The sequence below is a fragment of the Aphidius gifuensis genome, linkage group LG6 (assembly GCF_014905175.1).
Source record: "Aphidius gifuensis isolate YNYX2018 linkage group LG6, ASM1490517v1, whole genome shotgun sequence".
NCBI classification, from domain to species: Eukaryota; Metazoa; Arthropoda; class Insecta; order Hymenoptera; family Braconidae; genus Aphidius; species Aphidius gifuensis.
Genome location: NC_057793.1, coordinates 3,414,738 through 3,672,644, shown reverse-complemented (window position 1 = coordinate 3,672,644; position 257,907 = coordinate 3,414,738). Strand labels below are relative to the sequence as shown.

At 24.8% G+C, this 257,907-nt stretch overlaps 32 protein-coding genes and 1 non-coding gene across 47 annotated transcripts; 18 read left to right on the top strand and 15 right to left on the bottom strand.

Moving 5' to 3' along the window:
- Positions 1 to 62,527: 62,527 nt before the first annotated feature.
- Positions 62,528 to 87,184, top strand: LOC122858928 (protein artichoke-like). Its single transcript, XM_044162167.1, has 5 exons — positions 62,528 to 63,407; positions 81,584 to 81,899; positions 82,013 to 85,153; positions 85,344 to 85,693; positions 85,920 to 87,184. Exons 2-5 carry the CDS (start codon positions 81,638 to 81,640, stop codon positions 86,463 to 86,465), a joined length of 4,299 nt encoding a protein of 1,432 aa, XP_044018102.1. The 5' UTR covers positions 62,528 to 63,407; positions 81,584 to 81,637; the 3' UTR covers positions 86,466 to 87,184.
- Positions 87,185 to 99,114: 11,930 nt separating this feature from the next.
- On the top strand, positions 99,115 to 106,997 carry LOC122858926 (neurexin-4). Of its 3 annotated transcripts, XM_044162165.1 has the most exons (6): positions 99,274 to 99,291; positions 99,322 to 99,456; positions 99,996 to 100,091; positions 101,675 to 101,871; positions 102,716 to 102,857; positions 102,940 to 106,997. In XM_044162165.1, exons 2-6 carry the CDS (start codon positions 99,393 to 99,395, stop codon positions 106,254 to 106,256), a joined length of 3,816 nt encoding a protein of 1,271 aa, XP_044018100.1. In that variant the 5' UTR covers positions 99,274 to 99,291; positions 99,322 to 99,392; the 3' UTR covers positions 106,257 to 106,997. The 3 variants fall into 3 exon arrangements, with proteins under 3 accessions (XP_044018099.1, XP_044018098.1, XP_044018100.1); XM_044162164.1 differs by having other exon boundaries at positions 99,115 to 99,456; XM_044162163.1 differs by lacking the exon at positions 101,675 to 101,871 and adding an exon at positions 102,203 to 102,399 and having other exon boundaries at positions 99,195 to 99,456.
- Positions 106,989 to 109,859, bottom strand: LOC122858927 (CTP synthase-like). The gene is made up of 4 exons (XM_044162166.1): positions 109,542 to 109,859; positions 109,169 to 109,339; positions 108,998 to 109,080; positions 106,989 to 108,916 (listed from the first exon to the last, which is right to left on the bottom strand). Exons 1-4 carry the CDS (start codon positions 109,705 to 109,707, stop codon positions 107,540 to 107,542), a joined length of 1,797 nt encoding a protein of 598 aa, XP_044018101.1. The 5' UTR covers positions 109,708 to 109,859; the 3' UTR covers positions 106,989 to 107,539.
- A 31-nt stretch (positions 109,860 to 109,890) lies between these two features.
- On the top strand, positions 109,891 to 111,360 carry LOC122858925 (ribulose-phosphate 3-epimerase). Its single transcript, XM_044162161.1, has 5 exons — positions 109,891 to 110,034; positions 110,336 to 110,603; positions 110,688 to 110,795; positions 110,862 to 111,083; positions 111,148 to 111,360. The coding sequence occupies exons 2-5, from the start codon at positions 110,367 to 110,369 to the stop codon at positions 111,256 to 111,258; spliced, it is 678 nt and encodes a 225-aa protein (XP_044018096.1). The 5' UTR covers positions 109,891 to 110,034; positions 110,336 to 110,366; the 3' UTR covers positions 111,259 to 111,360.
- Positions 111,361 to 111,377: 17 nt separating this feature from the next.
- LOC122858921 (putative methyltransferase C9orf114 homolog) lies at positions 111,378 to 112,822 on the bottom strand (the record flags this gene model as incomplete). The annotated part of the gene is made up of 1 exon (XM_044162158.1): positions 111,378 to 112,822. A coding segment is annotated over exon 1 (1,290 nt), but the record flags the coding sequence as incomplete, so codon positions are not given.
- Positions 112,823 to 112,971: 149 nt separating this feature from the next.
- LOC122858920 (suppressor of fused homolog) lies at positions 112,972 to 115,819 on the top strand. The gene is made up of 5 exons (XM_044162157.1): positions 112,972 to 113,360; positions 113,512 to 113,604; positions 114,171 to 114,716; positions 114,783 to 115,293; positions 115,360 to 115,819. Exons 1-5 carry the CDS (start codon positions 113,188 to 113,190, stop codon positions 115,423 to 115,425), a joined length of 1,389 nt encoding a protein of 462 aa, XP_044018092.1. The 5' UTR covers positions 112,972 to 113,187; the 3' UTR covers positions 115,426 to 115,819.
- On the bottom strand, positions 115,812 to 116,505 carry LOC122858923. Its single transcript, XM_044162159.1, has 2 exons — positions 116,074 to 116,505; positions 115,812 to 115,997 (listed from the first exon to the last, which is right to left on the bottom strand). Exons 1-2 carry the CDS (start codon positions 116,413 to 116,415, stop codon positions 115,812 to 115,814), a joined length of 528 nt encoding a protein of 175 aa, XP_044018094.1. The 5' UTR covers positions 116,416 to 116,505.
- Positions 116,465 to 118,312, bottom strand: LOC122858924. The gene is made up of 4 exons (XM_044162160.1): positions 117,573 to 118,312; positions 117,143 to 117,319; positions 116,956 to 117,070; positions 116,465 to 116,866 (listed from the first exon to the last, which is right to left on the bottom strand). Exons 1-4 carry the CDS (start codon positions 117,640 to 117,642, stop codon positions 116,737 to 116,739), a joined length of 492 nt encoding a protein of 163 aa, XP_044018095.1. The 5' UTR covers positions 117,643 to 118,312; the 3' UTR covers positions 116,465 to 116,736.
- Positions 118,313 to 118,542: 230 nt separating this feature from the next.
- LOC122858919 (protein neuralized) lies at positions 118,543 to 143,674 on the top strand. 3 transcript variants are annotated; one of them, XM_044162156.1, is made up of 4 exons: positions 118,543 to 119,003; positions 139,476 to 139,642; positions 140,233 to 140,804; positions 140,892 to 143,674. In XM_044162156.1, the coding sequence occupies exons 1-4, from the start codon at positions 118,970 to 118,972 to the stop codon at positions 142,180 to 142,182; spliced, it is 2,064 nt and encodes a 687-aa protein (XP_044018091.1). In that variant the 5' UTR covers positions 118,543 to 118,969; the 3' UTR covers positions 142,183 to 143,674. The 3 variants fall into 3 exon arrangements, with proteins under 3 accessions (XP_044018091.1, XP_044018089.1, XP_044018090.1); XM_044162154.1 differs by lacking the exon at positions 118,543 to 119,003 and adding an exon at positions 128,458 to 129,249; XM_044162155.1 differs by lacking the exon at positions 118,543 to 119,003 and adding an exon at positions 135,208 to 135,344.
- A 1,410-nt stretch (positions 143,675 to 145,084) lies between these two features.
- Positions 145,085 to 147,192, bottom strand: LOC122858918 (tubulin alpha-8 chain-like). 2 transcript variants are annotated; one of them, XM_044162152.1, is made up of 5 exons: positions 147,013 to 147,192; positions 146,714 to 146,936; positions 145,681 to 146,510; positions 145,412 to 145,575; positions 145,085 to 145,341 (listed from the first exon to the last, which is right to left on the bottom strand). In XM_044162152.1, exons 1-5 carry the CDS (start codon positions 147,013 to 147,015, stop codon positions 145,215 to 145,217), a joined length of 1,347 nt encoding a protein of 448 aa, XP_044018087.1. In that variant the 5' UTR covers positions 147,016 to 147,192; the 3' UTR covers positions 145,085 to 145,214. The 2 variants fall into 2 exon arrangements, with proteins under 2 accessions (XP_044018087.1, XP_044018088.1); XM_044162153.1 differs by having other exon boundaries at positions 145,201 to 145,341; positions 146,714 to 146,911; positions 146,986 to 147,082.
- Positions 147,193 to 149,107: 1,915 nt separating this feature from the next.
- Positions 149,108 to 163,897, top strand: LOC122858917 (protein tincar). 4 transcript variants are annotated; one of them, XM_044162147.1, is made up of 12 exons: positions 149,108 to 150,612; positions 156,990 to 157,729; positions 157,821 to 158,048; positions 158,131 to 158,262; positions 158,396 to 159,010; positions 159,080 to 159,506; positions 159,591 to 160,234; positions 160,317 to 160,518; positions 160,713 to 160,845; positions 160,932 to 160,982; positions 161,181 to 161,528; positions 161,628 to 163,897. In XM_044162147.1, the coding sequence occupies exons 2-12, from the start codon at positions 157,378 to 157,380 to the stop codon at positions 162,900 to 162,902; spliced, it is 4,407 nt and encodes a 1,468-aa protein (XP_044018082.1). In that variant the 5' UTR covers positions 149,108 to 150,612; positions 156,990 to 157,377; the 3' UTR covers positions 162,903 to 163,897. The 4 variants fall into 4 exon arrangements, with proteins under 4 accessions (XP_044018082.1, XP_044018083.1, XP_044018085.1 ...); XM_044162148.1 differs by lacking the exon at positions 160,932 to 160,982 and having other exon boundaries at positions 161,628 to 163,263; XM_044162150.1 differs by lacking the exon at positions 161,181 to 161,528 and having other exon boundaries at positions 161,628 to 163,263.
- An 829-nt stretch (positions 163,898 to 164,726) lies between these two features.
- On the bottom strand, positions 164,727 to 171,963 carry LOC122858916 (COMM domain-containing protein 4). Its single transcript, XM_044162146.1, has 8 exons — positions 171,854 to 171,963; positions 167,245 to 167,274; positions 167,096 to 167,167; positions 166,968 to 167,036; positions 166,572 to 166,611; positions 166,293 to 166,493; positions 165,969 to 166,109; positions 164,727 to 165,883 (listed from the first exon to the last, which is right to left on the bottom strand). Exons 2-8 carry the CDS (start codon positions 167,245 to 167,247, stop codon positions 165,846 to 165,848), a joined length of 564 nt encoding a protein of 187 aa, XP_044018081.1. The 5' UTR covers positions 167,248 to 167,274; positions 171,854 to 171,963; the 3' UTR covers positions 164,727 to 165,845.
- LOC122858914 lies at positions 167,463 to 170,234 on the top strand. Its single transcript, XM_044162144.1, has 3 exons — positions 167,463 to 167,796; positions 167,933 to 168,126; positions 168,256 to 170,234. The coding sequence occupies exons 1-3, from the start codon at positions 167,758 to 167,760 to the stop codon at positions 168,911 to 168,913; spliced, it is 891 nt and encodes a 296-aa protein (XP_044018079.1). The 5' UTR covers positions 167,463 to 167,757; the 3' UTR covers positions 168,914 to 170,234.
- Positions 170,238 to 171,913, top strand: LOC122858915. Its single transcript, XM_044162145.1, has 4 exons — positions 170,238 to 170,273; positions 170,696 to 170,990; positions 171,176 to 171,404; positions 171,475 to 171,913. The coding sequence occupies exons 2-4, from the start codon at positions 170,712 to 170,714 to the stop codon at positions 171,621 to 171,623; spliced, it is 657 nt and encodes a 218-aa protein (XP_044018080.1). The 5' UTR covers positions 170,238 to 170,273; positions 170,696 to 170,711; the 3' UTR covers positions 171,624 to 171,913.
- A 295-nt stretch (positions 171,964 to 172,258) lies between the features above and the next one.
- LOC122858912 (TELO2-interacting protein 2-like) lies at positions 172,259 to 174,786 on the top strand. 2 transcript variants are annotated; one of them, XM_044162142.1, is made up of 6 exons: positions 172,259 to 172,520; positions 172,599 to 173,424; positions 173,490 to 173,618; positions 173,688 to 173,849; positions 173,915 to 174,121; positions 174,200 to 174,786. In XM_044162142.1, exons 2-6 carry the CDS (start codon positions 172,918 to 172,920, stop codon positions 174,467 to 174,469), a joined length of 1,275 nt encoding a protein of 424 aa, XP_044018077.1. In that variant the 5' UTR covers positions 172,259 to 172,520; positions 172,599 to 172,917; the 3' UTR covers positions 174,470 to 174,786. The 2 variants fall into 2 exon arrangements, with proteins under 2 accessions (XP_044018077.1, XP_044018075.1); XM_044162140.1 differs by having other exon boundaries at positions 172,473 to 172,520; positions 172,904 to 173,424; positions 174,200 to 174,609.
- On the top strand, positions 174,776 to 177,268 carry LOC122858910 (probable cytochrome P450 304a1). Its single transcript, XM_044162138.1, has 7 exons — positions 174,776 to 174,965; positions 175,034 to 175,282; positions 175,604 to 175,776; positions 175,862 to 176,131; positions 176,212 to 176,510; positions 176,587 to 176,843; positions 176,910 to 177,268. Exons 1-7 carry the CDS (start codon positions 174,875 to 174,877, stop codon positions 177,089 to 177,091), a joined length of 1,521 nt encoding a protein of 506 aa, XP_044018073.1. The 5' UTR covers positions 174,776 to 174,874; the 3' UTR covers positions 177,092 to 177,268.
- Positions 177,269 to 177,667: 399 nt separating this feature from the next.
- On the top strand, positions 177,668 to 180,209 carry LOC122858911 (probable cytochrome P450 304a1). The gene is made up of 7 exons (XM_044162139.1): positions 177,668 to 177,778; positions 177,851 to 178,099; positions 178,581 to 178,753; positions 178,839 to 179,108; positions 179,191 to 179,492; positions 179,569 to 179,825; positions 179,892 to 180,209. The coding sequence occupies exons 1-7, from the start codon at positions 177,688 to 177,690 to the stop codon at positions 180,071 to 180,073; spliced, it is 1,524 nt and encodes a 507-aa protein (XP_044018074.1). The 5' UTR covers positions 177,668 to 177,687; the 3' UTR covers positions 180,074 to 180,209.
- A 294-nt stretch (positions 180,210 to 180,503) lies between these two features.
- On the bottom strand, positions 180,504 to 181,765 carry LOC122858913 (signal peptidase complex catalytic subunit SEC11A). Its single transcript, XM_044162143.1, has 4 exons — positions 181,546 to 181,765; positions 181,319 to 181,428; positions 181,036 to 181,185; positions 180,504 to 180,955 (listed from the first exon to the last, which is right to left on the bottom strand). Exons 1-4 carry the CDS (start codon positions 181,591 to 181,593, stop codon positions 180,718 to 180,720), a joined length of 546 nt encoding a protein of 181 aa, XP_044018078.1. The 5' UTR covers positions 181,594 to 181,765; the 3' UTR covers positions 180,504 to 180,717.
- Positions 181,766 to 182,036: 271 nt separating this feature from the next.
- Positions 182,037 to 183,840, top strand: LOC122858908. Its single transcript, XM_044162137.1, has 4 exons — positions 182,037 to 182,201; positions 182,387 to 182,579; positions 182,643 to 183,115; positions 183,206 to 183,840. Exons 1-4 carry the CDS (start codon positions 182,139 to 182,141, stop codon positions 183,599 to 183,601), a joined length of 1,125 nt encoding a protein of 374 aa, XP_044018072.1. The 5' UTR covers positions 182,037 to 182,138; the 3' UTR covers positions 183,602 to 183,840.
- A 1,223-nt stretch (positions 183,841 to 185,063) lies between these two features.
- LOC122858906 (cytoplasmic dynein 2 intermediate chain 2-like) lies at positions 185,064 to 188,281 on the top strand. Its single transcript, XM_044162135.1, has 9 exons — positions 185,064 to 185,233; positions 185,295 to 185,379; positions 185,466 to 185,684; positions 185,746 to 185,980; positions 186,052 to 186,253; positions 186,314 to 186,513; positions 186,586 to 186,728; positions 186,788 to 186,987; positions 187,068 to 188,281. The coding sequence occupies exons 1-9, from the start codon at positions 185,175 to 185,177 to the stop codon at positions 187,141 to 187,143; spliced, it is 1,419 nt and encodes a 472-aa protein (XP_044018070.1). The 5' UTR covers positions 185,064 to 185,174; the 3' UTR covers positions 187,144 to 188,281.
- Positions 188,282 to 188,530: 249 nt separating this feature from the next.
- Positions 188,531 to 195,551, bottom strand: LOC122858907 (proline-rich nuclear receptor coactivator 2-like). The gene is made up of 2 exons (XM_044162136.1): positions 194,384 to 195,551; positions 188,531 to 194,250 (listed from the first exon to the last, which is right to left on the bottom strand). The coding sequence occupies exon 2, from the start codon at positions 194,171 to 194,173 to the stop codon at positions 193,730 to 193,732; it is 444 nt and encodes a 147-aa protein (XP_044018071.1). The 5' UTR covers positions 194,174 to 194,250; positions 194,384 to 195,551; the 3' UTR covers positions 188,531 to 193,729.
- A 4,484-nt stretch (positions 195,552 to 200,035) lies between these two features.
- LOC122858905 (E3 ubiquitin-protein ligase RNF38-like) lies at positions 200,036 to 212,100 on the top strand. Of its 2 annotated transcripts, XM_044162133.1 has the most exons (7): positions 200,036 to 201,983; positions 205,919 to 206,736; positions 207,760 to 208,073; positions 208,167 to 208,252; positions 208,319 to 209,218; positions 209,306 to 209,893; positions 209,987 to 212,100. In XM_044162133.1, exons 2-7 carry the CDS (start codon positions 206,462 to 206,464, stop codon positions 210,059 to 210,061), a joined length of 2,238 nt encoding a protein of 745 aa, XP_044018068.1. In that variant the 5' UTR covers positions 200,036 to 201,983; positions 205,919 to 206,461; the 3' UTR covers positions 210,062 to 212,100. The 2 variants fall into 2 exon arrangements, with proteins under 2 accessions (XP_044018068.1, XP_044018069.1); XM_044162134.1 differs by lacking the exon at positions 205,919 to 206,736 and having other exon boundaries at positions 200,039 to 201,983.
- Positions 212,101 to 215,937: 3,837 nt separating this feature from the next.
- Positions 215,938 to 219,808, bottom strand: LOC122858900 (coiled-coil domain-containing protein 186). Of its 2 annotated transcripts, XM_044162125.1 has the most exons (6): positions 219,414 to 219,599; positions 218,400 to 219,345; positions 216,873 to 218,322; positions 216,762 to 216,785; positions 216,498 to 216,647; positions 215,938 to 216,420 (listed from the first exon to the last, which is right to left on the bottom strand). In XM_044162125.1, the coding sequence occupies exons 1-6, from the start codon at positions 219,520 to 219,522 to the stop codon at positions 216,340 to 216,342; spliced, it is 2,760 nt and encodes a 919-aa protein (XP_044018060.1). In that variant the 5' UTR covers positions 219,523 to 219,599; the 3' UTR covers positions 215,938 to 216,339. The 2 variants fall into 2 exon arrangements, with proteins under 2 accessions (XP_044018060.1, XP_044018061.1); XM_044162126.1 differs by lacking the exon at positions 216,762 to 216,785 and having other exon boundaries at positions 215,940 to 216,420; positions 219,414 to 219,808.
- A 33-nt stretch (positions 219,809 to 219,841) lies between these two features.
- LOC122858899 (insulin-degrading enzyme) lies at positions 219,842 to 224,144 on the bottom strand. Of its 2 annotated transcripts, none has more exons than XM_044162123.1 (3): positions 224,026 to 224,144; positions 220,589 to 223,355; positions 219,842 to 220,502 (listed from the first exon to the last, which is right to left on the bottom strand). In XM_044162123.1, exons 1-3 carry the CDS (start codon positions 224,094 to 224,096, stop codon positions 220,278 to 220,280), a joined length of 3,063 nt encoding a protein of 1,020 aa, XP_044018058.1. In that variant the 5' UTR covers positions 224,097 to 224,144; the 3' UTR covers positions 219,842 to 220,277. The 2 variants fall into 2 exon arrangements, with proteins under 2 accessions (XP_044018058.1, XP_044018059.1); XM_044162124.1 differs by lacking the exon at positions 224,026 to 224,144 and adding an exon at positions 223,452 to 223,879.
- A 353-nt stretch (positions 224,145 to 224,497) lies between these two features.
- LOC122858902 (T-complex protein 1 subunit eta) lies at positions 224,498 to 227,252 on the bottom strand. The gene is made up of 4 exons (XM_044162128.1): positions 227,010 to 227,252; positions 226,219 to 226,479; positions 224,924 to 225,996; positions 224,498 to 224,839 (listed from the first exon to the last, which is right to left on the bottom strand). The coding sequence occupies exons 1-4, from the start codon at positions 227,010 to 227,012 to the stop codon at positions 224,548 to 224,550; spliced, it is 1,629 nt and encodes a 542-aa protein (XP_044018063.1). The 5' UTR covers positions 227,013 to 227,252; the 3' UTR covers positions 224,498 to 224,547.
- Positions 227,253 to 227,305: 53 nt separating this feature from the next.
- LOC122858903 (adenylate kinase isoenzyme 1) lies at positions 227,306 to 229,683 on the top strand. 2 transcript variants are annotated; one of them, XM_044162131.1, is made up of 5 exons: positions 227,306 to 227,396; positions 228,625 to 228,821; positions 228,901 to 229,023; positions 229,089 to 229,274; positions 229,338 to 229,683. In XM_044162131.1, exons 2-5 carry the CDS (start codon positions 228,636 to 228,638, stop codon positions 229,407 to 229,409), a joined length of 567 nt encoding a protein of 188 aa, XP_044018066.1. In that variant the 5' UTR covers positions 227,306 to 227,396; positions 228,625 to 228,635; the 3' UTR covers positions 229,410 to 229,683. The 2 variants fall into 2 exon arrangements, with proteins under 2 accessions (XP_044018066.1, XP_044018065.1); XM_044162130.1 differs by lacking the exon at positions 227,306 to 227,396 and adding an exon at positions 228,204 to 228,484 and having other exon boundaries at positions 229,338 to 229,682.
- Positions 229,646 to 230,555, top strand: LOC122858904 (the record flags this gene model as incomplete). The annotated part of the gene is made up of 2 exons (XM_044162132.1): positions 229,646 to 230,273; positions 230,351 to 230,555. Coding segments are annotated over 2 exons (831 nt in total), but the record flags the coding sequence as incomplete, so codon positions are not given.
- Positions 230,556 to 230,558: 3 nt separating this feature from the next.
- Positions 230,559 to 234,898, bottom strand: LOC122858901 (SH3 domain-containing kinase-binding protein 1-like). The gene is made up of 5 exons (XM_044162127.1): positions 234,693 to 234,898; positions 233,985 to 234,212; positions 233,489 to 233,920; positions 232,351 to 233,421; positions 230,559 to 232,279 (listed from the first exon to the last, which is right to left on the bottom strand). The coding sequence occupies exons 2-5, from the start codon at positions 234,141 to 234,143 to the stop codon at positions 232,184 to 232,186; spliced, it is 1,758 nt and encodes a 585-aa protein (XP_044018062.1). The 5' UTR covers positions 234,144 to 234,212; positions 234,693 to 234,898; the 3' UTR covers positions 230,559 to 232,183.
- A 767-nt stretch (positions 234,899 to 235,665) lies between these two features.
- On the bottom strand, positions 235,666 to 235,737 carry Trnap-agg. The gene has a single exon. It is a non-coding gene; the product is annotated as a tRNA-Pro (tRNA).
- Positions 235,738 to 235,751: 14 nt separating this feature from the next.
- Positions 235,752 to 236,864, top strand: LOC122858898 (leucine-rich melanocyte differentiation-associated protein-like). Its single transcript, XM_044162122.1, has 3 exons — positions 235,752 to 235,935; positions 236,034 to 236,261; positions 236,352 to 236,864. The coding sequence occupies exons 1-3, from the start codon at positions 235,876 to 235,878 to the stop codon at positions 236,811 to 236,813; spliced, it is 750 nt and encodes a 249-aa protein (XP_044018057.1). The 5' UTR covers positions 235,752 to 235,875; the 3' UTR covers positions 236,814 to 236,864.
- Positions 236,865 to 237,248: 384 nt separating this feature from the next.
- LOC122858897 (probable rRNA-processing protein EBP2 homolog) lies at positions 237,249 to 238,610 on the top strand. The gene is made up of 3 exons (XM_044162120.1): positions 237,249 to 237,427; positions 237,532 to 237,618; positions 237,708 to 238,610. The coding sequence occupies exons 1-3, from the start codon at positions 237,353 to 237,355 to the stop codon at positions 238,539 to 238,541; spliced, it is 996 nt and encodes a 331-aa protein (XP_044018055.1). The 5' UTR covers positions 237,249 to 237,352; the 3' UTR covers positions 238,542 to 238,610.
- A 939-nt stretch (positions 238,611 to 239,549) lies between these two features.
- Positions 239,550 to 254,523, bottom strand: LOC122858896 (probable serine/threonine-protein kinase DDB_G0282963). Of its 2 annotated transcripts, none has more exons than XM_044162118.1 (11): positions 253,529 to 254,523; positions 251,074 to 251,204; positions 250,058 to 251,004; positions 249,904 to 249,984; positions 249,590 to 249,801; positions 249,270 to 249,508; positions 247,787 to 248,184; positions 242,011 to 247,714; positions 241,163 to 241,344; positions 240,196 to 241,078; positions 239,550 to 240,097 (listed from the first exon to the last, which is right to left on the bottom strand). In XM_044162118.1, the coding sequence occupies exons 1-11, from the start codon at positions 253,579 to 253,581 to the stop codon at positions 239,943 to 239,945; spliced, it is 8,985 nt and encodes a 2,994-aa protein (XP_044018053.1). In that variant the 5' UTR covers positions 253,582 to 254,523; the 3' UTR covers positions 239,550 to 239,942. The 2 variants fall into 2 exon arrangements, with proteins under 2 accessions (XP_044018053.1, XP_044018054.1); XM_044162119.1 differs by lacking the exon at positions 253,529 to 254,523 and adding an exon at positions 251,647 to 252,081.
- Positions 254,524 to 255,040: 517 nt separating this feature from the next.
- Positions 255,041 to 257,150, bottom strand: LOC122858895 (dnaJ homolog subfamily C member 8). Its single transcript, XM_044162117.1, has 6 exons — positions 257,035 to 257,150; positions 256,509 to 256,667; positions 256,357 to 256,423; positions 256,177 to 256,271; positions 255,942 to 256,084; positions 255,041 to 255,880 (listed from the first exon to the last, which is right to left on the bottom strand). The coding sequence occupies exons 1-6, from the start codon at positions 257,110 to 257,112 to the stop codon at positions 255,643 to 255,645; spliced, it is 780 nt and encodes a 259-aa protein (XP_044018052.1). The 5' UTR covers positions 257,113 to 257,150; the 3' UTR covers positions 255,041 to 255,642.
- Between the last annotated feature and the right edge of the window lie 757 nt (positions 257,151 to 257,907).

Below are 257,907 nucleotides of genomic sequence, written 5' to 3'. Positions count from 1 at the left end.
ATAATAAAAATATAATGCAAAAACTAGATATTTGTAAATTTTCAGTGTCAAAATATTCAAAGATATTTTTATGGTTATATTTTTTTATTTTTTTATTTATTTTTTAATAATAATCGAAGATTTTTTACGTTAGCAATTTGTTTTTTTTTATTCCTATTTTTTTATTTTGTCTTGAAATAAAATTTAACAGTACTTTAATGCTAAACATATACATATTGCATGAACCGAAACATGATCTTGAATATGCATGTGAAAATTTAAAATTTAATTTTTAGGAGAATGACAAAAGTCACTTTGGTAAGCACAAAATCATTTTTATGTATTAATAAATGCAAATTTTTTGGTGGTTCAATCGACCTATATGGATATTTAATACTATTTCAGTATATAACTCATTAAAATTATAATTATTCTAATTAAATGTAAAATTTTTAAGAACCACGAAAATGTATTTTTGAATTTATATAATTGATAAAAAAATGTCGACATTTATATGACATTTAAATGTATATTTACGAGCTGTGATTAAACTTGAGAAAACATCACTTGATATAAATATTTTCACTATAAAATATGCAGTTTAATTTTGGACACATATCGTTTGGAACTACCTGAATTATATTTGCATCAGCAACTTTGACATTTTCGTATACTTATTATAAATTTTAATTTTTTACTTATATATATTTTTAATTTACATGAAAATGTGAGATGTAAAAAAGATGAAAAAAAAAAAAAAAAATACTCTTACATGAATTTTCAATGACTCACATGATATTTTTTTATAATTTTTTTTTTCTTTGATTTGTTTAGTTCGTCAAATATGTGGCTTATGTTTTTTTTTTTCTTTTAATTTGGATTTTTCTTCAACCAAGTATTTTCCATTTTTTTTTTTTTCAGTGTTTTATACAATTTTAAAAACTTTAAGTTTGAATGTACATTTACATTTTATTATATACTTTTAAATAAAAAAAATATTACAGCATATTATTGTATATTGTTAGAGAAAAAGAGAGAAAAAAACGATCAATGTTCTTTAGTTGGATGTAAGTAATGATAATAATAATAAAAACGTAAAATCGTTGTACCAAAGTCTGAAGCAAGGGCAGAGGGTTTATACTTTGAAAATAGAATTTGAGCTCAAGTAGAAACGCTTTGACTTCATTATAGTTATATTATATGCATATTTTTTTTTTACATGTTTGCGTACGAAAGCATCAAAGACATGTAATTCAAAAAAGAAGAATTTTATCTTTGGCTTCTTTTTTCTTATTTTAAATCACATTTCCAATCAATATTATATATTCTAATTTAACAATTATAGTAAATAAATAAAATAATAAAAATTACTAATTATTATTTTCTTTGAAAGCTGTAGAAATTTTAAAATTTAAAAAGAAATTCATAAATATTTGGTAAATTTAAAAATTTTCAAAGACAATAAATCCCATTGTAATCCGTTTATTACTTTTCAAAATACGATTTTTTATTTGTTTTATTTTTTACCAAGTAAACAAAAAAAAATAAAATAAAGAAAAAAAAAACACCTCCAGGGATTTTCAATCCAACTTCAAACATCTGTATCTCGTAAACCAGTTAACGTATTTTCAATCTGCTTGGGGCGCAAATAAAATTTATAAAAAAATATTTTGAAATGTAGCTTGATTTTAAATAAAAAAAATGAAAAAAATCAAAGAATTTAAAAGAGTATTTTATCACGAATAAAGCAGCTATGTTTATCTGAAGAAAAACTTTATGAAAATAAATTTTTATTTATTTTTTATTGGCAATAACTAACGTGTAAATAAGCAAGTTTATGAAGAGATGACTGGTCACAGAAAGCTGTCGTACTGAGATATGAAATTTAACACTGAATATGTATATGTATATGTGGAGGCAGTGAGCAGGAGAATATAGAGAGGTACAGGTACAACTTGCAAGTTACTCGTTGGTTTGTCATGGAATTCACATTACAGAATGTCAGGTCACACTCCAACGATAAAGACGGTCTCGACGTACGTGTTTGCACACTCGAACGTGCTTCAATACCTTTGCACGTACTCTATGCTAGGACAGTGGATAAATGTATACACAAATGTGACAAAAATATATCGTGAAAGGGACAAAAAAAAAAAAAACTAAATAAATAAAAAAATCACAAAAAAACATATGTAAAAACAACAACAAATACAATTTTTATTTATTTTTTTTTTTTTCAAATATTATAAATATATATTTCTAATGTTGTATAAATTTTTGAAATAAATTTTCTTTTTCTATATGAAATTATTCAACTACTGTGTGTTTTTTGTTTTTAAATTTTTTTTCATCAAAGTGAGTTAGAATGTGATTTATTAACAGTTGGATGAGCTGATAAACGGTGTGAATAAAAAATATAATCCAACCACGTGAAAACTCATTTAAATATGCTTTACATTGAATAAAAACAAAAAAATATTTACATGCTGATAATAGAGGGAGAGAGAGAGAAATGAGCGAGAACAATCAAGTTTTGAAATGAGCCAGAATTAGTTGCCGCGCAATCTCGGCTATAACAGGCGAATGAATTTGGGGGATATATGTCAGTCAGGACAATCAAGTTTTTGCAAGAGATCGTAAAAAATGACAAAAAAAAATTATAATTATAATTTTAAAAAATATAAAATAAATTATCATTGCAAAATCTATTTATGTATGGAAAATTTTTTTTTTCTTTTTATAACCGTGCATAAATGTTGATTGAGATCAAAGCACAAGTATCAATTTATTTTTTGTTTTACGAAATCATCATTCTATTTATACGTTTTATATAATATTGTGCTTTTAAAATTTATATATATAATTTTATTCTATTCTTACCTTTTTTTTTTTTTGATGTGAAGAATAAATTGACTTGTCTGTCGGGACATTAAAGCTGGGCGTCGATTTCCATTTGTGCTATATCTCGTTGGCGTTCTTTGAATGTCATCAAGCACCAAAGAGGTCACGAGAAAACAAGCATAAGTATAAAGAGATGATGATAATGATGGTGCTGTTGGTGGTGGTAGTGGTGGTTGTGATGTAGTAGTGGTAAAAAGAGTTGAAAGGAGGTTGGTTATAGTTGGTGAGATGGTCGTAAGCTCAACCATGTACCGAAGGTAGTTTCACGATCTGACTTTTAGATCTTCAGCAAGCCGAGAGTAAACGCATATATAGGGTTAACCACCCTTCCATAAATTACACAGGTCTTGATGCATCACCGCGTGGCTGCATCGCCAAGTTCTCCCACCATTTATTCTAGCATCCCCACATTCCAATTCGTCTCAGTCCTTGGCCAGATATATATGTGCCAATGATTCGTATATGTATCACGCTAGAAACACCTCTGCTCTCCATGACTCTCCTTTTCTCTCTCTGTCTTCGTCTTTGTCTATCTTAACCGACCAACCAACCAACTTGAATTGTTGTCACGTATTTATCCATTTGTAATCTCTTGAATAATTGCAGCTAAAACATAAAAAAATTTATCGATAATGTAAAGCCATTATAATTAACAAATTAAAATTTAATTTATTTCTATTTATTATTATAATTCTTATGGTAATTAATATTTTCCTTCCATTTTCATAAAAAAGAAAAAGGTAGTTTTGTGATATATATATTTTCTTTTAGTTTATTTTATTTTGTTTTTCACTTTTCGACAACGCTTTTACCTTACTAAAAATATACCTGAAAAATTCTAATATTTAAAGTTAGGTAGGTAAATATATATATATGTTTGCATGAACGAAAAGAAAATACAATAAAACAAAAGGAAAAAAACCCGGCTATCCAATTTCTCGGATGTAGAATGCACTATGTGATTTTCTTTTTTTTTTTTTTTTTTTTTTTTCAACTGCTTTTCTTCTATTATATCGCAATGAAACCACCACCCCTACCTTTCCACTAGCGTAAATAAAAAACATTTGAAAAAGAAAAGAAGAAAAAAAAAAAATGAACATTTTTTTTAAATTAAACTACAGCCAATTCCAATTTGATTCTAGTGAATTGGTATATCAAGGTTGTCACGTGCAGCTTAAGCAAGTTTTTCTATAGTTTTATTTTTTTATTATAAAAAATAAAATTGAACAACTATATATATTCTATTCAATAATACATAAATATTTGAAGTATAATTGTTTTTTTTTTTCATAATGCAAATAAAATATTTGTCAAAATAATTTAAATTTTCATTCATGTCAGTAAATTTTCAACAATGAAAGAGCAAGAAATTTCAAGAGTGACTGAGTGAGTTGTATTTGCTGTATTTGCTGTGGCTAGCATAACGCCAAATCTCTGCTGTAATTCGCTTGAGAGAAGACGTACGAGAGCTCTCAACTCAGAGAACCGCATGACGGCTTGCGCGAGTGTTAATGACGAATGTGGTACACCAAAAACGCCTTATGTTACCTCTTTATATATTTATTTGCGTATATAGTACTTAGTTTTTATTTTATTTGCTCAAATAAATATCAGTGTAAATTAAAATTACAATAATTATTATTATTCAATTATGCAATGTATATATAACTAAATTAAATGTAAAATAAAAGAGGTCAATTGTGGATAAATAATGTAATTATTCTTTAAAAATATATTACCAAATTTTCAAGTTGCGATGAAATAAGAATATTCATGATGATTATATTATCATAAATGAGAAAGACAGGGATAATTTTATCAAAGGTCAAACGGTCAGGTCACATGTCACAATGCGTATTTCAAGGGTGATCTATGGTTCTAATTAATGGCAATCTCTTGGGTGCCGCAGCTTTCCGCGTGGATTTCAATTATCTCAAACGACATTGCCCCTCGTTGCTTCAGTAAACCGATTAGTATTTTTTTTTCCTTTTTTTCTTCTTAAACTCATTTGTCATTTGCATATTTAATATTTTATAAAATTTTTTTTTAATGAATTACAATTAAATTATTTTATTGAATATAATTAAAAAGAAAAATTTTAAAAATGAATAATTGATACATATATTGAATATTTTAAAATATGTACATGTATTTTTTTTTTTTTTTTAATTAATGTGTCGAACATAATTTGGACAATTTACAATGTCTATTGAATTTATTTATTTGATAGTCAAAATAGGTAGTTTGATAATGAAATAACTTGTGCAGTTGAAATGCAATCATGATTTTACCCCACATCGATAGGTGATAGACAAATGTGTCCATCCCATTGATGAAATGGTCATGCTGAAGCATCGAAGAGCATGAAAAGGGAGAAATCAAAGAGATACAATAGACATATTTACTGTGTTGTTAATCATTGTCATCAGTATTTTTAATACTAACCACAATTTATATCGTGTCATTTTTTATTTATGTATTATTGTTAATAATTGTGACATGTTCAGTACAATTAATAACAAATAACAATTTAAAAAAATTGTCATAATAAATTTTTTTTTGTTAATAATTTTTACTGTTATTTTTTTTATTAGAAAATTGCTTTTGACTATATATATATCTGCAGTGAAAAATAAAAAAATTTCATTAAAAATACATTTTTCAATTACGGATTGCAATATTTAAATTCCTAGGAAACTTGATTAATTTTTATTTTTTATTATTCATCATCAAACGAACGAAATCTAGTCGAAATAAAAACTAACTTCAAACCAATAAACTTCTAGATACCAACAATTTTTTTTTTTTTTTCTCCACAAACAGATTTTAAAAAAAATAAAAATTTTAACAAAATTAATTATGTACTATTTTCGTACTGTAAAATGACTGGTATATTTTTAATTCATGTTTCATTCAAGTTTGAACAAAGTTACATCATTGACCAAGTATAATCAATAAACTATTAAAAAATTAACATAAAAATTTATAAAGTTAAATTACAAGTTTATTTATTTATTTCAATTTGTTGTTTTTTTATTCATCAAAAATTCAATGATCAGATATTTTTTTTTTTGTGCAAAAAGTTTAAATTCAATAGATTTTGTAGTTGGTGCATACAATAGTATATATTCATGAAAAAAAAAAAAACTGATTTTTTCAATATGACAACACATCCAAGTGATGATTGAAAAATTCACTTTATACGAATTTAAGTGTCGATTGACAGGATCAATTTCTTTCTTTTTTTTTTCAATGTCATTTTGACGATTCAATTTTTTTATATTGTCCATGTATACGTGTATGAATGCAATCGTTGTTTTTTTGTTTTTTTTTCTCTACAACAAACCAATGGGTATGAGATAGAAAAAAAAAAAAAAAAAAATACGTAAAAAGCAGTATCAGCGAATTACAGAATTTTTATTGCACTGCTATTGCTATAGTCATATACAAAAAATGGAAAGTAATTATAAAAATAATAAAATAGTAAATGCCAGTAGATTGTTGAGTGGCACTGCATCAGTTTGAAAATCGAAAAGCCCTCTTAACCCTTTACCACTATTATAAATGTATACAATTTACAAGCGGAATGCGTGTGATAGTTTTGATCGTGCCAATTGTCTAAATCCCTCGCATTGTTTTGCGAGGTATTGTAGAGTTGTACTGAACCAGCTGTGGCTTGCCTTTGATCCACTAAAATGCTTTTACAATTTCATGAAAATACACATCGGACATCAATGTATATTATACATGAATATAGCAACTAAATAATTTAGTTTATAAAAAATTTATATAAATATAAAAATGAACATATAATAAATAAAAATAAAAATGTAAAATTATTGTGGTACTTGAGGTTTTATTTGATATATATTGTAACAATTAAAAATTGTAAATGCAATGTCCAATGTTTCAAGTACATACACCAAGTCAACAAAACAACAGAGGAAAGTCAGTTCAAAATATAGTGATAGAACAATATGCGCGTTCGGGACAATTTCGCGGTTGGATAATCGCGAATTGACTATCACCCAACACCGTACTTTTGCATCAAGATATTTCGATATACATATAGATATCCAACATGATATAGTTTTGGTACTTGTATAACCATTAAAAGACAAATTACCGATGGGCTTACGGTCACTTTGGTATTACGCCTACTCATGTATACTCTTGTATACCATAGGGACACAGGTTATAACAAGCTTCGATCATCTATAAATTATAAATAATAATAATAATATACATTTACAACATGTCAAGCCAACCGGAATGATCGATTGTTCCCTATTGTCCAAGTTAGTCCTTTCAAACTTTCATTTTACTCATCCTCTTCAAACTCTCATTTTTCAAACTTTTATTTTTTTTTTTTTCCATGTTGAATCTTTGCAGACAACATCATCAACATGACGTATATATATTTATTTATTGTTGAAAGATATAACTACTTCCGAGAAATTCCCATTGTCACTATTCTTGGACTTTTGAATTTGAACAAGTTGTTGAGCAAAATCTCAGACAATTCTGATCATGTTTCTAAATTTATTTATACATTGTTGTCTTTGTTAAATTCATTGTCATTTATACATGTTTTTCTCTCTCACTTTATTTACTACTACAACTAAAATTTCTACTTTAATCTTGTTTATATATATATAAACATCCTAGACCTTATTCATGACATGAAGATAACGAGTCACGTTCACAGTTTCAAATGGTGTATATGAGATTTTCCAATGTTGCCGAGATTTCTACGGGCGATCGAATTCACATTGGCTTACCTTGCACAAATTTGTGAGACAGTTTTGACCACAGATATAAACTATAAAACAAAGTACTTGTCTCTTTTATATAATTTTTTTTGTACAACACTGACATCACAATAATTAACTTGAAAATTTATTATTTTTTTTTTTTTAATTTTAAATATTTCATTATTTAGTATTATTGTGTTTTTTATATTTTTAATAATTATATATACATAATAAAAATAGCTAGTACATTTTTTAGATTAATAAAAAAAAGGATTTTATATAGGTATATACAAATATAGTCAATGAAAAAACTTTTTAAACAACTTCAAGTCATATATAAGTACTTTAGTTTTTCAATTTTCTCATCATCATACTACTATCAAATAGCAAGTGATGAAAACTTTTTCTATATGAACCAAATTTTTTTTTCTTTTATTTTTGTAATGTGTTTCAACTGTATGTGAATACAACAGAAAAAAAAAAAAATAAAAATAGATGTGCCGTTAGAAACGATGGATTAAACTTGGAAAAATAAAAGCCATTGTAGTGGTAGAACAATTTAGAAAATACGTTGTAATGTAATGGACTTGCACTTGGAAAAATTATGCTAAAATATATGTATATGATATTCTCAAGTTTTATTCATTGATAAGATGACATTATTCATCACTTCATATACTCTCTGAAAATACAAAACACTTGGGAAATGTATGCGTGATGAAAAATTGAAGAAAAAAAAAAAAAAAAAATATCTAAATTCTCTAGAGATTTTCACGTCATATTTACTTTTTGTAAATTTATCAAGAAATCTAGAACATTATCAGCTTTATTACAACGTAAATTATTATTATTATTATTTTAAATAAATAATATGAAAGAAAAAAATAATTAATAATGAAAGAAAAAAAGATTTTTTAAAAAAACCTTTTGTTTTATACAATATTATCATGTTTTTTTCATTTTTAGTCAAGCCGTGGGAATGGTAAGCAGGATCTACAGTAGACATAAAAGTTGAACAAGCCACTTGAACCAGTGAATAAGACTCAATGTTTAAGCAGTAACAGTAGCAAAGTATATATATATAGATATGTACTACCGGTCTAGCAACAACAGCAATAATTGTCGTTGTAGAAATAGCTAGCTAGAGTAGTATAGAGAGAGTGATGAAGGTGTTCAGTGTTATCTCAATGTGTTGGTGTACTGATGCTTGGACTATGGACGACAAGGTTGGGATGTACATATACATATATAATAATGAGAATGTTGCCGTTAGCGTTTGTGTACACAATATGAAGCTTGAAACTGTTGGATGTATGTATATACAAACACTAAATGTATATATATGTAGAGAGATGTAGATAGAGATGAGGATAGTTAGGAAGATTTAGGTAGGAAGTAACGCGACACAAGAGGGACACATCGTAATGAGCGAGTACCAACCTCAACATGTGGGTCAAGCAGTGACGCATACGTACATCATCCATATTGCTTGGACTTTGTCCACTCTATATAGTGAGGTTCACTTGTCAATTCAAAGTGTGAGCTTTCAAATTTTAGGATTATGTTAGAATATGCATACATCCGTTTAGACAACATTCAGTTTATGATCCACTTCAAATCGTTCATCTATTCCACCGAGAGAGAGCTTTGTATATATTCAAAAGTTTAGATAACCATTTGTACATATATATATAATAATAATAAATATTGTTATATATAGTTGTATATCACCAACCATGCATATACATGCATACATATACAAATGTGACAAGAGGCAATGAAACTTTTCCCCAATGGAGTTATATGTTGTTATATTCCCAGGTCAACACTAATATACCAAGCCAATTTGTATACTAGTACACTTCAAGTCTTGTGTGTTGATAGGCAAATGTATATTGAAATTTGTAAAACAAAATTTAACATCTACAAATTCATATACGACCACTACAACCACGCAAATTTGGAATATATACATTTTGTTGTTTCAAGTATATATACTTTTATTTATCAACAACTTTTTTATTGGCTATTATTATTGAATTATTGGAGAAATTATATTTGATTGATAATTATTAGGCTAGAAATTTAGGGGAGAAAAATTATTTATAAAGATGTAATGTGAGAAAAGAGAAAAACGAAAAAACCAAGAAGAAAATTATAGGGATGAATAGAATGTTTGAGAAGAAAAATATTTAAAAAAATAAAGATGGATTTCTTGGAATTTGATATTTCAAAAACCATTTGTATTGGCATGCATTCGTCGTATACTGATACCTGACAATGTTTTAGATTTATCTTTTTTATTTTATCATCTTGTCATAAGTACTCATGACACGTTTCTTCATCTAACTTTATTTATCTTTTTTTTTATTTTATTTGCTTTTGTATTACGTGTCATCGGATTTTTTTAGGTCAGTCATTTTTATAAATTTATTGTTTTTATATTTAAATAATTAATTATATAACCATAAAATTTAAAAATGAATTTAATTTATTTTTAATATTAAAAGTAATATGCTAAATTATTTTTAAAATCTTGGATAATCCTTGAAAAAAAAAGTTGAAAAGCTTTTTTTATGAAAAAAAATTTATTACATTTAATAAGTATACATCAAAGCATTTATTTATTTATTTTTTTGTAAAAGATTTTTGTCAAATTTAATTATTATTTATTAATTTACTTTATTTATTATTTTTTATATCAACTACAAATATATATATGAATAAAAAAGAAAATTTATTGTTATAAAAATGTTTTTATTTTTTAATAAAAATTTTATCTTCAAGCTAGTTGACTTACATTATTTTTTTAATAGTTAACACGATGGCAATTCGTAAAAATTCACCGCACAACAACTGTAAAATATTTCTTTTAAACATTTACTCCTCATGAAATTCAAGTAAATCAGAATTTTACAACACGCCCAAGAAGTACTTTATACATTTATATATATATATTGTCTTCTTCTATTATTTTATTCTTGTGTTTAATGCTTTTTCAAGTACCAGCTATAAGACTCACATTTTATCGACAACGATCCAATCCTTACTCATTGCTTTGTTACAAAATTAAGATCTCATTTTTTCTTTGTTAAAACAAATAAAAAAGTAAAAATAAAAAAAAATCTAAATTAAACAAAAGAAAAGAAAAAAAAGTTTCAATAAAATTCATTATTTTTATTGAATTTTTTATTCTTCTAATGATATTCAATTTTTATTCAATTTATTATCTTTGAAAAACAAAAACTTATTTACAGAATTATTTTTTTTTCTTTATTTAAATTTATCGAATTTTTAAAATAATTTAATTTGAATATAAATATATGTATTGGTGATTCAGTTGTGATCGATAAAGAACTGGTACAATGGTACAATCGAAGATTTGAAAAAAGAAAAAAAAAAAAAAAAAAATTACGTATGCCTTGTGCATGAGCGAATCACATGACAATATCTGTCGCACATTGTGAACTACTACGAAATGATTGGATCAGCGACAGTGTCTTTTTTTTTTTTTTTTTATATCGTTTTACTTTGCTGCATTTCATAGTCTATTTTCTCGATAGCATACAAAAACGTATACATAGCAAAATAGATGGTAAAAAGAAAAATAAATTTTACTGTAGTATCACACGGAGTAGATAATACCCAGTGGTACAGTATATTCGATATACACCCGACAGTGGTCTAGACGAATATATGTATAAAATAGATTTAAACAAAAAAAAAAAGACAAAAAGTAAAATCAAATATGTTGAAGAAAGAAAAATAGGTATATTGAGGTAATCGTTACCTGTAAATCATCAAGGCACGAAAATTGTCCGATGTTATAAGTCACGGGATGAGCAAAAATAAAAATCACGAAGGTGCCTTTAGTTTTTTTTTTTCATTTTTTTATTAACTTGAATAATAATTTATCCTTTCACTGTAAAAACACCTTCATATCTACAAATCTATGCTTTGTTTTCTCATTTTATATTATTTGTTTTTTAAATTTTTTTTCTTTTATTGTTGTAATATTTTTAACAACACACCCAGAGTCAGGTATCGGCTGACCACACATTGATGCACACTACTCGGTCAAACCATAAAATTAATATTATCATTTCCATTATTACTGCAAGTATTATTTTTATCATAATTATTATTATTATTATTATGAGTTTTGAATGAAAAAAAAAAATATATATTTTTATCACACAATCATGAACCGTGTATACGCGATTGGTTTTTCTTGTCACGCCTTAACGATAAATTTGAACGTATCAGGGGTACTCTTTAAACTCACCTCCAATTTCCGGTTGGAAAGTTTACGAAGGCAATTTTTGTTTATTTATTTATTTATTTTTCTTTTTATTCTATCGTTGCGTATTTCTTTCTTATTGTTTTTTTTTTTTTTTTTTGTACGGATGTTTACTTTATGCAATAAAAAGTAAAAAAAAAAAATTACACAGTCTGATAGACATAAAAGTACAAAGACGTATTTAACAATAAACTAAAAAAAAAAAAAGCCGGATAATAAAATGTGTAATTTACGAAAAAATATAAAAAAATAAAAGAGAATATTTCATTGAGAAATGATGGTTAAGTATATATAAATGTAAAAATATAGTTAAAGTGGATTTTAAATCGATGAAGGTAAACTTGAATTCTATACAAGTCTGTATAGTATTTAAGTGAACAAATGGCTGGCCTACGTAAGTGAAGGCTGGTTAAACTGCATTTCCGTGATTGATTGATTACCCGTTTGAAAATCTCTACTTCAAATGGACTAATCACCTTATCATTAATCTATATTTACGTGTACATATATACGAATATGAGCTGTACAGTTGAGCTCATAAAGATTTATTTTTTAATGATAAATAATCAATTTGTTTTTAACAACAATAAATCATTTAATTTTATATATATTTATTATAATTAATTTATCAAGTATAAGCTAATAATTATAACAGGAAAATTCAAAAATTCAATTTATTCAAAATAAAATATAATTTTAATTTGAAATTAAATTTTAATCAGTCAATATTATATATTTTTTTTACACAAAGCTAATAATGTCTGCCTATAGAATTTTTTAAATTAAATAAAAAAAAAAAAAGTAGAAAAATTAGATTATTAAAAAAAAAATTTGAATAATGCTGACAAGCTGATCTTAAAAATTAATCTTAACAAAAAAAATCATTGTAATTGCTTTCGTTGTGAAGAAAAAAAAAAAAAAATGTAAAATAATAAAATTACCAATGTGTACTTTGGAAATATTTTTTATATATTAAATTTATATCAAAGTCCAAGTGTGTAGCGTGTCCTGTAAAGTAGAGCCAACACCTGTCCCCTTGCCCTTTTCCATCGTCACTTGTTTCGTATCAAGCTAATAATATGCACAAGCAGGAACATGATAATAATAGTGGCATAGCTCACCTAGCTTTTGCTATCGGACTCTAATGTCACCATTTTTATTTTTTTTATTTTTTTTTTACAATATCGTTACGTTGGCAATTCTGATAGCACATTTTGCCACGCGCGCAAAATCCACCATCAGCAACAGTAACCTGCCCTTTTACAGTTTGTTCTCTCCCTCACATGTAAAAGCTGAAACAGCGATCAATGGCCTGGATAAGGACTACCACAATATACAACAACAACGACGACGATCCCAAGGCCTTTTTACTCATCGTATGTTCAACATAATGTTACACACGCTACCACTTGTGACACTTTACTCGAAACTTTATCAACAAACTCTATAAAATTTATTTCATCAGCAAAAAAAAAAAAAACAAAATCACAAAAAACTTTTACTTATTTTATAGTTCCCTTTTTTAAAATACTTTTATGCCGCATCGTTGATCTAATAAAATTCAATGTCTAAAATATCTGCATGAAGAATTTTTTTTTTTTAAAACCAATATTAACTTGGAATTCGGTCAAATTGATTTGACTTCAGGATGGTATACTTAAAATTCCTAATTTGACTTAAACACGAATATTTAAAATATTCAATGGGACTAAATGAAGTTGATTTTATTTTAATTTTATTATTTTGTTTTTTTTTTTTTTTTTCATGTATATAATTACTGCAGTTGTTTAATATATTATTATTATTTTTTTTTATTCCTTCCCTTGATGCTCATAAAAAAAAAATGAAAAATATTTTTTCTTTCTCTTTAATTTTACAAGAATTCTTTAATTTAAAAAATATACGGTAGTTAGAAATTATTTATGAGTATAATTTTTAAGATTTAAATTATTTTATATAATAAATAAATTAAAACAAGTAGCTTAAGAAAGAAAAAAAAATTTAAAAAACAATTTTATGTACTTTGAGATTTTTAACTAAACATGATGAGTCTGTGAGTGGTAGACAAAATGTTCTTATCATCTGACACACACGTTATCTGATGCATAAAATTTCAGAGTTGTAAAGTCTAGATAAAATTATGCAGCTCAACTAGAAGCTACTCAACATAGATATACACTTGTTCACATAAAAGTTTTATATAATGTTAAACAAAATATCTCATAACTATAATTGACAACAACTAAGCAAACAAACAATCTATGATTTATTAAAAAATAAAATAAATACAAAAGATATTTTGTTAAATGAAAAATAAAAACTTTTTAAATTAAAATAAAATGAAAAATACTGTGGAGTTTTATTTTGAAAATATTTCAAGGTTTGCTTATTGTGTAGACAAAGCTTAAGGAGATGTTAATATTTAAAATACCCAAGTGATATGCATATATGCACTCGTTAATAAAAGCACAAGATGAATATTGGACTTGTGGCAAAAGTTGCCGCCCATTGGAGACAATAGCCAAACCTAAAGGGATAAAAAATATAAATAAAATTTAAACCTTCCACCTTCAAATGAATTTTTAATCAAGTAGGTGTGTATACTAATAAATTTTTCAATAATTACTGTCTGTCTACTTGAATATTTATCATTTATATATATAATTTTATTTAATTTTTTTTTTCTTTTAAAATTATCCAATAAAATTTACAGAAAAAAAATCAAAACAAGTAGAATATTATATGTAACATAATATTAACACTGTTATATTAATAAATAAATATAATAATTTTAATTTTAATTTATTTTTATTAATATATGCATGATGAATAAGCTTGAATTAAATTGAAAATTGGACTTAAAATTAAATTGAGTATTCAATTGAAAATGATGGATTTTATTAAAAGTATGATATTGTATATATTCACAATGTAGCTCAATGTATATAACCGTTTCTGATTGTGAATTTGCAACAAGAGAAATCTCGGTATTTTAGTGGTTGATAAAATTTATGTCAAAATTGTATATCGTTTTACCCACATGCTCAAAATATACATGTAAAATATTGTATAAATTTCCTGTGTATATTATTATATTAATTTATCACAAATTCAATGAATTTCATTTTCAAATAATTTCAATTATCTTTTCTGTAACGAGGACAATATCACTATCAGATAAATACTAGTATGAATTTTTATTAACTTTGCACTGATAGGAATAAATTTGTAACAACATAAAATTACATTTTAATAATTGTAATTTGTTTGTTAAAATATATTTCACTGTCACTGTTTCAATTCACAATGAATTTTAATATTTTTTTCATATTCATATGATTATGAGATTAACAAATAAACATTAATTTAATTAATTCAATTCAACAAAATTTATAATAATGAAAATTTAATTTTTTTTTTTGCTTTTTTCAATTCGATTCCAGTAATTTTATATATGACTGATTATTTAATAATTTAATTATCGAATAAATTATGATTTATTTCAATTAAAAGTATATATTATTTTATAATATTGATTAAAAATTATTTTTTATTTTTTTAATTTAATAAAATAATGAAAATTTAGTTTATAAATAAATTGAATAATTCAATTAATTATTTTATGTTTGTTCATTTACTTTTATTTTTGTTAATTTTGTAAAATTGTTCTTGACACACATTTGTTGTTGGCCTTGTATTAAGGGTTGGTAAAACAAAAAAAAAAAATCGATTCGTCAAGCCAACTTCATAGGCACTGCGCCAGGTTTAACAAAATGTGTATTACCACAAGAGTATTACCAAGTTTTATATGCGGGTTTCAACTAGATATTGTGTATCGTAAAACTGAACTTTGTCTGGTGGTATACCAACATCTATTACATCTTTTTTTATTTATTTATTTATTTTCTTTATATTTTTTAATAAAAAAAAAAAGCCCAATTTCAAAATGTTATTTGTACAGTCATGTATTTTACCACATGTGTGGGTTTTTCAATTTAAATTTTCATTTAATTATTATGATATTTTTTTTATTTGTTTTTTAAAATATTATTTCATAGGATTATCTGAAATTCATTTTCACAAATCTCTTTTTCCTAATGTTTATATATTAATGACTTTGGGATTAAATTGATGTAGCACTTAAAAATTTATGTATGATTCACTAAATAATTAATGAAAAAATAAAAAAAATAAAAAACACATTAATGACATTGAAAAATGAATATTTAAAAAAAAAATATTTCATTTGTAATAAAGTTTAATCATATTTTCTATTTTTTTTTTTTCAATCGAATATTGTGAGAAATAAATTATTTTTATAAAATAAAAGTACATGGGATATTATTAAAAATTCATTGATCTGTATGACTATTAAATGATATCTATATTTTACTGAAGCTATTAATAATAATAAGTTATTCATCTGAAAAAAATAAATAAATAGTTTTTTTTTTTTTTTTTTTATAAATAGTACTCGTATTTTCTGACTCATTTATATTGGATTCTGAATATTTTTTTCATAATAATTCTATAGAATTATTGAAGGAAGCAATGAACGAGTTAAAAAATTGAATAAAAAATATCGATGAGCAATCGTCAGATTCATATTAAATAATACTAATGAAAGTCTCAGCTATTTAGATGAGAAAAAATGATTGCAAAATATTTTATTGAAAAAATACGAGTACCGTAATTGTCTAGATAATTTTTATTTTCTCATTATATTTATTTATATTCACTAATCAACGAAGATGTTTTAAAATAAAAATATCAACTGACCTACACAATCAGTTTAATTGATCAACTCAATAATATTAATTAATTATTTCATTTTCATTATTTCTACGATCAATTTCGTCTACATCTTTATTCCATATATTATATAAATTATATATTTACCAAGTAAAAAATTAAAGCAAATTTGCAAAATTCACCATCGCAGTATTCCAAGAAATTAATTTATTGATTTATTAATAAACAAGCTAAAATTAAAATGCAATTAAAACAATGTCATTTGTGAATGGAGAAAGAAAATTTAAAAAAGAAAAAGAACATTAACTGTTAAAATATAAAAAACAAAATTGATTTAATGGGTTTAGTATTTAAACACCACCAAAATATAATAATTGTCTTGAAAGTTTAAAAAATTTAATTTCAATTATTTTTATTTTTGTTTAAAAATATATTTCTAAGTAAAATTTTCACAAAATTATACTTCTAGTATTTAAACAACACAAAAATATAATAACCCTAAAAGTTTTAGAAAATAAATTAAAATTATTTTAATTTTTTTGTCAATTAAAATAAAAGCATAATAAAAATAAATAATAATTGAGAATGAAAAATTATTATTATTGGTTGAAGAAATTGTGTATAGACTATTGAATGTATAATTTTATATGAAAACACAACGACACGTAATGGTGCATGATAATCGTTTTGAAATAATTTAAGTTGCTTATATTAGGTTGCATGAGAAGAAACAATAAAAGCCTATATATGAATTTAAGTCATAACAATTGTCTGAAAGTCTTCGAACGAGAAAATATCAAAGTTCATAAATATATTTAATTGTATTTTATATATTATACACTAAATGCAGTTGAATATTTTGCATACAAATATACGTTATTATATTTATATACATATATATAATAGTAATGAAGCGACAGCCCTTCGGCTTATAACACTAAACTTTTCGTTTATATGTGTATCAAAGTTTAAATATAAATACAGTTTATATACATGTATATACACACAATATCCACCTTCAAGCAAATTTCCCATAATCGTTAGGATTCGCTTGAGAATGTGGTTAAAGCTTATAGAAATCCTTTGAAAGCTCTACTTGGCCAATAAAATTTAACTTTTCAACTGTTGTTGAGAAAAAAAAATATTCATATTTTCTTTTCCTTTTTTTATATATTTTTTTAGACAAACAGATTGTACGGAAAAATTTTCACAAAATATAATACACCTTAGAGATAGAGATATTAAAAAAAAATATAAATATCAATTTTTTTTTTCAATAAATATAATTTCTAAATTTGAATGATGAAATTTTTTAAAGAAATGGAATTAGTAAAATGAAAAATAAAAAAAATGAAATATAAAAAGTTTAAGAGTCAATTTTTGAAGTTCTTATCAAGTTTTGCCAAAAAATATTATATGTATACGTGCGTGTTTTTCTTATGTCTATAGATATACATGTATAAATGTATTTTTTTTATTTTTTTTTTTTATGAAAAAAATCTTACGCTGTATACACGCGAGTACTTTGGGTTTTACGTATATCACGTAGAGTCGTTTTAAAAGTTTTCCCATTTTCGTCCAGATATACAAAAATTTAGTTTGCAATTTTGTATATATTTATACATTTTTTTGTTTTTTTTTTACAATTTTATTTCTATTTATTTATTTTTTCACTTTTATATGTTTATATATTTTTTTTTTTCGTTTTATTTATGGATTCAATCATCAGTACCACTCTAAAAAATTATCAACAATAATATATATGTGTATGTATCTCAATAAGAATTATTTTAAAAATAAAATGTTACATGAAATTTATATAATGAATATTTTTAATTATTAAATAAATATGTATTTTTAAAATCCACCAATTCAAGTAGTAATTTTTTTAATAAAAATTTACAAGAGCTCGTTAATATTTATTTATTTTTTTATATTTATGCAACGTTAAAATAAAAATAATGATTAAATTGCAAGTACCTACGTGTTAAATATAAAATTAATGGAATTTTACTGCGTTGACATAATGTTTTATTATTTTTATATTTTATTTATACCCATTTTTATATTATCATTATAAAAGCTTTTTTTTTTTTTTTTTGTTGTATATGGATTGAAAGTCCAGAGAGCGTATAGGTCGTTACGACTAATTGGTGAGTCTGAAGTATAATTATTCAACGAATAAAAAATATGATAAAAGAGGTGAACAATCATGCACAAGGTAGTGCAATATAAAATACAATAAACGAGACTTTAAAATCGGAACCAATTAAGTCTCAGCTCAAACAATGAAAATACGTGAATAATAACTAATATTAGGTTAGTGTTAAAAAAATAAAATAAATAACGTGGTGAGTGCACATTTAAATATACAAGTTAAATGTGAAAACCATTCAAGCAATGCAATAAAAACTATATATACTTTGAATGATATTATTAATTTATTTAAATTTAAGCAAAACTGTTGATAAAATTTTATTCGCTATATATATTTTTTCTTTTTTTGTTTATGTTTTTATAAATGTTTGTTTATTTATTTATTTTTATCTTTTAATAATTAAAACAAATATATGAAAATCTTCCAAAACGGCTGATAATTTTCAATTTAAATTTAATTTCATTTGCGTATTTAGCGGCACCATTAGTACGAGAAATTAATTTCACCGAGTCGTGTATCAACCGCATGCGGCCTGAAGAAAATGCTTTTGACTTTCAACGTCAAAGCAAAATGAGTATTTTCTTAATTGCAATATAATTAATATTATAAATAATATATTTTTATTTATCGAATTTTAATCATTAATATATTTTTAATGACTATCTAAATTACAACATTTTTTTTCTTTTTAATAAAAAGACCGCAGTTTATTTATTTTTCTACAGCAGCTTGAAGATTTTTATTTTTTTTTCTTTTAATTTCAATTAAAAAATTTTATTCATGCTAAAATTATTTTTTTTTTTTTAAGGTCATAAGTTTTCAAGAACGACGAGTCATTTTTAAATTTTTTTTAGTTATTTTTTTTTTAAAAGTATGTATTATTATTATTACTTTTAAATTAGCCTACTTTTTTTTCTGGAATATTTATAATAACGAAAAAATTCAAAATTTCAAGTCACGTTGTTTTTAAATGACCGATTATTCATTTATTTAATTTTTATTTTTACTTTTATTTTATTATACAATTTGTATTTTCCAAGTATAAAAAATCAGATTAAAAATTATTATTATTGTTAATGATATTATTTCACATACTCAGTGATAAACTCATTTTTCAACAGAGAAGCCTAAAACTGAGATACATTCAATAACTACTCTCGGTACATATAGTGTAGGCTTATAAAAGTTTCATTTTTCATTGTAACTCGGAGGATTTTACGATGGGAAGCCACTCTCTCACATTTTATTATTATTTTTCTTTTAGTTTTTTTTATTTTTTTTTTAATTCATATTTATTTTATACAGTATGAGATAAAATATACCTCAAGTACACCAACTGTATTATATATTTATATTTTTTTATCTCTGGTATTTTTTACCAAGATATTTATCTTAAATGAAAATAAAAGAAAAATTATTTCTGCAATTCTACATGTAGATAAAAATTATTACATTTTAAAAGTGTTTTAGCAGATATCAAAAAATTTATATTGTTTATTTTCATTGAAAAATATTTATGATAAAATCGGTGTTTTGTCTACGATCAGCATTTTCTATATTAATTTATTTTTACAAAATATTTAAAATGAAAAGAAAAAAAAAATTGTACATCGATTTAAAATAAATATTATTTATTTACTTTTTTTTTTAATAAAATTAATAGATAAATTTTTAAAAGCATGTTTTTAAAATCATGAAATCTCTGGATAATTTAAATAGAAATAAATTTTTTTTTGCAAAATTAATTTACCAAAAAGAAAACCCTGAATATTTCAAAACTAATTGAAGTACCTTTTCTCTTTTTTTTATCTTATAAATCAATTCGCTTCTATTTATTTGCCTTTTTTTCTTTTCATCAAATAATACATACAAATCAGAAAATAAATTTGTAAATTTATAGTTGTAATTCGATGATATTGAACCAAGAAAAGCTTGAATATCTCAAGACTATTTGTAGTACCTTTTTTTTTATTACAAATCTATTTGCATAAATTTATTTCCTTTTTATTTTTTAATTAAATAATACATATAAATGAAAAAATAAATTTATAATTTTAACTGTTGCAAAATTGATGATACATTTGCATAATCAAACGATCAAGAAAAATACAAAAAAATAAAAAAATGTTCATTGTAACATTGTAAATGGATTCAAAACAGCATGTAAAACTATTTTACTATTCAATTCACATTCACGATTTTTCGTAACGACTATACTTGGAGTGTCGTGTCGTCACTGCACGAGATTTCTCTCACCATTTCGATTACAATTTGATACTTTCTTATGTTATTTTTTATATCACTTGTTTTTTTTTTTTTTTTTCTTTTTATTCAAAGATCCCTTGTAACACAAAACTCACTTGTGGATGTTTTATGTTTTATCAGCACTTTGACAGACAGATAAAACGAATGGGACATTCACTTAATGTATTCTATCACTTTTTCTTATTCTTTCCATATATATATTCTCTAAATAAATAAATTCAATATAAATAAATAAATAAATAAATCTAGAAATACATTAAAAATGTTTTTTTCATTTAATCGCCTAGAGTATGTATAACAAGTAGTCCAGCTCAACAATAAGTCAGACAGGAAAAAATAAACTTTACTGTGTGCACCGACAGATAATGAAAAATCTCCTGTAAAGCTTTAAATATGATTTTCTCATTTTGAAATTACTTTTTTCTTCTCTTTATGTATTTTTTTTTTTTTTTTTTTGCGACATGTAGCTTGCGGCTCTTTTGAAAAACTTTCCTAGCATTTTTTTTTGACATTATTTTTGCATGAAACGTACCACCTCACTTTGAAAAATACCAAACAATGATTCTGACAAGTTACAAACGTTCTAATCATCAACAAACACACAGCATATACATATATTCAACCTACTTGTCAACACACAATAGAATACTAAGTAAATGTATTTACAGAAATTACAAATGAGTGAAACTTCAAGATGTAAATTTAATATGTGCAAAAAAAAAACAATTGTATATAATTATTTGATATTGTTTGTGACTTTGTGTATTTAATTTATTAATTTATGAACTTGTTAATGAAGGTTTCTACATCAATTATTGATGCATAAGTAATTCACGTGATAAGTCTATGTTTCTCATTAACACTGTGAAAGAGAGTGAGTATTTTGTATAATTCATACAACGTGTATATATTCAAGTTAATATTGATGATAATATTTACAATACAATTGTAAATGTACTGCGAGATGTTATTATCATACATCAAGTGAAAATTGTATATACAGTTGATGAATTAATATTGTTAATATATCAGTAACTATTCATTCATAATTACTTGATGAAAATTATATGAGAAAATTTAAAAAATTAAATTGAATGATAGAAAAATAAAAAATTATAAAACAGTACCATATATTTATATTTTTTATTAATTTTACTTTTTGTCAATGAAAAAAAAATTATGAAAATTTTATAAAATTATAAAAATAGAAAATTTTTGTTTGATAAAAATAAATTTGTTAAAAAAAAAAAATATCACCCGTTTATTTTTAGTTGAATTTTGGATTCATTTATCAAAGTTTTATAACCGATGAATTTTCAATATGTAAAAATAAAAAATAATAATAATAATATTGTAAAGTAAATAAAAAAATTTATTAATTGAAAATAAATTTCATTTTTATTTTAAAATAAATATATTGTAGATAAATTTTCAATGGTATAAAATTAAAAATAAAAAAAAATGGCATAACATAAAGATTGAAGATTATTTGTACAGCGGAATTGTCAAAATAAATTATTTATAAACTTGACGTCAAAGGCCTAGAGACTATGGCAAAGTTAACAGTTGTTAACTGCTTTATAACACGAGAAAACCCTTCACGGAAACTTGGCTACATTAAAAGTAGCAGGAAAAATACCCTCAGTAGTCGATACCTAATTATTCAGTCGTGTAATATTAAACACACTAGTATAGCCATAGGCAAAGCCATTTTATTTATGCCTACAAAATATTATATACTACAAGAGAAATCGATATGTGCTGATGCTCTTATATATGCCCAATACCGAGTGTAATGCTCAAACTAAAAGCTTCCCAAAAAATACAAAAAAAAAAAACCAGAAATGACAGTAAAACAAAATAACAATAAAAAATAAGTATTATAAAAAAAATATATTCAAAAAAAAAAAAGTACAAGTACCATAGAGAAAGAAAGAAAGAAAACCAAAAAAAAAAATAAAAATAAAAACATTGAAAGTATAGTAGTGTATTGTGGGTGTCATAAGATGGAAAATAAATTTTTGTTTTTTAAATGTAATAAAAAAAAGGAAAAACAAATAAAAAAAAAAAATCTTGATAAAATTGAAAAATATATAAAATTTTGGCAGTATGTACAACACACGAATTTAAGAGTAGGGTTGAGTCAACTCTGTTGCGTTATTTCCACACGTCAACGCATACATGTATGTGACGATATATTACAGGTTTAGACAATGAGAAAGTTGATTTTCCCCTGTGATGAAAGTTTGTACCAAGTGAATGATTTGACGTATGTTCATAAAGTCTACAATACTATTTACACGTGGCACACATGTATATATTTTTCAAAAATATTATACATATTTATACACATATTGAAAGAGCAAGTATATTAAACCATCAAAGCCAGTCAGTTACAAGACCACATGTATATATAAATTTTCCAACATATCGTATCTCAATTCTGGACATTTTCCAACTAGAACAAACCTTAAAATTCAACACAGAATTTTAAACTAAAAAATATGGTATATTCATCTTCTGGATATAATATATCAAATATTAACCAACTGAATTTTTATTATCTTACTTTTCTTTTTTTTTTGTTACTTTTTCAAGCAATATATAAAACTAAATAATTTCAATGAAAAAAAAATTTAAAAAAGTATTATTGTTATTTTTATTTGCCTTTTTTTATCTAACGACACTTAATTAGACTCAGCTGGATATGACTAAATGAAACGGCAATATTGCATGATCAATTTATACACGTGAGCTTGGTTAGTAAATTTGACCATATACCAAGCATCAAATCCATCATCAACTGATTCAATGTCTGCTTTGACATTTCCATTAATCTCAATGTTTAATTAATATCACTATACATGCCTGTAATCAGCTTTAATAGTTTACTTGTATATTTATATTTGAATGATAAGATTTTTTTTATCGAATTGTATATCACAAGATGCATTTTGATAAAACATTATAGCGTAATTATTTTAATGAGATAGCTATAAGAATATTTGTGCTCAATGAAATGTTTTTGTTTTTTTTTTTAAATTTAAAAATACAAAAATTATTTACAGTAAAGTCCAATGTGATACATTAAAATGAATTACTTTCAAACTCAAATTGACAAAACAAAGTTTAACTAATATTTAAATGAGTAAAATCTAGGTTATTTCAATAAAGAGAAATTTATTTATTGATGCATGCTGTAATTTTATGTGAATAATCATTATTGATATATTTTTTTAAATTTATAAATACAGTTAATAATATTATAAATAAATAAATATCATATATCAATTTTAATCAACTCATTTGAAATATAATAATTAATTAAATTAATCAATAATTAATTTAAAAAGATTTTTGTTTTTTTCTATTAATAGATTAAAAAGGATAAATGATTAATTAAATTAAATTACCTAAATGATCGATAAATTAATGATGATATATGTTTTTTAATTTTACAAAATTTAATTATTATTCAATTGTAAAATACCTTATCATTTCTGTGAATTCATTTGTTCCAATTATTGATTAATATGAGTAAATTAAATTATCAGTAAAATTTATATATATAACTAATTTTTACAAATTGATAAATAATTTACTAATGAATTTAACGATTCCCCAGCAACAGCAGTAGCCATTCTTGATTTTAAATTGTTTCTTTTTTTATTTTATTTATTTTAAATGGATTGGAATGAAAAAAAAAAAAAAATTTAATGACAATTGTAAAATATAGCACATGACAATTGACTCATTAATGTTTGAGTATAACGATTGAAAAGCTGATAATGACAATTAGCTTACAAATAGCATCAGAGCATCAGTATTTGCATTGAATTGTTTATATATGAAATTGCTTACGATAGTTTTATTTTTACTGGTGAATTATAATCGAATATGTCTACATTTTCGATACAATGTTTTATTCAACATTGGCGTGTGCCCTTGGAAAATAATCAATTGAATATTTTAACATTGTTTTAACAAAATAAACACGCAATTTTATATTTATTTATTTATTTAAATGGAAAATTTATGCAGATCGTTTTTATTTATTTTTTTTTCAATTTTAAAAATATTAGCTAGACAGTTTCATTTTTTATTAAATTTTTTTAGTTGTAATTTTGTGCTTTTCAGACTTGGACTTTATTAATTTCATGCAGACATAATTTGACACGAATAGAATGAAGAAAAATAAAAAAAAAACAGGATTATTTTTCATTGTGGAAATGAAAAAATGTGGCCACAAAAATTATTTGTATTTCGATTTAATCAATTGAAAAAAATGCAACACACAAAATGATAATAGAGAGTCGGAATTTATATGTTTCAATATATCAACCTGGAAATTATTCAGTGTAAATACTAAATTATATGAAAATATTTCATAAATAATTTCAATTTTAATGATACAGTAAAAATATTTAAACGTGGTTTGAAAATAATTTTAATATGATCAACGAATCTATTTAATTAAAATAAATATGACGAATATTCTCATGGGTTGAAAAATGAAATACGAGCAGTTTTTTTTTATTATTATTTCGTTGGTTTTTTCCTTTTTTCGACATCAATATTATAAATCTCACTGGTTCATGCTATTGTTATGCAAAAAAATATTTTTTTTTTTACGATAGATAAGATAATTCCACATCTGGCAGTCATATTCTCGTTGAAGAAACATCAACGTGAATATACCCAGATATACAAAAATTTTTTATCAGATATAATTCTCAAGTATGTACTCTGAGATGAAAAATAAAGGAAATGAAGAAATAATAAAAAAATGCATGAGTAAAAAAAAAAATATTACAAGACAAAAAAATATATCTAGAAGAAAAATAAAAAAAAAAACGAAATTCTCATTGGCATAACACAACGAGTGACATATATTTCGTTTGTATAAAAAAAAAAAAAACAAAACCAAATAGAAAAAATAAAAATTTACTACTAAATTTACCCCTTTTTTTTCATATATTATTTTTTAAAAAGCACGCAAACGGGGAACGTCAAATCATTGTGTGATGCCAAGTGAGTTTACTCAGAGGGAAAAAAGAAAGAAAAAAAAAAAGAAAAAAACACTCGGTACACCAATGTGAACACGAAGAATAATACCTGAAGACAATTCTTATTCTTCTCTTGAATTAAAAAAATATATATAACAAAAAGAAACAAAGTAATAAAAAAATAAAAAAAAAAGTTAAAACAAATACAAGTATTCTGGTGTGTGATCTACCTAGAAAAAAAAAAATCTCAGACTTGATTTTTCTTTTGTTTTTATTTTCTTTCTTTCCAAAGAAAAAAACTCCCTCTCTAATTATTCGATTAAAATTAATTGCTCATAATTATTAATAAACATTAAATTATTCATTGTAAAAAAAACCGAAGAATTAAAATGTCATCAGAGATATTTATAAGATCAATGTCAAACAGTTTATATCATTTAATTTTAATGGAGAAATGTGTAACCTAGCTAACACATTATTAACTTCACAATCAACTGGCTCAAATAACTAACTTGTTTCACCGTTTGCACTATGACCAAGTTATGCCAATTACACTCGATTGGCTTACACATCTATTCCCCTCATCCAAGACCCAAGTAGATTAGTTCAATACATATATGTATTGGGTTAATGTAGAAAATACACCCTTAGTCATAAACAACATAGTCACATTTTACGAAATTGTTGTTAGTATTGTGGGACGAAAATTACTTTGTGGCAATTTTGTAATACAAGTTTCATTATGAGACGATCAGACGAATGTTGTGAGAAGAAAGAAAAAAAATAAAATAAAAAATACTTGATGATGATGATGATGATGATGGTAAAGGTTCATGTAGTTTTTGTTGTTGTTGTTGTTGTTTTTGTTGGCAGTGTTGAGAGTTAAAATAAATAACATACATGTATATGTATTTATATAAAGAGTGAAAATAGAGCTTTGAGAAATATCATGTGTACCAGTTGCTACAGACGCTTTTAGTTGTTTATTATTAAATGTATACGACAAAATTAAATGAAAATTTTAACTTCTCATTTCCTTTACTATATAACTATACTACATATTCAGTGTCAAACACCGACTGTCAACTATTAAAACCGCAATAATTACCTCTCAATAATTTTACTAAAAACATGAATTTAATATTGTAAAACAAAAGTTCAATTTTAATGTGGCTATTTGAATTTTCAACACAATGCATTTCATATTTCATTTATAAATATATTGATGATATTATCAAATATATTTATATCGAAACTATATATTATATAAATCATGAAAATAAATTATGTATATTAAAATAACATAAATCCTAATATAAAAAGGACAAACATTTTTTTTTTATTTTTTACATATTTTCTATATTTTTTTAAAAAATTGACATATTAAGCTAGCACAACTTTTTTATTAATTATTAGATCTTGATGCAATTGGGCTTGAAATTTTGTGCGAATTATGTGTTTTTTATGTGTGAAGAAATAAATTTGAAAGAAAATTTTTTTAAATATTTTTTACATTTTTTTAAAAAATTCAAATATTAAGCTAGCACAACATTTTCAATAATCATCGGATCTCGATGCAATTGGGCTTAAAATTTTGTGCGAATTATGTGTTTTTTATGTGTGAAGAAATAAATTTAAAAAAAAATTTTTTTTATTTTTTACATTTTTATATTTTTAAAAAATTGACATAAGCTAGCACAACTTTTTAATAATTATTATTAGATCTTGATGCAATTGGGCTTAATTTGTGCAATTATGTGTTTTATTTTAAAAGATAAATTTTAAAATAAAATTTTTTAATATTTTTTATATTTTTTAAAAATTTAAATATTAAGCTAGCACAACTTTTCAATAATCATCGGGATCTCGATGCAATTGGGCTTAAAATTTTTGTACAAATATGTGTTTTTATGTGTGGAAATAAATTAGAAAAAAATTTTTTTATTTTCACATATTTTCTATATTTTTAAAAATTGACATATTAAGCCTAGCACAACTTTTTTAATAATTATTAGATCTCTCGATGCAATTGGGCTTAAAATTTTTGCAATTATGTGTTTTTATGTGTGAAGAAATAAATTTGAAGAAAATTTATTTAAATAATACATATTTTCTATATTTTTAAAAATTGATTATAAGCTAGCACAACTTTTTTTATTTTTAATATATTTTTATCTTTATGCAATTCATTTCAAATTTTGTGCGAATTATGTGTTTTTTATGTGTGAAGAAATAAATTTGAAAGAAAATTTTTTTAAATATTTTCTATATTTTTTTTTAAAATTGACATATTAAGCTAGCACAACTTTCTCAATAATCATCGGATCTCGATGCAATTGGGCTTAAAATTTTGTGCGAATTATGTGTTTTTTATGTGTGAAGAAATAAATTTGAAAAAATTTTTTAATACATATTTTAAAATTCAAATATTAAGCTAGCACAACTTTTTTAATAATCATCGGATCTCGATGCAATTGGGCTTAAAATTTTGTGCGAATTATGTGTTTTTTATGTGTGAAGAAATAAATTTAAAAGAAAATTTTTTTTTATTTTTTACATTTTTTTAAAAAATTCAAATATTAAGCTAGCACAACTTTTTCAATAATCATCGGATCTCGATGCAATTGGGCTTAAAATTTTGTGCGAATTATGTGTTTTTTATGTGTGAAGAAATAAATTTGAAAGAAAATTTTTTTTTTATTTTTTACATATTTTCTATATTTTTTTTAAAAATTGACATATTAAGCTAGCACAACTTTTTTAATAATTATCGGATCTCGATGCAATTGGGCTTAAAATTTTGTGCGAATTATGTGTTTTTTATGTGTGAAGAAATAAATTTGAAAGAAAATTTTTTTAAATATTTTTTATATTTTTTTTAAAAATTGACATATAATATTAGCTAGCAACTTTTCAATAATCATCAGATCTCGATGCAGGGCTAAAATTTTGTGCGAATTATGTGTTTTTATGTGTGAAGAAATAAATTTGAAAGAAAATTTGTTTAAATATTTTATTTTTAAAAAATTGACATATTAAGCTAGCTAACTTTCTCAATAATCATCGGATCTCGATGCAATTGGGCTTAAAATTGTGCGAATTATGTGTTTTTTAAGTGTGAAGAAATAAATTTAAACGAAAATTTTTTTAAATATTTTTTTATTTTTTTAAAAAATTCAAATATTAAGCTAGCACAACTTTTTCAATAATCATCGGATCTCAATGCAATTGGGCTTAAAATTTTGTGCGAATTATGTGTTTTTTATGTGTGAAGAAATAAATTTGAAAGAAAATTTTTTTAAATATTTTTTATATTTTTTTAAAAATTGACATATTAAGGTAGCACAACTTTTTCAGTAAACATTCAATCTTGATGTTATTAGACTAAAAATTACGTGTGAACTATGTGTGAGTTATGTGTAAATAAATAAATTAAAAAAATTTTTCGTCAATTTATTCATTCTTTTTTTTTTCTATAATAATACTTGTGTTTATAAAATCAATGAACAATGAACCTTTTAGAAGGTATAGATACAGTCCTCGTAAATATAAATAAATGGATTTGGAAAAAAAATTTAATTTAAAAAGAAAATAAAAATTTTATCTTTTTTATACTATAATATTTATGATTTTTATAATTAATGTACTTTGTGGTAAAATATAAAATATGTACAGTCATGTCAGCTTAAATGTTTACACAATCTTTTTCCTCTCTCTCTTTCTCTCTCTCTCAGGAGAGAAAGAGAGAGAAAGAGAGAGAGAGGGTATACACAGTAAATATAAATGTCGTGCAAGTATTTTTGAAATATTTATTTTGTAATTTTGATCTAAGCACTTGATTTTTATTTTTCTTCAATTTATATTTCATTTTAAAAATTAATTTTTGTCACCTTTTACACTGTCTATACACATGTGTAACTTTACAATCAATCGATTTATCGATTTTAAGTTATACATTTTGTTTTGACATTGCCAGAACTTTTTTCTAAGCAATGTGAAATAGTTCTTTCTGAAACTTTTCTAGCGTTGAACCGTGTGTGCGGTTGAACCATGGTTCAGCTAATTTTTTTTTTATTTATTTGAACTCATCCTTTTTATTTTATATATTTTATTTTTTTTTTTCATTTTCTCTTTCTACCTGTTTCTCATGGGACCACAAGAAAGAGATAAATCTCTTTGAAACCTTTGCTTTAAAAATACCAATAGTGGTTTGTTCAACGTCAACGAGTTTTCAAATAAAAGTTTATTTTTTTTAATAGACAATACTATTATTATTATTATGAATTTAATTTTATAATATAATATACATATAATTTAAAATTAATTTGAGGATAATGAATGACGTTAAAACTAATTTATTGGATAAATTATATATAGCTAATTTTAAAACTGATAAATTTAAAATTCATGTCATTAATTTGTCAAAAGTGTCAGTTTTAAATTGGGCAAAAAATAAAAAATTTAATAATTCCTATCTCTTTTCTATATTAGGAAAAGATGTTGTTATTTATTTTTTTTCCTTTCTCGTGAGTTGTCGAGCTTAACAATTATTTATAGTCAAATAAATATGAACAAGATGTTTTCTTATGCCAATTAAAATTATATGTTACTGTAAATTTAATATATTTCTTGATGAATAAAATATTAGTGAATTTTAAAAATGATATTTTTCTTTGTTACAACTGAACGGAAATAGTAGAAAAAAATTCAAGGCATATGCACTTGTAAATAAATAAAAAGATCTAAAAAAAAAAAGAAGAAAAAAAAATTTTAAAGTAGCAATTGTTTAGAATAAAATAAACAAAAATCGACACGCCATTATTCTCGTATTATAAAAATTAAATCGTACTATTAATTATTTTATTAAATTGGTTTTGAAAATATAAATGATTTATTAAACTTTCATGACTGTATAAAAATAAAAAACACTTAAATTTAATTTATTTATTCATAGAGTATATTAGACTAAGATGACTCAAGTATTTATTAAGTAGATTTTCATATGTCTAATGGAACTTTAAAAAATAACTTTAATATACTTTGATATATAAACTTAGATAATATTATTTTTATACTATTATTTGTTGAAAATTTTAATACGAAATAATATATTTAAATAAAAAAAAAACTTGTGCTTATTCTAGCTTCATTATTGTCATAACAATTATAAGAGTATATCTTTGAATAAACTTTACAACAAAAATAATTAATTTATACGTATTATATTGAATAAACAATTTTGAATAGACAATGTGTTAATTTTATTATTATAAAGTTTTAATTATTCAAATAAAATTATGTGCAAAAATGATGTAACTTGCGTTAAACAAATGAAAAATGTAATATTCAATTGGACACATAGATAGCTTTCAAAAAAGGAATTGTGTATAAATCCATTGTTGAAAATCTGATTCAAGTGAATTTTAAACTTTTCTTCAGACTACAGTTAATTACAAGAAATGTCTCTGTCTAGGGTATCACCTCAAAAACTTTAAACCCAATAAAAAGTTGAAAAATAAAAAATATAAAAAAAGTCAGTGAAAAACCATTCTTCTCAGGAAAAGTGATTTTCTCCCGTTTTTCTTTCAGGCTATTCTAGTCTTTTTTTTTTCTTCTTCTTCTTTTTTCATCGTCACGTCACTCCTATGATTTTTTTTTTATTTTTTGCATTTTTTTTCTCTTTTTTTTTTAACTTTAAATTTTTTTTATTACATTTTTTCTTTTCGTATTTTCACGATTACAGTAGTACCCAGAGCTTTTTTTAAAATTCTCAAAAACCATTGAGATTTTTAGAAACAACAAAGTCACATTGCCTCAGTACCAGACTTGTTATTTCATATATTTTGTTATTTTTTATTCTTGACTTTTGTGTCTTAGAGAAAATAAAAAAAAATATAAAAAACCGATTGTGTTGAGAAAAATAAAAATGTTATTTTGGATGTGAATGCAAGTCACATCTTAGGAAAATAAAATAAATAAAATACTAGAAAATGCGTGTCGATGTATACATCCAACTAGACAAAAATAAAAAATTGTCCAACAAGAAGAAGACATATGAGAGTTTCAACAACAATACTATTTTCACAGTACATTTTTAACATATATTCAACAATTTTGTTTGACAAAACTTTTATCAACAATGTGATGTGAAAAAGAAAAAAAAAAAGAAAACTAAACCCTGTTGTTATGATGTAAGCTTATCGGTGTATAAACCAGGAAAATCACCCAAGACTTGCAGCTGAACTCTTCAAATAAATCGTATAACATGCCATCATATATTCTTTCTTTTTTTTCTTCCATAAAATATGGATAAGAGTTTGCCACTATAGTGATCGATATATATGTACATCATTGTCATGAATAAAAATACTATTGCTGTTAAAAAAAAAAATAAAAATAAAAGTGTTGGAATATCGCAAAGCGATACAAGATCAAGACGACAAATGTTATAGATACTGAAAATAGCAAACGATTACGAGTGCCTGTCACGTACAAACTGATATTTGACTTTTGATATTTTTTTCATTTTGTGACAGAAAAATAAAATAAATCATAAAAAAAATATATATTTTTTTATTTATTCATATATAATGATTTTGAAAATTGAAAAATTAAAATTTATTTCGCAAATTTCAAATTGATAAATTGATAAAATTTAATTGTCGAAAAAATAAATTTTCCATCAAGTGTTTTAATTTAAAAAAAAAAAAATTAATTTGTAAATTAAAAATTATTTTAAATTTTTTATCAATGTATGCAAATTTAATTAATTCTAATGTGTATCATGGTATGTAATTGAAAAAAAAAAAAATCACAAATTAACAATGACTGAATTGACGTATTGTAAAATTTATTTTGTTAAATATTTCAACAAATTTGGAATGATAGTCAGGAAGGCATTAGCGTCTTTGGTAAAATAGTATTAAACGATTCATTATAAATGTCTTTGACATTTGACATTACATTGTTGGTAAATCCACTTGTGTCTGGATTCGTAAACTATACTGGTTAACCAGTAAATGAATAGAGGTATAGATAACCGCGAGTTTCCGACTGGGTAGAGGGCACTTCCGAATGGGTGGTCAGGCTCTTTCCTGACTCAAAGTTGAAACGACCCTGTCGACCCCAAAACTCGTTCAACTTTATTTATTGCTTTGAAATTATTTCTTGATCAACTATTTACACACAATCATTTAATTTTTTTATACTTAATCATTTTTTTTCTTCTTTTTTTTTTTTTTTCGATAAAAAACAAATTAATCTCAATCACAAAAGCTCAAATTTCATAAAATAAATAAATATATAAATTGATTGATCATCAAACTGTTAATATATAAAATAAACTCAATTATTAAAAATAAAAAAAAAGATTTAGTCAACTTGATATAGAATCGATTGTTGACACAAAACTAAAAAAGCTTCTTACTATATAAAATTGTCAAGTAGATAAATTTTGTTTCAATAAACTTCTTAAATAACAATATATATAAAAAAAAAAAAAAAAAAAGTAAATAAAAAAACCACTCAATTAGCTGTGACGTCATGAGAAATGCTACCAGGAGCTTGTAAATAATGAAAATGGTGATTGTGAGAATGTCAGGAGGGTAAGATAAAAAAAAAAAAAAAAAAATTTATGAAGGTTGTGGTTGATAATAAATATATATAAAAAAAAAAAAACTACACGTAAAATTGTCTCCTCCTTATTTTATTATTATTTTTTTCCTTTTTTTCCGAGTCTAGACTACTCAAGATGGAAATGAGGCTGGCTTCTGGCGGCATGAAAAATTAAGTACACAGCTAAGGGGAGGTACGCGTTAGAGTATTTGATATACATAACATTCTCAATTCTAGTGAAATGTCTTAACCAGCTACTTGATTTATTTTATTTTTCCACAATTTTTAAATATATTTTTTTTATTTATTTATTTGCTAGTTTTTTATCCTGGGAACTGTATGCGGTTCAGTCAGTTGATAAAATAAAAAAAAGAAAATGAAAAAAAAGTATTCGGTAACTTTTGCCAAGATCATCGTTTAATCTTATCGAATTGGATGGCGACATAGTTTCGATTCGTTTCCTTAACGAACGCCATGTCGAATAGAAATTTCATATACCCCTCGGAAAAACCGCCTAGCCGATTGACCCGGCAGTGTATGTTTCTTGGAATCAAGCCAACTATCCACTAATACTAACCGTTTTTTATTTTTACTTTTGATTTTCTTCATTTTACTTTTTCTTTTACTCATTTATTTTTTTTTTTCTTTTTTTTATACCAATGAGCTTCAAGTTTTGGGAAACATACCGTTGGAGAATTTATATATATTTTTTCTTTTTTTTTCGTTTGCCGATGAATTGTTAAATAAATTATACTTGTACAAAGTCTTCACGGTGAATCTTGTTATTAGGTTATTTTGTAAGATTTATAGGCCACCGGCTGTGTGAATGCCGCGAGCAGCCACACAATTTTGGCACAGAGAATACTACCTTCCATTCTCTCAAAGTCATCTCGTTGCTACAAAATCTTTTCCTCGAGTTTTCTTTTTCTTTTTCACCGTATAACAGTTATTACACTCACGTGACTTGAATTAACAATATATTTTTCTTTCATGGCTCAACTCGAATGTTAATTTATATTTCAAAATAAGTATATAGAAATTGGGTAAAAGTATATACATATATATTGTACATGCTAAGAATTTTGTAACTAAAATATATTTAATAAATTTTATGATATGTCAGAAATATGATTCTTTATGTATTGGATATTTTTATTTTAATTTTTTTACTTTTTTTTTTCATTCATTTTATTACCCCACACACTGAGAGATATGCATTTTCCATTAAATATATACGTAGAAAAAGTATATATATCTAAGGGTAAAGCCGATATTTCTGTAACCATTCTGTTGGCATGAACAATTCAGACAATACATATATATCATTGACAGTAAAATATTGCTTTGTATTCATCTGTAATTGCTATTCTAACTTATGGTTATATATATTTATGGAATTTTCATTTGTCAATTTTTGTCTCTCTCATTTTAGTGCACATGCACCTTTTTTTTATTTATTTTATTTATTTTATTTCAAATAAAAATTACTTGAATTTTGCTTTTCATATATCGTTCTTTCAATATCTCAGTATATATCTATATATAAATGCAAGCATACATCCGATTTTCCTATCAAACTTTTTTGGCATTTTCCATATCCGTCGTTGAAAGTTTTCATTTCAAAAGGGGTTTTGGTAATAGTTATTTTATTTTATTATTATTTTTTTTTTGCTATTATTATTAATAAATTTTTTATTTATTTTATTTTTTTTCTTTTGATCAAAAGGAAAGCAAGGTATCGTCGCTACTTTATTCAACATCTCCAATCAAAGTATATATGTATAATGTATATACAAAAAAATATCTCTCTATATAAAAAGTATTTGGAAAAAAAAATTGGCAAATTAAAGATTTTGCCAACGTTTACTTTTCCACCCATCAGATTGACGAACGCAACTGACAAATGGACAGGTTTTACTTATCACCAGGGCCAAAGAGTTCAGTCAATTTTGGATGCCGTATCAATTCGCTGATTAAAGGCAATTAAAAATCGAAAAAAAATGTATCGTTATATCAAAGTTGCTATAAGTTAGAGTCTACAACAGGGATACTCGATATATTGATTTCGTGTCGACTTTGTTTTTTGTTTCAACAGAGCCTTACTGAAATAAATTATTTATTTATTTTAAACTTTTATTTTATTTTTTACAATAAAATTATGCATTAATTTAATTTAAAGTACTGAATAAAGTTTTGAAATATAACACTCTTTGAACACTCAAGTGTTAATTTTATATTTTTGATATCTTTAATTCTAAAAAAAGTTCTTCTTAGAAATATATTTAGAACTTTATTTTTATTTTTTTCAGAACATTTTTTGATATTTTTTTTTGAGAACTTTTTTGAGAACTTTTTTGAGAATTTATTTTAGAACTTTTTTTGAGAACTTTTTTGAGAACTTTTGTTAGAACTTTTTAAAAAGTTCTAGAAAAAGTTCTAAGAAAAGTTCTCAAAAAAATTCTTAAAAAAGTTCTCAAAAAAAAGTTCTAATAAAAGTTCTCAAAAAAATTCTCAAAAAAGTTCTCAAAAAAAAGTTCTAAAATAAATTCTCAAAAAAGTTCTCAGAAAAGTTCTAAAAAAAGTTCTCAAAAAAAAATATCAAAAAATGTTCTGAAAAAAATAAAAATAAAGTTCTAAATATATTTCTAAGAAGAACTTTTTTTAGAATTAAAAATATCAAAAATATAAAATTAACACTTGAGTGTTAAAAGAGTGTTATATTTCAAAACTTTATTCAGTGCTTTAAATTAAATTAAATGCATAATTTTATTGTAAAAAATAAAATAAAAGTTTAAAATAAATAAATAATTTATTTCAGTAAGGCTCTGTTGAAACAAAAAACAAAGTCGACACGAAATCAATATATCGAGTATCCCTGTTGTAGACTCTAACTTAATAACCTCGATATAACGATACATTTTTTCGATTTTTTTAATTAAAATTCTAACCGCGAATTGATACGGCATCCAAAATTGACTGAACTCTTTGGCCCTGCTTATCACTAAATTTGAGTGCTGACATCGAAAAGTTTTTTGACAAAATGTTGAAAACTTTTTTGTTTTTTTACTTTGAAAATTGTTTTTAAAAAAGGTTTTTTTTCTTTTTTTTCATCTATCTATTGCATTTTTGATTTTTTCTTTTATCTATAAATACAAAAAAAATGATGTTCAAAATAATTTATATAAAAAAAAAAATCCTCTCTTAGATAAATAGTAGATAAAAATAATGATCATTATTTTATGTAGTAAATAGATATGAATTTCCATAACTCATAATTGGATTTTATTTTTTCATTATACCCAATTATTATCACTAATAAGTATTAGAAATAAAATATATATTTTTATATTTATTATTTTTTATTTCTTATCGATTTCGATGTAATTGTATAATTTATATTTCAATAAATTATTCGAATTATAGATATATATTTATTGATATAATTTATATATAAAAATTTTTATATGAATAATTTTTTATGGCTTTATAAATTTATTCATTTATTATTATGATATTTTATCACTTCTGTTTTTCGTTGTTAAAGCCGCGAAAAAGTTGAACAATCAATTAATAATTGAATTTGTACTTGCACCAAGGCAAGACCAGCCGTTCGAGTTTGCCTCGTAATGCAATTATCGAAGGCAGGCTACCTTGTGAGAGTAATTTTAATGTCTCACAGAGCGTGCATTGAGAGGGTGTATGAGATGGGAGGCAAATTAATATATCTATATATTAGAAATTACAGAGAGAAAGCACAAGCAGTCAAGTGGTACGACAGTTCACAGCATGATGGTGTGCTGCGTACATATATATTAGTAAAAAATATAAACGAGATAGCTAAAACGAAAATGTAATTAGGGAGTTGCATGGTACTACTATACGACATTTATCGTAATTTTGTCGTTACTACCTCGTAAAATTTATTTTGTTTTACGAACCATTTTTTAGCTTTTTTTTTTCAAGTCGTAAATTTTTTATTTTTCAATAGAAATATAGAGCTACTTTCTTTTCTTTTCTTATGATTATTATGATTATTATTTCTTTGATAAAAAATTATAGTGGTTAAAATTCATTTTAGTTTGAATATATTGAGAAAATTTTTTACATTACTTAAATTTACATTAGGAAATCGTAAAAAAAATATATGTTCTATTGGTTTTTTTTTTTTTTTTTGACAACTGTAAAAAAATTTTATATTGTTCAAGTTTGAATATTATATCGATTTATTTTAGATGGTAAAAGAAGCAATGAAGCGCATATTCTTCTTGATCTACCTATGGTAAATGACAATGAGTGTCTTTAATAATAGTAACTGTAAAGTGAGCTTACCACTTTTACAAACCAACGTAATTCTACAATGCTGTTTATTTATCATGTGAAGATTATTTATCTAAAGTTGATAAAATGATCAAAAAATAAAAAGCACACTACCTTGTCCTTATACAATTAGTCACTTTGATTAATATACTATTGTTAATTAATAAATTAACTTATTAATAAAATTTAAAAAAAAAAAAACCCAATTTAAAAACTAAAGTAATTTTATACTTTTTTTTTCTTTTAATTTTGATGAATAGATTAGCTCTTTTAATCCATCAACTTGAACAAGTTTAATTTAAATAAAACATCCAAAGTTTTATAAGCAAACAAGATTAAATAAATAAAAATTTTTCTATATTTTTTTTTTATGTATAGCATGAAAACAAATCCTAATATTTTGAATAGTTAATAGTTCCTGGCAAATGCTATTTACCAAGTCATATCCCCAGGAGAGAAACAAAACCCTACTACATCCAATATATCCACTATATTTATGTCCATATTCCATGTTGGTCACATAACATTTCTAACCACCAAGTCAACAAACGATATCTCTCGCGAATAATAATATTTTAAATTTATAAAAATTATTTCAAATATGAAACTTATATATAACTTATATCAAAATGAATTTAATTTATTTATTGATAAGAAAATAATTTAAATAATATTATTACAAATTTAGAAATAAGTATATATATTTTTTGAATAAAAGTTTGTCAAGTTGAGGTCATAATTCAAAACTCATATAATAATAATAATAACAATAATTAGATATATATATAGGAAATATTAAGAGTTATGAAGTTTTGAATGTAGATAAAATAATAGCTAAAAAGGTCTTGGATGACTCTAGAAAAGATGTATGATACCATTTTAAGTTTATCTTGTATAAGGTTATAAGTTATACTTGTGTGTAGACTAATTTACATTACATCTGTATTCAGCATCGCACACGTTATCCCAAAACTCATGTCGAGAGAGTGCTTTACTTTAAACACTTGTACAAAACCATGTCACTAACCAACTGTATGAACACAAGGTTAATGGCTTTTAATTTTCATAGATAATTAAGATGTCTAAACCGATTAAATATTATTCAATTTTTTTTTTATTTTAATAAATAAAATAAAGTTTTTATCGACTCGATTATTATATATTTGTATTGTTGTTAATTTTATTAAAATATTATTAAAACTTGTATAATAAAAGGTTAGCTTTTTTATTATTTATTTATTTATTTATTTATCATGAATTTTAAAATTATTTTCTATATTCGTTCATTGACAAATATGAACGTATTGCAAAGCTAAGCTAGCCATTCTGTAATATGATCACGTAGAGGAAGACCATACTAGAAATTCAGATAAAGTAGATTCTACATTATACATATATATCTCAACTTTCTTTTGTCAAATTCTCAACATTCGAATTTATATTTTTAGCTAAAAAAGTTGATTCAACAATTCAACAATTTTTGACGTCAATCAAATGTGAATTGAAAGATTCCATATACAGCTACTTGAAACTACTTGATCAAAATTTAAAGAGTTATATCGTGAGAGAATTGGTCATGCGTGTATAGAGACTAACGAAAAAAATAAATAATAAAACGTAAATAAAAAGAAAAAAATTACGTAAATTAGTTAACTCATTTAGTATACACTAGAGTGAATAAAAGTACTGCAACTTTTTGTTTTTTATTTTTATTTTATCCACGTTGAAAAGGTGCTGAAGTTAAACAAGTTATAGATGTTTTCGCACTTTTATTTTTTTTAACAACACCTTTTTGATGTTTTTAATCAAACTCTATATGTCATTTAATATTTTTTTTTAATTTTTCATTTATAAATATATTTAATAATTTAAAAAAATTATTTGAAAAATTACTTACCGATGCTGTAATCAGTTTTCTAAATTGAGTGGCATGTGTGTTGACTGTTGACGGGGATGAACGAAGACCAAATCTAAAACAAAAAATTTTTTTACTCATTTATTCATTTTTCTTAGGAATAATAACTAAAGTAAAATTAATTTTAAAACATTTTTTTCATATGTAATATTTAATATTTTAATCAAAATCCCTTGGAAATATTTTTGTGGTAAAATATCTTGTAATTGTAACGTTAATTGTGGCAATCTCTTTTTAGAATATACATAAAGTGTATCAGTGTTAGAGTTGCAAGTTTATTTAAGTGTCAGTGAATTACTATATGTACTTTTTGCTGCAATTCAACGACCAATGTAATCCAGTATTAATTAATTTAAGTTAAACTCTTGTAACTTTACTATTAGTCCACAAAAATAATTCATACACTTTTACTATGTATATAATTAAAATAAAATGTACTTTTAAAAATATTAATTTTACTCATTTTTGTTTTTTTTTTTTTAATAAAATTTAATAATAAAAGAAAATATTTCCGACAAATTGATATTAACTTTGTAAATTTCTGCGGGTTTTGAAGGGTTTTTTAATATTAAAAAATTGATATATAAATATGAAGATGAATTATGGGATAAAACACTGAAATAAAATTTATTTCTTTGATGTACTTTAATCTGGATTAAACGTCGCCTTGTCTTTTTTAGTTTTTAACGATACAGACACTCTGAGCATCAACGTCTTTTATTTTTATTTTTTTATCTTAACGTTTTCTCATTGTTGTTGTTCTTGTTGTTGTTTTTTTTTTATATTTTTTTTCTCGTACTTTGATACATCCAATTTTACGTTTTTTTTTTTTTATCTCAACGTCTACAACAAAATGCTGAGAGTTCAATTATCCTTGCATTTTATATTTCGTTGGATTTCAGAGGGAAAAATTTAGTCTGTATGAAAAACGAGTGCGAGAAGACATCAAGTTTCCAAAAAGTCAAGAAAAATAAAAACCCAGATTTTATATTATTACCAAAAAGCTTATTAAAAATCTGAAACTTGTCGCAAATATTATCATTTTTTTTTTTTATTCTTCTCGTAATTTAAAGTTATTTAAAAGAAAAAAAAAAAGAAAATATGTATGAATATAAGCAAAAGGAAAAATGAATTAAGACAAGAAAAAAAAAAAAAAAGTGGACAAGTCAGAATGAAGAATGTTCAGTGGCATGATCTAAAAAACTACTGTCCTTTAGTTTAACAGAGCAAGAACAGGCTTTGAAAATCTTTCCAACAAATTTTCTTGTACAAAACTTTAATTACTTCCTTGGGATTCATTACTCGATGCTAATAGACACGTGTACTATTCAACAAATCCATTAATCTTTATTTTATATTATTTTGTGTTTTTATTTGTAACTAATTTTCTTACTTTCCATTTCGTTAATGGTTTTACCTTGACATTATTTTCCTCTGTACTTATGAATATTGAATGTCGCATAATTTTTGTCATTTTTTTTTTTTTTTTTGTCTTTTATAACATTAAATGTAATTGATGGTCGTGGTCATACACCGCATACCCTGGAGGGTTAGACTGTGTCTTGAATTTCTCGTTCATTTGTATTATTTTTTTATTATTTTTTTTTTTATTTCTTTTCAAGTAGTGCACTGGCATACAAAGCATATAAAAATAAAAAATTCAAGTATATAAAATTTTTAACTTGACTAATTTTGTATCTTCAATTTAAAAAGAACGTAATTAAAACTTAAGGTGAAGTTTTCAATTAAAATTGTTTATTGGACTGTAAAGTCATAATTCCTTTTTCTTTTTTTTTTTATCTCTTTTGATTTTTTTCTAAGAAAATAAATAATCATATTTTCTATTGTTTGCTCGTCTAAATATATAATGTTTATATTTTTTAAATAAAAAAATTTTTAAAAATTTTATTTATTTTATTTTATTCTATTTCCGAGTATAACAAGAAGATTATTATTTGTTACTTGGAAAATCTTCATCTTTTCTTTAGAAAAGTTTATTTTACTCTTCAATGTAAAGTTAATTTTTTATTTCTAATTTTTACTGAAAAGTAATTATTTCAGTATTAAAAAGCCCTGAAGGTTTTAATTGAAACATCGATGGAAATGTGAAAATTTTCTGTCAAAGAGATATTCAATAACAAAAAATTTTCATCTGAATTTATTGAATCAAAAAGCTCAAAAACGAATTGACATAGAAATTGTATTATTTGTAGCTTTTTTTTTTGCTTGAAAAAAAATCTAAAAATGTTGAATGTTTGTGTACTCAAGTAAGTACAAGAGTTTGTCCACTGAGGCATGAAGTAAATGTGTGACAGTATAAAATCTGAGTGGGTGAAGTTGTGCTTCTCGTTGAAAAGTTTCAAGATACTTGTAATTGGTTTTACAAACTACAGTTAAGATATACATATATATAGTCACAATACTTGGGCATTTTACAAGTATAAAATAAAAATTTCTATACATATACATTAAACGAAAGCTTGTTAATTAGCTAAGAGTTATTTTATTTAAAGTTTCAACTTAAATTGTTGTGTCACTTAATTTTTTTACCATATTTTATTTCATTAAAAAAAAAATATAAATATCATTTTTTTTTTTTTACGCAATTATTTAATAATTAATAAACCAAAAAATTTATTAATCATTTTCAATGAATGATAAAAAATATTTTTATTCTTAATTACAAATAAAAAAAATTATTTTAAAATGATAAAATCAATCTCAAAGTTTTGAGAGTAAAGTCAAAACTTGTAATTGAATTTACATATTCAATGAATATTAATTGAAAATAAAATTTATTAGTTTACTGAGATAAGAAATAAAAAATAAAAAAAAAACATTATAAATATAAGAAAATTAAAAAAAAAGCCTAATATAAACATACAACAATTATTCAAGTTTTCCTCAATTTATTTAAAACAAGTTAAAGATATGAGAAAGAGATATAATATCAGGTCTCAACTGTATAACAACTGGCACTTTGTTACATAACTTTGTGGCTATCAGGTATCCTTGGGTGTACCCCTTGGTCTTTTGATACCGAGTCTCTTATCTCATTGAATGATTCAGCAGGAAATTAATTACGTTGTTACCAAAATATATATATATATTATTAGACTCATATAACTGAGTGCAGAGTTGCAATTTTGAATGGAATTCAACCAAATGTGACAACCAAATTATTGATATTACTTTGTTCCTATGTATAAAAGTATATATGTATACTTAACAACCAAAATTCATAATGATTTTGTCGTATGGAATAGAGAATTTGGTAATGGGATTTTGAAACTTGTCAGAACCAATCGTACTTGACATGATTTTACTCTGTAATCATCAACTTTACCAACTGAACCATATGTAGACAATGTATATAGATATGTATACATTGCTTACATATATCTGTGCTAGTTAATGCTTCCTTGTTACTGCTATATCCATGTACTGTCATCATTGATTATTACCAAAATTGTAATAATCGAAATTGTAAATTTATTACGCTGATTTATCATATTATTATTAGCAGTATTAGTAATTGATACATTACAATATTTAAAAATACATATTGATAAATATATTTGCATTTATTTAAATTTTAATAGGTTCATTAATTCATTGTTTATCATAACATTGTTTATTCATTTATAATTTTTAATATTTAATAACTGTTTATATGTATAATTTAAAAATATTATTTAATGAAATTTAATTATTTAAAATTGCTATATATAATTATGTATTTTTTATTTTTTTAAAATCATTTTAACTCATGATGTAACAATAAAAATATAACGTCAAAAAATATACAATGTTCAATTTGAAATAAAATGAAAAAAAAGAAAAAAAGAGTGCATGAAAACTAAATTTTAGCATATCACTAACATATTCTTTAAATATATACTCAAAGTCGAATCTTGAATTCGTGAAAGCATGCTCAAGAGATATGCTATATTCCCTTGAAACATTGCTCTTGCAGATTCGAATGACAGTGAATGCCACATAAAGATAAAAAAATAAAAAGTCATATATTCCAATGATGATAGGATATCTAAAAAATTCAACTGTTAGATGAAATATCCATATTTTTGCTCCAATTCCTATTTTTTTTTTTTTTTTTTCTCATCAACATATGTAAAGTTTTTTTTTTTCAGCAATATATATTTTGTATACATGAAAAAGCTTAATATTTTTGGATTAGTATATATTTTCTTTCAAAAAAAAAAAATAAATATACCTTTAAGTACATCATTCTTGCGATATTAATAATAATAATAATAACGAAAAAAAAAAAACGTTATAATAAAATAAAAATGGAAAAATAAATTGGGTGGTGAAGGCTTTCAGGAGCTCATTATTCGCGCAATGTATATATTTATTTTTTTTTGCTGTTATTAAAGTCTTAAGAGCTTATGTTGTAAAAGCAAATAAAAAAAAAAAAAATAGAAATATTATTGCATGCATCCTATAAAAATGACCAAGTGATTGAAGATGAAAAGCTATTTATTTAATGCTACAATCTTCTCGATAATTTACGAGCACAAAAAAACATAAATTTATAATAATATCCAAGAATTACTTGAACCTTTGTGTAACATAAATATTCTATAAATAATTTAAATTATTATGATAATCTATTTATTATTATTAATTTACATAAAATATGCATTCTCACAAAAAAATAGAAAATAGCCTTTACAATTATTAATATTTATACTTTGTTACTCGAGGGTTGTGTCAACAAAAAATCAAGCTTTTATCAGATGAAAAAAAAAATTGATAAATATAATATTGATATATTTTTCACAAAAAAATTAAATATTCAGGAGTGTTTTTCACTTGAATAATTCATAGAGCATGTAATGAACCAAGAAACTACTATGAAAATAATAATAATAATAATAATAATGTTTAATATTTTAAAAGTTGTATTGGAATAACTGAATATCGATTAGCCCCATTGCACTAATTTAAAAAAAATATATATATTTTAGTTTCATTTATTTGAATAATATATTTCATCTTCAATTTATGTTATATAATATTTTTTCACTTCAGGTTATATATAGATGATATTTTCTTTTATTGAAAAAAAATGGACATTTATTTCCAGCTGATCGACAAGAAAAAGTGCATCATAAATGAACTATCAGTATTGAAAGGGTATATACAAGCTAAAAATAAAATTCAACTATTTTACGGATACAATAAAATATATATATGTATCCATAGACATGAAAAAAATAAATAAAATTGTAGTGAATGAAGAACCGATCGAGATTTTCAATCACAATAGTCTTTCAACATAATGACATCTGTATTTTTCTTAAGAGCACTATTGTACAGTATATCGGATTTTTGTACGGATTTTTAACTTTATTTTGAATTTTTATTATATACAATAGAATATTTTTTAAATATTTATATATGAAAAAAAAAAGAAAATTTCTTTATCCAATAATAAATAAAAACTTGGAGATGTTATTTTTGAAAATTATTTATAATTTTTGAATTAAAATATATGTAAATAATAATAATAATAATAGTAACATAAAATCTAAACAAGAAAAAACTTTTTTATTTTTGGTTGTTATTATTATAGACAATTTTAATATTGATATAAAAAATCATCGTATCTTTGCGATACAAAAGAAGCTCCCTTGAGGCATTTACTGTTAAATATTACTGCCACTTCATTTCACCAAGAATATCGAAATATTATGATGGTATAGGTATTTTGTTGCTGAAATAAGATGATAAAATATGGTGAAAGAAGTAAAAATAGCTATGATATTTGTTTTATCTTACAACGTATTTTTAAAGCTCTGACTTTTCTCATTTTTTTTTTTTTTGTATTTTTTCTTCTTAAATATATATGTACTATACATTTGTGTAGTCTTTTTTTCATTGCAGATGATAGGATCATGGTGTTCTGGGCTTTCGGCTTTGAGAAAAAGTAAGGTAAATTGACGATCTAAAGTTACCACCTAAAAGAAAGCTTAGTGCCACTCGAAATAGAGAAGCCAGGCCCATACCTGGATTGCTTACAAAAAAAAAAAAAAAAAAAAAAACTATAGAAAAACTCTACTTTAAGAAGAGATCAAGAAATCTAACCAAAATGCTATATACCAACCATTTTTAAATAAAAAAAAAAAATACTTTTATTGGTTCAAATGAATATTCAACGAGATTGAAGAAATTTAAAATTCCGTAATCTCAGAAGTGTCGATTAAACTTTTGGACAAAGAAAAAAAAAAATAAAAATTTGTAATTTAAATATTTTCAATATTTTAGATGAATAGAGTGAATCAATCTTATCAAGTTATCAGTTTATTTACACTTGAGACGAATAAAAAAATTAGCTAAATTCGTGACTTAAAATTTATTTGAGTTAAAGTAATTTTAAAATTAACCTGATATTTTAATCGATCTGCAATTTTTTATTAATAGGAATAAAAAGTTCAAGGATGCAACAAAAATATTTCCATGAACTTTTTTGGTTTTTTTTTCTTTCAATAAATGACATAATTTAGTCAAAACAATACAAAACTAGCGATAATGAATTATGAGATAATTTTTTTTTTTCTTTTTTTTTTTTTTTCTACATTATGTTAAAAGATTTTTTTTAAAAATGCAAAACCACGAATAGACCATAGTGAAAGGAAGGTAGCACCATGGTTACAGTGCATGATTTAATGCAAGTGGTCAAGGTAGTCAAAACCAGCCACATAAAAGGAGCCAAAAATGGAAGAAAAAAAAAAAAACAGATTTCATGGCATTGTACTTTTTTTTAAGAATTATCATCTGTGGAAATATGAGACAATGGTAACCAACATAAATATATTAATCAAAATTTACATAAAATTGTTTGTAAATTTATGGATAAAAATTGTTTTTTTATTTTATTTATTTTACTTTAACAATTGTCTGATAATATGTGACAGGTAGGGAATATAGCAAAAAAAAAAAAATATATATGAGATGAAAAAAAAAGGTAAAGGTTGATTGATGTAAGCACGTGAGTAGTAAGCAAAAAAACCAAGTTTAAAATAACTAGAACATGGGGTATATAAAATCGGAGAATACATCATAAACAAAGATGTAGTTACTCAAGGATAAAATAAAATAGACAAGTGCACCAGGTGATGGAAATGCAACTTTACATCAATTTATTTTACCCTATCTGATAAATCTTATCCAAGATTAAATAAAGTACTTAAACTTAATTTAATTATTTTATTTAAAATAGAAAAAAAAAAAAAAGGAACAATTTAAATAAATTACTTGACGATGAAGAGTTACCCTTATTAAAAGTGAGAATATTTTGACAAATAAATCAAGTGTAAACATAAAAAAGAAAGCTTAATTTTTTTATATACTTTGTGAAGATTTTTTTTCATTAAATATTACCATTATTTAAAAGTGTTATTAAAATAAAACACGTAATTTTATTTTTAAATTACATTCAAAACACCGGAAGATAAAAAAAAAAAAAAAATATATATTTATATATATAACAAATCTCGAGTGTGCGTATTCAAAGAAATTTATTCTATTTTACATTTTTTTTTTTTTTTTTTTTTTTGTTATCAGTTTTTCCATACGAAAGATCGTGAAGTTCTTTCTTGTGTAAGCCATAAATACTAAAGCTAGCATGAATAAATGTATCAAACCCACCCCAATCATTTCACAAAATATATATATACACTTTCTCTTTGACCATTCATGCATCTTTCCTCAGAGACCTATCCACTTTTTTGTCTTACAGCCCTTTACACAATTTTTTTTTTTCTTTCTTTTTTGAACTATATTTTTTTTGTTTTCATTCTGTCGACATCCATATATGACCCCGACAGCAATAAACTGGCTTTTGGGTGGCGCTTCACCGGGCAAACATTAAAATTCAAATATAATCTTGCTTAAAACCAGCATACATATGTTAATATTAAGAAATTCAAGGGTCACTGAAATAAATAAAAAAAAATAAAAATATATCTATATATATATCGGCTTGCAACACGAATAATCAGCTTATGAAAATTCTTCATGATTCATGTGCATCTGAAATTGTCTTTACTGAATAAATTAATGTTTGTTGAAAATATTATTTAAATTAATTTTTGCATATTATATCAAAAATATTATTAAAAATTCAACATGTATAATTTTATTTTTTCAGAATTTTTTAAAATTGTTTTTTCTAAAAATATATAACGAAATAAAAATACATCAATTACTTTTTTTTTTTTTTTTTTTTTTTTTTCATTAGAAAATAGCACTGTAATGTTGGTTTTTTTAAATTTTTTTTTATCACTGGAATGTTGAATGAAAATTATTATCACAAATTATTTGGTAGAAATTATTTTGTATTTTTAGGAATTTTAAAAGAACGTTAATTAATTTCTACGTTTTTTTTTTTCATCATTTAATTATTGAATATATATTTTTAAAAAGATTTATTTTTATTGGATACGAAAAATCAATTGAATGACGTAAAACGACAATGTAAATGTCAAGAATCAAAATTTCATGACGATAAAAATATGCAATTTTTAAAAATACATAGACTAAATTTTCTGGTCAAAATAATGTCATAGTTTATTTTTTTTTATTTCTATTTACTCAATCTATATATAAAAAAAAAAAATGAATATATTTAAATTGAAAAAAACCTATCAGTACTGCAACTCACATGTGTATTTCAGTCGAACAATTTGTTTAAAAGAATAATGGAATACGAAAATAAAAAAAATAATAAATATAAAAGATAAAATAAAAAAGTGCCAAGAGCACTATACCTATGGGCGACAAGAAGAAAATATTGAAACTCAGTTTACAGAAATAAAAATAAAATATATATACAAAATGTAAAATTAGTGATGTTGTATTATAAAATATATATATATGAATTACAATTACCATTTTATTACAAGCATCGTGTATCTCTTGTAAAATAAACAATGAAAATAAGATGAATAAAAAAATATTTATACGACTTATACATTTCTCTCTACATAAATATTACCTAGAATTTTTTGGCAATAGCTATTACTAGTTGTGCAGTTAAATTCCATGTGGTATTTTTTGTTATAATAAATTATAAATTTTTTTCTTTTATTTTATCTTATTTCTCTTTCTATTTTTGGTATTTTTAATGTTGATTACAGCTAACTTTACAATATATTTCAATTACAATATATCAACTGTATATTATTGAGTTATTGTTTAAATAAAACTTTTTTAAATGTAAATGCTTAATAATATTTAATTTAAATATTTTCACAGTATTCTCATGTTTCTTAATATATAATTTTAATCGAATTTTGAAGGCCATATTTATACAAGCATCAATTTCATTTATAAATATCAATATAGGTTTTTTTTTTTTTTCTTCGATAATTAATTAATCTCATTAACTCAATTGAGTTAAACAATTAATTATGTATAGATATATATAACTGAAATGTATATATTTGCAGTGTACTTATTTTCATAACCCTGCTATTTTAAAAAAATTATAATATTCAAATTTGCATACTTATATATACACTTGAATATACAATTAAAAATTATATATATATTACTTTCTCGTTTTAAATTACAAAAAAAAATTAAATTTTTTAGACATTTTAGCAACGAAATATCATCAATGTTGAGACGTGGAATTTTATATTGATAAATCCAAAAAATAAAATATCATTTCGACAAGCATACATGGTCTTTGAATATTTATAAACAATTTCAAATACTCAATTAGATAATCAGTTGGAGAATATTTTTTAACGAGAATGATGAAGATTATCTCTTTGATTTGGGTTTTAATTTTAATTGTATCTAATGAGAGAGGTGATGCTTGTTCTCAGTCAAACGAAATGGTAATTATAAAATTATTTTTTAATATATATTTATACATTGATTAAATATCAATTTTTATTTTATTTAATTTAAAAAATATGCTTTTTTACAGTGTCAATTCAATGCTTTTACCGGAACTAGTGAGATCAGTTGTTGTGGCAACTTAAAATGCCATCAGAAAGTAGGACAAAGGACAGGAATTTGTGCTCAATCAGACAATTCAGGAGTATTTGGTAGTTTTAGAGAAAATAATTGACTTTTATGTTAAAAAATTATAATTATCCTCTATATTATTATATAATTATTTAAAAAATTTAAAAAAAAAAGATATATGCCCGTATTCACGTGCCTGTGTTTTTAAATAATAAAATATTTACCTCAAATTACAATATAAAAAATAACCATCTTTCTAAAATTATGAAAAATATTTAATCAATTTAAATTTTTGATAAAAATTATTTGTTTTAAAAAAAAATGTAAATAATAATTTCATTTATATATGCGGTGCTTCAATTATGATGAAATATCTCTTAAAATTTTTTATCTTGAGTTTTATCAGTTTATGAGGTATTCTCAATCCTCATGATTTAAAAAGTGACAAATATTTATACTTATTTTATAATATAATATAAATACTATTGAAAAATAGTTCCCTCAACTTTTTTTTTCCATGTGTTTTATTTTTAAAGGATTAGTTCGATTCAATTTATTTTTATTAGTAATCTTGGATAAAAATCGGTCAACTTAAACTAATCATAAATATTTTATTTCAATAAATTCTAGAAATAAAATTATTATCTTTTTTTTTTGGGTTGATAAAGAGATTTGTATCTCACTCGTCAGGTATATAAGCAGTGAAATTTGTGACTTGCAAGCATATAGTTTTTGACTTTGAATATCAAAACATTCATCAACGAGACAATCATGGCTAAGATTATCTTTGTGGCTTGTACTTTTATTCTAATTGTGATCAGTGTGTTTATAATGAGAGCATCAGCTTGTGTCGGAAAAAATAAAGTGGTAATTATAATAGATTTTTAATAATTAATAATTTAAAAAAATAATACGATTCAAATTGAGCTTTTTACTATTCATTATTATTATTATATTTCACAAAGACAGAAAACACAAAATGTCATATATTAAACACAAAAACATGAAGAGAAAAAAGCCCTTCATCTTTGTAATATAATATTTTTTTTACGCATGAAAATATTTTATATTAAAAATGTAAAAATTGTAATTGAAATGAAGAAAAAAATCAAATATAACATTTTCAATATAAAATAATATGTAAGTAAATATAATTTAAAATGTTTAATTTTTGATATTTTGTTTCAAAAAAATTTTAAATTTTATTTATGACCAACGACTTGAGTACTTAATTAATTATCAAATCTAATGTAATTTGAAAATGACACCCTTGTGTTTTTTTCAATTTTATCTTGTTCATTATGACCTAAACAACTCATATCAATCACTGTTTTTAATTTTTTCAGTCAGATTTTTTCCTTAGATGGGTCAACTACCCCTACCGTTACCTTCCATATACTACATATTCAGTGTCAAACACCAATTGTCAACTATTAAAACCACAATAATTTTAAGTATATATTCATTACATTTGTGGCTATTTGAATTACATAAAATTATACACCCACTACAAATTCCCCCATTTCCAAAACATCGAAAAAAATACTAAAGGCTTCACAAGATGTGCACATAATGAAATAAGAAAAAAAAAATTATTTTCAACTTGGACACGTTTTTCACATCTTTCACAATATACTCAAACACAGTTCGATGCAATATTTTTTTTTTTATACACACCCAAGAGTCATCAATAAAAGCACAGTTTTTCAATTTTTATTTTATTTGCAATTCAGCTGTATACCAAGAGATTCACTTGGCTGAATTTTTCAAAGTGAGGCGTTGATCCGATAACTCGTAGAAAAAAAAAAAATAATAAAAAATTTAAAGAATTTTTATATTGACGAATCAGACACGTTTAAATCAAGCAATATAAAATTTTTCAATAAATTGAATAAAAGATTGAATAAAAAAATGAATTATTATTTCAATTTACTGTTAATAAAAAAAAAAAAAAAAAAATACTTTCAATCATACAAAGTACAAAAAGAAGAAAAAAAAATAAAATAAAAAGTAACTGACGAAATGGCAAAGAAATAATCTTTTATCAGTGAAACTTTTTAAATGCAAGAAAAAATAAAATTCGCCTGTGTAGAAAAAAAAAAAAAAAAGAGATAATCTTTGTGTGCATTTGCCTCAAGAATAAAACAGCGAAGGTATTTTTACTAAGATAAAAAAAAAAATATTATTAATGAAAAGCTAAAAATAACGACCCACCACAAACTCTCTCATTTCCAAAACAACGAATAAAGTACTAAAAGTTGTATTTTTTTGTTTATTTTTGATCAATTTTTTTCTGCATTTATATATGTACTTGAAAATTTACATTTACTTTTTAATATATCCACATTGCTTATAGAAAATTTTAACCTTCAGAAAACACAAAATGTTATATATTAAACACAAAAACATGAGGAAAAAAAAACATCCATCTTTGTAATGTAATGTAGCTATTTCTTTTATGCATGAAAATATTTTATATTGAAAATGTAAAACTATCATGGGGGCTGAAATGCAAAAATTGTAAATGAAGAAAAAAATCGAATATAACATATTCAATATAAAATAATATGTTGGAAAAATAAAATACTATTTACATATTTAAAATAAAAAATTATATAATAATCATAATTATGATAAAACGAAAAAATAAGCTAAATCAACATTTATTTTAGTTTTTTTTTTTTGTTTTTACATAAAAGTAATATAAGAAGTTATTTGTAAAAATGCAAAAATAAAAATAATTTCAAGGATTTTTTTTAACAAAGATAAGTGCAACTAAAATGTATATTAAATATTACACGTGTATATTATTTATTTATTTTCTAAACTAAATAAATAATTTTAACGAGTTAAATATTCTAGAAAAAAAAATATGAGTTATGTTATCAAGACAATTAAATGTATTTTTTTTTTTCAAGGATATATGTTCAACCATATTGTATACATTCTGAAGAATAATAAGTAATTTTTTATTTTAAATTATAAAAAAGTTTGATTTCTTTTCTTAAAAAAAATCGAATTGTTCGACATTTAAAAATTCATATTGTTATATATAGCAACGATATAAGTTTTTACTCATTACAAGGACATAATTTAATTAGTAGGTACTATAGTCTAATATATATAAAAATCCGTCAACTCAAAAAAAGATAAGATAAGACAAAATAGTCGTAAAACTTTTATTTATTTTTCGACAGGTATATAAGTGGTGATATTTGTGACTAGCAAGCATATAGTTCTTGACTTTGAATATTAAAACATTCATCAGCGGTACAATCATGGCAAAGAATATCTTCAAGGCTTGTACTTTTATTCTGATCGTATTCAGTTTGTTTATAATGAGAGCTGATTCTTGCGCCGGTAAAAATGATCAAGTAATTATAATAGATTTTAATTAATTAGTAATTTTAAATAATCATACAATTTAATATGAGCTTTTTTTTTTTTTTGGTTTTTTTACAGTGTAACATAGCCACCGGAAATAGTAATGATCTGTGCTGCAATCAGTATCGATGCCATATAAAAGCACCTTCCAACACAAAAGGATTTTGTGTTGATGAATCAAAAAGTATATCATATTAATTTTTTTAATTAAAAGTTTTATCTTTGAAAAAATAAAATAAATAAATAATTATCTATTTTATGTAATTCAATGTAATGATATAAATTTTTAATAAATTAAAATTACAAAATTATTCATTCATGTATTTTTATTTACTTATATTTAAAATTTTTTTTTTTTTTACCCTTCAATTTATTTCAAGTTAAAAATATATTTTTTTGAAATTTTATGTATTATTTAGTTTACGTTGATTATAAATAATTTTTATTTAAAAAAAAAAAATGTAAACAACAACTTTATTTATTTTATGTTTTGTTGCTTTAAAAAAAAAAAACAAAATATTTAATCAATTTAAGTGCAATAATTTTTATTTTTTATATGAGACTACTGATAAATCGTCCTGTCCTTGTGAAATATAATGAGTAAAAAAATGTTGCTGAAAATTTTAAATGTCAAAAAATTCAATTTTTTTTTTTTTAAATCAGAAAATCGAACTTCCTTATATAATTTTTTGCATAATATACATAGTAAAATTTTAAATTATTATTATTATTATTATTTAAAATTGAATTTTTTGACATTTAAAATTTTCAGCAACATTTTTTTACTTATTATATTTCACAAGGACAGGACGATTTATCAGTAGTCTCATATGAAAAATAAAAATTATTGCACTTAAATTGCGGAAAAATAAAATACATTTTTTGAAACAAATAAATAATTTTAACGACTGACATATTCTAGAAAAGAATTTGACATATTTTTTAAATAAATTTTAAATCGTATCGAGACAATTAAATATTGTTTTTTTTTTTTCAAAAATATTGCATAAAATTTGAAGAATAATAATCAAATGTTTAGACATTTAAAAATACGACAATATACTTTTTTACTTATTATACAAGGACAAAAATTTATGAGTATAGTCTAATGTAAAAATCTGTCAACTTGAAATAATCGTAAAACTTTTATTCGATTTGATAAGATTTAAAAATAAAATTGTTGACTTGTTGTCTTTTCCTGATTGGATTAATGTGACTCACTCGTCAGGTATATAAGCAGTGACATTTGTGACTTGCAAACATATAGTTTTTGATTTGTAATACTAAAACATTCATCAACGAGACAATTATCATGGCGAAGTTTATCTTTGTGGCTTGGACTTTTTTTCTGATCGTATTCAGTCTGTTTGTAATGAGAGCTGATTCTTGCTCCAAGAAAAATCGTGAGGTAATTATAATAGATTTAGATATCTAGCCGGAGTATTAAAAATTTTTCATTTTTTGTTTTTTTACAGTGTAAATTCAATGCTTATACTGGAATCAGTGAGATCAGTTGTTGTGACATGTATAAATGTCATCAGAACGTAGGTGAACCAACAGGAGTTTGTGTTGAATCTGGCTATCCAGGATAATGCATAATCATGGTGAAAATAAGTAATTTTCACATATTTATATTTGAAATTATAATTATCCTCTATAATTATAAAATAAAATTATTGTATTAAAAATTAAAATAAAAATTGTTTTTGTCAATTCTAAATATGAAAAATTTTAAAAAATATTATTGTACTTGTTTCGTTCTTTAAAATAATAAAAAAATTGTAAAAAAAATATAAACAACAACTATTAATTTTATGTATTTGTTGTAAAAAAAAAAAAAAAAAATTTATTCAATTGTTTAAAAATTATACTATGAATGCAAAAATAATAAAAAATTATTGGAAATAAATAAATAAATGTCTTTGAGTTAAATTAATTTGCCAATATAAATTAAGTAATTAATTATATCATAATTATCATCAAAATTAATACGATGTACACAATGTATAAATTACCAAATCAATAAATTTTAATAGTTCAACTAAACAGATTTACTTATTTCCTGTATTATTCGACATGTTGTTAACTAAATGCAATAGCTATACTCAATTTCCATGCTAATATCCGATTGGCATTTGGACATTCAAATACACCTTAATTTCAACATGCGTATTGAGCATTCAGGATCAGTGAACAATAGCATGCTTCATGATAAATTTTGGCACCTCTAAAGATTTTCACTTGCCTAATTTTGCTAATTATACTGCATGTATATTAACAAGTGCATTAATGTTTCATGTGGTTTTAATAACACTATAATATTCTGTTGATATTATGTGCTGACCATTTTAACAATGACATGAAAAAATAAAAAAATAAAAATTTAATAACGAATCAAAATAAATTGATTTAAATATGAAAATTGTTCTCGTTAGAAATAAATGAAGCATGAATTTACCTCGGGCTAAAAATTTCATTCATCGGTATGAAACATAATACCTTTCAAAGTATAATAATCATTTTCTTTTTCACATTTTTTTTTTTTTTGTATTTAATGAACAGTTTTTATTGAAAAAAAAAACACAGAATTTGGAAATTAAAAAAAAATATAAAATCGATGCATTGGATTTATTGAACAACAGACAAGACTGTTATTATATATACGGTGTATAAAACACAATATGATATGGTGGCTGTGACCGCCGTATATGACTCATACTTTTCAAACAGCTGTCTGGATAAAATGAGGGAGATATACTGTGTTTTTGTATGTTTATAGAAAATAAATAGAGCATATAATAACAATAACTATTGTATGTAAAAAAATATTTTAGTTGAATGAATTTGAATGATGAAAAATTAAAATGTAGAAAAAAAAAAAAAAATTAAGGTTAAAAGCGTGAGTTAAAAATAGTTAATATATTTAAAAGTATTTACACTGTAATTGAAAACTTGTTCTTTTTTTTTTTCATCTCTGGGTAATAATATACATATGCATAGAATAAATTTTTCATGAATAGAAAATTAAACTAACTTGTCGAACGTATATATATTTTTTTTAATTTAGCAGATGTTCTTTATCATTATTAAATTAAGCTATATAACATGGTAAATATTTTTTTTTTTTACACTAATAAAGTCATGAAGAAATAAAAAGAAAAATAATAATAATAATAGAGAAAGAAAAAATGAAATAAAGTTAAAGAACACGTCGTTTATTAGAGTTGCGGCCGAAAGTATAACGTCGCAAAATATATACGAGTTTGTGCAGAATAAATTTTGCCCTTTGGCGAAGAGTTCTTAAAAATATATACGTGAAAATTCACTACATAAAGCTTTCGAAGTTGTTTTTTTATTTTATTTTTATTTTTAACAATTTTTTTTTTTATAAAAATTTGGCTTCTTACCCAAAAAACTTTTTATAAACGAGACAAAAAAAAAAAAGTAATAACTAAAATTTGAATCATAGCTTTTTTTTCAATTTGGTGTTAATAAAGAATTGAGATAATAATGGATTTCAAAAAGAAGGATGAATCACTAACACTGGTAAAAATTGAGTGCCTGATGTTTTAAAAAAAAAAAATTATACAATGTGTGTTTTAACCCTGAATGAATATGTAACATCCCTTTTATGTCCATACAAACTGTTTGCTCATTAGGTTATATTTTAACTGGTAGACCAACTACATATTATCAAACAGATGGTAACTTTATTATATTATTTATTAAATTAATTAATTAAAATATAACAATTTACATAAATAAATAGTGATAAGTTTTTTTTTTTTTTTATTATTTAGAAATCTTTGCAAAGTGATTTATTAAAATGAAGAGAAAATAATATTTTATTATTTTTTATTTAATGTCACAGATGAATATAAATGATTAAATGTTGAATAAAAGAGTGGAAAGAAAAATAACTAAAAAATTGTTCAAAAATTTTTCAGGATTAAGGGAGAATGAATTTATCCAGATGGTGGTGTGTCACTTCAAGACATGGACAAATGAAAAGCATTGAGTTTATTCTTCTAGGTTTTTTTTTATATTCTATTTTCCAAATAATAAAAATAATAATATATAAATTTAAAAAATAAACACAATGATATTTTTTTACATTGTTAACTGGACTATGATTTAACTTGAAGAAATAAAAATAATTATGCCAATTATATAACTATAATGATAATAAAAATTTTAAATAATAAAAGCCAAGATATTGAAAAAATATAAAATAAAATTAATAGTTAAATTTTACAGCTCGTTTTTTTAGAAAAAAACTGAGAGAAAAAAGGTTTAATATTAACTAAAAACTGAATCCAATTGTTATTATTAAAAATTGTATAATATTAGAATTTTATTTCTTTTATTTTGATTCACAGCTTAAATCGATTGAGTAAAAATAATAAAATATTCATTATTGAAAACAGTGAATTAAACAACAATTGTTAATTATGTGAGTATAAAATAAGCTGTTTTCAAATAATAATTGATTATATTTGACAATAGTATAGAATTAAATGGTCATGAAATTTCGATTAGAATATTTGATTATTCAGTTGGTAAATATACAATAGACACGAAAAACTTTATGTGTTTGTTTTTTGCTTCAATTTACAACAGTCACATTGTCCTCGTCAATTCCGGATTTAAAATACTCAACAAAGTTTTAACACAAAAAAACAAATAAATTTAAAATAAAAAATAACATGTTGAATGAGGATTAGAAAGGATTCGAAGAATCTATTTGAGGTTAACCAGAGGTAGTGATAAAGCTAAACCAAAACCCAATTGAATAGTAAAAAGGGTGGCACTCTTAGAAATTTGCGGTTGAGAATGACAATTCGTAACGAAAACTAAAAAAGTCTAAATAAAAAAACATTCTCTTATACGATTCAATATTCAATTTTTATTTTTTTATTTTTTTTATCCCTGATTAATGTGTTTTCTTTTACAATTTTATTCATTTATTTATTTATTTATTTATTTATTTATTTATTTATTTATTTTCTATCAACTTGCATATTTTTAAAAATTTTCCATGTTCACATAAGAGCAAACACACGATGGATCGATTTTATACTGTTAACCTAAGAACTTGATAATATAAAAGAAAAAAATATTGCAGTCATTTTTCGACAAACGAAAAAGTGTGCAATTTTTCATATAGGCAACTTGTCGTAAGGTTCTTAGTAAAAAAAAATATTTTTTTTTTTTTATATATATTATTTTTATTGTATTTTTCTTGTGTTTCTTTGTTGTAGAGAAATATTTTCAAACTACATCACAAAAGATGAAAACTAACACCCTCAAGTTTTCAACTATTGTTGTTGGTGATTTGAGTGAAAGAAGGGAGAGCTAAAGGGAGTTGCCAGTTGTAATATTATAGTTTAGACCACAAATGTAGGTTACAGAAAATCTAAAAAATAAAAAAACATTTTTATTCACATATATTTATGGCTCATAAACAAAACTTGAATAGATTAATATAGTCATAAACATAAAATAATATAAAAAAAAATTAAGACAAAATTTAAATGACGTAAAATGATGATGGAATATTAAATAAAAATAATATTTCATTTATTTACGTATAAAATAGCTTGTTAAGCTGTGAATATAAATCTTTATTAAAGCACTGTAATAAAGCGTTAAAATTTTATGAATTATGAAAATAGAATTTGTCGAATAATTATGTATTCTAATAAATTAAGGAAAAAAAAAAAAAAATATTCATTAACTTAAACTTTGTTAAGTTTAATAAAAAAAAAAATGAATAAAATTCATTGTTAAGAAAATAAATACTCAACTAAGATTTCATTAGTACAACGTTTTTACCTCTTTTCTCATTATTCTATAGTTAAAAATATAAGTGAAATTTTATTTCATTCTTTTTCCTATGAAAAATAATCTTTTTGGATATAAAATGAATAAAAAACTCTTGTATATATATATGAAAAAATAAAAATTTTAAAAACATGAAATAAAATGCTTGGTTGGTTTTCAATTAGAACCTACAATGTAAAAATGTTTAAGTATTTTTTTGTTTTTATATTACTTGTGGTGAAAACAAAGCTTCAATTTGATGATATTTAAAAATAAGACCCTGCCAAGATTTTTTATTTTAATAATGTTTCATGCATTGTAATATTCATGTTAAATTTAATGGACTCACGGCTTAATGATGTAGAACATAAATTTAAGAGAGAATTGACCTTCTTTGCTATACATGTATATAAAATTTTTGGTGTATGAAACACCTTTTGTATGAATATAAAGACCATGATTATTGTGGTTAGCCACTAATCGCAACGGATGAGTTATTATGAACTTTTGTTGAGTGTTACTAGGTGTTCATCTACTAAAATAATATCATATATAAATTTATGCATATTTTGAACAAGCGAACATACACATATTCCCAGTTGAATACAATTTTAAGATTGATTCTTCAACATGTGTATATAGTAAAACAAAACTTTTTCAGAATTTACATCCTCATTTTATTTTCTTTCTTTCTTTTTTCTTTTCACTCTCGTTTTATTATTTATATGTACATGTTTTATTTTACTTTTTTTATAAAAAATAACGATGCGTAAATCCTGACTATTGATTTAAACAGAATAAATGACAACTTTTATTGTTAAAACTTTACAAACACATTTGTGTACTGAGATCAATGTGTTCAGATACACACAAATGTTACAGTTTGCATTGTACAAAGTAAACCCTTGACTGGTTAAATAAATAACTAAAGTATTTTGTAAATTGATGATTTTAAAATACTTTGTTTATATTGACAAAAGTTACAAGTTAATATTCAATTTAATTTATATTTTCATTATGTATTATTAATAAATTATTTATAGTTTTTTTTTTTTAAATAATATATTTAAATATATGCAAATATATTTTGTAAACAAATATTAATAATTTTACTCGGACTGAATGATCAAAGTGTATGTATAAATACATAGAGAACTATCTATCTTGTTTGGAAATTGCCAAAGAGACCATTTTCATTGCAGCTAATTCTATATTTACAAAGCGTACGTTTGTCCAGACTGTCCAATAAATCCAACTTATTGATCTTGTTCATTTTAAAATCTCTAAATATTTTCTATTTATCAATAAAATTTCAATTATATTTTCATAATCCAAAATAAATAATAAAACATCATTTGATGTTAATGAAACTCAATACATATAGTTATAATAATAAATAGTCAATAAAAATATAATAATAATATATTCATTCAATTGTGGTTCTGATAAAATATCAAAACAAAAGTAAATAAAATGAAAAAAAAATAAATAAAGAATAATTGCATATAAAGGATCATTTATCATGGTCACAATGGCCATTATCATGGCAGTACTATTTAAACACTAAAATATCGGCTAGTGACCATGACAATTTAACCAGAAATATACAACAATGAGTTTATCCAAAAAAAATAGAAGAAAAAAAAAGGTGGTCTATATCAAAATTATATATCTATATACGCATGGACATCGTTAATGCAATAAAATTATTTATTTTAATTAATTTTATTTATGCCATATGTTTGTGTCACATGTACACAAATTATAATATCATAAAATGTCAAATAAAATATAAAAAATTAATTTTAAAATTTATCTGATATAACGAAAAAAAAAAAAAATGTAATTTTCACCGTGTTAAGATATATAAAAAATAAATAATAAAAATAGTATTTTGAGTCAAAAAAAACACACTTGAATGAAATGATAAAAAAAAATTTGGCATATAGAAGGATTCAAATATTTCAAAAGGAACACATGCAAATAGCTTTCAAATTTCCCAGAAAGAAAAAAATATACAAATTCTACATAAGTGCTGAAGAAAATATTAGGTTCAAAAATAGAAAATAAAAAGTTGTTGAGTGTTTGGCAAAAGAATGTTTTTTCCTTTAAGCGTGATATTACCAAAGCGATCACATTTGAAGCACATAGACATATTCACACACTTCACTATGTACCTCGATAGTATTTCATTTGCACACCTCTCAAGCCAGTGCAGGTTTTCGATCTCTAAAAACCTGAATGTCAAATACAATATCACACATACCCACACATCCACACGATTTACGTATGTGAAAAAAAAATTCAACGATATATAAAACAAAGTCTCTATTATATGAAACATATATGTATATGGTTTTTTTTTTTATATATTCATTATTATTCATATTTCATGCAAACAAAGTCACAACAGAATGCAATCTCCATATGTACTGGACATATTGTATATTCTATTCTATTTTTGTCAGATATATATTTTTGTATTAAAATAAAAAAAATATATTTTTTATATAGTTGAGATTTCCTATATAAATTTAGTAAAGCTTCTTGAAAATTAGAAAATGAGAACAAGATAAAACAAACAAACCGATTCAATTAAATGCTTCTCTTAAGTTTGGAAAATCGATTAAACTTACAAGTATACTTTAAAACAGATGATGAAATTGAAAGAAATAAAAAAGTAAACAAATATATTTAAGTGAATAGGTAATAAAAAAAAAAAAAGTGTTTAAATATTTAAAAAAAAACAAATAAATAAATTATTTTTCTTATTATAAATAATTTACGAAAATTAAAAAAAAATATATTTATATATAAACACATGTATCTTGAATGTATGAAGGGTTACAGGGTTCAAATTTACGCGACAATCTGGCACATATAGAATTTGACTTGAAATTGGAAGTGTCAGTGGTGAAAAGAATAAAAGAAAAAAGTAGGTAAGATGTTGTGAATAATCAGTGAAACAAAGAGAGCAATTCTAGTGGGAGTTTTGAAGGATCTAGGAGAGTTTTAAAAGTTGTCGAGATCCAGAAAAAGCATAAGATGTTGAGAAAAATAAAAATAAAAAAAACTGTATACATATATATATTAAAATGATGATGCGCATGAGACAGAAAGATAATGCAATGTATAAAAAGAAAGGAGGAGAAATATTCTAGTGTCCCAAAAAATAAAAAAATAAAATGAAAAGCAAGGGCAATGGGTGCGCTTTTGCTCACCACCCTCGCTGTTTTATATGTGCTCCCCCTTTCTCATAATCCAAACTATCATCTTTCTCTTTTTACATCATGATATTCTAGGCGCTGGCACATCTCTCCCATCTCTCCCATCTCTCCAATGGCAAGAGCGCGCAGTTTACCGGTGACTCTCGAATAGACACGACGTACTACTGTGCTACTGTATATAAATATTAGTCGTTCTCTCGTACTTAACATTAAATGTCACTCTATATCATCATTTTGACAAATACGACTTGTACGTGCTTTATATATACCCACATCAATTGAATTCAACTGTTTGTCACTTACATATGTTGATATTATTGATCAAAAAAAAAATAATAATAACAATAATAACAAATAAATATAAACATATTACATTGTTGTGTTTGCTCTAATCGTGATAGTTTAAAATATTTATTATACACTGATGAGGGTGGATGACAAAGTAGGATAAACATCCTTTTAAATTTATCCCAAACAAGGGCTGTAGTTTGTTTATTTTTTAATTTTAATTTTGTAATGTTATTATAAAAAGAAAAAAAAAAAGAAAAAGAATATATACACAATTTGAATATTTAATTTAAGAAAGAAAAAGAGAAAAAAAGCTCATCTTTTTATTTAAAAACTTTAATTATTTATAAATATTTTTAGTTTGTTTTTTATTTTTTTATATCTACTTTACATAAAATAATTGGCGGTAGTAAAGTGATATTATTCATTTGTTGAATATCAAACAACAAACTGAGATAATAAAAGATTTGTTTATAATTATGAATTTTAAATGTGAATAATAAATAATAATAATATCAGTTGATGACAATGAATTGCAGTTTAAATTTACTTATACATTTATGGTGTTTTTATGTATTGATAATGTTTATGTGATTTTTCATATGTTTGTTAAATTGTGTATCAATGTTGCTGCATAAAAAGTGAGCAAGGGATTAGAATCGAGATAAGTGAAACCTAAAAAAATATCATCGAAAAAAAAATTAAAAAAATTTCAACAGGTGAGCATTTATTTATAAAATTTTAATTAAAAAAAATTATATTATTAAGGTTTTTGTATTAATTACATTAATTAAGAAAAAAATTGTATTATTATTTTAATTATAAAATATAGATAAATATAATAATTTGTAAATCGGATTAAATAATTTGAGGGGAGTGGCAATAATAATCTAATAGTAATTAATATCAGTATCTAATTTGTTTGAAATTTCTATACGTTAGTTCAAAGTTAATGTGTTTGTGTTAACATGGATAGCATGTTATTTTGTAATTATTGAATAGACCGGATAAGACAAAAACTAGCTCGTGTTAAAGATACAATCGGGTTTTCGCACCCGTTACAAAATACAAACCAACATAATTTCAAAAGGTCAAAGTGTATAGATACATGCACAACCAAACTGAAAATTCGTTGTTACAGTAATCTACTGTCTATATTCTCTCATCTTTATCATATACATAACATCAAGAATTTCATAACTCTCATCCTAATCAAGCAATACTATGTTCAGAATGTATCTATTCTATACTAGAGTATAGACTAGAGTATAACAACGCCAACTATCAACCCATAGATCATTCAAATTTATCCAATATTCCCACGAGTAGAATGAACCAATCGAAATTAATCATTAATCATCTAATTTATTAACGAAAGCAATGTTCTATATATCGTCTAATCAAAATTTCAATAAACTATAGCTCAACTAATACTTTTCATTATTTCAAATTATTATTATTATTATTATTATTATTATTATATTGTACAAAGTCTTTGAATATAACACACACACACGATAAAATTTGTAAATTTTTAAATTTGTACATGACATGTAGAATAGATCAAAGGAAAAAGTTTTGATTTCAACTTACCAATTTTGAATGTAACATGTGTGTGAATATGTAAATATATTATCAGTATAGAACATTTGTAATCTGAATGTCCTGATGTCATCTTCATCCAATATGTATACACTTGGAAATGTAATATGTATACATACAACGATAACATGAGACTGAGATTGTGAATTGATTAGCGTTGCACAATCAGGTAGTCTGCAGGCAATGTGGTTTTGACATGTTAACAATTGGTTCTATACTTGATTTTAGCTAAAAGCTCTGACATTCATTAACATCACGTATGTATGGTGAGACATTTGTTGGTGGGTCAGTGCAATGAGCCATAACTATCATCTTATTGGTTTCATAACAAATAATGTTATAAATATTATTATTTTTTTGGTATTGTTTATATCAGGATTATTCTGCTTGGATTATCACAATTGGAAAAGTAAAAAGAAATTCGTATCAGCAGAAACTTGATATATCCAAACATCATAAAATTCAGTAGACCATCAGATAATCTTTTTCAAGAATTCTAGTAGTATAGGTTGCTTAAGCCCCTATGCTACTTTCTTGTGCACTATCGTGAAACTCGATTGCCCAAGAGTAGCGTTGGACTATTGCCAAAAGAGCTTCCAGAATCCCTGAACTTTGCACTGACCTCTCTGTCTCGATACATCTCTTGGTAAAAGTGGACTTTTCTTCTTGTTCTTTATTTATTTTTTACTTTTTTCTCCATCTTCTTCTTCTTCTTCTTTAACCGTTCAAGCAGCATTTTACTTTGTTTTTTTTTTTTTTTATTATTACTCTCCAACCAATTCTCTGGAAAAATAAGATGTTAAAAATTATGTACTTACATTAAAGCTGATAATTATTATAGCATCTAAATTAATTGTAGAATATAGTAAAAAGAAAATCGAAAAAAAAAAGAATAATGCCAAGATAAATATAATACTTTGTTCATTTAACTTTGAAAAAATTAATCAAGTATAAATAATATATTTTTCAAATAAATTTACACATCGATAAATTTTATTGCAATTTTTTTTTTCATATATATCGAATGACAGTAATAAAAATTGAATATTATTTTGCCTAGATTTTACTGAGATAGAATGCAGCGAAAAAAAAAAGAGAGAAAGATGACGCACTTGACAAAATATCGATTTAACTTGAGATTTGTGAATGACGTCAGGGGGTGTAGTAAATTACCACAGTTTCATATACAAAGTTTGAAACGGGTCATAAAGGCATTTTAGTTTCCGTGACTCAATCGTTGCTTTTGTATATCGGTATATAACACAACAATTGCATTCCGGTATGCGCTGGGGACTCCACCCTGCTGCTGCTGCTTTTGCTGCGTTAACGCACATTGTGACATGCAATTGCCTTGATTATTTAGCATTATGATTATTGTCACGCGATGATCACTGTAATTGTAGCAATTTGTTTGTTATTTGAATGTATTTTCTGCTTCAATAATTTTTATCTTCAACTGATTTTTTGCTTTTATCGCAAATTAACTTTATAATAAATTTTCTCATATTTATATACTTTGTTTTTTATTATTATTTATATTCTTCAGAAAATATATAGATGTATTTTTATTGTTTTGAAGGATAGACTTTCCCTGGAAAATTTAATACTCTTAGTCGAATTTGAGGATCAAATTTATCATGCGAGTAATGAGATTCAATAAAGTTTTCGTAATACAGTATGGATTTTGGATTTATATATAATGTACATATGTTGACAGGTATTGGAGAAAGAAAAAATATTTTTATCGGAAAAGTCGATGATGGCTTACAAATATATATACGAAAATTTTCAATCCTGATTGACAAAATTTTGACGTTTCAGAAAGTCAATATTTGGCGATCACACTAGTAAGAGCTATCCAATAAAAAAAAAAAAGGAAAAATTTTATTTTTTATTTTTTTATTTTTTTTGTAATCAAAGCAATCAGTGTATACAATTTCAAAGTAAATTAAAAACTCAAATGAAAATATATTACACGTGTTGCGAAGTATAAATTTTAATAATTGGATTTAGATGAACTTTGTGTTTAATTTTCGATTGAATATCAAGATAATTGATGAATAATTTTGTTCCAAGTATAATTTATTTGAAAATAATATTTTTTTAAAATAAAACTGACACAAATGAAAAACTAATATTTCCTTTCGATTCACCAATTACGAGGACTACCTATAATCAGAGTATTTCAAAATCTACACAGTGGGGAAAATTATCGACATAAACTACATACGAAAGCTGATGAAACTTTCAACACCTGCAATGATCGAACAGCAAATAAACACACAGTGTATCAATGAAATTTAATTAATTCATGTGCAATGTACACATCCGCATTGCTTTTGTTAATATTACAGAAACAAATCATTTCTATTCAATAAATACAATTATGAGTCTGGCTTTGCAACAAGTTTTATCAACTTTTATCTCTCAAAATATATTGTTTTTCAGTGAATAATAAATACACTGACCAGATATATATATTACACTAAACTTTGTGCATTAAATGATTAAATTAAAATACAAAAACGAAAATGAAACTCATGTCATAATAATTATTTGAAAAAAGAAATAGTATTAAAGTTGAATTGGCGACAAGCTGAATTGTCGAAAGAAAAAAGAGCCAAAGTTTGTACAAAATTCATATTGTACACTTGTATAAATATATAGATCAAATTGTTAATGGAGTTATACCGGAAATTGGTTTGAAAATTTACTCTCTTTTTTAAGCTTTCTAATTTTTTTAATTTATATTTTATTTGCCGGGTGATAAATTCTCAAAGATGATACTGTACTTACATACACGTCTCATCAATTATACCTTTGTAATATTTTTTATTTTTCTATTAACCCATGAACTCGGGTGTGGCGTAAAAAAAATAATAAAAAAACAAACGAAACAACCTTGTGAATGCACCAAGCAACATAAAAACAATAATAATAAAAAAAAAAATATATAACTAGAAAAATTCTTTGACAATTGGGCAACGCCTACTACTGCTGCACCCAATATAACTTAAACAATAATAGTTGTAATTTTATATTTTCATTAATTAATTATATTTTCAAAAATTACAAGAAAATTATTTAATTTTCTTTTGTTAATTATAACAATGTAACATTAAAAGTTTTGTGAGTTTTTGTCTGAATTTTCTACCTAACTAAAGCTTGTATTGACAAGTTTTATATTTAGTTTCATATCAGTTTGTTTCGTTGACAGCACTACTACAAAACAAAATAGGTCACATAGAACAAGAGATTAAATAAAAAAAAAAGTATAATATGAAATATAAGTTGGTGTAAAAACCTGTCAAGATAAGAAATACAAAAGATATGTACTTTATCAAATTATTATATTACATAAAAGTAAAATTGAAATTTTATTTAATAAAAAACTATATACAACTTTAAAAGCAATATTGAATAAATAAAATTGTATAAATCTTAAGGATTTAGAAAATTTTCTCTTTAAATAGATATAATATTTTTTTCTTATATTTATTTTATTTATAAAAAAATTAAGCCGACAAAGTTAAAAATAAAATGATGCTTCCTCTGCATATGTACATACACACACACAAGTATACTTGTCATCAGTATATACTCATATATAAAATATCCACTCAGTTGTACAACTGTCGCAGTGTATTTTGCAACGGTACAGTATATTTTCATCTTGGCCACATTTATGGTGAAACCACGAATAGCCAGTGACTTCTGTGAAACAAACTCTTCTATGAATATCTCTCTGGAGTTTGCCGCGAACGATATATATACAAACCAAGATGAGACTCAACTGACAAGGACAAAAACCTTTGTGTATATTGAGTTTCACAGAGGCCAGTTTATATGCCATTGTATCAAACTGCAAAACAGACAACCATTTTCAAGCAAATGAAATAATAATAATAATAATAATAAAAAGAAAATTGAATAGATAAGAAAAAAAAAAAGAAAAAGTATCATTGAAATTTGTCAGACAACATGGACAAAATTGAAATTAACTCTTTTTCCTCAAATAGTCCATTGACAAATTGAATGTAATTGATTCTACTCACGTCAACTACAATTCCCATCACCAAACCAACCAAGCCAACCGACCAACCAACCAATACACACGTTCATTTTGATATGTATCAATGTATATATACGTATAATTCGATTCATTCTTGTTGGTCACTCGACAACCGATAAATACGATCAAACATGTACATATAAATGTAATGCCCTTCTCGTATTAAATCCATCTGTCCATCATGCTCAATCAAAAAATTATAATTGTAATTGAAACAAAGAGGAAGCAAAAAAGAAATTTTAAATGGAAAAAATAAATCTTAATTTTAACAATATTTTTAATATCACTATATACTTTTTGAATATAATTGGATACCGGAAATTGACATGTTGCACACCCTCTTCTTGACTTTAAATATAATATATAAATATAGATTATTTTTTTTGGAGACTCTTTGCTTGTATATATATATATGCTAATTGGGACGATAACGAAAAGACCACGAATTAAAAAAAATTAAAATAATAATAATAAAATAAAAAGAATAAAGAAAATTAGATGGTAGTGACATAAAATTGGAATCAAGTTTGAAAAGACTCGAGTAACCAAGTCGTGTTAAAAGTTAATACATATATACATGAGTATTCCCATATAAATTGAGCTCGTTAACGAATTTACATTTTCCTAGTTTTTTTTTTTATTGTTTTTATTCTTTTAGGTTTTGTTAATTCAAGATGTAGATGTGTGTATGTGTATGTGTGTGTGAATAGTGTTAAAATTACAGCAACACAAACAGCTATAATTTACTTGAAAGTTTTCACTGAATTTTTCAATAAAATTCAATTCAAACGAATTTTGTAATACAGAAATTTTCTTTGTACTTTTTTTTTTTTTTTTCAGTCAACAAGCTTTAGCTTTTGCGTATTTTATTAATAAAAAAAATATTTATTGCACTTTTTGATAATAAAAATTTATAAAATATACTTGTTATATTTTATTGTAAAATTACTGAATAATAAAAATTATTAAAGGTCAATTTTTAATTAGAAATAAAAAAATTTCAATTTAAAATATATTATAATGAGCTTAGCTTTTTTTAAAAAAATTAGTTGCTATTAAAAAAGAAATAGATAATAATTTTTTTTTCTTCATAAAAATATACTTGGTTTTTCAATGAAAACTTCCAATTAGTATAATTCGTAGTATAAAATGAATTATACGTCTTAATTAACTAAAATAACGAAGTAAAGTTGAATATAATTTTTCTTGCGATGACAGATATATTATTCTTTCTTTCTTTCAAAAATACTTTCATTAATTTTAAATATCACTCAATTGTCAGTTGGATATATTTCATTTTCAAAATTAAACATATTATTAATAATTAAAAATAGATAATTAAACTAAAAAGTTTCAAGTCTATTAAGTTAGCAGAACCCGCATAGCACAATCAATCGGGCAAGAATTTGGCGCAAAAAAAAAAAAAATTCTTTCACAAAAAACGCATCAGTAGATATTATTAAAAATAATCAAGCAAAAACTTATAATACACCTCAAACGACATCCTAATATAAAAAGGACAAACATCATCGGTCTTCCGGACATTTGATTGGTCATTGTTTTTTTCTCACTTACTCTCATACAAATTTCTTTCTGTTTGCCTTTTTCTATTATTTTTTTATTTATTTCGTTAGCAACGAAAAAACAACAAAAAAAAGCGAGTAAACAAAATTTTTTTTGATATTTTTTATAATTTTTTTTTTTAAATTGACATATTAAGCTAGCACAACTTTTTTATTAATTATTAGATCTTGATGCAATTGGGCTTGAAATTTTGTGCAAATTATGTGTTTTTTATGTGTGAAGAAATAAATTTGAAAGAAAATTTTTTTAAATATTTTCTATATTTTTTTAAAAAATTGACATATTAAGCTAGCACAACTTTTTTAATAATCATCGGATCTCGATGCAATTGGGCTTGAAATTTTGTGCGAATTATGTGTTTTTTATGTGTGAAGAAATAAATTCGAAAGAAAATTTTTTTAAATATTTTTTACATTTTTTTAAAAAATTCAAATATTAAGCTAGCACAACTTTTTCAATAATCATCGGATCTCGATGCAATTGGGCTTAAAATTTTGTGCGAATTATGTGTTTTTTATGTGTGAAGAAATAAATTTGAAAGAAAATTTTTTTAAATATTTTTTATATTTTTTTTTTAAATTTACATATTAAGCTAGCACAACTTTTTTATTAATTATTAGATCTTGATGCAATTGGGCTTGAAATTTTGTCCGAATTATGTGTTTTTTATGTGTGAAGAAATAAATTTGAAAGAAAATATTTTTAATATTTTTTATATTTTTTTAAAAATTGGCATATTAAGCTAGCACAACTTTTTTAATAATCATCGGATCTCGATGCAATTGGGCTTGAAATTTTGTGCGAATTATGTGTTTTTTATGTGTGAAGAAATAATTAAAAAACAAAATTTTTTCAAATATTTTTTATATTTTTTTTCAAAATTGACATATTAAGGTAGCACAACTTTTTCAGTAAACATTCAATCTTGATGTTATTAGACTAAAAATTACGTGTGAATTATGTGTGATTTATGTGTAAATAAATAAATTAAAAAAATTTTTCGTCAATTTATTAATCCTTTTTTTTTTTTATGATAATACTTGTGTAATTTATACGTTGAGAAAACTATATGGTAAATTCATTTTATAATTAATTTGTCTTTGTCACAGACGAATTAAACTTTGACAAACATTTACGGAGCAATCGAAACTACATGCATGCACGGAATTGTATACCTTACAATAAAATTAATCAACAACAAATTTAATTTATCAAAAGAATTACAAACTTGAACGTAAAAAAAAATTAAAAAAAAAGATAAAAGATATTTAAAAAATATTTCTAAATAAAACAATAAAAAATTTGTTTTAAAAAATGATAATTTATATCGACAATTTATATTTTTTAGTAAAATAATTTCTTGGTAATGAGACCACTTGTGCGTTACGAGTTGTTTGACGGGTATCAGATATCTCTCAGTGTATGTGTTCATGTTGGTGGATAAGCAAGTCGAGACAAGCACTCATTGATGAGAAAATTTTTTCGCTCATGGTAGACGATTGCAAATGGCATTTCTTTTAAAAAAAAAAAAAAGTCTAGAAATAAAAATAAAAAAGCGTCGGGTATGAACACCCAGTAATGTAACATATGGGTCGTCTGATTCATCGGTTCTTTGTGTTTCTTTGGCACGAGGCCGAAAGATAGACTTACATTTACGAGTTACATTTATTCAACTGGCATTATATCAATAATAATAATAAATTATTTTTTCATTGACATTGTGCATTATCACTATCAACACGTGACCCTCAATATCAATATCCAATTCAACAAACAAAAACAATTAATTGTTTCATTCATATAACAAGCAAACTTTAACTGCAATACACTTTCAACTTTTATTAACCAAAGTATTTTGATATACCTGCAACTGGCACTCTTGGGAATTTAATTATTTCAATTTTATTATTATTTTAATATACAGTAATACCGCAGAGAATACTTTAATTCATTGTCACATTTTTTTTATACTTTAAGCTTTCTTATTTTCAATTTTTATAACTCTGTGGATTAAAAAACTTTTGTAAAATAACTTTATACTATATAGAATTTTTTTCAACATAAATTTTATTCATTTAAAAATATCATTGAAAAATTCTTGGGATATTATATTGATGGAATTAATTGAATTTCATATAAAGCAGGATGTTGAGAAATTTACAGATGAATTGAGTCTAATTAGAAACTACATCATCGTTTTCTTATATCAAGTATTTAATGGTAAAGTTCAAAGGACTCAAATAAAACAACAAAAACTATTGTGAAACGGTAACAAATGAAAAATAATAAAAAAAAAAACATCACATTCTTCAAAAGTCGTAAACTGTCCGAGACTTGAATTCTAAAGGTATACTACCTAACACATGGTGACACCTGGTACATTTTCTTTTTCAACTAGCAAGATATTCTTCAAAAGTTCAATTGGACTAGTTTAGACAAAACTTTACCAAAGTACTGCATTCATGTGCCAGAATATTGATGAAAAATCACAAATCAAAGTTTAAAAATAAATAAAAAAAAAAACACAAGTTTGATCCAAGTTAAGTCATCAATTTATCAACAAAGCTTTACTGATATAAAATATATTGAATAAATAGTTTAGAAAAAAAAAATAGAAATTTTACAAAGTAAACATATTACACGAGAAATTAAATTAATAAAAGTTGATAAAGTTGAGAGCTTAATTATTAAAACCAACTGGGATATAATAACTAAATCATATGCTCCATGAAATTGAGAAGGAAAAACCAGTAAATCAATAAACAACAATAGAAAAAAAATATATATATTTAAATTTTGAATAATAAAATAAATCACATGTAATAAATTACGTGACAAAAAAGTGATTTTGGCAATTTCATTATGTTATACAAAATCACCATGAACACGAACTGCAAAATGCACATTTGTGTTCATCAAATCGTCACTGAGAATAAAAATAAAAAAAAATAAAAGATGGGTGACAAAAGCAACATCAACAGTTCTTGTCAATGCCTCGGGGCATCGTTATCTAACTTAAAAAAAAAATCCTCACCACTGTGTATTACTACAAAACAATGAAAATACAAAGAATTTTTTTCAGTAAATTTTCCATCTCAATTTTGTTGCTCATACGTCATTTGTGCATTCACAAGAAATACGTATGTGTTTATCGAAAAATATTCTACAAGATATACATTGTCGAAATTGTATGGCTTCTAATAATGATCGCAAAAGACAAATGAATAAGTCTGAATTAAATATTATCATCATGAGTATCGTATTATAAAAAAGACAAATGTTTGACATTCGATTTTCAATTTTTTGAATTTCTCCAAAAAGAGAACGGACTAGTAAATATCTTTAGAATTTTTTAGGCAACTAGAGACAGGTTCCAGTTGATCTCAAAAAAATTCTCGTCGTCGGTCAAGCATAATTTTTTGATTTACAATATAAATCCCATTTTCAAGATTTTATTTTTAAAATTTTCAAGATTTTGATTTTTCCGAAAATTCTCGTAAGAAAACGCGCCAATAGATATTTCTAAAATTTCTCAGGCAATTAAAGTCAGACCTAGACTACTCTCAAAAAAATTTCCATCGTGGTCAAAGCATTATTTATTGCAAAAAAAAAATATAAATCGTATTTTCCAGGTTTTTTTTTTTTCTCTAAAATTAATACATTTCGTTTGCTCAATAAAATTCATAGAAAAAATAGTCAAAATAATAATAATTATTAAATTGTAGTACAACAAAGAACCGAGCCATCGGTCTCGTTTATGATATAAATTTAATAAATGAATTTTAAAGATCATGAATTATACATTATATTAATACTTTGACGTGTGGCTTAATAAGGTATATATAATATTATGGATATATAGAAGAAAATTTTAAGTGACGAATGACACATGCTATAATATCTCTCTATATGTGTATAATCTTAAAGCTTTTATTATACATTGAAACCTACAAGAGCATTTGAGTTCTCTTTTAGCCCAGGGGTGTCATTATTATCACTGGAGCTAGCAACGGTGCTGTGCACAATTTCATTAGTACTTGGCCAGCATGTGTGCTACAGGCTGTACACAAAATTTACCCTGTTTTTCTCTTCCTGTTTCTAACCGTTGATCTTGCTTGTCTTCTCTCTCTTTCATTTTATGCATTATGCAGATATATACAACCCACCGAGGATACCACCACCATCACTACCACCGATAGTTATGAGCCTCTGTAAAGTGTACTCTCTATATTTGAAATACCCCAAATTAAATGTCATTAAATATGTCTGTGAAATGTTGAAAACGAAATACTGGTTTGCTTAATTTTGTAAAGAGAGACTGCATCCCAGTGTATATTAGGAATATATTTATATTCATATTGTATATATATTGAATATAATAATTTTATATACATATACTGATTTATAATGACTGATAAATAGAAATACTGTGAGAGGGTTAAATGATTATTTAGATGGCTTCCTTATACCCCAAAATAATGCAATATTCAAAATGCATTTTGGTCATTCTATTCAATAAAAGTGTGAGACAGCATTCAAGAGAAAAAAAGAGAGAAAATTTCTGTCTGTGGCAGCAAGTAAATTGGTTAGACCCCACTTCAATGGAAACGAAGATGTTGCCTCTAGCTTTTTTGTATATTCTCTTTTTTTTTTTTCCTCTTTTTTTCAACCCACTCTTGATTACCATCCTATTAAATTTGAGATTAGAATTTTCTTTTTTTTATTGCATATATCACGTTCTTTTTGTGTTTATCTTGAACATTCAATCTTCTCTGGAATCCTCAGCAATTTATTTATTTATTTCTGTTTTTTTTTTTTCTTTAATTTTTTTTCTGTTTTTATTATTACTCTCTCTGTGAGGTTGAGGGAAAGAAGAAAAAAAATGCAATCACTGTTCTGATGGCGTCCGAGAAAATCCTTACCTAGATGATGTATTTTGTGAGAAAGGATTATAGAGGTTGTATTATTTTTAAAAAAAATAATCGAATGAATATGTTTTTTTTTTTTTTTTTTGATTTTGCACAAAAAAAATATAGTCAAGTTTGAACTTGGGTATAGAAAAAAGTTGGTATATAAATATATTTATAAAGTTTTGCGAAAAGACATGTGATTTACACACTTGGTCGTTTATAGAACGCCAATTGAACATTGACCGTATTCAATTGCTATAACATTTAAATGGCTTCCTCTGAAGTTTAATACGATTTTCAGAAAAAATAAAAAAAATAAGTTAGTTAGTTCAGTGAAAGCTATGATATATAATTTTTTTTTTTTCAACTTTTTCAATTATTTGACATTCAGTTAGATTCGTATTATACTTTTAGCAATACGTTATATGTATAAAAAGAAAAAAAGATTTATAAATAGAAATTTTAAAATATTCAAGACCCATGTATGCAGTATATTTTTCTCTAAGACTTACCAAAAATTTAATAGCATTTATGGGAAATTTGAAATTCACAAAACGGCTGTTTGATGCTACCATGCGAAACTTGTACTTTGGAGATCAGTAGACATAAATCCTGTAAAAAAAAAATAGTATTTTAATTTATATAATATAAAACATAAAAAAAAAAAAAAAAGTAAATTAAATCATGAAAATCGGATCAATTCACTGAGGGGAAAAATAATTCAACAGAATGAAATCATATAATAAGTCAAGCACACTCAAATTCCATTTCCGTTTTGTGTGACTCATCGATTATTTTACGCCCACAGATTATTACACTCTCAAAAATCACAAATAGTTATCACAAATTGAATTTATAAAAAAAAATATATAATAATAATCATGAAATTTCAATTGAAATTTTATTTTTCAATTGTAAATGAAAAATAAAAAATTTTTTTAAAAATTCTATAGAATTTTATTTTTTCTTTTTACTGGTTTATTATTTTATTTTTTTTCAAACACATTGTCTGGTTTTTATTTTTTTTTTTTTTTTGATTTATATAGACAGAAAATATTCAACAACAAAAAAACAATAAAAAAAATACTTTTATATTAATTTTGAAATATTTCAATGACTGTATATACCTGACGAGAATTTATTCCAATAATACAAAAATATATATCGTTAAGGACAGCAATAGAGCAAATTTTTAAAAAATTTTTAAATTTAATTTTAAATAAATATTATTGATAAATAAAAAAATATTGATTTAGTATAAAAATTTATTTTATTTATGATGATAAAATTTAATCAGGCTTAAATTCTATCATGAGAATTTTTTTTTTTCTTTCTATACCTTCAAAAGATGTCAAGATAAATAAAAAATAAAAAAAATAAAATAGCCAAACTATCAAACAAGACAACAATAAATATTGTGTCATCGTTTATGCTCATTGTGCCTGCACATGAGTCATAAATTGAATTGCCAATAAAATAAAATAAATGTATATATTTAAAAAGCAATATATATACATCTGAAATAAAATATTTATCTATAAAATAAAGATCAAGATATCAAAATAAAATATTATAATCTAGAATATAATAAAAAAAGAAATTTAAAAGAAAAAAAAAAGAAAAATGAATAATGAAATTGACGTAGAAACTGTGCGGGTCATTACTTTATAAAGCCGAGACCTTCATGTAGGATGCTTGTCGATTGAATGTGGGTGGTTGGGTGGTGAATATGGGTAAGGGGTTAAAATTGTAAAATAGCAACATACTGCAATCGATAGCTAGCCATGAAGCACCCCATTCAATATAGTGTTGAGCGCCTCTTCTATATTACGTGCGAGAATCGGATTCTCGGTTATATCAACCTATCTACAAAGTGCTACTACACCTCTCTTTTTCTCTTTCTCTCTCTTTTTATCATACCTTTACTTGTACTCAATTCAACACTCTATACATTTATTCTTTTAAAAAAAAAATAGAAAAAAAAAATTAAAAAATCTACTTAGCAATATTCAGCATTTCTTTGTTCATTACCGTACAGTCAAAACCACCTATTTTTTTTAATTTTATTTTTTTACATTTTAATACTCTATACTTCCTCTTTTATCCATTACAAACTTTTTTTTTTTTAATTCAAAAAAAAATATATTTATTCAACAAATAAAGAATGTAAAGAATAAATAAAATCCTTTTTTAAAAAAAATATTTAAAATTATATTATTTAACTGCGAATTATATTGTGGATATTTTTTCTTTTTTTTGTTGAATTTAAAAATAGGTGATTCAAGTATTTTAAATATAATCTTGTATTTTAAAGTGTAATAAAAAAAAATTGAAATGATTATATTACAAATTTTTGATATTTTTATATCATCATGGGATATATCTGCAAGGTAGCAAGTATTAGCTATTGGACATGAAGTTTAGCTTAGCATAAAATCCATGTGAATTGGATTTTCATGTGCAATAAATTTTCATTCATGTCAGGTGTAAGATACGTATATATATTGTCATTAAATAAGGTCACACAAAAGAGAGGGTAGTGGTTGAATGAGTAAAGAAAAAAAATAAAAAATATATTAAATAAAAAATAAAAATTACCGGAAGCATGAGGAAACAGTTAGATATGTGCCAACTGCTTAGGGATCACTAAAGCTTAATATACATATATATTTTGTATTTTAGAAAGAGCCAAACCACTTCCGGTGATAAACCGCCTACGTTGCTTATAGCGATGCGCTACATTTATTTGAAACGTCGAGCCGATTGGCCTTCCGCCACTCCATAAACATGTACCCTAATCCAAAACTGACATATTCCAATTCTCTTTGAGACAACAATTAAACCGTTACAGACTACGAATAATGTCTTGAAATACTAATTACAAATTGTAACTGTATACATTCAAAATAGCCAATAAATTATTTAAAAAATAAATAAATAAATAAATAAAATCTGTATCAACATGTCAATTTAAATAAATCTTTTCATGTCAATATTATCAAAAATAATTTATCAATATTTTTTTTTTTTTATTTAATATAAATTGACAGGTGTCTGTCAATTTTTTCATTTTGATATTTCTTTATTAGACATATTGAAGGATTATATTACATATGTTTTTTCAATGTTGAAATATTTTTTTTTTTCAAAATTTTAAAAATAGAATTTTGCATAAATTTTATACTTATTTATTTATGTTAATGTATATTTGTCAATAAAATATAATTTAACAAGATCAAGTGTATTATAATAATATTTGTTTTTGAATTTAATTTAAATTAGTTTATTTTTTTTTTGTTTTCTTTATTATTTTAAATAAAACAATAGAGTTGTATGAGTGGTTGAAATAATATCTACATGTTCTTATCAAAATATAATAATGTTTTTAAATGCAAGTATGGATAATGGAATGAGAAAAGCATATTTTGTATTTTGTGTACTGTGTAGTATGAGCTTGTGGCAATAGACATAAAGGATTGTGTGGAATGGTGGTGGGCAATGCACAAGAAACAAGGGGTGGATGGGTGGGTCGTTATTGCCAGGCCATTATCATGGCTAACGTGGCCACGATGAGAACTGAAAATTGCTGTGAAAGGTTTAGATATGAAAACAATGCATAAGTACTTAACGTACTGAAAATACCAGCATATACAAGTTTAAATTTTTATTTTTTTTTATTTTTATAAACTAATAATGAATAAAAAAAATATAATTTCTTTTGAATTTCATTTATTAAAAATATCAAAAAAGCAATTTATTTGAAACTCTGTTTATATTAAAAATAATAATAATAATATTTTAAATTTCATTTATTATTAAAAAAATATAATTAAATTGAAATAAAAAGTGTATAAAAGTTAAGTCTTCAGCTCGTTTTTCATCAACTTTTTTTATATTTACAAAAAAAAAAAAAAGGAAATATTTAAAAAATTCATAAAATTATAATAAAAAATTTGTATTTATCGAATTGGAAAAACTGCAAAACATTGATTGAGTAAAAAAATAAAAGTGACAAATGAAAAGAGAAAATGATAAAAAGTAAAAAATAATATTCAACTCTAGAAAGGTGACTTGAAATTTGCCAATTGAATATTTCAAAGCATAAGAATTATTGATGCAAAAGTAACATGACATGTTTGAATTCCACTTGGATCATGCCATGTATATATATATTGTATCAGTGATTTGTTTCTGTTGGTGATGTGAAACGTAACAAATACGTTCAATAATCACAGATGACTTGATGCTGTTTGTAATTCTAACGATGTAAAATTAGGTCACTATGGTCCTTTGGTTGAAGTCACTAATTACTCGTGTAACAATAAGACTATTCAATCATCATCAACATCATCATAATAAGTTTATTTAATTTTTTATATTTACATAGACAAATTAAGACTATTGTCAATAAAAACTTTGCAGTTTTATTTTATCAAAATTTTAATTTACTCATTGTATAAAAAATAACAATATATATATATTTGTGTTGATTTTACAAAACTTTGACTATCAACAAAACATTATATAAATAACAATAAGATAAAGTTTTATTTATATTTTTATATAAAATTTTATACTTTGTCATTGTGTTTATGTATAAAATTTTGATGAATGTACTGTTGGAAACAGTGTGTCTATTTTCTGGTAGACATTCTTGACTAGATATGTGTATAAATTTTCACGTTAAGATTCACAACACCGCTATCATCATCACCACCACCACCACCACCATGTTTTAAAAGTAGAGTTTTGAACTTTACAATCACTATCACACAAACTGTATGCACATTATATTCTTGCATGACTGATTCACCACGCCTTCATATATTTATTATTTAAACAATAGATCTACCTTCAAAACCGAAACACATATATGATAAACCACAAAACAGATTGAATCTTAAATTAGTCATACATGTACATACATGTCTCAATAAATAAAAATATTAATTTTATCACGTCAAAATTTTAACAATAGCAATAAATATAATAAATTTTTCTTTTTAAAAAATATATATTCAACTTGATACGTATATTATTTATTTTTTTAGCATCATCCTCATTTGACCTACATGTTTAATGTAGCATAAATTCGATCTTGTATATGGTTATATTTTTAACACGAAATTGCGAATAACAGGATAAAACTACTTGTTCCATCATGACAATAAAAAATATATACGTTTGTTTTTTTTTTTGAATAATTTATATTGCACTGAATTTTTATATTTGTCAAGTTATAAATTTTTAATTTTACTTATGATTAAAGTATTAAAACAGATGTTGATAATCAGTGTTAAATTATGTGAGAGTAATAAAAAAAAAAGCGGAAAAAATTCTCAGAAATAAATTATTAAAAAAAAGAAATCAAGATTGAGATATATAAAAATTACATTTGGCTCAATTGAATTACCAGATGAATATCATGAGTAATAAATACAAGTTGCCACTTTGATTTTTTGGCGCCATAATGTACATCATCGTCTCGTTTCAATGACATCTTATCTCAAAATACTTATCACCCTCTTTTGCCATCAACATAAACTTTATCACCACTTTCAAAACTCACCCCTGCTTTTTCCATACAAGTATATATATATATTTTTTTTTTCACCATTTTTATTTTTAACATAACATTTTCCTTTTCTTTATTTTCATCGAGTGTTTTTTATTTTTTATTTTTTTTTTGCTTTCACTATACTTGACATTTTGACACGTAACAAAATGTCAGAGAGTATGTGCAAACGGATTGCTGCACATATATATATGAGGGATAATCGATTAACTATTTTTCTCTAGCGATTCGGTTTCTCTGACACATCATTACAGTATCAACTTGATGGAATTCACAAAAAAATTTTTTTACCATTCATCAATGTGACTGAAAAATATATATGCGTAAATTAAACTGCAAACTATTTTCAAACGAATAAATAATAAAAAATAAATATTCAAAATTCTCATTGACTTTGATCAGTCAGTCATATTTAACAACAAAAAAAAAATGTAAATATATATATAGGAAATTGCCTTTAGAAATGAAAAGAGAAAAAAAAAACTGATAAAAAAAGTTTTAAAAGTATTCCATATACATACAACTAAAATTCTCTTTGACTCAATTGAAGATTTTTTTTTTTTTTATTTAAAGTAACTCGTTACTTTCTCATCGATAGCTTGTTTTTTTTTAATTAAATCATTAAAAAATTTACACACAAAGTATACGTATATATTGCTTAACTAATTGTAATTTAAAAGAAAAAAAAAATTTAATTATTCATTACAAATTAAGTATGCAAAAATATATTCAAGAGAAAAAAAATAAATAAAAGCTGTTGAAAATTTTATTTTTTCTTGTATTCTAATGTTGTTAAAAAAGAAAAAAAAAAAATTTGATAAAAGTAAAGTTAGAGATATGTTGTTGATAAAAATAGTAAAAAGAAAAATATTATTTCATTTTATGAATAACAAAAGGCAACAGGAAGAATAAACTGAAAACATTGTTCATAAATATATAATACGAATTTTTCAGTGAACTAGTGACTTTCACAATTCTACTCGTTTCCTCTTCATCTAGAACGGATGTCACCTTCAACGTGAACTCATTAAAACACTGATATATATCCCACACAAATTTTTTCTTAAAAAAAAAAAAAAATTATTTTATAATGTTCTATTTAATTTTCTATAAATTTAGTTAATAATTTTTTCGTTTGTTTGTTTGTTTCAGACAAAGCTTTATGCTTGAAATTAATAAAAAAAATATAATCACGAATGTGAGGTGATGATGACGTTGAATTTATTAAAACGAAATAAAAGAAATAAAAAATATGATAGCCAAAAAAGGCTAAATATAATATTAATAATATTTATAACAACAATGGAAATTGATTTTATTTGGGGACAACAAATACCAGAATGTCCACCAAGTGAAGTTATGCCAAATTGTCCATGTTATAGTTTTGAAGATGCATTGTTTCTTGAATGCGCTGGCGCAAATGGAGACACACTTAAAAAAGCAATGCAAGCTGTTTTAAATGAAGCAGGTAAAGTAACAAGACCAATCAAACAAAAAAATAATTTTTTAAAATTAAAAAAAGAAAAACTATTTTTATTTGTTATTTTGTTAATATTTTTTTTTGTTTAAATATATTTCTAGGTCCTTCAACAATTGTTCAATCATTGAGTGTCTATGAATTGGATAAAAATATTGTTGAATTTAAAGAAGGATCATTTCCTCATGGTTCAAATATACGTAATTTACAAATATCACATTCAAATTTAAAAGACATAAATGAAAATGCATTTTTAAATTTACGTCAAAGTATTGAATCACTTGGTATTATTGAAAGTCGTTTGACCCAAGTACCACAAAAAGCATTAGCTGGATTACATAATCTTATTGGTCTTGATCTTGAATCAAATTTAATTCAAGATTTACCATCATATTGCTTTTGGGGATTAAATTTAATAAAATTAAGTCTTAAAAGTAATCAAATAAATACAATATCAGAGCATACATTTGCTGGTCTTGAAAAAAATCTTGCTGAGCTTGATATTGCTGAAAATAAAATAAAATTATTTCCAATGACAGCATTAAGAAGACTTGATAATTTAATAACACTTAAATTAGCATGGAATGAAATAAGCAATTTACCAAATGATGGCTATTCAATAATCAATGGTTTATTAACACTTGATTTAAGTAGTAATAATTTTAATGAATTACAAAATGATTGTTTTAAATCATGTCCAACACTTAAAACATTATCATTATATTATAATTCAATTGACAGTGTTAATAAATATGCATTTTTATCATTAAATAAACTTGAATCAATTGATCTTAGTCATAATAAAATTGTATTTCTAGATATTGAAACATTTAAAAATAATATTAATTTACGTACAATTGAATTGAGTCATAATAATATACATTATATTGGTGGTGTATTTACCAAGTTATCTAATTTACGTGAACTTTATCTTGCTGAAAATAATATACTTGAAATACCAAGTGATGCATTTTTAGGTAGTATTAATATTGAAGTTATTTATTTACAACAAAATTCAATAAGAAGAATTGATAATCGTGGTCTTGCTAGTCTTGATAAGCTAACACAATTACATTTGAGTAATAATTTTATTGATAATATACCAATTGATTTCTTTGGCTATTCACCAAACTTGACATCAGTATCACTTGATACAAATAATATTAAACAAATTGAAAAAGGAACATTTAAAAGTTTGAAGCAACTACATGAGCTACGTTTAAATGATAATAAATTAACAATTATTAAAAATGGTATATTTTATGAATTACCAGAACTTGTTGAATTGTTATTACATAATAATTTCATTGAAAATATTGAAGTTGGTTCATTGGCTACATTGTCAGGATTACAGCATGTTAATTTACAAGGTAATCAAATTAAATATTTTAATGATGTATTTAAATTAACACCACCAACAACAACAACAGCAACAGGAACATTATCATCATCATCATCATCAACAAATTCAAGTATTTTTGGTAGCTCATTAATGTCAATACGTCTTGATAATAATGGCTTATTAAAACTTGAAAATAATTCATTACATGGACAAGTATCATTACGAATAATAAGACTTGGTAATAATAAATTAAAATTTCTTCAAAGTGAACTATTTCGTGACTTATTACTTGTTGAACGTCTTTATTTAACAAATAATACAATATCAAAAATTGATGATTCAGCATTTAAAACAATGCAATCATTAAAATATCTTGATATAAGTAAAAATAAATTAGCTAATATTGGCAATAAAATATTTGATGATCTAAATGAACTTGAAGAATTATATTTACAAGATAATGGATTAAGAAATATTGAGGGATATTCATTTTCATCATTAAAAAAATTACGTATATTAGATTTATCAAATAATAATATAATGATATTACGTGAAAATATATTTCTCAATGATATACCAATAAAAAAGTTGAATTTAAAAAATTCAACAATAATGGCAATTGAATTAAATGCATTTAGTGGATTAAAGTTATTGAGTGAACTTAATATTGAAAATAATAAATTAACCATAACATCACTTGGACATATAAACGTGCCGAGTTTACGTACATTAGTTGCTTCAAATAATAATTTTAGTAACATCAATGAAAATTGTTTCAATGAATTGGCCAGTTTACAAGAAGTCATTCTGGATAATGTCCAATTGGCATGGTTGGCTAATTCAACATTTTCAAAAAATACAAATTTAACACGTATACATATGAAGAATAATTATTTAAAAAATTTACCAATAAATATATTTAATGGATTAATAAATTTACGTGAATTAAATATAAATAATAATGAATTAATTGATATTCCATATGATTCACTTGATGATGTCAGTAATATTGAAATACTATCATTATCAAATAATAATATTAAAAATATTAATATTGGTAGAATGTCAAAGCTAATATATTTACGTGAAATTGATTTTAGCTATAATGAAATTGAAACAATAACAGATTTTACAATGACAAATTTATCACGTCTTTTATCAATTGATTTGAGTAATAATAAATTAAATAATTTACCAGTTAATTTTTTTTTACATTCATATATGTTACGTCGTGTTGATATATCTGTTAATAAATTTCATGAAATACCATCATATGCATTATCTGGTGATAATTTATCTGGTTTAACATGGTTAAATTTAACAAAGAATCCATTAATTAAAATTCATGATAAACCAACTGAATTAATATATCCATTATTACTTGAATTACACATATCAAGTACAAATTTAACAATAATAACATCACAAGAATTTCAATCATTTCCAGCATTACAACATCTTTATTTACAAAAAAATTGTATACAAAGAATATCACCTGGTGGTTTTAGTAGTTTAATTAATTTATTGACACTTAATTTGGGACAAAATAGTTTAGAAATAATGCCACAAGAAAGATTACAGGGTTTAGAACATTTAAGAATATTAAATATTACAAATAATCGTATTAAAGAACTGGATGAATTTCCACCAGATCTAAGATCTTTACAAATACTTGATTTATCATATAATCAGATAAGTACTGTTGGCAAAGATACCTTTTGTAATCTTGTGAGTCTTGTGGAATTGCATTTATATGGTAACTGGATAAGCGCTATATCAAGTGAAGCATTTAAACCGTTGAAAAAACTTCGTCTACTTGATCTAAGTAGAAATTATTTGGAAAATTTACCATTAAATGCATTTAGACCATTGGAAACACAAATTCGTAGTCTACGTGCTGAAGGTAAATTTAAAATTTTACTTTTTAAATTAAATTATCAAACACGTATGGTTTTTAAGATCACGTTTGGCTTTTTTAATTTTATTTCAACAATTTTTCATCAGTAGATAAAATCAATACCATCACAATCACCATCACTGGGTTTTTTTTACATTTTTTCATTAATCATTATAATATTTTTTTTTTCATATAGAAAATCCTCTACACTGTGACTGTGAATCACAAGAACTTTGGGAATGGTTAAGAGATCATCAAAAACTCGTTGGAAGATTGGATCGTGAGAGAAAAAATTATCAAAATGATATTGAAAATGTTGGTGATAATGTTGAAAGTGGCTTATTAAGATGTCAACAACCACCGGAACTTCGTGGTTTAGTTTTTCTTGATCTTGATCCACATACATTTTGCTCAACTCCACTTGTTATTAAACTTGCTATTCAAGATATACAACCATTTTCAGTTTTTGTATCATGGCAAAGTAGAAATCATTCTGGTCTTTATGGATATCAAGTTGCATATCATTCACTTGACAATGTAAATGAGGTAAAAAAAAAAATATAATATATTACATCAAAAATTATAATAATGAATTTTGTTTTTTTTTTTTATTTAAAAACTTTTCAAATTTTTTATTCTTGACTTTTTTAATAAAATTTCATATATTATAAACTAAATAAAAAGTATATTATAAATTGTTGTCGTTAAAAAGTGCAACAACTTTATGAAAAAAAAAAAAAAAAAAATTAAATTAGAAAAATAAATTTTTTAGGTACGTGGTAAACTACTAGATCCAAAAGCTCGTTCAGTAAAACTATCAAAACTTTCATCTGATACACGTTATGTAATTTGTGTACTGGGTCTTGGCAGTTGGAGTACACCAATTTCCCAAGATATAAATACTTGGCAATGGAATACAACACAAGATGATTTAATTGATAATACAGTATTACCAATAATGATTGATTCACCAATGAGTCGTTGTACACAAGTTAAAACACTTGATTCACCAAATTCAATAATTGGTAATAGTATTATAAGCAGTGATAATGTTAGTTTATCAAGTATATTAACAAGAAGATTGGGTCTCATTGTTGGTAGTTGTATGGGTTTTGTTGTATTTATATTACTTGTAACAGTATTAGGATATATGAAAATGAAAAAACAACGTGCTGCTATGAAAAGAGAACAGCCAATACCAACAAATCCACCAGATTTTATGACATATAGACATTATTCATTACAAAGTGGTGATAGACTTGATACATCATGTCCAAGTTATATTACAAATATTGGCACAACAACATTAAATTCGTAGCATAAAAATACCACTTCTCGCGAATCAACAATCGATCGTAATGATATTGAAATGACAAATTCAATGATTTTTCGTTGAATTCATTATCGGCTGTATATATTATTATAGATATTATATATGGTGTTATTATTACTTGAAAGTAACTGTCAATTTAAATGACACCATTTTTCATTAAGTGCATGATAATTACAATCGATATGGGACATTGAGTTTGTTAAACGCGAGTGAGTGGTCGTTAATTATTAATATTCACTATATCTTTATCAAGAAAAAGCAATTTAATATTTTTCATCAAATTTTTATATAGGTATACCTAATAAATATATATTTTTTTTATTTCTTTTTATTTTTTGTTTTGCAATAATTTAACAATTTAATATGACCTCTTGATTTTCATAATGATTCATATTAAGACTGATTTTTTTTATTGAAAAATTTTTTTATAATTAATTATTTTTTCCGATTTACTTGTTTTATCGGTGTAATATAAGGAAGAAAAAAAAAATCAAAAGTTGTTTTGTAAATAATAAGTTTAAAAAAAATATAATTATTTATTAACTAAAGTTTTAAGTGTATAACGTGAAAAAAAAAAAGTAAGCAATAACGTACCCTAAAAAAGTTTGAAAAAAAAAAAATATTTGTGAGTTATTTCCTGTGCCCGCATATATATTTCATCCATTAAAATGATTAAAAAAAAAAAAAACATGAATACATCAAAGTGTATGTGATTCCTGCCAAAAAATTAAAATGTCAAAGAATTTAAATTAAATTACAAAATCGAATTTATAATTATACACAATTCTCGAGGGATTTAAATTTAAAAAAAAATGAAAAATTGTAAATAGAAAAATAAAAAAAAGTATGAAATAATGTTGATACTCATATTGCAATTATAAACATAGACAACATTGTATAAAAATAAATAAAAAAATCAAATCAAGTCATAGACGATTAATAAAAAGAAAAATAAATATTGACTAAATTATTTAATGAAATTTTATTTAACCTTTGTCCCAATAATAAATGGATATTAAATTTAATTTTCCTATTTAATTCAAAAACAATTAAAATTTTAAAATATTGATGACTGCAAATGTCACAGATATATACGATTACCACGCATTATTTCAATTTCATGAAATTTATTATTATAATTATTATTTGTAGCTTATAATTGAATTTTGTGTTTAAAAAAAAAAATGAGAAAATCAAAGCTTTGATAAAATATAAAGTCATATTTCAATATTCCATTTATTTTTCAATCAATTTATAATATTATTTCTCAAAAACAATAATGAATAAAATTCCATCAGCCTTTTGATAAATTACTTTTTATAATGGATTATATAAATTTTTTTTTTTTTTCATATAAAGTCAATTGAAGTGAAATTTTCCTCATCAAAATTTAAACAAGTGTTTTTATTATTTTTATTTTCTTATTTTAAAAGTGATTGACTGAAATTTGTTGTTGTTGATGAAGAAGAGGGTAATGTATTATTTGAAAATAAAATTAATTATTAACATCAAAAATAATTTAATATAAATAGAATTTTATTTTTTCATCTACCAGCAGGAATTAATGGAAACAATGTATATACTGAAATTTATTTATTTATTTAAACTAAAGTTTTATCAAGTGATGTTTTTATAAAAAAAATTCAAAGAAAAATACACACTGTCAATTGTGATGTCATTTTAACCGAAATAAACTCAACGTGAGAGGGATTTTTTTTTTTTTTCATATATTTTTTCTACACTAATCCTGCATTATTTTATCACTTAGGATTAAAATTTTTTATTTTTATATTATTTTATTTACAAAGAAATAGCAGTGAACAAACGACATCCATTACTATATTTTTTAAAAATATACGAAAGTTTTTATAAAAATACAGTGGTTATATTTAAAAAAAAAAATAGATGAAAGTTTTTTAAAAAATACAAATTCAATTATTTTTTCTATTATACATATATAAATTCAAGTAACTGTATATTTATTATTTTTACTATTTTAAAATATTGATATTTAACTAAAAAAACAAAAATATTTTTGAATATTAAAAATTAAATGACAATTTAATATTTTTGTAATCAAAAATTTGAATCATTTGTCAATATATATATGAAAAAATAAATTATTTCTTTTTTTTTTTTTTCAAAATATATATAGCCAACTTTCAACATAAATCAAAGTTATGCAAGGACTCGTCGGCGACAGTGTTCCATTAAAAAAAGCTCTATTTGCTGGCAGATGATTATATTAAATAAAAAAATGTAGAAAAATTTTTTTTAAAAATTATTTCAACATAAAAAAAAATATATCAAAACCAGAGAAAGATAAAAATTGGTAATGGTAATACCCAATTACTAAATAAATCAAGGATTTCTTGGAAAAACTTGAAAACAAATACTCATAACTATTATGGTATTTAATTTAAATAACAATCAAATAATTAAAATTGGTTTTTCTATTTTTTCAAAAAAACTCAATGAAATATTTTCTCTTAAATATTGATTTTTAATTAAAATACTCATTTATAAATCACCCATAGTATTCAGAATTACCAATTAATTAATACTCAATTTTACTCAAATTTAAATATTTATTTTAGAAATAAAAATCCATGTCTCATCTTCAAATATTATATATATAAAATTAGTTGATTAAAAAATCATTAAATGGAAATTTTTATTTCCAACGTAATTTCAAGTTTTTTAATTTTCATTATATTCTAAAGTAATTTAATTTTTATACAAATAATTAAAAATATTATCATTATTCAATCAAAGCTTTTATATTAAAATTAATTGGATTTTAATTATTTTATTTTAATTAAACATTAAATTATTATACAAAATAAATACAGTAAAAATGAAAAAATAATTTATATTTTTTTTTTTTGCCAATTATTTATACAGCTCACTTAAAAATTATTTGTCACTTGCAATATTAGCCTTTTCAGTGAATAAATCAACTATGTATAATGCATAATTTTATTTTCACCAAGTGCCATTGACTAAAACATTCTGAATTTAAAAAAATATTCATTTATTTTCATCATTCACTCCCTATTACAACTACTCAATTATTTATGTTTTTTTTAATTTTTTTTTCAATTATTTTTATCATTGCATAATACCTATTTTCATTTATTTATTTGTTTGTAAATTAAATCCTGATATTGAAAAAAAAAAAAAATGATATTTGATGCTTTTGAAAATTGATTCAAATCACTTTTTTTATATATGTGTATATGGATACTGTGTAATCCACTTTCAATCGAAATCCAGCGAGAGAAACCTATAACGAAATCCATTTTCATCGTGGTCGTTTAAATCACATTGTGACGTAACAAACGCTTGCTATTCATTGTATTCTAAAACTTCCAAAGTAAATATATATACAAGGTGTTAATTCACTTTGTGTCTCATTCGATGCCAGCTTGTTACACAGTATAAAAAAAAAAAAATACCCAGCCAAATTCTAAAATCTAATATGCAATTTATTAATGCAATAATATGCATTTTTTTTATTAAAAAAAAATTCAAATATATTATTTTTCATCTTTTTTTCAAATGGTTTTTCAAATAAAATTAAAAACCATAAGCAATGACAATAAAATTATTTAAAAAATGTCTTTTAATATGAAAAAAAAAACCCAAGTTTATCCCATTTTCAATATCAATTCAAAGCTCAATATTTTCTTGAAAATTTTCCAATAATATTATATACATATCTTTGTTCAGATCGTATCCTATTCTCGAATGAGTAACAAAAAAAAAAAAAAATCTTCGAGCCAACGAATGTCATAAAGATGCAACGAAAAAAAATAAATTTACGATGACAAAATAAACGTTTTACTACGATAATAAAGAAAGTATGAAAGACCAAGTAGAAATAAAAATCTTTGTGGAATTTATTTATGAGTATTAGAGAGCAAACTATCTGCAAAAAAAAAAGAATAAATATATATATAATTTCATTCTTTCATTTTGTGAAAATAAAGAAAAAAAATAATTCAACGGTTTGACTTGGTGGTGGTGCTTCAACATTTGGTTATAATGCTTTTACTTTGAAGTATTAAAATTGTTAAATTCACTGGTTTTGATAGAATTTTAAAGAGTCAACTAAAATTGGTTTCAACATTCATTGAAGAGAATATAGAAATTGAATCTGAAAAAAATACTCGATAGAAAGAGCATCAATTGTGAAGCTAATGGCCAAGTAAATAAGTAGGTACTAGACTAGAATATCGATGAGAAAAAAAAATAAAATAATAATAATAAAAAATAAAAAAAAGTGCCACACAGACGTTTTTCTTCTTTCGTATTGCAAAGTGCATTCAATCCATTTACCACTTGCACCAGCTTTAAATTATCCTTCAAATTGCTCGATCAAATAAAATAGTTAAAAAATTATGGATTTTTTTTTTTTTGTATTTAAATTTTTTAAATAAATGACATTGACGATAAAAATAAATAACAATAATAAAAAACAATGTCATCGTAAAACGTTGAGATTTGGCAATATTCTGTTCAAAAAAAAAAAAAAAAAAATATACACAGCTGTGCTTCTTTCAATTTCATTAAAAACCTTAAATAAAAAAGAAAAAAAAATACAATTGAATCTAACTTGGAGTAAAATTAGCAACACCTGTTTCTTGACTTTTTTTTTTTTATTTGCAATGTTTAAAAATGTTTCCAATAGCTGTTTAGATCATTGCTCTATTTTGCAATGTCTGTTAAATAAATTATTTAAAAGCAATATGTTGACATCATTAAATTTTAAATTATTTAAAATGAATATATTTAAGGGGCTTGAAAAAAAATAAAAATTGAAACTTAAGATGGATAAGAAAAATATGTGTGTCGGTGTCAAGCTCATTATTTTATATTTTAAAACTAAAAATATATATCTAGTTGTTAAAACAAATGATGGGTAGTTTGTTGACAGAATAACTTGAAATTTTTCTTTGTAGTGATGCCGCGATAGACGAGAGAACTCGAGACGAGACGAGAGAGAGGTGACGAGAGACGATAAATTTCGAGACGAGAGACGAATTTTCTCTCGTCGCGAGAGACGAGACGAGACGAGACACCAATGTCGATATGCAAGAGAAAAGTCGAGAGATAAATATTTTAGTTCATGTTTTTATTTTTTTTTGATTTTTATATATTTTCAATCTACTTATATGATAATACATTTCTTTGAGACGCTTTTATAATTCTTTTTTCTATTATATAATAAATTTTCATCAATATATTGATTATAATATTATTTTTGCTTCTTATATATGAACATATCTATTCTCCATACTATATTTGTTTTTCGCACAAAAATTACCGGAATAATCGAACGATATCTAAGCATATTAAAAATTAAAAAAAAAAAAATATAATAAAATCAAAGTAATGAATCTATTGTTTATATTGTAAATAAAACTACCAAAAATAAATTGTTGACCGAGAGAAGTCGAGACGAGACGAGAGATAGCTGACGAGAGACGAGAATATTCGAGACGAGAGACAAATTTTCTCTCGTCACGAGAGACGAGACGAGACGAGAGACGATCTTTTAAAGTCGAGACGAGACGAGAGAGGGCTGACTCTCGTCTCGTCTCGTCTCGCGGCATCACTATTTCTTTGTCAAGGTTTGACAAAATAAATGTAAAAAAAAAAGTAAAATAATAATAATAAATAAATACATTCAAGTTTATTTAACGATGCTTAGAGTTTTTGATAAGGTCTGAAAAAAACTTGCGGGTATAAAGTTTTATACCGATAAATAATTGCTCTATCACTTTATCAAAAAATAAAATAACAAAAAAGAACAATTTGAGAAGACAACTACTATCGAATCTCTCCCATTCTCTCTGGGGACAAAGCAATAGACTCGTGAACGTTGTGAAGTGTGAAAAAGTGCCAGACAATATAAAAAAAAAAATTAAATTAAAAAAAAAAAAGTAACAGCCGAGTCAGCAATCGTAAACGAACGCGAGTGTTTCATGGACAATGGAAAACTGGTACAACACACCTCAAACCAACGAGATTGACTCTCTGTTATTGACATTTTTAAATAATTGACCTACCATTTTGACAATTTAATACCATAAAAAATAAAATAACTCAATAAGTATTTTACTCATGAAATTTATTGCAAATAAACTTCAAATGATTTTTCATAATTATCGTTATCCCAAAAAAGCATTATTTTTTTTTTTAAATAAACTATATCAACACATTGTTTTTTTGTTGTTTATTAAACAAAGTAATAACGACGACTAGATGTTGTACTACTAAAACTAAAGCATGCGGAAAACAAAAGATTTGAATCTCTGTTAAAAAAAAAAAATCATAAAAAATAAATGAGAATAGAAAAGAGAGATGACATTTATACAAAATCCTTTAGGGCATTCAAATTTTTTTTTATTTATATATTTGTTTTACATTTTTCATTTCCCTATAGTTTTGTGACGAAAAAAATAAAAAAAACTACAATAATCGTAAAAGCGTGTATTTCAAATTCTTTTTAAATAATGTTTTTGAGATTTGCCTTACAGGTAAATATGTATACATCACAATTGAGAATTTTTTTTATTCTTTAAAGACATTTCGCTCAAGGAAAAGCTACTTGAAATAAAATAAATATATAATATATATTAAAAATATTTGAAATACCATGAAAGTGCCAAGGAATGAAAGCAAACAAACAATTTACTTCAGCCACAAAAATACAATGCTTTCGTTTATAAATTCTATATACATATATAAAAAATGCTATACGAAAAGTTACGATGGACTTGTCTACTTTAGCAGCTTGCCAGCTTGCTTCAAGTACCTGACAATATTTTAAGGGAAAAAAAATTCTGTGACCATAAACGATTTTTCACATTACGAGTATACTTCAATAGTCTATATCTTTTTTTTAAAAAAAAAAAAGATAAAAAAACCAACAGAAAGACATTGAGAAAAAAACAAGCCGACACTTGAAAAAAAATTCTACGACTATATCAAAAACACTGGCATTTAAAAATTAATTTTTGATAAAATAAATGAACATTTGGATAGATAACATGATTTATATTTTAGTTTTTTTTTTTTTTTTATTTTTATGATATACGTAAAAAAAATTTAAGAGTGTTTTCAAATTAACTTGCAATTAAGTTTGTTAAATTCCGGCAATAAATTTGCGGTACGATCACATGGCTATATATAATAGGTGCACCTATGTATTTGTGAAGAGCTCTGTACATAATGTGCTCAAGATAAATTGAATATCAAGCCTGGATGCTCGTTCGGGTATTAAAAAAAAAAAGTAAAAAAATAATAATGAGAAAAGCAATTGTGTCTCTTGTTTTAAAAGTATTTTCACACTATAATTGGTCGATATGAAAATTTGTTTATCACCGGAAAACAAGCTTCCAAATGAATGTTTAAAAATATTTTAAATTATTTTTTTATATAATGAATTTTTAAATAGAAAAAAAAAAATATGAACGTTTTATTATTTTATTTGTTGGTTATTAAAAATTTAGATGAAAAATAATTTATTTTTAAATGTAGGTTAAAGATAAAATGTTTATTTTTTTTTTTACTTTCTTTTCATTATGGTTTAATTAAGCAGAGTTTATTTATTATTAAATAAATTTAATTGGTTAATTAATAAAATTTATAATTAGGAAATTTTATTTGAAAGAAAAGAAAAATTATTTCTATGAGATAAATAAACAATAGAAGAGTTTTATTAATTTTATTAATTATGTAATTTACGTTTATGGAGAGACGGATTGAAAAATTTCGAAATTTGGATAATAATTTTATGTAAATTATAAAATCATTCACGGTGTAATTTAATCATCGTATATGGATGACAATAATACAATTGTCACAACTCGTAAACATTGGATATACTAATTCATTCGTATTACAATTTACAATTATATTTCAACGTCTATGTTATACATGCAAAATTTATTTATTTTATTGTATAAATATAAAATTACACGTTTGCAAAAAATAAATTGTAAATGAAAAATAATAAAACCGATATTACAAAAATAAATATATAAATAAAATATTGAGGGTTTTTTAATTTTTTCTTTTATCATATGTGTAAAATTAAAATACACTAGTCGATAATATTTTGATGACCTTTATCAAGATTCAAGTTTGATAAATATTTTATAAATAATTATAAAATATATTTCAAACTTTTACGTTATATTTATAAAATTAAAATTATCTATTTTTAATTTTCAAAATTGTCAACAATCAATAGAGTTTTTTCTTTTTTCAAGAAAACAATTACAAGATTTTTTTTTTTTTCTTGTTAAATCATCTCGAGTACTTATTGCAATTCAATTAAAACAAACAAAAAAATAATAATAATGTCATTTGGCTAATTGTTCTTATAGTCGTTGCAGGATTAAAATAGAAATTTACTTGAAATAATTAATGGTAACCTAGTTGTGCATTAAGCTTTGTACTTCATCAATTGATGATGATCAAGCTGCATCATTAATTCAATATGATTAATTGTGCAACTAAACCTCATTACATCTTACAGCTTGTTCAAATTTTATTCACCTGTCCAGTCAGTGTTAATGATCTTTTAATGATACCACTTATGTACACAAGATTGTACCAATTGAAATTAAATAAAAAATGTATTTATCTTATTTTTTTTTTTTTTATCATCATAAACAATTAGTCACGAATAATTCAAATAAATTATTTAAATAATAGCCAAGTTTTTTTTTATCAAAAGATATTTATATTTTTCAACCCCAAGTATTAATATATTTTATCGATATGAAATTCATTTTTTTATTTTTTTTTTTTTGTGTGATAATGTAGCTTTTTTCAAGATGACCTCACAAGTTGAACAACAAGAGCGTGGGAATGAAATATACAACAACAAAGTTAAAATAAAAAAAATAAAAAATTTTGAAATAATAAAAGAGCTATGTTGTCTTGCTGTTGGAAAAATATTTATGAGAAATGCGTGGAAAATTCAAGAAATATATATAGTAAATCCAATCTAAAATATTATTTGATACTCAGATAAATCTTATCTAAAAATATTTTTTTTTTTCTTGCAGTTATATATAGACTTTAGTGAAAACTTTCAATATCACTTTTATTGTTTACAGCAGATACAATTTGCGATATGAAAAGAAAGATGAATTTAAATCTCTAAATCAAAATGATAGCTGATGCAAAAACTTACAATGAAAAAAAAAAAAGTATCTGGGGTTAGCAAAGGTGTGAAAAGTGGATAGTTTTATGGAACATTCGTATAAATCAAGATCAACTTTTCTTTTAAAGATTTGGGTTTTTTATTTTTTTGTCTTCTCAAACAGTGCCACGAGAGATTTCTTTGCTTTTTATCAAAAAAAAAGCGATAAAGAAAAAGGTGTTTTAATTCCCTTGTGACATGTACGAAAAAAAAAAAACAAAAAAACAAGGGGTACAAAAATAAAAAGCAATTTTAAAAGCAGAGGTTAGCATGAAAGTAAAATGATTCGATTATCCTTTTTTTCGATATACCATTCAATTTTTTTTTTCCTCTATCTAAAATATTATTTTCATAGCGAAAATCAACTTATCTCATCTCAAAGTAAGATATTTTTGTATTTATGATTTTTTATATCAAAAAAAGTATATCGATTTCCGTTATAATAATAGAAAAATTTTCTACACAAATATGTTTTATCGTATAATATACAATATCATCATTTTAAAACCACAATTGAATTGTTTTTTGGCCGAATGGATTTTAAGTATCTATCAAGTGTCAATGGGTATTGAGCCAAGAAAATGTCTGAACAACAACAACAACAACAACGCCAACTAAATCCTCAATATCCTCTGCACATTGCAGCACTCTTCCTCTGCATCTTAAGTAATATTTGTATCAAAGAATCAATTTGATATCTGAAATACAGGCCATTGCCAACAACAAAATTTAAGCTGGTATTTATATCATGTTTCACAAATAAAACAATTGACTCTGGCTTGATACCTGAATACCATTTGACACTGAGGTTGGTTCATTGAATAGATAATGATAATAATAACATCACAACTAAGCTTGAATAAATAATATCCCACGTTGTATATTTAAACATTTTTAAAATATTATAAAAACTAATATTTAACAGTGTTAAGTTGATATATAAAATAGGATGATAATAAATATAATGAGAGGATTTTCGGTATTTAATATTACTTTGCTGAAGCATAATATCAAATTTAAATCTAATATCGATGAAATTTATATTATTATTTTTTTTACAAGTTAATTATTAGGGTTCAAGATCCTTTTTATATAATTCATAGGTCAAATTTATATTATCTTGCATATAGAAACAGCTTAAATATATATCCAAGGGTCATACTTAAATATTATTATTTCGAAATTCGCATAAAAATATGGGCTGCACTATTGGCACCTGGTGGACTATAAAATCTTCTTTTACAATACAGTAAAGATATACTTTGACTGTCTGATAAGTTTTATACAAGACAGAGTTATAAAAAAAAAAAAAAAAACTATTATGAAAAAAAAAAAAAAACAAAATAATTTAACAGCTGGTCAAAGGGGCAAATAGCAAACTGTTATTTTCCATACTAATATAGAGTAGTAGTAGTAGTAGTATATTCCATGAACATAAAATATACCTCGATCCTCGGGAAGTTATAAATCAAGTCTCCCGACAACCCAGAAACAGACGCTAGGGAATCACCTCTTCCTCCTTTTTGTCTCTCCTCTTTCTCTCTAAAGTTATCTATTCATATATATGTATGTGAACACTGTGGTGGTTCCGGACTCACTGTGTAATTTCATTTTATCTACAAACCCAACGACATATCTACAGATATTTTCACCCTCTCTCTCTTATTTTTTTCCCCCCTAATCCTTACACTCTCTCTCTCTCTTTCTTTCTCTCGCGCGCGCTTGCAGCATCCCTTGTCTGTGCTTTGTCTGGCCTGCCTGAAATCTGAATCACTGCAATCTCATCGTAGGTAACGAAAATAGCGTCAAGTCTCTAGTGTATATATAAACACAAAACCAATCGAGTACTCGGAGTTTATATGAATAATATATTTCATATAAACTACCGTTTATAAACATGTGTTTGTAATAAACACATAAATTACTGTACTGATGTTTTTTTTAAATTAATTTTTATAATTTAAATGATAAATAGAAATATAATTTTTAGTTAATTTATTATTTTATTATTAATGTAAAATATCAATGAATAATTTAATTGTTCTTTAAACTTTTTGAGCATGATGCGAATAATGTTGAACAATAATAATTATTGTAACTTGTAAATAGCAATTTAATGAAAGAAATCTTTTAAAACTCTCATTTAGAAATCATAAATAAAGTTTCATCCGGATAAATTAATCGTGGGTCGAGTATTTCAAGTCTTTTTTAATGTATATATTCTTCTTCTTCTTGTTCTTCTTGAATTTTTTTTTCCCTAAGTTTCTCTTGAGACTTGGATTATTGATGAGAGAAAAGTTTTGATGATTTTACTTTGTGACACAATTGTACTGCATTTTGAGTTGTTTTTTTATTATTCATTTTTTTTTTTTTTTTTTTTACCCGCATCAACATTAATAATATAATAAATTAAAAGTTACGAGAATAAAAGTAAATTAATGGGACAGGACTCTTCGACCACCCACAACTTGATGTGTGACATCAAAAAAAATAAATAAATAAACAAAAAAAAAGACCAAAGTTGCGGGTAAATAATTGGGTCACTTGTGTCAAGTTAAAAATTAACAAAAGAATAATAGCAAAAAATAAAATAATTTATTTTTTAAATAATAATTATTATAAAAAAATTTTTGGTTTGTTTTTTTCAGTAATTTTTAAATTTAAAATATATTTTATATAAAAATATTTACTCACCAGTCATGTCACAGCAAAAATATAATCCAAATATTTTTCCATTGAAAATTGTCATTGATATAATTATTCAAAAAAATATTTAAAAAAAAAAAAGGTACAACTGAAATTGACAATACCGACCGAGAATAAAAATGGCTGACTTTTAAAATCTTCGTTACCCACTCAATTCCCAGAATTCCCCTTCCAATTAATTTTTTTTTTTTTTCATTTTTTTTCACAAAAAATTGTCGTTAAAATTTCGGAGCTAAAAATTGTCATTAACATGGTCGAATCACTTAATTTTAATCAATGACACTTGATTATATCAGTTAAATAATAATTAAACACTCGAAAACAATTAAAAACAATAAAAAAACAAAACAATATTCATAAATCGCGGCAACTAAAAAGTAAAAACCGGCAAACGGCACACGTCGTTAACGTTTAATAATTTACAGATAAATTATCAATTATTTTATTAATTATCACAAATATATTTCCACTTTATTATTAAACACTTTCACTGACATGATTTAATTTTTAAAATATACAATAAATTTGCTCAAAAATATTTGCTCCGAATTAACACAATTTCACGTCCGAACACAAGAAAAACAAATGAACAACTGACCACAACATGGCCGACTGAGGGCATTAACACGGCAATGACCAACTTTGCTCATTGTTAGTAAATAAACCTACGGACACCTACGGAGCTTTTTTTAATTCAGCCAGTAGAGTACAGGCAGTTGAATTTCTAGGGCGTCCATTTGTCCAGTGACGACACGAAACCACCCATTGGATAGCCGTTCATTCGCTCTCTCCCTGTCTCTCCCAGTCTCCACCACTGTGATTCACCGTCATTCGTGAATCGAGTTGACAATTTCGTTGTTATATTTTTTAATAAATATTATTATTTATCATAAAGTTATTTATTAAATATAAAAAAGTGATAGTAATTGACTTGATTAATCAATAATAAATTTAAAAAATTTATATTTACAAGAAATGTCACTATGAATATCTACATTTTTATTGGATATTTATTAACGGCAATTGTCGTACCAATTACAACAGCATGTAAGTATTAAAAAAATGACAATTTATCCAGTTTAATAATTACAATATATAAATTGATGTATACGCAACATATTTCAAGCGTGACTCCTCACAGACCAAGCCCATTCCGTCATCTTGGTGACTTGATGTGGCTCTAAATATTATTTAATAATTAATCTAACAATTAATTATTACATTATTATTATCCTATATAATAATAATCATGCAAACAAAATACGACCATTTTTTTTTACTTTAAATTTGTAAATAAAAAACGACGCCCAATTTTTTCTCTATTCAAAACATTGCGTCATAATTAATTTACTCACTTTTACATGATTAATAAATGATGACTCATTTATTTATTTATAAATTTTAATTGTAATAATTTATTTACATTATTTTTTTATGGATTAAAAATATTGTTTATTTATTTCTATGGTTACACATTGTTCTAGATAAATTTTACTGTATTGTTTATTCAATATAAATAATGACATACTTTTATTTTTATGATTTATCAATATTTTAATAATAATTATTATTGTTATTATTTTTAGATGATTATGATTGTAATGATGCATTGTTGGACAGAGCACATTTGAAAGCAACATCATATATGAAAGACAGAGAACCAACAGATGCTGTTCTTAATGGTAAAATTTATATTTAATTTATTTAAATAATTATTATTCAATTATAAACCCTGCTAAAATTATTTTTAATTATTTATTTAGTAGTTAATATCTGCTCGATGTTGTGAATTTATTATATTGAATGTTTTGATTTTAAAAGTATCTTTTTATTTTATTTTTGTGAGAGATTTATAAAACAAATATCAAGCCCACGTTTAATTAAAATATATAATTGAAATGTTTAATTAATGACCCACTGACTTTAACAATCATCCATTTGAAAAAGTAAAAAAATTATAGCTTGGATCATCTGTTTGCTTCAGGTGAAAATTAATGTCAATCAAGAGTGATCAAAAGAAAATAATAAAGAAGCCAATAATAATTATAGCTAATGATTAAATATATATTAAATAAAATGACAAAAAATAGTGTTAGATGGTCATTCAATTGGCATGATTGGTGTCCAAATGAAAAAGATTTACTTTTAGCATCATCATGTATACAAAATGATGAAAAACAAAGATTAAATAAATTTGTATTTCGTAAAGATGTCAAAGCATCACTTGCTGGTAGGCTAATGATGAGAAAATTTATAAATGAATATTCATCAATACCATATGATGAAATTAAATTATCACGTGATAATAATAATAGACCAATATTGATAAATAATATAAATATACCAATTAATTTTAATGTATCACATCAAGGTAATTTTACAGTTATTGCTGGTGAAATGAATGACAATAAAATTGGTATTGATATTATGAAACTTGAATACAGTGGTGGTAAAACATTGACTGAATTTTTTCGTATTATGAAAAGTAATTTTTCAGCAAATGAATGGATTGAAATTAATGGTGATAGTAGTACAACTGATGCTGAAAAAATTTCAATGTTTTGTCGTCATTGGGCATTGAAAGAAAGTTATGTTAAAGCACTTGGTATTGGAATTGTTATTGATTTACAAAATTTAGATTTTCATACGAGTTCAAAACTTTGTGTTGATAGTGTTGTAATTAAACATTATCAAAGATTAATTTCAAATTTTATATTTAATTCAGATCATTATTGGTGTTTGCTGCTGAAAATAATAATAACACAACTGGCTTATCAAATAATTGTCAATTTGAAGAATTAAATTTTCATCATCTTGTGGAAAATGCTGTACCAGTTTCCAATGAAGATCAACAATTTTGTGATGATTATTTTAGAAAATTGGAAAAACCATCTCATATGAAATAAATTAAATTTTTTATAAAACAAATTAATGATTGTAAAGAAAATTATTAAATAAAAAAAAAAAATATTAAATTTAGTCAGTGGGTTTTATCTAATTAATTATTTATTTATTTATAAAAATTAGATTAGTATTTTTGTTTTTTTTTTTTAATAAAAATATTTTAAAGCTAGTTCTTTTTTTTTGTGTATGCCATTATTTTTTTTCTATTTTTTTTTCTAAATTATAAATTAAATAATTCTTCGAGCAGATAAAATTTTTATTATTAATTATTTCATTTATTTTTTTGCACTTGAATATATTTTGTTATATTTGAAAAATTAAGTTTGAGTTGTATGCATGTGTGTGTGTTGTTATAAAATAGGCGAAAAAGCTTGGACAGCAAGTACCAATGACAAAAATCAGTACTTGATAATAGACCTGGGTCAAGTCATGAATATTTCAATGATTGCGACACAAGGTCGTGAAAATTATGGAGAATATGTTATGGAATATTCCATCAGCTATGGAACTAATAATCTTGATTATGTTGATTACAAAGAAGAAGAGGGCAACACAAAGGTAATTTATCTCAACAATGACAAGCAACTGTAATAACAAGAAAAATAATAACAAACTATATTAATTTAAAAATTGAAAATAACAATAAAAAATCATCTGGATTCATCAAGTAACAACTAACAAAATTAATCATCACAATAACAATGCATGTAATAATGAAATTATTATTTTAACAAGTGCATGAAATAATTTATTAATTAATAATTTTTTATAGCACAATTTGCCTGTTTTGCTTTTTCCTTTTTTTTACTAAAATTTCTTTGAGTTGTTATTTTTCTACTTTTTTCTATCTTTCTAACTTTGACACTTGGACATGGGTATGGGCTTTTAGGTAAAAGTGCTTGGACACCTGATGATAATACTTACAATCAACATCTCACAATGGATTTGGGAATGAGACATGAAATTCGTAGTATTGCAACTCGTGGCAGAGCAAATACACAAGAATTTGTAACTGAATATATTGTTGATTATTCTGATGATGGACAAGCCTGGACAAGTTATGAAGGCCAAGATGGTGTAGAAGAGGTACTAACACAATTAACAAAACAACAAAAAAAATAAAACCAAATCATAGAAAATACATTTTTAATTTTACAAATGCAATAATTAATAAATAAATTTTTTAAATAATCAAAACACAATAATAATAAAAAAATATTTCAGCTTTTATTGCACAAATAACAAAATAAATTAACAATATAGCATGACAATAACTTTTTTTTTTTTTTTCATCTATGTGTTAATATAATTTATAACAAAATGAAAAAAATTTTATGTTTTCTTTTCTCAAATAGTAGAATAGAAAATTTGATGTTTATTTTATTAACGTATTTTTTCGCAGATGTTCAAAGGTAATATAAATGCTGACAAAATAAAATTGAATCGTTTTGATGTGCCTATAATAGCTCAATGGATAAGAATAAATCCGACACGCTGGCGAGACAGAATATCCATGAGGGTTGAACTTTATGGATGTAATTATGGTGAGAAAATTTTGTGAATTAAAATATTTACCAGCTGTAATAATAAAAAATCTAATTTATTTATTTATTTAATTTTATTTAGAATCTGATGTGATAAATTTTAATGGTACATCTCTTGTACGAATGGATCTTTTACGTGAACCAATTGAGACTTATCATCATTCAATACGTTTTCGTTTCAAGACAAATAATGCTGATGGTGTATTAATGTATTCACGTGGTACACAGGGTGATTTTATTGCTTTACAATTACGTGATAATCGTATGTTACTAAATATTGATCTTGGTTCAAAAACAACAACAAGTTTTTCTGTTGGTAGTTTACTTGATGACAATATGTGGCATGATGTATTAATATCAAGAAATCGTAAAGATATAAATTTTTCAGTTGATCGTGTACTTGTTAAAGGTAAAATAATTGGTGAATTTCATCGTTTAGATTTAAATCGTGCATTATATATTGGTGGTGTACCAAATATACAAGATGGTCTTAAAGTAACACAAAATTTTACTGGTTGTATTGAAAATTTTTTTTTAAATCAAACAAGTTTATTTAAAAGTATGATTGATGCTGATGCTACTGGTGAAAATTTACAATATCATCGTGTTAATACAATATATGCATGTCCACAACCACAAATGATACCAGTTACATTTTTAACAACAAAAACTCATGCAATATTAAAAGCATATAATGAAGGTTCACCAACAATGAATGTATCACTTGCATTTCGTACATATGAAGAACGTGGATTAATTGTATATCATAAATTTACATCATTAACAAGTCAAGATTATATAAAATTATTTTTAGAAAATGGTAAAATTAAAATACAAATTAAAACAGATAATGAAAAAGCCGTAATACTTGATAATTTTGATGAGAAATTTAATGATGGTAAATGGCATCAAATAATATTAACAGTATCAAAAAATAGTATAATATTAAATGTTGATAGTAGACCAATGCGTACAAAACGTATATTAAATATATCAACTGGTTCAGTATATTTAATTGGTGGTGGTATATTTGGTGAATCAAGTAATACTGGTTTTGTTGGTTGTATGAGAGCAATTAGAATTGAAGGTAATGAACGTTTTCCAACTGATTGGAAAGATGAAGATTATTGTTGTAAAAATGAAATAGTATTTGATGCATGTCAAATGCTTGATAGATGTAATCCAAATCCATGTAAACATGATGGTATTTGTGGACAAAATTCATATGAATTTTATTGTGATTGTTCAAATACTGGTTATACTGGTGCTGTATGTCATACATCATTAAATTCATTATCATGTGAAGCATATAAAAATATGAATCCAGTTAATCAACGTGCTGATATTAAAATTGATGTTGATGGTAGTGGTCCATTAGAGCCATTTCCAGTAACATGTGAATTTTATGCTGATGGTAGAGTTATGACTGTTGTTAGACATAGCAATGAATTATCAACACCAGTTGATGGTTTTGATGAACCTGGTAGTTTTATACAAGACATTAATTATGATGCTAATTTTGATCAAATTGAAGCTCTATTAAATAGATCAACAACATGTAGACAACGTATTAATTATGCATGTAAACATTCAAAGTTATTTAATACACCAGTTAATCAAATGGATTTATTTAGACCAAATTCATGGTGGATAAGTAGAAATAATCAAAAAATGGATTATTGGGGTGGTGCATTACCTGGTTCAAGAAAATGTGAATGTGGTGTACTTGGTAATTGTGCTGATCCAACAAAATGGTGTAATTGTGATTCTGATCTTGAGGGATGGTTTGAAGATGGTGGTGATATTACAGAAAAAGAATATTTACCAGTACGTCAATTACGTCTTGGTGATACTGGTACACCATTGGATGAAAAAGAAGGTAGATATACATTGGGATCACTTATTTGTGAGGGTGATGATTTATTTAAAAATGTCGTTACATTTCGTGTATCTGATGCAACAATTAATTTACCCACATTTGATATGGGACACAGTGGTGATATTTATTTTGAATTTAAAACAACAATGCCTGATGCTGTTATTATAAATAGTAAAGGACCAACTGATTATATTAAAATATCAATAACAAGTGGTAATCAGTTACAATTTCAATATCAAGCTGGTGATGGTCCATTAACTGTTAATTTACAAACATCATATATGCTTACTGATAATAATTGGCATTCAGTATCTGTTGAAAGAAATCGTAAACAAGCACGTGTTGTACTTGATGGTGCATTAAAAAGTGAATTAAAAGAACCACCAGGTCCAGTACGTGCATTACATTTAACATCTGATTTTGTTGTTGGTGCAACAACTGATTATCGTGATGGTTTTGTTGGTTGTATTAGAGCATTATTATTAAATGGTAAACAACAAGATTTAAGAACTTATGCAAGACGTGGTATTTATGGTGTTAGTGAAAATTGTATTGGTAAATGTGAAAGTAATCCATGTTTAAATAATGGTACTTGTCATGAAAAGTATGATGGTTATAGTTGTGATTGTAGATGGACAGCATTTAAAGGACCAATTTGTGCTGATGAAATTGGTGTTAATATGGGACAAAATTCAATGATTAAATATGATTTTAGTGGTAGTTGGAGATCAACAATATCAGAAAAAATACGTGTTGGTTTTACAACAACAAATCCACGTGGTTTTTTACTTGGTTTTTTTTCAAATGTATCTGGTGAATATTTAACAATAATGGTATCAAATAGTGGCTCATTACGTGTTGTATTTGATTTTGGTTTTGAAAGACAAGAAGTTATATTATCAATGAAACATTTTGGCTTGGGACAATATCATGATTTACGTTTTAGTAGAAAAAATTCTGGTGCAACAATGGTATTACAAGTTGATGATAATCAACCAAAAGAATTTAATTTTGATATTAAAGCATCAGCTGATGCACAATTTAATAATATACAATATATGTATATTGGAAAAAATGAAACAATGACTGAAGGTTTTGTTGGTTGTATATCAAGAGTTGAATTTGATGATATTTATCCATTAAAATTATTATTTCAACAAAATGGTCCTGGTAATGTTAGATCATTGGGTGCACCATTAACTGAAGATTTTTGTGGTGTTGAACCAGTAACACATCCACCAGATATACCAGAAACACGTCCACCAATTGATTTAGATGAAGATAAATTACGTGCAGCATACAATGAAACAGATACAGCATTATTAGGTGGTGTGTTAGCTTTTATTATTATTGCATTAATTATCATGGCAATACTTATTGGACGTTATCAATCAAGACACAAAGGCGAATATCTTACACAAGAAGACAAAGGTGCAGAAATGGCATTGGATCCTGATTCTGCTGTTGTTCATTCAACAACTGGTCATCAAGTTCAAAAGAAAAAAGAATGGTTTATTTAAATTTTATTACCAAAATATTCCAGCTTTGGTCTTATTTGGCCAAAGTTATCTTCAATTTTTTATTTCATTCAATTATTATAAAGCCTAATTTATCATATAACTAAATAATATCTAAGATTTATTATTATTATTATACAAATATTTTTTTTATTAATTTGATAATGTTTTTTTTTTAATAGTAGATTATTTTATAATCAGAAAAAAATAATTTAATATATCAATAATACCGGTGACTCCAAAAAAAAAAAAAAAAAAGACAAAATCGAATGATGGAAATTTTTTATTTACAAATGAATGATTTTTAAATTAATTAAAAAATTATTATCAATTTAATTTAATTTTTTTTTTAGATATTATATAAGAAAAGAAAAAATTGTTTTTTTTTTTTTTTTAAATTATAATCTCAGTATTAGAATGTAATTTTTTACCGTCCAAAAACAGCATTTTATTTTTTGTTTTTTTTTTTTTTCTTAATTTTATTAATTTTATATTTTTTAAGTAATGATTTATGTATTTTTTAAAAAATTATTATTATTATTTTTTAATTTTTCAAATCCATCCTTTGAATCTCTGCCGTAATCGATTAAATATATATAAGCACTGCAAAAATAATCAATACAAATGTCAAAAAAAAAAAATCGAAAAAACGAAACAAAAAAAAATCTGTATATAGATGAATTTTTTAATGATGGAAAATTTGTAATTTTATACAACTGCAAGATTTCCAAGTGTCTCAATTAATGGAGCATTAATATGTTGGAGAATTTTCAATAAATAAACTTGTACAAAAAAAAAAACCAAAACGTCTCTTATACATTCCAAAAAACTGTTATCTATATTTTTTCCATGAATAATTATTAGTAAGTATTACATAAAAAATTAAACATCCTTTTTTCCTAAGCATTATCAAAAAGAAAAGCTTATAAATCGGTTACAAAATTCATTACTTTCTCTCAAATCACAATATGGTACATATAGTAACAAAAACGAGATATTGTTTATTGTTTTTATTAACACAGTCTCAGACAAATAATTAATCCTTTTTAATCCTGTTGGTCAAAAAAAAAAAAAAAAGGAAGAAGTTATGTTTCTAAAGTACGATTATTGTGTGCAATGTCCACATCACAATTGATACAATATAAAAAAAAATCAGCATCACAATATTTCAAAACAATGATTGGATTATCTATTAAAAAAAATAATAATAAATAAGAAAAAACATGTCACCTAATTCTATCATCATCAAAAAAAATTATTACCAAAAGATTTTGTAAATAATATATCTAATTGGATTTGGGTATTGAAAGTTTATTGTTATTATTTTGATTTAAATGATCATCGACAATAAAATCATCATCAGAATCATTGTCACTCATTTGTCTTGGAGATAGTCGACATCCACGTGCAAGATATGATCTCAATTTTCCAGTACTTGCTAATATTAATCCCAAAAATGGTGGTGATGGTTTTAATGGTCTTGATAAATATTCAGGATGATATTGAGTTGCAACATAATATGAATGTCCTTCAAGTTCTAAAATTTCCATTCTTCTTCCTTCAGTATCTGTGCCAACAAATTTTAATCCAGAACTTTCAAGTTGTGTTACAAATTCTGGATTAACTTCATATCTGTGACGATGTCTTTCTTCAATTTGATCAACATTACCATATAATTGTTTTATAACTGAATTATCTGGTTTAAATTTTGTAATACGTTTACCTAGTCTCATTGTACCACCAATAATTTCATCACCATTATGTTCAGGCATTTCAATGATAAATTTATTTTTTTCATCAATATCAGAATCAATTTCTGTACTATTAGCTTCTTTAATTGCTAATACATTACGTGCATATTCAAGTACAGCAACTTGAAGACCAAGACAAATACCTAATAATGGTTTATCATTTATTCTACACCATTTACATGCTTCAATCATTCCATCAATGCCTCTTTTACCAAAACCACCAGGTACAATAACACCATCACTTTTACATAATTGTTGCCATGCTTCATGATATAATACTGGATTTGATTGTAATGTTTTTTGTTCTAAATTTTCAGCTTCAAGATATTTTAATTTAAGTTTATATCCAACTTCAGTTGATGCATGCTGAAGTGATTTTGTAACAGATGCATATGCATCTTCTAGCTGAGTATATTTTCCAACAAGTACAATATTAACATCTTTACGTAAATGATCAATTCTTTCAGCAAGATCACGCCATTTACGCATAAAATGACGTGGACGTAGTGAAGGAATTTCAAGCTTTAATCTTTCATTTAAAAATTCAATAACACCTTGACTTTCCATCAACAATGGAACTCTATAAATTGATGATAAATCATGAATTGTTATAACTTGTTCAGTTGCAACATGACAAAAATTTGATATTTTTTCTTTAACTGTTTCACCAAATGGCTTTTCTGATCTACAAATTATTAAATCTGGTGAAAGACCCAATCCACGTAATACACGTACACTTTCTTGAGTTGGTTTTGTTTTGTGTTCACCAGTTGAACGTGGCTGAGGTACCAATGACACATGAGCACAACAAAAATTTTCTTTTTTAACACGAAATTGAAATTGACGAAATGCTTCAACAAAAGCCATGCCTTCTATGTCACCAATAGTTCCACCAAGCTCAATCACACAGACCTTCAAAATAACAATTAAAAATCATTATTAAAATTATTATTTTTTCTTTAACGAATGTGTAAATTTGTAAAATTAAATTACCTGTGGTACAATTTCTTTAGTGACTGGACGAGAAGCAATTTTTTCTACCCATTCTTGAATTTCATCAGTAATATGTGGAACAACTAAAAATTAAAAAATAATTAAATAAACAAAACTGCATCATATCATCTAGATAATTTCCTAGTTTTTTTTGGTTTTTATTTTATTTACCTTGTACAGTTTTACCCAAGTAATCTCCTTTTCTTTCTTTGTTAATAACATTTTGATAAATTTTACCAGTTGTTATGTTATTATCTTTATGCAAAGTGACATCCAAAAAACGTTCATAATTACCAAGATCAAGATCAACCTCACCACCATCATCCAGTACATAAACTTCACCTGAAAATTTTTTAAATATATTTTTTTAAATACACTCTAATAATTGATCACGTGATTTAAAATGTGCGCGCGAAATTAGATAAAACAAAATGGCTGTACCACATGGGGTTTACATTGATTGAATTTTTTTAGAACGAAATTTGGAGTAATTATCAATTAATAATTAAAAATATAAAAATTAATATTATTGTAATTTACATACCATGCTCATATGGTGAAAATGTACCAGCATCAATATTAATATATGGATCAATTTTAATTGATGTTACATGGATTCCACAATTTTTTAAAATTGTACCAAAAGAACTGGCAATTACACCTTTACCAACACCACTGATAACACCACCAGTAACAAGTATATATTTCATGATGATATAATATTTTTTTCTAAATTAATTATTTAATTTTCTAATGAATGATAATTAATAGTTGGTTGATGTTAATTATGCCAGACTCTTCAAGAGACTGGACCGTCTAGAAGCTACCAACCAGCCAAATCCGGTGCCAATTTCCCTCTCTCATTATATTCGGCTTCACGATAATATTATACGTATTCAGACTTGCGCCATGATGAACTAAAAAATGACGTCACAATAACTAACAATAACAACCTTACCCTTGAATATTTTATTGATGTAAAAACCAACTTTTATACACCCTTCAATCCACCCCTTGTTATCCAGCTTAAATCCCAGGTAATTAAAAATTTATAATAATAAATTTTTATTATTTTTATGATGTTGATGATGATGGTGAATAATTACAACTTGATGATAATGAGAATTCTAACCCAATTATATGCCACGTGTTTTAATGTTGATTATTATTTTCATTTTTTTTTTTTTTGTTGCATAAGTTTTTTTTTTTTTTATAATTTTGCATTTATTATCATTGATAATTATTTTTTTTTTCCAATAGTTTTATCAGTGTGGTAACCAGTGGTAACACAAGTTATAGACTTGACACAAATAACATTGATAATTTTTTTAATTGTAGGAAAGCTTGATTGTTGTAAAAAACAAAAAAAATGTCAGAACAATTGACAGCTAAAATTGGACCATCAATATTAAATTCAGATTTATCATCACTTTATGAAGAATCACAAAAGCTATTAGACAATGGAGCTGATTATTTACATCTGGATGTTATGGATGGACATTTTGTTCCAAATATAACATTTGGACATCCAGTTGTCAAGTGTTTGAGAAATAAAATTAAAAATGCATTTTTTGAAACTCATATGATGGTGTCAAAGCCAGAACAGGTCAGTATTTTTTTCTAAAATAATTATCTGTATTGTTTGTTAAAAAATAAATAAATAAAATAAACCTTTGACATTTGGATCAAGTGGATAAATTCAATGGCTGATGCTGGAGTCGATCAATACACATTTCATGTAGAGCCAGTTGATTGTGTACCTGATATATGCAGAAAGGTCAAAGAGGCAGGCATGAAGGTATTTAAATAATCAACTATTTATACAATATAAAAATATTTAATTGTTATTCTAATAATAATTAAGGTTGGAGTTGCATTGAAACCAGGAACACCAGTTGATGTTGTAGTTGACTACATAGACATGGCTGATATGGTTTTAATTATGACAGTTGAGCCAGGTTTTGGTGGACAAAAATTTATGGATTCAATGATGGAGAAAGTTAGTTGGCTTAGAAATAATTATCCAAGTTTGGATATTGAAGTTGATGGAGGTGTTGGTATCAATAATATTGATGTTTGTGCCAAGGTATTAAATAATTGATAATTATTTGTAAATTAAATTTATGTTAATTTAATAATTTTTATTTTAGGCTGGAGCAAATATGATTGTTTCTGGAACAGCTGTTACTGGATCAAGTGAACCTGCCAAAGTTATTGCTACTCTTAAAAATAGTGTTAATTATTGTCTAGCTAAACATTAATTAAAACTCAAAACAAATTTAATTATATTTTTCAATAACAAAAAAAATGTGAAATTTATTTTTCTGATATTTAAAAAAAAAAATATACAAATGTTTATTTAATTTTTTTATCAGTTTGATTTATCATCATCTTCGTCGTCGTCGTCGTCCTTGGCATCATCATCATCACTGGAATCTGAATTATACACTCGTTTTTTAATATTAATTTCATCTTGTAAATTATTATCAATGGAATTTTTTTGTTGCTGTTTTTTATCATTGTCATTTGAATTATTATTATTACTAGATTCACTTGGAAATTGTGGAGCTGGTAATGGTGGATAAATAGGATTAAATTTACTGTCAAGTGCTTCAAGTGATATTAATAATGCCTCTTCAGTTCTAATAGTTTTTGAGCCTTGATTTGAACGTGTATTGAGATATTGATCAAATACCAATGATGGATCATCAACAACAAGTTTTGGATCATTTTCTAATGCAGCTTCAATACCATTTAATCCACCAAAAACAATAAGACCATGTGTATACTTGAGACTTTTTTCAGGTACAGATTTAACAGATTTACCTTTGTCAGATGTACCAATTGATAAATCATAGCCATTTTCATATGGACAACTTGAAAATATTTGTGATAAATTTGATGCAAGTCTAACAGTATAACCCCAGTATATACCACTTTCAAGTCTTGGAAGTTTTGGTGATACAACTGTACCTTTTAAACGTTTTGTACTATTTTGTTCTGGTGGAATTTTAACAGTAACTCTCCAGCCTGGTTGAAGTGTTTTATCAATATGTACATCATTCAATAGACCAACATTAACTTGTGATCCATGTCCACTTTTAATTGGTTTATTTGTAACAACACCTTCACGATATAATGATTCATCTTGTTGCTTTAAATGATGTGGTGCTGCAAGTGGATTTATCAAACCAGCATACTGTAAATCATCATGTTTTGGAAAAAAATATTTTCTCAAATATTGAGGACATTCAAGATACTGTAATATTCTAGCAAGTTGAAGACAACATCTACGCTGTTCACCATGTACAGCATCTTTTTTAATTTTTTTTTTTTCATCATCAGTTAAATCACCCTGATCATCATACACAATTATTTCATCAATATTATAAATAACAGCTGCTCTTGCTATTTGACCAGCTAAATATGAACGTAATTCTGGTGATTGTGCATTATCCATTATTGAACCTGGTATTGCTATACTCATTGTTGATACTTTAAGTATATTTTGTTTATTTTCTTCTTCAATTTTTTCATTTTTAACAACAACTTGTGCTTCTTCTATTTTTGCTTTTTTTATTAATTTTTCTTCACGCCATTTTTTTTTTTGTTCTTTATGAAATTTATTATGTTCTTTCCAACTTTTACCTGATGGTGCAAGAGATGCCATGGCAAATAATTTATTAATCTATTTTTTTTTATAAACAATATATAAAAATTAAAAACACAATTTATAACCTTTAAATTTTTTTTATAAACTCAACACAACTGAACACAACTCAACAGGCACATACACCAAAAAACATGCTTTTGCATGCTTTAAAATTATTATCATGATTTTTTTTTTTTAATCATCATCATCATGATACTTGATGATGATGATGGGTTGTCTTGGACATCTAGCGTTAAAAATTTTAACTACTTGTGATTCTGTCACTTTTTGCCTGGGCTCCATCATGAGAGGAAAAAAAATAAAAACGGAGTAATATTGAAGCCAGCAGTGACGGATGGTCCAGAGATTTATTTTTGTTAGGCTTGAAAATTACCATACAATAAAAAATATATAATATATAAATTGTGTTTTTTAATATCTCGTACTAAATAAATAGCTTTAATAGTAATTAATATTAATCAAGTTTAGTGTTGACATCATTGAGTGATTGTTGTTGTTTATTAATATAATTATTTTGATGTTTGGAAATATGAGAGAAAAAGAGGAATTTACAAGAGGTATGCCAGCCATGCATCAAAATGAGGTTCCCTCACCTCGGGCATTTGGACTAGACGCTTTGCACAATGTTTGCAAAGAAATATATCCTGATCAATGTAATCCACTAACTGTCACAGCAATCATCAAGTACTGGTAATAATAATCATCATTATTTTTCATTATTTTACATATGTTTAAATTCATTTTTTGTTTTCAAAGTATGTTAATATATTTCATTGTCTTGCAAGTAAACAAAGCAAATTTTTCCAATTCACTTTATAAATATATTTAATTTTTTTTCAAGGCTTGGTGGTCCAGATCCTCTTGACTACATAAGTATGTATGAAAATCCAGGATGTGCAGAACTTGGTGTTCCACCACACTGGCATTATATCAGGTAAAAAAAAACAATACAATTAATTTAATCAAAACAATTAAATGATAAGAAAAAACATTTGTTAGAAAAATAAAAAAAAAACTAGTAGATTGCATTGATTGAAGATGTTTCAACGAAAAAAAAAGACAAAGATCTTTTATTATTTTTTTTTCTTTTTGTGGGTGACAAGGGGATATTAAGAAAAAAAAAAAAACTTAATGAAGAAAGAGGATATGTATTAAAGAGAAAAAAAAATTTAAAAAAAGTGATATTTCTCTGGTTGCCAGACACATCAAGATATATACCGCGCGTTTGATGTCGTGTGCCCGACTGGTAATGTCAGACACATGCACTATTTATAGATGATGGGGTGTAAGAGGCAAAAATAGATTATAATTAAAATGGGGTGTATCCCCTTTATGAATGAATAGTAAACATATAAAAATACTTGAAGAAAAAGAAAAAAATATACATAAATAAAAATAATAAACAAACGGAAACGGAAATAATTTAACCGGAAGAAAATTTAGGGAAACAATAATAGATTTTTCTATTTTTAATTTTTTTCTTTTTTGTAAAATTTTCAGTTTAGGTTTATCAGATCTTCATGGTGATAATCGTTTACATCCAAAAAGTGGTCCAGGACGTCCAAGTGGTTTTGGTTTTGAGCTAACATTTCGTCTTGTACGTGAAATAAATGAAACAACACCACCAACATGGCCAGCAAATGTTATGCAACAATTAGCAAAATATGTATTTAATTCTGGTAATATGTTATTACCAGGTGATCATGTATCATGGCATGCACCATTGGGTAATGGTAATGGACGTATAACACAAATATTAATGGGTAAAGATCCACAATTACCAAATTTATTAACAACACCACATGGTGATGTTACATTTGTACAAATTATTGGTGCAACATCTGAAGAATTACAAGCAGCACAACATTGGAATGGTCTTGGTGTTGTTAATTTATTGAAAACAACAAGAGGATGTGGTCCATGGCTTTTGACAAATACAAATCGTCAACATTCAATTATGGAAGAGGATCCAACTGTTGCTGAAAAAATTCAAACTGGTATTGAACGTGAAGGTTCAAATTTAAGTGGTGTTTCTGCAAAGTGTTGGTAAGTTTGTCAATCAAATTTATTTATTTTCTATCATCCTAATGTAATGACTTGATATTTTTGTAGGTGGGTACAAATGTCAGATAATAATAATGATGAAAAATACAGAGAAAAAAAAAATGATGAATCAGATGATGACGATGAAGATGATGATGATAATATATGTGAAAAAGATGATATTGATAGAATTGAAAAAAATAGAACAACAGATAAAATAAATAAAAATTTATCAATTGAACAACAAAGAGAACATGATAATAATAATAATAATGATTCATCATTTGATGATAGTTTTATATTAAAACCATTGATTGGATTACATTTGACATTTAATTTAGAAGCTGGAAGTTTATTGCCACTTGCAATTAAAGGAAGAGTCATGCATGGACGTCATTTTACATTTAAATCAATTCTTTCACATTCAGCAATAACAATGGTTGCACCATCAGTAACTGGTACACTTGTTTCATGTGAAAGACCATATGTACTGCAAGGACCATGGTTACAAGTTCTCATACCTGATCAACTTGCTGAAAAAATGGCTTATGAATTTCAGCTATTTAATTCAACTGATCAAGTAAGTATTTTAAAATTTTTCATAAATTAATTTTATATTTAATATATTTTTGTTTTTATTATCTAGATTCAATTACCAAGGACTTTTTCATGGCCAGAATATAAATTAACAATAACAATAGTCAGTGATTAATTATTAATTATTGATAAAAATATTCAATTTTAATTTTTTTTTTTTTATAAAAATAATTTTTATGCAATGTTTTATTATTTTTCAATTATTTTAAAGACTTGAATTTAAATTTTAATTTATTTATATACACGCGTTAATTAAAATCGTGTTTTTAAAATATTCTTTTTAACATTTTTTGGGAAAAAAAAAAAAATAATTAACACTGACAATATTTGTAATTTTAATGTGTACATAATAATGAGCGAATCCAAAATAATTATTGTATTAAAATTAAGTTATTTTTTACATATATTTGTTATACAATAAATAAATAAATAAAATATATATAATGTATTTTAAAAAACAAAAAATGTAATTTATTTTATTATTTATTATAGTATAATAATTTATCGTCTTGCTGAATTACGTCTTTTTCTTTTTCCACTTGTTTTTTTTTTAATAGGATTTTGATTATACAACCATGTGTTGTCATCAAAGTCCGTACATGATTTTGGACTTTCAAGTTTATTATCTTGCAGTGTTGCTTGTAGTAATTTGACTAGAAATTTTTTTGGACTATAACGTTCTCTTGTCTAGAATAATATCAACAATTTAAAATACACAATATATTTATTTAATATTATAAAATTAATAAGGATATATATTTACTTGATCAATAGCATGTAGTAAAAATTTAAGTGCAAAAAACCAAAGAATAAATACAACACCAGCTGATGCAAAATCTTCAAGATCTTCACAATCAATACCACTTATAATATTTATTAATCCACATATTGCATTGCAAAATGTGCGAATAGCATGTACACAAGAATCACGAAAAAAACATAATATACCAAGTATCAAGGTTAACACAACCAAAACAAGTTCAATTGAACGACGACAAAATTCAAGAAATATATCCAATAATAATTCACCACTTTCCCAAAAAAATTTACCCATACCATCAAAAAATTCAATGACTTGATCACTAGAATTTGCGATGTCTTGCATCGTGTGTTTAATGTCAAAATAAATATTTTAAAATAAATAAAACTATATTAACCTTTTTCACATAATTATTATAATAAATTAAAATATACATTTGTGTTTTGTTTTGTAATATACCTATATTATAAATAATAACTGACATGTCATAATATTTTTTATATAGAAAAAAAAAGACCATAATTAATTAATCTATACTTTTCATTAAAAATAATTTTTATATATAGTTATTAATAAATTGAGGCAGATGACTTACAGGCAGTGCGATAATAGTGAGCATTTAAAAATAATAATAATAATTAACACAAGGTTTTTTTTTTTTCTAATTTAAATAACATGTTGATGAATTGCAATTAAAAATGAACTTGTTAAAAAAATAATTGAGTTAATTTTTTTCAATACTGAAGAGTTACAACCATCATAATCATTGCATGATTGAACACATCCTCTGACATATCTAAAAAAAAAACATCAACATTATACAACAAATCAACACTTGTATATATTTTATATTTAAAAAAAAAAAAATAATAATAATTTAATTACTTTTCATTAAAATAAAATGCACCACAGTGTGACATTCTAATGAGCTCAGTGTCGGTTGTCAATGTGCCACTGTCTAAAGCACAGCCTCTTATTGTCAATGAAATTCCAGTTTCATCTGTAATATATAAATTAATAAATTATATTACTGTATATATAATTAATTAGATATTTAAAAAAAAAAAAATACCAAATATTCCATTGAGTTTAACACAAGATGTTGCTGGAAAAAGGCCATCTCTACCTTTACGACCACCAAGACAAGGAGACTCAAAATAATCAAGCGATCTATTGTTATGAAAAGGATCATCACATTCTTTGTCATCACCCCCAACTGAGACACACTTGTAGCAGTCAATAGAATTTCCTGATTAACAATGAAAATCAAAAGAGTTTCAATGACATTTTCTTATTCAATTTTTATATTTTTTTTTTTTCGCTCACATCATTATTATTATTATTTTTATTATCATTATTTTTTTTAACACAACGCAAATTAACTGGGTCAACTGTTCTCTCGTTATTCAACTGTATGACACTCCCTATTATTATTTTTTTTTTCTTTTATTTATTTTTATAATATTCTTTACAAATTTAAATTTTATAAAAGACTTACTTACCAAATTCAACTGTGTCACAGAATAAAATCCATAATAAAAAAATATTGATTATCGATCTATTTCCAGACATTTTTAAATATAAAAAAAGATGAATAGTTTTAGATTTTTTTTTTTTTGTTGTATTGAATTATCGATGAAATATAAAAGATAAATTAATGGTGGTCTTGTTTTGACCACAATAAACAGATGAATAAGTTGATGATTGATTGCACTTTGTGGTTTTCATTGTGTTGACCATGCAACAAGACATTTATACTGCAACTGACTATAGTTTTGCAGTTTAATGTTTTGATCTATCGTAACCCAGGTAACCCATTCAAATATATATTGCAATTTTCATTATTTTAAATATACTTGATATATTTTAATAAAATTATAAAATAGTTAAATAATTGTTGTGATTGTGTTAACTATTTTTTTTCTTTTAAATTTCTTCTCTAACTTTATTGCACAGTGACAAGCCAGGTAAAAAGATCGTTGATCACTGAGAACACAATGAACATCTGACATGCAGTTGTTGAAAAATTAACACACTCCTTTACTGTTTTAAATTATAAAATATACATTGACATATATATGAATGCAGATATTTTTAAATGACACGCGAATAATGGGAGTTAACAATTGACGTAATACTGAGTACATATTAACTTGTTATTTAAATTATTAATTAATCTAGGGAATTAAAACAAGAGTTGAAAGAAAAAAAAAGAAATAAAAAAAGTCTTGTTTTTAGAATTAATATTGAATTTTTTATATATTTAAAAATGTCGCGCGTTGACGCTTGCGCATTTACAAATTGTTTCACTTTTCGCACACAAATATGCTGTAATTTATACAGGTGTTTATTTGTGTGTGTAAAATCCCCCCTGTCTTGTTCACTCTAGCCAATCTGAGTGATAGGAAAAAGACAAAGAGAGAAAGAGTAAAAATGAAAAAAAAAAAAACAAAACCCTTCCCCTCAACCCGTTGAGACTCCGGTCTCTTTTGCGAGATGTAATTTTGTTTTGATTTTTTATAAATTTTTTTATTTTTTTTTTCTAAACAGTTGTTGAGACAGTTATTAATAGTTGTTATTAATTAATATAAATTATTGCAAGTAGCAAAATATTTATTGTTTAAAAAAAAAATAATAATTGAAAAGAAAAAAAAACCATGTGGAGACAAACAGTGAGGCCACTTGTGTGGCACGCGAGCATTTTGTAAAAAAAATCACACTTGTGTTACTTGTTCTCGTGTATCATTTCTTTGTGTTTTTTTTTTATTTTTTATTATTTCATATTGTTTATAATTTTAATTATTAAATTTAGTAAATATTGTTAAAACTTTTGTGCTGATAATTGTCATATGAATTTATTTAAAAAGTGAGTCAGAGTTAATAAAAAAAAAAATAAAGAATGGGATCATCATCTAGCAACACCGGTCACAGTGGTGAGTTATTATTAAAATTTATTTATTTAATTATTAATAATAGTACTATAAATTATACATGTAATTATAAAAAAAATATCATAAAATTATATACACATTTATTCAACAAACAAAAAAAGAAAATAAATATTTTCCATTTTGTTTTATTTTTTTTTTCGCCATTCGGTAATTGTAAAATAAATTAATGAAAAAAAAAATAAATTATTAAGTTTTTTGAGGTTATGCTGGTCTATTCAATGCCAATTATGTTGACAAGAAATTATTTCTAAGAAAATGAGCAAAAAAAAAAGAAATTGCCAATGAAAAAATGGCAGAAAAAAAATATCAGCATTTTTTTTTCGTGATTTTGTTTACAAATTTGACAGCTGACACTGTATTATTGTTATTTATTTATTGAAAGATAAGAATATGAGTAGATAAATGTCATGTGATAAGGCCATGTCATTGTGTGTATCATAGAATAACAATTATCAGACACACATATACATCAACACATTGATAATATATTTCAAGTCGATAGTACTTATCGACTGAGAAAAATAAAACAGCTGACATTCTCATCCGCATTGCCGGTGTTTTCAGCGCCCTCTGTATAAATAAATTATTTTTTGAGTCGATTATATGGCCCTTTACAGACCCAAAAATTAAAAAAAAAAATAAATATAAAATACTCATTAATACTCATTACAATAACCCACAAAAGCCGCATTTCAAAAAATATGTGTTAAATTTTATTTAAAAAATAAAAAATACATAATACCTGTATGCTTATTTGATTATTTATTTAAAAAAATAAAAATACATGAAATCGTGCTAACGATTGCTAATTAGCTTTGCCATAGAAAATTTTATTATTATTATAAACATTGATGGAAAAAAAAAACGAAGAAATAGGATAAAAATTAGCCCATAAGTTGAAAAAAAAAATTTTTTTTTTGCTTATTATTATAAATAATATTGTGTTAAAAAATATATGTGTGAATTTAGTATTGTCATTGTGTTTTAAATTATTATTTTTATATAATAACATTACTAAATTTATTGTACATATAAGAAATTTATTTTTAGAAATTTTTTTTCATATGAGGTAACATGCTTTTATAAGCTTGTGTATATATATATTTTTAATATAAAATAAAAACATGATAAAACATAATATTTGTGCACAAAGTGTGTATGATCAAATATATACCTAGAGAGTCTGTTAAACAATGTGTACATAGGAAACGACGACAAAATATGTACATGTATGTGAATGAGGTCGATAACCCAACTAGAATTTTCGCGAAATATTATTAATTAAATAAAAAAAGAAAAAAAATAAATATGGAAAAACATAGACAGGCTGCACAGACAAAACAATAAATTGTTTTTAATTTTTTTTTTAAATTTAAAAAGGAAAACAAATAGTACATACAAAGAAAATTTGATTATCATACAATGTTATAATATTGTTTTAATTTATAAATAATTTATATTTATATACACATTATTCTTTTTAAGTAAGTATTTTTATTTAAAGTTTGTGTTACGAAACCTGGATGTATTCTTAAACCTAGTGCAATAAAAATAAGGGGGGCAATGAGGTGGTAATGACGTCAATTGGAAAAGGTTCTCGGCATTACGCCCGGCGATGTGTGTCGCTATTTTATTTATTTATTTTTACAATTATTATTGTTTTTAGTTTTTTATTTTCTATGAGTTTATATTGAGGCTTCTTGTATATACTGCAACATAAACATTAAAATTGGAGCAAAATATTAGATAATAAATAAATGTTTTTAACTTGATAAATTAGAAATTTAAAAAATAATTATTATCAACATTGAGTTGAGATATATACCAGCAAAGTATTTATCACAATTTTTGTTGCTATGCGCCAGTATATCCTTGTCGTCTGGAACGATAATGAAATAAAAAAGAAAAAAAAAAAAAAATTATATATATAAATGCAAGCCCGGTGAATTTCATCCCGCGTTTTGCGAGAAAAAAGTAAAAGAGAACGATGGCCAAACGGACCGTCTCTGCCACCTGCCATACGCAAGGCAGATGTGTTCCTTTTTCGATTCATTTAAATCGAAAAATTGCCTCGTCAAAAAAATTCATATTTAAAAAAAAAAAAACCAATATAATTTTTGTAATTTAAATATTTTTAATATTTTAATTTGGATATTAATTATTTAATTATTAATTTTTTGTTTATAATTTATTCAGTATGTGTTTTCAAAAGATGCACATGTCTTTTTTATTTTTTTTAACATAATTTTCATGGGTTAATTGATGATGATGATGTTGATGATGGAAGACAAATAAATGTCACATTTGGTATTTACATTTCGGTGGAAAAATATAGTCTTGAAAATTTAATAATAATTTAGGATTAATTAAAAAAAGCAGTAGTGTTGTTTAAATAAATAAATAAATTTCAAAAAATGGTCAATTATTTTTGCTATTTTAATTTAGCAAAAGTACTAGTATACTACTGTTGTTACTGCTGCTGCTGTTACTAAGCGGTCCTCTAAAAAAGCTCACTTCCTTTTTTTTTTTTCTTCTCATTTTTATATTTTAGCTCTCGTTTGTCTGCTTCACTCGATAATTTCCATGCAAGGGTGCCTCATCTCCTCCCCGTTGTACTTTCAATGAAGGATAAAATATTATAAATTTAAAAGTTAGAAAAGGAACTTTATCCAAAAACAGATGTCAGAGAATTTGGTGGCTGCAAGATGGAGCAAATAACTAAGATGAAAAGATTATTGTGGCGCGTGGCAGCATGTTTTTATCTTTTTTTAAAAATATTTTATATGGTTTTTATTAAAATTTAAAATATAAAAAGAAGAGGGAATAATCGTGTGGCGAATGAAGATTGAAGAACGTAGACATTACTTTTCGATCTTTTGAATATTTATTTTTTTATTTTTGCAATGCTTGTATACTCATTTTTTAATGGCTTATTTTAATTCTTATCCCTTTCTTTTGTTTGCTCAAGTTCATTCATAAAAAAAAAAAACAAATTAAAAATTCACAAATATGTTGCAAAAAAAAAAAATCATTACTATTTATTTAAATAAAATAATTTTTCTTCATTTTATAATTTATAATAATATATTTTCAAGATGAAGGGTTAAATAAATTTTCATTTTTACAATCAACACGTCAAAGCTGTTTGAAACTAGTGGAAAAAGGGTCATTGAAAATATATATTTTTAACAAAAAATAAATTCAATTTTTAATGATTGATTTGTTGTATACGATGACTGGTCGATTTACATACATATATATAAATTCAGGTAAAAATTAATGTTAAGGTAGACGAAGGGGATAGTTTGCTTGACTGTATTATGCAGCTGTGAGTTTTAAAATCAATGAGAATCCATTGAAGGTTTTGGGGTCTTTTACTATATACACTTGGATCAAAATATCGTCAGTGATCGTATGTATATATGTATGTATATTTTTTGGGGCTATATATATAGTGGTAGTCCCCCCCGACTCTTTGAGACTTGGTATATAGCCACCTGGAATTTTTCGCCACACGGAGACAGACTTTATTTAATACATTGGATCAACCATAGGAAGCTTCTATATACCCCTAAAATAAGATCACCATGTGTTGTTCAACTTTGAGAAGCGAATATTACCCTGTAGACTTGCTTCGACTTTTTTTAAATTTTTTTTATTTATTTTATTCACTCATTTTTATTTTTTGCAATCGTCACTATATATACCTAGTTCTTTAAATTTTAAACATATATATTTGCAAATTTTTTTTCAGTTTAAAAAATATAAAAGGTATGGCAAACATACACCTGGTACAATTTTATTATTTTATTTTTTAGTTATTCAAATGGTCATCATAGTTATATATTCAAATAACAATAGCAAAAAAATTTGAAATTTCCGTTTCTTGTTTGTCTTCTATTATTTCAGCCTTTTTTTTTTCATTTATTTTTTTTTTTCTCAGAGTAAATCGGCTTCTGGCAATCGAACGTATTCAATCTTTTTTTTTTTTTATGCTTGTGACTTGAGACACACAATGCTTGTTGCAACTTTTTTAAGAAAATACGTGCTCGGAATTTTTATCAATGCGTTAAACTGTGACGGACAATAGAAAAAATAAAAAAACAATATTGTCGATAGGTATATATTGTATTATTATTTTTTTTTATATTGAAAAAAAAAAAAACTTTTTTAGGAAATAAAAAAATGTTACTTTGGCTCATTGATATATTTGTAATAATTTATTCAACAAAAATTTCATAGAGAAAAAAAAATGCATCAACAAGTTGTTCCGCTGCTTTTCTTTGAATTCATTTTAATTTAATCGTTTTGTATATATGAAATGTACGCGTAACGATCTGTTCGCTCTACTTTTAACTTACCTTGAGAATGACAATTTTGATGTTATAAAACGGCAGCTGTCTGTAACTCATGATACGTTATAAATAAAAAAATTTAAACAAAATAACAATGTAAAAAAGAAATTATTTTTATTCACTTAAATTTGATGCTAAGATGTAACAATATTTTATTGATACATTGTATGTAATTTACAATGGATATCAAAAAGAGAAAGAGAAAAAAAAAATGCCTTATGGCAAATAGGCATGCAAAAAAAATACATTGCCCATTTTTACAATTTTCATTTAAATTTTTCAAAATGATGATATACAATGTACAATATAATATACTTGAATTCAAATAATACAAATTGTATATATGAGCATCATCATCTCTTACAGTTGTCAGTATTCCATCTTTTTTTTTTTTTTTTTTGTATTTCGTATTTGGCATGCATGTGCGCGGTTAACCAGCAAGCTGGAAGCACATGGACAAACGCGTGAAAGGGTAAATGGTCTTGTGCTATAAAACGGTGTAAAAAAAAAAATATACATATATAAAAGTACAAGAATGATGGTGGTGGTGGTGGTGAGGAGGTATATATGAGAATTGTATTGGACAGTGGCACGCGTCAGCACCTGCCACACGCATCTTTTTTTTTTTTTCTTTTCAAATTTCTTTGTCACGATGAACTTACCGACGTCGCAACCGTGTGTTCCTCCTCCTCAGACCCTCCAGCCTCCTGTATTATTATATACCTCTTATACACTCTCTCATATATGTATCGATATTATCGGGTCTCAAATTTATATATTCCACTTTTTTTTTTTCTTTTTTAACATCATGAATAAAGCATTTATAAATAATTTTTTTCCAAAGTTAACATTTGAGTTAATTTAAAAATTAAAAAACTATTTTCATTTGCCAATTAATAAGGTATATATTTTTATATATATCATAAATTTTCAACAAAAATTATCATGTGTTTGATTGATTGAAAAAGAAAATTATTAATTTTTTTTTTTATCAAAGATATAAATCAATTTTTTTATTAGTTGAATTACAATACTATTGTCAAAAAAATAAGTATACAAATCACACAGGTATATACTTGGAATAGTCAAATTTTTAAATACACGCTATTTTTTTTTATTTTGAATTCTTAGAATTTTAAATAATAGAAAATTTTTGTGTCGACAGACGACGTAATATTATTTTGAATTTTCTTTTTCATCTATCGACACACCTTGTGGGAAATATTACAAATAAAAAGTCAGTCAGTAATATTACAGTTGCATATATACAAATGATTTTTTTTTTTTTTTTTTTTTTTTTATTATTATAAATATAATAGTGATTTTTTTAGATTTTAAAAGGACCTGTGGTTTGTGTTAGCATTGTGACAAAATATATATGCAACACATTTAAAAAAAAAAAAAAAAAAAGAGAGATCTGTATAGGTTTTCTTTTCAAGGCTAACGTTTACCTGACCTTTAAGATTTAAAGTTCCTTGAGGCAGGTATACAGTAGACAAGTTACGGAATAAGGTAAAATTTTTTTGGAGCACACTTTTTGGAGCACAGTAGTCTTTGGCTCCCCGCATGTGTTACTGAAAAGGCCCAAAGAAAAATAAAGTTTTTTAAACTATTTTTTGCTTGCCTAATGAAAGAGAGATGACTAACATAAATGAATATTTTCATTTTAAAATCCTTGACTCACATACAATCTTTGTTTTTATCTATTCTTTTTTTTATTTTCTTCAAATATACTTTATATATATATTCAAAGTAATTTACGATATCTGTCGTCAAGTTTTCAATTTAACGTTTCCGTTTTAAATAAAAAATAAATAAATATATACAAATAATTGAGTATGTGCGTGAGTCAAAGACTAGTCTGATTGTTCATGATTTGTTACATGAGATAAGTAAGCATACGTATGTTATGTCAGACTTTAGTCATCGCTGTTAAATCAGCCAAGTCCAGCCGACAAACACACCGCTGTACATACTCACTATTCAAACAATGACGATATAAAAAATAAAGACACAGAGAAAAAAAAAAAGTAGACTAAAAGACAAACTAAAAAAAAATAAAAAAATAATAAGAATCAATGAAAGATTAGGTAGCAATTTATGAATATATTCTCTCATATCTTATTTACTTTTTTTTCCTGCACTTTTGACCCATCTGTTGAAGACTGAATCATAAACAAATACAATGACTAATCATCTGATTATAATATATTTTTTCAATGCAATCATTGTACTCATATACACTCATATTAAATTTCAAAATCAAAAAAGAAAACAATACATATAACAGTATTTCATATTTAAAAAAAATAATAAATATATTAATTATTATTATTGTGTAAATTCAAGTTAAATAGTGATATAATTATATATGTACAATACACCACCTTGAGTCAACTCAATAAAAAATTATTTGAAAGAAAAAAAAAATGCAAATATCAATAATAAAAGAGTCATTTTTAAAAAATAATAAAATTGAAAAACAATACCGTTATGTTTTTTTTTTTTTCGTTTAAATAATATACATTATTTTTTTAAATATAATTATTATACTGTTGATATACTGTAATTCATATAAAAGACGAGTGCATTAACACAAGAGTCATATGCATAAAAAATTTTTATATTGTTTTATTTTTTAATTTTTCATTCAATCATTTTTTGTATTAAAATTTTTTTTTTTTTTTGAGTATATTATTAATTTTGAGGATTCAAAGCAACAGACAGTCAATGCATCGTCATTCTGATCATCAACCCCATGATCAGGATAAGCATCATATTTCTGGACTGATGATGGGGTGAGCCGTGAGATGGTGGGGGTTGAAGAGCACGCGCCAGTCTCTTCAACTTCCTGCCATTCGTCTTGCTTCCGCTACTCTCCATTCTACAATTCATTTTTTTATTTAGAATTTTTAGAATTATAATAATAATAAAAAATTAGATGCTTATAAATTGAGAATTAAAAAAAATAAAAAATATATTCAAGTTCATTATTAAAATGCGTAAACAATGGTAATATGATTTTTTTTTTTTTTTGAGAAATGTTCTGGTTTGTTGTTTGTCAAATTGGCTAATTGACGAAAGGGGGGGTTTGTATGCTTGTCAAAATTTGCATATTATTTATAACTATATATATTCACCATGTTCATATTCAAAATGAAAAAAAATAACAAAAATTACGTAGCATATAGCTTGGCACTATCTTTGAAGCATCGGTGTTTCATGAACGAGCGAAGCATGTCTCCGTTTCCTCGACTTGTAGGGGCCCTCTTTTATATATCCCGGATTCTTGTAGAATTATAATATTCACGGGGCCACGAACTCTGAGGACACGAATATGTATTTATATATACATACACCTTTATATATTTAAAAAAAAAATATATATATTAAAATTAATTTTCATTTTTTCATTCATTTTTTTTTGCATCTATTCTACTTGTCGAGCTTGTATTATTTCACACTTTTTTAATTATGGATACATGTGGATAGAGAGGAAGTGGATGATGTATAATTGATAATTTTAATTTGAGATGAAATATTATAAATAGTTGCACGTCATAAATATTATTGTTCTTGTCTTGTTGGATTTTCATAGGCTCGTTTTCATATGACAAAGAGGAAAAATAATTTAAAGCATTATTTTGCGAAAATTAAATACAATAAAATAAAATATAATTTATATGTATTCTATTACACAAAAAGGATGCACATTTATACTAGAAAAATAAAAAATTGTTACGCTGTCGTGAGTATATTTCTCATCGGGCGTAACTGCATGCTTCAGCCAACTTTTTTATAAAACAACAACGTTGTCAGTTGAAAAAAATAAAAAATAAATAAAACTAAATGAAAAATTTTTTATTGTTTTGTTTATATAGATATATATACCGAGTTCTGCATTACTTGCATATCGAAAAATGATAATAATAATATGAAAAAAAAAAATAATAATCCTTGGTAACGTAGCGAAACATCATATATAGCTTTTAAAGCCGGAAAGACGGAATTTAAAAATGAAGCTAAATTTTAAGTTTGATCAGCCTTCGTGATCCAGATGTTGTACTTTTTTCTCTCCCTTTAAAATCCATATTCACCCGCATCAAATCGATATATATATATTGACTCAGTATTTCTCTCAAAATGAAAAAATATAAAAATATATATTTAAATATATAAAAAGTAAAAAAAAAAAAAAAATAGTTTAAATATTTCTATTTACAATTGAAAATCCTTTAAATTAATTTTACTCTTTATTTTTCATGATGATGATGATGGTACCTCTATCATTTTACAAGCCATAATATAAAAAACAAATTTTATCATTTTACATTTTTTATCCTACCTCTATCATCACACAATTTAATTGACTCTAAAATTTATATTTTCAAAAGAATATATTTGAATAAATATATATTTTATTTTTCAAGTGATATTGATAAAGTTTTATACATAACATATATATACTTTCCCATGCAGGAGTATATTTAAAAAATAGAAAAAAAAAAGGTTTCCTATTTTTTTCTCATCTCATCTAATTTCTCCCCTTGAAGTTCTCACATGTCAGAGTAGAGGAGTGCAATTTGGTTTTCAGTATATAATAAGAGAAAAGTAGAAAAAGTTATATATAAAAACTGATGAACGAAGAGACGTGTATATGGTAGCCCGGTGCAAAGGTGCGTACAGTCGTCGACCAGGTAAAGGGCAGATGTCCACCAGGTGCCTTGTTTCCTTCCCCTGAAACCTCTCACAGCCGCCCCTCTTTGATACTCGCCCTCCGTTCATCGCCCGGCAACTAAACTTCACATATATACATACATAGTAAAAAAAATATTTAAAAAATATAATACAGCAGTGGCATGCATGTGCAGCTATATATCCAGTGCAGCAACACATATACATACATATAAACTTGCGATTGAGTTGGTTGACAAGCGAGGGGCAAAGAAGGGTCACAGCAGCAGGGTAAACTTATGGGGTGGTAATATAAAAATAAGGGAGAAGAGAGGGAAACGCGTGCGCGCATTTGCGGCAATATATGAACAATATAGTGGGGAGAAGAAAAGTCGTCTCGTATTCAGGGATTGGCCGATGGCTCGCGCGCGCCTCAAAGATACCCCGGTGCTCGTCAACGCAATCTTCAGTCGACCCTGGGCACTCGCGGAGCTCATTGGGTACTCCAATAAAGTCCCATCATTAAAATACATATATAAGGATTAATAAATATTATCTTTTTATTCCCTCGTGAGTTTTATTATTTAAAAAAAAAAAAATTATTTATCAGTGTGTAATTTTTAATTTAAAATATATTATTATTTATTAATAGTAATAATAATAATTAGTGAATTTGTTTTTTAAATTAATCGTGTTTGAATTTTAAAAGAATTTTTTTTAAATTAAAAAACTGTGTAAAGCGAAGATAATTATATTCATTTTTTTTTTTCGTATTGATAAAAAAAAAAACGGAATAATATCTATATTGTTGCAAGCGAATATTCAGTTGCCAGGACGAATATCGTATCAGCATATAGCTGTGTATCCCATCGTTAAATTTGTAATCCACCCGATCACATTTATGGGGGTGGTAGGCGGAGAGTGCGCGGTCAAAGGTACCGGCGGCAAAAGCCATCCCTGTCACTGCTGCAGCAGTCGTGTACCAAGTGCTGCTGGTACAGGCATTGTTTCATATAATCAACATCAACAAAATCAACAAAATCGTCAACATAAAACAAGCAAAAAATATCCAGATACTGATTTGACTATTTGTCATAGTCCAAGTAACTCAACAACAACAGTTACAGACAATACAATATTGGCACCACTACGTAGCAAGATGAAAGTGCTTAAAAAACTCAAAAGAAAAATGGGACTAGGTGAGATTATTATCTTGTATTTTAATAAATTCAAAAAAAATTAATTACTCCAAAATGTAAGGGGGCAAAAGAAAACCATAATTTCTCTTTTTTATTTTTCTTTAATCAATTTAAATAACGAAAAACAATATCAATTTTATTTATCATTAAATTTTGTTTAATTTGGCCTAAATCCTCATATTAATTTAGATTCCAGCAAGATTATCAAATACAGAAAGAAATAAAAAAATAAAAGTCACGCATACTTATTATTATAATAAATTTTTTTTTTATTTTTTTTTTTGATAAAAGCCCGATGTCCATCTGTGGGTCAGCTGCGTTTTTTTTTTTATTTCCATTATTATTTTTTTTCATTTCGGTTATGTATATATATAGGTAATAAATTAGTTTCACCTTTTGAGCCAGCGAGAAATAGAAGAAAATTAAAAAAAAGAAAAAAAAATAGACAACTGCATGATGACTATTGTCAAATATCAAGGGAGAGATCGAAATATAGAAGGACCAGCTGTTCCTCTAGATCTTTTCTGCTTCCTTTGACTCCCCTACTTCATTTATATATATATATATAAATTTTTTTTTTCCTTATTTCTCAAGCTTTTTTTGCCTTTTTTTTTTTTTCTGCTTCTTGTTCATCTGGACGACCCCATCAACAGCTGATGGAACCGGTCCGGGGGCGTAAAAGCATCTCCCTCATTGCTGCCTTTAAACGTCCTTTACTCCAAGATGAGTAGCATAAGACCAACGGCTTATTTCACCCAAACAAAATACATATATATATATTAAAAATATATCCAGACTTTCACACACATACAGAACAATATTATGGCCCATATTGTCAGACGCATAATATACCGTAAACTTTCTTATACTATTTTTAAAATTCAAACAAATATTTTTTAAAAAGCTCAGGTTCATTTGGTATGCTTGTCTCGTTTTTTAATAAAATTTTATATACTTGAGCTAAATAATAATTACAATTATTAATAATAATGTCATTGTTGTTGTTGTTGTTGTTGTTTTTGTTGTTGATAACAACATACATACATACAAATGACGTCACAAAAAAACTTGCCAACTAAAATCGCGAATAACCCGTCTTTGTTCCCACAGGCGCCGTTTGAAAAACCGGTTTTATATATACACGGCTACATGTAATGTATTATATTTACTATCAGCTGTGATACACCGTTGAATCATCTCATCTCTTTTTCTATTAAAACAACGAGGATATAAACAAAAACATTGCAATCCATTATCCCGGGTTGGATGAAAATATTTAAACAATTAAAAACAAAATTAATTTCAAGTATCATATAGTTTAATTTATTCTCAAGTATCATATACTTTGTTAGTTATTAGTATACTAAAAATAAAATGTCTGTTGAAGTGTGTATTAATTATTCTAGACATTTTTATATACACCTGATTTAACGCAAAAGTGGATGATACCATAGTACATTGTTTATAAATATACATATATACATTTTGTTATTTAATTTAATATACACTGTAAAATAAATATATAAAGAAGCATGATACGATGCATTTTTTGTAGCTTATATCTGGCTTAAACATTAACGTGTATATACATTTACAAGAGGGAGTTATAAAATTAGTTTTAAAATAGAAAATTCTTCAAGTATATGTTTGCATAGGGAAAGAAGAAAAAAAAAATAGGCCAACTTGATGATGTATAAATGTAATTTAAAGTTTAATAAACTAAAATATAAATAATATATAAATTTTAAATATTTATAAATTTTTTATAGTTAATAATTATTATTTTTATATATTTTTTGATCTTTGATCTGTTGAGTTGAGAATATAAATTGTAACGGAAGAGGCAAATTTTCATATAGTAATTTTTAAAGAGAAGAAGAAAAAGATAAAGAAAAAAATGGAGAAGGAAGGGTACCTATGGAAATGAAAAAAAAAAAAAAAAAAAACAAGAGATTTATTAAAAAGCAAGTTGAAGAAAGAAAGAAAGGGTAATAAGATTCTTCAACCCACGTGTAGGTATAATTGAACTCTCGGTCACTTTCTTGACATGTCCATTGAGCAATATTCCATTGAGTCAGTGTATTGTTGAACGAGACAAATGATGATTCAATTATATAGTTGAAAAAAATAATCAACTGATATATATAAAAATATATATATAATCAAGTTGAAAGGGTCAAATGCGTAATGTACTGTACGTGAGCAAGTTTTGCCACTTGCTTTATAAGGATAAATATAATATATACTTACACGCGATATATACTGCCCACATACGCTGACAATCATGATGATGATGATGATGATTTGTTCACGTGTACATATTAAATTATTTTTTTCGCATCGTGAAAGTCATTGCTCAGAATGAAAGTAATTTTTGATGACAATCTTCAATTAACCCCAAGTGAACTCACTTTTTTTTTATTGATATAATTATTTCTTTATTTAATTCTTCTTTTCTTACGAAAAATATTTTATTTTTTATTATAATAAGCCATAAAGTTTTTAAGGAATTTAAACCAAAAGGACCCAACGACAAAAATTCTCTCATCAAATATAAATATAAATCACTATTCACACACAAAGAAACGTGAAATAATTTTTTATATATAACAAAATTAAAAGTAGACACGAACACACATGAAAAATAAATATAAAAAAAAAAAACTATAATGATAAATAAATGATTTTTATTATTTTTTCTAAAAAGAATAAAAATATATATAAAAAAAAAAAAAAATATTTCATGTGGGTTGTGTAATAGTTATTCGACCTCGCTCGAGGAATTAAAAAGAAAAAAAAAAAAAAATCATTTAGACACATGAGCAAAGAAGGATCATTCAGTATTATAATAAAAAAAAAAAAAAAAAAAAAATGATCCACAGTGTAAGGTGGCTCGATATTTGAGAGCAAAACTTTCATATATAAATAGTTGTTTAATTTATCAACTTATCAACTTGTTATACTAGATGATACGTAAAAATAATTACAAAAACAAATGATAAGTTGATTTTTTTTTTTGACAAGTGAAAGTCATTAAATGTCAAATGAATTATTGATTAATAATAAATTTTTTAAACAATGATTTAGCATCAATACTGTAATCCATTGTTTTTTTAAATTTTTCTATATTTTTATTATATTTTTTTTTTGACTTTTTCTATTGTCGTTGGCAGGGGAAACGTGAAACGATCGATAGAGCTTCTATACTCCAATACAAATGCCGACAGTTCCCATGTGAAAATTGTACCCCTCATGTTCCTTTGCAGCCCTATCCCCGTAATTCATGTTCTCATGCCAATATACATATATAATACTATGGTGATTTTGTGGCAGACATGCCGCTTCGATTCGGGAAATACCAATGATACTTGCCAGGTATACACATTGACCAATACACCTCAATATATACTCAAAATTCAAAAAATAAAAACAATCTGATATTCATAAATATTTTTGACTATTTTCGTAACAATCCAATAAACCATGCCGACATAATATTTGAATATATCTAAATTCATTATTCATCAAATGATTATGTATCTTATGATCAAAGAAAAAATTATATTTAACCCTTGTGTATATTAATATTAAATTTAAAAAAGAAAAATTTATTTATTTTTTTCGAAAAACATGATATTAATTTACGAATAAATTAGTATCAAATAAAATACATATATGTATGAAGGTATAAAACCATATAAATCAATATTGAATATATCATCAATCTATCAGAATATAATATGATTCAGATATAATGTTATTATATAACAAATATTCTACCTGAAAAATGAAGTAGAATAATGATCATATAAATGGGAATAGATCTTTGTGATACATAGCTAGAGATAGTATTCGTTCATGATCAGATAAGTAAAATAAGATCATACATATATACATGATAGAATACACTATCAATGAAACAAAACAAAGAGAAAATAGAAAAAGATAAACGATAAGATAATAAATATTAAAATGATAATAGAAAAAAATAAATAATCATGATAAGATATAAAAAAATATTTGAATAAATGCATTTTAAAGTTTCATTATATTATTGAATTGATCTATATCTGTATAAAATCAAAGATTATAAATGATACGTTATATAGTTATATTAAATTTAAATTATTTGAAAAATTTTAATTATGAATATTTTCTATGAATAATGATAATGACGATATACATAGTATGTATCATAAATAAATTTATGAATAAATATGTATACAAATATATATATGTTACATATATATAAATTAAATAATCTATATTTAATCATATTATCATAAGATATATAGAGGTATATTAAAAATAGAAAAATCTCAATGTCTATTCAAGAAAAAGATTAAGAGAGGTACAATAAAATAGAGAAAATGAAGCGAAAAAAAAATGTAGAATAAAAAAAAAAAAGGGATCCTTTGTCACTAGGGGGAAGCCAAGTTGCATCGGTAAAGGTCTTCGTCCGGATTTTAGAAGTGCAACAAGGGTGAAAGACAAAGAGAGGGATGAAAAAGCGGAAAAGACTGAGAAAGAAAAAGAAAAAAAAAATACATATATAGAATATAAGCATTGGATCGTGCAGTACATGCGATATTCTGAATCACTATGTGTGTGATGGCTTTTCAAGTTTTTTTTTATTTTTTTTGAGACTTTAGCCAGGTGGTGTACGACCGTTGAAGGGGCACTGAAATTTTTATACATTTGTAAAAGCACATATATGTACATATGTATACAATAATCATCATCAACATCATCATCATCCCCTTGGTTGTTCCCGTTTTGAGTTTTAAGGGGGACGTTTGAAAAAGGACTATGACCGCGGTAGTTTTCAGCAGCTGCAAATGTTCCCTTGTAATAAACCTTCTAAATGTTTAAAATAGAACTTTTTTTTTTCAACTTTATTTTAAGACTTTGCGATAAAGAAACAACAACAACAAAAACAATGATGGCATTGTTAAAAAATATTTAAAAATGCACAGAGAAAAATTAGAAATCTATAAAGTTAGTAGAAAAAAAAAACGAAAAAGTTTATCATTGAAATTAGATGGAAAAAATTGAGGTAATTGTAAATTTGAAAATATGGCTTTGTGGATGATGATTGAGGATGAATTTTCGATTGATGATACGGGCGGAAGATATAAAATCAACAGTAGAAGGATGTAATAATATCTGTACAGGATAAAATACAATATAAAAAATGGCTGGGCAAAGTTGGGGCGGTGGCGGAGGTTCACAATATGTGTATTGGAGTCTATATGTTATATATATATTCAACATACATACAAACTAAAAAGAACCAACAACATATAGCAAGTAACAGCAGCAACCAGGCAGCTGCCACTGCCCCAACATTTCTCTGTTGTGTTCAAGTTTCATTCTGCAACGCGCGTTCAGTCGTTTCAGTGGCGTCTAGCGTGACTCACGTTATAATCTACTCCAAAAAACATAAAAAAAAAAACATTTTATTTATAATTTTAAAAACAAAATAATCAACATAATAACTTACATATTATCTATTTTATTTATAATAATTTTAATTTATTTATTTATATTTTTAATTCAAGTTATTTAAAAAAAAAAATACGAAAAACGGAGTAATTGAAAATTTTTCTTTGTTGTTGTTATAAAGTTGTCGATAAAGTGGGGAATGGGGTGGCAAAAAAGGGGGGGTTTTATATTTATTTTATAATAGACAAAAAAAAGGGGGGTATAAATAATACTGTGTATCTATTTACAAAGAGTGTGTATATTTAAAATCAACGTTAATGTCAACTATTGAATAAATTGAATAATAAAAATTACGTTTAAAATATTACTGACAATTTAAATATAATCTTATAAACAATCATATATTATTTCTTTTATTTTCTTTGTTTAAATTATTTATTTATTTATTTTTATGTTTATTCGTCATAATTGTATTATACATTTTATTTGCTGACAAATTGAGACTATTGTTTTATCAAATTTAAAAGAAAAAAAAAAAAAAACAATAATTTTTATCAGTATGTCTTTGTCATTTCAAAGACCAAGAAGAACGCCCCTTACAGTCGGTCGTGCGACAAGGGTAGCACGTCTTCGTCTGTCAAATGCAAATGGTGAGTTTCAAATTAAAAAATTGTTTTTTTTAAAAAAATCTTCCCAAGTCATCTGGTTTTTTTTTTAACATCAACATATTATCATTTAAATTTTATTTTTATCATATAAAAATATTTTCTTTAGCTAGAAAATATATTTATCAATTAAAAATATAAAGAAAATAAATTTGATAATTAAGCTTTAAGTGTTTCTCTTCTTTTGATAATTATGATGATGATTGTACGCATGTGGTACAGTTGGAACTTGAAATATATACAAGTGCCCATCAAGGGGACCAACGGGGAATCTTAACTTGCTTATATATATATTTTTAGACAAACACAGACAAGTCTTTTTGGACCCATGGGTTGCTATTGAGAATAGCTTATATATAGCAGAAAAAAAAAAAAAAATATAAAGTTTAACGTGTGAGACCAACAGATGTGTTCTCCGCAGAGAGATGCCAACGAAAAATCCACCCTCGCTTGTCGTAGATATTATTGTAAAATATACTCTTCATATTTTTCTCTAGGGGTAGTTTTTTTTAAAAATTATTTTTACACAGTCAACTTCGTTTAATCCAATTGTCCATTGCCGATCATCTGTGTGTGTTTAAAAAAAAACCCCATCATTTTTCTTGAATCCCCAATGAATGAATTGCGAGGGTGTACTATAAATATAAATAACACTTTAGCTGTATCAATTTTATGTACATTTGTTCATGTTAAAAACCATTGAAACTCTATCTCAACTCTCAAGTAAAAATATTATACTACCGCGAGGGAATTCCTTTGTCTGTATTTTTATTTTTCTAATATTTAAATTATTCAAAATCTCGTTATCAATTGCGTGTTGTTAAATTTGATCTATTTCTTCAATTTTTTACGAGTAATTTTTACATATTTTATATTTAAATAAAGACTTAATTTACCATAATAATATTTATGCCCAGTAGGTTTAAAATAAAGTATAAAGTGTGATTTTTTTTTATTTTAAACGTGGTTGCAGTACTTATGGTAGTCAGTATAACTCGCAGTATGCATTTGTGTGTTGATACCAGTAGGATGAACCTTCAGGGTATATAATAGTATAGTAGTTGCATAAAATAAAAGATGAGTATATATAGAAAATGCACGCGGCTTGTGTGTGGTGCTGGTGCAGGTTATAAAGAGTGGAGCAAAAATATGTAAACATGCAATAGCAGCAGTACAGTAAGAACAAACCGATGCAACAAACTTTACTAAAAAAATATAAATAAATAAATAAATAAAAACGGTTAACCAATAATAAAAGTTGCGAGTCTAAAATGTAAAATCAAGGGTTATCTATATATATAAATAGAGATGTGAATATAAAAATAAAAAAGAGATGGATGGATGAAATATAATGAAGAGTAAAAAGAGGTATATATCGAGGTGCGGCTCGCGCGCTCGATCCTAGAATAGTGTACTAGCGTGAGGAGTATAAAAGTTTATAGGTATGATGATGATTGAGGGGCAAGGGGTTGTTACTTCTGCTTGAATGAGGGACATGAAGAGAAAGAGGAAATACTTGAGCGCACAAGCAAAGATCACGGCATCGGTCGTGGGAAAGTGCGCTCTATACAGGGTATATACACTATGATTTTCCATTCCCTCTGTTGAATTTTTTTTTTTATTATTATTAAATTTCATCTGTTTATTTTTATTTATTTATATTTTTATATTATCGCACGAACTTATAACATTGTCAAGTCATTCGCAAATGTCTATCCACACTTCCGTGGTCCCTTTTTTTTTCCTCTTTTTTTTCTTTTTTAAATTTTATTATCATGGTAATAATTATTCTTATATATCTTGTGGTTATCTATCGTTTTCTTACTCTTGTATATATTTTGTATACTGTTTTAATTTTATTTTTTCGTTGCCACAAATTATTATCCTTGACATTGTGAGAAAAATGATTGAAAATTATTTGAATAAAAAGAAAAAAAAATATTATAAACCACAAAGTTGGAAAAAATATATTTATTTATTATTGATTATGATGATGATGATGAAAATGAAAAAGATGATGATGATGATGATTATAATGATATTAATGAGGGAAAAAGAAAGTAGATGAGAATAAAGAACCGTCAATGTGTGCCACAGGCTTCCCACGCGAGAGACACAAGTATTACTGGGGCTCTCTTTATTGCTAGTGCATTTACCCTCTTAACAACAACAAAAACAACAACAACAACAATATAATTATTATTTAAGAAAATTTGATAACCGAAAGAAACATGCTAGACTAGAAATATTGCTCAATGGTCAAGGGACAAATTTAACATGTACCAAGTGCAGCTATACACAAGTCTACAACATAACATAACAGTGTTATACACACTGAACAAAGAACCCAACATTTGAAATTCTACCTAAGCTACTTATATACATACAACATGCAAAAGAATTCAATTTTTGATAAAGATCAAACTGTTGGTTGGCCCATCTGTTGGGCCAGGTCATTCACTGATGATGGACAGACAACACAACTTTTATATCTCTTTTATTTTCTTTATATTCATTCATTTCTTTTTTTTATTTTTTAAATATATATATTTATAAAATCTCAGTTATTTTTAAAAAACATTTTATATATTTCTTTGTTTAATTTTATTTTTCATTTCTCATGATTATTGTGATGAAAATAAATAAAATGATGTAAAGAAATAATAAAGAAAAAAAAAATTATTGTTGATGCTCGATCGGGCGAGACGACGATGAGAAGGTCCGTTCTAAAATGTCACGCTTTGGCACCATCAAGTATCAGCATCATCAAGGGCACACCTCTCTCAACTGGTGTAATACACTGATATAATAATAAGCTAATAATTTACAATACTAAATTATCTAATAGACAAATGCAAATGGCCAATAACAATTGTGTTTATTTAATTTATTCATATATATTTTCTTATATTACAAATAGTTTATTTTTGTTGATAAAAATTTCTTGAGCATTCTCTTGGATATTAATTTCTTCATCGAAAAAGTATTTTTTTTTTTTTTTTATTTCTATTTTTTTAATTCAGTGGTTTTAAATTATTTGGAGCGTGATTAAAAGACTCGGATCGATGGTTATTTTAATTTATTTTTTTTTTCCCTTATTTTTAATATCACTATCACTCAATGAAGGTTACGTATATTCATAAATTATTATTATAAATATTAAGTAGCAAACAGGTATGCAGTTATGATATATACTAGAAGAAAATATTTATAAGCTTTTCGCAATAAACCGTGGGAAATGATGTTGCATATAAAAAAATAAATAATAAAATCAACTTTTACATTAATTTGGTCAAGATTATTTTATAAATTTTTTATTTTATTTTTACAGTAAATAATTGTGACTTATTGTAATTTATAAATACATCAACTGGTTTATTTCTAATGTTTGCCATTTTTAGAAAATTTAATGATTAATTGATTTCAACTATTTTTTTCAATTTTATTTCTTTTATTTTTAAATCAATGAAAAAATTATTTAGAGTTTTTATTTTTTTTCGAAAATTTATATTTGTATATTTAGTGTATTATATTGTATACAGATATCTGGTTTCGGTACAACTTCCGTTGACAAAGAGAGCGTATCGCCTTGCGGGCGTTCACTTGGTTTTAAGTATGTAGAGCGCACTTGGGCTTTCGCACTTCCGTCACGACGGAGTGTGTGGTTTCCGGTGCGTGTGAACGCCAAAGATATACAAAAAAAAAAAACTTCATATACGTAATAAAAAAATAAATAAAAAAAAAAAAAACTGAGAAGGGATATTACCGGAGGTGAATAACGTTAACAAGTAGGAGGATGAGTACGAAAACGACTCACGTATCGCACATCCATCGATTATTTAAATATAAAATTTTTTTTCATTCACAATTTTTATTCAGTCAGTCTATAAAGAGACTGACTTAATATATAAATTATTTTTAAAAAATTACATGTTTTTAACTGTTGATTTGTCTTTTATTTGTAATCACAACGAGTTGCTTGATAAACATGAAATTATACACCATAAATAACTATTTATTAAGTATCTCAATTGAAGGTTTTATAATTTTTAATAAATATATAATTTGTTTTAATATATTATAATTAAATTAATAAATTTTTATTATTTGTTACAGCACCAAGATCGTCTAGTGCCGGTACAAACAATTTGCCACCATTGACATTTCACCAAGTGCATGGTGATAATATCACACTTTGTAATGCTGCGACAATTGCCCGAAGACATGAAAGCTTTTGCAAGGGTATTACATTCAGTGCTCGACCAGTTCGTGTTGGTGAAAAGGTATTATTTTTGATTTCAATCATACTCTCTATGTATTTCTTATTTTTCTTTTTATTGCTTACATTTTATTTTATTTGCAAATAAATATACAGTATATGCGTATACTTTCTATTCTCTCTGTCTAAATTAATAAAATAATAATTTAATAAAATTTTGACCTTGTTGGTGTTGTTGTAAATTAAATTAATAATCAGTTGAGCCTACAGTTTTGACTTTATCACATGAACTTTCTTGATAACATTGTGTTGTAAAAGGAAACTAGTTTTAAACTTTACCAGATTAAAATTAAATAAATATATTTATATGATAAAATAGCAATTAATTTTAGGATGTAGTTGTTATAATGATTATAATCATGAAAAAAAAAAAAATAAATAATAATACTAGTGTTATATTTTGAGGATCCTAATATAGTCGTGATGTGTCGTCATTACGCCAACACAAATTTAATTTCTTTAGAAATATGAAAAAAAATAAAAAAAACAACACGATTTCACCATAGTTCTCCGAAAAAAAGAAACCACCAAAATATCTAAATAATAATGATGATGATGATGATAAATTAAATGTATTTTTTATTTTTGTTTTAGGTTTGTGTAAAATTTTTAGAAATGTCAAATAATTGGAGTGGAGTTATAAGATTTGGATTTACAAGTAATGATCCAATTCATTTGAGAAATGGCCTTCCACGTTATGCATGTCCAGATTTAACAAATAAACCAGGCTATTGGGCAAAAGCACTTGCCGAAAGATTTGCTGGACGTGATACTGTATTATTTTATTATGTAACTGCTGCTGGTGATGTACATTTTGGTGTTAATGGAGAAGAAAAAGGTGTATTTTTTGGTGGTGTAGAAACACGTGGTTCATTATGGGCTGTTATTGATGTTTATGGTAATAGTACGGCAATCGAATTTTTGGATCCAAATAGACAACATTTTAATAATATTAGACGTGGTGCTGATCATAGTAATGAAGATAATTCACAACAAAGTAGACATACTGCAATGGACGATGCTAGTAATGCTGGACGTGATGTTGTTGAAAGAATTATTGTACCATCAATGCAAAATGTTTGTTTACATCATGAGCCAGATGTTGAATTACCTGGACTTAGATTTCAACCATCAGGTGTATTATTTGCATCATTACCATTTCATCCGTAAGTTTGTTATATTTATTTTTTTATAATAATAATATATATTTTAAAAAAATAAAATATTTATTAAATTTTTATATTAATTTACAGAGTACGCGGAAGAAATATTAGATTTAGTAATCAACAATGTGTAGCAACAAGAAGTGACACAGAATTTTGTCATGGTTATGCATTTACTGGAAGACCATTGATACTTGGTGAAAGACTTGTTGTACAAGTATTAGCAACTGAGCCAATGTATGTTGGTGCACTGGCACTTGGTTTAACATCATGTGATCCATCAAGATTAACACCAGAAGATTTACCAGATGATAGTGATTTATTACTTGATAGACAAGAATATTGGGTTGTATCAAAAGATGTTGCATCAAGTCCACAACCAGGTGATGAAATATCATTTACAGTAACACATTATGGTGAAGTACAAATGAGTAAAAATGGTGGTCCACCAAATGTCGTTATGCATGTAGATCAAAGTTTAAAATTATGGGCATTTGTTGATGTTTATGGAAGTACCCAAAGAGTTAGAATGATGGCAAGTCGTCCATCATCAACATCATCATCACCACCAAGACAACAAAGACAATGTTCAGCTAATACAACACCAATTATTAATCAACAACAACAACAGCAACAACAACAACAAACAAATCATTCAAATGCTGCAACTGAATTATCAAGATTTTCTGAAATGGTACAATTTAAACCGGCAATTGGTGGTGGTACTGTACTTGTTGTTAATCTTCCACCACAACAAGGCTATCCAACACCAACATCAACAACACCTCAACCAATTTATGGTACAACAGTAAGAAATTCACCAAATTTTCATTCGACAAATTCAACAACAACAGCACAATCACCAAATCAAGCAACAACAGCTGCATCAATATCAGCTGCAGCTGCCAATGCTGCTACTGCTGCATCAGGCGTTATTCCAGCAACACCCCTATCACCTGTTGCACAAATTACATCATCACATCATTCAGCTGCAACAACAAGACAACACACCACCACCACATCATCATCATCATCATCATTATCGTCATCATCACCACCAGTATTAACTGGTACCATGAATAGTAATGCATCTGCAACATATATTGATCCAATTAATTATCAAAGTATTGATACATCAACAATTAGCTCACAAAATCCACATTTACAACAGTGGAGTGAACGTATACAACCACCAACACCTGGACAACCAAGTGAATGTTCAATATGTTATGAAAGAAATATTGATAGTGTACTTTATATGTGTGGACACATGTGTATGTGTTATCCTTGCGCAATTCAACAATGGCGTGGTAAAGGTGGTGGTCATTGTCCACTTTGTCGTGCACCAATTAGAGATGTTATACGCATTTACAGATCATGAACATGATAATTGTTTAAATATTATTATCATTATATATAATATACAAGTCAAAAATTTTAATTAATTTTCATTATTTTTAATTAATCAATAAAGAAAATTAATTAATTATTATTATTTAAAAAAAATTAAATTTAATAAACACATGATGTCATTTCGCGCCGGCGCGATTACTTTAGTCGACTTTTCTAAAATTTCTTTTTTTTTTTCTTTCATCTATTTGTCCTTTTTTTTTTTAGAAAAAAAGAAAATATTTTTGTCATAATATCAAGACACTGTCAAACAGACAAGCAAGCATATCTCATTTTGTTTTTTTTTATCAATTGATTAAGCAAGAAATTGTAATTTTTAAATAGTTGCTGTTTGTTTGTCATTGTGTTTTTTTTTTATTGTCAAATGAATAAATTAAATTAAAATTTCTATTTGAAAAATACGTTAATATATTTTTTTTTTTTTTTCTTTCGATTGAGAGAGAATATGACAGACTGAGTCAAAACTCACAAATTGAATTGAAAAAAAAAAAAAAAAACAATTACCATCAATTTAACAATAATTGTCGAACTTTTTTATTTATTTATTTTTTTTTTTTCGTTATAAACTTTTTCATATTAATGCCAACTCTGCGTTTGCCAAGGTTTTTTTTTAGTTTCATTATAATTTTAGCTTTGTGATTTTTTTCTATTGGTTTTTTTTTATTCGTATGACTAGTTTTAATTTGGTTTTCATTGTTGAAGGCATTATTTAATATTAGTATCGTTTATTATTAATATTATTATTACTATTATTATTACTAGTTATCATATTATTATTATTATTATTATTATTATTATTATTATTATTATTATTACTATTATTATTGGGTAGAATAAGTAGAATTGCCGACAGCACTGTCAAAAACTAAAAGAAAAAAAATCAATCAAGACTTGTCGCGTGAAATTTTTGATAAAAAAATTGGAAAATTCTGTTGGCATTAATCTCTAGATCTTTTTTTGTCTACAAAAAAAAAAAAACACAGCACCCCATTACCAAAGAAATCATTTCACAAAATAATTTTTCTTTGTTTAATTTTTTTAATCGCAAAATTAAAATAAACAACGATGCAATTTACATTGTAAAAGAAAAAACAATATATAGATAAATATGTATTTAGAATTTTTTTTTTTTTATAACTGTAAGATGTAGTTTTGCTATATTTGTATTGAAGTAATATGATAGCTAAAAAATCAAGAATTTACATCAGATCGAGGCTGGATTAATTGAGTCAACTTTAATCGAGCCTCGATCACTGCCAAAAAAAAAAAAAAAATAAAGTACACAATAGACAAATATAAAATAATAACGCATTGCTTTGCGCGATCCATTCGGTGCCTTCGATAATGGTAAACAATTACTGCTATTAACGAAAAAAAAAATGATGATAAAACCAACTGTGACAATTATTTCAGGGCTGATTGGTCAAAGCGATTAAAATTATTTAAAAAAAAGAAAAATTTTTTAACGCATTGTACTGTATGATTGTGAATGAAAAATATTTATTATTTATGAATGTGATGTGACACATTTTCATGACGATTTATATACAAAAATAGAAAAAGAAAAAAAAAAAAAAAAATTGTTAATCCCATATGATGAATTGATTTTAGATAGACGCGATTATTTCTTAATTTTTATAATATCAACTAATAATTTGTATTGGCAAAAAAAAAAAAAAAAAAAAGTCTCGACAATTATATTTAAATTATTATTGCCAAATTCCAGTGGATTGATATATTGATTAATGAATTATGATAAATTTGATTGATAAGAAAAAGAAATTATGAAAAAATTATGTAAGACTTTTGCATGTGCGCAAAATTCACTAGTTCTTTTTTTTTCTTATATATTATTTATCAATTGATTGACTCTTAATTTTGAGGAGAAAAATAATTTAATAATTTAATTAAAAAGAACATTTGCACGAGTGGTGAATTGATAACAACGGGCACGCAATAAAGCAGTAGTGAAATCTCTAGTCCAGCAAATGGCAGTAAACTCCTCTGTCAAAATGAATGAAATGATAAAAAATAAATAAATTAAATTAAAAAAAAAAATTATTAATGAATTTGGAAAATAAATCATAATGTAATCCTATTAACCATTATATACCTTAAATTTAAAAAAAAATTATAAATGCTTTTGATAAAAGAAATTTCCAGCATGCGTTTTTAGAATGTAGGCAGAGGGAAAAAAAAAAATAGAGCGATCACGAATGAATATGAATGCAAAATATATATTAAAAAACCATCTAGTGAGAATTAATAAATAAAAAAAAAAATTAAAAAATAAAAAATGTGTTTTGATGTTTCTAAAAAAGCTTAAATAAGTATATATTAATTAAGTAATAATGAAAAGCTAGCTGAACAAAGACACTGTCTTTTTTCGCGATTAAAAAATATAAAACAAAATCAATTTTCTACAATAATATATCAATCAACATTTTGTACTTTTATCACTTTTTTAACCCGTCCTGGTTAATAAATAATCTAAAAATACAATTTATACCATCTAATGCCAAATTAACAATAATTTCTCAAGGTTATCATTTATAAGTTGTTATAATAAATAATTAAAAATACAAATTTTTAATTGTATAAATAAAAAAAAAAAAACTAATAAACTCTGATAAATTAATTTAAGTAAAAAAAAACAAAAATTTATACATATTGTAATATATATATAATGAGCGTGAATCGTTCTCGTAATAAAAAAAAACAAAATATACCATTAAAAAAAAAAAAAAAATGTTTTTAAAATTTTTTACCTCTTTCTTAATTTTAATAAATTATTAATAATTTTTTTATATAAAAATTCAGGTGGTTTTTCGATAAAGTAGATTCCCTCGAAAGAAAAAAAAAATCCATCAATATTTTATTTTCATAATGTATTTTAATACAAAAAAAAATTTAAAAAATTTAAAAAATTTGTTATATAAAAAGGTAAAAATATAAATAATTAAAAAAATATTTTTTTTTCTAAGCAAGTTATTGTCAGTCGATTTACATTTCATTTTCATCACCACCTTCAGTCGAGTCAATACCAACTTCTGCATAATCTTTTTCAAGTGCAGCAAGATCTTCTCTGGCTTCGTCAAATTCACTCTCTTCCATTGTCTCGGCAATATACCTACAAATAATTAAACAAAATTAATTAAGGAATCTAAACAATTTTGATAAATTTTAATAAACAAACAAACCAGTGAACAAATGCACGCTTGCTGTACATTAAATCAAATTTTCTATTGAGTCTAGACCAAGGTTCAATAATAGCTGTGGTATTTGCAAGCATGCAAATAGCCCTTTGTACCTTTGCAAGATCACCACCGGGTACTACAGTTGGTGGTTGATAATTTATTCCTACCTATTTGAATAAATTTAAATAATAAAAAATAAAAATCACTAGATATATAAAAAGAGAAAGGAGAGAAAGCTATCATTGACGTTAATTTAAAGAAAAAAAAAATACCTTAAATCCAGTTGGACACCAGTCAACAAATTGTATAGTTCTTTTTGTTTTAATTGTTGCAATTGATGCATTGACATCTTTTGGTACAACATCACCACGATATAATAAACAACATGCCATATATTTACCCTGTCTTGGATCACATTTAACCAATTGATTTGCCGGATCAAAACATGCTATTGTTAATTCATTAACAGTCATACTTTCATGACATGCTTTTTCAGCTGATACAATTGGTGCATATGTTGCCAATGGAAAATGTATTCTTGGATATGGCACAAGATTTGTTTGAAATTCAGTTAAATCAACATTAAGTGCACCATCAAATCTTAATGATGCTGTTATTGATGATACAATTTGTCCAATTAAACGATTTAAATTTGTATATGTTGGTCTATCAATATCTAAATTTCTACGACATATATCATATATTGCTTCATTATCAACTAAAAATGCACAATCAGAATGTTCAAGTGTTGTGTGTGTTGTTAATATTGCATTGTATGGTTCAACAACTGCTGTTGATATTTGAGGTGATGGATATATTGCAAATTCAAGTTTTGATTTTTTTCCATAATCAACTGATAATTGTTCCATAAGTAGGGATGTTAATCCACTACCTGTACCACCACCAAATGCATGAAATATCAAGAAACCCTGAAGACCAGAACATATGTCAGCTATTTTTCTTATTCTATCAAGTATCAATTGGATCATATCTTTTCCCATACTGTAATGACCCCGAGCGTAGTTATTTGCTGCGTCCTCTTTACCGGATATCAATTGTTCCGGATGAAAAAGATTGCGGTATGTCCCAGTACGAACTTCGTCTTTGTGTTTATATTTTTTTTTAAAGGAAGTTAAATTAAATGAGAAAAAAAAAATACTACAACAACGGCTTACAATGTTTGATGAATGCAATGAGGAAGAGAAAAAAATTTTGTATATGAAATATTTCATGAAAAAGTTTACGATTATATATATGAATGAAAGTTTTTTTTTTTTTTTTGTTTTACTTTTTTAATAAATTTACCAATAACAGTTGGCTCCAAGTCCAGCATAACTGCTCTTGGAACATATTTACTAGATGCAGTTTCACTGAAAAATGTTGAAAAACCCTCATCTCGGTTGTTATGGCAATCAGCTTCTGGAAATTCACCAGAGGGTAAAATACCATGCTCAAGGCAATACAATTCCCAACAGGCATTGCCCATTTGTACACCACCTTGTCCTATATGAATGGATATAACCTCCCTCTTAAATTCAAAAGCACAAAAATATATATACATTTTTTTTTATACACACAATTATTCTTCATCATGAATATTTTACCATTTTGACCAATAACTTTTTAAATGTTTTTCTTCTTTTTTAAAAAAATATAAATCTTTATTATAAAAATTTTAAAAAAATATATAAATAATAAAAAATTGACGTAAATATAAAAAAATAATAAATTTTTTTTAAAGAACTAGAATAAAATAAAACAAAAGAAATTTTTAAAGTCGATATGATTGTTTTTTGTTTGAAATAAAAAATTGCAACTTTTTTTTTTTTTTGCATAAAAAGCATGATAATACAGCCTTGAGAAAAAATGCAAGCTCAGAATCTTCGCTTGAAAAGTTGCACATTATTAAACGTCAAGAAAAATACGGAACAGAGATTATCCGGATTCCAGACACATAAATACATCACATCATCATATTCATATTACCCTTTTTTTTTATATATTTTCATCACACCCTTAAGTACATTTCAAAATAAATATATATCCAACTGGACATTTTCAAGTGTCAATGTATGTAATAAATATACAACAACTATACACTCTCAAGTGATATATACTCATGTGTTTTTTTTCCCCTCTGGAAAACAGTAAATTGTCACATAAACACTCCCATAAAATTTATTGCATATACAAAAAAAAAAAAACTCATAGACTCAAAATAAACTTACCATTCGTACAAGTCAAGTCAAAAAAAAAAACAAAAATCACATTATTTTTCTCGACCTAATAATAACCATAATGATAAAAATAATTTTAGACATTTATTTTCTCAAACTTTTGACGCTGGCAAACGAGGTCGCCTCGGGATATTCAAAAGAAAAAAAAAATAATTTTAATAATAAAAAATAATAGACCGATAAATATATACATTGTATATCGCGTGATTCGCCGATTGAATATAAAAATGAATAAAAAAAAATAATCAGGGCCAAGGCAGAATGAGCGCAAAAATAAATAATTTAAAAATCAATAATATTTGAAGTAAATAAACTACAATAAAATAGCACGCAATGTATTTTTTTTTAAATAAAAAAAAAAAAAAAAGTACACACTGGGAGTTACAGTGAGACACATTATGGGTATATAATTCGTTCGATATATTGATTGTGTAAAAAGCCTACATAAAAAAAAGACACATAAAAATAACGATGTAATAATAAATAAATTGTACTTATCAATCACATCATGCTAATATTACTCAAGTAGCCATAATCAATTCAAGCTCAAAAAAGCGACTATTAAAGTATAATTAAGATAATAACACACTTAAACCAACACAAAAAAATTATTAAATATGTTTTTTACATATACCAAGGCATTAGCACCCCTTATTTAAATGCACAAAGAACAATGTTCAAGTGGTGTGTCGTAGATTCAAGTGAAAAATTAAAAAATAAATAAGAAGCAAAAGGTGGCATTAAAAAGTTTCTCTGGTACAAACGCTTTCCACACGCCCATTGATTGTTGATGGTACTTGTACTTGTGCATGAACAAAAAAAAAAAGAAAATCATAATAATAAAAAATGGAAAAAAAAGCCAACAAAAAGCTTGGTGTTATGAGGCTCTTGATAAATCCACAAGTATGTGTTTTTATAATGAATTTTCTCATCAATTACAACGCATCATAATACTCAAATTCTCATGCCTATAAAACACAAGATAAAATATTTCTAATTTGTATACAATAAATATTTTATTTTATATAAATTTGTGATAAATACATAGTGGATATTTATAAAAAATAAAATATCATATTGATGAGTGAGTAAACACGAGAAACGAGTACTGTATAGTGTATAGAAAAAAATATTTAACACAAAACGAGAATTTGAGCCGGAAGTTAACAAATACAACACCCCTTTAGTGTATATCTATGTTGGGGTATTTATTTTTTGTCTTTATTTAACTCAATAATCCACAATCAAACTGTCACACTCGTATATATTTATTATATTTTTTATTTTTCAAAGCAAAAGCTCAAGGGTGGGACAAACTCGCGCGCATTTTGCGACTGCGCACTCTTGAGTATAGTTTGAGTGTCTCTTTTCAATACACATTTTATACAATAATTTTATTTCATTCCTTTAAGCTTGAAAGAGACTACTCCGCCAGAAGAGAATACTAAAAAAATTTTATTAAAGACAGAACGAGCGTGGAGGTCCACTGAGCAACATCCTTTTGCACGCTCGAATTTTTGAAATTATTAATCGACAAGTGGTGTATGTGTTGCGGCATCAGCCCTTTTTTTATAATTAAATTTAAATATATTAAACATTTTTTAAAATAAAAATTATCATTAATAAAATTATAATCAATTTTTATAAATATCATATCAATTTTTAAATTAATAAACATTAATAAACAAATACACGTGGTGATTTAAAATTAATTAGAAAAAAAAAAAAACTATAAACAAATAAATAAACAGTGAATAATAAATTTTTTACAAGTGAAAAATATACTGTGTGAATAATAATAACAATAAAAAGGTGAGAAGGGTATATATCTATATAAAAAAAAAGAACAAATATTTCAAATAAAATAAAAAAAGGAGTAAAAGGATCAGGTTAAAGGTTCGATGTGTGATTGCACTCGATTAACGCTTTCTACGCCGAATCCTGAAACGAATCGCGTTCATCGATCGCAAATGTAAAGGAAGGCGGTAGACCGGCTTGTGTGTTGTACCGAGAGTATAGAGGAGTTGTAGGTCCTTTCACCCTCATTTTAACCACCCACTTTAACTAACCCATCCGCGATCTACCAGTCACCCAATACCACCCCCTCGCTAAAAAACAACGATCATATATTTCTGTCTTTCTCGTGTCCATTTATCCTCCTTCCAAGTTCCACCTTGTTACCCTGTACTCTTCCTCAATTCCCTCACTCACTCACTCACTCTTATATTTATAAATCTTTTTTCAAATCACCCTACTGTGCATATATATATATGTACATTAATTACGCTTATATTTTTGTACATGCAATATAAAAATTAGCTGCAGTAGTGCAAGTCAATGTACATGGTCAGACTATTTTTTTTCATTTTGATACTGTTGATTCAACTTGTGTGAGTGCATCTTGATATTACTCAGAGGGATGATGATGATGATGATGCTGAGTGTAGCGTTGTGTTGACCCTGTATACACTGGACAATAAAAACGAGTGGGGTCAACGAGCCAATGAACCATCCAACCAATATTATCATACATAATATATTCAACAATCATTTTGTTTTATATATTATTAATCATCATAAAACATTTATCATCATCAATTTAAATGACAATACTTAATATTATTTTGTGTCATCAAATGTGAAACAAAGATTTTATTTTGACTTGGTATTAATCATGGAATTTATTATCATGTGAATTTAGCTGCATTGAAATTTAATGATTATTTCTATTGTTATCGTTTTAATATAAACAAAGACTGACTGATATTTTTTTAAATTTTTTTTATCATTTAGCCTTTTTTTTTTTTAGTCTTTTATATTGTGGTTTTTTTTTTTATCAAATTAAAATTCGAAAATTAAATCAAGGATGAACGACAGGATGAGATAAATTGAATGAAGATTAAATGAAAATTCGAACATTCTGCTCAATTGGAGTTCAATTGAAACTCAGAACAATCCTCGCAAATGGTGAGTTGATAAAAAAAAAAAAAATATAATAGCAATTTAAATTGTTCTTTTTATTTTTTTAAAAGTTTTTTGAATTGAAAAAATTTATTTTTTTATCAGTTAAAATATTGATATTATTTTTGAATATTTTAGCGTGCGTATTTATTTTATTTTCTGTAAATTCTGAAAGCAGAAGAAGAGAAAAAAAAATAACAGCAGGTATAGGGTAGATTTATGCTGTTTTTTTTTAAATTTTATTTTTATAATCGTGGGTGCAGCAGCACGATGATGAGACTGGTTTTATTTCTTGGTTGGTTTAGGGAATGAAGAGGATGAAGATAAATAAAAAGAAAAAAAAAAGACCGGTGAATTTTTATGTTGGTATATTTACGAATAACACCTGCGCGTGCGATGGGCCCTTTTTTACGCACCGATTCACAGTCAGCCAATCTCTTTTCCACTCCCAAACCTTATATCATCATCCAAGGATTTATTTTCTCCATAATCATATAAATACATATATATTTCGCCAAAAAAAAAAATAAATAAAAAAATAAATTTACTCGCAAAATTAACAAAAATACACGTCCAGCAAAAAAATTCTATAATTATTATTTCAAAACTCCTAGAAGAAAAAATAAAATTAAAAAAAAAAAAATCATATCCTCTCATCTATACAAGCAGCAACAGCAGCTGTTCAAAATCCAGAATAAAATTAAAAATTCAAACAGTCATAAAAATAATTATAATATATTTTTTGTTATACATATCCTTGAAAACTTTTTGTTTTTTTTTTTTCGTTTTTCGGTGAAAGTTTAATTTGTTACTTTATAATATTAAAATTATTTTAAAATAAACATATGAATATTTATAAACATATAATGAGCTTTTGCAAAATAAAATCATGATTGCATGGAATTCAAGTCCGTGGTTTTCAGTGGCCATAAAAAATCCGCAAGCAACGATTGAGGAGAGACCAAGTTGCACACCTGCCAACTGGTCGAACGAGTGTCCGTGTGTATCTCATTTTTTTAATTTAATTTTTTTTCTTTTTTTCGTTCAAGAACCCCCCAATATTTTTTTTCATCCCATCGAGATTGTATTACAAACACGCGGCTTTAATCTGTCCACAAGTTTCATTTTAAAAAAAATTCACATATTTTTTTTATATTGTTCATTTCTGCTCCAAAAAATAATTTTTTTTAACTTTTTTTTGCTCATTTTTTACTCCCATTTGTTAGGTTTATAGTATTTTTTTCTACGTAATTTTTTTTTTCACATTTTTATTATTAGAAATGATAATATAGACAATGAGGAACCAGGGTAAAAAAGGGTGTATGTATATGTATATTTATAAATGACGAAATGTAGGTCGACTAGAGTAAAATAAGTACAGAAAGTACAATATTCAACATAAACGCCAGCGGTGCATATCGACCGCTGACAAACGTGTTCACCACAATGGCTTTATATATATATTTTTTTTTTTCGTAACATTTTCCATTATTCTTTTACTTTTTTGCTCTTTTTTTTAACAGTAAAGTGAGCTTTTTTTGTATACTTTCTATTTTTTTAAATATATTTTTATTTTATCTACTTTCTTTTGTGCGTTTATTTATTTTTTTTTTTTTTAATATTAATAGTGTATTTGTCCCTGGTGAGATTTTACGTTTTGCATCATAAACTTCATGAGTGTTTTAACTATTTTAAATCCCAAAAGTATAGTTAAATTTTTCAAGAAAATAAAATCATCACAAGGGGTTGTTTATTTTACCTGAAACTTTTTTTTATTTATTTTTTTGAAATACGAAAGAAATTTTGTGTTTAGAGGCGTTACAACGTATGTATATTTTCTCATCTTTGACATTAATAAGACTGGAGGCTCATGTTTATAAACTTGAAAAAAAAAATTGTGTATTTAGTATTTTTTTTTATTTTTATTTTTAATGAAAAAGTGAAGAAATCTCCCTTTTAGCTTTTATACTTGTAAACGACTCTAAAATTAGATACTCAAAAATATAAATGTTCTTGTGAGTATATACTGTCGAGTTAAATGCAAACTTTTAAAACTATATTTCAAAACAACATCCTTTCAGTTTTTTCTACAAATTCTCACATAAAAAAATCATATAGTTTTTCTTGGAAAATTAAAACTAGGGCAGGCAAAAAAAAAGATGAATTTTTTTAAACATATATATACAAATGAATGAAGCTTTTGTTGTTAATGAAATTGACGAAAAAAAAAAAAAATATTCTACATAGTTAATATAATAAAAAGATGTAAATCCTGTGAGAAGCCAAATACTAAATAGTGCTAAAAAAATTCAAATCCATTTTATGCTTGTATTTTAAATTCTCCTATACAAAAACTCATGAGCAGATAATTTTAAAATTTGTCAGACAATTAGAGACAGACTTTAACTATCATCAAAAAAAAATTCATCAAGGACCAAGGATTATTTAATGTGGAAAAAAAAATTAAAATCTATTTTCCTGTTTTTTAAAAATCCATATACAAAATTTAAAAATCGCCACTCTTCCAAGCTCCTGTCGGTCTCTGTTGTGAATAAAACGATCGTTAACCAGCTTTCTTCACCTTCTCCATCATGTTCCACATTGTAATTCGATAGTTTTGATAGACATTTAATCAGCAATATGTTTTAAAGACCTACACCATTTTAAAGACCTACCCAAATGATAATAATAATAATTCCAAAAATATTCCACAAAAACAATAATAAAACAATAAAACTTTTTATTAAGTTTGCAAAATTTCATTTATAAAAATTTTATACATCTATATTTTATTTTTAAACAAATATAAAAAAACGCAATAACTTGATTGTATTAAAATAAAACGAATAACAATTTATATGAGCTTTATTTTCAATGAGCATATAAAAAAAAAAAAATTATTATTAGATATATACTACCATTATAATGAGTATATAAAAAAATTTAAAAAAGCAAAAGCTTTAAAGCTTCAAATTAAAAGCAAGATATAATATTTACAGTATAATAAAAAATTAAATTTGAAGTTTAATTAAATTATTCGATAATCAATAATAAAAAAAATTGGTATTATAAAATTGATTGGATATTATAAATTTATAATGAATTGAGTTTACTTCATTAATCAGTATCTATTCGGTGGTTTTACACAGCGGGACTATATTAAACGTTTTGAAATTACAAAGATAGCAATCCCGTTGTTATCCGGAGATTGAACGAATCATGAATCAACTCAATTCACTTCGTACACAATTATATTTCTCTTGAATTCACACAGTATTTGTAATTGTGTGGTTTTAATTTTAATTGTTTGTATGATTGCAAATATATATCAGTGTATTCGTGACTTGTATATCAATATTATAATAACAATTAAGATATAAAATTTACTTGTTTAATCTTCCATTTGGTCATTTTCCATTTGCTGCTTTATCTATCTGCTTTACTCACCAACAAAACAAAAAGATAATAACTTTATTTCTTTGTCTATTTTATAAATGTGTGTGTGAGCTTTTTTAACGAGCCAACAGTCGAGCTTGCGGCATTGGATATCGATCCAGGACACTGAAATACATAAAGCTCATATATATATATAAAACTTTGCAATAAAATTATTTTAAAAATAAAATAAATATATCGTTAAATCGTGAGAACATCAAACACAATTGGTAGCTTTAAAATTTAAACTTTTTTATTATCAAATAAAAGTTTTATAAACTTTTTCATTTTTTTTTTTAAATAAAAAAGCATTATTTTAAAAATTTTCCATAGTTATATAAGATAACAAAATATAATCAAAAATAAATTTAAAAAATAATAATTAATTTTTTTTAAATAATTATGTATATTTATAATGGAATGTTTTGTTGAAATTGAATTTGTCAAAACTCAAATTCCATCACGAACATGATATTCGCAACTGGCAAGTGATTTCAAGTTGAGAATTTGAGACAGAATAACACATGTATGAAAAAAATAAAAAATAAATAAATAAATAAATATTTGTGCGTGTGTATAATATGCGTGTGGATGAATCACGATGACTAAGAGTTAGGAATGACAAGAAGATAAAAAGAGAGAAATAAAGACGAATTGAAGGGATATAAAGATAGGTCGCAGGGGGTCATGGATAAGATTTATATTATTATTATTTATTTATTTTCTTATTGCGGGTATGTTGCCGCTGCTGCTGTTGCTGCTATATTGCGTGGCATCCGGTGGCGGAGACATTGCAAGGGTCGATTCTGAGGATCATCCCTAGGGCAAAAATACACCCTCAAGACGTTTTTAGCCCTCATGTTATGCTATTATTATTATTATATATACGTGGGTGCAGAATATATACATTGTTCCCATCGCGACCATTTCCTTTTTATTTTTTCTTCAACTTTTCATCGATTCTATATGCACGAGATTAGGGGAATGAACTTTTTCATTTATCTTTGTTTTCTTAGGTTTTTCCCTTTTTTTTTTTTTCATATGTATGATCATGTATTTAGAAAAATAAATATAATCTTGGGTAGACATATTTATGTTACATTTTTATTGCATGTATTTTTTTTTTTTTTTATTTCTTTTTTTTTCGTTTTCGTTGGGTAATAAAATTTATTTGAAATTGGATTTCGAATAAGGGATACTTAAAATTTCCTCACGTTGGATAATATATTATTTTTTTTAATTTTCATAAGCTTAGAAAAATTGAAATTTTTTATTTTAACGATGGAAGAAAAAATTTTAAAATGATTATTTTTTTGCTGAGTTGCTTGAAGGAGAAAAAAAAAAAATACTCGTTATCAATAGCCAGATTGATTTCGAGTAAAAAACATTGTTAAAATATTTTTTTTTTTTTTTTTTTTTTTGCTGAGTGGATCTTGACAAGGACATTTTTTTTATTTAAAAAAATTTTATTATTGATTTTATATACGTACTTTAAAAAAGTCTGGAGTAAAAAAAAAATATAAATATTAAAATAATATACTGATAAGTATTTTTCCTGTGTTTCGAAAAAAAAAAATAAATAAATTCTATACAGTGATAATAAAACTCTGTTATCAAAAATAAATAAACGAATAAAAAATTGACAATTTTATTTTGTGGTTTTAAAATTTTATAAACCACATCAATTTTTTTTTCTTTTTGATGAACATTAATTGATATAAACTTTGTTTTCACCTGGTTTAATAAACATAACATATTTATTATTTCTAATAATTGTGTCAGTCATGTTTGGTCAAAGTTTTGTCTTGTATCATAGTTTAAATCATTTGAATATGCATGTAAATAATTTATCTATTTATAAAGTTACACAAAACATGTAGCCCTCAATACCATGCACATTTCAAAGTTGCTTGTCTATTCCTTTGCCTCAGGGTTATTGTTTGCACATAGCATACATTTGTACAACGAATTAAATGACAAAACAACAAAGACTCAATGAGATATACTTTATCAATGAAAACTCGAGTTACTATTTCTCTTTTAATTTAAAAAAAAAAATTAATATACAAGGTATACTTGTGATGCACGTTAAAAGCGTCAACGCCCTTTTTTCTTCTGACATTCAATATTCAATCCAGGAAATTGAATCGTTGGAAAAACAAACAAAAAGAATATAAAAAAAAAAAAAAAAAATCAATACATTTTTCCAGTTTATTTTCCGTATTGACTCAAGAGGTTTCCTTTTGAAAATGAAGAAAAAAAAAGTAAAAAAAATTTATATATACCTTTCAAGTTTTTCCGGTTTCATTTACCTTTTTTTATTTCTATATAACTTTTTTATTTCATTATATTTTTTATATACAGAAAAAAATTTTTAATATACATTATATAATATTTTTTTATACTGTTTTTTCAAGAGTCAATTTTAAAGGTAAAGGGTCGTAGATTGAGTGCTCTAATGTACGCTTATTTCATCAACGATGAATGAGTTAAAATAAAAAAATTAAAAAATAAATAAAGTACAATAAAAACAATGCGTATATATATAGAACAAAGTGGCTCATGTCAAGTGTAAACGAAGAGAGTAACTAGAGAATGAAAAAAGTAAAGAAAAAAAAATACTTGAAGGGGTAGTTTTTAATATGTTCCCTCGGGGAAAAATTTGAATACTGAAAGAAAATTTTTTTTTTTGTAAATGTGGGTGTTAATTTTGTCATATATATCCAAAAGATCCTGCTGCTTATTTTCCTTTTCATATATAAATGTCAACTTGATTATTTACGACTTGATCAAATTATAAAAAATTAAATTATCTTGCTTTTTTATATTTCAACAAACTTGAATTAAACTTGAATTAAATTATATATTTTTTAAAAAAGTAATTTCTATATAAAAATAATAAACTAATTGATTAAAGTGAATTTTATATTTTTTTTGTATTTTTTCAGATACGCAAAGAGAGAATTGTAAGGGGATGAAGATGACACGCTTGAGGGACCAATAGACCCGATTAAAAAGTTAAGAGGAAAATAAAAAAAATAAAATAATAATAAATAAGGGACGTCAAAAGAGTTTTCCAGTCCGAGGGAGCACAACGTGATTGAGGTAGTAAACTGAGGAGAAAATAAAAAAAATAAACGAGTTAAAAAATAAAATAAATTGAGGAGGAAGAGTGCCCGTTCATACATGGAACATTGGCCAGACTCAGCACCCTCTGTCAACGCCCCCAATGTCACTGACATTTTATCTCAACAATAAATAAATAAATAATAATAACAATTAAATATAATATTAAAAATAATAACATAATTGTTATTATTTATATAAAATAATAAAATGTCAATGACTGGAAGCTTGATGGGTTATGAAAATAATAATGAAATAAATCAAATAAAGTGTAAAAAATCATTAAAAACATTACCAATTGTAACGACAAATATTGGTGGTAATGGTGGTGTTTGTGGTACAAGTGTTGGAGCATTAAATTCATCACCAATAAATTCATCAACAGCCACAAATATAAATTGTAAAATTAAATATAAAAATGATAATAATAATAGAAAAAATAAAAAACAAAAAGAATCATGTAATCGTGGTCATGCAAATGGTTTATGGTCTGTGTGGTATGGAATACTTGCTGTTTGTCTTCAAGCATATGTAGCAACCAGATGTGCCAAAAGATTTGTCGGTTAGTTTAAATAATATTATTTATTTTGCCAATTAATTATCATTAGTTAAATTAATTTTTAAATGATTTATTTTATATTTTTTATAAATAGCATATTTGTCATTGCCATGGACAACAGAAGTTCAACCACCAAAATTTGAATTACATGCATGTATTGTGTTAACGGGTACTGGTGTATTACTCTTGCCAATATTATTAGCAGCTGCATTTTTAAAACTTGGAAATTTGGCAAATGATGGTATTAAACTTGGAAGAGATTCTAATAATTGTTCACGTGATTCAACATCAACTATTCTTGCAAATGGTCATGAAAATTCTGGTAATAATTATATAAATTATTAAATTAATTTTAATTTGAGTTTTATTATTAAATTTTTATTGTTTTTTTTATTTTTTTTAAGGCTTGGCAAGTAATTTATGGAAACATGGAGGTCCAACAGCGGCTTTTGTACATCTATGTACAGCCATGTGCTTTCTTTTGCCCTCTTTACTCATGGAGGCGAGGCTTATTCGCGCTGGATTTTTGCCAAAAGGTATAAATCCTATTTCAACATCAGTCGTTGACCGATCTTAGCCTTGATGTAAAAAATAGGAAGAAAAAAATAAATCAAACAAAATACTCCATGCCAACTTGATTGACAATGATTTTTTATTTTTTTTTTTTAGATGCAATTTGGCAGACTGATCTTGATTTCATTGTTCAACATCGTGATAGACTTGTGTTTGTTGATTTTTTAAATCCACAAGGGAATTTGAGTACTTTAAAATCTATAAGTCAATCATATGGTACATCATCATCACCACCGATTGAACAATTTGAAGATAATTATCACAATTCTGATGGACTGAATTTTGATGATTTCGAATCACTATCCCACGAGACAAGTAATACAATTATTTCAACAACTGAAAAATCAATAACTCCAACAGTAATACATAATAAAAATGAACAAATATCAAATATTGATTCTACAACACCGACAAAATTTCCTGATACAATTTCGACATCGAAAATTAAAACTGTCACAAGTACATCAACTTCATCATCATCAAGTCCAACCAAACGAATAAATGCAAATAGTAAAAATATTCAAAATAGAAATAGCCGGGGTAAATTAAAAGCTAAAAAATACGGTCAACGAGTTGCAACAACTGCTGAATCACAACGTAATAATAACAACAATAATAATAATAATATGACTGGACACACCTTGGCACTTTCAATGAACAGTCTGTCAGATCTTGATCACCCAGAGCAGCTGAATCTTGAAATTACAGATGGTAATATTATTAAATAAACTTTCTCTTTCATCAAACCCAATAATTTTATTAATATATATTTATTTTTAGATGATTCATATGATTATTCAGGACAAACTGCAATAAGTCTTGAATATTTAAATTATGCAATGGCACTTGGTGTTTATTCAGTTAGATATCCAGCAGTATTTTGGTCATGTAATAAAGTACTTGGTACAATATTTAGCATACAACTTGTTATAAATTCAGTACAAAGTTTAATTGCATATTCAGGAATGTCAATACTTTATAAAATTCAAGTTGTTGGACCACACAAAGTATTACAATTAATGCGACAAAGAAGAATTTATCCAACGTCAATGGATATAACAACAAACATACAACGAATAATAACAAATTTATTTGGTGATAATAGTCATCTTATATTAAATCCTCATGTTACACTTGCATTATTTGTGCTATCAACAGTACTTGTATTATGCTCAAGTATGGTCACCTATTTATATGCATATGGAAGGTAAAAATTAATTCATCAATCAATTCATCAATCAATCAATCGAAAACAAATTAATATTATTTTTTGTTTTTGTTTTTATTGTAGATTTGCATCATTTTTAGAACAAGAAAAAGAAAGAAATATTATAATGGCAAAAGAAAGAAAAATAAATAGATCTGGCTGGACATATTTTACACATTGTGCAGCTCTATGTGTTTTTTTAGCAATAGCAATATGTAATGCACCTTTACTTTATGATTACACTGTTGTATATCGTGGTAGTCTTGATGGTGCAATATTATTTTGTATAATAAGTACAGTATTACATTTATTTATTTGGCTTATATTATGGTTTTTTTTAACAATAAAACGTAATTGGATATTTAAAGTACGTGTTATAATATCAACAACAACTTTACACTCAGCAAGAACAGTTAAACTTGTTACAGATGTTGATTTACTTGCTTGTAAAAAAAGAAATAATAATAATAGTCATAAAAATAATAATAGAAATAACAACAACAACAATAATAATAACGATGATGATGGTGATAATATTAATGAAAGTAGAACTGATAATGATGATGATGATGATATATTTGATATTGATAATGAGGATTGTACAAGTGCACCATTACTTGTTGTTGGTGATGGAAAAACTTATAGCATTGCTGAGGCTTTACCAAAAAAAGCCATTATGAATGTTATTCATCGAGCTGTTATGGAAAAAAAATCACGACAAAATCAAGGTATTAATATTAAATTTCGATTGATTATCAGTTGATAATTTAATTCAATTTATTATGATTTTTTATTGTTGAAATATTACAGATGGTAGTGTAAATCGTACTGAAATTGATTCAAATGTAACTGATGATGAACAAATATACTGGTTACGTCCAAAATTACGACCATCACCAGCTCAATCACCAAGTGGTAATGGATCATCATCAACAATTGATAAAAGTTGGCTGAATAAAAAACTACGTCAAAAAGTGACATTTAACGACCTGCCTAGTACGTCTAATACGCGGTAACTACTCTAATCTGTCCTATTGGTGTCGTTGAAATCATTATTTATAATATTATTCATCTTGGTCATTTAGCATGATAATCATTCATTTATTTTCGGTTATTTTCACGCATGTTATTTAATAAGAAATATTTAAGTTTAATTAAATTTATATAATTAATATTAATTGTCATTGCTGATATATTTATTTATAGCAATAAGGGAAAAAGAAGAGGTACTACCGAGGGTGGTGGACCAGAGGACGATGGTGATTATGCCACATTACGTGAATTACCATTAATGACTGTTATTGATACTGTGGATGATTCTACATCAGAAGAAAATAAGGTATAAAATTTTATTAATATATTATATATTAAATTGAATGAATGAAATCGAAAAAAAAAAAAAAACAATGATCATTAATTTTCAAGTGGAGTAGATGGCTGTTACCCCGTAGGAATCAAGTACCTAAAAGTTTGAATGTAAGAAATTTTATAAGAAAAAAAAACAAAATGAAAGTTTGGTTTGAAGTGTTGATTAGCCTTGTGATAATTATAATTATTTATTATAAATTTAATTTAACGAATGCAATTGTAGATAATTTAATTGATTGTCGTATTTTTTTTTCATTTTATTATTTTTATAAATTAATTTCAATATTTTTTTTAAAAAACAATCAGCTATTGGAGTGCGTGAATGATGATCAGGTGACATATTATGCAAGTGGCAATCATGATCTACAACCTTCTGAGGGTGATCCATCTCCATTACTAACACCTGAACCTTTGCCTGATCCTATTGTCAACGAATTAACAGCTTTAAATACATCAAATTTACCTCCACCTATTGTTGATGATGACATAACACCTGGTTCTTTTGGTACTACTGTTATTTCTACTACTTCTACTACTACTTGTGCTATTAATAGTGCTACTATTATTACTGCTACTGCTGTTGCTACAGCTACAGTTACTACTACTTCTGCTAATAATGCTACAGCTACTTCCAATTTATTTCTTCCACAACAGGTAACAAATAAAAAACAACAAAAAAGATTGATTGTAATTTAAATTGTCTTTTCCTTTTTTAAAGTTTAATTGCTAATTAATTTTTTTTTATAATTTCAGCCAACAGGTAATACACCACGTTGTCTGAGACGAGGTGATTCGGGTATGCCTCATGATGAATTAACACCCCGATCAGATTCTTCCAATTCTGAAACAATTGTTGGTGTATGTCCAATGACAATTGTATCTGGAATAAATTATTGTGATGCAGGATCATCATCAACTGGTAATAGTAATAGTAATAGTAATACAAGTAGTAATAGTGAAACATCAAGTGGTGTACATTCAAATATAAGTAATGTTAGTCAAATAAGTACAGTATCAAAACATAGACGTGCAACAAGTGTTGATGATATAGCTGTTGTTACAAATATTAATGAAATTGATTATATTAATAATAAAGATAATAATCATTGGCGTAGTTGTTCATTACAACGTGGTAGTCAACCACCAAATATAAATAATATTGATTTTGTAACAAGTGTTGCACCAAGTGGTTTAATAACATCAAAAACATTAAATAGTCAATATGCTGTACGTATTAAAAATAATGATAATTTAAAAAATCAACAAAGTGGATGTCCAGCTGTTATACTTGAAAATGCAAATGAAGCAACAGTTGTTATAAGAAGAAAATTATCAAGACCAAAACCAATTGAGACAAATAATCCAAATGAATTTGAGCCATTTTCACGTTCAACAAATATGAGAATGACATCATTTACTGAAAATAGTGATTTACGTGGTATTAGTGGTATACATTCATCATCAGCAACATTGCCACATTATCCAACACAACCAGTTATTCCAACTTATCCACATTGTTCAACAATGCCATTACCACATGGTGGACACAGTGGTGCAGTTGGTGGTGGTACTAATACAAATGTTAATAGCTCAACAAATATAACAACAAATTCTGTATTAAATGGACCAACAAATTCTCTCAGTTGTGGATCAGTATTACAGCAACAACAACAACAACAATATCCAACAAGTATACAACAACAAAATGGACATACTATTGTTCAACCAATAAATCATACAACATTACCATCACATCATAATGGCATGAGAATTATTCATTCAACAATTAATAATAATTATGTAAAACGTTATCCACAAAATAATAATTCTTCAATTAATACTGTACATTTACAAGCACAGCAACAACAAAATTGGTCACTATCAACTGGTCATCATACATTTCCACAATTATTACAAAATAAAATATTTTCTGTTCCAAGTGGTGGTGGACGACATACTGATCGTGATTCTGCTAATTTTTCAATGGCAAGTAGTGGTGATTCTGATATTTGTATTCAACATCATTGAAATAATATTGTATTTCGATTTCGATTTTAACACTGCTTTACATCAACGTGTGCAATATAAATATATATTTTTTTTTTCTTTTAAAATATATAACAAAGTAATAATCTCAATGACACATAAAATGAAACAAAAGTATTTAAATAATAATTATAATAAAGAAAGGAATATTAAAATTAATTTACATTTTTTATTCATGTAAGCTCTGATAATTTTTACATATCAAGAGACAAATATGTCGAGAGCAATATTCAACTGGTGAGTTTTTTTTTTTTTGAAAAAAACAGAGATTTGTTGGAGACTTATCCTCCTCTGTGTTAATGTAGCATTTAATAATTATAGTTAAAATAAAAAATAAAAAATATGTGGAAAATTGAGTGAAAGATAAAATGAGAAAAAAAACATATTTGAAAGTGTTAAAGTGTAGAGAAAGGGTGAAATTTAAACTCGACTATTAACTCGTATTACCATGGGCACAGTTGACTGTCATCTTGACATTATAAAATTAATATTCATAATATTATTACTTATTGAAAAAAAAAGAAAAGAAAAACATACAAAAAAATTTATATATATTTATTTAGGGAATGTGTATTCAAAAAATTTTTGATAATGTTTTTTAGCTGATTTTTTATTATGAAAATAACGATAATAATTTATACTCGATTAGTTTTTATTATTTCAAGTGACCTATTAATATAAAATTAAGGATTTGTGCACATTAAAAATGATAAAATTATCTTTTTTATAAAAATAGATTCAAATAGCACAGACAAAAAGAAATAATATATTTTTCAAGGTAAAATGTTTTTTTTTATTTTTTTTTTTTTTACCAAAGAAAACAAAGTAATTAGAAGAAAAAAATAATGGCCAATAATTCAGCAAGACACATATCGTCTTACCTCGTGAAAATTTAAACATGAAAATAATAAATACAAATAATTGACGAATTTAAAAATGATAATAAAAAAAATTTAACAATAATCAAATCGTAGAAATCATCAGTAATTAATAGACAAAATTATTTTAAAATTTTTGTAATTTTTAATTAATTTTTCATCAAATTTTAAAATAAAAATAGCAATTTTATTTGTGATAATATTTTTTTACCGTATAAATGAGATAAAATAAAAATTTTTAAATAAACAATTTTTGTATTTCGTTAGAAAAAAATAAAATAATAGTAAACGCACGATAGAAATTGGAATTAGAAAAAAAATAGAAAATATTTAAAATAAAAAAAAAAACAAAATTTTCAATATTTTTTTTACACTTTATATATCAAAAAATCTAATCATAATTATTGTAATTTTTTTTTTTTTAACCTTTTACCTATGTGCTTTTAAAATATTAAAAAAAAAATTAAAATAAAAAAAAAATTTTAACAACTAAAAATCAAGTGAAATTCAAAAAAAAAAAAAACAATTTGGATATAAAAAATAATTTTTTCATACTGTCTTTCGCTATTTACACAAAACTAAAAATTATTGTAAATTTATAATACAATAATAAATAACTGATGTAATAAATATTGTACAAAGACTGATTAGACTTTATTATATACAATTTGCTTTGATATTTATTCAATAATAAAAATGTAACAACTGCTGTTCTACTACTGTAAAATAATAACATTATAATAATAAAATAATCAACGATATATTTACATATATTAAAAAACTAATCAGATAATATAATACGAGATAATTTTGCGGAAAAAAAAAAAAAAAACAATATAGTGATAAAGAAAAACATAAAATTTTAATAACAATAATAAAATATGTAACAATATTGATAACGAAATAATAAATTGAAAGCAAAACAATGTAAACTTTGTATATTCATTTATTGCGAAATAAAAGTGTACAAAAATCTTGATGATAATTAATTGATTATTTATTAAAAATTATTAATATTTCATAATATTTTTAAATAATAATTTTTTTTAATTCAAATCAACATTAGTTTGTAATTTGTGATAAAAAATATTTCTCCAAATTTTTTCTACCAATAATTTGCCCAGCTTGTTTCGACTTTTCTTTGACGAAATTTTCTCGTTTTTTCATGCTGCTGTCTTGGGAACAATTAACTAAGGAATTTTTTGTTTTAAAATAAAAAGCAATAAAGATTATTTGATATTTTTTTTAGGTATCGAAATTATCAATAATTAAAAATTTTTAAATTTTATATTTAAAAATTAAATCTATAATTGATTAGTGTATTTTTTTTAATGGAACTTTTAACATGAATTATTGAATTCTACGTGCAACACAGAGACGTGACTTACAATCCAACATATTTTTCATTGAAATTTATAAATTACAACATGCCATTTATATAAATAAATTGAATTTTCATATGATATTTACAAAATGCTTTTATTTTATTATTATTTGAACGTAAAAAAAAAATGTATAACGCAATTTGGTAAATTATTAATTGATTTTTAAATGAGCAGTTTAAATTTAATACTTTTTTTTATCGAAATAGTTATTTCATGGTGTAATCATTAAACCATTATACTATCAATTTTTTTTTTTTTTTCCTTTAATATTACCTATTATTATTTCAATGTTTCATTTTTCTTATCTGCAACGTTTGAATGAATAATCAAAGCGAAATAAAAAACGCCTTAAAGCCATCAAATTTTTACAACTAATAAATAGTTTATTCATTTTTTTTTTAATTCTGTATTAATAAAAAAAATATTATTTATCAATTTTTAAATTAACTACATTCTCTGAATGTTTATTGTTTAATTGTTATTTTGTTTTTTTTTTCGTTCAATATCTTTTAATTGTTCTCGTTATAATTTATCAACGAATAATTAAGTATCAAATTTGATGATTGTTTTAATTTAATAATTAAATAATGATAAATAATAATTGACTATTGATTTTTTTATAAATATTTATCATAAAGTTGATTGATTGATTTAATAATTTTCTATACACCATCCATGATTGCCCTGACTTTCTTCATTTCTGTAATGATATAAATACAAATTATTTCAAGTTATAAAAAATGAAATTTTGATTATTATTATTTAAAGTAGTCAATAAATTTTACCTGTAAGAATAACAGGAACATCACTTTTTGACAGGTTGACAAATTTTTCAATTTCCTGGTTATTTTTATTTTTTAATACAAGTGATAAGTTTACAAAAACTTTATCACTTGATATGACATTAACTGATGCTAGACGGCTCACTGTTGAATAACAATAGAAATAATTTAATTATTATTTTTGGGATATATATTAAGACGTAAATTAGATTATTACAATTCGAAAAGATATTAATAATTTGTCATTTGAAATGTGTCTGATTGTAATTAAATATTTATAGGGGCTTTTGAGAAGGATTCAATGTTATTTATAATTTATATATTTACATCGAAGTGAACGAGAGCTCAGTGATTCCATAATACGAGTAAAATTTTCAGTATAAAGTTTTCCCAATGCAACACTGTGCTCTCGTGGAAGACCAAGTTGTTGAAGCTCACTACTTAAGTCTGTTGCATTAACACCGTATCTTACTGATGATGTTAATATTAATTCTATTGCTGCAATTATTGCTTTTGCATCATCGAAATCTATAACATTAATTCACCAATAAAATTAAAAAAATATTTTTTAACTTATTTTTTGAAATATAAAATCAATAAACTCACCAAGTTTTGCATCATGTGTTAATTTTTTAACTTTATCTTCCTGAAAAAAAAATATACAAACAATAATAAAAACTCGGTCAAGTTAGAAATAATTGAAAATGAAAGAAAATCTTCAAGAAAAAATAAAATGAAATGAGAAATGGAATATAATATTCCCAGTGGAAATAAAAAAAAAAAAAAAAATGATAAAATGAAATATAAAATATTTGATTTTTATATGTTGTTTTTGTATTGTAATTTTTTATCTATAAAAAAACATTAAAATGTCAACGTCATATTTCACTTTTCATTAGTAATATTTAAAATTGAATTGACAACAAAAAAGAAGGAAATATTTTAATAATAAAAATTTTAAAAATCAACATCAAGATTTATTATGAAAAATAAAATACTTGCATCTAGCTGATCTTCATTTATGATTAATTTCACAATCATCTGTCCCAATAATTTCATTTTAATTGAAGTCTAAAAAAAAATAAAGACTTTTAATTTATTAACATAAAAAACATTTAAAATTATTTTACCATTCGTGAGAGAGAATTTATTTCAGCAAGCAGCCAATCTGGGCAATCACCATCACCAAGAAATCTAAATTTCTATATTAAAAAAATATTCAAATTAACATCATCAAACTAATTATAATAGCAACAAAAAAAAAAAAAAAAATACATACCATTTTGTTTAAATAATTATCTGCAAATATCTGAAATAAATAAAAAAAAAAAAAAAAGTTTCATTAATGAATCAAACCAATTGTCTTAAAAATATAATAAAAAAAAATTTTTATTTTTATTAATCAACAAAACAATGATATAATAATAAATAATTGAAATATTTTTTCAAAAAAAAAAAATGTGTTTACCAACTGGTTTCACATGAGATTGACGTGGGTTTATGAAAAAAAAAAAATAGGAAAAACAAGCCATAGCATAAATGAAATCCCAATGCAATTCGCAAATGACTCGATGCGAAACAAATGTCGACAAAACCATATTAAAATAATAGAAAAAAAAGAAAAAAAACCCACAAAACCAACAAGTCAGGTCAAGAAAAGACTCCAATAAATACTCTGGTCAAGACCAATTTTTGACGCATTATATTTTCGAATTTCCGTTGGTTTGTGTCGTGCTGCTAGAAAAAATATCATCAACAATAAAAATTTAACAAAACTAAAAAATAAATAATAATGGAATTAATTTTAGTGATATTTTTATTTGCATTACAGGTAATTTTTTTAGAATAATAAATGTAAAAGTTTATTTCAAGTTAAACAGAGTGTTAGAAATAAAAAAAACAATTTAAAGTTTATCATGTTGTTTATTTGTTAAATTTAATAATTTAAAAATATAATAATTTATCAGGGTGGAAGCAGTATACCAGCAGTACGTTTTTTATTTGATGCTAAAAATACAGGGGGTGATACAAGTCCAGTTTTGACACGTCAATACCTTTGGGATTTGTATAAAGAACATTTATCTGAAACACCACGTATGTCTCAATATGACACATACATACCATCACCATCACCAATATTCAGTCAGCTGAAAAACTTTAGGTGAATATAAATGAAAAAATTAAAAAAAAAAAAAAATATATTTATTTATTTATTTGTTTAAAAATATATGTTGAACGAAAATTATTTAGAATTAATAAAATTGGTTATTTGTTTATTTATCTATTTTAGATCATCATCATCATTATCATCATCATCATTGCGTAATGATAATGATGAACGTTCTTATACAAAAATGAGCCAATGTGAAAATATTTATAAAACAAAAAAACCAGGATATTTATTGACAATGGGTGAAAATTCAGATGATACAAAATGTCGTAGAACACAAAATGGCTGGACAATTGATGAATCATTATTTGTTGATGAACCAAGTTGGATATTGGTTGAAGAAAATATAAACGATGATAAATATCCAACAAAAACAGAAGATCCATTTTACATTACAAGAGGAAAAAAATCAAATGAAAAAAATAAAAAATTATACAATTCAACAATTGTTAAACGTGAAACATTAATGACTAATGATAATAATGATTCCTTAAATAATGAAAATAAAAAAAATGATAATATATATAAATTAAATTCACGTGATAATAAAAATGGATATGTTTTACCAAGAGATAAACATGCTGATATACTAGATATACTTCAAGATGAACCATTTTTTATATCACGTGGTAAAAAACATAATTTAAAAAATAATTATAATCGTAATCGTCGTGGTGATGTTGAAAATTTATTAAAAAATCAAGATCCATTTTATGTTGCACGTGGAAGAAGAACGTCAAATCGTATTTGGATGCCAATCATGAATTTACAAAAATAAATAATTTAAAAATTTTAATTAAAATTGATTAATAAAAATAAATAATTATCATTATTATTTGTTGATATGCATATTTTAATCTCAATAAAAAATTGTAAATCATGTGACAAAAAAATATATTTAATCAAATTGTAAAATTTATTTGTTATAAAATTATTTAACTAATTTTTGTTTTGTTTTTTCAGTTAAAATATGTAAAATTATTGCTATAAAAAAAATTAAGAAACGTATGGAAAATAAAAAATATTATCATGATAAAAAAAAACAACAAAAAAAAGAGAGTAATCATAGTCAGTCAAATGTGTGTAAATAATGATGTGAATGTAATGTAGATTTCTGCTCAATCTAGTTTGATGTTTTTAAATTCTTGGACCAACGAGACAAGCCAAGCTTCTGGAATATATTTTTTATCATTATTACTATTATTATTATTTATTTAAATGATAATAATTTTCATAAATTTTGATGGGTGTTATCAATTTTTTGATATTTATTTTTTTTCTTGTTGTTGGATGTGAAATACTTGACATCTTGATGAATATTTAGGCTTAAATAATAATCAACGTTGTAGTTTTTTGATATATTGTTTAATAATATTACTATGAGGTGCTAGTTTATCAAAAGGTAGAGCAACATGAGGTATGACCTTATAATATTACGCACATGTGCCTCAATTTTTAGAGGAAATAATTTAAAAGAAAAAAAAAACCTGTTGGCATTTATTCATCTTTGATGACAAAAAAAACATCTACAACAATTTATAAATTTTTTATGATTTATTTAGTTGAAAAATTTAATAATTAAACTAATTTATTTTTTATTTTACTTGATAATTGTTAAATAATTAAATTATTAAATCGAAATATATATTTTATTTCGAACTGAGTTATTAAATCGAAATGAATATTTCGATTTTATTTCGATGTGTATTTTCTATAGAAAAAAAAAAAATTATGTATAATTATAAACGTTAAATATCATAGATTAATATTGTTTTAAATAAAAAAAAAAAATATTATACTGGGATGTAGTGAAAAGTTAGATGCGCGTAGGCGAAATAATATCTTTGTCGGAAAATGATGGGGCGCGGGATTTTTTACACCAATCAAAGACCAGGATGTTTGATCAGGTGCTGAGTATAAATATGAGAGCAAATGCTAGCGATCAACATACTACAAGTGCTCAGCTCATAGAATTAACAAAAAAGCTCAGTGATGTTATAAAGATTTTTTTAATTTAAAAATAAAAGCTTCAATAAATTGTGTTGCAATTTAAAATTCATTTCAATCGACGTGATTGTTTTTTTTTTTTCAGTTTAATTTATTTATTTGTTCATTTTAACAATAAAAAGTAAAAACAGGTGAGTTGATTAATAAATTAATGTAATTTTTAATTATTTTTCATTTTTTTTTTCGAATAAATTTTGAATTTACCAAGTTTTTAATTATTTTTGTGTATTGTTTTATTTTGCTGTATTTTTTTTTTTCAACAATGTAGAGTGCATAAATATTTTATGAAAAATGACACGATAAAAGCACAAAAAGCTTCTTTAATATTATTATCAGTATGTGACGTTAAATAAAAAAAAATAGAAAAAAAAAATTTCACGTAATTTTATCAACTTTAATATGATTATTTTTTGTTGTCTAGTTTTTTTTTTTTTCTAAATAAAATGGAATATTAAACTGTTTTAAAATATAATATTTGTAATTTGTATTTATTTTCAATTAAAATAATTTAAATAAATTTAAAATGAAATAATATTATTTATTGAATTTAGAGAAATTTAAAAAAAGAAATGTGGCAATTGATGGGAATAACAATAATTTTGGTGACATCAAAATCACTGAGTATTGAATGTGGACTAACAAAAAATACAGCATCAATACAAAATGATGTGAATAAAGAATTACTAAATAAAAATGTAAATTATTTACCAAAACAATTAAAAAAAAGATCAATTGTTAAATTGGAATTTCATGATGATGGAATGAATTATGAAGTACCAAAATTACCATCATCCCAAGGGAATATCTACTCAGCACTATCAGTTTTGCCTGGCACACAAACTGACAAGGCATGAGTATTTCAATATAATAAAAATAATTTAATTCATCAAGCTTTATTTATCAAGCATGAAGACCATAAAACCAAACAAACTTGATCAAAAATCTTCATGCTTTTTATTTAAATGCAATCAATATAATAAAAAATATTATTAGTTAAATTTAATAGCATAATGATGATAATTTGATTCAACAGGAACGTAATAATCAATTATTAACAAACTGGGGTGGTAAACGTGATTCAAATGCTTACAAAATAGATCCAAAAATTCGAAGACCAGCAAGAGTACCATTCAACAGTTGGGGTGGTAAACGTGACGGTGAAAAAAAATTTCCCAAAAATCAAGAAAATAATTATCGAACAATTCTCAATCCATATTGCAGACCATTAATGAAATCTTGGCACTCTAAATTTGTAGATGATGGTAATTAATTTATATTAATTTTTAAAATTAATTAATTTACATAATTTTTCTTTGTTTTTTCATTAATTAGATAATAATCTTGTTGATAAACGAATTGTAATAAATCGAATGTCAGGAAATGACAATCAACCACCACCATTTAATCCTTGGGGAGGAAGAAAACGTCGTGATATTAATTATGGAAAATATTATGATAAAGTTAAGTCAATAAATAAATAATTCATTGATAATAATAACAATAATATTAATCAACAATTATTATTTAAATTAATTTGACAAAAAAAAAAAAAAATATAATAGAAATGTTTGTTTACTGTTATGAAAAAAATAGACGAAAATTAATTATATTTTTAGTAATTATTTAATAAACATTGTATTATTATTATTATGATTATTATAAATAATTAAATAAATATATAAAATATGTCTTGTTAAATTGGTAAACTTACATAAATAAGATGACTTGGTTGAATGAAAATAAATAATGATTTGGATCTTGATTAATGAAATTTTTATGTTTGATTATCCTTTATTTATTATCAATATTATTATTGTTATTGTTACCTGTAATAAATAAATAAATAAATAAATTTCATTGATAAGAGAAATGAGTATATGTACCTAAATTTTTTACTTTACCTTTTGTTTATTTTTTTTTTTTACAGATGTTTATTTCATTGTTATATTTAATATTGTTGTTATTAAATGTTATTGTTTATTGTTGATTTTTTATTTGACAGTAGACTGTTTTGTTATTATTTTTTTTTATATTGTAAATAATGACAATAATTTACAAAATAAAATAACCTAACCTTGATGTTGCTGAATTGTGCTGCCTCTTATGACAAATTATTAAACTTAAATTGATAAATAAATTAGCAATAATATTATTATTTATTATTACTGAATAATAAGTGATAAAATATTATTATTTATCTTATTACTTTTATTGAATAAAAAATATTATAATTTATTTTATATTTTTATCAATTTATTGAGAAATATATTTTTTTTTTCATCAATTTTTTTTTTTTGTAAATTATAAATTGAGTCAAAAAAAAGTTCAAGGTTTTCTGGACCTAGATCATCATCATCATCAACATCATCATCAACAATGTAAGAATATTAAATTTTTTATTTTTGATATTTATTAATCTACGCAGTTGATTATTAACTATTATTATTATTTTTTAGTTTTCAAGTTAAACAACACTTGCTGCTTGTTGGAATTATAAAAAATTACCAGAATTTTTATTTTTGCACTGTTTTGCACGTTATCATTGATTTGATAAAATAGAAAAAAATTTATTCTATTTTTATGGCATGTCAAGTATTATTTATTATCACAAATATTAGTAATAAAAATAATCATACAATGAAGAATAAAGCAGCTTAATAATTACTATTAAAATTATCTAAAAATAATAATTAACTTACAAGTTAAAGTACTTATAATCATCATTTGATAATTGATATATAATATTTCTTTGGGCTGATAGAAATAATAGATAAAATGGCAAACATTGACGACTTGAGTCATGAACTGGAAAAAATTGGAATATCAAGTTGTTCTGAGACAGCAGACTCTTGGAGAAAATGCAGTGATTTAATAAATAAAACACATGTACCTCAACAATTAACAGGACATGATCGTCCATGTGAAGAAAAAGATTTTCAAAATTACCATACTACATTGATTAATAATTTACAACAAATACAAAATATTATTCAACAAGAATCACAAATGCCCATTAAAAAAATTGGGTTAGACTTGATATTAGTAATTGGTGAACAGAGTGAAAAAAATCCCTGGACAACTGATGAATCATTAAAAATATCTCAGCTGCTTTTGTCTGATATTTATAAATTATTTGGAGCTGATAATGTATCACAAATACTTTGTTATGATGACAATATGACAACAGTACTGACAATGCTTAGACAAAAATTACTGAAAGACAATTGGAAAACTTATCCAGCTGCTGTGACCTGTTACAAATGGATATTAAATCAAACAGAGGTTTGTTGCAATAATAAAAATAAATATATACAATTAATACATAATTAAATAATGATATTTTTCAGATTCCTCAATTGTCGAAATATTTATCAGACATATTACCAACAGCATTGATTATTTTTGATGATTACATACCAGAAAATAGACTGATTGGTCTTGAATGTATCTACCGAATAATTCAACACTCAACAATGGTAAATAAATTTAAATAAAAATCATTATTAAATATTTAAACTAAATGTCAACTATAAATTATTATTTAGCAAAAAGAATTTATTGAAAATGGCTATGCAGATGTTATTTATGATGCAGTTGAAAGACTGGCTCATCATCGTGATTCACGATATACAATTCCTTTGTATGCTTGTATAACACAAATTCTTGCTAATATTGATCAACGTGAATCTTCAACAAATCATTTTGAGGTAATTAAGCATAAATTAATGATAAATCAATGATAAATTTAATAATTTTTCTATGATAATGACAGTGGACAAGACGAGATGATGTTATATCAACATTGTTGGACAATATGGAGCTTGAACAAGATCTTGAATTACGTCATGCATATATGCTTTGTTTGCCTCAATTGTTGACTAATTTAGGATGTGCAAAATGGTGTGAAAGATTGACAAGAGTATTATCAGAATATTGCAGTCATCATACTGATTTAAGAACTTTAAAAGCAACACTATTGGTATTTACAAAAAAATATTAAACATTTAACAAGCTGTTTATTTAATTTATGCAATTTTTATTTCTTTTTTTTTTCTAGGCTGCTGAAACTGTACTTTCAACATTTCAATTAAGAATACCAGCTCATTGTACAACACTTTACAGTGCATTTCTTAAGCTACATTTTGATTTAACAGAGACACCTATTTTTGATAATGATATTATTAATAGTTTAGAAAGATGCATACAAACATTGTACAAATTAACACCAAATATTGGCTCAGTTATTATTCGTGATGATCGTATGAAAAATATTATTAATAATAGTGTACAATTTTCTTGTACTGGTGATATCAAGTATTGTAATTGAGATAATAATATTTTATTAAAATTTTTTCGAGTAATCATTATAGTGTAGAATGGTATCACGTGATATTATTAATAATACTGATTTAAATTTAAATGTATTTTTTCATATAAATAATTGTGAATGATATTTGCTAGTCTTTTATGCGATGAATAAATTAATGCTATTATAATATCGCTTCACTTGTAATATTTTTATTTAATTTATAAATAACGTTAGTAGAAAAAAACGATTATTAAAAATAATTAATTTTTGTATGATCTATAATGAAATGATAATAAAAAAAAAAACATTTATATCAAAGGTCAAAAAAGAAAAAAGAATTAGTTGTTGAGTGATAATGCAATATTATTTTGATAACATTAATACAGTATATAAATATTGAAGAGTTTATTTCATATCAGCAGAATGTCTCCAATACTTTTGGTGATAACAGCAGTATTTATATTGTATTTGGGATATATTTTTGTCACTGGAAAACCAAATAATACACCACCAGGTAAAAATATTAATTGTTTAAATTAATTTTATATATGTTTTAATGGTTTTTTTCTTTTTGTGCTGCAGGAATTATTAGGCTACCATTTTGGGGATCATATTGGATTCTTTTATGGGGAAATTACACATATCCTTATAAAACAATAGCTTATTATGTTGAGAAATATAAATCGAAAATAATTAGCTGTTATCTTGGAAACTCTTTTGTTGTTATTGTCAATGATTATGATGGAGTTAAGGAAGTTCTCACGAGAAAAGAATTTGATGGTAGATATGTTAGTGACATTATGAAAATTCGAGCATTTGGAAATAAAATGGGTAATTAATTTTTCATTTGTAATTAATAGTTTTACAATATAGATCTTTTTTGTTTTTTTTTTTTTACACTTTGATCTTGATTTTAAGTGCAAAGATAAACAGATAAATTATTATATAATCTAAGTTTTATTTCGATTTAATATGATGTTGATTTATTTATTTTTATTTATTTAATTTTTTCTATATTAAAAACAAAAGTTAATATCGAAATAAAGAAAAGAAATTTCGATTGTTTGGAATGATAGAAAAAAAAATTGTAGAAATATTTTACATGTAGTTTTTTAAATATTATATAATTTATTTAAATTTTAAATATATCAGGAATATTTTTCAATGATGCTGTTGAGTGGCATGAACAGCGACGATTTGCATTACGAAATATGAGAGATTTTGGTTTTGGTCGTCGTCATCAAGAAGTGGAAAATAATTTCGTTGAAGAATTAACAGTGATGCTTGATACAATTGACAATGGACCAATTAATAATTCAGAAAAAGTTTGTACAATAATACAAATAAATAAATAAATAAATAATTATTTAAAAAAAAAATATAAACAATTAATTGTTGAAATATTTACAGTCTGTGGTCAATGGTGATTTAGTATATTTTCCAAATATATTATATCCAACATGTGTCAACATGATATGGTCAATTATGTCAGGAGAAAGATTTGATAGATCAGAGCATGATATTCTTCGTCAATTTTGTATTGATGCATCTACGTTTCAAGCTGGAGGTGATACAACTGGTGGTGCTAGTTCAATGACCAGCTGGCTACGTCATTTTGGCAATATTTTTTATTGCAAAGATCTGCTTAATGGATATGCTGGAATGATTAATTTTCTCAAGGTATTATAGTTGATCTTCTTTCCATATCAACATCTTTTAATATTTTTTTAATAATGAATAAGTGTTAATTATTTTTTTAGCAATATATTAAACAAAATAAAGAAACAATGATTGCTGAAGACTCTCCTCGTGGTTTTATTTCTACGTATCTTCATAAGTTAAATAAATTACAAAATAACGATGAACTTGGATACTCAATGAAACAATTACTCATGGTTGCAACTGATTTTTCATTTCCAGCTGGTTCAGCTGTACCATTTGCCATAACTCAATGTATTAAACAAGTGATGCATTATCCAGAAGTCATGAAAAAAGTACAAGCTGAAATTGATCATGTTGTTGGTCGTGGACGAGTTCCAAAATGGGACGATAGAAAAGAGTAACAATCTAAATTATCAATTCAATTTTAATGTGTTTAAAATCATGTATTAAACAATTAAATGATTTATTTTCAGTTTGCCTTATACTGAAGCAACAATTCGTGAAGTCATGCGAATTGAAACTCCCACACCACTCAGCGTTCCTCATAGAGCCATTAAAAATACAAAATTATTTGGCTATGACATACCAGTGGACACAATAATATTAACAAATCTTGCTGCAATGCACAATGATCCAGATACCTGGGGTGATCCAGAAAATTTTCGACCTGAAAGATTTTTAAATGATCAAGGTCAGCTGGGAAAAGACTACAGTATGCCTTTTGGAAATGGTAAATAATACCCATTTAATTTAATTAATATTAACAAATTTTAAAAATGTTTTATTTTGTTCCAAGGAAAACGTCTTTGTGCTGGTGAGACTTTTGCACGATTTATGGTATTTGGTATGTTTGCCACTCTTGTTCAACATTATGATTTTTCTTTTGTCGATGGAGAACCCATGAGTCTGGATGACAAAATACCTGGACTAACTACACAGCCACGAAGAGCATGGATTAAGCTCAATCCTCGTCAATAAATATATCTTTTTTTTTTTTTTTTTTACAAACGAGCGTAATATTTTTTTCGAAAATTAAATATACATAAACAGTATATATTTTTTTAAAATCATTATCATTGTAACATTGAGTGATATTTTAATTCATCCCATTTATTTATTTATTTTTTAAATTAGCTGTATATTGTGGCAAAAAAAAAAAATAAAAATCCAAATGCAAAAATCATGATAAAGCAATCACTCAAATTATCTCGGTTTAATCAATTTTTTTTTTGCTTTAAAAAAAATCAGATCTCTTTGATTTTTAATACACTCAACTGTCAACAAATTTTCAAGTAATTTAAATTATATTAAATTTTAGTTGTAGCAATAAATCATAATTTTAAATCGAAAAAAAAATTAGAAATAGAAAATCTTTATCTCGTGATTGATGATGATCCAAAGAAAGAACAATAAACTGTTGTAAATTCAAACAATGCTTAAAATATCAACAAATCAAAGTTCAATTATTAATGATTAGAGGTGTGGTTGGAAGGGGATGATATCAGAAAACACAACGTCAGTTATAAAATATCTTACATTGTCTTAAACTTTGCAAGAAAAAACACATCTTTAACATGTCAATTATATTTATTTTTATAATAACAATATTAATATTATATATGTGTTATTCCTTTGTCACTGGCAAGCCAAATAACACTCCACCAGGTAAATAATATATTTATTTTAAATCAATAAAAATATCTTATTATTATAATAAATTAAAATAATTTACTCAAGGACTTTTGAGACTTCCGCTATGGGGATCATATTGGTTTCTTCTTTGGGGCAATTACAAATTTCCTCACGAAACAATAGCCTATTATGTAAAAAAATTTAAATCAAAAATAATAAGCTGTTATTTGGGTAATGCTTTTGTTGTAATTGTTAATGATTATGCTGGAATTAAAGAAGTTCTTAATAGAAAAGAATTTGATGGAAGAGCAATTAGTGATGTTATGAAAATACGTGCATTTGGAAAAACATTGGGTATGTTAAATTAATATATTATAAATTTTTTTTTTATTTTAATTTTATGCTAAAATGATAAAGGATTGATTGAACAACAAGATAAGCTGGTCAGTCAATATTTGTGTATTAGATAAAATCAATCAGATGTTTTTTTTTTATTTTTTATGATTATTTTTTTTAATTCGATATGATAATAATTGATAAAGAGATATGTGGCCTACATAAATAGAAAAAAAAAACATTGTATTGTTTAAATGATGTGATTTAGAATTTCGATTTTCGATTATAAAAATAGCAAAAAAAAATAATAAATTTAATAATTAAGATGACATTAGTGGAAAGAATATAATAGAAAAGAAAAAATGAATATTTGTGATTTTCGAAATTACTTGAATTTCACAGTGTCATTATTCTCGTTGATAGAAAAAAAAATTGTAGAAATATTTTACATGTAGTTTTTTAAATATTATATAATTTATTTAAATTTTAAATATATCAGGAATATTTTTTAATGATGCTGTTGAGTGGCATGAACAACGACGATTTGCATTACGAAATATGAGAGATTTTGGTTTTGGTCGTCGTCATCAAGAAGTGGAAAATAATTTCGTTGAAGAATTAACAGTGATGCTTGATACAATTGATAATGGACCAATTAATAATTCAGAAAAAGTTTGTACAATAATAAAAAAAAAAAATAAAATAAATAATTATTTAAAAAAAATATATAAACAATTAATTGTTGAAATATTTACAGTCTGTGGTCAATGGTGATTTAGTATATTTTCCAAATATATTATATCCAACATGTGTCAACATGTTGTGGTCAATTATGTCAGGAGAAAGATTTGATAGGTCAGAGCATGATATTCTTCGTCAATTTTGTATTGATGCATCTATATTTCAAGCTGGAGGTGATACAACTGGTGGTGCTACCAGTATGACTGCTTGGCTACGACACTTTGGAGATATTTTTAGCTGGAAAAGTTTTTACAATGCTCACAATGGAATGATTAATTTTTTTCGAGTAATTATTTTTCTATATTACAATATTTTTATCTACTTGAATAAAAATACACCTGACTTTTGATTAATTTTATTTAATTTAGATGTATCTCGAGAAGCATGGAGAAAGTCTTACCGAAGATGAAAAAGAATCACGTGGATTTATGTCAACGTATTTATGTAAAATGAAAAATTTAAAAAGCAGCAATGAAGCTGGATTTTCTGTAGATCAAATGCTATTGGTTATTGAGGACTTTATGTTTCCTGCAGCGAGTGCAGTTCCAACTGTCATTACCAATTGCATCAAATACATGATGCATTATCCAGAAGTCATGAAAAAAGTACAAGCTGAAATTGATCATGTTGTTGGTCGTGGACGAGTTCCAAAATGGGATGATAGAAAAGAGTAACAGTCTAAATTATCAATTTAATTTTAATGTGTCTAAAAAAATATATTAAAAAATTAAATATGTTATTTTTAGTTTGATTTATACTGAAGCAACAATTCGTGAAGTCATGCGAATTGCAACTATCACACCATTGAGTGTTGCACACAGAGCTATTCAAAATACAAAATTATTTGGCTATGACATACCAGTGGACACAATAATGATGACAAATCTTACTGCCATGCACAATGACCCAGATACCTGGGGTGATCCAGAAAATTTTCGACCTGAAAGATTTTTAAATGATCAAGGTCAGCTGGGAAAAGACTACAGTATGCCTTTTGGAAATGGTAAATAATATCCATTTAATTTAATTAGTATTAACAAATTTTAAAAATTGTTTTTTTAATTTCAAGGGAAACGTCTTTGTGCTGGTGAGACTTTTGCACGATTTATGGTATTTGGTATGTTTGCCACTCTTGTTCAACATTATGATTTTTCTTTTGTCGATGGAGAACCCATGAGTCTGAATGACAAAATACCTGGGATAATTGTACAGAATCCAAGAGCATGGATTAAGCTAAATCCTCGTCATTAAATACAGTAAATAATTTCCTTTCATCAACGTTGGAAAACACATTGCTAATGATCAAATTAACGATGTAATCTTTTGTTTTTCTGACTATCAATTTCACATGTCATTAGAATAAAAAATAAATAAAAATTTACGATTATTTATTTGCTTTTTTTTCTTCATTTATATTCCCTCAAGTCTTCTTACATTAATAATTTTTAAAAAATATTTATTATTTACAATAAAGTAATGTTTTATTTATCAGTTGATTAAATTAGTATTCAAAAAATTCTAACAATTTAATATAAAAAAAAAATTAAGAAAAAAGTAACTTTTAAAAATTAAGAAATAAAAAAAAAAAAAAAAAAATATTTATCAATTTATTATTGGAGCAATAGAGTTTTGAACATGATCATATATTTAAAAAAAATATGCAAATTTATTTGATGAAAAAATTGTAAAATCTCATAATAAAAATTAAATGCAATTTTCATTTTGTCTCTATGTCTGTAGGATAAACTTGTATATTAACAAAAAGAAAAGTAAAATAATAATTGTTTCTTTTTAAAAATTATTTTATGTGTGCAATATTTTGTGTTTAATAATGAAAAAAAAAAAAAAACATTAAATTTTGTATTTTTTCAAGTCTAGATTATATCTATCTATGCTTATTCTCGATGTATCAAAACATAAAGACCAAGTGCTGCTAACACTGCATATTTTAATTTTGGATATTCATTCATGTAAATAGTGACCATGCCAACATAGGGTAGAAAACCACGAGCACGTCCTACAACATCTTTGTGAGTTAACCAAAGTTGACCTGGTGCATATAGACCTCTATCATCAACTGAATTATTATCACCTTTTGTTAAAAATTTAACAGTGCTGTTTTTTGTACTATCTCTGTTGAAATTTTAGCATTTATTAAAACAATTAATCTAGCAGCTTTTATGCAAAAAAATAAAAACAAAATGATCACTTACTTTTCATGTAGTTTTAGTACTCTATGAACAATTGGAATGTCACGTCCTTCAACTTTAAAAACAACAATTTCACCAACTCTTATTGGTTCGTCTTGATAATTTGTTAAAAATAGTAAATCACCACGATGGAATGCTGGTTCCATACTACCACTGTAATAAAAATAATTAAGTCATCAATAAAAATTATATTTTTGTTGTTTAATTAAAAACATAAATACAATTTAAATTAGGCTAAACAATAAATAAAAAAAATTAAAACAAACAAGGTTAACCTGACACGTACCTAAGTACAACGACAATTGGACTTTCGCTTCCAGTTGCAACCATCAAACCTTTCCATATCATAAGGGCTGATGACACAATCATACCAAAGCTCAGCATTTGATATAAAAACTAAAACAATTCATGAAATTCATATTTTAAAAAATCTTAAATAATTAAAAAACATATGTCAATGTGGTTGAATTAGGAAAAATAATCATGATAAATATTGTTTGATATTTTATTTACCTGACGTTTATTCATCCTTTTGACATCATCAAATAGACCTTGATTCATCTTGATTATTTATTATTTAATTGGTCAACTAATATTATTGATAATTTATTTATAAAATAAATAGTTTTAAATAATTTCATGCAGAATAATATTTTGAGAATATACACCGGTGTGCACGTCAATCGTCATTGGCATCAAAGCGACGGGCGACCAGTTAAAATCATACACACGCATAAAAACATACCACGTATACAAAAAATAAATAAACATGGATGCTAACTAGGGATATAAATGTACAAAAAAATATATCTCCAGAAAGTCAAAATTATTTATTAATATATTTTAATGATGCCCACAAATTTTTATAAAATTATTTAAATTATTTAATATTGTATTATTAATTTTAAAAATTAATAAAAACAAAAAAAATTATTGAAACTTTTTAAAAAAAAAAATCTGGAAGAAGCAGAAAATCCCTAGATAATTCTGATTATTATTGATCAATTATTTTTATCATTTTTATATTTACCAACATCCTGGTCTTGGTTATAATAGATATAATTAATAAACATTTTTCTTTTTTTAGATTAATCAATAAAAGCAAAATGACGATTGAGTTGAGTCCGACTGAATGGCGTAAAGAATTAATTTCATTTTCGAAAAACGGAGTAAGTTTTAAATTATATATACCCATGTACATATAGATAGATAGTTTATCAATAGTCCAGCTGGCATAGCCAAATGATAAGGCATATCATGATACATTAATATATATTATTGTTTTTCATTGGGATGTATATTGTTTATTGTTGCTATAATTCTTTTTTCTTATAAATTATTTTTTTTCTTACAGTTTACCTCATCAGACATAATATGTTATAAAAATAAAGCACCAGAACAACTTGTGAATCCAAATGATATTAAACGTATTAAAGATGCTTTTATGAAAGACTGTAATGAAAATCGTATAAAACGTCGAGCACAATATGATATGCGAATGATTCAGATGCGTCCACTATTTGCTGGTCTACCACAATTCGAAAAAAGTAAGTTATTTTAAGTGATGGAAAAAAAAATTATTTTGTATTAATATTTAATTATTTTTTCAGTATGCAAAAATCGTGATAACTTTTTCGTTGATTCATGCTGTAAAACATATCTGTTAAGAGATGATGAAGATGAAGATAAAGATAAAGATATATATGAAGATTCAGACATGGATAAATTACATGAAAAAGTTATTGACCTAAAATACATAATTAATCTCTGTGGATATAATTTAACAAAGCTAGATGTACAAGCTTATCCTTTTTCTGAAATAATGCCATTGATAAATAATAATTGTCCAAATCTTGAGATCCTTCTTTTGGCTTTCAAAGAAATTGAAAGCCAAGATTTTGAAAATGTTTTTTCTAATATTTCTCATCTTATGTCGCTGACTATTCAATGGCGATGTGAATATTCAACTCTACCAGATACTTTGGCCAAATCATTGGAACAAGTTGGTGGGACCTTGGATTATTTTTATCTTCAATGTATTTCAAAAAATAATGTTTTGTGCTTACCAAATTCCCTGGCTTTGGTAATTTCAACCTTTTAATTATTATAATTATTATTTACACAATAAAAAAATTTTATTTAATTTTTAATAAATAAATTGATTATTTTTCAGGCTTTTCTTCGATTTGTCGTTTTAAAAAGATTACGTATACATGGTTTTGAACCAAGTCAACTATTAATCGGGGCAATAGGTCTAATGGAAAATTTGGTTAATTTATCATTCTTTTTTTCTTGGAAAAAGCATCAAATGATTCCTAAAAAAATTGATATGCATCCAATCGGATATTTGAAAAACCTTGAGATGTTGAATATTGATATTGATAGTGGTGTTACAGATGAATTTTTGATCAATCTTAGTAATAATGCTAGAAAATTAAAACGTTTATTAATAATTGATACATATATAACAGATAAAGGTATCGATGCACTTAAAAATTTAAAAGGATTAAAAACGTATCCTGGTAAAGTGATTATGAAGAAATATAAATATAATATAAAGTTGGATTGAAATGTTAGTTATCATAGTATTTAAAAAGCTCAAACTTCAATTAAGATAATTACTAATTTAATATTATTATTGTTATGATAATTAAATAAAAAAAAAATAATTTTCATATTGTCTTGTTGAAAATTATCAATTGTATTACAAATACATAATTCAATGCCTTTTTTTAGTATCACCTTTTTTTTTTTAATTATTTTTTTTTATTTAAATTTATACTACTGTAATAAATTTTTAATAATTTTTCAATTTGATTTATTGTTTTTTGTTGTTCCATTAATATTTCATACAATACCCTGAGCATCAAAACAATTGTTTTAAAAAAAAAAAAATACTCATGGAAGAATTATTTATGTTATATCATTACTTCCTAAAAAAATTAATATGTATCCAATCGGATATTTGAAAAACCTCGAGATGTTGGATATTGATTTTTGATAATGGTGTTACAGATGAATTTCTGATCAATCTTAGTAATAATGCTAGAAAATTAAAAAATTTATTTATAATTGGTACATATATATATATATAACAGATAATGGTATCGATGCACTTAAAAATTCAAAAGGATTACAAGAGTTGTATATCTTGGTAAACATTGCAATGATTTTTAATTATTTCAACTTGTTTAAAAAAAAAACAATTAATTTCCTGTAATTTCAAAAAATCTATTTTCATGAAAATTTGATTTTTGTTTGATGCCAATGAGTGACCATCTTGTCATCATTTGATTAAGAGGTTCTAATGAATCACCACAATTACGTATATTTGTAATTTCATTATCAACAAGACGTTTAACTTGTTCAAGTTTAATTTGATAATCATTTTTTAATGACATGTTGCTTTGATTGATTGATGTACCAGCTGATGAATCTTCATGAAAAAAAAAAAACACAAAAAAAAATTAAATAAATAAAATCAAGTAAAATTGTCATTTCAAATAATGATAATTAAATTACAGTAATTTATTTCAGCAATGTATGCATCAGAAGCAGCTTTAGCAGCTGATTTTGCTGATTCAAAATCTTGGAGTAATTTTATTTGATGAAGCTGATAATTATATTCATCTTGATGACGTTTTAGCAACATCATTTCTTCTTTTAACTGTTGATTTAGCAATGACATTGTTTCTTTGAGTAATACTAAACGTTTTTTTATGTCTTCAATGATTTTATCATGTTTATTTATTTTATCATCAATATTTTCATGATTTTCATCAATTGATACAATAACTTTTGATGTACCATCTGTACATTCAGACCATTCATCACTGCAACTGTCTGACAGCTGACAAATATCCATATTTATTTAATTTTATTAATCAAAATAACAAAATTAATTAAATACTTTAATTAACAATTCATGTGAATTATATTTTGCATGTCAATATAAAAAATTTTAATATTTTCTTTTGGCTTGTTTACTATTTTGAAATATGTAAATGACGTAAAATAAAAATGGCGTCAGCATCAACGTCACTAAGCTCATAAATGTCACAACAAACAAAATAACTGTCAAAACAAAAACAAAAACAAAAAAAAGAACAACCGAATGTTAAAAAATAATATTTAATTTGATAATGTTTACTAATCAGGATAATGAACCAGTTGGTTTTGATTCAACAGTTACATCTGAAATGTAAGAGCAATTAAAATAATAAATATAAATAATAAAAAACAATAATATTTATTTTATTTAGATCAGAATCATCAAGTACTGCTCAAACAGATTTAATAAATCAAGATTCAAAATCAACACAAAAAACAATTCATCGAAATGTCATGGTAATATAACAAAACAAAATAAATAAACAAATTTAAATATTTATAACAAGTGAGCATATTAAACAATGTATTAATTTATTTTTTAGAGTCAAACAACAGATGAAATTAAATCAACAGTTCCATCATTTGATTATGATAAACTTGCTGCATTTTTAAAAAGAGTTACACCAGGTATTTTGGAGGCATTGGACGAAGTGACAGACAGTGATGTTCTTGATGAATATGATCCAGTTGCATCAAGAGAAACAATAGCTCAAGTTAGATTGTTAACAAAATTTTCAACTCTTGATGAATCAATTACACAGGTATAAAAAATAATTGGTTTTCTTTTATTCTTTAAATGTAATTAATTATTTATATTTATAGAAAAAAATAAGTGCTGCAAGTTGGAGTACGAATGGTGGAATTTTAGCTGTTGCATACAGTGCATTGAAACATGAAACTTGGTGTGATCATCTATCTGAAATTAAATTATATGAATTTAAAAGAAATGATGAATTTCAAAAAAATTCAACAAGACAATTTGAAGTTGCTTCTTGTGTTACTTGTTTGTCATATCATCCAACAGAGCCTTCAATAATGGCAGCTGGTCTCTACAATGGTATAAAAAAAATACCAAATACTATTTAATTATTTTAAAATAAATACTGATGATAATAATTTTTGTAATAGGTGATGTTGTCTTGTGGAATTTAGCTGATGAAGATTCAATAACACCAATTCAAATTTGTACACATGGTGATACAGTAACATCATTATTATGGAAAACAAGAACAATAAATGATCCGGATTTGTTAATAACATCAGCTGCTGATGGTTATATTTTAATCCACAAATTAACTGCTAATTTTACAATGTCCAGTCTTTGCAAAAGGTTTGTTAAAACTAGCATCATTAATTTTATCAAATTACCTTGTTTTTTTTTTAATTTTAGATATAAAATTATTAAAGAACATAATCCAGCTGAAAATACAAGACCTCAAAGTTCTGGTGGACGTAGAGAACGTGCTGCTGAAGCTGGACTATCAATAACTTGTATTGATTTTACAATGAAAAATCCATCAATTTTCATTGCTGGTACATTATGTGGTGGAGTGTATAAATGTAGTCTAGATGCTGCTACACCAATTCAAGGTACATTTAATTAAACAACAACATTAATCAATTATTTTTGTATTTAAAAATGATGATTTATTTTTAATTCAGGGGATGATACATTGATTGATCCAGTTGTTGATGAGTATGAAAGATTTGAGGGAAGTGTTACGTCTATCAAGTGTTCACCACTGAGTAATATTTTTGTATCAACTGGAACAAATATGGAAATACGAATATTCGATATTGACAAGGTAAACCAATCAAATATTAATCATTACAATATTTATTTAAATAATTTTATATATTTTAGGAAAATGTACAACGAGTAATTACTGTTGAACATACTATTGTTGGATTACAATGGTTTACTCCAAATCAAAATGTCATATCAGCTTATGGTGCTGATTCAGCTGTTAGATTTTACGACACTAAAAATGGACTAATCATTCCACAATTAAAAATTCAATCAAATAATAAATATATAAGTTGTCTTGATTTTAATACAAAAAGGTATTTAAAAAAACTAAATTTACAAAAATTATAATACAATTGTTTTAAATGTTTGTATTAATTTTGGTTTCATTTCACAGAAATATAGCAGCACTTGGTGATACCCAGGGAATTTTAGAATTGTTTACAATGTCCAAAACATTATCTGAAACATAAAAGAAATATATTTTGTAAAATTTAAAAATATATAAATTAAAATAAACAACAAACTTTCTTTCTTTTTTTATTTATTTCCTTGGTTGTTTGGTGGAATTGTCATCTGGCTTGTCATCTGGCAACCATCTGGACCTCCTGGACTTGACTCCAATTGACTGGCACATCATCCAAGGCAATGATCATGATGATGATGATTTTTTATAGTTGCGTTTTGAAAAAAACGGATTTGTTTTTTGTTTTTCAATTGAAAGAGTATATCTTACGTTTAAAAATTTGCGGGCCCTGAAAAGGGCCCTAAAAAAAAAAAAATTGCCAATGAAGTTAAATCGATGGGAGTTGAAATTTTGTTAATTATAAATTTATCATATTGTTTTTTTATTAAAAAAGTAGTGAAAATTGTTTAAAAAATTTTGTAATACGAGCCCTTTTTTTTAAATGAATATTTTAAATATTTTCAGATTCTATTATTATTGCCAATTGTTGATAATCTCCCATCGAATATTTTTATTTATTTAAAAAAATAATTATTTATTTTTTACTGTTTAATTATTAATTATAATAGTATGCTCGTTTATATGAATTTATATATTTTATATTTTAAAAAATAAGCCAATTGACTAGCTTCTTGGCTTATGATGATTAAGGACGGTTGATGAAATTGATAATAATCATCATTAATTGCTGTTTAATGAATGTTGCTCAATAATTTATCACCAAAGCAAGATCAAAATTGCTATAATCTCTTCATTCTATTTAAAATCTTTTTACTATTTTCTTCTCGTTATTTAAAAAACTGCAGATTAATGTTGTTTTTTTTTTTTTTTTTTTTAAATTCATTTACATGATATTTATTTTTTATAATGACCTAATTATTTTTTTTAAGCATTATTTATTTTTTTTCTTCTCAATCTGTAGTTTCTTATTTTTTTTTTTTGCAATCTTATGTTAATCTCTTCCTGATCCTTGCATTTTCTAGCCAGATTTTGTAGAATGTATTTTTTATTTATATATATGAACAAAGCTACAAGTCACCTGGTTTCGCTTTTATTTATTTATTCATTTTTAAAAATTTTTTAAATTATTTGCGTGATCTTGTTTATACTATTTCACCCTGTCGGTTATCACTATTATTATTAATCTTCTTATCTTCATTTATTGCTGATCGATGATCCAAACTCTATTGACAATCATTATTATGCTGAGATGATGATGATGATAATGATGATCATGATGATGATGATGATATTATTTTACATCTTGTTTATTTATTTATTATTATTATGACATTAGTTTTAGAAAAAAAAAAAAAAGATATCATGCTTTCTCTTCATTCATTCTCTCTCTTTCTCTCTCTCGTTGTCTACAGAACAATCAACTGGATCCATTATTAATTATATGCCGCATTTTGCTTGACCAAATTACTTAATTTAATTTTTTTTTATTTTTCATTTTTATCTACGCAATGTTTATTTGGTCACTTAAACACTACCCTTTTTACCTCCATTCAAATTAAAAAAAAAAAAAGAAAAAATATTAAGAACGATGTAAATTATAATTTTTCTTGTACGTTTTTTTTTTCCTTGTTTTTAACGTGGTCTGGTCGACATATTTTAATGTCAAAGTTAATTTCAATACTTGCAATTTTTATTATTTAAAAAAAAACAATAATTTTCATTTTTCAATTATATTTAATGTGATGTCTTCAAAACCACGTTCAAGAAAAATACTATAAGACGACGTTGATGTGATTTTGTATTTTTTTTTTTTTTTGTATTATTTCTCTGATTAAAAACAAAAATGAAAATTAATATTTAACGATGATTTTATCACATGATAATTCACAAATGTACTCATAAATTTATGTTTATTTTTTTTTATAAAAAAAAATTTTTTAAATTGAAAAAGGAAAAAAAAAAAAAAAAGTTAATAATATTTATTTAAACAATCCTTGTTTACAAATATTTGGCGTTATTTTAAAACGCGTTCAAGGAATGTCACGCGAATTGTAGAATTAAAAAATCACAGAAATTCTCGACAGTATTCGAGACAGTTTTTTTCGATAGACAAATTTTCATACTGAGGATTATTTTATCTATTTTTTTTTTTCTTTTTCAATTTAGTATTTGATTTTTAAATTATGTAAGATTGTTGTTTGATAATTTGTAATTTTAGTGCAATAATAATGTGCTTGTAGCACGAGAAATTTTCTTTTTTTTTTTTTTCATTTAAATATTTAAAAACAAAAAAAAAAACATACGAATTTTTAAAACGTCGAGAATAAACTTGGCACATTCAACGAAGTTATGATGACAAAATACTTTGGTTCGATAAGTAAACAAACATACTTCCGTTGATTGGCTTATACATCTTATAATAATTATATTAAATAATAAATTTAAAAAAAAAAAAAAAAAAAGCATCAACTAATTCCTTTTAAATATTTAGTAAAACTTTTTTTTTTTTTTTTTTTCTTTCTTTGTTTTCATGAGTAAATTAACGCACATGCAAGATTTAAAAAATTATTTTTTGTATAATTGTTATTAATTATTATATCAAATTTGTAAATTTTTATATTTCATTTATCATTCTACTTGCAAGTGCGTTATTAATTTAGGGCCACAAAGAATCGTGCGTCTTTTTTTTTCAACTGTGAAAATATTTAAATCACATTATCTTTTAAATTTATTTTTTGTGGTTTTAAATTTTTACTTAAAATTTTCATATCATTCTTATTATATTATATTAATTTTTTTCATATAAAGCTCGACTTATTTTATTTGTGTCGCTTTTTTTTTAAAATAAAAAACAAAATAAGAAAAAAAAAAAAAACGCACTGATCTTCAAGAGGGAAGCACTCTTATCACTTTTTTCCAATACATAAAAAACAAATTAATTTTCAAATACCTTTACATTATTTATCACACAATCGAGTCAGACTAATTAACGTAATAATCAAGCTCAAATAAAATTAGTTAAACGAATTCTAATTATATTTTTTTGTATGTCAAATAATTGTCGTATTTATTTCGAAAAAAAAAAAAAATATTTCTATGTTCTTTAAAGCAATTTTTCGAATAAAAATTATATTAATTTTCATGTAGATAATTGTTGTTAATGTTTCAGCAAATATTGTGGAAAAAAAATTAATTAATTTTGAAATATAATTACATAATTGTCCGACAATAAATTGGATTTTACTTTTTCATTTTCTAATGCAAAGCCTTCCCTCTGTCTCATCCCAACATTTACATTATAATATCTTACACATTAAATTTTACAATTAATTTTTAATGGCGAATCAATCGCATTGTGTACTCATGTGATTTTTAGAGTTTTATTTTATTTATTTCATGTAACTGGATAATTTTTTATTTGTTGCTTTCCTGATTTGGCTTAGTTGATTTTCTTTCGTTTCGTTTTTTTTTTTTTTTTCATTCAATATTTAACAATAACACTTTGAATTATCATTCAGCATAATATTATTTTTATTTTACAATAATTATCAAAGTGGTGAATGATAACTCAACGTATTTTCTTAAATATTAAATATTAATATTTTTTTTTATACAAAATTGGCCATTTGATGATTATTTTCACAAATTACAAGTCGATTTAATTCACACTCATACACGAATTATCTTATTAATTATTATATATATATAAATTATCAGTACTTTTTTTATAAAAAAGTAGATTGACTATTGAATATTTATTTGCCTTGATTAATCGTTCGTAATGTTTATAATATCATTTAGGAAAAAAAAAAGAAAAGAAAAAAAAAGAAAAATAAACTGTTGGTTATATTTAAACCAAAGTTTATAATTCTTTTATTGTTGTTGTTTATTATTTTTTTTCTTTCTTTGTATTTTAAAAGAAAAAGAGACAAGATGATAAAGATAAATTTAAAAATACAATTTATGATTAAAAAAGCAATACTGTGTTGTGTCAATTTATAAATGTTTGTTTTGTTTTTTAAATTAAACAATAAACAATATGGCAAGTTTAAAAAATATTATAATTATTTAAGAGCATACATTTAGATTACCAATTAACAAAACATTTTTTTTCCGTTTGTACGATGCAATATCACATTTATATGTCCAACTACAAGTCAGCACACATCACACACGCAACACGGTTTACAAAACCGTATTAGAAAAAAAAAATATATATATATAATTATATAGGACAAAGAAAAAAAATTTACAAATTAAAAAAAAATATATATAATATATCATAGAGATCTATAAATAATTTACAATAAATTCCATACTTGATCTCAAACTTTAAAGTCAAAGAAAAACCTATTTTAAAAAAATAATTTACAATGACTTATCAACTCTCATTTTCTTTTTTTCCATTTTCTTTTTTTTTTTTTTTTGCCTTTACATACTTTTCTTTCTCTCAATCACCGGGGTTTTTAAATTTTATCACTGTGTTATTACAGATAACAAAATAAAACGCGTGTATACGTTTTTAAAAAATTATTTAAAAAAAAAAAACATTTTTTTTTTTGTTAATGATGATGATGTATCATGATTATAATTATATCCGTTAAAATTTTAGAGCATTTTATGCTTGTAAATATATATATATTTTTTTGTATGAATTTTTAATATATATATATTTAATTACGTATTTAGTCCTTATTATTTCGTTTCGAGTACAATTTTTTTTTTTTTTTTTTTCATAAATTATGAGCAATTAAATATAAGTAGTACCATCAATAATGATAAATTGCACAATCTCATTTTGCTCATTTTAATCACAATTTTTTATTTAAACGTTAATGTTTCTTTTTTAATTTTTAACAGATGAAATTTTATTTTTAAAATATTGTTAATTTAAAATTGATAAAATACAAAAAAAAAAAAAACTTTCTTTAATGTAATTTTGAAAATAAATTTATATTATTTTTGTTAATGAAACTTTTAATGATTCGTTTGTGAAAAAAGAAAAAAAAAAAAATATTTAAAAAATAAAAGAAACGCATAAATGGATTTTTTTTTTCAACGTAAAAAACACACATTATCGAAACGAATTATTTAAAAATAATAATCATAATACGTTGATAATAATTTTTTCGGACTTAGTTATTTCATCATTCTTAATGATAACTATAAAATATATATATAGATTATTAATAAACAACGGGGGAAAAAAATGATTTGTATTAATTTATATCCTTTTTTTTTTTTTTCTGATCTTATATTTTTATGTCAACTCAAAAATGAGAATAACATGTTGATGTTAACAAGTCAAAGATCACGTAAATGTATGCTCGTAAATTATAAATTTTTAAACTTTAAATTAAACTAACTTTTGCTTAATTTTGATTTTTCAATACTATTTTTTTTTTTTTCATGTAAATAAAATCTTTGGAATCAAGTTAGTAATAATATTGTCTCTTATAGAAAGAAAAAAAAAAAAGCCTACTCGAAATTTTAATTTTTATCTCATCTTTTTCTTTGTAGAAAAAAAAAACAAAAAATTTTTTATCGATTTTTTTGAATTTATAAAGTACTTTAATGAGAAAATAACAATAATAATAATAAATTTCAATGATTGAAAAATAATAATAAATAAAATATTTAATCAAAAAAAGAAAAAAAAAATGTTTTTTTTTAAATTACGAACGATTTTTAGATGGCAATTATCGATTAAATCGATATTTCAATCATTTGTACCATTGTTAATCAAGTATAAATGGTAAAATATTTTTTTATAATTTGTTTATCATTATGGGTTCGTGTATGAGTGATTTGCACATTAATTACATTATAAATATCCTAAATATATATGTTTACAACTTTGTACACGGCATATTGTATTAACTATTTCGATAAAATCATTGACATATCGAAAATTTTTTGTTAATTCATTAATCGCAATACATACAAAATTCAAGAAATCAATTCTCAATTTCTGCATTTAATAATGAAGATATTGTTCTCTGACTTATTATTTCACTTGTTATTGTTTATTGTTTTTTGTTTTTTCTATTTTTTAATTAAAAAAAAAACCATAAACGTGCACTTTTTCTTCTTCTTGAATTAAAAAAACTACACGCACAAATAAGTGTTCATAAATTTTTGTTTTTTTTTTCAACACATTTCCAACGTTTTGACTTTTTTTTTTTTCTTTAAAAAAATAATAATAAACAAAATGTATATATCACTTTCTTTTTTTGCATATTTTCATAAGATCAATATAGCAATTTAAACTGTTTAATATTATCACTCGTAATTCCACCATTCATCATCGAAAAAAAAAAAAAAAGAAAGAAACCGTATGCAAAAAAAACCGTAAAACGAAATTAATGAAAAAAAAAAAAATAATAAAAAAAAAGAGCATATATATATAGTATATAGTAATAAATAATAATAAAACAAAATTTGTTCGTTTTGTTTAAAGTCACAAGTGTTAAATTTTTCAGCAATTTTGGATGACCAAAGTCTTCAGTTCACTCGTTGGATTTGTCTAATGGTAATTAATGAATGAATAATAATTCCAATTGACTTGTCCACGAATAATTTTTAAATATGCCATTATTATGAGCATGAATATTTGATATAAAATATTTATATCAAGCCTGAACATTTAACATGATTTTAAGTTGATTTGAAAAATTACAGCATGCCTCTGATCTTTGACAGCTATTAATAAGTCTTGTTGTCCAATGACTTGGTGGCTTTGGTAAGCTAGCTGGTGATGGTGGTTCAGAAAATTTTGCACCTGCATAATATGAATTTGTTGGACTACCATGACGTGGACTGTCATATCTCAATGGTGAACTAAAACCAAATGTATTTTTACCACATGGTGGACTGCAACTTAATCTTCCATTGTTGTTGTTATTATTATTAATAATAATATTACTATTATTATTTTTAAATTGTTTATTGGCACTATTTGAATAGTAACTTGCTGATTTAATCGTTCCTCCTCGATTTTGTTGCTTTTTACCACCAGCATTTGGTGAACCCTGTCTCTCAACTTTGTTGTTCATTTTCGGCGCTGAATTCGTCATGATGATGATGATGATAAAATTATTATTATTAATTTAATTTTAAATAATTTATACACCCTTTATTTAACAAACTGCGTCTGAAAATATTTTATAAATGCTGTTTTATATAAACACATATTTGTTGGCATTTTAAAAAAACAAATTATCATTTTTAAAATTTAAAAAAAAAAACAAGATAAAAATAAATATTTATTCATTAAATTAATTTACCTTTGCAAGCTTAATGATGGATCGTTAATTTTTATTTATATTTTATTTATAATTTATTTTTATTAACAAATAATAATAAAATATTTTTTTTTGTATCGTTACAGCTCAACTTCCGGTATTAAATATTGTGAATAAACTGCGCAATAGTCACGAGTCCCACAATGATGATGATGATTGTAATTTAACAAATGTAAACAATGATAATATGATAATTGTGATAAATAAATTGTTGTTTTTAATATTTTGTATGATCCACCAACTGCGTTCCAGTTTTGAGCTGTAAATGATATTTTTTTTCTCCAATTCCACTTTTGTAATAATTTGATGTTTGGTAACATCCGTTGTGATAATATTAACAGTGTAATTAACAAAAAAAAAAAACCCTGGCCTGTTGGTCTTGGCTTGTTTTTGTTTTTATTATTTTTTTTTTTATTTTTTTATCTCAAAATAACGGAGCAGCTTTTTTACACTCTCTTTCGAGGCACACACAGCTGGAGCAACACACAAGATGGCCACCGCGTAGTTAAGCTTGTGTTTATTATTGTTATTCACAACTCTCTGTCCGTTAAATTTTTTTTTTTTTTTATTTATTTCAACTCTCTCGCCAATTACACCACACACAGCTTTCACAAATAACCTCGAAAATTAATTGATATATGATTTTATTTTAAAAAAATTATTTTCTTTTTTAAAATGCAAGACAAAAAAAAATCAAATAATAATATCAATTGTTTTTTTTTTAATTAAATTTTTTGATGATAAATGAGAGAAAAAAAAGGAAAAAAAAAAAATAAAATAAATTCACAATATTACTAATACACAAGCAATAAATCAACACACCGACACACTTGCAAATATTTTTGCTTTGTTTCCTCGAAAACGTGTTATTTTGATTTTTAAATTTTTTTTTTTTTTTTTTCACTCTTCTGATTTAGATACACGAGTCATTGAATAATTAAAATATTAATTAATAAAATGAATTATTATTTTTTTGTTAAACATAAACTCGATAGATATATTTAATGATTTTTCAAATTAACACAAAAACCGCTATCTCACTTTGCTTTTGTGTCGATGTAGGCTACGAAATAATATTCTCTTTTTTTTTTTCAAGACTGTGTGCCTCGATCCTCTACACTGTTGTTCACTTCTCTTTGTGAGTTGTTAGGTCGAAAAAATAATAAAAGGGGAATTATGTAGCCTTCCCCTCTTCAATAATACAAGCTGTCAACCAATCAGCCATTTTGTTTTTAATCACATGACCAAAATAAACCAATGGCTGACTGTTATAACTTCGTAAATGTTCGGTTGACCTCGGTTAATTTAGAAATTTATCATATTATTAATAATATTAATATTTATTTATTATAAAATATATAAAATTAATATTTTTATAATTTTTTTAATTATTATTTATAATAATATTGTTTATATTTTATTGTTTTATTAAATGTTATTTATGTTGTTTATAACGATCGGAAAAGAGGTCGACGCTCATTGGTTGGCTGCAAAAACCTGGCCTTCAAGCACCAAGTGAAAATCAACTCCGAAATGGATTTAAGTCTGAAATATATTATACGCCATAGTAACAATACTCATTTATTTTTATTTAAAATATTTATTATTTATAATTATTTATAATAATTATGACGAAAAAAAATTATGTAAGCAAATTTTGAAATATTATTTGACATTTTGTAGTTGAAAATTAGTCCATTAAAGTTTTTGGAAAATAAATAATATTTAAGAGCATTGTCAGCACTGGCAAAGTTGATTACATCGTTGTTTTTTAGAGATAGGCATGTAATTCCTTTCACAGATGGATTAAAACCGTTTGCCAATGAAATAAATTTAAACATTTTTTCCTTAGCTACTATTCAATTCAATAAAAAATTGCCAATATCTATAGATTATTTATTTTTTTTTTTATTCTGATGTAGCTAAGGAAAATCTTTTCATGTAGTAAAATGATTCATTTAAATCATCATTAATGTTTTTTTTTTTAATCACGTGTAGTCATTGTGACGTCAAAAATACGCAACAAAAATTTTTTTAAAATACAAAAATAGTACAAGCAAGGTCTTGTAAACACAAAGAAAATACAAAAAGTCATGCGTATTTGATTGAAAATAAAAAAATCATTGTTTTTATTATTATTATTTTAACTTGGTGAATGTTTATATTTTTTTTACATTTTTTTATATTTAAAGAACCAAAATAATCACCGTCAAGGTGGTAGGGTTAATATTCGGGTATTTAAATATAAAAAATAAATAAATAAAAAAGTAATAATAAAGCCTATATAGAAGTGTGTAGTGACGTGAAAAAAAAAAAAAAGGAAACAGCTGGTGGGGAAATGTGGTTTGTATTGAAAAAAAAAAAGAGAAAGGTTTGTTTTTGATTGGTCGATAAATTGCAAATTTATATGGAAGGGATTATTCGCGGATGGGTGGGGTCGTATATACTTGAAGCGAATATGCATATAAAGAGGAAAAAGGAAATAACTGATAAAAGAAGGGGAAAAAATATCCAAGTATTTAGATGAGGGGCAAAGTGGGGTGTATATTTTGCAAAGTAATATTCCCCTCTTGGCATTTTCGTTGTTCGTCATCATCCAGTGTGTTGTCTCGGTGTCGAGGGCGAACAGCGCCAGTATAAAATAATAAAATATAAAAAATAATTATTGTTTTTTTTTTTTTTTTTATTATTATTATTTTATTTAATATTTTTTTATTTATTTTTTTTTGACATTATCGAAGGCCGTATTGAGCCGTGACTCAGTGTGTATATTAAATACACATAAAAATAGAAAAAAAATATATATTAATTAGAATTAATAGAATTATTTTTTTTTTCAACGAGGCGCTTGCTCCGTTTTTATTTAAAAAAATACATTAAAGTGCGTGTAACAATGTTCATTATATTTTAAAAAATATTAATTGAACAGAAAAAAAAAAAAAGGTAGGCGAGAGATAAAAAAAAAAAAAACAACAAAATATTCCTACCCCTCGAAATAAATAAATAAATTATTAATAATTTTTATATTTGTGTAAACAAAAATAATCATAATTGTCACAAAAAAAAAAAAAAATAATAATAACGTTGGGCATATATTTTTTTTCTATTTATTAATGAATTGATAATTGCTCGTTACTTTCACTGCTCTATTGGTGTACATGTATAAAATATACATATTTATTTTCAAAAAAAATATATAAAATGCTTCTCGATCCTCGCTTGGGTAGACACAATTCAATAGATACCTGAGTTATTTTTTTTTCTATTTTTTTTCTATTTTTTTATACAAAAAAAAAATTGTAAATCTATGGGGCTTTTATATTTTTGCAACAATATTTTGTCGACTGCACATGTATATACAAAATAATGCTTTTATTTCATTATTATTATTATATATATTTCAACCACTTTACTGTAATAATTATTATATTATTATTATTTTTTTTTTTAATTTTAAAATCATCAAAAAAAAAATTATTTCCCATCACGCTGTATGATTTTGAATTTCTCAAATTTTTAAAAAATACTTAATCCTTTTTCATTATAAATTGTATATATATAATATTTTTTTTTAATGTTCTAATATTCTTATAATAATGTATAAAATGTTTTTTTTTTTAAATTTATTTTAAATATTATTAATATGAATTAATTGCACCAGGAAATGGTTCGTTTTTAGTTACCAGTTTACAAAGCATGGAGTAATAAATATATTATCAATATTTTTCGACTGTATTATTTATTTACTGATAAACAATATAATAAATATATTTATTTTATAATAAAATAATAATAATAATAAATAATATTTTATAATAAAACCTGTGTAATAATCCGCTTGGTGCCATGTTTTTTTTTTTTCATTATTTTTTAAATTTTATTTTCACGCTTAAATATTTCAATTAAATATTTTTAATTTGTACATCTGACTGCTGTTAATCGTAATGTAACTATTAGAATTCATTAAATAATGATGATGATGATGATGAACATTTAATGCAATTATAGAAAAAAAAAAAAAAAAAAACAAAATATATAAAAATTCATCAAAACGTCATGTAACAATATTTTTGTATTTAAAAAAAATAAATCGCAAGTGCAAGCACTATATTTTTAACATATAATTTTTATTAAATGTAAATATATTTTTTCACATTTTTATTCTTCAATGTGTTTATTACCCTTTCACCATTATAAATATATATTTCATTTCCTTGAATGATTTATTATTTTAATTATTCTATATTTTTTTTATTTTCATTGTGTACTTATTAATTTACAATATAATTTTTTGTTTTTTGTTTTTAATAATATAAAAGTTATTAATTTTTATATGCTATTTATAGATTTGTATTTAAATATATATTGTTAATAAATAATGAAAGAAAAAATAATTTTTTTTTCATATATACTGTGTGTTAGCTAAAAAAAAACAACAGTCGATATGCTAGATTTTAATCGAGCTAAAATGTAGTGCGCAGTAGTTACTTGCGCCAAGTAATATTAAATATATATATATTCACGAATGCAACTTTAATAATCCACTACTAAAAATCACATGTATATTATCCATCAAGAAAAAAAAAAAAAAAAGAAAAATTTGCACCTTATATTCCTTAAAATCCAATCAATCGTCTTTAGTGTTAAAAAAAAAAAAAAATATCAATTTTCCTTTTGAAAGAAAAACTATTAATAATCATCAAAGAGAGATTACCTTTTGAGGTACCAAAATCAATCATCATGGGATTGCTTTTATATATTTTTTCTTCCAAGCAAGTATATAATATATATAATAAAAATTTTTTAGCTATTTTTCGTTTGATAATACTCTTATCCTCTTAAAGCTCTTTTCCTCTCTTCCACAACGCATGCGCTGATAAACATTAAAACTTTAACTATATTAAATCATACATATATTATGCTTAAAAAAATATAATGTATATATGTTCCTGGCTTTTGTGTTTATTGTTAAAAAAAAAATCAAAAATCAAAAATATATCTCAATGAATGATATGAATTTTTTAAACTTTGCGAATATTTTTTTGGCTGCTTGATAGGTCGATAATATGGCTGTCTCTAGTTGGGGGTGGTTATTCACAAATAGGGGTTGATTGTAAATTGGGTACAAGTGTTTGTGTGTGTGTGTATCGGTGTGTGTATGCACTGACACATGATGAAGAACCCTAATCATACTGCGCCCCCTTTGACAAAGCATCCCTTTCACAACCCCATTCGCAATATATTCCCCTTTGGCTCACAAATTTTTCAACTGATAAGGGGTTACTCTCTAAACCCTTCCACAGTCATTGCACGTAATAGTATCATTTATGTATATATGTATATATATGAAATATTTTTACTTAAAAATATATACAAACCTGCTGTACACAGAATTAAAAGTCAACTTTCATTTTATATATTTTATTCCAAAGTTATTTAAAATAAAAATTTTTTTTTTTTTAGATAATTTATAATGTGTATATTGGTATGGATAACATACTGATAAGATTATATTATTCTTGTAAAGTTACGTAAAATATTTTTTAAATTATTTAGAGAAATTTTTTAGTATTTTATTTCATGTATGCTGTTGATTTGAGATAAAAATTTTGGTTTTATCTACAAAGAAAGTGGGATTATATGTATTTGATTTGAGATGAGGTATTATTTTTTGATGATTTTCGTGTGAAAAATTTCCCATTAGAGTGTATATATGCTTGCACGTGTTACAGCCATTACAAAAATACCATCTGGAAATTAATATTCAGACCCCAACGAAGATGCTACAATTGTAGTAATATAATCCCTGGATAGGACAAACTGTCGTTTGAATTTACAACCATCAGCCAGATATCTCGTATCAAATCCCCGGGTATTTTCCCCGGGCTTGTATAAAACCTTTATATATTTGATATATATATATTTTTTTTTTCATTTCAAAACTGTATTATCGACTCAATCATTTAACTCTGTTGATAAAAAAAATTTTACGCGTTAATTTAAATTAAATTGCGCCATCGTATTACGCGACAAACTTGAATTTAAAATAAAAAATATTTCCCATTACTTTAACCCAGGTTTTTTTTCTATTAAAAAAACTAGTAATGGTTTTTTTTATTTATTTTTTTTAAATAACGTTATCACTTGTTAAAAATGAAATAAATAAAATGATAAATTATTATCACGTGTGATATTACGATAAAAAAAAAAAAGGTATCAAATTTTTAAAACACATATTTACCATCTATCACATGTTGTAATTAGATGATGATGGGCGCGGTCTCATCCTGCTTCAAATAACCAGACTAAAATCAACTTCAAATACTATCCCTTTGTAAAAACGCGCTTATGACTGCGCATTTGACTCTGGTACTTCTCCTTTAAAACCCACCGAAAAATAATATTATTTTAAAAAAATTTTTTAAAGAAAATTAACAATTAATATACTATAAATTAATTAAATATAATTTCATTTTCTAATTCCAAGGGTTGAAGATGAAATGATACATTAAAAAAAAAAAAAAACAAAAAAAGAAATATATATTTACAAAATGAGTCATATAGAATTTATTGGGAACACAACAATGAAAAGGAAAAGTCTGCGGGCTCGATTTGAGTCTAGATACGATGTTGATTGCGTGTGTGTGTGTGTATATATTTATCTACATATACACATAATAAATAGATGAGGCGTGTGTGTGTGTGTTGTTTAACCCCTCTATCTTGCCTGCGGTGTATAGCCGAGTCTGGCTGAGTTGAGTGTGCACCACACGCTCTTTCCCCCTCTCTACCTCGCTCTTTATTAATTTATCTTGCTTGCTCTTGTTAAATTACTATATCTATCCTTTTCATCCTTGTCATTTCCCAACCACCCAACCGAGCGGTCTTTGGGTCGAACCAAAGAGAAGAACCGTCACTGGCTTCAGTCTGCTTCAGTCCGTCGCGCGCAACTGTCGATCCGTGTTGCCTTTGGCTCCGGCGCAACCAACGGCACTCTCTTACAAATTTTTTTTTTTTTTTTTTTTTTTTATATTTATTTTAGTTTTTTTTTCTGTTCTTTTCATCTTCTTATTATCATATATATACATTTAAAGAAATTAAACATTCTCAACTCAAATATACGTGAAATTTTTTTTTTTACTTTTTTTTTTTTGTTTATAAAAAATTCACGTGACAATGTTAAAATGTTGGTGATTATTTAATTGATAAAAAAAAAAAATTAAATTTTGACACATTGTGTCGTGTGTTAGTATTAATATTTACAACAAAAAAAATATTAAAAACATTATTATATATTTGTTTATAATCGTAGATGTAAATTGTTGATTTTTTTTTTTAAATTTAATTTAAAAAATGTGTTTAATTACGTGGGAGATATTGTGATGTATTAAAGACACCCTAGTATTATTGTGTGTGTGTATGTGTAATATTATTATTTTATTGAGAAAATTTTTTATCTAAAATACCATTGCTTTAAACACGGATCCTTCACGCTGTCCTCATCATCATCATCACCACCATCACCGTCATTGTCATCATCCGTTGTTGAAATGACGGCAACGAGGGAATGTTATCCCATACGGTAGGCCACATATCCCAAAAAAAAAAAATACACAAAATCACATTGTTCTCATTTTTCGTTTATTTATTTATTTATTTTTTTTACATTGTTATTGTTTTTCTTTTTCTTTTTTTTTTACTCATAAATACACATTTCTTGTGATTCAATAATGTTTGGCTTTATTTACCTTTTTATATACATTTGAGTAATAATATAAATAAATAAATAAAAAAACTTTTTATTTACATCAAAATGAGGAAAATGTAAATAAATAAAAATATGACACATGTGAATGAGAGAATGAAACAGAAGAGACAAGAGAGAATGAACATGCGCGGTTATTCGAATTTTTAAAATATTTTTATTTTGAAATATTCAAAATTGGACATCTGAGAATTATTATTATTATTATTATTTATAAAAAGCATGTGCAAATATTTTACATTTGCGTGGGTACATGTGTTGGGTATTTTATTTATTTATTTTCTTATTTAATATGGGGTCAACGACGACGATCAGGGACGAGGCATTTCCGGTTTTTTATATGACTACACATCGAGCCTACCGATTTGATTAAAAAAAAAAAAAAAAAAAACCTTCAAGCATTTTATTGATTATTTAATAAATTATCAAATTTATATTTTCACCATGTGCATACATTGTTTGATCAATACTTGATAATTTTTTAAAAATACTTGCAATATATTTATTTTTTTAAAAAAAAATATTATTAAGCAAAAATTTAATAAATATTTATTTTAAATAATATAAACGAAAGTATATATAGATAATATAAAATTACAACGGTGTGAGGTTTTTTATTTAAAAAATAAAAATAATCAACTCTCACTTTTCATAATGCAAGTAGAATATAATAGTAAGACACGTTGCATCAAGGAGAAAAGTAAAAAAAAAAAAAAAAATACTATTGACGCAATTGTGACTGAGTAGTAAAGCAATGAATACAAATTGAATCAACGAAATATTATGGCAATACACTATTTTGGAAATTAAAAAAAGATGGAATAAAATTAAGCTGAGGAAAAAATTTTTGTACAAGTTGCATAGTCTGCATATGATAAAATGAAAAAAAAAAAAAATATATAAGGCATCAGCTGCGAGCCGTATGTCACATGTACGCGTATATAATTCAATATATGTATGCGAATGTTGGTGCGAGATGTGTAAAGACGTGTATATAAAGGAGGGTCAGGCAGGTGGTGCGATTGACGATGATGCTACACCTGGGGCTCTACCTCGAAGGAAGACTGTACAATGTACACGTATATATTTTTTTTTATTTTTTATTTTCTTGCAAATATACCTCAACTTGCAGTATATTCGTATAAATACATTTATATATATTTATTCCCCCTTTTTTCTTTTTTTTACTCATCACAAGAAACCTTGTACATACACTACTCTTTTTTTTTTTTTTTTTTCATTTTTCAATATCATCGAGACACACCCACACACATACACGTCAGCTGAATAATATAATCATCAATATTTTTTTTTTTTTTCAAGATAAAAATTTAGATAATTTTTTATTATCAAATGTAATGTTTATAAAAATATTCTTGTGTTTTTTAGTTGGTTTTTATTATTGGATAGAAAAATTTAAATATTTTTGTGAGGAAAAAAAATTAATTTATGATTTCGTTGATGATTTTGTAATCGATTGGGAAATTTTATTTTTTTTTTTTTTTGATCGTCATTATTATAATCTGCGTGAGTATTATAGTTTCAAGAAATATATAATGAAATATTGAAAGTAATTGTTTTCTAATTCAGATAGATAATTTAGACAGCGTGAAATTCTAAGTAAAAAAAAAAAATAATTTTACACACAATTTCAAGGTTTTTTTTTGTAGAAATAAAAAAAAATAAATATATATATTGAAAAAATGTTTAGAAAACTAGAGGTTACTATAATTTTCAAAAGAATATTTTTTTTTTTTTTTTCAAATAAATTATCGTTAAGGTCATTCAAGTAGCATGAAAATTTTAACGAAATCGAAATCGAAATGTTTTTTTTTTCGACAAAGAAAAAATAAATTTCTCGACCAGTGTAAATTCAAGAGTGTAGATTTAGGTACACAAGAATGTTTTAAAAATGTTGCTAACATTTTTATATATTTTTTTCATTTTATTTTTGATGGACTCATAGCTTGAGAATTTCAATTTTACTCATCTTGGTTTTGCTCTTGGGGATCTGTTGAATAGTGGGGCCAAGTTGTTAAGATATCGAATATATCTTTTACTTTTTGAAAAGCCTCGATACAGGTATATACATCCAAATGATCCTTTTTGTTAAATACATATAGCTTATACAATTTTCTTTTTTTTTCATCTACCTGCTCTCCTCTCTCCTCTTTCAAAAATAAAAAAAAAAAGCATTGTTACTGTCAGTGAACGTCTATCAAGACCTTCATTTTATTTAACATCCTAAAGAAAGCAACACATCACTTTATATATTTTTTTTTCTACCTTTTTACTTTTTAAATAATGAAAACGAATATGTGTATACCTGGACACACTACAGAGAGAGAGACACCTCAATTTTTTCCCCAAATAAAAAATGAAAAAGCCAAGCTAGAAATGAACAAAAATATCTTTCGAAATATATTCAAAAAAATATTAAATTATTAATAATAATTATTATTATTAATCAAGCTTACATTTAATTTAATATTTTTAATAATAATATAATTTTTTTTTTAAATATCTATATGTCAAAATGTGTGTTGGGTGCAGGTTTTAAAGGTATACAACTATAAACTGGTTTTTGTATATAAAAGATGCATCCCAAGACTTGGTTGGGTCTGAGCAAGTCTTTTTATTTATACAACTACTACAACAACTACAACAACTATTTTTTGATATAAATAAAATAAATATACATGTGTGTGTTGTGTATATTTAATGTGATTGTAGTTGAGATATATTTTTGTTGGTTTCGTTGATGCTAGCCAAAAGCAACGGGGCCCTCAATTCCGGTCCACTTTAATCGTTTCCTTGGATATATTTTTTGTTTCTTGGGACATGTTTAAATTTTTTACTGATGTATATTGTCTATATGTACAATCATTACCTACTCCATCATCATCATCATCATCATCAACAATACAGCATTGTATAATACACGCGATATATTTTTTATTTTATATTTTTTCAATCCCTCGAATAGTTTCTCTGGTTTCTTGGTTTTTTAAAATTTTTTTCCATCACCATCTGGCCGCAGACATCAATTTTCTGGTATTATTGTAACCTCCAGGGCCAGTTTCTTTATCAAACAAAAAAACTTCACTGGCCCATTCCATCTTTTCTTCTCAATATCCTCTCAATTTTTTATATTTTTTTTTACTTATTCTTGGTCCTCCATCATCATCATCATGACCACCATCATTAAAATCAACACAATATCCTTCTTCCTCTCTAATATTTCATCTTTTGTGTGTATGATTTTTTTTTATTTCATTCCCAAAACTTATTTTGTTAATGTTTCTTTGATTTTTGATTGCTTTAATACTCACTAGAACAAATTTTAAGCACGCTATTTTGAAAAAAATTATTATAAAGTTGTTTTTTTTTTTTCATTTCTAATATATTAATATATTTTTCTCAGCATGCATGATAATCTTCTCTGGTGCTTGAATATCCATGTTTTTTTTTTTAAATAATTTATTATAAACATAAAGAGGATTATAAAAAAAATTTCATAGGAAAAATGAAAAATAAAATGAGAGAAAAGCGAGAATTGAGAAAGCTCAAAATGTTAGCTCATCAAAAAAAACATTAGCCTGGATTATGATATTTTATTGTATATAATAAATATGTATATTTTAATATCACTAATAATCATGATTATTTTTAATAAAAAAAAAAGAAAAAAAAAAAAAAAATTAAATATATATATATTTGCTTGATAATGCAGTGTGTAAATGACTTGCCAGGTTGTTGTTGGCCCTCGACAGCTGAATTTTGTGAGAGACCATTAAGAAGAGAAGAAGCGTAATATATATATGTGGTGATATAGGAGTATAGGACATATAGCACACGATAGTAAGAGAGCCTCGAAGCGATTTTGTCGAGGAGACGCCCAGGCACTTCTGGTTGCCAACCACCAGCATATAGTGTGCCTGAACTGCCTTGTTCATGTTGGGGGACATATAGACACATACACAGCCCAGCCAAAAGGGGGAATGTTGAAAAGCAAATGAGAGAGTAGTATACAAGTTATAAAATAGAGAAGAAAATAAATGCTGAAGAGAGGATAATAATAATAATAATAAAAACCCAAAAAACCAGAGAGAAAGAAAAAAAAAAATCCCAACAACGAAGGAGAGAATTAGATCCCCAGGAGGAAGAGAAAGACCCAAAAAAAAAAAATAGAAAAAAAAGGGATAAAAATTGAGTGAGGAAAAGGAAAGGACGAATATAAAAATATAAAAAATAAAATATATAAGAGGGGAAGAATAAAAAGGGCGAGGGATAAAATGAACGGACCGGGTAATCATCAACATCGGGGCATGGGTATGCAGGCGAGATACAGAAATGTTGGTGGAGGTGGTGGTGTTGGTGGAGTTGGCGGAGGAGGTGGAGGTAGTGGTTCAACAACAGGACCTATGAATCGTTCAGCACCATCAAGCCACACTCGTTCTGGCTGGCATCCCCTCAATCAACATGCCAACCAGCATACCCAACACAATCAGCAACAGCAGTACAAGGAGTACCCCTATCGCCAGGGATCTTCATCACGTTATCACAATGGGTACCCTTTTATCCATTTAAAATATATATATAATCATATATGTATTTTTTATAAAAATCATTAAAACACATTATTGTTATACTACTCAGTTATATAAAGCAAAAATAATCATTAATATATACACACGCTTTAATCGAAATAAATAAAAATGAATAGAAAAAAAAAAATATATACAAAAATACATTGGGTTGTAGTACTTGTGATGTTGATGATAACATGAAATTTGATATACTGAGAGAGAATATAATTAGAAAATTTAATCATCATGATATTGATATTTTTTTAAATTTTAAATTTGATTAATTTTTGAATCTTCATTGGATTCAACAGTTAAAAACTTTACTCAGTCGAAATTTTTTGGAAATCGAAACACAGCTTTGACTTTTTTTCTCGATGCTTGGATTTTTTTTTTTATCTTTTTTTTTGCATTTAATCATTTATAGTTAATAATAATAATTTTTTTTTTTTTTATTACACTATAATTTTTAATTTCTATTTTATCATTTGCATGTTGATTATAATTTATTATTTCTATTTTAATTATTATTGTTGATTACTATTTTATATCATTATTAATTTGGGAAAAAAAAAATCATAAAATTCACAGTGGATGCAATTAAATGTGCCAGTTAAACTCAAATAAAATCAATCGATTTTACTCTTTTTTTTTTTTAATAACTATTATTAAACACGTGGCTGTGAATTAAAAAATTCATATTTTATTCATTGTAACACTATTTTTATTTGAAAATATATAGATAACTTTTTGAGCATGTATTTGGGGTTTTAGTTAACATTTTTAATTTTTTTTATGTAATACAATAATAACACAATAATAATTATCAATAAATTGTGATGCTATTTTAATAATTTAAAAACTAAAAATACACACAAAATAAATATATAATAAAACTTATTTTTGGCTTGAAATATAATAACATAATTAAAATTGACATATCATGCTTGTAAAATAATGATAATAAAATTATAAAAATAACAATTGTTTTATTTTTTTTTTTTTAGGGATTGTCCTGGAGTAGGTACATCATCAGGTCCATCAGCTAAAGATATTTATCATGGTGGTGTAGGTGGTCCAAGTGTTGGTTATAAAACAAATTCCCAACAACATCCACAACAATCAAGAGTACAAGTACCAATTCAACCATTACCATCATCACATTTTTCACAAGAACCAAGTGGACAACAACAAAATTCTCCACCACTTAGATTAAATATTTGTGGACAAGAAAATACAATGAGAAGTCCACTTATAAATATCAATGCTGGTCTTGGTCCAGGTAGTGTTGTTGAAATGGATTATCGTAGATCTTCACAAGGTAAAAATTAAAATATTAATAATAATATAAACAATAATCATGAAAATTTTAAAAATAAATTAATAATAATTATTTAATTTATATTTTTGATAGCAACTAATCAAATACCAATGAGTCCTGTTCAAATTCAGCCATCACCACCGTACTATCGACAGCCAAGTCAAGATGATGGCAGAAAAGTAAATATACTAATTTTCATTAAAGTAATTCAACTAATAATAATTGATTTAATTTAATTATTTTAGAGTGAATCACCATCACGTAAACGTCGTAGAATATCAAGAAATGGTGCTGTATCAGGAATGGATGTACAAGAACCAACACCATCAACACCAACACCACCATTACATACAAATACAACACCATGGGATATATCACAAGCACCACAACGTAGATCACCACGTAATCATTTAAGTACACGTGGTAGTCCACCAATTAGAAATCGTTATACACGTTATTCTGAATCATTTGCATTATCATATCCATTTTTACCACCTGGTATACATAATCAACATCCAACAATTCATAATTCACATCATAGTATACATGGACAACATCATAATATACACAATTCACATCATAGTTTACATAATGGACATCATAATATTCATAGTGCACATCATAATATACATAATGCACATCAAAATCATCAACATCATCAATTAAATAATGGACATCATCCACAACAAGGTACAAATGGTCCAGTTGTTGTTGAAGTTGGACAAGTTGGTGTATCAAGTCTTGGTGTAACTGTTAGTGGTGAACCAATATGGCATCCACAACCAACTGGTTATAGAATTCCATGTCAATTACATGGTATTTATACACCAACTGGTGCACATGCATTTGCTCATTCTTGTCAAGTACCACATCATCACCATCATCATCATCATCACCATGGACATTATACAACTGGTCATCCTGTTCATAATTTAATTGGTTCATCACCACGTGGATATCCAACACAAATTGGTGGTGGTAGTGGTGGTAATAGTGCTGGTAGTGGTGGTGTCGGCGGTGCTGGAGTTGGTGGAGGTGGTGGTGTTACAATTAATCCTCATACTCATCCACATTTACAACCTCATCAACCTCCACAAACTGTTCATACGACGCATTATCCAACTCATCATCAATTGCCACAACAGGTAATTTAATTTAAATATTTTTGATTTAAAAATTTTTTTGTAACAATTAATATTAATATTATTCATATGTTTTTTTTTATTCAACAGAGAGATGTTGAATTAGAACTCATTGAATCACATCTTCATCATCGAGTTCAAAATAGTGGTCCACAAATGCAATTACCACATTCATATTCACCACCAACATTGACACAAGTATCAACACCACCACCATTATTTTTATCTGAAACAAGAAGTAATCAATTGGAAATGTTACAATCAAGAGCAAGAAGAGCAACAGCAAATGCTAGAAGACAAAGAACAAATAGATGGCGTGGTACACCACCATTACCACCAACTGGTTATCCTGGTTTATTATTACATTTTTTGGCAATGTTTAGTAATCCACCATTGTCACCATATAGCCAAGCTGAATTATCATCACCTGAATCAGCTGAAACTGAAAATTATGAAGCATTATTATCATTGGCTGAACGTTTAGGTGAAGCTAAGCCAAGAGGACTAACACGAGCTGAAGTTGAACAATTACCATCATATAAATTTAATGCTGAAACACATCAAGGTGATCAGACAAATTGTGTTGTTTGTATGTGTGATTTTGAAGCACCACAATCACTCAGAGTATTACCATGCTCACATGAATTTCATGCCAAGTGTATTGACAAATGGTTAAAGGTAAAAATCATTTATTTATTTATTTATTTTTTAGAAAATTTAATTATATATCTATTAATTGTTGTCATTGTTTTTTTTTTTGTTTTTCATCAGTCAAATCGTACTTGTCCAATTTGTCGTGGTGATGCTGGTGAATATTTTACCAATAATGATACAACAAGTGATTGACCAACGTCTCAACAAATACCTTAGCGTCAAGAATCATTTTTACAAAGATTTCGCGTTCCAATTTTCACACTAGTGGTTTGTGCAAATCCGTGTGGTTGACGTTGTAAGTTATTTCCTCATCGAGATTTATAAAAAAACACTATAATTATTTGGCCAAGCATTTTAATAATCAAATTGTGAATAAATTCAACAATTTATTTTCATTCTAATATAATACTAAGTACTACTGCCTTGGTCAATGTGTATTTTTCTCTTAAAATTATCTAATTTTTTTTTTTTCTATTTGCGATTAGTTGTTGTGTGCGTGCGTGCGTGCGTATTTAGCACTATATAAATTTCTTGAATTAAATATTTCCATTTTGTACTATTTAGTAATAATAAAAAATAATATAATTATTTTTATTTTGTTAAAAAAAAAATAATATTTAAAAAAAAAAAACAAAAAATAGTCTAGAACGATGGAATTAATACGAATAATTGTCATTTAGTCAAACAACCCCACTGTACATATTAAATAACAATAATAGCTAAACAACATATATTTTTTTTTTCTTTTTCTTCGCTCTATTATAATTTCATTATTACAATTATTATTATTTAAACATTCGCTTTGCACAAGAGTAAATTCGAGAGACACAATAATAGAAAATTAAAAAAAAAAAATTCCTGATACAATAAAAGCAAAATTAATTAAAAAAAAAAGAAACATTAATAAATATAATTGAGACACCACATAGACCATCTTGATAAACAATATAGTTTTTATAAATTTCAAATTAGCTAAAAGTCAATTGATTATTTATGATGATTCCCTTGATAAATATTTAAAAACAAAAAATATTAAAAGGAAAAATTGAGAGTAGTAATTCAGTTTCCTGTTCATCTACCTCCAGTTGAAACATATTTAATAAAATTATAAATATATTTTGTATATATAAATAAACAATGAAAAATAAATAAATTAAAAAATAATAATCAATAAATAAACAAATGAGCAAGTATAAATATTTATAAAAAAAAAAAAAAGCAATAAAATAGCTCAGTATTTATTGAAAGTATTATTCAAATTTTTGTTGTTTTCTTTAATTGAGATGGTTTAACTGGTGTCTCTTTTTAATAATTAAAAATTAATTTAATTTATCGTTCAAAATATATTCATGATAATAATAATAATTGGTCTCATCGGGTGCCTTTGTCGTACTAACCAAATGATATAGAAACAAATCGAAATAAAATAAAAAACCAAAAAATATATAAAATGAATAGTAAAAGAAAATACAAAAAGGTACAAATGCCATATACGTAATGAAAAAATGAAAAAACAATTTATTTTGATGATTGAAATTAAAGGTAAAAATAAACAATTACATAAATCATTTCCATTGATTTTAGGGGCCCTTTATTATATTAAAATTTTTTGAATTTAAAAAGACATTTTGATGTTTAAAAAAATAATTATGATATACATATCATTTAGTTTTCTTTTTTTGTATTTTGTTTTAACTTTTTTTATATAAACAATTATATTGTTTTTATGTTTCATTTTTATACGTTGATTGAGCTTTGTCGTGTTATTTAAAATATAATTGCTTTTCAACTGCTTAGGATAATTTTTAAATGAAATTAACAAAATGAAAATTTAATAAAAAGGGGCGAGCGTTCGATGACATTAGAGAGCACTTTATCAAGATAACAATAATGAAAAAAAAAAACATGTTCATTGCTTTGTACAATTTTATGAATATATTTTGATAAATTTTTTGGTACCAAGTACCACAAATTGATCACGAATGCAATGTAAATATACTGTGATACACATGTTGTTTGCTTCAAAAGTTGAGCAATTTGTTTCTTTTTTTTTTTTTCTTTATTATATTATTATTTGTTTATTTTTATCTTTTTTTTATTGTATTGATTGATAATGATAAGCAATATACTTTACTATCGCTTAATCCTTGAATAAACGTGCAATTTTTTTAATGAAAAAATTTAAAATAAAATGTCTGTGTTATGCTCGTTTAAATCTAGCGCTACGTCCCTTGTTAAGCTTAATTATATCATTTTTATTACTATTATTATTTGGTAGATATATTGTCATTATTTTATTAGATAAATTTAATTTTTTTACAAGTAGCAAGGACTCAATTCATTGTTTCATTTATTTAAAAAATTGAAACATGGAAATTCTTTTTTTCTTTTGGTCCTTGGCACGATTCTTTTTTCATTTTTTTTTGAAAAATACAAACTTGAACAATATAAAAAATATATTTAAAAAAGGTCTAACTATTGTAATACTATAAAGTTATATAGAATTCACTCAAAAATTGTAAAACAAGTTCAAACGAAAATTTTTTTAAAAACTGTTTAAATACAAAAAAAAAAAATATTATTAATAATAAAAGCCTACTGGTATAGACATGCAGCCCAAACACATTCTTACGTACAAAAATTGAAAATTTAAAAAATATTTAATAAAACTAGATAAAAAAAAAATATATATATAAAAAAAAAAAATTCAAATTTAAAAAGAAAAACAAAAAATAATAAAAGAAAAATAATAAATAAATAAATACATATGTTGGTTAATATATTAACTTGAAATTTATAAAAATAATTAATTACAATAATTGATAATATTGTTTTTCAAAAATATTTATTTATTTATTATTTTTTTTTTTTTTCGCACGTGTGATTAATTTATCCTACATCAAAATGCTTTTTTCTTATGGTGCTTTTTTGTTGAAACAATAATTAAATTTCATAAATTAAAAACTTTGAAAAATTAATTTTTTTTTTCTATTTCGTTAATGAATATTATAAAATGAGAATAATTTATTATAATTTTTTACATTATATAAAGACTAATTAATTAATTAATTGATTTATCATAAATCTTAAATCTCACTATTGTCTTTCATTGTTAATTAAATATTCAAAAATTAATTTTACAAACCTGGAAATAAATTCAACGTCGTTGCTACTAATTAAGAAATCTTTTCTTTTTTTTTTTTCATTTTTTAAATATAATTTTAGTTTTAAATAAGAGACATTGTCTTCAATTATTTAATTAGTTATTCTTTATTGTTTATTTACATATGTTATATTAATCATAAACATTATTGTTTAGAGAAAAAAAAATTAATTAAAAATGCTATTGAATTTATTATTATTTCTTATTTTTAATTATTTTTTTTTTTTTTCGTTTAATAAATTGTTGTTAATCGCGCGATTATTATTATTATTAAGTTTGAATTAAAATTAAGTTGATTACATCAATGTCAAATAATTAAATTAAATTTCATTTTTTTTTATAATTTAATGTAATTATTATTTAGGTATATTTGTTAATTAATTTTTTTCGCTTCATGTAAAAATTGAAAATTAAATAATTTAAATATAATCAAATAGAATGTTATATTCTATTAAATTAGAACAATTTTTTTTTTTTAATTTAAACAACAGCGAAAAAAGTTAAAAAAAAAAAATTGAATTATTGTTTTAATTTATTATTCGCTTTGGGTTAATATTAGGTTATTAATAATTAATTAACGTCTCAATAGTTTTTAAAAATTTGTACAGACGTGACCATAACGATGCCAAACAATAATAGCTATTATTATTGCTATTTTATTCGCTGGATTTATTAAAGAAACAAAAAAAAAAAAAAATTCCATAATTTTATTTTAATTGTGTTAATTTTATTTTCAGTGTCCTTGTTTTTTAATTACTGCTTTAATCTGCATGATTTTATTTTAAATATATGTATATAAGTGCTTGAAAATTGTATTTTTAAATAATTTTTTTTTAATCATCAAAAAGAAAAAAAATTCTTACAGCAATAATAAAAAAAAAAATAATTTTAAATTTAAATTTTTTGTGGCTAAAAGAGAAAATAAAAAACCATAATAATAATTATATAATAAATAAATAAAAAAAATCATTCTCTGTGCCTGACACTGTTGATCATTTATATAGTAAAAAAAATAATAAAATAAAATTACATAAATGTCTTTTGCACGTAGAAATTCGGTGAATTTGCGACATAAATATTTCAAGCTTTTTTCATTCAGAAAATATAAATATATAGTATAACAATAAATAAAAAAAAAAACAATTAAAACTGAATGGAGCACGTAAACAATGAATGGTTAAAATAAAAAAAAAAAGAAAATGGATTTAAAATAATTGAAAAATAAAAAAAACTGATAGAAAAAGAAAAGTGAAACAAGCCATTTTATTAAAAACATTGCTGTATAGAAAACGAGAGGAAAATAGTAAAGAGGATTATTTGAATGTTACTTTAAAGGATATGTCCATATCCTGTTATCAAAAAAATATATATATAATGCCCTCAATTCATCGCCTTTAACTCGCTTCTACGTTTTAACTCTGGTAGAAAATTATCAAAAGTATTTTTCTACTTTTCTTTAATTTTTTATTGTTTTATTGTTTAATTTCGATGCTGATTTTACATGTGGATATGTATTTTGCTTGGATACAATATGTTTGTATTATTATCAAGCTAAAAATCCTTGAAAAAATATATATTATTATTGAGATAAAATGTGTCCCTGAGGAACACTGAGGAAGATAGATCCCCTTTAAGCTCAGCAAGCTCGGCAAGCTTGGCAAGCTCGTCCCCTAGGCCATCGGGATTCACGGCCTTAATTTACTATGGATATAAATTCAATGTCTATGTGCACATACACATTTAACAAAAAATAAAAAACAAAGAAAAACCAACAAAAATTTACTGTGCAAAATTTTAGAGGGATAGATTACTTTGGTCTGAGCCAAAATCAATTTTCCCCCTTTTCTTTTTTCAGCTAGAAATTATTTTCTAACGAGTTTGCGCAATTTAAAATATTTATAATTATTTTTTAATATTTAAAATTTTTGATTATTATTATTTTATATTAATATATTCTTTGATAATTTATTTATTGGTATTATAAGAGGTTTTTTTTTGAGAGAAATGATAAGTGGAAAAATAAATTTTTGAATTATAAAATTGAAATTATTGGAGAATATTAATGTGTATATTGAAATTCAGTGTACAAAAATAATATTATCGTTATTGAATATATTATGAGATATTTAAATTTATAAAAAAATCATTATGCTAAAAGAAAATAACAAAAAAAAAATAAATTTATCGAAATCTTTTTGTCACTTCAAATTCGAGTTTGATAAAAAAAAAAAAAAATTATCCATTTAATTAATTATCTGAAATACATTATATTGAGATAAATTATAAGCTTAAATGTACATTGCTGTTTTTGAAAAATAATAGTAATTATTAATGCAAAAAAATTGAATAATTAAATTAATGTAAATTTGGAGTATTACACAAATTAATAAATAAATAATTTGAAAATTAATGTCAATAAAAAAATATAATATAAATTATAGAGTTTTTACTGATTAGAATATATTTGTCTTAATTTAACATTAATAATTTGAAAAAATAAATATATTGCTTGAAAATAATTAACAAAATTTAAGATACTATTCATTGAAAATTTAAATTTTTCTATTAAAACCTACCGTCCTAAGGAATGTAAATTACAAACGAGAAAAAAAATTACTCAACTAATATAATGAAAATTTTCTGTCATTTTATGATTATGGAAAAAAATTAAAAAAAATAAAAACAATTATAATCGAAATCACCGCTATAAAAAAAATAAAATTGTAGAAATTTTAATAATAGTAATTGTGGAATGATAGATTATTAAATGATGAATTTCATTCATCTCGACTTGGATTTTCTTGAAATAATTTGTTTATTTATATATCTTATTATAAAAAATTCTTATGAAATTTTTTTTCTATTGATTGATAAGGTGAATTATGGCTCTCTTCATAGCTCCTGGGAGGAACAGGATATATAAACAATTAAACAACAATTAAAGTACAATACAAACAATTTTTTTTTAAATTAAATATAATTTTCTTGATCAATTTTTATTATTTATAAATATTTATAATTTAAATATAATAAAATACTATCATTTTTCATCAGCACCAAAATATACAATAGAATAATGTCATTGAAAAAAAAAAAAAGACAATAATAAATAAAAAGGTAAGTAAATAAATTTAAAAATAAAATTTCATCAAAATAAAAATAGTTTAAAAAATAATACAATAAAATATATATAAAATAAAAAAAAATAAATTAATAAAAAAAAGTCATGGAATTGTTTTCTTGATGACAATTTGATGATGATTAATTAATTATAATTTTGAGAATTAATTAAATATTTATATTTTTGTTATTTTGTTGTTGTTTTTAGTAGTTGTTGATTTTTCATGGATAATCTTGCAATTTCTTCACCAAGTGTATCAATATTATCCTATTAAAAAAATTAAATAAAAAATAAATAAACATGTTTTATTATAAATTAATGTAATAATAAATTAATTTATAAACCTTAAGTGTGATATTTTTTAAAAGAGCATCTTCTAAAACAGCTTGTAATTTTTGATTAATTTCCAATGACAATTCAAGTGTCATGTTGTTATCAGAAACTCGATGATTAAATACAGATGCCATAATACCACCATGTCTTGCAAGCTGTGCCTGTAAAAAACAAAATTATTATAAATATTGCCAAATTAATTTTACAATAAAACATAAATATTATCAATAACAACAAAAACATTTCACGAAACAATATTGGCAATATAAACTTACAAGATTTCTTCGACTTTTAAGATGCTGGCATTTAAAAATAAATTAAATTTTAATTAATCCACTAATTATATTTATAATAAAGAGAAGAAAGAAAGCTTAAAAAATATTTACCTTGTATCTATCACTTTCAGAATTTCCCATAGCATCAAAATTTTCATGTAAAATATAATTTTGTATTATTTTATTTTTCTTTTGTAATTCAGCAAGTTGTGCTCTTGAATTTTCTTCCAGAAAATCAATTTTTTCAGCTCTTTTAACATTAACACGTTGCATTTTTAATATTTTTTCAATAAGTGAATTTTTATCAAGATCATTATATGCAATTGGTGATTCACTTGTACTATTTTCACCTGATGAAACACCACCATTTGAATTAACAAATAATTTTTTATCATTATCATTTGATAATTTACTTTCATATTGTTCAATTTTTTTTCTACACTGTTGTAGCTCACGTGATAATTCTTTCATTGACATTTGGTATTTTCTTTTTAACACAATTATTTCACCTTGGCTATCTTCATATTTACGATTTAATGTGTCACTTAATTTTTTTTGTTCAGCAAGATGTTTTGCTAGTAATTCACACTCTTCAATACGTTTATTTTTTTCAATATTAAAATTTTTATCAAGCTGTTTTATTGTTTCATTTAGCTCAATGATATTTTTACGTAATGGACCTTGTTCAATTTCAAGTTGATTTGATTTAGCTTCGATTGATGAAAATTCTGATTGTAAACGTACATTTTTATCAGTTAATTTTTGAGTAAATTCAAGCATATGAGCTTCACGTTGACGACAACATTCCATATTATTTTGCATTTCTTGATTTGATAAACGTAAACGTTCAACTTCTGTCTCAATTGATGCCAAACATTGATCTTTATGAATTAATTGAAGTTTTAATGTTTCAATTTGTGATACTTTTGTCATTAAATCATTAATTTCTTTCAATCTTTTATCAGCCAATTGCTTTAAATTATCATAATTACTTTCATATGTTGAATGATTTTTTTCATAATCATTTATTTTAATAATTAAATTATTATTTTCTTCAATTAACAATTGTTGTCTATTATTTAATACATCAACTTGTTTTTCTAATGCAATACGTAAATTTTCTTTATCCTCGGTAACATGACGTTCTAATATTAGCCTTGCTTGTTGTTCTTTCAGCTGTTCATCCAATGTAACAGCTTTATTTTCTTCGGACTTTTGAAATTCAATAATTGAATTAAATGATTCTTTTTTAACATTATCACATTCATTTTTCATTTGATTTATTTTTAATAATGCATTATCTAATTTTTGTTGGATATCTTTTTGTATATCTGTTTCATTTTTTAATTTATTTTGTAACCATTTTAATTTAACATCTTTAACATTACAATCTTCTTTATATTTTTCAATATCTTTTTGTGCATCAATTAATTCACGACATTTTGTATCCAAAATACCACATATTCTTGTACGTTCACCTTGTAATTGTTTTAATTTTAATTGAAAATTTTCATTATCACGTGATAATTCTTTGACTTTTTTTTCAGCAGAATCTTTTAATCTTAAATTATAAATAAAATTTAATATTAATGATAAATAAAGACAATGTAAAATTGTAGAAAATAAATTCAAGATTACCTTTGAGTATCAATAAGTTGTTTTTCTCCAACAGCATATTTCATTACCATACTTTCTCTCTCTTTATTTGCCGAATTATAATTACGTCGTAAATCTTCATTCGTTGCCAAAGCCAATCGTAATTCATTTGTCAAACGTTCAATAGTTTTTTCACGATTTTCAATGTCAACTGGATTTATTTGTAATTCTAATTCCTTATTTTTTTCTTCTAATGTTTCTAATTTCTTCAACAATGATAAGTTATGAATTTTTAGTTTTTTATAATTTTCAATAGTCACTTCATCATCTTCATCATCATTACCACCATCATGATCATGATCATTATCTTCAAATAAATTTGTACCATTTACATTGGAGCCTTGAGTAACATGTGGTATTTCTTTTTCATCATTACAATGACCATTTGATACAGATAAACAAGAATTTTGTGATAATACTGGAGTATCATTTGAAGGAATACATTCATTTGTTAATAATGTCATTGAATCATCAGTTGTATCATTAATACTATTAAAACTATCTGACTTTTTTGATAATACATTATTTTCGAAATTATTTGTTGAATCTTGAATTATTCTTGGATTTTTATCAAGACCATTGTAACGTGATGCAATATGTTGAGGTAACAATGCTTTTTCCATGATATTTGTTGATTTTTCAGTGATGAAATTTAAAAAATTTCTACTTTTATTTAGAAATTGTGTATTTGACTGTATAATATTTATGGAATTAATAGAATTTGTTGGCAGTGAAAATTTAACAAGTTTAGTATCATCAACAGATGGTATTTTAATTTTATCTTCATCAAATATTACTGATGTATTTACAATAGTTTCATTTTCATTTGTTTTAAAAGGTGTGGTACTTGTGTCATCATTTAAATTAACATAACTTGTCATTGATGGTGCCAAATCAATGTCATTTTGTTTATCATCAACAGTGTCATCTGTATTACAAATATAAAAAATATAAATTAATATTTATAATCTAATAATAACTGTTAATTAAAATTACCTGAATGATTAACAGTTGTTGATGAATCTGATGAATCTATTAATACTTGTGACATTTCATTTTTTTCACCAGATGAATCATCAACTGATAACACAATATTTTCATCCATTTTGTAATACAATTAATTGTATATTTTTTGATAAATATAATAATAAAAAACTATTGTATTTTATCATAATATTTATTGTTAATAATTATTATTTTTTCTATCAAACTTTTCATGTTTATTTTTCGTTTAAAATATATTTAATAAATAATTTATACATTTTTGTTGATTATTTTTCACAAGGTACTTGATTAATTTGGTGTTTCTTTTTTATAAATCAATAAATGACGTAAAATTAAATTATTTATGATAAAATAGACAGAAGCTGTTTGATAATAATATAGCAACTGTCAAAGTGGTGAAGCCATTTTGAAAATACATTGACTCGATATAAGTGTATGTGTATGATAAGCTATGTACAATTTATTTATAATTTTTATTACTCTGAAGCTGGCTAATATTTTGATTGAAAAAAAAAATAATAAATTTCATCAGGAGAAATAATTTCATGACAATATTAAAATAATTATTTACATTTTTAAAACTTTATTAAAATATAAAATTAAATATCAAAGAAATGTGTAAATAAAAAAAAAAAAATTATACAAAATTTTTAATTAACATAATTTCTAAATTAAAAAAAAAAAGAATCATGATTGCCACACATAATCATTATTGCCACTGTGATTGGTGATTGTAAATTTGATTAATTAGTTAATGAAAATTCTAAATTATTAAGTGGTTTTATTAGAAATAATTTTAATATTTCTAATACTATTTTAAAATTGTTAAAATATTTTTTTTTATCAATTTATTATTTATAATTTTGATTTTTGTCCTTTTTGAGGAACATCATTGAAGGGTTTCATCAATGGATAAAGTGATTGACTTGCTTTAAATGCATTAACATCTGTTATTTTAACAACTTTTGTGTCTTCAATTGTTTCATCATTATTTTCCATTGTTCCTGCACCTCCATTTGCCATTGAAACGACATGTACAGTTAATTTACGTCTACATGGTGATTCACAGTCAATCATTTCCTATTTGAAACAAAAAGAAACAAACAAACATTAATAATAATTATTAAAATTAAATTGCCTTGAAAAAATAACAATAAATGACAAACCTTGAAATATTTAATAATTTGTTCTTTGCTAATTGTCATGAGATACGACACTTCAATATTAGCACGATCGAAATTATATTGATGAGTTGATATTTCACCCCAAAAAATTGATGATAAATTATACAATGTTTTTGGTTTTTCAAGACGTTTTGATGCTAATGATGATTTATGTCTTGCAAATTCATCATCAGACATTTCAATAATAATATCAAGTATTGACTTTACAAATTCATCAATTCTTTTTTCAACATAATTTGGATGTTTATCACTTTGTACAATAATTCTTAAACCTTGTGCTCCATTTGTACGTAATACACCACTAAATACAATATATCCAAGTTGTTCTTTTGTTCTTAATACATTAAAACATGGCTCAGATATTAATTGTACCAATAATTCTAAATTCATATTATTTTCAGTTGATTGTACACCACACTGATAATATATTTCAGTGCATGATGATTTATGATGTATATTATCAAGTTCATATAAAAATTGACAGCCATTATCAAGACATATTTCACGATAAAGCATCAATTGTTTAGCTAATAATGGCACTATTGGTCTTTTATTTGTCATTAATTTATCACGTATTATTTTTGTTGTATCAAGTGCATCTGATTCAGTAATATTACCATGTAGCAAACACTCAACAAACATTTTTTGCAACAATTGTGGAACAAATAGCTCAAGATTTTCAATTGTAATATCATCACTGTAATCAAGCAGTTCACTTTTTGTCCATACATGTTCAGCAAGTAATACTGCTAAATAATAAACAGCATGTTGATATGGTTGTTCAGCATCAAAATTTTTCAATGATCTTATATAATTTTCTTTCAATATATCAAATCTTTTTTTATCAATTTTAAAATTAACCATTTTATCTAATATTTTATCTAACAATATACGATGTTTATCATGATAACCACCAAAATATAATACAACACCATATTTACTGCTACTTAATTCCCAGCTTAAACCAGCAAGACCAGCATTATATGAATATTCATTTAATGAATCTTTAAATAATTGTATATACATAAATGTTAAATTATAACTCAATGGATCAGCATATGCTAATGGACTTGAAAAATCAATTGTTATATTTAATTTTGGTACTTTAAATTCATCATCTTGCTTAAACCAAACACGCATTAATGATGTGTCATCAATTATAACTGGATATTTATTTGTTTTATTGCTGCTATCATCAACTTGTTTAATATCAAAATTTTTTGGAATAAATTCATTAACAGTTGGTAGTTTTAAATAATCTGGCCAACCAGGTTCAGACCATTTTTCTATAATACAATCTGGAATTGATTCTTCAGAGTATTTTGTGCCATACCAGTACTCAGTTTTATCAGCAATTCCATCATATGCCTGTGCTACAATGTGTACTCTGATATTTTTAGGTAACAAATAATCATACAAAGATTTAATCAAGTCTGGTCTCCATTCTGTTGGTAAATATGGTACTGATAATAATTCATCAATTGGATATTTTTGTAAATTTCGTGATGTTATTTTAACAGCATCTCTTGGCTGTTTTTTTTCTTTAAAATTATATTCCATTTGTGCAATTTCTTTGTACTCGTTAAATATCCACTCATGTGGTTCACTTGATTTAATCATATTAATATATTGAAATGTTAATTTTATAATATCATCAATATGTTTCATTCCTTCTTCAGTTAAATCAACAATGACTGTAAAAAAATTTACATTACCACGTGCTGTATTTTTAGGTCCAGCAACTAATGAATTACACCAGCCAAAATTTTTAAATGCTGATAGCAATGAACCATTTCCTTCATGACCAAGTAAGTGAGATATATACTGACTTGGTACTGAATGATAATATTTATCAAGATCAGGTAATGGAAATATCATTTTTAAATTACGTACATCTTTTATCGGTACAATGTATAATTTTTTTTTATAATGTTGTTCATTAAATGGATGATCTGTCCATACAGCTGCTTCTGTATTTTTATTTTTGACATTAACAAATAAATCAACAACTAATTTTTCAAGTTCATCTAAGCTTTCTTTACCAAGAACACTCAATGCCATTATATTTGATGAATACCAATGATTATGAAATTTAAGTAATTCATCTCTGACATTAATACCTTTATTTTTTGGCTCAACACTTAGTGTTTGTGCATTACCAGTACCAAATTTTGAATAATCATGATTTTTTAATGCTGTTGATTTATCAATTTGATCAATACGCCATGTATCATTTGCCATATTTTTAGCTGATTCTGAATCAACAGCTTGTAGTTCTAATTCAGTTGCTGATTCAGTAAATAATGGTGATAGGAAAAATTGTGCAAATCTATCAAGTGAACCATTTAATTGTTCTGGTATAACATCAAAATAATAATTTGTACTATCTGAACGTGTTACAGCATTATATACACCACCATTTTGTGATAAAAATGAACTATATTCATTTTTATTTGGATATTTTTCAGTACCAAGAAATAACATGTGTTCACAAAAATGTGCAAGACCTGGTACATCCCATGGATCACTCATATGACCAACATTAACATCCATTGATGCAGCACTTTTGTCAGTTGTTGGATCACTTATCAACAATATTTTCATGTCATTTGACAATATTAATCCACGATAATCACGTTTGTCATTTGGTGATTTTCGTATGTCATTCCAACGTTGTTTAACTTGTTCATTTTCAGTGATATTTGTACTTGGTGCACCAGCAGCACCACCACGTTCTCCTGACATACTTCTGTAAATTAAAAAACAACACAAACATTAATATTAATTAACAAATAAATACAATTTAATTAAAGGACATTTAAAAATACAATTATTTAATTCTTACATTAAATCAGTTGGATCAAATTTAGAGGATTTTTCTGATGATGATGGCATATTGAAAAATACACTTAATTATGATTTTAATATATGAAATTTATGAATATTAATTGGTCCACTTATGTTCTATTTAACAATTTGAAATTTTAAAATCCAACTAGACAAAGGAAAATACAATTAACAAATGGTGAATGAAAAAAAATACACGTCAGCTGTGACTAATCTAATATGGAAAAACGGAGTAAAAAAACACGAGTAAAAAGAAAAAAAAAAATTACATCAGGCACAAAAATAGAATTTGGTTTATTTATTTTTTTTCGGAATTATTACTTTGTGGTTTTTGTTATTTTATCAATTAATAATCTATGATGATAAATATTGAATACAATTAAATAAACACCCACACCACTGAGAAAATAATAACCTCGATTATTATTATTATTTATTATTATCATTTCGACAGAGCAAGAGAGAGATAAACGAAGAGGAAAAATTTGCTGTGTTCAGATCACTCATTATGAACATAACCTTATCAAAACTTTAAATTAATTTAATTCTATTTTTATATTATTAATTATTACCTTATAATTGAGCTCCATGATGAAATAGGATAACTATAAATTTTGTATCTAATAATTCGACCGATAAACATTTGTAAAACAACAACCAATGTCAAGTTAATTTTTTTTTAATTTTAATAACAACAAATTTTGTTCGAAATTTAATTTTTAGTAGATCATGAAGTTGGCTACAAATCTTTTACAACAGTATCCATATCATGAAAAAAAATAAATAATTAAAATAAATAAAACAATTTGGGTTTAAAAAAAAAAAGTATCTCTTGTATGAATTAATTATTATTTTATTATTTATTAATTGAAAATTACAAACGTATTATAAAATATTGCATGAAAACTCAATTTACTTTTTTTTGGATAAAAAAAAAAAATAATAATTAAGCAATTATGCATAATACAGTGTTACAATATTTGATAACAGATTATTTTAAGGTGATTAGGATCAATTAAAAATAAGAAAATCCAGGATTGTCTGATTTTCTAAAAAAAAAAAAAAGAAACTCATGTGATTAAGATTAATGATTATTACATGGGTCTGCCAACACCACGTCCCATTGGCATTTGTGGTGCACCACCACCACCACTACTTGGATTTTTGATTGTTTCATCAACAGATAAAATAAGACAAGCAGCTTCACCAGCAGCAGTCAATGCATTGATTTTAATAATTGCTGGTTCCCAAACACATGCTTCAAAATTGTCAGCAATATCTTCAGCATTAATATCAACACCATACCAACATTTACCCATGTGATGTTTTTGACGAAGTTTATTGAGTATATTTGTTGCATCAAAACCAGCATTATCACACAATTGTCTGTATAAATCAAATAAAAAACAATTAATACATTTAATAATAATTATTATAGAACATGAAAAATGTAATGATTGAATAATATACCTTGGAATAACTTCAAGAGCACGTGCAATAGCACCAATTAATAATTGTTCTTTACCAGCAATTGTTCTTGAATAATCACGAAGTGTACGTGATAATTCCATTTCAATAGCACCACCACCAGCAACAACAGCATCATTTTTAATCATACGTCTTACAATCATAATAGCATCATGAAGTGATCTTTCTGTTTCTTCTAAAAATTGTTCAGCACCACCTCTCAATAAAAATGTACATGTTTTAGCATTTGTACAACCAGTAAAATAATTAAATCTTTCACTTCCAACTTGTTTTTCTTCAAATGTTTCACATTTACCAAGTACTGAATCAGTTATATCATTGACTGTTGTTATAACAGCACCACCACATGCTTTCATTGTTCTTTTAAGATCTTCATCTGGTACACGTCCAGCACAAAACATATCTCTATCAGCAAAATATTGTGTTGCAACATCACCAATTGGTAATTTAGATAATACAACATTTGCACCACATTTATGAATTTTTTCTAATTTTTCATATAATATTTGCCATTCAGCATCAACAATTTTTTGATATTCAGCAACATTATCAACACGTACTTCAGCATTATCTCTTTCAGCTTTTAATTCAAGTTCAATATTTAATAATGCAATTTTACATGGTGTATATTTTTTTGGCTGCATTTCAAAACCAGCATATGAAAATGTTTTTTTAAATGCAACACCAAATATTAATTGTGAATCTTCTAATGCACCACCAGATATTTTTTTCATACCAATCATATTTAATGGTAATAATTCATCAAGTTGTAATACAGCATCAACAACCATTTTACTAAAAAATTCTTTTTGATGATGAATTAATTTTGAGCTCATTGCTGTTGATGCACATTTTTCAAGTAATGAACGTTGTTTTTCAAGTGATGATTTATCAATTTTAACACTAAGCTCTTTAACTTTATCAACAGCTAATTTAATTGCTTGACGAACTGATTTTATAATAATACGTGGATGTACACCATCTTCAACAAATGGTTTTATTTGTTTTAAAAATTCACCAGTAAGTAAAATAACACTTGTTGTTCCATCACCAACCTTTAAACAAAATAATTATCATTAAATTTCATTATGCAAGCAATTTATGAATTATGTTTGAACAATATTGAAATAATTTTATCAACTTGTCAAAATTATTAGTCTAAATGTTCATTTATTTATTTATTTCCAAATTGACATGAACAACAAATATCTTGACAATTGATTCATCAATGTCTTTTGGAAAATAATTATTTAATTATTTAAATTAGTTTATATTACCTCAACATCTTGAGATTTAGCAATGTCAACTAATGTTTTAGCTGCTGGATGAACAATATCCAAAAGTTTAACAATTGTTGCTCCATCATTTGATATTGTACCTTTTCCATTTTGATCAACAATCAATTTATCCATACCACGTGGACCCAAAGTTGTTCTAACTGAATCAACAACCAAGGCACAAGCATTGATGTTTGATATCAATTGAGGTTTACCCTGACTTGAGTCAGTTCCCTCCTTCAACAATATTATTTGGGGTTGCTAAAAAAAAACAAATAACCAATAATTATTATCAACATTTTATCCAAAGCAAAAATTAAATAACAATAATAATCATTAAAAACATAGAGCGAAATTGTTTATATTTTTTTGGAGCAATTTTACTTGATAGATATATTTTATGGAGAAAAAAAATGGACATATTACTTGTGGGTTGGGCTTTAATCATCTCCTTATAAGGTTATGACAGTCTTCCAAATTATTATTACAAATTAATACATTTTTCAACAATAATTCATGTTGTTTGAGTATTTTATCAACATGGGGCTTAATTATTATTGCTAGAAAATGTCAATGTGGTTATTATAAATCATTTTATTGTTTAAATTAATGTTGAGATAGTTGATGGTACCGGTCTGTCATACTGCCACTCCAAAATTATTTTTTCTCATATGAAATTTATTTATTATTTTTCACATCAGGCACGCATTTATTGTGAATTTTTAAATGATAATTTTGGCTCATCAATTTGACATTTAATTATTAATTATTTTAGATATTTAATAACTTACCATTTTAGAATAAATTTATTAGAAATATCATCAACGCCAACAAATTGCAGGCGTTCTTTTTCTTTTTTTTTTGCTCGTGATTTATTTTTTTTTTTTTTGTCAGTAATGATTTTAGATTGTTAGGTTGGTGGAACTTGTGACCATGTGACTTTTGAGGATTCTCATTGGTTAACTAAAACATATGACAAATATAAAATGAAAATTTTCGATTGGTTTTATTTCGACAAATGGCTACTATTTTGACCAATCAATGCTCATTTATTTTTCAAGGATAAACAATTTTTTTTTTGTTTTTTATTCATAAAAAAAAACATTGAAAGAGGAAAACTCAGTTGCTCTAAATTTTTCTAATTGTCAAATATATTTTGAGTTTTACTTCTTCTCAAGGTTAGTGTTAATTTTTAATCATTTCTTTTATTAATTAAAATTTTATATCGTTTAATTCATGAAGGCCAATAACCCGCCAATTTAATTTTATATTTAAAAAAAAAATTAACACAAAAAATGTAATGATAATTATTATATAAAGACATTTATTTATACACACGTGAGGCTTGCTAATTAATCAAGACATTTAGTAAATTTTTTTATCTTATCTTTGATTGCAATTTTATTTTTTATTTAATCAATAAGCAAAATTATATTTATATTATTGTAAAAAAATAAAATTTATTTTTCTTGTTTTGTTTTTTGATGTAACTAGGTGTGTTTTTTTTTTTTTTGTATAAATATTTACTTCCGGATATCTAAAATCAATGTTACAGACCTAGAAAAGTTTCCTTCAATATTGTTATAAATAAAATATAATATTTTCATTGATATTATTTATAAATAAACAAAAGAAAAAAAAGGTAGTTGAATTTTATTTTTTGATAATTAATTTGATAATTAAAAAATTTTTTATTTATTAATACGATAAACTATTATAATTATTTATTTTTTAATTTATCATTATGTTAATTATCAATAAAAAAAAATAAAAACAAATTGTTAAAAAATTATTTAATAATTTTAAAAATAATTTTTTTTTTCCTCATATTTGTTAATTTTTTTTTCATTAAAAAGATATATTTATAGCTAATTTATAAATTTAATAATTTTCATTTTAATATTATTTTAAAAAAAAAATATTTGTTAAATTTTTCGACATTAAAATTTCGGTGGGCAATTAGCCAGCTAGAAACATTTACACCACCACCAGTTGTCGAAATAAATTCACAATATAATTTTCTTTTAAAAAATAAAAATATTTTTTTAACATTTTCACATGCAGTTGACAGCTGGCAACTGACAGCATTAGTATCAATATTTTTCCAAGCATGCGCTAGTATATTTTCTCTCCAAAAAAAATCAATAAATTCAAATATTTAAAAGAAGAAAAAAAAATCACGAATTAAAAATTATTAATACAGATTATAATAATATTAACCTGGCTATATTTTTATCAATTATTTTAACATTTTTAATTAATGAAGGTATGTTTTTGTGTGATATTAAAAACAAAAATATTTTTAAACTCAATATTACATAACAAGTAATTTGATATGCATTAGAATATAAATAAAAAATAAATTTAAATGATTTTTTAATATTTGAAATGTTTGTGTTTTTCAAGGAATCGTAGAAATGAAGACAGTTTGGGTTATTGGTGGTCCAGGCTGTGGTAAAGGTACCCAATGTGATAAAATAATAGCCAAATATGGCTTAGTACATCTAAGCAGTGGTGACTTGTTGAGAGAAGAAGTCGCAAGTGGTAGCTCACGTGGTTCAACACTTCAGGAATTAATGTCCAAAGGACTTTTTGTTCCAACTGTAATTAAAAATAAAAAAATATTAACACACACAAATCTTATCATTAAATTAAATTAATAAATATTTTTTATATCACCAGGATGTTGTCTTGACTCTCATCAAAGAAAGAATGGAAAAAGCAAAAGCTGATGGCACCACAACTGGTTTTCTCATTGATGGATATCCTCGAGAATTAGATCAAGGAATTCAATTTGAAAAAAATGTAATTATTTCTAATCTAAAAACAATAATATATCAATTATTTATAGCCTTTCTTTTGTTCATCAGGTTTGTCCAGCTGATTTGATATTATTCTTTGATGTATCAAGTGAAACCATGAAAAAAAGACTTCTAGGTCGTGCTGCGTCATCTGGAAGAGCTGATGATAATGAAGAAACAATTGTCAAAAGAATCGAAATATTTAATCTTAAAAATGGAGAAATTGTTAATCATTATAATGACAAAGTAGTTCGTGTAAGTAAAAATATATTTAATTATATCTTTGATAATTATTTATCTATTTATTTATTTCTACAGATCAATGCTGAAGGTAATATTGATGATATATTTGCTGAAGTTTCAAAAGCCCTTGATTCATTGTTAAAATAATGATAAATAATTTGAAAAAAAAATAAACAAAAATTAGATAAATTATGACACGTCTGATATTTCCGTCGTGTATATCCTGTTAAAAAAAAAAATAATAAATTGTTAATGTTGATTACATTGTTCACTTGCATGTTACTTAATAGAAAAAATAAAAAAAAACAACGACATTATATTTTTAGATATACACTAAGAATAATATAAAAAATAAAAATTATTTTTCTGATAAATTGTTAAAAAAAATAATGGAAATAAATAAAATATATTTAATTAATTTACTGTTGTTATTATTATTAATAAATATAGCAACAAGTAATAGTTGTCGTGATGATAAAATACAACCAGAATATAAATTGATTAAAAAACATTCACGTTCAAATGAAACAATATTATCAAGAGCAAAATTGTCAAGTTTAAAACTGTGTCAAGAGTTTTCAATATCAAAGAAAGCATTGGCATTTAATTTCCGTAATATCAAAAATTCAACAATGAATAATCATGATGTTAATAACAATAGACATGATGACACATATCAATTTAACTGTCAAGCATTGGCTTGTCCAGAAATAAAATCAATGACATCACTTGTTTATGATAAGCACTATAGTTATTATAGTTTGTATGATAATAAAACAATGCCAATTAATCAGACAATATATTGTTTAAAAAAAATTGGATTATTTGTTTATTATGAAGATGTTAATAATTATAAAAATGCAAAATTAACATGTGATAATATTCAAGCAAAGTTGGCAAGTATTGAGAGTTATGAAAAAAGTGAAAATTTATCGAAATTTATTTTTAATAAAGCTACATTTGTTGGATTGATTAATCATGGAAAAATACGTCGTTGGAAAAATGATTTTGGTTAATATAATTGATGTTTATTTATTATTAAAAATAATTTACTTGTTAAATTTTATTTTGACTATTATTTTGAGCAGATGAATCTTTGAGTTGTTTTAATTTTCGAAGTTGGGCACCTGATGAACCATCATCGAGGGGATGTGTTGCATTGATACGATCAAAAATAAGAGGTAATTATCATGGACTTTGGACAGTTGTTCCTTGCTCACAATCATTACCATTTATATGTGAAATAATACCAGAATATTTGATGGAAAAAAATTTAATAAATGACAAATAATTGCTTTGAAGAATTTTTTATTTTCATTTTCTTTTTTTGGCCTTTTAATCACGGCCCCCGTGTCTCAAACATTTCATGCTGAGACAAAATAAAATATATATATTTATACTATGAATATACAAGACTCAATTGTTTTTTTTTTTTTTTTTTTTTTCCTGTCCCATGATACATAATCAATATGTACATTGTTACATATTTTTTTTTCCTTTCTTTCTTACATTTATTATTTTTTAATTTTTATCATTCTTGAATTTTCACAATTTAATTTCTTTTTTTTTAATTTTTTTTTTAAGTACAATTTTTAGCATTAATTTTTTAAGTACTTTTCAATTTATATAATTTTTTTTTCGTTTTTTTTTTAATACGTGGTTTTTTTTTGAAAAATAATTAAAATCAATGAAAAAACACTTATCTTTTTTATATTTTAAAAATGACTATTTTCATGATTTTTTTTTTTTTTTTTAAATACTTTTTCATTTCAAATCACTAATGCAAAGCGTATTTTATTCAATGAAATATTTTCTCATTCAAAAACACACTATAAAAGTACAAAAATTTTGGATTAAAAAAAAAAAAAAATTACAAATTTGTAGAATTTTTGTTGATAAATTTTCTAATAGCTCTTATTTTATAATAATTAATAAAAATAATAATAATATTGTTAGTTATATATAATCACAATAATATATTGATTCGAATATGTAAATTTTTTCAGGTAAAATTCTTTTTTTTTGGTTCAATATGGAATTAAATATATTATGCATTTTTATATTCTCTTATTTTTTTTTCTTCAACGTTTCGTACCTTAGCACCAATTTAAGCAACATTGAAAAAAGCGGAAATACATTATTTGGAACTGCTTTATTTTATCGAATATATTATAAACTATTCTCTTTTTATTTTTTTAATTTTATTATTATTATTAATTATATATATTATTTTTTTTCCTTCGTTTTAACTTGATTGAATTATAACATTGTACAGTCTTTAAATCCTCGGCCATTATAAATGTCAACTGATGAAAAATATTTATAAATTTTAAAAAATAAAATCAATAAATTTAGCTTATTATTTAAAAAAAAAAAACGATTATAAAAAAATTATATTAAGTACTCAAATATGATTCTAATATTGGACGTTTTTTTTTGCATTTTTTTTTTCTATTAATTTTATAAATCAACCATTGTTTGTACGATTAAAAATACAAAAGTATTTTCATTTAAAAAATAACGAAAATCAAAAACTAAAACAATGGAAAAAAAATTTCCATTGTCATAGAACATTGTGCTTTCAATGGACAAAGAAAAAAGACCAAAAAAAAAAGTTCATTAAAAATACTGCTGGAATGAATAATTAGAACTGTCTTTTTTTTTTGTTTTGTAAATAATAACAATGATAATAATTTTTTTTCAAATCATTATCAATTAATTTGGCGCGAGGACATATAAAAAAAAAAATATATAAATATATGTACGTGATGACCATTAGTATAGATAAGAAAAAAATAAATCAACTAAATTTTCTATTTTAAATTGTAGAATTAAAATATAGAAAAAAAAATTGTAAATTGCTTGGAATGCACAGCGAAAATACTCACAGAATAATTGTTTCATTTTTGTTTTGTTAATGATTAAAGTTTTTTGGCACCAGATGATGCACCAAGTTGTTCAGTTAATTGTGCCACTGTTTGTTGTAAAACAGTATGTTTTTGTTCCAGAGCAACAACCTAATAAACAAAACAAACAAAAGTTAAAAAACAAAAACCCCTTGATGATAAATTATATTTAAAATACATACTCTATCTAACAATTGACTAAAAAGTTTATATGGAACATAGGTTGGTGTTGTTCCACTTGGCATTGTAACTGATGTCATTGTTGGTGATACATTACTTGACTCTGTTTTAATATTAATTTCTTTATCTTTATTTTTTTGTCTTAATTCAACAGTTGCAACATTAATATTATTATCATCATTTATTAATTTTGGTGGTAATTCTGGTAATGGTGGTCGTGGATGATGACTTCTTTCTTTTTTAACAACACTATCAGGTTTATCAATTTTATTATTATCATTAATTCCACTTTTACGTTTTTCCATTTGATTCATTTTAAGTTCTTCCATCCATGGTGCTGTTTTTCTACGTGTTTTACTAATTACATTATCATTACTATTATTATTACTATTAATATTATCATCATCATTATTATCATTATCATCATTAGTAGCACGTATTTGATCAACAGTATCAATTGAACCATTTGTTAAATTATTATCAATAACTGATTCAGTTGAATTTGTTAATGATAAATTATTTATTGATGTTGTTGTTTGTCCTCTTACATGTTGACTTGATGGTAAACGTCTACGTGGTGCTTTAGCACGTGATGCTGTTAAATGTGATAATGGTGCACCTTCGCCACGTTCAATACCATCTAGTTCTTCATTAATACAACTTTCAGTAAGACTATCAACAGTCTCAGTCAATAAATTATCATTAATTTTTTTTAAGCTTGTTGTTGTTGATGATGATGGTTTTAAATCACCTTGCATCATTACTCGTGATGATGACATTGTTGATGTTGATGATAAAGATGATGATGATGATGATATTGTTGAATCTGATATTTTTCTTGATGACATATTATCAATATTTGATAATCCACTACGTAAATCAAGTCTTTTTCTAGCATGTGCTTTTTCACTTTTTTTATGTACTGAATGATTTTTCATGGAACTTGATTTTGATGATGATTGATTTGTATCATGCCAATCTTCATTATTATTATCTTGATTAACTTCAATTAATTTAACAAAATTATCAGGAAATAGACCAATTTTACCATGTATTTCACCTTTCCACCAACCCTAAAAATTTATATTTATTATAGCTGTAAATTAACTTGTTAATATTTAATTTTAATTTTATGCTTACTTTGTCAGCAACATTACGTGATATTATTGTTACAATTTCACCCTCATTTATTGTTAATTCATCTTCATTAAGTGCTTCATATGAAAATAATACAAGACATAATTCTTTAGTTGTTCTTTCAATACTACCACTTGGTCTTTCAGCTTCTTCTGGGCTTGGTGATGTTACAAAATTTGATGGAAATACACCAACACGTCCATGTAATCTTCCTCGCCACCAGCCTTCTTCAACTTCTTCCAAAAATTCAATTGAATCTTGTGGCATTAATTCCAATTCATCTTCATTACATGGCTCATAATTAAATAATACTTTACAATATTTTCTACCAGATGAACCACCATTTCTCATTAAATTTTCATCTTTTTTTATTGTTCCATTATTAATTTTTGTTTCATTTTTACTTGAATGACTATTTGGTGATGGTTCAATTACCTTTAAATATTCCAATATTTAATTTAATTTTCTACAAGTTATTTATTGTTAAATTATTACTAACCTTTACAAAATTATCAGGAAACATGCCACGTTTATCTCTCAAGGTACCTTCCCACCATCCACCAGCTGTAACTTTTACATCTTTTATAATATCACCTTTTCTAAGTGTCAATTCATCTGGTTCATGAGCCACATAACTATATTCCACAATAGCTTCCATTATTTATTTATTTATTTATTTATTTATTTATTGTCAAATAAATTCATCAACCACAAACACTTTTCAAGTCTGAAAAAAAATAAATACGTTCATGTAAATCTACCAACACTCCAAAAAAAAAAAAACCAAAAATTTATCCTCATTATTGATACTGATAAAAATACAAATTGATAAGGACTTGAGGAGTCATTAAAAATCATCACAAATACATTTTTAATATTGAAAGAAAAAAAAAATAAAAAGAATAAATATTAATCGTTAAACTTGATGAGTAAAGATCTGCATATCACTTGATTGACACAATTTAATATATAAAATATTTCAAGATAAACGAATGATAAATTATTTTTTTTATTCATATCATGTTAATATATTTTATTGATAAATAAAATTTAATAATAATAAAAAAAAAGCAAGTGTATTTCCTCAATAATAATAAAAAAGGAGAAAGAGCTTATCGAAAAAGGAAAAAAGAAAAGAAATTAGTTGAATAATAATTGGTTTAATAATTAAATTTCATTTAAAAATTTTGATGAATAATTTACTTACATAAATCATACTATTATTGTTTATTGATAAGAAAATTAATAGAAGTAAATATATAAAAACTTAGGCGTATCCCAAGCCGATTTGACAGTCTCTTGTACTCAAATGTGTCACCAGCGCCATGTTGTGTGTATACAATACACATACACATACACATTTATATAAAATATATTGATGTGTCCCTCACACATATTCATATATGTGCCAGTGTACTAAACACTTTTTGTTTTTTCTTTTTTTATCAATGAATAAATAAAAGAGATGCCGATACAAAATATAAAAAAAATAATAAAGCGCGCAAGTGGATGGTGAATCATCAAATGTAAATATCAGTAAAGTAAAAACTACGCAGACTGAATATTTATTTCATTTATTTCATTTCCATTTACCTCATTTATTTATTATTATTTTTTTAACAATAAAAAGAATGATGATAAACGACGATGGAAAGTTGTCAATTTATATTGTTGAAAATTTATACTACTCATTTATTTGAAAAAAAACAAGAAACAAGTTTTTATGTTTATAAATGAATATTTTATTATTTAAATTAAATGTTTTTTTTATATTATTTATAATTTAGATATTTATTTATTTAATGTTTAAATGAAAATTAATTTATGTATTTGTTCATCTGTAAAGAAAATAGAGAGAAATTAAAAATAAAATTATTTCAAATTAAATGATTAGAATTATAATTAAAATAGAAAATGTTTAAATTAGAAATTTATAGAGTTTTAATTTATAAACAATAAGTAGTTTTTATTAATATTTAAATAATTGTCAAATAAATAAATAAATAATTTAAATGAAAAATATGAAAAAAAAAAAAATTTAGTTAGAAATAACTTGAAGTATTTAAATAATATCTGATCTATAAATATTTTTAATAGCTAAAGAAATTGCTGGATGAATAATTTTTATGAGTAATTAAAAAACAAAATGGTAATAATTAATAATTAATTAACAAAAAAAAGGGCTCGTCCGGGACTTGAACCCGGGACCTCTCGCACCCTAAGCGAGAATCATACCTCTAGACCAACGAGCCAACCGTCAATATCCTCGCCATTAAAAAAACAATTAAACATTATTATCAAAAAAAAAAAATAATATACAATTTATTGACCCTGATGATAAACCTCAAGATGACAGATTATCTTGTTTACGTATTTTATTAATTTGCAAAATGGCGATAATTGTAGAGCGCGATTTTAATAGAAGTGCATTGACTGTCAAAAATAAACACGTAAATATTTATTAATTAAAAAAATTAATTAAACAATATTATAAAGTAATTAATTACCAAAATTAATTGTATTTTTATTTATTTTTTTTCATTACAAGGCTTGGTATACAGGACAACAAGCTCAAAAAATTCCACAAGGTTTGGTTGGTGTTGTTGGATATGATTGTGTCAGTTTGGATTTATCATACAATGAATTGACATCAGTATCAGCATTAAAAGATTATCAATACTTGGAGGAATTAATTTTAGATAATAATAATCTAAGAGATCTTCGTACATTGCCATTGATGCCAAAATTAAAAACACTGAGTATCAACAATAACAAGGTCTACTTTTACTATTAATTCACCTATTAAATTGATTTTTATTTTGATCATTTAATAATAATAATTATTATTATGGTTGTTTTAGTATAGGTGAAAGATATTGATGTAACACTGGAGCGAATAAAAGAGTGCTGTCCAAACGTGACATACTTGAGCCTCTTGGGAAATCCAGGCTACCCGGATCAACTCACGGATCCAATGAATAACGACGAGGCTGACTACAATCGTTATAGACTATATGCTATATTTGTATTACCAAATACACTACGTTTTCTTGATTTTCGATCAATTAGTAAACAAGAATTTTATCATGCAAATACACGTGGTAAATTTTTAAGAACAGTTAAATTAGCAACATCTTCATTGTCAAATAAACCAAATGACATGATGAGTTTTGATGATATTGATGGTATTATTGATGTCAATTATTCACCATTACCAACGTCAAATCGTAATTTGCATGATCACAAAGGAGCATATGGTAAATGTCGTTACAGATATTCTGGTAAAAATTCAGAAGGAAATAGATTTATTTTAAATAATGATCTTTAAAAATTGATTATTCATTTTTCTTTTTATATAAAAAATATTTACCAATAAAAAACATTTTATAATATTGTTAAAGTTATTAATGACAATCGTAATTATGTTAATAAATATTTTTATTAATAAATGTTTAAAATAAAATGCAACATTTATTTTTGTAATCGAAAAAATAAATAAAAACATTATTATTTTATAACTTTTTCACGTTTTATAAATTATTTCTAACTTTAATTTTATACAGTTATAATTTTTCTCTTTTTTTTTTTTTTTTCTTTATAAATCAGCTTTTTGATAATTTTTTTTTTTTTTTTTTTGAATTTAAAGTTTAGTTTTTGTCTGGCAGCGCTGGCAACATCAGCTAGCGTCATCTATAAAACAAATGAAATGTTTAATTTTTGTACACACACATGACTGTGTTATTTAATTGGTGTTAATCGTGTTTGATCGTGTTGAATCGTGTTAGATTTACATTGACATCACTGGACCACGCTGTCTTCAAGTTTTATTTTATTATTCATTTTTGTTAAAAATAAATAAATATAAAAATGGTTAAAGTTGCTAAAAAGAGATCAAGAAAAGTCGTTGAATCAGATTGCGAGACAAATTCTTCAGATGAAGAGGTAACTTGATTATATTTAATTCAATAAAAAACACGAAATTTATATAAATTTTTTTGGAAACATAACCTCAATATTTACATGTTTTTTACTCAATTATATTTTAGTTACAAGAAGCATTTGCTGCTGGTCGATTAAAAACAGGTCTAAATGTACCATATGAACAAGAAGTAATACCAAAAAAAAATGACACTGTAAGTATATTAAAAACAAGATAAATTAATTAATTAATCAACTATTTTTTCATGTTGATAAATATCTAATGTTGGAAAATTAATTACAGGCTTCATTGAAAAAGAAATTGATTGAACTTAAACAAACATTACCATGGATTGAACGTTTGGACATTGTAAATCCTCCAGCACCAATGGCACCAGAATTGGCATTGCAATTACAGACACAAGCAGATGCACGTGCCAAGCAAGCAAAAGGCAATAAAAAATTGCCACAATATAAACCAGGTGAGGATCCAGTATTGAATGATTTTAAAAGAGAAACAACATTTCATCGTCAAGCACAAGCAGCTGTTATTGATGCTATTTCAAGAATTAAAAAATTAGGAATACCAACAATAAGACCAGATGATTATTTTGCTGAAATGGTTAAAACTGATGAACACATGCATAAAGTACGTGAAAATTTAGCTAAAAAACAAGTTGCTGCACAAAGATCAGAAAAAGTACGTCAATTAAGACAACAACGTAAAGTTGGTAAACAAATGCAAATTGAAGCAACATTAAAAAAACATGCTGATAAAAAACAAGTGTTAGATGAACTTAAAAAATTTAGAAAAGGAGTGAGAAAAGATCTTGATTTTCTTGATGATAAAAAAAAACCAGTTGTATCAAAAAATAAAAAAATGAAAGATTCTAAATTTGGTTTTGGTGGTAAAAAACGTGGATCAAAATTAAATACAAGAGAATCTGCTGCTGATATGTCTGAATGGAGAAAACCAGGTAGACCTGGTGGACGTGGTGGTAAAAATACATCAGGTGGTAGAGGTAAACCTGGTAGCAAGCCTGGTGGTGGTAGAAATTCAACAGGTGGCAAAGGAGCTAAAAGTGCAAGTCGACCAGGTAAAAATCGTAGAGTTAACATGAAATCTAAAAAAAAATAAATAATCTTGTAATTTAGATTTTTTATAATTGCATTATTGTTAATATTATACCTCTTGGTGAGTTTAAAATATGATTTTTAATTTAATAAATAATAAAAAAAAACAAACTTACTTCAATTCAACATTATTAAATGAGTCAATAATTATTTTTTCTAACCAATCATTTGAATTAACAAATTTTATAATTATGTTTTGATTATATATGTTAAAACATGCTGAAAAACATGTTTAACATATTTTTCATATTTATTTATCCATCATCTAAATGAACATTAAATATAAACATTTTTATAATTACTCATGAATTATTCACATTTAGTTATTAATTTAAAATATTTATTAGTAATTATAAAATTGACAACTCAATTTGAAAAAATTCATGTAATTAATAGTAATTAAAAAATTCATTAAATTTCGAACGAAATAAATGTAAAATAAATTACTGAGGCGTTTAAAAAATTTAATTAAAAATATTACACCAGGATTTAAAATTAATGAAAAATAAAAATCCACAAAATTAATATAGTCAATAAAAAGTATCACTTTATTTTTTAAAGTTATATAAATATATATTTTATATATATATATTGGCATCCCATAGTTAATTTGTTTACAATTTTAATTATTTAATTCAAGTAGAAATTATAATTATTAAGTACTTTATAATGAGATTATTAATTATATAAATTTAAATAGCTCATTTGTAAATAAAATTTACAGGCAGTAATTCTTTTTTTTTCTTTCAATTTTCTTTCAAACCCTGTTTTGCCATAATCATAGAAAAAAAAAAAAAAAGATTTTAGTCACCATTTGCAAATTGTTCAAAGCTATCACGTACAAATTTGTCAGCCTTAATTTTTTCTTTCAATTTTACAAGAGTATAATATTAATTGATTCACAAAAAATTTTTAAGTACACAGTTTGATAAATATTTATCAAATTATTTAATAGTTAATATTACCTTTTATATATAAATATAATATATATTCAAAATTTTGTATAAATGGACTTGTATATGTATATATAATTTTTTTCTATTAATAATTAAATATGTTTTATTTAAAACACGTGTATTTAATTACTCAAATACACTGTTTTTTAATGGTCCTTCGATTCTTAAATCTACGATAAATATTTCATCTTTTTATGTAAATAATTGGTGAAAGTAAAATTCACTTTTCATCCCACATAAATAATTTCAAAAAAAAAAAAATAATAATAGAATTAAACATAAAATTCGATAAATATGGAAGCATGTTGTTCTCACATTTATTTCGAGTGAGAAAACCGTCCATGTATTTTTTTTTCTCCCACTTGTAAGGACGGATGTATGTATTAAGTAATTTTGGCCAATGTAATAATGAAAAATAATAAATTTTAAGTCGTATTTTATATGTAAATTCATGGAAAACTATTTTTTCCATGATTGTGTAAATTTGGCCTAAGTGTTACAGCTCCTTCGACCCAGAAATTTGTTCTTTCTAGCATATTTTGCCAGAGTGATAGTTCACGACCTGTTGCATCCATCCAATCGACTGATTTACCATAATGTTTGCCTTAAAAAAAAAAGTAAATAAGCACGTTTAATTTAAGAGTGAATGGATAAAAAATAAAATGCTAAAAATAGTAAAAGTAAAAGTTAAAAATTAAATACCTGTTCCAAGATTAAAACGTACACCACCTAAAAATTCATTACTACCAATACGATCATGATCCCAAACAGTTAATTCCAAGCCACGTTCAGCAAGTTCTTGAATACTAACATCTTTGTAAATAAATGTATGTCCCCAAACTGGTGAACCACCAGAACGTCTAACAACATTTGTTTTTTGTTTACCAGCACGTCCTTTATCTGGTAATAAATAACTTTTACAAAATGGATCACATGTACCAGAACTTTTAATTCTTGTTTGTAAATTTCTAGCTTCTTTAACAAGTACATGAAGTGAACCACGATAATAATTTTTTTTATTTTTAGATGATAATAAACCATCACGTTCTAATTGTGTTGGATCTGGTGGTACAAATTTAAGACCAACAATAACTTCACCTTTTTGTGATATTGGATCATCAAATGGTTCTGTTCTTTCTTGTAGCTGATACCATTTTGGTGATGGATCATCAAATATTTTATTTTCTAATGGCATTCTAACTTCACCCAAAAAATCATTACGTCCAAACATATCTGAATGCCATACTGTTAACCAAAGTGTTCGGGTTTCTAAACCATTTAAATTCATTTGGAATTTTAATGTTTCATCAAATACTGGATTTAATGTATGTTTTTTAACTCTTGTTTTACGTTTACCAGCTTTTGATTTATCTGGTAATAGATATACTTTGACATATGGATCAGAACGATTACGTTTTATATCAACTGGTGCTAAATCTTTGCATTGACTAACGTGTACCTCGAAGCTTAAATTTTTATAATCATATTGAAGTGAAAATTCAACTTCACCACGTACTGCAACTGAACCACACCATCTACCTTCACCAGCACCACTGTAAACTGATGCCATTGAGTCTGATCTTGCCTGTAATATTTGTAGTATTTAAATTAATTTCATTTTTAACAATTGCTACTTGAATTAATTTGTTGATGGGGAAAAATAACTTACACCAAGACTTGATAATGAGGCACGAGTGTTGAGATTATGTCCCGGATGTAGACCACCACCACCACCACTACTACTACTACGTTCCATGTCATCGATATCCATGACTGCTCGAGCTGAATTTGGCCTCGGGCTAACACCTATTATCGGTGTACTGCACGCTTCTGATAAACTACTTCCATCATCTGCAAAAATAAATATCAAGTTTTTATTTTAAATCAAGTTTTTTTTTTTTTCTTTCTTTCTTTCTTCATAGACACGACGATGAAAATTTATTATTAAAGGGACCCAACGGTTTATGGTTTATACCGTTTCTTGTTTATTTTTTTTTTTGTTATTTTTAATATGAAAAAAAGTTTGGCATGCATTCCAAAAGAAATACAGATGGATATGCTCGAGTGAATTTGCTACCGTTGCTGCTGCTGCTACCAGTATACCCAATTGGTAGATAAATATTTTACAGTGTTACTGTTGTTTCGTACTGATGAACACGTGCTATCAATTATTTTTATGATTGCTGTCTCTATTTAAACATTATAAAACACTCTCAACTTTTAAAAAAGAAAGACTGTGCGAACAAAAAAAAAAAAAAAACACAATGATATGAGTTAATTATCTTTTTTTTTTCTACTTTTTTTTTTCCATAAGTTATCATTATTTTTGATAAAATTCTCATCAATTTTAATAGCATCAATGTAAAAAAAATAAAATTAAAATATAATCATTACACGATTTTAAAGAAAAATACTAAGAAAAAAAAACAGACAAAAGAAACGTCTGAATCAGAGTGAAAAATTCAAGTTTGTAATGATGGAAAAAAAAAATGAAGAATAATAATAAAAATAAATTACCAGGAGTAAGGGTCATGGCCTGTTGCCTTCGTGTCCTCGAAGACTCTCGTTTTCCAGTATTATTTTGCGATGCAATTTGTAATCCAGGTGCACTAAATGCTCTCTTTGGTCCAATGTTATTATTGGCATTATTACTGAGACTATTTCTAGCAAATCCAGGTGGTCTATATCTTGCTGATTTAACATTAGTATGTTGTGGAAGAAAATGATACATACTATGTGCTTTATGCATTGATGAATTATTAGCCATTGCAGTACCAGATGATGCTGAAGCTGGTAATCTTGGTAATGAATTTGTTGCAACATTTGTTGATGTTGTTGTTTGAATACCTCTTGGTAATGTTGTTGCTCTTGGATCTTGATTATATTCTAATTCATCATCAGAATCATCACCATCATCATCATCAGCTGATGCACCAGATTCACCTCTTGTATTTGTATCTGGTACTGATGATCTTCTTCTATTATTCCATATTTTATCTTCAATTGAACCACCAACAACAATATTACCAGTACTATTATTACTACAATTAATATTACCACCACCAACACCACAAACACCTCTGTTATTATTATGATTATTATTATTATTTTTAATACCACTACCACCACCAATTGAACCACAACTTTTAACTCTATCTAATTGTTCACGTGAAAATGTTTTTTGATTAAATAATAAATCACCAGCACTACGTCTTTTAGCAGCCATTGCTAATGCATTTATACTTGAATTTGCATTAACATCACCAGAACATGCTAATAATTTTGTACGTGAATCAGCAGCCATTAATGCTGATTCAAAACTACCACGCCATGAAAATCTTTCATAATCACTTGCTTCACGTTCTTCACCTTCTTGTACATTATTAACAGCTGGTTGTCCATTTATTAATAATAATGGATCATGAGATTTTGATCTTGGTAATTGATATTGATTTGTTATTGATGATGACGATGGTGTTGTTGTTGAATCAGATGTATCATCATCCTCAGTTGTTGATGCTGATGATGGTGTACGATGATGATGATGTTGTGAATATCTACGCCAATGATGATGATGATGGTGATGACTACTACCATTATTACTACTGCTATTATTATTATTATTATTAACAGTTGTATTACCCTCAGAAACTTCATGCATTAATGCAACTAATCTACTACCAATATGATGCATTACTTTAGCAATAAGTGGTGGACTACTGTGTGGTGTTGCTGTATTATTTGTATCTGAATTAATATTATTATTATCACCAGAAATTTTAGTAAAACTTTGTACAAGTTTTTGATAAACAAATGCTGTATCACGTCCAACACTTGGTTGTATTTTTGTTGTATTATTTAAATCTTTTTCTTGTTTTAATAATGTTGATGAATTAATATCAAATTTATTAATTATTTGTTGACAACTTTGTGATATTTGTTCTTGTAAAGCTGAACGTCTACCACCAGCACCTTCTAAATCAGAACTTGTATAATCTGAACTGTCATATGAATCAGACCAAGTATCCTCAGAACTAAGATATTCAACAATTTCACGTACTTGTTCATCACGTATACCTGGCACAGTTTTCATTAATCTTGTTAATTCATTTTCAAAATATACTAACTGTGGTGGTTTTTTACGATTATGCTGATGGATTTTTGATTTAACTGGTGTATATGATGATAAACGTGGACTTGGTACTGGTGATGGACCACTTGAATTATTTATTATTGGCGATGATGATGATGTTGTTGTTGATGTTGTTGTTGTTGTTGTTGGCGTTGTTGGCGTTGTTGATGATGTTGAATTTATTAATTGTCCATTTGAATTTGCAACCATTGTTTTAAAAAATTGACGCATTTTAGACATCATTAAATTTGTCTCTTCATCACTTGACCAATTATTAAAACTATCTTTTCTAGATAATGATGGATTTGTCAATGGATTATTATTATTTTTATTTGAAAAATCAATTTTTTTATTATTTATTTCATTTTTAATTGAATTATGATCTTTAATGACATCTAATTTTTGTTCATTTAATGATTTTTGATTATTTTGAAGTAAATCATCACAACTACCAACAAAACCAGAATCACGTGATTGTTGTTTAACACGTGTATCACTAAAATTACTAGAATTTGTAGCAGCATCACCTGTTGATCCTGATGTACCTGATGATGATGACAATGCTGCTGATGCTGATGCTGATGACGATGATGATGACGATGAAGATAATGGTGATGTTATTAATTCTGGTTGTGGTGTTTTAGTTCTATCATCATCATCATCATCATTATTGTCATCATCATGATCAGAATTAATTTGTTCATTATCATTAATTGTTTCAGATGATTTTGTAAAATTTAATTCACCATCTGTGTTTTTATTTTTATCTTCAACAAAACGTGGACTTTGGGTACCTAAATTTCTTGATTTTTTCTTTTTTCTTTTAACAGTATCAAATTGTCCATCAGTACCACAAAATACAGCTGTTTGTCCATCATCAGCACCATCAGTTTCAGTTGATGAGCCTTCAGTTTGTGTATCTTGTGTATCTTGAATACTTAAATCTTGTAATGAATTTTGTGTACTTAAATTATTTTGTGAAGTTTGAGTTAATGATAAAAGATTATCAAGTGATGAACTGTGTGATCTACCAGTACCACGTGCACGAACAAGTCTTTTTCTTCTTTGTGCTTCTGGACTTGGTCTACCCTCTGAATCACTACCAACTGAACCATCAGAATCTCTTCTATCTTGATCAAAACCTAAAAATTCTGATAAAAAATATTTTTCTAATCTTGATGAATTTGTAAAATCATTTGAATTTTTATCTTTTGTTAAATCATCTTGATTAAGTGACTCAAGACCCTCTGAATATATTGATGATGTTTCAGATAAACTATCAATTTCATGTGATAAAGAATTACTATTAATACCAGTTAAATTACCATCACCACCAAGACCAAAGAAAAAATATTTTTCTAAATCTGATGTTGATGGTGGTCTTTGTTTTATTTTTCTTAAACCATTTGAATCAATACTTGGTTCAGCTTCACTTTCTTCACATGATTCTTCAACAATAGTATGAAGTGTAAAATCAATTGATTGACGATGATAACCACGTAATTCTTCTTCACGATCACCACCAATATTATGTATTTCATCCTCTGAACTTTCTTCAGTTGCTGTTGCACTTTGTTCATCTTCATCGTGTGATACCTCTTCAACCCACGAATCATCATCAGCTAAACCCTCTTCAAGTATAACAATATCATCTTTTTTATTACTACCAACATCCACTATTTGTTCATTATTATTACTATTATTATTTTGAATGACACTTGTATTTATTAAACAATGCTTGAGATTTTTCACACACTGTTGTTGTTGTTGTTGATGTTGTTGTTGTACGTCATCGCTTTCACTGGCACTCCCACCAACACTTAAACCACTATCAATTTCTTGTTCAGTTGTATTACCTGATGACGATGACGATGATGATGTAGATGGTGGTGGTGTTGATCTTTTAATCATTAATGGTCTTCTTGGTGGTTGTCCATTACGTGGTTTATCAGTAACAGCTTCTAGGGTGAGATGATAATAACCGGCTAAGCCTTGAGGCGTTTTTGTTTCGTCAGGCTCAAGTAGTGTTGTTGTATCACTCGTCACAACACTAACTGGCTGATATGCTCCTTGTGTTATCATCACAAGGCTTTTGTATTTATTAATATTTGAATAATTTTGTATTGATTTTGTTTGTTTACTTGGTAATAATAATCCAGTTGTTGTTGATGTTGTTGGTGTTGTTTTTGTTGTTGTTGTTGTTGATGGTAATTGTAATGGTGGGGTAAATAATGTTGATGGTAATAATCCATTCTCTTTACAAGTGGGCGGACATCGCTCAACTGAGTGAAATCGTGACGTTTCCAATATTTCCCCACTATTACTACTACCTTTTCCACTACCACTACTAATATTACCGCCATTTGTAAATATGTCCTCGCTATCTCCCACCTGTCCAACACTATCTGATTTCTCGCCTTTTACTAATCCAATGTTATCCTTTTCTTTGTCATATACATTTAAACTTTTCATTATTATTTTATCATTATTATTTATTTTTATTGTTTCTTTTTCATCATCATCATCAGCATTAACATTATCATTATCATTGTCATTTGATTCAATGGATTTATCAATATTTAATAAACATTTGACAATATTATTTTTTTTAATGCTATTGATTTTTTCCAATTTATGAAAATTACTTTTTTCCTTTGGCATTGGTGTTTGTTTGTGAATATTATCTGTTGATTCACATTTACTATTACTATTATTATTATTATTGCTACTATTGCTCATTTTTATTTGTAAATTATTATTATCAAAACATGATACTTCATATTCATGTAATTCATTACTACTTAATTCATTTCCTGTTGTATTTATTTCACTACAACTTTCCGTACTTGTATTTAATTTAAAATCAATTTGATGATTATCATCATCATCACCATTAATATTTGATAATGTTAATTTTTTTTTATAATTATTTTTTAATTGATTATCATTATTTATCACATTATAAATTTTATTTGCATCAATAATTTCAAGTGAATCAGGCGTAACATTTGAATCCCATGATTTTATATCAGCAACAATTTCTTGTACATTTAATACATAATGCTCATTAGTCTGATTAGTAAGACCTGTTTCTGGATTTATACGACGAATTGAACGTAACTGTACATGGCTATTATTATTATCATTATTATTTTCAATTGAATCAGTTAAATTTGATTCAATTGATATATTATTATCAATTAATTCGTGAGATTCATCAGATGATGTTTCAGAATCATCATCTTCATCATCATCATCACTCAATTGATTATTATTATTATTGTTATTATTAAATATTGGTGGTTCATCATCAGACAATGATATTATATGTTTAAGTGTTATTCCATTATTTTCATCATCAATATTTTCTGATGTTGCAATTTCATTTGAAATTTTTTCAGCATCAACAACATCAGGATCACTATTATAAGAGTCATCATTAACAACAAATACCTGTGAAAAATGATAGGAATTTTTATCATCTAGGTCACTACTGTCGGCTGATGATCTACCAGATGAACTATTAGAATTACTACGTGACAAACAAGTTGTAGATATTTTTTTAACTTCAACTGATTCATCATTCGAGGACATTGTTCTATTTTCCTCATTCATACAAATTGCCAATTCATCATTTTTTATATTTACATTATTTATTTCTGTATAATTTGATGCAATATTTGTATCTTGAATTTTTGTTTCATTATTTTCAACATGATGTTTTTGTTTGTCATCATTAGTAACAATATCATTTGATATTAAATTATTATTATCAATTGATGATTGTTCATCTGGTTTAAATGTAAATAATGATGAATCAAATGTTGGTAAATTTTTATTATTATCATGTTGTATTGGACTTTGTAATTGTTGATTAAATCTTGGATGCCAAGAAAACCATGGTGCTGTTGGATCACCACGTAAACGAAGTGTTCCTTCAGGCGTTGTATTTCCGGTTATCATTGAATTAGCAACAGCAGCAAAATCAACGTTCCAAAGAGAGGCTGGCACAGGTACTGGTATTGGCATATAAACTGGTATTGGAACAGGTACGGGAAGTACTTTTCCTCCTGGTGATCCACCGCAAGCCTTTAAATTTATTTATTTATATTTTATTTATCAAAAAAACGTTAAATATATATATATTATGATAAAACTTACTACACAAGCAACTGATCCAGGACAACAACTTAAATCATTTTGTGATAATTTTGAATAATTATCAATGTTTGCATTATCAATTTTAGTATTATCTGTTAAATTTGTTGGTAATGGTAATGTTCCACTTTCAAAATAATCCCAATCACAATCTTCAAGTCCTTGAGCATTTCTTGGAAGACCATTCAAGTATGACGAACTTGAACAACTACTATCAGCATCATCCTCTTCTCTTCCAGATGATGAATCTGAACTTATAAATACAAGACGTCTATAATCTGGATTTGGTGTTTCTTGATTGTGATTATGTATTTGGCTATTATGACGTGTTGATTGTAAATTTTGTAAATCTTCACTGCAACAAGTTCTTGCGTGTGATCTACCACGTCTTCTAGTTCCAGCTATAAATTATATAATTAACAATAAAATATTTAATTTAAAAAAAAAAAATTAATAAAAAATATAAATAAAATAACTGGTAAATTAATTGATTGGCCTCAATGTTTTATCAATGGCTGAAACAAGAATTAAATTATAATGCCACACCTGAAACTGAAGCACACTGTTGTCCAACTGGCAGGTTGAAACATTTGTGTTGTTAGGTAGCTATGTGTATGCTCGCAAGCCGTAACAACCAGACGGACACTAGTATCATCGTCTTGCCCGGTGCACGAGTTCATTCGGACGAAACATATCCGACATACACAGTGACCTCAACCACATTATACCACCACCACCACCATCATCATTATCATCATCATCATCATACTTACAAATATCATTTTTAATTAAAAATAAAAACCCCAAAAAATATCCAGTTATTCATGCTTCTATTTTCACTTGAATTTACGCTTCATTTACATTTAAAAATAATTTTTTCTTTTTTTTTTTCGTCATTTAATTGCTGATGAATAATGTTGTTTTGCGACACCCGTTTTATTATTCGCAGGTGGGTGGGTTTTCAAGTGAAACACATTGGCCGTTGTTATGTATTATTATTATCTGCTTTTCTACTTTTTTTTTTTTTTTAATTTAAATATTTTATGGCACTTGTTTGTTTATTACTTTATTAACAATATTATTATTTTCTTTTTTTTTTTTTTTTTATATTTAATTGTTAATAACTTGATGCCCACCATAAATACATAAAAACACAAAAACCAAGATAAAAAATTAAAAAATAAAAAGCAAATATAATTGTACTTAAAATTTCAAAAAATCTCCATAAATCCATTTTATACAAAGAAAGTTTTTATTATTAATTAAAATATAAACGATAAAAAAAAATGTATTTATCAGCGATGAAATAAATATAATAACATAAATTGTTATCGCAAGTTGAGCCAAGTACGAATTGACGTTATAAAACAATACAGAAATAAAAAAAATATATATCAAATTAACAAGAGTTGTTGAAGGGTTTCAATAATCAATAAGTATCTTGATATTTTTCTACTAATACAAAAAACATAAAATAAACGAGTACCTTGTGAATCAAATTGTCTACGTCTTCGTATAATTGTTCTTCCTTGATTACTAATACCATTTAGTCTTGCAGAATCACGTGATAAACAATCATCATGTGGTTCATCTTCACCAGCACTTGTTGTTGCACTATCACGTTGAATTGACTCATCAATTGATGCACCAGTACAATAATAATTACCAAATAATCTAACTTTTCTTGCTAGATCAACATAATTATGTAATCCAGATTCACTGAATCTTGACAAATACAAAATTAAATATATTTAATCAATAAATATTAATCATCTTGATGTATAAAATTGATTAATTAATTTTTACCTTATGCTTTCACTACCACTACTCTCATATCTCGTGCTGCTATTTGATTCTCTTCTTGTTCTTGTTATTGCGTCTCTTATTCTTTGTGATGATATGCAAGAATCACCACCTGATGTTTTTCGTGGCAAAGCTGGTGTTGGTTCACTTTCGCTTTCACGTGGACTATAACGTGATGAACGAGTGCTCAGTGGACTTGCCTCCGGTGACAAATGCTTATTTTTTTAATAAAAAAAAAAAAACAAAATAGATTTTATCAATAAAAATACAGCTGTTTAAATAAAAAAAAATTTTTTCTTCCAAATAAAATTACTTACACTTGATGAACGACGATTTGGAGCATCATCAGTATCATCTGTATTATTTGAAAATTCTTCCTTTGAATATTTTCTACGTATCTAAAAAAAAATCAAAATAAATTAGCAATAATATAAATAATTAATAAATTAAATAAATGAAATCTTAATTTACCACTTGTTGTATATCATCATTTTTTTTTAATTGACAATTATCCAATGTAAATTTAATTTCTTCGTTAATAATTTTATTATCATTATCATTTATATTTTTTGTTAATACATCTGTTATTTTATCATTATCAAAATTTATATTTTTTTCATGTTTATTTATTTGGCAAACTTTTTCAATATCAATTTTATCATTAGCCATATTAATATTTATTTCATTATTATCATTATTTTTATTATTATTATTATTAAAATTATTATTATGAATAATATTATTGTCATTTGATAATGTATCATGTGATGAATTAAATTTAATTTTTGATGTTAAATTAATATCACTTTTTGATAATTTTTTGGCAAATGTTGGTGAATTTTTAATACGTATATCATCTTTTTTAGATAATCCAATATTTATTTTGCTGTCATTTTTATTATCACGTTTTAATTTTTGTGATAATTGAAATTTAGGTATATGACTTTGTGTATTTGTATTATTATCATCACGATATTTTCTTAAATCATCACTGCTACCACGATATCGTTGTGGTATCAATGAACGTTTTGTTGTATCACGTGGACTTGATATATCTTCAAATTCACGTGAGTTTTTACGATATATTGGTATATTTGATTTTTTTTCTCCATAATATTTTGATGATGATGATGGTAATGACAATGATGGTGATGATGTTGATGATGATGATAATTTAGTTGTATTTTTATCACATTTTTTTAAAACAGATAATGTTGTTTTATTATTATTTTTAATATTAATCAAAGTTTCACTATTTTTATTTTTTAATTTTATATTATCATTTATTATTATTTCATTATTATCATATTTTTTATTATCAATTATTTTATTATTATTATTATTTTTACTCAAAGGTAAACTACGATAAATTTTGAATGCAGATGATTTTCTTGATATTGTCCAGTGACCTGGTGGAACTAGAAACCAACAAAAAATAATTATTAAAAATTAATTTAAAATTATATTTTTTATTTTTAATAACAAACCATTTATTGTCCATGCACGACGAATATTTTTTTTCAGGATATTTATTGGTGAATTTTTTCTATCACTATAATCATCTTCAATAAATGAATTACATTTTTCATTTTTTTTTTCATCATCAATATCACCAATTCTGGAAAAAATATAAAACATTTTTTTATTATAAAAATATGAGATTGTTATCAGTGTTTTATTCAACTTGAATAAGTACAAAGTTTAAATTATTTATTTTTATTTATTATCGTCGTTTGGCTTGTACTAAAACGGTAAACTCTCAATGGCCAAGATTGTCGAGCACAATCTGTAATTGAATCGAGTTCAAGACATACTTTGTATCCATATATTTAAACAAAAAAAAATATTTTTATTTTCTTATCATTTCACGTATAATCATACTATCTATATATAATAATAAATTGCCAATATATTTTTGATAAAATATAAGTACAAAAAATTGTCTAGTATTTAAAATTTTTAACACATTTAAATTTCACAATAGTATTTTTTTAAATTTAAAAAAAACAGCAACCGGTAGTGACGAATAATTTGAATGATTATTTAAATTAAAAACCAACCATAACAATGTATAATAAACAGCTTATAAATATATTCTTGTCTCGTAAGTTTGTAACGTTTGATCAACTTGAACCAACTGATGAAACTTGACTTTTCTGTACTTGATTTCTTCCTAGCGGGGGCGTCACGAATCTCCCAAGGAAGAAAAAGGAATAACAAATACAAAATATATAAAAAAAAAAAAAAAATCAAAATGATGAAAGAAAGGAATAAATAACACACTGGAGCCAGTCAAGAGGCACCAAGCTAAAGCAACCAAGCAATAGTATATAACAGAAGTTAAAATATATGTAATATTGTTGAAACCAGCGTAGGTATTATACCAATGCCAAGATTGGTGGTCTCTCTTGATTTGGTATTTGGTTTTTATAAAATTTAATATTATAAAATAATCCACCAACTAACCAACCAACCAACTAACCAGCCAACCAACTAACCAACCAGCCAACAAATAAACCAACCACGCCAACGCTTATCCTTTTATAAAATAAGATTATTTATTTATTTTCAATATAAATTTTTTTTTTTTCAACTTCAGTACATACTGGCGTCGTCATGATGCCTTTCATTCCCCTCTTATACACTTTGATATTATACACCTTTCTTACTTTTCACAATACTCTCCTCGTCTGTTCATGTACCTCAAGCCTAGGTCTTACTTCTGCTCTTTCACGATTTAATTTCCTTTCCTTTCCGTCTGCTCTGTGTTTTTTAATTTTTTTTTTTTTTCAACTCTTTTTATATATTATTTTACCTTTTCTCCCTCTTAATATTTTACTCCTCTTGCTATTATTATCTCAATGATCCCTTTGAAAAATATATATGATTTTTTTTTTTTTTTTTTTCATCATGATTCATTTGTGTTTGGTACCTGTGTTTAGTTTCCATGGCAAATTGTATAACCATGAGAAGTTTTTTATTTTTTTTTTACAAGAGGTCAATGTGGTGGACAACAGAGATGGTACATGAGGGCAATGAATATATGTATAAATAAATATACATTACAAATTTATTCTGAAAAATAATCTGACTTTATATACAATCCAAGATAGTACATGTGGATATTTTATTTTTTTTTTTTAAATAATAAAACAACAATAACAACAACAACAACGACAACAATATTGATTTCAGATAGTTGTTGGTATATATACATTGAGGTTGTTGCTGTTGTTCTTGCCAACAGTGTATTCAGCATGTGTGTATATAAAAAAATAGAAACAAGTACAGTGTCTTTATTCAGTTACCTCTGAGAAGTGAGGATAAATGCGAGTATGCGACATTGATATATTTTATCTCACTCTGTTGGTTGTTCTTGGCTGTGTTATTGTTGTTGTTGAGTTTGTTGAGTTGAGGTAAAATGGAGATGGAAAACTGGACTCTTAACCCTATCCCCCCACCCACTTAATTGCCAGATAATTATTTTTTTTTTTTGCTTTATCTTTGCCCTTCTCTCTCTCTCTCTTTCTAGACCTTACTATGATATTTATAAGAATATAAAAATATTTTTTAAATTTATTTATAATTGTGAGAGAAAATTTACATTTCATTTTTCATGTTCAACATTTTATAATTGATGTTTCAATGTTAATGTAACACCGAGTATTCAACAAGTGAATTTAACTTTTATTTAATTTCATTTTTTTTTTTTTCATTATGACTTTCATTTGTTTTGTAGTCTATTTTATTCATCATGATTCATTACGTATACACAATAATGTAATGTAAATTGTTATATTTAATATAGATTTTTAGTTTAAAAAAAATTATTGAATAGTCATTTAATTTAATGTATTTTTTTGAAATGAAATTATTAGTTTTACAATTGAATTTAAAAATTCTTTTTTTATTCTAATTAATAGTTATGATAAAATAACTTGCCTATAATTTTTTTCAATTTCATTTCCTTGATTTGTTGTTTGTAATCCTTCCATTGTCAGTTGAAATAAATTTATTGATATTTGACAGGTAATTATTATCACAATTTTACATATAGTTAATTTATTTTTTCATTAAAAAAAAACACCAATTAAAGTCACACCAACAATTGATAATAAAAAAAAAAATGTTTTATTAATTAATAAATAAATTATTGCACTTATTAAAAAACACAACACACAGTTGTTGATCAAGGTTACATATTGTCATGTAAATATAGTCCAAGTGTAATTATAAAATTTGAACAAAATATAAAACAAAAATGAGTAATTTATGTAATTTATTATTTGACATATCTATTTAATTTAACTGAGAATAAACTGGACATATGGACATGTATGATGATACAGGTATAAATGCAGAATGGAATGTGTGTTTTAAAAATATATTTTTTAACCGGTTGGAAATGTTGGAGCCGGTCTTCTTGGCCAAGTCGATTGCATCCAGTCTTTGACAATAAAACACACCTTAACCTTTTTTTTCTTTACTTAATAATTTCATGAAAAATATATTTTTTTATCACAATAATCACTTAATTCTATCATCAAAATTACATTTTTTATTTTTTTATTTGTTTGTTAATTAACTCATCAAAATCTCAATGAAAATCATTTTATCCATGAAAATATTATCAACACAAAAAAAAAATACAACAAAATAATCTTCCAATGTTATTTTGTCTTTTGTCTTTTGTTTTTTACATTTATCTAGACTTTGAATTTGTGTTTTGACTATGATAAGTTTAACTGTTTTTTATTTCAAACATATCACTTAGTACTTGATGATGATAATGAGGTAAATCCAGGTAAATCATACCTGTTGCTCACATACACAACACACACACCTGATTTTTAAGAATTGCTAGGTTGCGCATGCGTTTTGCTTCATCAGCAGGTATGATTTTTTATTTTTTATTTTTTTTTATTTCATGTGATTGTACACGTCAATCCTTCGAAATGACTATAGTGTCGTATATCCTCAAAGCACCTCAAAGACTTAAAGTTACCTTAAAGTTGTCTCATGATGCAAAGAATGTAGATGAATATATTATTTCATTATTATTATTATTATTATATTACTCAAATGACTAATGACGTATGCTATTTGCGTGTTAGTCCGGATGACCTGCCGCCACACTTGAATATGATTCAAATAATAAGTGAATAATATTATACATGGAAATAATGTAATTGGATACTTTAATTTAAACTCATAATATTTATTTATTTATTATTTTTTACTCTTTATTATTAATAAGACAAGAAAATACTTTTTATTTTTTTAATATCAATTTTTCGTTGATCGAAATTTTTATTAATTAGCTGATTACTTAATAATGATTCGAAAAAAAAAACGCAATTTTAGTTAATTTATTTTATTCATTGTTTATTGCTCGCGTTTTTTTTTTTTTTTAATTTTTAAATTAACTAACAGAGACTAATTTATAAAAATATATAGTCCGTAGTTTTATATTTGATCAAATTTTTTCTTTTCTTTTCTTTCGGTCTACAATAAAAAATGATAATTGATATATTATTTTATTTATACAATAATTAAATAAAGCATGTGTGAAAAATTTTGAATTAATTTTTAAATAATTAGTTTCTTTTTTTTTAAAAAAAAACTGTGCTTGTAAAATATTTTGACGAATATTTTTTTTGTTAAAAACTAACTTTCATTTTTTTTTTTAAAATCTATATTTTGTATAATTATTATTTTTAAATATGAAAAAAATTAAATTTAAAATTACAACATTAATTTTGCATTAGCTGCAATATTATTATTATTTTGTTCGTACAGTTTTCAACGACTGTACGAAAAGTCTATACAATTTTAAAATGTTAAATGATATTAATTTTAAATTCATTTTTAAAATGAAAATCAATATCAGCATAATAAGTGATTATTATTATTAAAAGAATACATTGTGTATTTCAGTGCTGACAATAATTTTAAAGGAAAAAAAAAAATATTATTGGCAATAAATAAATCATCATAATGGCACAATGAAATATTTAAAATAAAAAAAAAACAAAATGTATATTATTATTATTAATTTATCGTGATTCAGCTTTTGTTTTTGGCGGTCTAAATGATTTAATTTTTTTTTCTTTTTTTTTCTTAGTTGTACCACCAGATCCAGATTGAAATGCTTTCCAACTGTCAACTCGTGATTGACGTGATTCTTCAAAATTTCTTTGCCATTCTTTTTCCATTGCTGCTTGTGCTTCAGCACTCAATTCTTCTTCACGTTTACGTTTTCTTTGTTCAACATCTCTCATTTGTAATTCTCGTCTACAAAAATAACATAATTAAAATTAATTTTCATAATTTATTTATTATTTAAATTGCTCACCTTCTTCGTTCCATATCAGCAAATAGCTTCATCGTCAACACCCATACTGCATGTCTGTAGCCTTCTTCACTTTCTTCTTCAAGTGATGGAATTAATGCACCCTCTTTAGCTTCTTTTTTTTGTTTCTTTTTTTTTTCTGCAATCTATAGATTAATAAAAACAATCAATATTTTATCATACACATATTGTTTGGATGTTTTTAAATATAAAAAAGGTTTTTGTTTTACAAATTTACCATGTGATCTGTTCTGGCTTTTGCTTCTTCAATGACATCCATACATTTTGCTCTTGTTTCTTCATTTTCTAATGTTTTCCAAGCCCTATTTACAACTGTAATTATCCAAAAATAATAAAAACATTTTAATAAATTGATATTAATAATATTATAAAGAAAATTAAATTTTTAAATATATACTTTCAAATGCTTGTTGGGCTCGTTCTGCATCATCTTGATTTTTATCAGGATGTACTAATATTGACATCTAAATTAACATTAAACAATCAACATAAATTAGATGTATACATTCAATGAATTAATTATTATTTAAAATTTCAATACAAACATACTCGTCGATATTTTTTTTTAATTTCATCAACTGTTGTGTCTGGTTCAATATGTAATACTTCAAATGGATTCAAATTAAAGTATGATGAACCAGGACGTAATAATCTGTCAATTTGTTGTTTTGGTGTAAGAACTGAATCTCTTTTTTCAATTTCTTTGACCTAGAAAAAAATACGCCAATTAAATATCAAACCAAAATAATAAACAAAAAAAATAAATATACATTTTAAGGTTAGGTTTTTTAAAAAATCTTAAAAGTAAACAACAATGTCAATAATAAAATATACATCATTTGTCCTTGACAATAAAATAATCTACATTTATATAAATAAGCTATTATTAATAATAACGAATAATATAGTTATTTACAATGTTTAAATATTAAAAATACAAATGACATTTTGAAGAAACATTGTGTATTTTTAAATTCAAGAAAAAAAATTGATTAATAATTATTTAAATAATAATTGTAATGATATTTGGTGCTAAATAATTAATTAAATTTATTGTTTATTTATAAATACATACCTCGGTATAAAATTCATTGAAATCATCTTCTTTTTTTGATGGAAATTCACTTGATAAACTTGAGTTTGAAGAAGCCATGTTTATTGCAAACCTCTCTCTCTCTCCGCGGAGGCCAATGATTATGCTGCCATCTGGAGGCAATTTATTTATTTTTTATTTGTCTCTCTCTCTCTTTTTTTTTTTTATAACAAAATTTGTAAAAAATTTGATATAAATAATTATTTTAATCAATGAAAATTTTTGAAAAAAAAATATTTCTAATTTGAAATTTTGTAAAATTGATTTTTCAAATTATTTATTTGTTAAAAGTTTAATGATTAAAAAAAGTAAAAATATAAATTTTAAAAAACTCATAAATCAGTATAAACAAGCAATAATTTTTTATTTTTTTATCAAATAAAATTATAGACTCGGGTAATTTGTCCTGATCTTTATACTGGGAATAAAGCCACTTGGTGAATGTAACAATTGATCAAAGTAATAAAAAAAAAAAAAAAAACCCCCATTAAGAATCGATTGTAATTGCAAGCCTCTTGGTTCTTTCGCACGATAAACTTTCCCACATAAAAAAAAAAGAAATAAAAATCATTTAAACCTCCAAAAAACCAATACATTTTTAAAATCCGAAAATTTATTTTAATTCCTTATCAGCAATGATAAATTTAGCCCAAAAAAAAAAATAATAATAATTTAAAAAAAAAAAAACCATTCGAAACAGGAAATAATAGTGCAAATGAGTATAAAAAATTTTCGAAATACCGGATGTCCTCTAATTCAAATCGGTCACATTAAAAAAAAAAAAAACAAAATAAATAAATATTAAAAAAAAATCAGTGTCATTTAATCATCATCATCATCAATTGTAGTTTTTTT

Excerpts from the sequence above, each read along its gene's own strand:
- LOC122858928 (XM_044162167.1), top strand. The coding sequence starts at position 81,638 with ATGATGACGTTGAATTTATTAAAACGAAATAAAAGAAATAAAAAATAT. Across the intron at positions 81,900-82,012 it reads AGCTGTTTTAAATGAAGCAG|GTCCTTCAACAATTGTTCAA; the intron begins GTAAAGTAACAA and ends ATATATTTCTAG. Across the intron at positions 85,694-85,919 it reads CACTTGACAATGTAAATGAG|GTACGTGGTAAACTACTAGA; the intron begins GTAAAAAAAAAA and ends TAAATTTTTTAG.
- LOC122858926 (XM_044162164.1), top strand. The coding sequence starts at position 99,393 with ATGAATATCTACATTTTTATTGGATATTTATTAACGGCAATTGTCGTA. Across the intron at positions 99,457-99,995 it reads CGTACCAATTACAACAGCAT|ATGATTATGATTGTAATGAT; the intron begins GTAAGTATTAAA and ends TATTATTTTTAG. Across the intron at positions 101,872-102,715 it reads AAGAAGAGGGCAACACAAAG|ATGTTCAAAGGTAATATAAA; the intron begins GTAATTTATCTC and ends ATTTTTTCGCAG.
- LOC122858927 (XM_044162166.1), bottom strand. The coding sequence starts at position 109,707 with ATGAAATATATACTTGTTACTGGTGGTGTTATCAGTGGTGTTGGTAAA. Across the intron at positions 109,081-109,168 it reads CTTGGGTAAAACTGTACAAG|TTGTTCCACATATTACTGAT; the intron begins GTAAATAAAATA and ends TTTAATTTTTAG. Across the intron at positions 108,917-108,997 it reads CTAAAGAAATTGTACCACAG|GTCTGTGTGATTGAGCTTGG; the intron begins GTAATTTAATTT and ends GTTATTTTGAAG.
- LOC122858925 (XM_044162161.1), top strand. The coding sequence starts at position 110,367 with ATGTCAGAACAATTGACAGCTAAAATTGGACCATCAATATTAAATTCA. Across the intron at positions 110,604-110,687 it reads TGGTGTCAAAGCCAGAACAG|TGGATAAATTCAATGGCTGA; the intron begins GTCAGTATTTTT and ends ATTTGGATCAAG. Across the intron at positions 111,084-111,147 it reads ATATTGATGTTTGTGCCAAG|GCTGGAGCAAATATGATTGT; the intron begins GTATTAAATAAT and ends TTTTTATTTTAG.
- LOC122858920 (XM_044162157.1), top strand. The coding sequence starts at position 113,188 with ATGTTTGGAAATATGAGAGAAAAAGAGGAATTTACAAGAGGTATGCCA. Across the intron at positions 113,605-114,170 it reads CCACACTGGCATTATATCAG|TTTAGGTTTATCAGATCTTC; the intron begins GTAAAAAAAAAC and ends TAAAATTTTCAG. Across the intron at positions 114,717-114,782 it reads GGTGTTTCTGCAAAGTGTTG|GTGGGTACAAATGTCAGATA; the intron begins GTAAGTTTGTCA and ends ATATTTTTGTAG.
- LOC122858923 (XM_044162159.1), bottom strand. The coding sequence starts at position 116,415 with ATGCAAGACATCGCAAATTCTAGTGATCAAGTCATTGAATTTTTTGAT. Across the intron at positions 115,998-116,073 it reads TACTACATGCTATTGATCAA|ACAAGAGAACGTTATAGTCC; the intron begins GTAAATATATAT and ends ATATTATTCTAG.
- LOC122858924 (XM_044162160.1), bottom strand. The coding sequence starts at position 117,642 with ATGTCTGGAAATAGATCGATAATCAATATTTTTTTATTATGGATTTTA. Across the intron at positions 117,320-117,572 it reads CTGTGACACAGTTGAATTTG|GAAATTCTATTGACTGCTAC; the intron begins GTAAGTAAGTCT and ends ATTGTTAATCAG. Across the intron at positions 116,867-116,955 it reads GCATTTTATTTTAATGAAAA|ATATGTCAGAGGATGTGTTC; the intron begins GTAATTAAATTA and ends TTTTTTTTTTAG.
- LOC122858919 (XM_044162154.1), top strand. The coding sequence starts at position 128,952 with ATGGGGGTGGTAGGCGGAGAGTGCGCGGTCAAAGGTACCGGCGGCAAA. Across the intron at positions 139,643-140,232 it reads CAGTTCGTGTTGGTGAAAAG|GTTTGTGTAAAATTTTTAGA; the intron begins GTATTATTTTTG and ends TTTTTGTTTTAG. Across the intron at positions 140,805-140,891 it reads GCATCATTACCATTTCATCC|AGTACGCGGAAGAAATATTA; the intron begins GTAAGTTTGTTA and ends ATTAATTTACAG.
- LOC122858918 (XM_044162152.1), bottom strand. Across the intron at positions 146,511-146,713 it reads CTTGGAGCCAACTGTTATTG|ACGAAGTTCGTACTGGGACA; the intron begins GTAAATTTATTA and ends ATAAACACAAAG. Across the intron at positions 145,342-145,411 it reads AAGCGTGCATTTGTTCACTG|GTATATTGCCGAGACAATGG; the intron begins GTTTGTTTGTTT and ends AATTATTTGTAG.
- LOC122858917 (XM_044162147.1), top strand. The coding sequence starts at position 157,378 with ATGTCAATGACTGGAAGCTTGATGGGTTATGAAAATAATAATGAAATA. Across the intron at positions 157,730-157,820 it reads ATGTGCCAAAAGATTTGTCG|CATATTTGTCATTGCCATGG; the intron begins GTTAGTTTAAAT and ends TTTTATAAATAG. Across the intron at positions 160,235-160,316 it reads AAAATCACGACAAAATCAAG|ATGGTAGTGTAAATCGTACT; the intron begins GTATTAATATTA and ends GAAATATTACAG.
- LOC122858916 (XM_044162146.1), bottom strand. Across the intron at positions 167,037-167,095 it reads TAAATTCTCTCTCACGAATG|ACTTCAATTAAAATGAAATT; the intron begins GTAAAATAATTT and ends ATTTTTTTTTAG. Across the intron at positions 166,110-166,292 it reads GAGCTCTCGTTCACTTCGAT|TGAGCCGTCTAGCATCAGTT; the intron begins GTAAATATATAA and ends GTTATTCAACAG.
- LOC122858914 (XM_044162144.1), top strand. The coding sequence starts at position 167,758 with ATGGAATTAATTTTAGTGATATTTTTATTTGCATTACAG. Across the intron at positions 167,797-167,932 it reads TATTTTTATTTGCATTACAG|GGTGGAAGCAGTATACCAGC; the intron begins GTAATTTTTTTA and ends ATAATTTATCAG. Across the intron at positions 168,127-168,255 it reads AGTCAGCTGAAAAACTTTAG|ATCATCATCATCATTATCAT; the intron begins GTGAATATAAAT and ends TATCTATTTTAG.
- LOC122858915 (XM_044162145.1), top strand. The coding sequence starts at position 170,712 with ATGTGGCAATTGATGGGAATAACAATAATTTTGGTGACATCAAAATCA. Across the intron at positions 170,991-171,175 it reads CTGGCACACAAACTGACAAG|GAACGTAATAATCAATTATT; the intron begins GCATGAGTATTT and ends TTGATTCAACAG. Across the intron at positions 171,405-171,474 it reads CTCTAAATTTGTAGATGATG|ATAATAATCTTGTTGATAAA; the intron begins GTAATTAATTTA and ends TTCATTAATTAG.
- LOC122858912 (XM_044162142.1), top strand. The coding sequence starts at position 172,918 with ATGGCAAACATTGACGACTTGAGTCATGAACTGGAAAAAATTGGAATA. Across the intron at positions 173,425-173,489 it reads GGATATTAAATCAAACAGAG|ATTCCTCAATTGTCGAAATA; the intron begins GTTTGTTGCAAT and ends GATATTTTTCAG. Across the intron at positions 174,122-174,199 it reads CTTTAAAAGCAACACTATTG|GCTGCTGAAACTGTACTTTC; the intron begins GTATTTACAAAA and ends TTTTTTTTCTAG.
- LOC122858910 (XM_044162138.1), top strand. The coding sequence starts at position 174,875 with ATGTCTCCAATACTTTTGGTGATAACAGCAGTATTTATATTGTATTTG. Across the intron at positions 175,777-175,861 it reads CAATTAATAATTCAGAAAAA|TCTGTGGTCAATGGTGATTT; the intron begins GTTTGTACAATA and ends AAATATTTACAG. Across the intron at positions 176,511-176,586 it reads AAATGGGACGATAGAAAAGA|TTTGCCTTATACTGAAGCAA; the intron begins GTAACAATCTAA and ends ATTTATTTTCAG.
- LOC122858911 (XM_044162139.1), top strand. The coding sequence starts at position 177,688 with ATGTCAATTATATTTATTTTTATAATAACAATATTAATATTATATATG. Across the intron at positions 177,779-177,850 it reads GCCAAATAACACTCCACCAG|GACTTTTGAGACTTCCGCTA; the intron begins GTAAATAATATA and ends AATTTACTCAAG. Across the intron at positions 178,754-178,838 it reads CAATTAATAATTCAGAAAAA|TCTGTGGTCAATGGTGATTT; the intron begins GTTTGTACAATA and ends AAATATTTACAG.
- LOC122858913 (XM_044162143.1), bottom strand. The coding sequence starts at position 181,593 with ATGAATCAAGGTCTATTTGATGATGTCAAAAGGATGAATAAACGTCAG. Across the intron at positions 181,186-181,318 it reads CCAATTGTCGTTGTACTTAG|TGGTAGTATGGAACCAGCAT; the intron begins GTACGTGTCAGG and ends TTTTTATTACAG. Across the intron at positions 180,956-181,035 it reads GTACTAAAACTACATGAAAA|AGATAGTACAAAAAACAGCA; the intron begins GTAAGTGATCAT and ends AAATTTCAACAG.
- LOC122858908 (XM_044162137.1), top strand. The coding sequence starts at position 182,139 with ATGACGATTGAGTTGAGTCCGACTGAATGGCGTAAAGAATTAATTTCA. Across the intron at positions 182,202-182,386 it reads TTTCATTTTCGAAAAACGGA|TTTACCTCATCAGACATAAT; the intron begins GTAAGTTTTAAA and ends TTTTTCTTACAG. Across the intron at positions 183,116-183,205 it reads TACCAAATTCCCTGGCTTTG|GCTTTTCTTCGATTTGTCGT; the intron begins GTAATTTCAACC and ends ATTATTTTTCAG.
- LOC122858906 (XM_044162135.1), top strand. The coding sequence starts at position 185,175 with ATGTTTACTAATCAGGATAATGAACCAGTTGGTTTTGATTCAACAGTT. Across the intron at positions 185,685-185,745 it reads TTGATGAATCAATTACACAG|AAAAAAATAAGTGCTGCAAG; the intron begins GTATAAAAAATA and ends TTATATTTATAG. Across the intron at positions 186,988-187,067 it reads CTTGATTTTAATACAAAAAG|AAATATAGCAGCACTTGGTG; the intron begins GTATTTAAAAAA and ends TTCATTTCACAG.
- LOC122858907 (XM_044162136.1), bottom strand. The coding sequence starts at position 194,173 with ATGACGAATTCAGCGCCGAAAATGAACAACAAAGTTGAGAGACAGGGT.
- LOC122858905 (XM_044162133.1), top strand. The coding sequence starts at position 206,462 with ATGAACGGACCGGGTAATCATCAACATCGGGGCATGGGTATGCAGGCG. Across the intron at positions 208,253-208,318 it reads GTCAAGATGATGGCAGAAAA|AGTGAATCACCATCACGTAA; the intron begins GTAAATATACTA and ends TAATTATTTTAG. Across the intron at positions 209,219-209,305 it reads ATCATCAATTGCCACAACAG|AGAGATGTTGAATTAGAACT; the intron begins GTAATTTAATTT and ends TTTATTCAACAG.
- LOC122858900 (XM_044162125.1), bottom strand. The coding sequence starts at position 219,522 with ATGGATGAAAATATTGTGTTATCAGTTGATGATTCATCTGGTGAAAAA. Across the intron at positions 216,786-216,872 it reads CTGAAAGTGATAGATACAAG|CATCTTAAAAGTCGAAGAAA; the intron begins GTAAATATTTTT and ends TTTAAATGCCAG. Across the intron at positions 216,421-216,497 it reads TAAAAAATATCACACTTAAG|GATAATATTGATACACTTGG; the intron begins GTTTATAAATTA and ends TTTTTTTAATAG.
- LOC122858899 (XM_044162123.1), bottom strand. The coding sequence starts at position 224,096 with ATGTTTATCGGTCGAATTATTAGATACAAAATTTATAGTTATCCTATT. Across the intron at positions 223,356-224,025 it reads TCATGGAGCTCAATTATAAG|AAGTATGTCAGGAGAACGTG; the intron begins GTAATAATTAAT and ends TTTAATTTACAG. Across the intron at positions 220,503-220,588 it reads AAATTATTAAATATTTCAAG|GAAATGATTGACTGTGAATC; the intron begins GTTTGTCATTTA and ends TGTTTCAAATAG.
- LOC122858902 (XM_044162128.1), bottom strand. Across the intron at positions 225,997-226,218 it reads CTAAATCTCAAGATGTTGAG|GTTGGTGATGGAACAACAAG; the intron begins GTAATATAAACT and ends TTTTGTTTAAAG. Across the intron at positions 224,840-224,923 it reads GCTCTTGAAGTTATTCCAAG|ACAATTGTGTGATAATGCTG; the intron begins GTATATTATTCA and ends TGATTTATACAG.
- LOC122858903 (XM_044162131.1), top strand. The coding sequence starts at position 228,636 with ATGAAGACAGTTTGGGTTATTGGTGGTCCAGGCTGTGGTAAAGGTACC. Across the intron at positions 228,822-228,900 it reads AAGGACTTTTTGTTCCAACT|GATGTTGTCTTGACTCTCAT; the intron begins GTAATTAAAAAT and ends TTATATCACCAG. Across the intron at positions 229,024-229,088 it reads GAATTCAATTTGAAAAAAAT|GTTTGTCCAGCTGATTTGAT; the intron begins GTAATTATTTCT and ends TTTGTTCATCAG.
- LOC122858901 (XM_044162127.1), bottom strand. The coding sequence starts at position 234,143 with ATGGAAGCTATTGTGGAATATAGTTATGTGGCTCATGAACCAGATGAA. Across the intron at positions 233,422-233,488 it reads CACGTAATGTTGCTGACAAA|GGTTGGTGGAAAGGTGAAAT; the intron begins GTAAGCATAAAA and ends ATAAATTTTTAG. Across the intron at positions 232,280-232,350 it reads TTAGTCAATTGTTAGATAGA|GTTGTTGCTCTGGAACAAAA; the intron begins GTATGTATTTTA and ends TTTGTTTATTAG.
- LOC122858898 (XM_044162122.1), top strand. The coding sequence starts at position 235,876 with ATGGCGATAATTGTAGAGCGCGATTTTAATAGAAGTGCATTGACTGTC. Across the intron at positions 235,936-236,033 it reads TGACTGTCAAAAATAAACAC|GCTTGGTATACAGGACAACA; the intron begins GTAAATATTTAT and ends TTTCATTACAAG. Across the intron at positions 236,262-236,351 it reads TGAGTATCAACAATAACAAG|GTGAAAGATATTGATGTAAC; the intron begins GTCTACTTTTAC and ends GTTTTAGTATAG.
- LOC122858897 (XM_044162120.1), top strand. The coding sequence starts at position 237,353 with ATGGTTAAAGTTGCTAAAAAGAGATCAAGAAAAGTCGTTGAATCAGAT. Across the intron at positions 237,428-237,531 it reads CAAATTCTTCAGATGAAGAG|TTACAAGAAGCATTTGCTGC; the intron begins GTAACTTGATTA and ends ATTATATTTTAG. Across the intron at positions 237,619-237,707 it reads TACCAAAAAAAAATGACACT|GCTTCATTGAAAAAGAAATT; the intron begins GTAAGTATATTA and ends AATTAATTACAG.
- LOC122858896 (XM_044162118.1), bottom strand. The coding sequence starts at position 253,581 with ATGGAAGGATTACAAACAACAAATCAAGGAAATGAAATTGAAAAAAAT. Across the intron at positions 249,985-250,057 it reads ATGATGATATACAACAAGTG|ATACGTAGAAAATATTCAAA; the intron begins GTAAATTAAGAT and ends ATTTTTTTTTAG. Across the intron at positions 248,185-249,269 it reads TAGACAATTTGATTCACAAG|CTGGAACTAGAAGACGTGGT; the intron begins GTACTCGTTTAT and ends TATAATTTATAG.
- LOC122858895 (XM_044162117.1), bottom strand. The coding sequence starts at position 257,112 with ATGGCTTCTTCAAACTCAAGTTTATCAAGTGAATTTCCATCAAAAAAA. Across the intron at positions 256,668-257,034 it reads TCAATGAATTTTATACCGAG|GTCAAAGAAATTGAAAAAAG; the intron begins GTATGTATTTAT and ends ATTTTTTTCTAG. Across the intron at positions 256,085-256,176 it reads AAGCCAGAACAGATCACATG|ATTGCAGAAAAAAAAAAGAA; the intron begins GTAAATTTGTAA and ends ATTAATCTATAG.